At 44.4% G+C, this 288,358-nt stretch overlaps 3 protein-coding genes and 1 pseudogene across 5 annotated transcripts; 3 read left to right on the top strand and 1 right to left on the bottom strand.

Moving 5' to 3' along the window:
- The first annotated feature begins 74,222 nt into the window (after nt 1-74,222).
- Nucleotides 74,223-175,807, top strand: Smg1 (SMG1 nonsense mediated mRNA decay associated PI3K related kinase). 2 transcript variants are annotated; one of them, XM_077802566.1, is made up of 64 exons: nt 74,614-74,666; nt 94,989-95,046; nt 99,142-99,305; nt 100,031-100,186; nt 102,433-102,569; nt 103,842-103,900; nt 104,795-105,008; nt 108,164-108,289; nt 108,897-108,969; nt 110,240-110,337; nt 111,542-111,715; nt 113,626-113,850; nt 116,163-116,264; nt 117,410-117,679; nt 119,329-119,459; nt 119,561-119,722; nt 120,055-120,173; nt 120,628-120,715; nt 120,803-120,904; nt 121,170-121,310; nt 121,857-122,056; nt 122,627-122,823; nt 123,005-123,169; nt 124,814-124,968; nt 126,235-126,377; nt 126,501-126,702; nt 128,679-128,788; nt 129,835-129,982; nt 130,363-130,522; nt 131,343-131,463; nt 134,601-134,849; nt 135,198-135,482; nt 136,459-136,603; nt 136,807-136,945; nt 138,190-138,420; nt 138,530-138,707; nt 139,436-139,597; nt 140,468-140,685; nt 140,972-141,126; nt 142,765-142,987; nt 146,103-146,349; nt 146,577-146,806; nt 147,975-148,223; nt 149,008-149,146; nt 149,234-149,343; nt 149,494-149,712; nt 150,293-150,483; nt 151,281-151,453; nt 151,599-151,878; nt 153,396-153,668; nt 154,044-154,278; nt 154,533-154,759; nt 157,986-158,136; nt 158,242-158,431; nt 158,600-159,069; nt 162,148-162,285; nt 164,335-164,487; nt 165,561-165,740; nt 166,666-166,893; nt 167,550-167,761; nt 167,865-167,971; nt 169,844-170,023; nt 170,105-170,211; nt 171,215-175,807. In XM_077802566.1, exons 2-64 carry the CDS (start codon nt 95,033-95,035, stop codon nt 171,290-171,292), a joined length of 10,908 nt encoding a protein of 3,635 aa, XP_077658692.1. In that variant the 5' UTR covers nt 74,614-74,666; nt 94,989-95,032; the 3' UTR covers nt 171,293-175,807. The 2 variants fall into 2 exon arrangements, with proteins under 2 accessions (XP_026258254.1, XP_077658692.1); XM_026402469.2 differs by lacking the exon at nt 94,989-95,046 and having other exon boundaries at nt 74,223-74,666.
- LOC113192332 (small integral membrane protein 11 pseudogene) lies at nt 115,588-116,036 on the bottom strand (annotated as a pseudogene).
- A 2,089-nt stretch (nt 175,808-177,896) lies between the features above and the next one.
- Nucleotides 177,897-186,864, top strand: Arl6ip1 (ARL6 interacting reticulophagy regulator 1). 2 transcript variants are annotated; one of them, XM_026402470.2, is made up of 6 exons: nt 177,897-178,017; nt 180,361-180,494; nt 180,946-181,065; nt 184,256-184,373; nt 184,836-184,920; nt 185,539-186,864. In XM_026402470.2, exons 1-6 carry the CDS (start codon nt 177,982-177,984, stop codon nt 185,655-185,657), a joined length of 612 nt encoding a protein of 203 aa, XP_026258255.1. In that variant the 5' UTR covers nt 177,897-177,981; the 3' UTR covers nt 185,658-186,864. The 2 variants fall into 2 exon arrangements, with proteins under 2 accessions (XP_026258255.1, XP_026258256.1); XM_026402471.2 differs by lacking the exon at nt 180,946-181,065.
- Nucleotides 186,865-192,863: 5,999 nt separating this feature from the next.
- Nucleotides 192,864-198,088, top strand: Rps15a (ribosomal protein S15a). The gene is made up of 5 exons (XM_077802759.1): nt 192,864-192,946; nt 193,912-194,049; nt 194,579-194,658; nt 196,817-196,902; nt 197,952-198,088. The coding sequence occupies exons 2-5, from the start codon at nt 193,917-193,919 to the stop codon at nt 198,043-198,045; spliced, it is 393 nt and encodes a 130-aa protein (XP_077658885.1). The 5' UTR covers nt 192,864-192,946; nt 193,912-193,916; the 3' UTR covers nt 198,046-198,088.
- Nucleotides 198,089-288,358: the final 90,270 nt, after the last annotated feature.

Genomic DNA, 288,358 nt, shown 5'->3' with positions numbered 1-288,358 from the left:
ACACACACACTCCTTGCTCTGGACAAGCTGATAACAGCTCTAAGGCCCGGATCATCTTGCCTTGACAATCTACATTCCTGGTCATTTCACTTCTCAGGAGTCCTCCTCCTTCCAGAACGTGATTTTCAAATACGAACCAACCATCCTAGAGTCCAACGCTAACCACCTCCCCTGCTGGGCTCCCACATTCCAGGCCATGATACACCTGCCCCATTCGCTGCAGGGCCAGGTGCCAGACAGCCAGGGACAGCCCTGTCCACCAGGGTTCACAGAAATAGTACAGACCAGCCAGTCCTAAGCCTGCTCCTCTGGCTTACCCACTCCCTCCTGCAGAAACCACCATCAGACCTCCTTCCCAGCCTCCCCTTTCCCTGGCCTCCCGATAGGTCCTAGTGCTTCTCTGTGTGGCCCGGCTCTGATGTGCATGTCCTCCCGCTCTTGGGATCTGCAAGAATAACAAAGCATCCTTGTCATCTCTGGGCCTGTTGGCCTTGCCATCCCTAAATCATCATAAAACAGCGGCGTCGAGGGGCTGCCCCTGTCCATCCCTGAGCCCTCCGTTCCTCGGTGCCGGCTTCGACCCGAGCCAGGACTGTCCCTAGATGCGGCAGAGGTCTGCGGCAGCCTCTGCACTTCTCCATGGAGTTCTCTAACCCCTCAGGGAGGGTGGCTTCTTCTCCCCCGCAGTGGTCTTCAACTTGATTTCTGTTGGCTCTCCTTGAGTGCCAGCCCGGCCTAGGGCCAGAAAGTGCAGGTCCTCCGACTGCGTGGTGCAGGGGACTTACCCCGCCCTGGGGTTCGGGAGGAGAATCTCTCCCACCCAAGCCATGTGGGCTGAGAGTGTGGGCAGGTGACCTCCCTGAAGGAAACAAAGGTGTTGCACAGAAGAAAACCTTAAGTGGACCCTCAGATGAGGAGTCGGTGCAAATAGTTAATCTGAGAGGTAATCCCAGGGAGTATCAAAGGGACAGGAAGTGACACTGGGGAGGGAAGGAGCCAATACAGGGAGCATTCATGAGCAGGGCACCGCTGGGGACCACGGGAAACCCATCTGCTGGGGACTTCTGGGAGGCTGTAGACTGTGTCTGAGGGGCAGGGGGTGTTGAGTGTTCATCCACCAGCTCCCACCCGTCCCTGCCTGAGGCCACTTTCCAGGACGTGAATCTCAAATGTTTGCCTTGAATGCTGGTTGGCCCAGCTCCTGGGCCAGAGAACACCCCAGACAGGAAATCACAGTCGGGAACAAAGGATCTGTCCTATATTTGAGGGTCCAGGGGACGGGGGCGTAACAGAAGCCTCCCACCTTGGCGAGGTCAGACTAGGGCATAGGATTCTAAGGCTTCCTCTCTGCGCTCAAGCAAGATCAGGTGGTGGCTGTGTCGGGCTCCGGGGTGAACCACCTGGCCCTAGCTGGACTTCTCCCTTGGCCTCCAGAGGAAAACTCACCCTGAGGGCACCGTGACCTCAGCCCCGAGAGACCCTCACCAGGGAATCCAGCCAAACTGCCCAGAGTCCTCTGACCTGCAGGAGATAATCAATAGGCATTTCCTACAGGTTTTATTTTATTTTTTTTTTCGGTTTGTGGATTGCTATTCTGTGTTATTTTTGATGCAGTTCTTGATTTTATATTATTTCATGTTGATTACAGTTTCTCAAAACACAATTTGGAAAAAAAAAAAGTAGTGATTTTGATAATTTAGTCGAACAAATAAGGTCCCCTAATATTCCTCTTTTAAAAATACTACGTATAGCTGGGTGTGGTGGCACACATCTGTAGTCCCAGCTGCTAGGGAGGCTGAGGCACGAGGATCACTTGAACCCAGGAGGAAAGGCACTGAACAACTCAGGGAGAACCTGTTTCTAAATATAATACAAAAATAGGGCTGGGGATGGGGCTCAGTGGTTGAGTGAGTTCAATCCCCGGTACCAAAAAGAAAAAAGAAAAAAGAAAAGAAGAAGAAGAAAGAATTATACAAGTCAAATGATTCACATTCAAACTTAAAAGAATGAAATAAATGACCAGGAAAGTAAAAATATTATAGATAATGTATATAATACTTCATTTGAGACTTCTAGGCGCCCTGGAGCTTGAAAATAAAAAATCTAGGATCTCTGAAATTTCAAAAAATATCCCCTCTCCCTACTTCTTGGAGAAAGTAGTTGCACAAACCAATATCTCCTCGTGCATTTGCATATACCAATATTGAATTTCAGACATCTGACATTTGGGCTAGACAATTGCATTTTTTTTAAATTGTGGCAAAAACACATAATATCTACCATATAACCGTCTTCAAATGTGCAGTGAGGTGGTGCTGAGTACACCCACCAGTTTTTCATCTTGCAAGACTGAAATTCTGTACCCACAAAGCATTTTGTACCCATTTCCTGCTCTCCCTGGCCCCTGTTAATCACTCTTCCACTCTTCATTTCTGTGAATCTCCCTACCTTCAATGCCTTACATCAATGAAGTCTTGTCTTTTTGTGGCTGGCTTTTGGCAGGATGTTTTTTTTAAGCTGCAAAATTTGTCACAGTTCATGACAAAGCAATGATCTCAGTCCGTTCAGGCTGCTATAACAAAACACCCGAGGCTGGGCAACGTGTGAACCATAGAAAGTTATCTCTTACCATTCTAGGGGGCTGGGAAGTGCAGCACCAAGTCATCAGCAGATTTGATGTCTGGAGAGGGATTGCTGTTTGGTTCATAGATGGCACCTGCTCATTCTGTCCTTATATGGTGGAAGGGGCTCTCCAGTTCTCTCTCACTAGGGACTCTCCTGAGGGTACCAACGCTACTCTCGAGGACACGGCCCTCATGACTTAGTCCACTCCCAGAGACCCACCTTCTCCTACTACCACCCTGGAGATTAGCTTAGGTTTCAAGGTATGAATTTTGGGGTGTCAAAGTCTGGACTCTTTTCCATCCTTGCTGCATTTCCTCAAAGATTCAGATTCCTGGGACAGAGGAATCCGTTTTCCCGCTTAGGAATACGTGCCCATTCCTTGGCGGTGGTAGCAGGAGCCAGTCTCACCAGGAACAGAAGCAACAGAATCTGGGTGTCTGTCTGAGCCAATGGAAGGGCTCGTATCAGAACAGGGGAGGATGTGTGTCAGGCACCCAAAACAAAACCAACAAAACCGCAGAAGTCCATGGGCGGGTGTGACTCCAGTCGTGAGTCGGGTACCTGCTCTGTGCAGGCAAACAGTCCAACATGCAAATCAAGCCTTGCCACATCCGGACGGTGTCATCTTGGGAACATTCCTTGATCTCTCTGAGTCTCGGCTGGTTCAAGTCTCATAGGGGACAGTAACATCACTTTCAGGTCTCCTAGGATTGTGGAGAAGATTAAATAAGATAAGGCATAAAAAAATGACCCAGCAGGATCCAGGCAAGAGTTAGCACAAAATAAATGAAAGTTCCTCATTTTTGGTCAGCTTGTTTGATCATTTTTAATTGTTAAATAATCTTTTTTTTTTAATTTTAATATCTATTATTTTTTAGTTTTCGGCGGACACAACATCTTTGTTTGTATGTGGTGCCGAGGATCGAACCCGGGCCGCACGCATGCCAGGCGAGCGCGCTACTGCTTGAGCCACATCCCCAGCCCTAAATAATCTTACAATTCAGAAGAGCTCCAAAAATAGTACAATGGATTCCCCTACACCCTGCACCCAGCTTACCTGGATGTCAGCATCTTGCATAAGCACAGTACAATGAACTCAACTACAGAATTAACCCTGGGGCAAAGCTGTTAACGAAAACATCAGACTTTATTTGGATTTCCACCAACGTTTCCATTCATGTCTTTTTCCTGTTCTAAAATTCCGTCCGGGTCTCCCAGATTATATTTGATCATTATTTCTCCTTCCATCTCCCCTGGTCTGTGAAAGTTTCTCTCTCTTTGTTTTTGCATGACGGTGACCGTTTTGAGAAGTACCAGTTGTATTAAAAAAAAATTATATCTTTTAAATTTGCTATCTCGCTGATGCTTTGGTATCTGGGTCACTCTTGCTCACCCCGGGTCACCTCTGCTCTGCCTAGTGCGCCCCAATTCCTATGGAGACTAAACAGCATGGAGCAGGCCCTGTGTGTACAACTCACTGACCCAGAGCCCACACCTCCCACCATCTTTATTGGAGATGGTCGCACATACGTGGCCACCGTCCCCTCTCTTCGTCACACCTGAGCCCGGGACCAGACAACTAAGCACAACAACGTCCCTTGTCCACATTGTCCCCTCACTCCTTCCTGCCCTGCAGGGTGCGCCTCCCCCTGGGAACTGTGTGTAATAAACCACCATGTCAATCACAATCCTTTCTGGATCTACGGGCCTCCTCCTACCAGAATAATAAAACCTGATGATGATTTTATAGAATGTTCCACAATCTGAGCTGAGGACTGAAGATTTTTTTAATGATTCAACTCAGGTTATGCCTTTTGGAGAAGAATCCCATAGAGGAGAAGCGTCCTTCTAAGGGATCAGGGTGGATACCGATGCTTTTCAAAACAAGTGGCAGAGGGTTTATTTTGACGCACATCCAGCTCTGCTTTAGGATGCTACTTGCCAGTGCTTAGGTGTTAATTTTCCGTGCTCCGTGAGGAATGGTCACAAACTCAAGCGACTCAGCCCAAACACTGATTTATCATCCCACGGTTCCTATGGGTCAGAAGTCCAGGCTCAGCTGAGCGGTCAGGGCCTCTGACATGAAGGGGCAGCTGGGGCCGTGGTCTCATCCGAGGCTCGGGCTCCCCGTCCACCACGCTGGCTCCTGATGGCCACCCACCATTCCTGCCACGGACCCCCCCCCCCACACACACACACACACAGGTGGAAGCTGGCTTCTTCAGTGCTGTCTGGAGAGCATCAATGACACTTTCTTGACCTGTAAAGGTAAAATTTCCAAGCTGACTCTAAGCTGCAAGAGTTTGAGTTAAAGTGTAAAAGAATGGGCATTGTAAAGTTTCTAAATTGAAAGGCTTGGGCTAAAAAAAGAAAATAATAGACCAGGTATTGTTAAAATTCCTCTGCAACTCCCAGAACCTGTAATCTCTGTAGCTGTTAGGACAATACCTGAACTGCTCAGTAATATTTCCATTGAATCCCTGGTTGTTTATTAGCTAAGGGCTCCAAATAGCTATGTAGGAAAACATCCAGGCCACAAAACCAATCAGTTTAAATGTGTACCCCGCTTAGTAGTGACCAATCGCCCCTGCCCAGACTGTTCCCGCCAATAAATGTACTAATCAGGGCTCAGGGTTGTTGTTCAATTTTCCCGCGCCTCAAGATGATTTGCTCTGATGTATGCTAAGCCCCTTACCCTCTCCAAAAAGTGTACTTAAGCTCTGCTTGACCTCTGCTCTGGGCTCTGGGCTGCTCTCCCTTCCTGAGTGAGCCTTGAGCCCCAGCATGCTGGTTCAATAAACTCCCTCCTGCCTATTGCATGAAGCTGGTCTCTTGTGTGGTCTCTTCCTCTGACGCTCCGCCGGACCCTTACAGACCCTCTGACCCAGAGTTCAAAATTTCATGGAATTAATTCAGGTCCACCCAGGATAACCTTCTTTTTGCTTAAATTAAAATTGGCTAATTAGGAGCCTTAATCATGTTTGCAGACCCTTTCACCTCTGCCTTATAACAAATGTGGGGGCAGAGGGGCGCTGGCTCAGGCGCCATCCCCAGCCAGGTCTGGGCAGTACAGGGTGTGTACCCCAGGGGGCGCCGGTCTCGGGGCCTGGGCATCTGCTGGGGGTCACTCACTAACTGCCTAGAGGCGCTGGTTTCCCCTGCAGCGGGAAGGGAGGGCCTGCGGCTGTCCAGGTGGCGTGGATTAGTAAGCAGAGGCACCACGGGATCAAAAACTGTGGCCACACAGCGAGGGGTGGCAGTGCCGGGTTCAGGTCTCCCTGCTCTGTTTCTCTCCCCCTCTGCATGGGTTCTCTGCTGGGTCTCTGTGTCTCTCTGTCCGTGTCAGCCATCCAGGGATTCAGCCACCCGTGGGTCAGGCACTGTGTGGCTGGGCCGTGAGGCTGCCTCATGCTGAGCCTGGACAGGTGGCTCCTGCCCTTCCCTAAGCAACACGTACAACAACTGTCACATTGTTCCTGGAAGTCCCCGGGAGAGGTGAGGCAGTAGGGGAGGGTGTGCGGAGGTTAATATGCAAATACTACGGCATTTTGTATAAGGGACTTGAACATCGGAGGGTACCAGTGGGGGGGGGGGGGTCCTGGAACCAAGTCCCAGTGGGTCCTGAGAGACGACTCTGTGTCAGTGTGTCTCTGTCCCCCCATCTCTGTGTCTCTGTCTCTCTGACACATATGCACGTTCATGATCCCCCCCCACACACAGTGCCTGCCAATCCTTTCCTCCTCTGAACGCTTGCTGAGTGCTTTTCACACAGTACTTTTGAGGAGTTTGAGAGATGAGGATGTCTTAGGAAAAGAGAAGAGGTGGTGGGGGGTAAGCGTACAGCCCAATCTCTTTCATGGCTCCTGTTTGCGGAGTGCCCATGACAATTAAGCTGAGTATGTTACATGCACCATCTCATTCTCCCTCGTAGCAAACTCCGTTGTTGATATGATCCCCACTTGAATGATGAGGAAATGGGGACTCAGAGAAGTTAAGCTACTTACCGAAGGTCACACAGTAAATAACCAGGACAGGATACCCATCCACATGATCCAGCCAACCCCTGACTTTCCCCTGCACCCTGCTGACCCTCTCGAGAGCCCTCTCTAATCTGCCACGGTGGTCAGCACTGAGGACCTCGCTGACCTAGGAGAGCTAGAAGCCAACAGAAGGTCCTCCTCTGCCCTGCCCCCCAGTCCCCCAGCTCTCGCCTCCTGCTTTGCATGCAAGACAACATCATCCTGGACCAAACCCCAGAGCCCAGGAGTCCCGCTGGGCTGGCTGCCTCTGAGTCACCCCACACAGGCAGACGGTGCTGAACTGATTTCCCAGCATCCTTGGGAAGGATTCGGTTTCTGTCTCCCCAGCTCAGAGCCCTGCAGACAGCGGCACAAGCCAGCAAGGGACCAGGACCCCCTGCCTGGCCCAGGACAGCCCAGTGGGAGACACGATAGGATCCTGATTAGGATCCTCATAAGATCCCGATGCGGCTTGGAGGCCCCCCCACCCCGAGCTGGACAGAGGCATGGAGCAATGGGTGCCAATCCCAGGGAGGCCCCTAAGTGTCCCTGGAAACAGAGCCAACAGGAGAGTCCAGTTGTCCTCCTGTATAAAGACGCAGGCTGGGTGCAGAGCACCTGCCCGGCACAGGCCAGGCCCTGCGCTCCTGCAACAAGTGGGGCTTCCCGGCTCCCACCACGCACAGGGACCACGTGGTCTCCACTGCCACCAGGGAGGTAGCTGCTGTCCATTCTGTCCACTTTACAGGCGAGGAAACAGGAACTCGGAACTGCAGCACTTGCTCAAGGTCACAACCGGGAAGGTTTTTCACCCTGACCCCCCAGAATCAACAGGTACCAACCACATCAGTGCCTGTCCAGGTGCCCACGTATCATGGTCCAGCCTTGAGCTGCCAGAACTGGCCAAGAAGGAAGTGTGTGTGTCCGTGTGTGTGTGTGTGTGTGTGTGTGTGTGTGTGTGTCCTGTCTTGGGTCAAAGCTATTCAGTCTTTGAGATTGTCAATTAACTTTATAGACCTCATCTCTAAAATAAGAGATACTAATAACACCCATATTCAAGTTAGTTAGAACACAGGTTAAGGACACCAGTGGCCACTAAGTATTCGTGTTTTTTAAACTCATTTCAGAGAAAGAGCTAAAATCCAGATCGAACCATACCTGAAGTCCCTCTGAAGCTGGCTTTTCTCGTTTAACCTGGTTTAAGTTGGTTTTCTATCGTTTACATCTTAAATATCACCCAAGGCCCCTGTGGGAAAGGCTTGACCCTCAGGCTGTGGTGCTCTTGGGAGAGAGTGGACACTTTTAGGCCTGAGTAGAGGTCTCAAGGTCATTGAGGACATGATCTTGAACAGAATGCCAGCCCCTCCTCTTTTTTCTGTTGGCTACCATGTGACACAGCTTGCTCCACCTCACCTTCCCCGCCAGGAGGCACTGTTTACCTTAGGACAAAACCAACCACAGACTGAAACCAGCAGCCAAAATAAACCTTTCCTCCTTTAAGTTGTTACTTTCAGGTATTTTGTCATAGCCACAGAAAGTGACTAACATAGCAACCAAAAGAGTCCTCATGCTCTACTAAACCAAAGGAAATGCCAGAAAAAAAAAAAAAAAAAGAGGCGTTTTTCTGTGTTGTTGTTGGGGGGAGTTTGTTTTATTTGTTTGTTTGGGCTTTTTTTTTTTTTTTTTTTTTTTTTGAGACAGGGTTCCACTTTGAACACCTGAGCTCCAAAAATCCCCCTGCCTCAGCCTCCTGAGTAATAGGGACTCCACGTGTGCATCACCACACCCAGCTCAAGAAACGATTATGCCAGCCCTCAAGAATACAAGCAATAGCCAGGTGCGGTGGCACACGTCTGTCATCCCAGCCGCTCGGGAGGCTGAGGCAGGAGGATCTCTAGTTCAAAGCCAGCCTCAGCCACTTAGTGAGGTGTTAAGCAACTCAGTGAGACCCCGTGTCTAAATAAAATACAAAATAGGACTGGGGCCAAGTTCAATCCCAGGTATCCCCCCCCAAAAAAAAAAAAACAAAAGAATACAAGCAATACTAAATGCTGGAGGGGACGTGGGGGAAGAGGAACACGTGCACTCTGTGGGCAGGAGTGTCACTTATTACAACCGCTATGGAAATCAGTGTGGAGGTTCCTCAAAAGACGAGGCTCGGAACCACCCCGTGACCCAGCTGGACCACCCCACCTACTACAGGGACACGTGCATGCCCATGTTGTATCACAGGACCTCATGAATATAAGATTTCCAGAATAAGCAAATGCAGACAGACAGAAAGCAGATCAGTGGGGACCAGGGGCTGGAGACACAGCTTACACCTTGGTGTCCCCAACGCCACCAAGTGGCACTTTACAATGGTTAAGATGGTGAATCTTTAAGGTTTTTTGTTTTTTTCTTATTGAGGTAAAATTCCCATCGTATAAAATTAACCATTTAAAAATATAAAGTGGCAGTTTAGTAAAAACAGGTGAATTTTTTCACTATGTGCATTTGACCACGCTTTTTTTTTTTTTAAAAAAAAAGGTCTCCTACACGTTCCTTGGTCTGTCCTAGCGTGCTGGACTGTTTGGGACTGATATTGAGTGATCTGTGGATTTAATATTATTATTTTGTTCAAAGAATATCGCTGGCCCCGCAATGACATTTGAACAAGCAGAACTGTCCCCTGGGTGATGAGAGCCGTTTCCACAGCCCGCTGTTGGGCCAATGTGGGGCAGCAGAATCAGCGTGAAAACCAGCCCGGACAGCTCAGCTCTGTCCAGGTCCAAGGCCACTGGCCAAGGGCAGGGCGGGGGACAGCCCCATCCAGCACCACTGAGGCAGTTGGAGGAACCCTCCAGAAACATCTCAGATCTATTCTTGAAATGATTTTGCTATGATTTATCCAGAGGAAATCACAAGGTTAAACCACAGAGGCCAGGAACATGGAGACCAGAGGCCAGTCCCACTGTCTATAAAACACTTTCTGTCCTTCATTCAAAAAGGGTAATGTAAAAATACTGCTCCGTGTGCACGGTCTCTGATCTTTCCTGCACCATCTGAATCTAATTTTGCTTGGAGACCAGGAGGAACTTGCCACATCCCTCTGTGATCCCCTGATTCCATTACAAATTGGAAGGATTAAAGCAATATAATTAGATCATTGAGAGAAGGTTTTTCAGGAAATTGACATTTAAAAGGAATGGAAGAGAAAAACCGTGTCCCTTTTTTATCTGCCTGGGGGAGATCTGGAGAGAAGCATGGTCTCTCCACCCACGCGCCTGAGATAATCAACTTCGAAAGAGGAAAGGGTTCATTTTGGATCATGGTTTTGGAGGTTCCGGTCCGTGGTTGCTTCTTGGGCCCTTGTTTTGGGGCCTGGTGACCGGGCGGGAGCCCTGGGGAAGCTCAACTGCTCATCTCACCCTGGAGAGAAAGAGAGGAAGAGGAAGGACCAGGGTCCCCGGTCCTGGTCAAGGGCATGTGCAGTAACAAACACGTGGCTTGTCTCCTGGGCTTGGGTGGTGAAGGGAAGCCCAGTGACAGTCCTGTCCTAAACTTCCTGCTGGACTCCGTCTTTTGACATCTGTATGGAATAGTTCTTCTGTTTCATTTGAATGTCATTCTTTTTTTAGGGGGGCGGGGGGGGGTACCAGGGATTGAACTCAGGGGCACTGAACTATATTTTATTGAGAGACAGGGTCTCACTGAGTTGTTTAGGGCCTCCCTTTGGCTGAGGCTGGCTTTGAACTCTTGATCCTTCTGCCTCAGCCTCCCGAGCTGAGCTGCTGGGGTGACAGGCGTGTGCTACCCCGCCTGGCCAAATGTCATTTAATCACCAAACAGAATCGGAAAAAAAAAAAAATCTGCCAGAGAAAACGGGCCCCCATGGACACAGAAAATATGACCCTCTCCAGGTTTTCACTACAAAGAGAAGAAACGGCCCAACTTTCCACTTTGGGTTTTTCCCTCCCGCTGGGCTCCGTCTCCAAAAGGCCCCCTGGGGGCCACTGTGTATAGGTACCACGGTTCCCAGAAACTCTCTACCTCAGTGAGCCAGAGAGGATCTTTAGCACTTGATAACCCCGACCCGCAGAGTATCTCACATCTGAAAATCAGAAAATTCACATCTCGGACTCATCTTGGAAAGAATCTGAAGACTGTATGGAATGGCACCCGGGCTCCTTAGCAAGTGCAGCGGGCTGGTGCTGAGTGGCCCCCAAAGTCCCCCTTTCAAGGGCACGCGGTCACCCCCTGATCTCCCGGTTCCACATCTGCAGATCCAGCCAAGCCGGACTGACCAGACTTGGAAAGAAACATCGCGTCTGCACTGAGCAGGCGCAGATCTCTTTCTGCTAGTTTGTTGCTAAATAATTCAGGAGTACCACTAGGAACCCAGGATCGACACTGTCCTGGGTATTATAAGTAATCCCAGAGGACTTAAAGCACACAGCAGGACGTGCAGAGGTGACAGGAAAATACGCCACCATTTTATGTAAAGAACTTGAGCACCTGGGGTGGGGGATGGGGAGGAGGACGGGCACTAATCCCCTGCACGGGCAGAGGGACAGCCGGATTTCGGTCGCCCCCCACCCCCCAGGCATTTGGATGCGTATCTCCCAGTCCTTGGTATTTGTGACCTGGGTTCACTCCTGGCACTTTTGAGGGCGAACATGGGGGCTTCTACAGCAACGACCGCCTCTCCCCCTCCCCCACACCCACAGGGTGTCCCCAGGATTCAACTCCACCCCCAGGAGCTGGCATCAGATGCCAGATTAGAGAATCCAGTCCCTCCAAACCCCAATAGCGAGGACACCAGTGCTTCTGTGGGACCTTGCTGCCACATCGGGGGTTCCCACAAGGAAACCCCCCCTCCAAGTTGGGAAATCTGCCCCAATGGCTCCCAGAACTCGGGGACCCTCTTTACTTGCTGTCCCCGAAGGACGCGACCCAGGCACAGCCACATGGAGGGATACCCAGGGTGAAGGACGCTGGCTTGCAGCTTCCAAGCTGCCCAGGACACTAGCTCCGGGCACCCCCGCGTGCTCCCCAACCCAGAAGCCCCGCACACCCTGCCATTCAGGAGGCTCCGTATCTAAGTCCTGGGCCACTCCCCTCCCTGCAGAGGCAGGAGGACGGGCTGAAAGTTCCCACAGCCTCTGAGAGTGCCCTGTCATCCACGTGACCAGCCTGCACCCCAGAACTGTCCAGGAGCCCCCGACGCCAATGGTCTCATGGGCACAGCACGGACCTCCTTTCCTCCAGAGTAGGTTACAGGAGTCACGCTCCAGGAACCCGGAACGAAGACCGAACACATATTTCCTAGGAGGCCACATGTCCACAGTCAGCGTTTCCACTAGAAGTTTTCCTGCCACCATCTCTAACTCACCAGAAATAATCAGAACCAAACATCCAATAAACCCCCTTGAACTGTGTGTCCAATTTGTTCCGAAGCCAGGCACACTGTTGCCTACCCGCGATCCCAGCCCCCGGGGAAGCTGAGGCAAAAGGGACCACCAGACAGAGGCCAGTTTTAGAAACTTGGCAAGACTCCGTCTCAAAATAAAATTTAAAAAGATCTGGGGAAGCTGGGTGCAGTGGCGTATGCCTGTGATCACAGCGGCTGGGGAGGCTGAGGCAGGTGGATCTCGAGTTCAAAGCCAGCCTCCGCAAAAGCAAGACTCTAAGCAACTCAGTGAGACCCTGTCTCTAAATAAAATACAAAATAGGGCTGGGGATGGGGCTCAGTGGTCCAGTGCCCCTGAGTTCAATCCCCAGTTCCAAAAATAAAATAAAATAAAACAGAGCTGGGGAATATATCCCAGTGGTAGAGGTCTGGCCTAGCACATGTGAGGCCCTAGGTTCCACCTCCAGTATCACACACTTTTTTTTTTTCAGATTGATCCAGTCTAGTGTCTGATTATAACAGAACCAGAAAAAAAAAAAAAAAAAAAAATATATATATATATATATATATATATATATATATGGAGAGAGAGAGAGAGAGAGAGAGAGAGAGAGAGAGATTAAGTGGGTGAATAAATGAATATAAAGAGTGATTGTAGCTCGGGGTTTGTTCAGGCTGGAGAAAAGGGCACAAAGTCTGTAAATACCAAAGAGCGATCAGGCCTAAGAAGCAGCAGGTGGATTTTGGATTGAGCCAAAAGTCAAAACTAGACCTGCAGTGTGGAATTTATACAAAAGCAAATTTTCATTTAGACTAAGCAAAACTGCAAACAACTTGAGCCGGGGTTGCTGGAGAAGGCCAGCTCTCGGAGAAGATGGAACCAGGATGAGGCGGGAATGTAGGACCGGCTGCATTGTGAGAAGGGAGAGTCGAGGTCCGCGGACTTCTCAGAGTTGGATGTGCGCAAGAACCCCCACCCCCACGGTCCCCACCCCCACCATCCCCACCCCTCCCACCCCCCCCACCCCCACCCCCCACCCCGACCTCCACCCCCCACCCCCACCCCCCCCCACCCCCACCACCCCCACCACCCCCACCATCCCCACCATCCCCCACCCCCCCACCATCCCCACCCCCACCCCCCCCACCCCGCACACACCTTGCAGAGACTGCCATTCCATAGGTCTGGGTGGGGCCCACGAGTCTGCGTTGTTTTTTTTTTTTGTAACAGGATTTGAACCCAGGGGTGCTCTACCACTGAGCTCCCTCCTAACCCTTCTTATTGTTTATTTTGAGATAGGGTCTTGCTACATTGCCCAGGCTGGTCTGGAATCCGCCATCCTCAGGCCTCAGTTTCCCAAGTAACTCAGCTAAGATTCTGCATTTCTGCAAAGCTCTGCCAAAGGATTAAGATTCTGCAAGCTGTCAGGCAGCGCCCATGCTGCCGGCCCCCAGACCTCACTCTGAGTACCCAAGGGTTGGATGATCTCCTGGACCCCTAGGGCCCTGACATTCATAGGTCTGCGGTGGACACCTGTAACCTCCAAGCCCTAGGTACCACACCTGCCTTGTCTTGTGCTCTACCCACACGACCTACCAAAGTGTCTGGGACAAAGTAGACACCCCAAGAAAAGTCACTAGGGAATATCACTCGACAAGAAAGAGACCAAGTGACAGGAGCCAGTGTCAAAAGATTATCTGCAGAGCCAGGTGCAACTGCCCATGTCGTAATCCCAGCAACTCTGTAGGCTGAGGCAGGAGGATTGCAAGTTCAAAGCCAGCCTCAGCATCTTAGTGGGAGGCCTTCAGCAACTTACTGAGACCCTATTTCGAAATAAAAAAGTTTTAAAAGGGTTGGAGATGTGGCTCAGTGGTTAAGTGCCCCTGGCTTCAATCCCTAGTACCCCCATAAAAAAGGTTTCAGTCCAACCTCAGAGCAACTATTTAGCAAGACCCTATCTCAAAAAGCCCCTGGTTTCAATCTCCAGTACTGCAAAAAAAAAAAAAAATTATTATTATTACTGAAAACAGACATTTTCTGAATCACATTAACTAAAGACCCACCCTGTTGTGAGCCAGAGCCAGGTAGTGAGGTTCAGAGAGCAACACCAGGGCTGGGCTGTGGCTCAGTTGGTAGAGGGCTTGCCTCACATGCTTAACCCCTGGGTTCAATCCTTAGCACCACAAAAGAAAAAAAAAAAAAAAAGATCAACATGACAAGACCCTACCCCATCCTCATTATTAAAACAGCTTCATGAAAGATGTGGCTCAGCGGTAGCGCAATCGCCTGGCATGCGTGCAGCCCGGGTTTGATCCTCAGCACCACATACCAACAAAGATGTTGTGTCCGCCGAGAACTAAAAAATAAATATTTAAAAAAAATTCTCTCTCTCTCTCTCTCTCCTCTCTCACTCTCTCTTTAAAAAAAAAAAAAAAAAAAAAAAAAACAGCTCCATGAAAATATTTTTTCAATAGTCATAAGGGGCAAGTGGAAGCCTGGAGACCAACTACATCAGATGGTGAGCACCACTTTTTACACTTGGAATTAAGACGAGTCCTAATTATACTCCGTGCTTTTGAAGGGCATGAAAAAAAATTCCAGGAACACAGTTCAAATCGCCTGCCCTCCATATTACATCCATGTGTTGACCTCCAGGCTTGACCTTGAAGAGGTCAAATCCATCCAAGGGGTAAGTCATTTGCACAATCCAGCGGAGCTGCCAACAGACAGATGAGGAGAGGATCTTGGCTCAGAACTTGAAAAATTCAAACACAAAAATCTAAAATGCAGAGAGAGCTGCGGTTGAGGATTTGGTACACTGTGTTTTGATTTTCCTATGAATACACTAACATGGTGCATAAGTTACTTGCTGTACAACATGTGAACATACAAAGTAAACTATTTCACAACTTGCTTTCTCCCTCATTTATCAATCCACGTGGGGCTTCAAATCAGTAATAGAAATTGACCTTTTCTTTTGGGGCAGGAGATGGGGAAACAAGAGCTACTCTAGTAACCATTATTGAAATGTACCACAATTTATCAACTCGGGTCCCTATTTCCATTTTCCACTGCTAGAAGTTCTCTCAGTCAGGGGGCTGGGGCTGTAGCTCAGTGGCGGAGTGTTTGCCTGGCATGTGTGAGGCATAGGTTCGATCCTCGGCACCACATGAAAATAAATAAATAAAATAAAGGCATTCTGTCCATCCACAACTACAAAAAAAAAAAAAATTTTAGAAAAAAAAAAAAGAAATTCTCTCAGTCGGGATGGGCTAAGTTAGGCTGCTATAAGGAATACTTCAAATCTTAGTCCTATAAGTAGTATAAATAAATGATTTAAGAAATAATCAACTAGGAGCTAACGATGATGGAATGTACTGTACGTAGCTCCAGCTATTCAGACGACTGAGGCAGGAGGGTAGCAGGTTCGAGGCCAGCCTCAGCAACTTAGAGAGACTCTGTCTCAAAAAATAAAAACAAAAACACAACTAAAGCTGTAGCTCAGGGGTAGAGTGCTTACCCAGCATGCACGATGTCCTGGGTTTGATTCCCAGTTCCGCTAAAAAAAAAAAAATTGTTTTAAGGAGCTTATGGAGATGTTATTGAAGACATTATTATTGGACACGAGTATATGTGGGCTCACTGGGTGGGTGACATTAGGTGAAATCCAAGACCTGGGCTGAGGGGCACCTGGTGAGCATGTGCTAACGTGCTGGAGGCCTGGGCCTTGGTGCCCTTCTGGCTCTGAGATGAGCTATAGCCAGTGTGTACGAGTCGGCCAGGGGCCTCCAGCTGCAAGCAGGAGCACACCCCGAATCCAGGCCCGTTAGCTGAGCAGCTCAGCCCACTGAAACACCTCCATCTTCCTGCCGTGCCATTTCCGGGGCCTGCTTCCCTGCTCAACATACTGGGGTCAGTTCCAAGCCTCGAGGGCAGGCAGGATGAAGAATAAGAGCCTCTTCTTTGTGTATCTTTTTGTTTTTTTTTAAGGTGAAAGAACCTTTCTCACAAGCCACCCAGTAGAAATCCAAGATGTCCACCACCCCAGTAGCCAGAGCAGGTCCTGAGGCCCTTTGCCAAGTGCAGGCCCGGCCATGATGGCTTAGACCAGGGTTCAGAGAGCAGAGGGGACTGTGACGGCTTCAGCAGGGTCTCCAGAGGCTCACAGGCATTGAACGAGCGCTTCTTTTCATGTGAAAAGAGAGGTGAACAATCCAGCTCCTACCACCAGCACACATCACCTCCCAAGCTAGATTTTTCTCAGGACATTGGAGGTCTCACTCCGAGGCAGAGAGACAAGAAAGACTGACATTTAAGACTCCGGCCGGCCGTCTGAAGAGTCCAGGATTCTCCCCAGGACCTCTGCTCCCCCTGTGACCTACAAATACCTTCCCTTTGAGCGTCAGGGTCTTTGATGGTGAACTATGTCTCGTGGTCCAAAATTCTTGAGCTCGTTATTTCTTTTAAATCTATGTCTCCTCTTCTAGCAAATATTTCATCACCTGTATTCCACATTTATTAAAAAGTCAGTTTACCTAATTGGTTAAACATGCAGAATGTATGAATTTCAATCCCAAATTTCTAACGAATCCATCATTCATTCGCAGAGGTGTGACATTAAACAGAGTGTTTCCTTCACCACCGAATAACATTTACCCCCCAGGGGGGTTTTATAAACAGGGGCCTGTGACGGGCTTTGAGCTTTGAAGTGCTTCTGACACACAATATACAATCAATGTGAGTCCTCGTGTTGCAATTAGAATCCGTGTGGGCATCTGTGGGTCTGTGGGTTCTCTCCTCTCCTGCCGTCCCATGGAGATCAACGGCAGAAATCTGGAGGGAGAAGGAAGAGGCTCAGGGTGGGCAGAATCATGGCATCCCAAAGATGTCCACCTCCTGACTCCCCAAGAATCTGTAATAAAAAGGAACTTTGACGACTGGATTGAGGTCCACAATTTCCAAATGGGGAGATTATTCTGGATTTTCCAATTGGGCCCCATCTAATCACACTCGTCCTTAATAATAAAAGAGGGAGGTAGAAGAGTGGACCAGGAGACTCCACATGAGAAGGAAGCTCCTGCCCTTCCCCCGCTTTGAACATGGAGGAAGCTTCTAGAAGCTGGGAATAGCCCTCAGCTGACAGCCAGGCAAGAAACCTGGGACTGCAAAGAACTGAATGCTGCCAACGACGCAAACAGCCAGGGACCCGAATCTCCCTGCGATCACCCAGAGGAAGCACAGCCCTGCCCACACCTTGAGGTTAGCCCAACGACTTCCATTTTGGACTTCTGACCTACAGACCTATGAGATAATAAATTTGAGATTTAAAAAAAAAAAAAAAAAAAAAAAAAAAACTCACCATCTTCACCTTTTTGTCCTTTCTGAGACTGGTTCTCACTATGCTACCCTTTCTGGCCTTAGCCTCCAGAGCACTTGGGACTATAGATGCGCACACCACCACACTGGGTTCCATTTTCAAAATCTGAACACACCTGGGTAACCACCATCCAGATCAAGATGCAGAACTTTAGGATCCCTGTCTGGGGACCCTCTCATACCTAGAGAGGCACTTCCAAAGCTGTCTTTTTGGAAGGGTCCTCTTTCAGAAGAGAGGCCCAGGAAAGTGATTGCAAACTATGTATGTTTCAGGGCTGGGGATGTAGCTCAGTGGTAGAGTGCATGCGCAAGGCCCTGCGTTCCACCCCCAGCAACACAAAAAAATATAAGTAAATAAATACCATGTGTGTTTGGACACCAAGAACTCTTGGAAAATAATAGAGTTTTTTTTTTTTTTTAAGGGGAAAGAAAAACATTCTTATCAGGAAATTCATTTCATACGTCCATTTTTAATTAATTTTAAAAAGGATCCTTAGGAGGGTTTTTAATGTGCTGTAAGAAGAAGTCGTTCCATAAATGTGTGGGATTTTCTTAAAAATCGTGTTTGAAAAATAGAAGCCCAAGGTGACCTGGACACAGGTGTCGTTCTCCGCTGTGACCGAGCTTCTTGCGCCACCTGCTGGTTGTTTGTGGGAACCGCATCACCATATGACGACCCCTTTAGGTTTTCGTCCATTTCTTCAATTAATACATAGAACACAGTATGTGCTGGACACAGTCCATAAGCCTCGGGATCTGGTAGAGGAGACAGACATTCATCTACGTGTAATTAATGCAAACTTAAAAGGGTAATAAATTCAACAACGACAGATAATTCCCGAACCTACCTATTCATCAGATCACCTCTAAGAATTGTGTTAGAATATCCTTTAACCGAGATCCCCACCCCCAGAGATTTGCCTCTGTGAGCCTGTCCCAGGACCCAGGGAATCTGAATTATTTTCCACCAACACCCAACAACCTACGCGCACAGACCAATGTGAACATTAGATTGGTTTTGGAAGGGTTTTTACAGGGAACTCTGCAAGTTGAATTAGATTTTAAATTCACTAAGAGGAGAATCTGAGAAAAGAAAGAAAAAAAAAACAGTGAGTGGAAATCATCAGGGTAGCAAGTTATAATTGAAGAAAGTTGTAGAGTATTTTGAGGAAGGGAGGAGGAGGGAAAAGTCATAAAGAGTCAACAAGGCAGAGAATGGGGAGATATGGGAGGAAAAGCAAGGAATGGAATTATCACACTGTACCCCTAAACATATAGGATTATTATATGTCAGTTGAAAAGAAAAATAAATAAATAATGAGTAAACAGGTCCATTAAAAATCAAGGGATATAAGACCCCAAATCTTCAAAAACACAGTCCCTTAAGCCAGGTACCCACCTCTACCACTGCAGATCACAGCATTACAGAGACTATAAGGGCTCAAAGTAACTGTGCTGTTCAGCTCCCCTTGGAACACAGGGCCATGATACCAGGTGAGCTCCAGCAAACACATGTGGGAATTTTCTCTATCATATTCTGTACCAAAGTCTGGAAATTGCCCCCAAAGATCATTAGACTTGAAGCTGCACCAGGGCAGGGACCCACCTACCATTTTCACCATCTGCCACATGTGGACACTCAGGGAAAAGAGCCGCGGAGCAGTGGCTGAGCTTACAGTAACACGTGCAGTGGCCAGCTCCTACCACTCTCCTCCCGGTTGCCAGGCAAACACAGAGAAAATCTGAGCCAAACCACAGTACTTTATGGTAATTGGGCCAAGATGTTGTCATGTGACTGGAAATGAACCAATCACAGTCCTTCCCTGGTCTTTTGGAAACAGACCCAGAGACACTGACTGAGCACCTATTTTGAGAGTCTTATCTTTGAAGGGTTCCTCCAGGTTCCGCCATCCATAAAACCATAAATTCTTTTCTGAGCCAGGTGGTGGTGCATGCCCATAATCACAGTGGCTTGGGAGGCTGAGGCAGGAGGATGTCAAATTTGAGGCCAGCCTCAATGACTTAGGGACTTAGTGAGACTTAGAGAGACCTTGTCTCAAAATGAAACATAAAAAGGGCTGGGATGTAGCTCAGTGGTAAAGTGCTCTTGGGTTCAATCCACAGTAACAACAACAACAAAAAATTTCTTTGAATTGTCCACTTGGAAACCATTCAGCACTTATATTTTGAGCAATATGCTATATATGTTATCTTTTGGTAGAGTTTCATTCTAAATCTGAGTCAGCAAAACTGTGGCTGGGTCCACTCGGGCCTGCCACCTGTTTTTGTAAATAAAGTTTTATTGGAATCCAGCCACGTGCATTGTGTACACATTGGCTGTGGCAGCTTCTGAGGCTGAGTTGTGTACTTGTGGGACAAAGACCTTATGTCCCACAAATCCTCAAATATTTACAAGCTGGCCGTTTACAGAACAAGTTTGCAGACCTCTGATCAAATATTTGTCTGCCCTGCTGATTCTATGCTTAGGATAAACGTATAGAAAAATGAATCAAGTCAAAGTGCCTTCCAGAAAGTTGATTCTGGACAAATTGTCACCAGCAGCTTCTTCGAAGGGTCCTTTTTCCCAGAAGCTCCCAGCCCTGGCTGACAGCCATCTCCAAGTAGATGTCATGGCATCCCAGGGCTCTGGGCTGTGGGGATATAGCAGGGACCAAAATACACAAGCCACGGCTCTCATGGGGCTTGGGATCTATTGAGAGAGTGAGGGGCTGTCATGAACGATCTGACCAGTAAATATATCATCTCTCAGCTGGTGATCAGTGGTAGAGAGGTTGGCAACCCCAGGCAGGGTGGAGTGGGCTTTTGGTTTACATAAGGATGTCACCACTTGTCACTGATCAGGTAACATTTGAGCAGCAACCTGGAGGAAAAATGTCCCAGGTGGAGGAAAAAGCAAACACAGAATTTGCAGAATTTCGGGGAGCAGGAGAAAATAGTTATTTTTAGCTCCATAGCAGAGTTGAGCTGTGCATCCAGAGATAACTTGGGGACTGATAAGACTAAAAGATTTTCTCTTTGACCCTGAAGCCCCTTGTACTTGTGTGGAGGCTGAAGCAGCTGATCTGCTCGGAGATTCGGGTTCTGCTCCTGCTGACACCAAAATTAGTTTTTACTTCCTGAGTCCCCAGCAGCTGGTGATTCCTTTGGGGGTGGAGAGCAGCTCAAATGAGTGGGCCATCGAGAAGTGTTATGGGGAGTTCCCTGTGGCTGGGCAAGGAGAGGCACTTATCAGTAACTGGGGGGATGATGTGTCCCACCCTCTTGTGCTCCTGGGGCACCAGTGTCTTCTGCGACCCTAATAAGTTAAGAGCCACACTGTCCCCTGAAATGCTGGTGTCTCTTCCTCAGTCTCCAAATCCTTTACGTCTCCCTCCACCCGAGTGAACCCTAGATTCTGGTGTCTCATCTCAGTCTCCATTGCCACTGCCGATCCGCGAGGGCTACCAGTTCCTAAGAACCAATGTCACCTTCCTCTTCCCTGAATTTTGGTTGGGCACGTGGCTCTCCACCATCTAGCCCCTTGTGGGGGCTCACCTGGTCGTACGAATTGGGCTTCGCTCCAGGAAATGTGAGCAGAAGTGGTGTGTGTGTGTGTGGTTTCTGAGTAGTACCAGGAGGGTGCCCTTTCCTAGCACGGTCCTCTTTTTCCTGGCTGGAATGAATGCCAGAGCTGCCATCTTGGATCACAAGATGGAACTCATGTGTGAATGGATAAAATGAGAAGACAGAAGGAGCCTGAGCCCCCAGTTCTGTCAGGACATCATTTCAGCCCTGCACCACCAACATGGACTTCTGGAGGTCTCTTTGTTACACGGCTCTCCTAACCATCTCACTCTTTCTCCGTGGGATTATTACAACAGTCCCCAAATGGGCCTCCTGCCTCCAGTCCCTCTCTTTCTTTCCGTCTTCTGGAGGGATAACCAGCAAGGAGGCTAACCCAATGCCAGCGGATCCTGCCACTCTCCTGTACTGGTACCATTTGTTTCTTCCCAGTTAAAACCCCTGTCCCAGGCGCCCGGGGACCCTCACAACCTCAGCTAGGATTCCATTCTTAGTTCCTGCCACATCTGCCCGCAGATGGGCTGTCTTCCTGCCACACTCCGCGGCTCCCCTGAAATGTAACCGTGGGGTCCTCCTCTGCTCTTCCTGTCCTCTGCAGTCCCTTCCTGTGTAGAACGGGACCATTGGCCGACGGGGTGTTGGAGACATGGCCACACGTGACTCCCACACCTAGGTCATGAGAGACCTCGTGACTTCTCCTGGCTGTCTCTCGAATCACTCGGGGAAAAGTCAGCCACTGAGTTATGAGGACGCGAAAGTGACTCTATGGAAATATGTCTGTGTGGCAAGAAACTGAGGCCTCCAGCCAAGAGCCACCAGGGAGCCTGACTCCGCCCGTCCCCAAGACAACGTCTGGCTTGTCTCCTGCAGGGTTAGGCCTTTGCCCACGTCCCTGTTTGTGTTTCCCTGGTCCCCTGGCTCTGGGACTACGAATCCAGGGCCCCCCAAATCACCAGTCATGCCAAATTCGGGTTCCCGGTTGGTGCCAGTCTCATCAAACCCAGCTGAGCCGGTGACCCTGCCACTCCTGCCTTTCTGATAGGGAAACGCAACCCAAATCGGTCCCAAATTATCCCTGGGTATTTTCTGATCACGTATCGCAAAGAGAATAAAAACGTCCCGCGGCCCCACAGATGGGCATATTCCCACAAGAACAGAGCTCAGCATGACCTCTCAACCTGGTCCCTCCCTCAGGCTCAGGACTGACGGCTGGAGTTTGTGCTTTAGTAGCACAGATGAGCTGGCTCAAGAGAGAGAGAGAAGCCACCCAGGACAGTGGCCCAGTGCTTTGGGGCACAGGGTGGAACGTAAACACTAACAGGGGTGAAGAAACTACGGCTGCAGGCACATTTATCCCGCTGCCTGGTTTTGTGAGCCCCGCACCTGCGCTGTGCATAGTGTCTGTGGCTGATCCCTGCCAGGAGCAGAGCTGAGCAATCTTCACGGAGACATTCGACTGACACGGAAGTTGCTCTCTGGCCCTGGGAAAGGTTACCCCATCCCCGGGTGGATGCATTTACTAAATGTGGGTTTGACCCTTATCTACTTCCTAGGAGAATTCAGCTTTTGGGGTCACAGGTTCCGATTAATAATTTACAGCTAATCAAAGGCAGCCTCTTGACATCCTGTAAGAGTGTGACAAACTATAATTTTATAGCCCCAATGACAAAGTTAACCCCAAATATCATTTTTTGGTTTGCATCTTGTAGGAACTTAAATTTAATTTATCTGTGTTTTTTTTTTCTCTCTCTCTCTCTCTCTCTCTCTCCCTCCCTCAATGGAGTCTCATTGTTTTGCTCAGGCTGGGCTCAAGGGATCTTCCCACCTCAGGCTCCCAAGTCGCTGGGACTCCAGACACAGGCCACTGTGCCTGGGTCGTAATCTTGTTTTTGCATTCTCTTCCTGGCTGATATATCAATTCTGTCTCTCAACCGCTCTTAGAACCAGACATTTTTGCTTCTGGATGATTTCCTTGCTAATGATGAAGATAAACTTTGGCTCCTGGTAACAAATCATTTGTTTGAAAAATGATGCATGTGCAATCGCTAGCAGCAGAATCATCAGATCTCAGTGAATACACATGGCCCAGGGAGCTTGATTTTTCAAAATGCAGAGTCCAGGGCTGGGGATGTGGCTCAAGCGGTAGCACGCTAGCCTGGCATGCGTGCAGCCTGGGTTCGATCCTCAGCACCACATACCAACAAAGATGTTGTGTCCGCCGAGAACTAAAAAAAAAAAAAAAAAAAAAAAAAAACAAAATGCAGAGTCCAAGGACCACACTCCAGAAGGTATGCTCCCGTAGACCAGGAAGGGTCCTTGCAGAAAGGATTCTAAAATAAGTGGTTCCTGGATCTTACTTGAAAACCTAGCAGTGTGGGATGAGACCCAAGTTCCCAGGAATGATTGACAAGGTCCCTGGTTACCCGGCCCCACCGGTGATCCAATTCATCTTCCCATCACTTCAACACATGGAGGTAGGGACTTCAGGTGAGTCCCAGCTCTGGGCCTGTGCAAAGGGTGTTACCCTCTTACCTGGGAAGTTCTTCTGACACCTAAGTCTCCCTGCCTCCTCTGACATGCATTTCTGATTTCCACATTTCCAGTCTTCTTTATTTTTAGACAGTGTTTCACTATGTTGCGGAGGCTGGCCTTAAACTTGCAATCCCCCTGCCTCAGCCTCCCAAATCCAGGGATTACAGGCGTGTGCCACTGCGCCAGGCCCCATCATGTATTTCTCAGCGTCCCTACAAGCCACTCTGTTCTCCCACTTACGTAGACTATTTTTTTTACACCCAGTTGAATCCTAAAGGGTTTCCCTGCCCCAGGATGCCTGGACTCCCTAGGATGGGGGCCCTGGCTAACGGGTCTCGGTATCCCAACCACTAGGGGGCGCTCGGTGAGTGGTTATGAAAAAAAGGGGGAGGGCGGGGACAGGCTCCCAGTGTCCTCAACAGTCCCTTCCGTTTCATCATTTCAGCAGTAAATGTACCCACTGCGCCGCCAGGAACTTGCACACAGGCATGCAGAAATAACGACGATAAGGGTGTTCACTTCTGCACTGTTGAACTTTGTATAAAAAAGGAAGCACCAGGTGCTGTGTCACAGGCCTCTAATCCAGCGACTGGGGACGGGGGGTGGGGGTGGGGGGTGAGGGTGGGGAGGCAGGAAGAGGCCAAGTTCAAGGCCAGCCTTGGCAAGGAAACTTAGCTAGACCCTATATCCAAAATAAAATAAATTTTAAAGTGGCTGGGGACGTAACTCCGTGGTAAAGCACCCCTGTCCCACAATAAATAAATAAGAAGCAACCTCCATGTCCATCATTAGGGGACTGATTAATAAACTTATGGTACATCCATGAAATGCAGGGTGGACACAGCCATTGGAAAATGGGAACTATGAACTAGATCTGCATGTGCTTAGATGGGAAGTTCCCCAACACACCCTGTGAAGAGAGAAGCTGGATTTGGGGTGCAGTTCAGCACATCCCCAACACCGAGAGAGAGAGAGAGAGAGAGAGAGAGAGAGAGAGAGAGAGGGAGAGGTTGAGGAGAAAGGTAAGGGATAAACAGTATGTGAAATATAGGGTCCCATCTATGGGCTTTTTAGGGGTCGGGGAGTAAGGTCATGGAAAAACTGGTCTGAGAAAATGACTTTTTACGTTTATGATCTCAAAATGAGTTGATATTGTAACCATAGTTATAATTAAATTCATAATTAAAATTTAAAAATCAGTTCACCTACATGGCAAATCTTGCATCCCCCGGGGGCCCACGCTGAGCCCTCACTTCGCGTTTGAAAGTGAATTAATTTGCGGATCCCCTCTGGAGCCGCTGCGCTCACCCCTCTAGGGGAACCGAGACGGTGGCCGAACCTCCCACCTGTGGCCACCAGGGGGCGCGCCGAAGCCGCCAAACTCGCTACGGAACTGGGCGGTCCCCAGCGAACCATCCCCAACCAAAAGCCCTGTTCTTTCCAAAAGGCTGATGGGGTCTCCCCACAGGGTGTTCACACCCCGTCTCCTCGTGGGTAAACGAACTTAATTGCAGTTTAATTTCTTCTAAATTGCATCAACAATTAAAGAGAAATGACTCCCTTCGCTATCTCTTTTCTTTTTCTTTCTTTCTTTTCTTTTTTTTTCTTTTTTTTTTTTTTTTTTTTTTTTTGCAACAGGCTCCTGGTAATTTCCGGAGTTTAATGAAGTCCTTTGTGGGGGAAGCAATTGGATTTCAATGACCTCCTCCCTGGAGCTCTCCCCAGTGAGCAGGATCTACCCTCTCCACCTAGTTCTGATTGACTGTGAGTCTCCCAACCTCTCCTTGCCTCTCCATGTTTGCTGCCTGATGATAAATAACCTCCTTTCTCAGAACCGGGCATATAAATCTGTCTGTCTTTCTGCAGTGTCATGATTCACTTTTTCAAGTACAAAGGGTAGAAAATGGAAAGCCTGTCTCCTGTTGGGGCCGATCCTCCCTCCTCCCTCCTCCTTCCAAATTGATTTCTGCTGTGGCTTGGTGCCTGCATCCTTCACTCTTGTGGTCTCAGATCTTGAAGCCTTTTACTAGTGGCGACCATGTAAGGAGGAGGACAGAGATGAGTTACACCTGGCACGCCCTTGTTCTCCACATCCTCACCACTCCGTGTCCTAGCCACTGGGAGAAAGAAGCACACAAACACAAACACCTATGCTATCCACAATCACCAAGAGGTAGAATCAACCCAAATGTCCATCAAATCATGAACAGGTTTAAAAAAAAAATGGTCTATCCATACAAGGGAGTATTAGTTAACTGTAAAAAGGAATGAAGTATTGATGCATGATACAAGGTGAATAAACCTCAAAAAGATGCTAACTTGTTATTGTGACATGCACCTGTATTCCCAGCTGCTTGGGAGGAGAAACAGTAGATTAGTATTTTCAGGGTGGGGGGGGATAAAGACGGGTTGACTTAATAGGTATGGGGGTCTTCTTTGGGGTCGTGAACTAGGTACAGGTTGCACGATGTTGTGAATGTCCTCGTTGCCACTGAATTGTTTGTTTTAAAATGGCTAATTGCAATGATCTGAATTTCACCTCCGTTAAAAAGAAAAAGGCCCAGTCCGAGTGGCGTTTCCATCCTAACAGGGACGGACTGACAAGGAACCCTGAAGTGGGCAGATGACATGCAGAACAAGGGCCAACAGACAAGGTGTTCCCTTCTGTCCTGAGGATGTTCCTGCAGGCTGGTGCAGGGAGAAATTCCAGGTGACAGGAGTCTCCTGCCCGGCTCAGCTGGTGCCTGGGATGGAGTCCCAGGGCCAGCTCTGTGACCCTGTTCAAGTCACCTGACGTTGTGAATTCATCCCCATGAGATGCATGCAGTCTGCAGAGCTGCCCGGTGCCCCCAGAACACTTGTTGTTTCTGGGTGTGTCCAGTCTTCCAAGTCTGAAGTCCTGTCCCTGTTGCTGACATTTTGAAGCTTGTTACTTTGGGACCCAGAGCTCCCTGGGGTATACAAGACACCGCCTCCTGTTTCTGCTTTGGTCCGAATGACCCGACCATGAATCCCTGGCCCCAGCCAAGGCTCACACGCAGCCACTGTGGTCTGAATGTGGACTGAGTGTCCCCCGGGGCCTCCTGTGAGGTATGGAGAGCAAAGGCTTCATCCAACTTCGGTGTTCAGAGGTGGCCTCGGCAGAGGTTGGGGTTAGATACGGAAATCAGGGTGGAGCCGCCTGATGGAATCCTAGGACTTTAAAAAGGAGAGCTCAACTGGGTGTGGTGGCACAGGCCTGCAATCCCCGTGACTCAGGGAGGCCGAGGCAGGAGGATTGCAAGTTCAAGACCAGCCTCAGCAACTTAGCGAGACCCTGTCTCAAAATAAAAAATTTTTGAAAAATGAACTGGGGGTGGTGGTGGTGTGGCTCAGTGGTAAAGTGCCCTGGGTTCGGTCCCCAGCATCAGAATTCTTAAAAGGGGGCCAGTAAGGGGAAGAGGGGAGGCTGGGAGTAGCTCAGCACTTGCCCAGCAAGTGCAAAGCCCTGGGTTGATTCCCAGCACTAAAAAAAAAAAAAAAAAAAAAAAAAGTAGGAGAGAGGCCATAAAACATGGTCCCGCTTCCTCCCTGTGATGTCTTGTGCTGCCCCAGACTCTGCCACCAAGAAGGTCATCACCAGGTGAGGATCCTTAGACCTTGCACCTCCAGAGCTGAAAGTCAAAATAAACTCCTTTTTCTTTATAAAGTAGCCGACTTCGGGTATTTTGTTATAGTAACAAAAAAAAAAAAAACTAATATAGAAGCCAGTAAAGAACCTCAGGAGGGCAATCTCCCTCTCTTTAGTAGCACAAATCTATGCAAACCTGCCCTACCTGTGGAGGTTCACCTCTGGCATAAAGGGGATCAGGGTGACATGGCACATAGAGCCCCAACCTGTGGAAACTTTGTGATGATTGTTGGGGTACAAAGATAGCGCCTAGGAAAGTGAGAAAAATCCCCAGGGTCCAGTAGAGGGCACAACGTGACTGTTTTGACAAGGAGAAGGAGAAGGGCAGAGAAGGAGAAGGACTGGCCCAGCATGGCACAGAGCCTGCCTGAATTCTGCCTTTCCCCAGCAGCAGGCCCAGGGAGGGGTCCGGAGTCAGGCCTGGGGTGGGCAGGGGTGACCAGATCCAGAGGTGAGCGGGTGAGTGACCGCCAGAGCCGTTCGGTTGAGGGGGTGGAAGTTTGAATAGATGAAGAGGTCAAAGCCACGGCCGCATTTGCTGAGGGGCTGACGAATCCAGTGTGTTTCAAAAATCCAGTGTCAATGTCAGGTTGGGTTTTTCTTGAATTTTCTGGCAAGTGAAATTTATAACTTGGATTCTGATCTTGAAAAGACAAAACCTGAGCTTTTCTCCCTTGAGACCTCTAAAAAGCTTTTATTTATTTTTGGTGCTGGGGATTGAACTCTGGGGCACTCGACCCCTGAGCCCCAGCCCCAGCCCTATTTTGTATTTTATTTAGAGACGGGGTCTCACTGAGTTGCTTATCTCCTCGATGTTGCTGAGGCTGGCTTTGAACTCGCGATCCTCCTGCCTCAGCCTCCTGAGCCTCTGGGATTAACGACGTGAATCAGTGGGCTGGCTCTCTGGAAAAGCTTTTAAAGAAACTGCAAGATCCCATAAATAGGTACAATAACTATGGGTTAATCAAAAAAAATTTTTTAAATGTTTAAGGACATGGAGAGGTGAACTATGCTGATTTTGATTTGAGCACTACACACTGTAATATACATCACATTATTACATGGTGTCCCATAAATTTGTACAGTTAACATAATGACTTAAAAAATAAAAATAGGACTGAGGTCTAGCTCAGTGGTATAGCACTTGCCTAGCATGCATGAGGCACTGGGTTCGATCCTCAGCACCACATAAAAATAAACAAATAAAATAAAGGCAATCTCTCCATCTACAACTGTAAATAAATAAATAAATAAAGATAAATTTTGTAAAAAGGAGATGAAAATGGGAATAGTTCTGGAATGGGTGTATGTACAGGGTGCTTAATATATTAAGCACATCATGTGATTTTTTTTCTTTCATTCTGGAGATTGAACCTAGGGGTGCTTAACCACTGAGCCACATCCCAAGCCCTTTTTTATATTTTATATTTAGAGACAGGGTCTTGCTAAGTTGCTAAGGCTGGCCTCCAACTTGTGATCCTCCTGCTTCAGCCTCCTGCGATGTTGGGATTATGGGGATGTGCCACTGTTTCCAGCTGAATATGTTTGTGTTTTTAATCATCTCGGCACCCTTGGAGTTGGTCTATTCTTAGCCCCATTCTAAAAATGGTAAAGTCAAGGTTCAGGGGAATGAAGTCACTCATCCACAGTCACATTGCTTCGAGGGGCAGGATTTTCAATCCCCATCCAGTTGCTCCTGGCCCTGCCCGGCATTTGGAAATTTAACTTCTGAAAACAATTCCTAGGAGCCTGGGAAGATCAACACGCTGCCCAAGGAGCATGTTGGCAAGTGCTCACCGAAATGCAGAATATTCCTACACAGGAACGTACAACATAAAAACAGAAATATTTTGGAAGACGCATAGAATCTGTTTTTTTGTGACCCTCTTTACAGTGTTCAGAATTATCGTGATTTCAGTTTGGGAATCTCTTTTCAGGGCTGGATGTCACTTCTGGTAGAGTGTGTGCTGCGTGTTCGGGAAGCCCTTGGTTGCAGCCCCTACAAAAGGAAAAAGAGAGAGCGAGAGAATTTCTTCCAGTTTAAGAACAGCTGGCTGTCATCCCAGCGACTTGGGAGGCTGAGGCAGGAGGATGGCAAGTTCAAGGCCAGCCTCAGCAACTTGTGGAGGCCCTAGGCAATTAACAAGACCCTGTCTCTAAATAAAATAATAAAGAGGGCTGGGGATGTGACTCAGTGTTGAAGGGGCCCTGGGTTCCATCTCCAGTACCAAAGAGAGAGAGGGAAAGAGGGACAGGAGGGAGGGGGAGGGGAGGGGAGGGGAGGGGAGGGGGAGGGGAGGGGAGGGGAGGGGAGGGGGTAGAGCTGCTTCTCAGCTGGGGATGTCTTTTTCTTAGGGATAGAGGGTAGGATTTAGGGGAAGCAGCTAGAGATATTTGGCAGGGGGCATTTAATTCTGTCTGTATAAGACAGGCTCTTGCTCTGGAGTGGGCACCTCCTTCAACCAAACAGTCCCCTGGGATCACAGAGACAGACACACTGTGGTTGCCAGGCTCTGGGGAAGGAGGTGGGAATGCGGGGCGACTGCATAATGGGTACCAGCCCTCCTGCTGGGGTGATGGAAAAGTTCTGGAACTAGGTAAAGGGCAGTGGTTGACGATGTTGCAAATGTGCTGAGTGCCACTGAGTCACACCTTTAAATTGGCTAAAATGACAGGCTTCATGTTATGAACATTTTAACACCAAACAACCCATGAACGGCCTCCCTCCCCACTCACCTCCTTCAGATCCAGCCACTGCTTTTTTTCTCTACTTTTCTAGAACTTTTAGTGGTTTTCACTTGCATCCTTTGAGATCATCCAAGCCAACGTTTATTTATTTATTTATTATTATTATTTTTTTGGCATGGGGGATTGACCCCAGGGCTGCTTCACCACTGAGCCACATCCCCAGACCTTTTTATTTTTATTTAGGGACTTTTTTTTTTTTTTTTTTTTTTTTTTAGGCATTGCTTAGGGCCTCCCTACATTGCTAAGTCTGGCCTTGAACTTGCGATCTTCCTGCCTCAGCCTCCTGAGTTGCTAGGATTAGAGGTGTGCACCTCCATGCCCAGCCCAAGCCAAAATTTAAGGAATCAACTGTCTGAGGGCCAGTCAAGAACCGTAAATCTAGACTGGGAGGGTCCTGTGGGGCCCGTGACTGCTGTCCCCAATCCAAATGAGCAATGCTGCCTCTTCCCCGGCCACCAGGGCTGTGGGTTCAGCAGAGCCTGACAGATTTATGTTTTCGTGACATTTTGGAGATGCGGCCTTCCTTATGGAATTTCCTGGGCTTTTTAATGCTGGAAACGAGTTCAATTTTAAGAAAAGAAAAACACCAGGCAAGTCAGGCAGAATGTAATACACCTGCCGGCCGAAGTTGGCCCCAAGGCACCTGGTTTGCACAGAGGAGAAAAGGGGGGTCACGCCACAAAGAAGGGCAGAGACGAGAGCCCAAGTGTCAAGGACAGGTGCTCTTCTTGATTCTTGCTCCAGGGAGTCACAGCACTGAATCCAGGGTTCAATATATCGGGCAGGTCACCCGATTTCTTTGAGTCTCTGCAGCGTGTTCAATGGTGGCCCCTCAAAACGTGTGTCCGTGTCCTGCACCCCCGGAATCATGAACCTGGCCTCGTCTGAAAGAGGGTCTTTGCAGATATAGGTCAAGGCTCTTGAGATGGGAGCATCCTGGACTCTGTACACGGGTCCTCAATCCAGTGGCGAGGGTCCGTGACAGCGGGGATGCAGACACCCAGGAGACCCCAAGCTAAGGAGCGCTGACGGCCGCGGGGAGCGGGCCCAGGTGAGGGGGCCTTCCTCTGCAGCTTCTGGAGGACAGGTGGTCCTGCTGACACCTGGGCTTTGGGCTTCTGGCTCCAGAACCTAAGAGAACACAGTCGTGTGGGTTGGGACCCTCGCCTGGGTGGTGATTTGTTCTGGGAAAGGATCCCAGTCTCTGTGACGCAGGAGACGTGCAGCAGATGCCCGTTGACTGGTGACTGTGATTCTCACCTAAACCATCAAGGAAGGATCAGGACGCTGCGTGAAGAAAAGTCCTTTGTAAGCAGCTCCATTCCTGGCACAGAGGGCATACTTACTGTGGCCTTTGTGGGCCATTTAGGACAAGTGTCCCTGAGTAAGCCTGGCCAGAGGAGCCGGGAGCTTGCAGAAAGGGGAAGGGAACAGATGGGCTGCAGGTTGGGGAGGTGTTTGGCTGCAAGTAAGGTGACTCACACCATGAGGGTTTCTCTCCCATGACAAGGAGCCGGGAGGTGGGATGTCCCAGCGGGTGAATTCCACGGTTCAGCCATGGCCTTGCCTCTTGGTTATAGAATGGCTGCCACAGCTCTAAGCACTGGGGCCTCACATGACATAGAGCAAAGCAGGCTGGAGACGGAGCTGCTTTTCCTCACAGGACTCAGTTTTCATTAGGGAGGAAATATCTCCAGCTAACACCTCCTTATGTCCCGTAGGTTAGGCGGGGTCACGTGGCCATGCCTACCTGGAGAAGATTCTGATTACCCACCATTAGTTATCCACCAATGTCCAGTCCCTAGGTCAGGGGTGAGCTATGGCCTCTGGGCCAAATCCAGCATCCATCTGGTTTTATAAATAGATTTTTGGGAGGAGGAAGGGTGCTGGAGATTGAGCCCAGGGTCTCACGCATGCAAACAGTTCTACAAATAAGCCACACACATCCTCAGCCCTATAAGTAGAATTTTGTTTTAACACAACCAATGCACACCCATCTATGTAACATATAGGGTGGCTTTGATACTCGGACACTAGAGGGGAGTAGCTCCAAAAGAGACCAGATTGCCCACAAAGCTTAAAATGTTTACCATCGAAGCTACAGTGAAATAATAGAGCTTTTTAAAAAAATATTTTTTAGTTGTTGTTGACCATTATTTTATTTATTTACATGTCATGCTGAGGATCAAACCTGTGCCTCACATGTGCTGGGCAAGCTCTGTACCACTCAGCTGCAACCCCAGCTCAAAACAATAGAGTTTTAGCAGAGTAGATGTTGGCCTCTTTAAAGACTACATTTCCCAGTGTCCTTTGCAGCTAGAGTCACGTGACTATGCTCTTGCCAATGGAATGCAAGAAAAATGAGGAGCGCCCTGTCCTAAGTCTGGCACTTAAAATGGGCTTGCCTGCCCTGGGACCCACAGTGAGACCTAGAGCAGCAGCCTTGAACTCACAAGCGGAAGACTCCCATGAGCTGGTATGGGTGACCCCCCATGTCCATGAATTCCCCGTCCATCTTTAACCAACTGCATTGAAAACACTCAGAAAAATAAAAAAAAAAAGAAATGTGCTATCATAAAATGAATACCAATTTTAAAATAATACACTCTAACCACCACTTGCATAGCATTTACATTGGGTTAAGTCGCATAAATCATCTAGAGGTGTTTTAAAGGATTTGGAAGGCTGTACACAGGCTACATGCAGATACTGTGGCGTTCTCTAAAAGTCCTTGAAGGTCCACAGATGTTGGTATGGGGAGTAGGCAGAGGGGTAGTCCTGGAACCCGTCCCCGGCCGTCCGTCGTCACAGGCCAGCTGTCTCTTGGCCAAGCCACTGCATTGGGAGTCTCTTTGTCCCGTCAGCCTGATCTCTCCCCGGCTGTTTCAGCCTCCGTAAGGCCACACAGGAGCTGCTTCCGAGGAGAGGAGAAAGAGTGGATACCAGTGTTTGGGATGTGGCTCAGTGGTCCAGCCCTTGCCTAGCTGTGGGAGGCCCTGGGAAATGAGAGGAGAAGGGAGGAGAACTGGGTGGTGGGGAGAGACCCAAGTCAGTCCCCTTCATCCTGTGCCCTGGGATTAGTCCAAGCCCAGCTGTTTGTTTACAGAGGACAAACCTAAACTCCAGACTCTATACCGCAAACCCAGCCCCCTGCCCCCAGTTGATCAGAAATAAGTTGAATCTGTGAACTGTGACCTCTGCCAGTTCACCTCTCTGTTGACCCCTAAGTGGCAAGGCCAGCTGTCACATGCAGCCTCTTTCCGATACAGGGGTTTCTGTGGGAAAAGCTGTCTTTTGTAGCCTTGGTGTGTTACAGGGGGAAAGAGCCAGTTTTTTGGCTTCCCTCACCAACCTCTTTATTAGTCTCTTATGTATTACTATAACAAAATACCCGAGGTTGGATAGTTATATAAAGAAAAGAGGTTTCTTTAGCTCGCAGTTCTGGGCCCACATCTGATGATGGCCTTCAGAGGTGCCACAGGAAAGGGCAAAGAAAAGGCACCTGGAAGGTGCAGGCTCTTGCTCTGTGGACCAGAACAGATATCTTCCATGACGACTACCGTCTAGTACTTCACAGTAACCAAGGAAAAGCCATTGAAAACCTCAGCGAGAGATGCTTTGGCTAAGGAAAAAAAAGGTAAATCTTGTAACTGCAAGTCTTGGTGTGGCTGTGGGGGTTTCAAAAATCTCCTGCTCTGCTGGTGGAATGGAAGTTGATACAAGGTACCATAGTAGGGCAGCAGGTGAGGTCGAACATATGCTTCTCTTTTAAGCCAGATGCTTTAAAGGCACACACCTGAGATCCCAGCTACTCAGGACACCGAGGCTGGAGGATCTCAAGGTCAAGGCCAGCCTCGGTAACTTCGCAAGGCTCTGTCTCAAAAAGGTTTCATGAAAGGGCCGGGGATGAAGCTTGGTGGTAGCATGGGCCTGGGTTCAATCCCAGAACTGGGGGGAGGAAAAAAAAGGTCTGCTGAGTTTGGGGTATAGAGTTTGGAGTTTAGGTTTGTCCTCTGTAAACAAACAGCTGGGCTTGGACCAATCCCAAGACACAGGGTGAAGGGGCCGGACTTGGGTCTCTCCCCCACTAACTCTGCTTCTGGATGTGAGTGCTAGGGAGACGCTCACCCTGGGCCTGGTCAGCGGTGATGTCATCCGCGGAGAAGGAATACGGAGGTGTCGGACGATGGAATGTGGCCCAATTATTCAAACGGATGATTCAGGGCTCCGTGAATCAACACAGATAAACGTGGAGTGCCAAACACAGATGAAAAAAAGGGTACAGCTGGGCACCGTGGCGCACGCCGGTCATCCCAGCAGCTGGGGAGGCTGAGGCAGGAGGATTGCCAAGTTCAAAGCCAGCCTCAGCAAAAGCGAGGGGCTAAGTAGCTCAGTGAGACCCTGTCTCTAAATAGAATACAAAATAGGTAATGGGGATGGGGCTCGGTGGTCGAGTGCCCCTGAGTTCAATCCCTGGTATATAAAAAAAAAAATCATAGAAACAGTATCATACTATATATAATGTGATACTAGTTATATGAAGTTCTCACTAAAACATGTGCCTGAATCAGTGATTGCCTCTTAGCAGCACATTCACACCTCAGGACTTCTTATTATGAGAGGGAAAAAAGAAAACAACAATCAATCCCTACTTGACCAAGCCACAGTGGTATATTGGGCAGTTGGTCCAATCATTTTCTGCTCCATATAGAGTGATCCGTTCCCTGTGGCCCCACGGGGGAAGAGTGCCCTTGCCCTGGTCCTGTCTTTGAACTTGGTCACATGACTGAGCTAGTAGGATAGGAATGAATGAAGCATAAGCAGAGGCTTAAGATCATGCTTGTGCAATCGGGCTGTCTCTTTGGTGTCTCTGCTACTTCCATGAGAAGAATGGTCCTCCAGAAACCTGTGGGTCAGCTGGGTGTGAGAGCGCATGCCCATGATCCCAATGACCCGGGAGGCTGAGGTAGGAGGATGGCGAGTTAGAAGCCAGCCTCGGCAACCTGTCAAGATCCTGTGTCCACATTTGAAAAATATACAGAGCTGGAGATGGAGCTCAATGGTAAAGCACTGCTGGGATCAGTCCCCCAGTAATTAAAAAAATAGAAAAGATGGGGCTGGGGTTGTGGCTCAGGGGCAGAGCACTTACCTGGCATGTGGGAAGCCCTGGGTTCAATGCACAGCACCACCTAAAAATAAGCCAAATAAGTGTATTGTGTCCATCTACAACTAAAAATAAATAAATAAAGATAAGAAAAGAACAAAAAGAAATCTGTCAGTCTTTAGAAGAGATGTGGCTGGGTGCTAACCCAACCAAGAGTAGTCAGCCCCAGCTGATCCACATATGTGTGAGTGAGGAACAATATGCTTGCTATCTGATGCTACTGAGATTTGGGGGATGTTTGTTATCCAGCAGTAGCTGACTACTAGATCTATTATATTCACGTCATCTATTGCTTCCACCCAAAATCATTCTCAACAAAGGAAAGGTAACATAGGAAAAGCACTTAGTACCCATGAAGTGCTCAGTAAGTACCCGTGGCTTTCTTTTTCCATCTTCCACACCATTATCATTTCTGCAAAAGGAAGACATTTCCTTGACTGCTCTGTGGCTCTTTTTTTTTAATGGGTTTTCATACCGAATTCAACGATTCCCATTATGCCTATTATTCCAGACACAAAGAAACAGATGAGAGCGAGTCCTTAGCAACAGAGACTGTGAAGTTACAATTCAAAGAACTTAGATTTCTGATATCATATTAACAGCTATAACCAAAAGATTTTTTTTTTTTTTTTATGGAAAACGTCAAAATACTGCCATTGTTCAGTCTCAAGAAGCAGGGACGTAAATCAGCCTGTGATGCTTCCCTTTGATTTTTTTTTAATATATTTCTTTAGTTGTAGATGGACACAATCTCTTTTATTTTTGTATTTATTTTTATGCGGCGCTGAGGCTCGAACCCAGTGCCTCACACGTGGGAGGCAAGTGTTTTACCAGCGAGAGCCCCAGACCCTGACGTTTTTATTTTTATTTTACGTTATTTATTTGTGTGTGTGTGTGAACCTTTTCTGTGTTTCTGAGGCTGCCGTATAAGGCACCTGCCTTGTGACGGTCACTTCTGCTGGCCAATGCTCGAACCAAACTGCAAAGATTTCTTTCCTAGCAGATGCGGATCTGCTACTACCCAGTGACTGCCGGGACCTCCCTGAAGGACCCAGAGCTGAGTGCATGTGACTTCAGGGCCCTGTCCTTGGACACCTGCCTTTCGGGAGCTTGGGGAATAGAGCTGATTTTGTGTGTGATAGAATAAATAATTTATAGTATTTATTGATTTGTGCAATTTTTTAATTTAAAAAAATTTTACATGAATGCTAAGTCCCAAAACAAAAATTAGAGTTTCTTGGTAAATTTTTAAAAATGGAAGCCGTACAGGCCTAGCCAACTGTAATTTTTTTTTGATTTTTTTTTTATTCTAATTTTAACAGTGGAAGCTGAGCTGCTCCATCAAGGGCAGGCGGCCACCTCCACGTGCAGCTGGTGTGGCCCAAGGAACAGCCGCGTCAGCATCACCCTGGAGCCAGTTAGCTAGCGGTGTGGCTTTAGAAAACAGTAGGGAGGCTCCTGGCCTGTTACCCGGCAGTTCCAATTCTGGGTTTATTCCCAAGGGAAGTGGGAAGAGGGGCGGGGGACTCCAAGGGATATTGTACACCCGTTTGTGGCAGCCCTAGTCACAATAGTCAAAAGGTACTCTGGGCATGTGACGCACACTGGCTAATAAGTAATCAACGGATGAACACAGACAAACAAAATGCAGCTTATCTGTCTGGAATACTATTCAGCTCTCACAGGAGGGAAATTCTGCCAGCCAGTGATGGTGCACGCCTGTAATACCAGGGACCCGGGAGGCTGAGACAGGAGGATCACAAGTTGGAGGCCAGCCTCAGCAATTTAGCAAGATCCTCAGATTTAGTGAGATCCAGTCTCTCTCGGCTAAGGAAATCACCTTGTTAGCAGTAAGGTTCAGGAACTATAAATAAATGCACCACCTCTGCAGTTGACCACACTTGCCCTCTGCCTTCTGTTTTAATCCTGCATTGTTAGATTTTTTTTCTTGGTTAGAAAAGCTTTTAAATAATATTTCAGGGATCGATGCTGGAGCTCAGTGGTAGAGTGCTTGCAGTCATATCCTCATTCTGCCAAATGGGCTCCGTATTTTTTTCAAGCACCAAGTTGATTTTTACAATGAAATCAGCTATTTTTCCTTCTTAACCCTCTCTGCCTTCCTGAAGGTAAATACTGTCTGCCGAAGATGCGACCGATGGATAGTAAAGGACCCTGAGTTCACCGAGGCCAGCAGGGTGGTCTCTTACTCCCGTCAAACCCTGAGCTGGATCCACACCTGAGTTTATGCTAATGAGGTGTCTTAGGGTGGGGCTCCTAGGTAGCTCGAGGGTGGGACCGGCTACCTGAAAGAACACAGGTGATTGGCTGGTGAGAAGTTTCAGTCCCACCCACCAACCTTCGGCAGGGACAAGGGACTGGAGGTGGGGCTCTGTAAACGGAGGGCGGGGTGCCCAGGGAGGGTCCTGAAGCTCCCCCCACCACCCTGTGCGCCCTGCCCTGCTTCTCTCTTCCGCCTGGCAGTTCCTGGGTCATAGCCCTTAAGGTAAAACGGCAGGCTTGAGTGGAGGGTTATCCTGAGGTCTGGGGAGCCATTCTAACTAGTTATCAGACTTGGAGAGGGTCGTGGGAACCCCCGAATTCACAGTCAGGAGTCTGGGTGGCCTGGGCCTGCGGCTGGCCTCTGAATTGGGGTGCTCTGTGGGACTGAGCCCCTTTTCTGTGTGGGATCTGGTGCCAACCCCGGGTGGTGGGAGCACGGGCTTGAGCTGTGCCCTGCTTGGGTCCCTCGGGGTCTGATGGCCAGCAGTTTCCTGCTGGGCCCAGCCCCGGGTCACTCTGTTTCCTAAGGCAGCCGTCTGCCCCGGGCATTTTCAGTGCAAGTTCTAAGACTGGGGACTTGGTGACTTGTCCAGGCGAGTAGACACCACCCGATGTCGGACACTAGAACTCATCAAAAAAGAACAGACCCCAGGGGCACAGCAGGATCCTAAGGCACAGGCTGATGATCACGTAATTGCCACCTGTGCACGTAGTATCCAATTCAATGAATCCCAAGTGCAAGGTCACGGGGCATGTCAGATCACATCAGGGATACCACAGATGCAAACTCATCAAACACCCAGGAAACCCCTCACCTAAGATTCATAAAAAGAAGGGGCATCTCAATCTGCAGTGTGACAAGCTGACCTGTCACCTGGTCACTCCTGGGGAACCTTGCCCAGGAGATGCACCTGTCCCAGAGCTTCAGCTCCCCGTGACAGCTCACTTTGGTGGCTCTGCCTTTTGTTCATCTGACCACCTGCAGCGTCTCCTTCAATTCCTATCTCCTTGCCTACTGCCTCTTTAAATCCCAGGGGCCCCCCTAACCCTTTCTGGGCTCTCTGTAACCTGTATGTCATTGTACGAAAGGCGATGTGTTATTTGGATATTATAAATATTAGCAATTAAGATTGGAATGGGGAGCACAGGGGTGCACGTTTACCATCCCAGGGACTTGGGAGGCTGAGGCAAGAGGATGGCGAGTTTGAGGCCAGCCTGGGCGATTTATTGAGACCTTGTCTCAAAATAACAAGGGTCGCAGGGTGTAGATCAGTGCTTGCCCACCGCATGTGTGGACCTATTTCATCCCCAGTACTAGGTGGGGGAAAAGGACTAAAAAGAATTCATGATTACGGGGTCATGATCGCCCGTGAAGGAGAGCCAAGGAAAGTAATGCCGCTTGTGGATTTATTGATAGTTCTATAAAGTCAGACCAGTGGAAACACAAATCCTGTCTAGGTTAAAAAAAAAAAAATGAGGCATGGGGCGTGTGTGCATGGCAGAGCTCACTCGGGGGCTCAGGAGAATGGGGCACACAGGGCTGTCCTCGGAGAATCAGCAAATTTTGGTGTAGAAAGAAGTCCATGTGCTGGCCATGGGACAGGTGTCCAGCAGCTTGTAGCTGTTTTTGTAGCCATATTGCCAGCCCCCACCCCCAACCTCTGCAAATTCTTTGCTGACTGGGTTCCATTGGGCTCCTTCTGTGCAGAGTTGGAGCCAATGTAGACACCTCTGCTTCTGATTGATGAGCTAGAGCTCAGGACTGAAAGTGAGACTAGATCTTAACCTGACTCTTTTAAGATTTCCCAGAATTGTGTACTTGGGCACGTTTGGAAGGAAAAAACACACCAGGTTGATAACATCAAAGCACAGCGATTCATGTCCTTTAGTCATCAAAAAGAAAGGATGAGAACACATCTTGAGATAAAAGCAGTGTTCTATGCAAATTAGGGAGACTCTGTCTATAAGTAGAAAACCTGATTGGGGGGGGGGGGGCACGGTGGTGCACGCCTGTCATCCCAGCAGCTCAGGAGGCCCAGGCAGGAGGATCACAAGTTCAAAGGCAGCCTCAGCAACAGTGAGGTGCTAAGCAACTCAGTGAGACCCTGTCTGTAAATAAAGTACAAAATAAGGCTGGGGATCGGGCTCAGTGGTCGAGGGCCCCTGAGTTCAGTCCCTGGTATTCCCCCCCCTCCAAAAAAAAGCAGTGTCTGGGTACCAGGGGACATTCATAACTAATTTAACATTTACTTCCCATCCTTGGCTGCTAAAGATTAATGCTGGGGCTGTGCAAGATGGTGCCCACTTGTCATCCCAGCAACCTGGAGGCTGATGCAGGAGGATCGCAAGTTCAAGGCCAGCTTCAGCAGTTTATGGAGACTCTAAGCAACTGAGCAAGAACCTGTCTCCAAATAAAAAACTGCAGGTGTGGTGCAGTGGTAGAGCGCCCTTGGTTTCCATCCCTAGTACCAATACTAAATACATAAGATGAATGCCGAATTTGTTGTTGTTCATGTGTCTTCTGGTGCTGAGGGTCATATGCAGAGCCTTGGCCAGGCTAAGCAAGTGTTCTGCCACGGAGTGCCCCCCCGCACCCCATCCCAGTGCTGGTTTAGAAGGCAGAAGACAAGAGCTGGGAGAAAATTCATCGTAAAATTTGCTGGAGATGGCTAGCTATAGGGGCAATGGGAGCATCTTCCTGGAGACCCTTTGGGATGGGACTGGAGAGAGATGTCCTGGAACTCCAGCCCCCCGGCAGGGGGCACAGGAGGCTGCAGGCCTTCCTACCCTGCACCATGACCTGCCCCCTCATAGCCGGACTCCAGTCCAGCCTCCAGAGCCACCTCCCAGTTTCCAGGAAAGAAGGGAGTGAACCGGACCCGGAGGGAGCAACCAGACAAATGTAGCAGATGGGGCATTTTTTAAACCACAGCTCTGATTCTCTGAAAAGGAAATGCCATTCAGAAAGTGGTGGCCAGGAGCTGGGGAGAGCGATGGGAAGTCACTGTTCAGTAGGCATGGAGTTTCAGTTCTGTGTGACGAACACGGTGGCGACAGTTGCACCACATTGTGTAGGCCCTAATGTCACCAAACTGCGCGCTCAAAATGGCTAAGATGGTAACTCTTATGTGATATGCATTTACATATTTTTTTTTTAAGAAATCAAGGCCTGGGCTGGGAGGGTATCTCAGTGATAGAGCGTTTGCTTCCCTAACAGGTGAGATACGCTGAGTTCAATCCCCAGCACCAACACACAAAAAAATCCACATTAAAAATAATAATAAAATACAGGCCTCACGGTGCATGCCTGTGCTCCCAGTGACTCTGGAGGCTGGGGCAGGAGGATCACATATTTAAGGCCAGCCTCAGCAACTTAGTGAGACCCTGCCTCAAAAATTTAAAAAAAATAAAAATAAAAATATAAAAAGGACTGGGGCTGGGGGTGTGACTCAGTGGTCGCTTGCTTTCCTACCCTGCCCGAGGCCTAGGTTCCATCCCCAGCACAACACACAAAAACACCCAGGGCCTTGGGCTGGAGCTGCGGCTCAGTGGTAGAGCCTCTGCCTCCCACCCGTGAGGCACTGGGTTTGATCCTCAGCACCACGTAAAAATCAATAAATAAAGGTATTGGGCCCACCTACAACTAGAAAAAAAAATATTTAAAAACCAAAAACAAAAAGCCCAGAGCCTTGCGTAGGCTGGGCAAATGCTCTGCCACTGAGCTACATTCCCCAGCCCAGGTCCTAAATTTTTAAAAAGCTAATCAAGGAGTCCTGTAATTGTTAATAGATTACGTAATAATACAAAAGACCAGGGAGAGGACTGTAAAAAGAAGTTCATGAATTTCTCACTTATTTTTCTCAAAATGACACATCAATCAATGCTTTTATCCAACTATCAAATTCCAAGTTCGTTGCAAATATATATATATATATATATATATATATATATATATATATATATATTTTTTTTTTTTTCTTTTGCCTGTTGAGGGAGGCAGTTTCACAGTTTCCCTCCAGGCCCTCAACCCCAGGGGGTAACCCAGCCCTGATTCAGCTCATTTCTTCAGTAACTATTTATTTGCTCGGCACATATTTACACTTCGATATTTGCCAAGTGCCAGGCGTTCCGTTTAGGATCTGAGGGGGCAGAGGTTAAAAGGCAAAATCCCTGCCCTCAAGGAATGTGCGTCAGAGGGGTGGGGGGCAGGAAAAAGAAGTCTCCTCCTAGCCCAGAGCCCAGAGCCCAGAGCAGTCGTATCTGGGGTGGTTGTGGCTCAGCAAGGAGGTGACTTCTCCATGGTGACAGAGACATGCCAGGGCTGGAGCAGAAGAGCAACCTGCCCAGGAGGCGAGGGAAGGAGGGTAGGTGTGCCCGCCCTGCAGGGAGATCAGCCAGAACAAACAGGGAGTGCCGGAATGTTCCAGGCGCCCGCAGTCAGCCAGCACGGTTAGGGCATAGGCTAGATCTGGGGGAGCAGGAAGCAGGTCTTGTGCTGTTACCTGGGGGTGACCGAGAGGCTGTTAGTCAGGGGGTCTCTGGTCAGAAGTGGGTTGTTGGGGGAATGAGATGTCCCCAGGGTGCATGGGACAGGAATGTCCTGGAGGCAGCTGGGCCAGTTCCAGTGCTCGGGCTGCAATCCAAGCCAGACCCAGGGAGGGAGCGGGAGGAGGGGTGGATCCGCTAGGCATCCAGGGAGGGGAGAACCCACAGGACCCACTGACTGATCCGTGGTAGGCAGGGGACAAGGAGCCGGGGACACAGGCTAATGTCCAGGTTCTGGCCTGAGCACTGGGGGTGTCCAGGCCAAGAAACCAGGCAAGGACCTAGGGGAGGAAAGGAGAAGTTGGAAGTTTAGGGAGCTGTGGATGTCCCCATCTAGATGGGGAGTTGGCCCCTGTGCCAACAGATCTGGAATTCTCGAGAGAGGGCGGGGCTGAGATGAGACAAGACAGTGTGCTGTAGGCTTGCGGCATCCAGGCAAGGGGCACCCTGGAAGGAACACACCAGCCCCACGTCAGCAATGTACAGTCACCTTATTGACAGTCACTGCCCAGATGCTGGCCATGTGCCAGGCCCTGTCCTATGGAGAAGAAAGGAAGAGTGGATGAGAATAAACAGAAGCTGGCTGCAACCACCTCTACTTGCATTTTGGTAGAGGTGCCAACGGTCTTTGTCTACTTTTTGTTGCAGTAAGAGAATATCTTACGCTGGATGATTTACAAGGAAAAAAAAAAAAGATTTATTTGGATTCACAGTTCTGGAGACCAGGAAGTCCAAGATCAAGTGAAGTGGCCTCATTTGGTGAGGGCTTCCTGCTGTTTCATAACATGGCGGGAGTTGGAAGGGGCACGGACACTGGAGAGAAAAAGCGGAACTCCTGTGACAGCTCACCCTTTCTTTGTAGAAAGACACTAATCCCTTCATGAGCTTCAGGATAGTTGGACAAGTGGAGGTTCCTGGAGGGTAGTTCATTCTTGACCCAGACACCTCCCCCTAGGCCCCACCTTCCAAAACTCCTTGCCATGTTGAAACACCATGGTTCCCTTGAGGTCGCATAGGACGAATAAAAGATAGAAAGGAGGGGAAAGGGGACAAAAGTTTAATCTGAAAGTGCTTTCAGATTTCCTCTGAGATCTGTCACTCTCTAAGCCAGTTTTTCTCCCAGGCTTGTCACTTCCAAATCTCTGGGAACAATCTACAGATCTTAACGTTACTGTTACCGTAAATCCACTCTCTTGTGAGAATCGCCTGCCCACCGTCAGTTGGCCCATGCAATGTGCTAACCTGTGGATTTTCAGAGTAGATTAAGCAAAAGGGAGGTGCCCCCTGGTGAGGTTTTCCACTTCTCTCTCCCTGCCTTGCTGCTATGGTTGAACCAAGCATCTCCCCTTTGCTTAATCTAAATTATTTTAAAGAGTTGAAGTGTGTTCCTCATCTCCAGGGATTGATGTCACGGGGGGGGGGTCCGTGGAGGTCCCAGAGAGGGGACCCCAACTCAGGATGATGGCATCGTTGACATATGTCACTAAAAAGGATTTCAATACACCTCAGAGGCACAAGCTGGGATTTATTCAGGAAAGCAAGAAATACACCTTCCGGGGGCAGGGGGGATGGGGGCCACCTGGAGAGTGAGCTATGCTTTGGGGTCTTGAGCTCTTCTTTTAGAGGAAAGTTGGTGGGGGGCAGACATGTGGGGACATCAGTCTGGTGGTCACATGACGGCTTACAGTGGTCTCGCTGTTCTGAGATGTTTTGGGTGTGACATCTTCTCTCTCTGATCAACAGATGACATTTGGAATGTGCCCTATGTCATAGGTTTCTCAAAATATCCCGCCTCCCCTTTGCTTCATCTAAAACTTTTAAAGGGCCAGGGATGTCGCTCGGAGGAAAGCATCCCTGGGTTCAATCCCCTGTACCAACAACAACAGCAAAAGGGTCTGAATAAGTTGCTGAGGGTGGACTCAACTTTGCAGTCCTCCTGCCTCAGCCTCCACACCAGCCTCAGGCATCTGTTTTTAAGGTCCCGAAGGCTGGGTGTGTGTGTGAGGGGGTGCACGCCTGTCGTCCCAGCAGCTTGGGAGGCTGAGGCAGGAGGATTGAGAGTTCAAGGCCAGCCTCAGCAAAATCGAGGTGCTAAGCAACTCAGTGAGACCCTGTCTCTAAATACAAAATAGGGCTGGGGACGTGGCTCAGTGGTTGAGTGCCCTTGAGTTGAATCCCCAGTACAAAAAATTGAAAAAAATTTTTAAGATTCCCCCAGGGGACTCTCAGGGTGGCTCTTCCTGCCTGCTTCAGAGGATGGCACGCATCGTTCCCCTGAGCGCGGCGCACACTTCCTGACAGAGGGCAGACTGAGCTGTTCTCAGCTCCAAGCGAACTCACTACGCTGTTCCCTGCCAACCCCAAAGCTGGGGAATGTCAAGGTGCCCACGAGGACCAGAGTCTCCCCCACTGCTCAGAAGTCCTTCTGCTGGTTGGAATCAGGCCACGCCTCTTCCTAAGGACTGAGGAGTCAAGTAGCAATAGCAAAACGGTCCCAGGGCAGGTTCAGCGGCACAGCGCCCTGATCTGTTTAGAACCCCCGAGGCCTTGAACCTGGCCATGGGGAGGGGAGCCACAGACGCCGGTTGCCTGACTCAGAGCCTTGGATTTCTTCCCTTGGCCTCCACCTTGGCCTGTGTGGCTCGATCCCCAGGAATCAGTCAGGGTTCAATGCAGAAAGGCTTTGAGCTACGAGAAAAGAGATTGTTGTTTTTTCCCATCTTCAACAGACATATATATATATATATATTTATTTATTTTTTTTCTTTTTTTGGTACCAAGAATTGAACTCAGAGGCACTCAACCACTGAGCCCCATCCCCAGCCCTATTTTGTATTTTATTTAGACATAGGGTCTCACTGAGATGCTTAGGGCCTCACTTTTTGCCGCAGTCTGGCTGGGCACAAGATCACCAGCCACTCACAGCTTTGTAGATTCAAACAGCAATTGTTTATTCCCGAACTCACACCGGCCCTCTACAAACACGTTCTGGGGAAATCCAAGTTCTGCCGCAAAATTCACGTATTCCACCAGGCTTTGAATCCCAAATACTTTCTGAATCCCACGAGAACTCTGAGGCGGCAGGATACTTCCTATTCCCAGCAGGATACACCGTAAACCTGGATCCGCCCTAATCCAGTAGGATCCTCCCTAAACCCGGATCCACCCTGGTCCTTGAGCAGGGTCACCTTTCTCAAACATACATGTAATGTCACAGCAAATGTCCAAGGCAAGTCCATTTCCACGAGTCCTTCCTCTAAGCAACATGGGGTACGCTGGCAAGGAAATTTCGATGCGTCATTCCTACTTGGCAATGGCTCTCAGCAACTTTTGCTGAGGCTGGCTTTGAACTTGGGATCCTCCTGCCTCAGCCTCCCGAGCTGCTGGGATGACAGACATGCGCCACCCCTGGGATGACAGACATGCGCCACCATGCCTGGCTAATATATATATATATATATATATATATATATATATATATATATATATATATATATATATTTTATTGGAGATGAAACCCAGGGCCTTGCACATGCTAGGCAAGCACAGAACCACTGAGCTATAGCCCCGGATCCTGATTTATTTTTCAAAGGAAGAGATTGAGAGTGCAGAACAGGGCAGAGAAGTACGAAACAGAAAAGAAACACAAATGTCAGCTGTTTTGCTCTTTGTTTAAAAACCACAACAGGCTGGTCTGCAGAATGTCCGGTATAAAACACAGTGACGTTCCAAAAGATAGAGACAGGTGTTCCGCAGCCTGGCTGAAGACTTCAGGGCGGGCGTTTGGACTGTAGGCTGCCGTCCTGGTCTTTGGGTGGAACACGGGACCACGTGGTAGGCTCCATGCTCGGAACCAGATTTGAAGAGAAGAATGGCCACCTGGCCCAGGTGGAGGTAGAGGAAGTGCTTGGTTTCATGTGTCGCTACCAAAGTTCCTCCCAGGAAGCAGTGTGGGGGTGGGGTGGGGGACAGTACTTCTCGAGCAACTCTCAGCTGATATGGGGGACAATGTGCTTTGCATGTTGTGTTTCTTTTCTTTTTTCAGCGCTGGGGACCCCAACTCAGGGCCTCATACATGCTGGGCAAGTGCTCTGCCACTGAGCTATGTCACCCCCCCACCTTTAAATTTTTTTTTCTTTTTTTTTTTTTTTACTTTTTCAAATTTTGAGACAGGGTCTCACTCAGTGGACCAAACCAGTCTGGATCTCGTGATTCTCCTGCCTCAGCCCTCCTGCATTGCTGGGATGACAGGCAGGAGCCACCGTGGCCAGCGACACCTGTACCTTTGATCCCCACCTTCTGGTCACACATAGGCACTGAGGAACAGAAGGTGGCCGACTGCCCTGGTCTCCTAGGGCAGGGGCCGGCCTGGCGCAGGTCCAGAGGGAGCTCTGAGATGACAGATTTATTCTAGTAATTAGAAGACCCCCGTGCAGCTGGGCGCACGCCTATGATACTAGCAAGTTGGGAGGCTGAAAGCAGGAGGATGGCAGGTTTGAGGCCAGTCTGGGCAATTTAGTCTCCAAATAAAACTTCAAAAAGGTCTGGGGATGCAGATCAGTGGTAGAGTCCTTGCCTAGCACGTGGGAGGCCCTGGATCCAATCCCCAGCACCACACACACACACACACACACACACACACACACACACACACACTACCGTCATGCGTCCCCTAATAACGTTGAATCCCTGGAGATGAGATGGCTCATGATGCATGTCTCAGAATGCATCCTCCGGATTAAGAGACGCAGGACTGTGAATTTCCGAGTTGAAGGAGTCGGTGGGGGGAAGGGACAGTCTACGCAGGAAGCTGCAGGATCAGAGGAGGCTCTGGCCCGTCCATCTGGACGAGACGAGCACGTTCGGCCACCCAAACAGGACAACCACGGGAGACCTCCATGGCAGGCTGGGCCTTGGTGTCGCTCCTGCTAACCAGCGTCTGGTGGTGGGCCTGCAGCTGCTGCTGGGTGTCAGGAGAGCTGGACTCAGAGCAGAGGAGGTGAGGACAAACCAGGCCCCGCAGGCTTCTCTGCTCTCTCCCCAGGTCTGACCACGAGTGCCACGTGACCAGATTGACAAGGTACAAACCAGAAGGCCCCACCACCTCCTCACCTCCTCTGTGGGTCATCCAGGTGGATGGGCTGGGCCACGGGACGCCCACGTGTCTAGTGAAGCTTGTCTAGGACTTGCCACCCCTGGCGCCCCTAGTTCCCAGGCCTCTGGGCTTAGACTAGAACACAGCACTCGCTGCCCTGGGTTTCCCTGGAGCACGTCGCAGAGTGTCGCAGCCTCCGTCATCACGTGAGCCAGTCCTTACCATCTCTCTCTTTCTCGCTCTTCCTTTGGTTCAGTTCTGCGGAGAACCCTCTGACTCCCTTAAAGGTCCAGTTCTGCTACTGCCCAAGGCAGCCAGTCCCTCCGGGGACAGAGGGGACAGGAGAAGAAAAGTTTTCGTTAGCAACAAGCTGGCCTGCGGGAGATGGACGTCACGCCTGCGGCCACCTTGCTTGGTGCCCCTGAGAGAGAGGTTGATCTAGCACCTTCTGTGGGAGTGTCACCTCATTCCGAGGCAGGTGGGCGCCAGGCTGGTTCATTAGTCTTGAGAAATGGCACTGTGAGCCTTTTATCTCCGTCCAGAGGTCACAGAGTCACCCCAGACCTGTGAAATCAAAGAAAACAAGAGTGTTCAGAGGCCTGCAAGTCCGTGTGTCTGGTTTCTGTCGGAGCCAGTCTCTGCTTTACGCTTCCCTGATAACTACCTTTTAATTGTGACCTTTCCTATAATCTGGGTGTGGGCAGTGCGTGAGGAAAGATCAGCATTTAAATTAGTTCTACAGCTAGGCGACGAGACAGGAAGAAATGGAGGAAGAAAATCAGATTTTGTTGGTGTGGCGCTGCAGATTGAACCCCTGGGGTGCTCTGCCACTGAGCTACAACCCAACCTTTTCTTGTGGCTGGCATCGAACATGCGACCCTCCTGCTTCAGCTCTAGGATCACGGGTGTATGCCACTTCACCTGGCTGGATGAATCATTTTTAACCCAGAATGTATCTCAGTTCCAATATTGCCAAGTTCTTGGTCACCTCAGGGACCTTTTCCTTCTAGCTAAAAGTGTTCTTCCTCCCCACCAACTATTCACCCGGTCTCCCTTTCCTCATCCTCTAGGGCCCAGCTAAAGTCATGCTCTTTGGACTTCTGCCATAATTGATACCTCTAGGTTACTGGGCGAAGGTCAGGCCTGCTCACCGCTCAAAAGCCAATACCCAGCTGCTGGGAGTTGGAAGAAAAGAAACCAGGATTATTCAAGGACAAGCAATCTTGAGAAGATGGGGGTCCCAACCTCCCAGTTCCATCTTGGGGGGACTCAGGTGCCAAGGGCTTTCATAGGGAAGGAGAGGGGTCGGGATGGACGCATGCTGAGCAGGGTCTTCTCGTGCACTGCATGAGTCTCCTTTTGCCTCTGGCCAGAACACTGGAGTCTCACCGTAGTTCCTTCTAGATGGCTTTGTGTTAATACCGAAGACTAAAGAGGGGTGTTGACAAAGGTCATCAGATGTTCCTGGTTCTGTAAATCTACAGGTGATTCAGAACCACTTAGATTGAACTTATAATGCCAGACGAAAGGAAGGGGATATAAAGCCAGAGGTGTGCACCTGTAATCTCAGCCACCCAGAGGCGCTGAAGCAGGAAGATGGTGAGTTCAAGGTCAGCCTGGGAAACCTGGGAGAACTTGTCTCAAAATAAAAAGGGTTGGCCTTGGAAAACTGGGAATGGAACCACCATTTGACCGAGCTATCCTAGTCCTTGGTCTATACCCAAAGGACTTAAAAACAGCATACTACAGGAACACAGCCACATGAATATTTATAGCAGCACGATTCACAATAGTTAAACAGTGGAGCAACCTAGATGCCCTTCAGTAGATGAATGGATAAAAAAAAATGTGTCATATATACACAATGGAATATTAAATCAGCAATAAAACAGAATAAAATCATGGCATTTGCAGGTAAATGGAAGGCGTTGGAGAAGATAATGCTAAGTTAGCCAATCCCAAAAAAACAGATACCGAATGTTTTCTCTGATATCAGGAGGCTGATTCATAGTGGGGTATGGAGGGGGAGCATGGGAGGAATAGACGAACTCTATAGGGCAGAGGGGTGGGAGGGGAAGGAATGGGGCATGGGGTTAGAAATGATGGTGGAATGTGGTGGCCATTAATATCCAAAGTACATGTATGAAGACACGAGTTGGTGTGAATATACTTTGTATACAACCAGAGATATGAAAAGTTGTGCTCTATATGTGTAAGAAGAATTATAATGCATTCCGCTGTCATATATAACAAATAACAAATAAAAAGAGTTGAGAATGTGGCTCAGTGGTAGAGCATCCCTGGGTTCCTTCCCCAGTACCCAAAACAAAACAAAGAAAAAAAAAAGATTCAGTTGGGACTGAAGAGCCAAGGAGAGGGGACGTGACGGACAGTGCCAGAGGAGTGGCCCTGTCACGCACTGGTGTTGTGTGGACACAAAAGGGTCGGGTCTCCATCTCCATCTTGGGGCTGGACATTTACCCGTGGCTTCTCTTTCTCACTCTGAAGCTCCGCGAGGTCGGGTGCTGTCTGTTTGGTTCCCCACTGTGGGCCTAGAGTCACACCTGAGCAGATGAGCTCATTTCCAAGGTCAATTTCACAGTCCTTTCCCCGGGTCAGTGTTGGATAATGGTATTTGGGAGAGGAAAAATAGAATCGATCCCTTGTCGTCCGGTGGCGTGGCTGGGCTGTGTAATTCTTAGTGTACAGGTAATAGGAGGAAAACAAAAGAGCAATATTTAAAATCCCTGTTAGCAGGCAAAAATTCGTCTTACCACACACCAGCCCAGCCCGGGTCCCCTATAGGCCTGGAAAAAACATTTAGAAGCAAAAATTTCTAAAACTTTGCTTGTGGCATAATTAAATAACCAGGTCTCGGCAGGAGTTGGAAAGTCCAGCCTGAGAGGTCCGGAAAGTTCCTCGGGCTTTAAGGGCCCAAGTTTCGCTGTGACTTAATGGCCTACCTACTTCTCAGCCCTACGGGTCTGTCCCTTGCATGGTTTTCTCTGTGGGGATGCGTGATCTTGAGTAGATTATTATATGGCTTCAAGAATAGGTTTGCAGGGGCTGGGGGTATAGCTCAGTGGAAGAGTGTGCACTCAGCTTGGGCAAGGCCCTGGGAAGATCCCAGGTTCCCAACAGACTTTTCCACTGAGCTACATCCCCAGCCCCTGCAAACACATACTGGCTTCGGCACAGCCCCTTCCTGTTCCCCCAGCCTGTAGGAAGTGGTTTACAAAGTGGGATCCCTAGACCAGGCGATTGGGCAACACCTTGTTAGAAATGCAACTCCCCAGGCCCCACCCAGATCTACTGAATCACAAACTCAGGAGGGTGGGGCCCAGGTGCCTGGGTTGGTTTCTTGGCTGCAGTGCAGGGGACGGAACCCAGAACCTGGCGCATGCTGAGCCATCCATCTACCACGGAGCCACATCCCCGGCCCCTTGATCTGTTTTCAACAAAGTCTCCGGGTGACACTGTGTCTGCTGAAGTTTGAAAAGCCACCGCTGTAGCCTAAGGCCGTGTGTCTCAGACCTGCTACTGGAATCTCCCTGGAAGCTTTGTAGGATCCTAAAGGTCCGGCTTCCTCCAAGTTGGGATCTGATGATAAGACCCAGGCCTCAGGAGTTCTTGGAGGTCGCCCTGGGGGGGCTCAGATGGGCAGGCAAGTTTGGGAACCAGGGATCTACCCTAGACTCTCCACGCTGCCTGTGGCCTCTAGATCTGCAGCCTCGGGATCACCTGGGTGCTGGGACGAAATGCAGAACCCCAGGCCCCGCCCCAGACCTGCCAGTGTGGACTCTGCCCTTTAACCAGATCTCCCCCCACCCCACCCCCAGCCCCCGTGACTCTACTGAGCGCAGGGAAACGTGAGAAGCCCTGGCCCGGGCTGCAGAACGGTCCTTGTCCAAGTGGTACATCTGGAACTTTCTGACGTGCAGATCGATGACTCGCTGAACCCAGTCCAGAGGTGGTGGTTGTTTTTCTGATTCTCTGGGGGCACGGATGGCCTTCCTGCTCCTCCTCAGTGAAGATCTGGCTGCGGGAGGGGAGGCAGGCCTCCTGGGGGAGAGTAATTAAATTCAGTGAGCACCTCCAGGGGGCCCCAGAGAGAAGTCGGCCCGGAGGAGAGGCTGTAATTAACATTTGGAGCTGCCCTGCCTCCATGTTATTCATCACAGCCTCACCGTGGTCACTCCCAGGTGACTCCTGCTAGTGCTTACCCCCTCTACCCCACTCTTTAAAAAAATTTTTTTTTCCCATTTTTACTCATTTCTTAACATCTTACCAGATCACCACCGAGTGATTTAGAAAGTGAAACCAGGGCTGACTCAGAATTGAAACAGTCGTCTTGATTTCGTATTTCCTTAAAGAAGCAGAAAGAACCCCAGAATGGAACAGGCTGTTCCTGTGACCGGAGCAACAGACACCTCATGGCTCTGAAGATTTCTTTAACTGACAAAGATCTTTTGTGATACTCCAATCCAGATATTTCGTCTCAGTTCTTTTTCTTTAGTTTAAAAGTGATAATGTGGCTCCTACACTGCTGTGGAGTCTTTAAGCCCACAATCATTTTACGTGTGTGTGTGTGTGTGTGTGTGTGTGTATACACATATATATACACACATATGCATGCTTATGGGTCGTCCTAACAAATGTGGATTTTTAGAATTGACTTTGTGTCCCGGGCAGTGGTGTGTAGGAAGGGTACAGGGGCGGGAGGTAAAGACACCTTGATCCCACAGAACAAGGCCCTTTGCTATGCTGGGTCTCCGTTTTTTCTCACTTCTAAAATAAGCCAGCTATGGTGGTATATGTCTATAATCCCAGCAGCTTGGGAGGCTGAGACAGGAGGATGGCAAGTTTGAGGCCAGCCTCAGCAATTTAGTGAGGCCCTAAGCTATTGAAAGTGAGGCTCTGTCTCAAAATGAAAAATAAGAAGGTCTGGGGATATGGCTCAGTGGTAAGGAGCCTCTGGATTCAATCTCCAGTTCCAAAAAAAAAGAGGGAGTTTGACAGCTGGAAGGTACAAATTCAAATGCCAACAGGTACCAGGTGGAAAACCTCTAGTAGGGGGAAGGGAGGCTCATGCTTGGCACTTCTCCCCTCCCTCACCTGTGGGAATGTGGGTCCAGCGTTGTTGTCAGATTTCAAGGACAACAAAAAATAATAATTAAAAAATCTTGGGGCTGGGATTGTGGCTCATAGGTAGAGCCCTTGTCTCAGATGCGCAGGGCGCTGGGTTTGATCCTCAGCACCACATAAAAATAAAATAGAGATATTGTGTCCACCCATAACTAAAAAATAAATATTTTTTAAAACTCTGACTTTTCATTTGCATTTTCTCCCTGTATAAATTTGGAAACTAATGGCACTTTTTTTTTTTTTTTCCTGCATGAGGCCAGGGTCCCCCTGAAGCCAGGCTGGGTAGTGACCGCCAGGCTGATAGATATCCCGGCCCTTTCATGCACTATGCGTTTGGTGTCGTCATCACTGTGTCGCCTGTTTTATTCCCTCAATAAATATCTGGGTATCCATTCTGAGCTGGAAACCACAGTTGATACGAAGAATAACGAGATGAGGTTTCTGCCTTCCGGGGACCCAGTGGGAGAGACGTGAGATAAATAATCAGGCTGCCTGGGTAATGAGACTCGCAGAAAAGTCTAAGGAAGGGCAGATCCAGTGGCTCGGCGAGACACAGGCCTTCTGAGGCTTAGTGTTTTCATCTGCAAAATGGGGATGACAGCACCTCCCCATTAAGGCCGCGTGACGGTTGGAAGGCTCATTCACAAAGCACCAAGAAACGTCTTACCTGGTGCACAGTAGACTCTTGTCAGAGTCTGTTTGGGCTGCTATTTAAAAAAATAGACTGGAAACTTTATAAACATGAAAGCTATTTTAAGAACCTGGAATAAAATAGACTGGGTGACTTACAGGATTTTTTTAGATTTTATTTTTTTGGTATCAGGGATCGAACCCTGTGTCACTCTACCACTGAGCCACACCCCCAGCCCTTTCTTTCTTTCTTTCTTTCTTTCTTCCTTCCTTCCTTCCTTCCTTTCTTTCTTTCTTTCTTTCTTTCTTTCTTTCTTTCTTTCTTTCTTTCTTTCGACAAGCTCTCACTAAGTTGCTTAGGACCTCGCTAAGTTGCTGAAGTTGGCCTCAAACTTTCGAATCCTCCTGCTTCCACCTCCTGAGCTGCTGGGGTTACAGGCACGCTCCACTGCGCCAGGTAACAACAGGGTTTTGTTTTTTTTTTGTTTTTTTTTAGAATGACGCTGGAGATGGAACCCCGGGCCTTGTCCTTGTGCATGCCAGGCAAGTGCTCTACCACCGAGATACACCCTTAGCCGCACCACAGGACTTTCTTTCTCACCGTTGTGAAAGCTGAGATGTCAAAGATCAAAGTGCCCAGCAGGTTTATAATTCACAACCCGGCCTTCTTTCGGCGTCCTCACATATGAGGGGACAAGGCAGCTCCCTTGGGGTCTCTCTCTCTCTCTCTCTCTCTCTCTCTTTTTTTTTTTTTTTTAAATATTTTTCAGGTTTGGATGGACACAATACCTTTATTTTACTTATTTAATTTTATGGGGTGCTGAGGATCGAACCCACGGCCTCACACATGCTCTACCACTGAGCCCCGCTGGGGTCTCTTAATAAAGGAACCAATCCTGTTCATGAGAGGTCCACTCTCAAGACTCCCAGAGCTCCCACCTCCTAAAACCATCCCATTGGGGGTTAGAGCTAGTTTATTCCCTTAATAAATAATTGAGTCTCCATTCTGAGCTGGAAACCATAATGATTGGAAAAATAACGAGACGGGGTTTCCCATCTTGTTCCCAATGGTTCACCTGAAAGCAGGTGAATTGGGGGGGGGTGCTGTGCAGAGCCTAGCTGGTCCCTAAGTGCAGTGGAGCAAGGCTGTTTTTATGATGACATCATGAACTCCCTGGAGTCAGGTCAGGTCTGATGAACGCAGCGGTGGTTGCTGACTTGTAAGTAGCAGGTTGTGTTCCCAAAGTGTGTACCCTGGAGCTTGTTTTCCCACAGAGATGGTTAGCAATTGGTGACTTCCCCAAAGCAAATCTAGAAGTGCCTATTTAAGCTAGAGAGTGGCCTAAATATTGCACAATTGTGAGTTAAAAAAAAAAAGAACTCTGAAAACAGGTTTGGCCCCATCAAATACAGTAGAAGCAGCAAAGACTCTTTGGGATTCTTTTTTTTTTTTTTTTTAAACAAATGATCATAAAAGGCTTTCTGCTCTCTGTGAATGGCCCTCGAGACTCCAAGGCAGGATTAATTAGAACACCAAAAACACGAGTTCGCACTTGAAGATTGTGAAGGGGGCTTCTGGAGATGTGGAAGGGCCTTTAGCACAGATGATGCTAAGTTTTGAAAATTTTCTCCAATTGCACTTAGAATGTGTAACTTCCCTTTTTCCTCGAGTCGATTATCTCTAACACGGTTTTCACGTTAGCCCTTCAAGTACCATCTGTTAGGTACTTGAAATTTTTCAAATTTGCATCTTTAGGCCACATCCTTACATACCCGCCTCCCGGCCTGACGTCTTCACTTGGGCATCTCGGGCACATCTCAGATTTAACAGGGTCAGAACTGAGCTCTGGACCCCCGTGTGCCTTCTCCCTCGACTCTCCTATCTCAATAAATGGCACTGACCTACGGGGACTATTCATGCCCAAACCTGTAAAATAGCTGTATTTTTTCTTGTTTCCATCCCATTCCAGATTCAACCCCTCGAGCAGCTCTGGGTACTTGCCACTGTCTTGTACGTGAAATGTGATCACATCCCGCCATCTGCACTGTATGATGTCAACCTAAGCCACCATCCTGCTACCTAGTTCTCTGCCTCTCCCATTTTCTATCCTTACACAGCAGCAAGGGGTGAGAGGTTTTTGGGGTTTTATTTTTGTTGTTGTTGAACTCAGGGTCACTCGACCACTGAGCCCCACCCCCAGCCCATTTTTGCATTTTATTTAGAGACAGGGTCTCACCGAGTTGCTTAGCACCTCCCTTTGCCGAGGCTGGCTTTGAACCTGCGATCCTCCTGCCTCAGCCTCCTGAGCCCCTGAGATGACAGGCGTGCGCACCGAGCCGGGCTAAGGGTAGTGTTTTGAAGGCGTGAATGACGTCTCCTCCTTGCTCAAAATGGAAGGGGCTCCTCTGCAGGTATGAAAAAAAAAACAACAACCCCAAAACCCAGCCTTGTTACCAGACCCCACAAAGCTCTGTGTGATCCGGTGCCAAAGCGTCTTCCTGAGACCAGCCTCACCTCCGCACGGGGAATGAGCCGGTCCTGTTGCAACTCAGGGCTTGCACTTGTTCATCTCCCTGCCAGGAGGCTCATCCCGACACCCAGCTTCTCATATTTACATCTCACACCCACTGGCTCTTCCTTGGAAGAGGTTAGGTGCATGCCTGTATGTGGCCGAGACTTCGAGTTGTCCCCCAATGTCCAGTCTTCCCCGTCCCCTAGAATTAAAATCTGATTTCAGTGCATTCTTCATCACTAACCTCCCTTTGCTGATGGTGGCCACGTGACTAAGTTCCAGTTAATAACCATGTGAGCAGACACGTAAGCTGGAAGTTTCAGGTGACTTTTTTTTTTTTTTTTTTTTGGAACTAGGGATTGCGCTCAGGGGTGTTTAACCACGGAGCCACATTGCCAACTCTTTATTTTTTGAGACAGGGTCCCACGAAGTTGGGGAGGGAGGCTGGCCTTGAATTTGTGATCCTCCTGTCTCAGCCCCCTGAGCCCCTGGGATTACAGGCCTGGGCTACTGCATCCAGCTGTCAGGAGCCATTCTTGAAAGACCATGGAAACATCCGTAGCGTTTGTCTTCTTTGTTTTTCTTTTCTTTTTTCAGAGACAGATTTATTTAGGAAAGCAGACACACCTCCAAGGGAGGATGTGGGCTCTATCAGGGAATATTTCTTCTGGAGTAAAAAAAATATACAGTCAAGGGAGAGGGCAAGCCATCTTGAGCGTGAGAAGCTTTCGGGGTAAAGCAAGGAATACGCATTCAAGGGAGAATGAGAGCTAGCCTTCCTTGTGTCTTTGTTATCTATTATTCATTCTGCTGACTTGTGCCTGATATGATGGCTGGATCTGGAATAATCATCTAGCATCATGAGGTAACTTTGGAAATGGAGATGTGCTTCACAAGCAAAAAAAATAAAAATAAAAAAAAATAAAAAACAGAAAGATCTCAGGTTACTAAGGACTTCATAGAGCCAAATGCCATTCTAACCCCAGACTGTTTGCTCTCTGAACACTACTTGAGCGAGAAACGAACTTTCTATCTTGTTTATACCCCTGTTATTTTGGATCCAATTACCCTTTTGATTCCTATTAATAAACTCTTCAGGCTGGGGTAGCCCTCTTTGGTATTTATCTATATTTGTTTTTTTTCTTCAGAGCATGTGGAGACAAAATTGCTGTACAGGTTTATTTACATCTTTCTGTGGGTTTTTATTTGCCCTCCTCCCTCCCAGAGGCCGGGTATTATGTGTTTTCTTCACTGCTGTATCTCTATCCCTGGAAGAGTGTCTGCCACATCATGGGTGCTAATAAATACTTGTGGCATGAATTGGTGAACGAACACTTACTATGTTTTTTGTTTGTTTGTTTGTTTTTAAGACGGGCTCTTCTGTGTCACCCAAGCTGATGTTTAACTCCTGGGATCAACTGATCCTCCTACTTCAACCTCCTGAAGAGTTGGGACTATAGATTTGCCACCACACCTGGCTTGGGAGTACTCTCGACTGTCACAGTGGGGAGGTGCTACTGACACCCGAGGGATGCAGGATCCGAGGATGCTTCTGGAATAGGAGCATCCTGCACGGGACAGCTCTTCGACACAGAGCTATCTGGCCCCCAATGCCAATAAGGCCAGACTGAGAAGCTCACCCCTAGTCCATTCGATTTTCCAGAGAGGACGCTGTTTGAGCTGCACCCTGTAGAGGTCATGGAGTGTGGGAGACGATGTCTTGTGGCCTCTTTGGTCTTAAGGGTGAGAGTGTGGAGTTTCATCCCAGGTAAAGTTCAGCTGGGTGGTCAGATCCTGCAAAGCGTCCCATGGAGAGGCCAATCCCAGCCATCGCCCATGTTCTGAGGACAAGGTGAATTCAGAAGAGGTAAGACCATGGGCGGGCGGTGCGCCTCCGTGGTGGAGGGCTTGCTCAGCCTGTGCAGGGTGCTGGCTCCCACCCCCAGCGCCGCAGAAAAAGAGAGAGAGAGAGAGAGAGAGAGAGAGAGAGAGAGAGAGAGAGAGAGAGAGAGAGAGAGTCACATCCCAGATTCTAGAAGCTGGCTAAGGAACTCTTTAAATGGCATTGTCCTTGCTATAGAGACCTCCAGTGTGAATTTTCTCTTTGCCATCTTCTTCTGGAAGGTTGAGAGTCTCTACTGCCGACTGCCATGATAGGATAGATCTCCTCTCTGTTTCCCTAGAGGTGACAGGAGTGCCTCTACATCCATGGCCCTCTGGGAAAAAGCAATTTTCTCCTACAGGTACACAAATAATAGATGAGGAAAGTCCCAGGGACTGGAGATAATAGAGGTGATAGTTTCTGGGCCACTTTATGTTTTAACTATCTTTTTTTTTAAAAAAAGAAATTTTATCAGCTTTCCCATTTCTTAGACACCGATGTGTTCAGTGACCTTGGTCCAGGTACTTAATCTCCCTGACCCTGACTTTTCTCATCTTCTGATGCAAGGGGTTGAGCCAGGCCACAGGTGAGCTGTCTTCCAGCTCTAAATAACCATAATGATGACTCATTATCACCTGCCTCCACCAGATAACGGATGGTGACAAGGACCTGGGTTCCAAGAAATAAATTGGAAAATAAAGGGAAGATCACCGGATTCTTCCCCTCAATGTTCAACCCTCCCCGTTTTCAAAACTAAAACATCAGCATTAATCTTCGGAACAGTGTTTCCCAAAACATATTTCTTGGAGTGCAGCCCGATAGGATGTGAAATGGGACTGTGTTAAAAAAATTGGAGAAGCATGTTGGATTTTCCTGGAGAGGAACAGTAAGTCATTTTAACTCCATGTGGACTCAGTGCTTCTCACTTGTTTGACCCAAGAGTCCTTCTCTCATTGGGTATTTATTAACATCTTATGGAACCATAATGTTCCTTGAAACTCATTTTGGGAATCCTGCTTTGGTAGACGATGACATCTCCCTTTTGTTTTGTACCCACTTAGGAAATTTTGGAACCAGAGATTGAAAAAAAAAAAAAAAAATCCCAAAGGAGACAGACAACATGTTCTGTAACATCTCTGACCTTATTGTGGGAACTGCCCATATTCACAGTATCGAGCAACAGTAACATATGTGGCACATTATTAATAAAAATCCATTTATCAGCCTCATTTTCGAGCAATATAGCTTGTGATACAGAAAAGAGATAAATTTAGCAGTGATATATGTCTGTGATCCTAGCTATTCAGGAGGCTGAGGCAGGAGGATCACAATTTCAAGGCCAGCCTGCACAACTCAGCAAGACCCTATCTGAAAATAGAATGAAAAGAAACAGTAGCTGTGGCTCAGTGGTGGAGCACTTGCCTAGCACGTGTGAGGCACTGGGTTCTATTCTTAGCACCTCATATAAATAAATAAAATAAAGATCCATCAACAACTGAAAAATATTTTTTAAAAAATAATAAAAATAAAATAAAAAGGACTGGCAATGTAGTTCAGTGTAGTTCCATCCCCAGTACTGCGAAGATAAAGACATAAATAAGAGCAATGTCAAGTTGTACCTCTTTGCTGAATTTCCTGTTCACCAAGTGCCTTGTTAGAGGGTGTGACAAATAGTTGGTTTTTTTTTTTTTTCTTCTCATGACAACTTTGACCAATGGGTAGTGGCTGCCTGGAGCACTTCATTGATAAAGATTGTAAGACATTCCACAGGATTGGAGGAAAAATTCTCTGTGATGGATTCGGAATGTCTGTGGTGGGTGCAGTGCTGTGCTTGATTGCTGATGTCTGTGGTGGGTGTAGATGTGTGGGAGGCACAGGATGCCTGTGTGTTTCCTTACAGAAAGGAGAAAACAGAGCACCCTTGCTGATTTTGTTGGGGAATCAGGACAGAAGGCCTTCAAGTGATAAAAGGAGAGGTTTTGTAGGGTCTGAGACAGACAAGATGCTGCCAAAAATGGTAACCTGCAGGCAGGAGCTGAGTTGGGCATTGGAGGGCAAGTCAGACAGACCATTCTCAGAGGACACTGCTGGGGACCCACAGTGCCCAGCAGGACTTACATCCCCTGGACCTGCCCCGTTGCATATGTGCATCTGTGCATCTGTTAATGTCAATAGAGGACACATTCCCACCCTTTATCCAGTACAGCCATCTCTCAGAGTCACTTGAACCACATCTTTAATTTTAAACTGTCCCGTGTCCCATGTAAGAAAGAGAGGCTGAGGGTATAGCCCAGTGGTAAAGTGCCTGCCATGAAGTCCTGGGTTGAATCCCCAGCATGGCGACAAATAATAATAACCACCAGATAAAATTAAGGAAAATAGGTGAAATCAATTTTATAATGGATTTTATGTAACCCAAGACATCCCAAATGTTATCACTGCATTTAATCAATATAGGATTATTTGTGAGACCTTTTTCACTCTGTTTCTCCTAAGGAATCTTTAAAATACACAAATGGTGTGTATTTTATTTACAGCACATTTCAGTGTCAACTGGCCACTTTTCAAACGCTCGGTAGCCACACGTGGGTTCACGGCTGCCATCTTGGACAGGGTCCAGCTCAACCACTACCTTCATTAATACATTCATTTCTTCCCCAAAGTTTGAAAACAGTTAATTATGTTTCAGCAGTTTTCCTAGACTCTATTCTGATGGACATAATTTGTGCTATAGATGTATATGTGTGTATTTGGGGAAGTACCCAGGGCACACTTTACCACTGAATAGATCCCCAGTCCTCTTTATCTTTGAGACAGGGTCTTGCTAAGTTGCTGAGGCTGGCCTCAAATTTGCAGTCCTCCTACCTCAGCCTTCCAAGTCTCTGGGGCTATAGGCAGGCAACACCAGGCTGGGCTTGTACTAGCAATACTTTTTTTTTTTTTTAATATATATATATTTTTTACTTGTAAGTGGACACAATACCTTTATTTAATTTATTTATTTGTAAGTGGTGCTGAGGATCGAACCCAGCACCCCACGCATGCCAGGCGAGCACGCTACCGCTTGAGCCACATCCCCTGCCCAAGAGTTTTTTTTTTTTTTTTTTAAGTTAGAGATTGTTACTTTATTTCCTCTTAAAATCAGGAAGGCAGAATTATTAAGTACAGAGCAGTAACAGTTCCTACGTCTTGTTCTTTTTTTTTCCAGATTTTTTTCTTAGTGGTGGTGGAGCTGGGGATTGAACCCAGGGTCTCAGACATGCTGGGCAAGTGCTCTACCATTGAGCTACATTTGCAGCCCTAGATTTTATTTTCTTAATTGTGGTCAAATATATATAACGTAAGATTTACCATTGGGACCATTTTGGAGTGTGCAGTTCAATAGCATTAAGTACATTCACTACCATCCATTGCGAGAACTGTTTGTATGTGGGGTTACTGAGGATCAAACCCAGCCCCCTGAACATGCTAGGCAAGGCCTCCGCCATTGAGCCCCGTGCCCAGCCCCCATTGCTAGAACATTTTCATCGTCTCAACCTGAAACTCTGCACCCGTTAAATAACAATTCCCCCATCCTATCCGCAGCCTCTGGCCACCACCATTGTACTTTCTACCTATGAAATTGACTACTTTAGGCACCTCATTGAATCGTGTAGTATCTGTCTTTTTGAGACTAGACAATTTCCTTTAGCTTAATGTCCTCAGGGTACATCTACGATTTAGCATATGCCAGAATTTCCTTCATTTTTTTAAACCTGAGTACTCTATCCTACATAATATCTGTATTCTGCTCATCGGTTGGGGGGGTATTCGGTTTGCTTCCATTTTTTTTCTTTTTTCCTTCTATGAACCTGGTACAAACATGAATCCTTGCTTTCAATTTCTTTGGGGTATATATCCACACTTGGAATTTCTGGATCATATGCTAACTAGTTTTGTGTTGGGAAGAACGTCCATACTAAACAGTTGTAGCGTAATGATGTGTTCCCACTCACAATGCTCCTGAGGTTAGTTTCTGCATACTAGCCAACACTGGTTATTTTTTGGTTTTGTTTGTAATAGCCATCTAGCCGGGCATGGCCACTCCACTGGCTGTTGTATCTCACTGTAGTTTGTTCTTAATGTTGTTGGTTTTTTCAGACCAAGTCTAGTCATGTTGCTGAGGCTGTCCTTGAACTTGCGATCCTCCTGCCTCAGCCTCTTGAGTAGCTGAGATTTCGGTCATGTACCACCACCATACCGGGCTCTCACTGTAGTTTCGATTGGCATTTTTTTCTGATAACTGGTGATATTGAGTGTCTTTGCGTACTTATTGGCCATTTGTATATCTTCTTTGGAGATGGGTCTATTCAAGTCCTTTGCCCTATTTTAAAACCGGTTTTGTTTGTTTTGTGGACGTGTAGGAGTTTTTATACATTCTGGATACTAATTCCTTGGCAGATATACAATCTATTTGCAAGTTGTCGTTTCACTTTATTTATAGTTTCTTTTGATAACCAGAAGTTTAAAACTTTGATGTAATCCAATTTGTTTTTCTTTTATTGCCTGCACCTCTGTGTATGTGTGTGTGTCACTGTAAATGGAAGCCAGACCTTGCACATACTCAGCAAGTACTCTACCACGGAGCCACATCCCCAGCACTTTAAAAAATTTTTATTTTGAGACAGGGTCTTGCTAAATTGCGAAGGCTGGCCTCAAACTTGTGATCTTCCTGCCTCAGCCTCCAAGGCTAGCTGGATGCCATCACACCCAGCTATTGAGGGATTTTATTGAGGCTTTATTACATAGGCATGATTAACTTCATCATTAGCCTTTGGTCATTGAATTCAACCTCTGGCGTTTCTTCCCTCCTTGAAGGTCCAGAGTGGGGCTCAAAGTTCCAACCTTCTAATCAAGTGGTTGGTTCCACCCCAACCAAGCTCCATCCTGAAGCTATCTATCCAAGGGACCCCCAAGAGTCACCTCATTGACATAAACTCAGAGGACTTGAAAAGAGCTCAGGAATAACAAAAGACAATCCTCTCGCCCCCCCCACCCCCGCCCCATCGCTAAGGAAATTCCACAGTTTTAATCCCTTTGCCAGGAGTTGGGGATACAGACCAAACATCCACTTGTACTCTCTCACAGTGTCCAGGGAGGAAGGCAAGAGCCACCGTGTTCCTCCTCCTCTGTGTTCACCCCAAACATCGGGTCACTGTGATGGATCCAGCTCTCTGGGATAAGACTCGGCCATGCCTGGGACCAGGTCAGATCAGGACTCTGGACTCTGGAACCATCACCTGTAACCTTCAGCAGAGGATGCAGTCACCTCCAGGTGGCCTCAGGAGGGAAGCAGTAGCAATAATTTCCCAGACATCCCTCTTCCCCTGCTGTCTGTCCACTGTGACTCCCTGTTGGTAGAACTCAACCAGAAGGCAGAGGACCAGATGCCCTGCTGGGGCCCAGAGCTGCGTGGAGAGTAGGTCTGGAAGGACCAATGGAGGGCAGCATGTATACATGCTCACAGGCTGTCCCCTTTGGCTTCCCAGCAGCCAGGGACACCTTTTGGAGTATGTTTGAAGGACTAGTATGAAATCTTTCCACATGTGGAAAATAGACCATGTCATGAGGATTGTTGTTTCTTATTACTTTGCTGCAATATTCCTTTAAGAAGGATTATGTTCTATCCGGGATGGGCACATTATGGGTGTACCAAATACAACTAGCTGCCTACTGTTGTCAATAAAGTTTTATTGAGACACGGCCCACTCATTCATTGACATCATCTGTGGCTGCTTTAGCACCGCCATGGCAGAGTAGTTACAACAGTGATCCCATTGCCCAAAAAAGCCTAAAATATTCTCTCTCTGGTCTTTTATAGTTTGCTGACCCCTGTGCTATAATCCAATAGCCGGGGCAGGATCAGTTTTATAATTAGGGGGTCTTATTTCAAATTCAAGTGGGGAGCTCCTAGTTCTAAAATCAGGAGCATTTCAAGATGGCAGCAACTGAACACTCAGCCAGAGCTAAGGACCTTCTAAGCAAAGGACAAGTGAGATGGCACATGCCACACATTTGCAAGCTGCCCAGATGCCAGGGGAGGCTCCTGAGAGATTGCACAGTGTAGGGACATAGGTGCCCTGGGCATGGCATACGTGGGCAGCGAGAACCAATTAGTTGGTGTGCTTTTGTGAGTCCTCAATCCAGGGACGGATAGTCTATAATATGTCTTGTCTTACATTCAGTGTGTATCTGTGACATGAATAAAGTTGTGACACTCTTGCAACAGTTGCTCTGTTCCTCTTTTCTTTGTTTTTCTTTCTTTTATGTGGTGCGGGGTTGGAACCCAGGGACTCATCCTGCCCGGCAAGTGCTCTGCCACTGAGCTACATCCCCAGCCCTCTTGGCTTTTTAAGAGTTCTATCTTTGCCATCTACTCTATTGCAGGTGTGAGACATGCCTCTTCCTGTAGAGTTCTGTCAATATGTTACAATTTTATTTTATTTTTTTTTTTTTGTGTGTGTGTTTGTGGGCTGGGGCTGTAGCTCAGTGGCAGAGCACTTGCCTAGCATGAATGAGGCACTGAGTTCGATCCTCAACATCACATAAAAATAAACAAATAAAATAAAAGCATCTGTCCATCTACAACTACAAAAAATAAAAAGAAAAGAGATTTTTGTAAATTTAGAGCCTTTTTTCAATACATTGAAAGTTAGAGGTTACCAATATTACCTTGACCATCAACTCTCGGCACCCCAAACAACTAGTTCCCCAGAGGTAAGTACAAGTTTCTGCCACAGGATATTCTATGAATCCTCCAGTGACTTACGTTCTACAAAATCACATATGATATTATTCACAGGGACAATGGAAGAAATAGGGTCAGGGCTGAATGCTCAGAACCTAAGCTCCCTGACCTCTCACTTATTAGAGTGCTAATAAGAATGATAATGAAGAATTATATTGCTATATTGTGGGCATGTATGAATAGGTGACAAGTCTCACCGTGATGTGCAACTATAATGCACCAATAAAAAAATGTGGAAAGGAAAGAAAATAATAATTTGGGGCTGGGTATATGAGGCAGCTCCATGGTAGAACACATACTCAGCACATGCTGAATTGAATCCCCAGCGTCCCTACCCCCAAAATGAGAAAGAAATATGTTCTCCTTATAGGCCCCTCGTGTGGTTTTTAGGTAGGGGGTGTCTTTGGTATCAGATAACTCAGAGTTCAAATCCAAGTTCTATTGTCAGCTGCGTGGCCTGGGGTCAGTTACTCACTCAACTCTCTGAGTGCAATTTCTCCCTATGTAAAAATGGGGATTTGATGATATTTACCTCCCAGGGTTTGAGGAATGTGGATGGTAAGAAATAAATCTAATCTCAATTCTTAATAAGAGGCTGTTATCATTTGAATAATGTGGTTTTGATTTGGGAGCCCAGGGCCAGGCTTTCATTAGCACTACTCTTCCTTCCCTGGTCCCTGGTGCTTGCTGCATTTCCCAAATGCTTGCTGATGATTTGGAGATGAGACTATTTTTTTTTTTAAAAAACAATCCTATTATTTTCATATTCCTGTTTCCCTTACCCGAGGTGATGTCATACCCAGCCATCTGCTTCCCCCTCATCTAAAAGCCACCATAAGCCATGCTTTCTTTTCTGAGAACCTCTTCCAGGGCCCTGCAGGGAGGATCCCCTGGGAGGTGGTGACATGCCTGGGGACAGTCCAGACACATGCCCAGCAGTGTGACCTTCAAATCATTTGCTCACAAAAGACCGAACAGAACAAACCTTCGTTTGCCTCCTTGGCATGGAATGCAGGGATCATTTTGGTTAGAACAGATATAGCTGGCCACCAAGGAGGCTACATGTCCCTATTTCAGCAAGATGCTCTGAAGGGAAATATTTACCTTCTTGACTGGGTAGACTCTTTAACTCTTTCTTTCTTTCTTTCTTTTTTTTTTTTTTTGTATTGGGGTTTGAACACAGGGGTGCTTTACCACTGAACTATACACCCGACCCTTTTTATTTTTATTTTAAGGCAGGGTCTTGTTAAATTGCTTAGGGTCTTGCTAATCGCTGAGTTGCCCAGGCTGGCTTCGAACTTGCAACCTTCCTGCCTCAGCCTCCCAGTTTGCTGGGATGACAGGCGTGTGCCACAGGGCCCCACCTGTTTAGCTCTTAATAGATAGAGTTAAGATTGTAACTTCTGATTGCTTTGTAAAAGATGGACCACTCAAACAATAGGTTGATTATTGGTTAAAGTAAATTATAGGGTCATTGCAGGCGCAAACAATTGCATGTGGGTTTAAGTCTCATCTTTTCTGTTACTAGCTGTGCAGTCACCTTGGGTGAGTGGGTCTTGTCTAAGCCTTTGCTTTGTTGTCTTGTAAAATGTGAAAAAAAAAAGAGAGAGAGAAAGAGAGAGAGAGAGATCGAGCGAGCAGCTGACTTTATTATGTGGTCATCTTGAGGACTGAATAAGCTGAGCCTCTTATTTAAGGTCCTTAGTACCTTGCCTGGCTGGTAGTAAGAGCCCAATAAATGTTAAGTATTGTTATTGTGCATTGTATTATTATTATGTCATCATCACCAGACAGGTGACTTCCAAGCAGTGCCAGTAAATGCTGAAGGCAGCACTTGGCCCAGCTTAACTTCCCACTCCCTGCCCCATGCTGAGGTCCCTTCTCTTCAACCCAATCCTGGTGGCCCTGACCTTAGGCTAGATGCATAGGGGGCCTGGAGTTGGAGAAGAATCCAGGGAAAGACCTCAGAAGCCAAGGGTTGCTGGGCGTGGTGGCATGCACCTGTAGTCCTGCTTGCTGGGGAGGCTGAGGCTGGAGCACTGCTTGAGATCAAGAGTTTCGAGGAATAAAAAGACCACCTGCATGGAATCCAGTTCTTCAGAAATACATTTACTAGGTAAGGGAAAGAGATAGTTGCAGAATACGTTTTAGAAGAATGTTGAATGATAACTGTATAAACAAGAGATGACAATGACTAGCTGCTGGAAGTTTTATTTACATATTTTGCATCTCATGTATGTAGATTCCTGATACTGGTTTAGTCACGGGAAGCACAGGAGCTAGCTTCATTAGAATCCCCATGCCAGCCCGGTGTGGTGACACACACTTATAATTCCAGTTACTCAGGACTCCGAGGCAGGAGAATCACCAAGTTTGAAGCCACTTAGTGAGCCATGTCTGAAAATAAAAATTAAAAAGAGAGCTGGAAGCTGGGCATGGTGGCACATGCCTGTAATCCCAGTGGCATCGGAGGCTGAGGCAGGAGGATCATGAGTTCAAAGCCAGCCTCCTCCAAAGCGAGGCTCTAAGCAACTCAGTGAGACCCTGTCTCTAAATTAAATACAAAACAGGACTGGGGATGTGGCTTAGTGATTGATTAAGTGTCCCTGAGTTCAATCCCCAATACCCCACCCAAAAAAAAAAAAAAAAAAAAGAGAGAGAGAGAGAGAGAGAGAAAGAGCTGGGGATATAGTTCAGTGGTACAGTGCTGCTGGGTTTAATCCCCAGTACCACCAAAATAAATAAATAAACAAACAAAAAAAATAAATCTTCATGTTCTAAGCCCTGGGCTGGTCAGGGCCAACTAGGGGGACAGTCACCTCCTGTTTTCTCTACTTTCTACTTTACACGTAGCTTCAAATGAGCATCCCCTATGTTGTTCTTTGCAGAGTGCCCAGGCCACTGGGAGCACGTCCTGTGCCCTGATTCACAGAAGCTTGGCCTCTGCAGCCTGCTGGGGCAGCCCGGTGGAGGTTTCAAATGTGTCATGAGGTTTCCCAGCCAAATTCCTCCTGTACCAACTTGAAAACTGGCTATAAAAATAGCCCTTACTGAGGGAGCCTGGCCTGTGACAAAGATCCCCTAGCCGGGAGCTGTTGGGTTTCTTCTCTTTTTTTAAAATCTGCTTTCATGTCTCTCTGACGTGGATTTGCTTTTCAGAGTGTGTTTTTTAAAATCACCCTTGGACTTGAGTCTCCTGTTTGAGAGTGGTCTTCTTTGATTCTTGGTACCTAACTGGAGTGACTCCTAGGCCAGATACAGGGTTTAAAGAAAACCAAAGACAGAGCTTTATCTCTTGGTTTGATCAGGAATCAATTTTTTGTATCTAACTAACTATGAATTTGGAAGATCTCTAAGAAAATCCTGGTGGTTAAGGGTTGGGCCTGGGACAGACCCTGGCTCCAGGGTCTTTCAGGAGTTAGAAAGGGAACTGATAACTCACAATTTTTGAGACTCCAAATGTCTTAAAATTTTAAAGACATTATTCATTGATTGAAAATACAAGTAAAGAAAAAATTCACGGCTCTCTCTCCGTCTGGACACAGCCTGCATTCTCCCCTTGAACGTGTGTCTAAATAAACCTCTGTCTATGCCTTTGAGAAAAATAAATAAATAAAAATTAAAAATGCAAGGGGCCTGGAGGTTAGCTTAGTGGTAGACTGCATACCTAGCATGGGTGATGGCTTTTCTGCTTTCATCTCTAGCACACATTCCCTCCACCAAAAAATAAAAAATAAATAAAATAAATAAAAAATTCAGAAATTAAAAACAAACAGGGTACAAAATTTTGTGATATATATATATATATATATATATATATATATATATTTTTTTTTTTAAATGCTGGGGATGGAACCAAAGGCCTCATATGTACAAGGCAAGTGCTCTGTCACTAAGCTACCCACTTTCAGCCCCTGTCCTATATTTAGATTTTTCTTTTTGCAACTGAACACTTTCTACGTAAAGGGGAAAAAAAAAACCTAGGATGCAATGTAGTTATGTATTCACCAGGTCATAATCTAATTTATTATGCAGGACTGATGCCCAGCTCTGCAGGTATGTGGCCGGGTGGTGGCACATGATTTTAATATCTGGATGCCTTCCTGTCTGTGTGTATCTAGGACTCTATGTATGGATGGCCGCACCAGGCAATAACGTCAAAGCTCTAACTCTGAGGCCTTTGACGAATGTGAAGTTGGGGCCAAATATCCCTTCTGTCCCTGCCTGTGACATTCCCTGCCTGGTGGTTCCTGCCACCAACGGGGCTGACCTCGGGCAGACTGCTCAGCCTCTTCTTGGCATCCAAGTGCTAATCTGTAAAAGGCCCCCTGGGTCCCCACCTCAGAGTGTGGTTTTGGAGAATTCCGGGGAGTAACCTACATTGACCACTTGCCTCAGCTGAGGTTTAGTAAATGCTCAATAAATATTAGCTGGAGTCAGTCACTATTATTAGAGCAAAGACTCAATGCCGTAGCCCAAGTTGACTCAGTCGGTCTGTGTGGGGAAACTGCCCCGCCCAAAGAGAATTCATTCTTTGCTTATTTAACACATATTTATCAAAGGATTACTTAGTTTTTAAAAGTTTGTTTGACAAATGACATTTCTTCATTCTAATTAGGAAACTAGCAAGCAAGAAAGGTAATCACATAATCCCACTTCTCACAACCCTTCAAATTTCCTTCTTTATCCTCTGAGCCCCTCCTCCCAAACCCCCCCACCCCCTTTTTAACCTAGTTAAGACCATAATGTTTCTGACTTTTGAATCTCATGCTTTAAAAAAAATTTTGGTTTCCATTTAACATGTGAATATAATGCTTTCCTGACTTTATAAATATAATTTTTTTTTTGAGATAGGGTCTTACTATATTGCTAGGATGCCCTCAAACTCCTGGGCTCAAGTGATCCTCCTGCCTCAGCTTCCTGAGTAGCTTAGACTACAGGCAAGAATCACCCCACCCAGCTTATAAATATAATTTTTAATAGTTGCAGAAAAGATCAACTCTGAATGTACTGGTTCCTAATCAGTTTCTATTGTTGGACAGTGGGATAATTTCCAATTTTTTCCTTTTCTTTCCTTTTTTTTTTTTTTTTTGCTATTAAGATATCAAACTAGGGCTGGGGCTGGGGCTGAGTGGTAGAGCACTTGCCTAGCATGTTCGAGACCCTGGGTTTGATCCTCAGCACCACATAAAAATAAGTAAATTAAATAAAGGCATTGTGTCCAACTACAACTGAAAAAAAAAAAAGATATCAAACTGGTCAAACACAGTGGTGCATACCTGTAGCCCCCATTTTTGGGTGGTTGAAGCAGGAGGATCATAAGTTTGTGTCCTGTCTGGGAAATGTAGACACTGTCTCAAAACACAAATTCAAAAGGGGTGGCGATGTAGCTTAGTGGTAGAGCATCCCGGGGTTCAATACCTAGCAGAGAGAGATACATAGATAGACAGACAGACAGACAGACAGATGTAGAGGTTGAACTGAAAGCTGGGGATGTGGTCCAGTGGGACTGTATGGTTAGCATGCACTAGACCTGGGGTTAGAGCCTCACATTAAAAAAAGTCAAACTGAGATGAATACTTTTGTCCATCTTGTTTCATAATGAATTTCTACTTCATCGCTCCTATTTCTGGAGTACTTACTGTGGCTCAAGTTCTGTGCTGGGTACTGGGGATAGAGCGGGGAGGGCTGGGACAGGTGTGACCTTGGCTTTCACAAGGCTGCTATCCTAAGGGGCAGCAGATGATAAATGTGCAAAGAAACCCAATACTTGCAGATGGCGGTGGACAAAGACTAGCTGGAAAGGGTACTGCCCACCTTTTGGGGGCAGGGAAGTCACAGCCTACTTCTCCCATGAAGATGCCACAGGCCTTGGAAAACACGACAGGGGCCAGAGTTAGGCAAATGAGGTCTCAGGGTTCCAAATGTAAGGACAGATCTACTCTTAACCTTGGGCACACACCAGGCCCTGAGAGTGGGTGTTGCCTTAAATTTTTCTCCCCAGGTGCCAGTCACTTAACTACCTACCGTTTGCAAGTAATAAATGTGGAAGAGGGATTTCAGGCAGAGAGACCAGCAGGTGCAAAACTCAGAGGCTAGTTGTGTTCCAGGGAAAGAGATTCAGTTCCCGTAACAGGAACAGAGTGGAGAAACCACTCTCTGGTTCTGATGGAATCAGAAAGGCAGAACCAGAGAAAAAGAAATGTTGAAAATTTTTGAAAAGTTTGGAGAGTCTTCCTATTTGACACGTGTAGTTTTTAATATCCAGGGAGTGGGGAAAACTAGGCTTCCAATTTCCCCCACATAGATTAGGAAGGTGGGTGTTGGAAGGCACGGAACCCATTAAGAGCTCTCAAATGTTGGTGTTTAACCTTGACCACACGTTCCAATGCCCTAGGGAGGTTTAAAAAATACTGATGGGGGGGGGGGCTAGGCTGGGGGATTCTGATTCTGGGATGAGGCCTAGATGTAGGGATTCTATTGCAAAGGCAAAAATTGAGAACACCTGTTATGATCTTGTTGTGGCTATAAACTGTTGTGGGATATTTGCAATGTAGGATAAGCCAGGTTTTATTTATTTATTAATTTTTTTGCAGTTCTAGGGATCATGCTGACAAGAACTCTATCACCAAGCTCCATCCCAGGCGTAGAAACCAGATTTTAGAGCCTCTGGTAGGTCCTTTCTGCAATGTTGAATCTGGATTTTATTCTAAGAAAAATAGGAAGCCATTGGTGATCTCTAAGTAGGCTAGTATCATGATCTGATTTTTTATTTTAAGAAAATCACTTTGGTTGTGTGTGACAGGTTTCCTTAGGAGAGATTCCAAGAAGTGGAATTACTGGGGGAAAGGGTATTAACGATTTTGGATACACACTGCTAAACTGCTTTCCAGGAAGTCTGTGCCAAATGACAGTCTCCCACCTTCTTTGTCCTCACGTTACCCCTTTGCCAACACTGTTTTTGAGGATTAATTATTTCCATGCAAAAACCACACACACACAGGATAAATAAGAAATTGAGCAATTGGATACAATCTCCTCCAGCAACCTTTATTTTTCTCCTTGCTCATCGGTCAAAATAGACAAATAGCAAATTGTAAATCTGACTCTTAACTAACGTTTATGGACTTCTTACTGTGTGACAGGCACCATGCAAAGCACTTCACATGCAGAATTTCTATTAACCTTCTTATATCCTTAAGAAATCAGTGCTATTTTCATTTGTGGGTGTATTGTAGGGATGGAATCCAGGGCCTTGTGCCTGCTAGGCAAGTGCTCTACCACTGAGCCCCAGCTCTAGCCCAGTACGATTATCATCATATCCGTTTTAAAGTATGAATCAGGAACTTGCCAACATTACCTCCTCTTCTGAGTGGGGGAATCAGAATTTGAACCCAGAACCCTTCCTTAAATTAATCTGTTGCCATTTATAATTTGAAAAATTTTTCTCAAGGATCTAAGGATCTGGTTACTTTGCTGGTCATTTTCTTCTGGAATAACTGGCATGATTTAGTCTCTGCAGCATTATTGTGATCAACTCTGTAAACAAGTCATAATGATTAATTAGTCACATCAGCCATTTGCTTGTCCGTCTGAGGGTCCCAGAGAGGAGAGAGCATCAATTTACTTGGGTGCATAAAAAGCAAAGAATTTGAGGAGAGGATCCAAAGAAGCTCAGAATTTAAGTCTATGGAAAGGCTGTAAGAGAAGGGACATTTCTGGCTAGACTGAAAGACAGGAGTGCAGGGTGGGAGAGGGGAGATTGAGCAATCATAAGCATTTCAGTCATTTCTTGTAATTGATCCAACTCCCTAATCCCTACTCCTTACTCCCTAGACTCCTTGAGGGCAGGGATTTTTTTTTTTTTTTTAACCTAGTACCAGGGATTGAACCCAGGGGCACTTAACCACTGAGCCACATCCCCAGTCCTTTTTTTATTTTCTATTTTGAGATTCAGGCTTGCTAAATTGCTTAGGGCCTCCCTAAAATGCTGAGGCTGGCTTTAAACTTGTGATCCTCCTGCCTCAGCCTCCCATGCTGCTGGGATTACAGGTGTGTTTCACTGTATCTGGCAGGGATTTGGGTTGACGACTGAACTGTCCTTAAATGTTTGGTTGGCAGGTGCTTGGTAAATGTTGCTCAATGTTAAATAAAAGGATAAATTATGATTAGACTGTATACTAAAATAATACATAAGGGCTGAATATGGTGCTGTACATCTGTGTGATCCCAGTTACATGGGAGGCTGAGGCAGAAGGTTTGCAAGTTTGAGGCCAATCTCAGCAATTTAGTGAGACCCTCTCTCAGGAAAAAAAAAAAAAAAAAAAAGGCTTAGAATGTAGCTCAGTGGTAAAATATCCTTGGGTTCAATCCCCAGTATTGGGGGTGGATAAGATAAGGACAACATATGTCTTAATAATGTGGGTTACAAATCAAACAAGAATACCTTGTTGTAGGAATACCAGTCTCCCACAGGGGACCATACTAAGGAAGGGACCCTAATCTTGGGACTGGATTCTGTGGAAATGTTTCTTTTCATAAGAGAATAGGGTAGAAGAAATGATGAACCAGGAGGAAAGGACACTCTTGTAGGTCCCTCCCTCCCCCCTCCCCCCCCCCCTTTTTTTTTAACAACTGGAGGACACTTCTTCCTATCCTTCTTTCAGCAAGAGGGAGGTGAGCCATGTGAGGGTATCTAGGGCAATTTCAGGGTGGAGTGTGTGCCTGTGGGGATATATCCTTCTTGATTCAACAAAATCATTCCGTTTTATTGAATTCATTTATCCTTATTATTGTTTTGCAATGCTGGGGTCAAACTCGGGCCCTTGCACATGGTAGACAAATTCTATACCACTGAGCTACTTCCCCAGCCCCATTTAATTTACTTTTGCATAGGTAGGTGACCAGGCGTGGGTCTGAATCGCAGAGGGGATTTCTGTGCTGAGTCAAATATCAGGGTCATTTCAGAGGAATCCCCCCATGGGGGGAAGGGCAGGGAGAGGAGGGGAGAAAGGAAAATTCATTTGAAATTTTGCCTTTCCATCCTTTAGAACTTGCAAGATCCTCTCTTAGTGAGGGGGTTCCTGGGCATAAGCAAGGAGCCTGAAATTGAAGGGGTATGTATGCGTGTGGAAATAACCAACTTCACATAATGAAGATCTTTGGGAACGATTTTTTAATTACACAAATAATGTATAAAGACCTTTTCCTTGCAACATAAAATGATAAGTCAAGACCCTTTAGGCAGGTAAGGTTATGACACTTCTTTGAAGTGCATCTTGCCCACCTTTAAAAACATGTATGGGAACCTGGGAGGTTGGTGCACTCCTGGCTCAAGGATTGCAAGGCTGAGGCAGTAGGGAGAATCGCAAGTTCCAGGTCAGCAATTATTTAGCGAGGCCTTAAGCAATTTAGCAAGACCTTGCCTCAAAATAAAAATAAAAAGGGGCTGGGGATGTGCTCAGTGGTTAAGTGCCCCTGGATATTCAATCCCTGGCACCAAAAACAAAACAAAAATATGTATTGGCATCTACATAATCTATCAGATGCTTTAATGAATTCTTTCTGGGGGGGGGGGCATGGAGGAGACAGCGCTCAGGTTCGCTCCCTCTAGCCAGCCTCTTTCTGCGGGGGAAGGTGGGCAGGTGTTAGGGTGGGAGGATTTCAGAGCATATTTGATTTTGCAGGAGACAAGGGCCGGCGGTCCTAGTTACTTACACTGTAAGGAAACGGTCAAGGTGCTAGGACTCGGTAAGTACTTGTCACGTGGGGGCTGGGAAGGTGCACACCCACCAGCTCTCCAGCCCGGCGGACCGTGGGCAGGTGGGCGCACGAGAACTCGCAGGACACGCCTGGGTGAGCGCGCCCGCAGAGGCACCAGGGCCCCCCACCGCAGGCAGGTCCGCGATTGGACGTCCGCTTGCACCTGACTGCCCGGCTCCCAGAGGGTCAGGTGCTTTCCGGGGAGCGTTTGAGAGGAGGCGTGGGTACGACGGGTGGCGAAAAGTTCCTTTACCGCGACCCGCTGCGGCGGAACCCCGACCTCTGCCTGGTAGGCGGGGAGCCCCGAGGCGCGGGAGGGCGGTCCGCTCGAGGCCCCGCCCCGACACGCTCCGCCCACCTTCCAGACCCCGCCCCTCTCCCCAGGCCTGGCGGGCGCCGGCGCCGCCCCTCGTTCCCAGCATGCCGTGCGGCAGCGGCGGCGCGGCGGGCGGAGCCGGGAGGCGGGGAAGCCGTGGCCGTGTGAGCGTGAGGAGCCGCCGCCACCGCCTCCTCACCGTCCTAGTCCTCCTGGGCCCCGGCGTCGCGGGCCGCGCACGGCCCTGGAAGAGACGTCGCCTCCCCTTCCTCCGCCTCCCTCTCGCCGCGCCGCTCCCGCCTCCTCGTCCTGCGCTTCGGGCTCAGGCGGAACCCGGAACGGCCGTCCGCCTCCCCCGCCCTCCGCCGCCTCCTCCTCCTCCTCCTCCTCCTCCTCCTCCTCGGCTTCCTCCTCAGCCCCGGGCCGGAGCGGAGTGTCGGCGGCGGCCGGTTCCGGCGGCGACTCGCGCTTCTTCGGGCGGCGGCGCTTGGCCATGTCGTGTCGGGGAAGGTAATGAGCCGCAGAGCCCCGGGGTCTCGGCTGAGCAGCGGCGGCGGCGGCGGCACCAAGTACCCGCGGAGCTGGAATGACTGGCAACCCAGGTGGGTGACCGGCGCCGAGCCCGCCGCCCGACCTCCCGGCCCCGCCTGGGGCGGGCCGAGGCCTAGGGCCGCGGGGCCGGAGGCGCGGCCTAGGCCCTCCACCCCCCGGGAGCCGGGCGCGGCTTCCTGGGTCTCCTCCCGCCCGGGCTGGGGAGGAAGGCCGCGGGGAGGCGCGGCCTAAGTGCCCCCCAGCTCCGACTTCTGCCTGGGGCGGGAGCCCTGACCCAGCGCGCCCGGAGGAGGCTCGGGCTTCGGGCTTGGGTCCGGGAGGGTTAAGGAGGAGGCCTGGGGCGGGGTGGGGACGGTTTCCAGTAGCACCACCTCTCCAGTCGGGGTGTCCTGGGAGTCCAGGACCCTCTGTGCTCCCCATGAACTTCCTGGGTCTCGCACTCTGCCAGCCCCACGTGAAAGACCTCCTTGGACTGCTCTCTCCAGTGACTCCCACGTGTTAATATTTTTGAAAAACCCCCGAAGTACAACTAAGGTCCGACTTTGGCTGGGCGTTAGTGGGGCTGGAGATGAGGTCGTCCTAATGGGATCAGCCCACTCTGGTCCTGTGAAATAGTTTTTTTTCCGTGAGTGCAGGGACAGTTTAACTGGTGAACAGCAATTCCTACCTGAGAATGAACTTCGTGGCTACTTAGGAGCAGAGAAATTAATTTCCTCTCGTATGGAGGATTTGATCTCAGGTGCTTGGGGACTTCGTTGGCTTTGAATATATTGGGACCATTGACTTTTTTAAAAAAAATAAATTTAGTTTTCGTGTCTAATATTCAGAGACTGGGATTTAACCCAGTGCCTAGAAGAACTCCCTAAATTTATATACATGCATTTGAGCATAAGTCGATTCATGGAGCTTTCATACGTTGGAGCACACTTGCATTTCAATTGACCAGAAATTGGACAGATAAATGTAAATTGCACACGTTGCTGGGATGTCCTTTTGCTTCCTGATAATCACACCTATTTCAGCAGTGTTTAGAAGTAAAGAATTTGGTAAGGTGTTGGAATTTTAAGACTTGATAGAAAAATCAAAATAATCTTTGGCTCACGGGTGATACACCTTTTTTTATTAATATGCTTTCCTAGATACTTTGTCAGGTGAGAACTGATGTATATAACTAGGTGACTTAAAAAAAATTAATGCTTGAATCTAGAATTGATGTTAATTAAATTTTTTTTTGTTTAAAAAACAGCTTTGATTTGTGAGTAAGTTAAATAAAATCGGTTGTCTAGTATTCTGTAATTGACATGCTGGGTTTTCATTTTTATCTAAATGTGTGCAATTTGATTTTAGGTGTTGAGTGTATTAGGTGATAAATGAACTTGAGTTTGACATTTCAGAGCTCTCCTTTAACAATGGGGTTTTCCATGGCTTTTCAGTATTGTGATTGGTGCATATAAGAGAAATTAGTAATTCTTTAGAGGGTCTAAAATGCACTTCCCAAATAGTTGCAGAGCTTTTGGAAAGTAAGATGTAGCTTGTAGTTCTAAATAAATGGAGTAGTAGAGTTGCACCCACAGACCGGTGTCCTCTGTTGTTTCTTTCATGGGCTTTATTTCTTGGAGTGTGTAGTGATGGGGGGATGGGAGAGGATGAAAGCTTTCTTTGGAGCTGTGTGCTGTAACAGTCTCAGAACTTAATGCCTAGGTGGATGATACTGTGAGATGCACTTGGTTGGTTACATGGAGTAACAGTTTAGGATATTGGAAATATTTGATTTTCTCTCCTTGTTGAGGGAAAGAGACAAATGGACACATCCCATAATGTGATTTATTTGCAAGGTCACCATAGTAGATTTGTTAAATAGCCAATAAAAAAAAAACAACTTTAGATGTTTGCCAAGTCATAGATTTTCATAAGTTAAATGAGGTTTTTCTATCCCTTCTCTTCAGAAAGATGACAGACTCTAGGTAACTGACAGAATGGAGGCTGATCTTCCCTCTTGTTTAACTATTTTGACTTTAAAAAAAAATTATTTGTCTTTTCTGTGCCCTTTCTTTTCTGATTTTTTTTTTTTAACTTTGGTTCTGTTTCTTCGATTTAGGCTTTTGAGCAAGTGGGTCTAAAAAATTATTGTCAGCTTCTTTTAGTATTAGTTTGCCAGTTAGTCTGGCAAGTGAGTCTATCATGGCCATACAGAATTCTTCACACATTTTTACAGGAAATGTTCTAGATGGCAGACTACACTAATGTTGTGTGGTAACAGAGCAAGCCCACTAGGAACATGTCTTTATAGACTGGCTTAAAGTCTGGCTTCCTTTTTAATTACTCTACTCAACATTTAAGAGTGGTTAGGCAAATGAGTGGTATTAGGTCTTTTTTTTTAATATTTATTCTTAAGTTTTAGGTGGACACAATATCTTTATTTTACATTTATGTGGTGCTGAGGATTGAACCCAGTGCCTAGTGCATGCTAGGTGAGCACTCTACCATTGAGCCACAACCCCAACCCCTATTAGGTCATTTTTATTATTTGAAATCTGTGGTTCTGCACATGTAAAATTGAGGTGGTTTTGAAATCACTTGGATGCCTCTTTTTTTTTTATATGGAGGAACAGGAAAGGTGGCTTTTTATCACAAAGAAATGCCGGACCTGTGAAGATGGTTTGCCTTTTTCCTTCCAACACTGCCAGTAGCCCAACTCTGTCATTTTCCTGGATTTATTTTGAACAGTCAATATAGAGATCAGAGTGATATGTTTTAAAATTAAATGTGTAACTGGTTGTATATTTTAATATTCTTAAATGACATTGGTTGATTTGACATTAGAGCTATATAAGTAAAAAAAGCATAAGATAGCATGTGGGTCATCAGAAAATAAGTAGACTTGACTTCTGTACTTGGGAGTCTTAGCATTTTATTCATTTAACGGGTATATTGGATGTCTTGTGGTACTCAAGTTTGTAAACTTTCTATTTTTTTTTTAAGAGGAGTTTTCGTCACATTGTTTAGGCTGGTCTCAAATTCTAGATTCTCCTGCATCAGCCTTCGGTGTAACAGATTACAGGGGTATATAACTATGCTCAGCTATTTCTAGACTTCCAAATGGATGAAACCTCATGTTAGACATATCTTCTGTTTTTGGTAGAATGGAGACAGATCATAGTTCTCAAAAGTACAAATATCTTTATTTTCCACCCAACAGATAAAAAAATGGAAGTGTTGTGAAATTAGAAGAGTCCGTTACTTGTATGTTTGATGTGAGAACCTGGATTTTTAAAACCATAGTTGTCACTCTATCTTTTATGCATTTGTACTAAGTCTGATATCTTTAGGTACATAATATAATGAAATACATAAAGGATAAAGTTTAATAGAGTTACATATTTTATAGAAATAGTGTGAACTTTAAATAGAATTTCATGATTACACCTTCCTTCACCCCCCTCTGGTGAGATACGGTTTCTCTATGTTGCCCAGGCTATTGTGTATGAGTGTTGAATGGGGGATGGTATATTTTTATTACAAATCAACATTCCTCGGGAAACATTTGGCAGTTTATCTTTTTTTAAAATATATTTTTTAAGTTGTAGATGGACACAATACCTTTTTGTTTTTTTATGTGGTGCTGAGGATTGAACCTAGTGCCTCACGGGTACTAGGCAAGTGCTCTACCACTGAGCCACAACCCCAGCCCCTGGCAGTTATAGCTTTAATCCTTTTTTCCTCAGTCTCTTTCAGTTCCTTTTAAAAATGGGAGTATAATTGAAAGTTTATTTTCTTTTTTTAAAATGGCAGTAGATTATGAAATACTAATCAGTAAAAAAAGTTCTAATTAGTAAGTATTACTTTTAAAACTGCTGTCTTCAAAGACATTATAGGTTAGTTTTGGAAATGAAAAAGTTTTAAAATGGCAAAGCATCTGAATATTGTATTATGATTTTTGGTATACTTGTTTTTGTTTGTCATGTATGTGATGAATAGAGTTTAAAACCTGGAGTGTTAGAGGAGGAAAAGCCATACAGTTGAGTAGTGGGCCTGTATGATTTTGAGAGCAAATTTTATAATAAAAGACGGTAAAAATATGGCAAACTGCAAGTTGTCCTTGGTAAAAAATTGTTTGGCTAGAGGTTTGGGGTACTTGTGAGGAGTGGTGCAAATAAAGAATGAAGCTAAAGAGCTACAGTGGAACCATGTAGGTCTGGAATCATGGTTTAAGGATGTTTGCAATGACTTTAGGGAACATTGAAGTTTTACCAGCAGGGAAATGGCATAATTTAGGAAGATTAAATCTAGTTGCTTCTTGGCAGGGGCAAGGGGGGGGGGAGAGTGAGTGAGAGTGTGTGTGTGTGTGTGTGTGTGTGTGTGTGTGTGTGTATGTATGTACACACATTCCACACCGTTGGAAACAGTTGTACAGTCTAGACAAGAGGTTGCTGCTAAGGACCTGAGTCCTATGTTTTATAATTCACAATTTAAATTTTAGACAAAAGTATTCAATTCAATATATGGGAATTTCTGTAAGCAAAAGCTTTTCATTTGTTACCTGGTATTGGTTGAGAATGATCACTAAAGTGATCCTTTTTATCTGCTTACTCTTCACTTTGCCTTAGGACACTTATATGAAATGTCATACCTGTGAAGTGGAGTGTGTGTGGTCTACGATTCTTTTGGAAACACTAAATTCTCACAACTCTAGGATTTTCTGCCTTCACTCCCTCCTGTACAGTAGGCACTTGTTTACTTTTCTTTCCTTACCCTAATTACCTAAAATAAATCCCTGAAATTTCATTCACTGAACCATCCGTATGGATTTCCACAGTTTCCTGTCTTTTCATATTGTTATTTTGGTTACCTGTCTTTGGCTATCTTAGTTTCCTCAGAGCCTTATTTATTTTTATGGTGCTGGGGATTGCCTTGTGTGTACTTGGCAAGTACTCTACCACTGAGCTATATCCTCTGACCACCCATTTTATTTTTGGATATAAAATGTACCTCCTCTTATAGTGGCTTAAGAGCAAAGAGTGCAGAAATATTGTGATTTAAGTCCTATATGAAATGGTCCAGTTTATTATATGTATCTATTTTTTTAAAATGTAGAGTGTAACCTATTCATAGAATTTGCTTACACAGTGATATTTGGTTTTCTTTTTTTTTTTTTTTTTGTTGTTTTATTTTGGTACTGAAGAATTAACCCTGGGGTGCTTTACCACTGAGCCATATCCCCAGCCTTTAAAAAAAAAAAAAAATATATATATATATATATATATATATATACACACACACACACACACACACACACACATATATATATATATACATATATTTATATATATATTTATTTTATTTAGAGACACGGTCTTGCTGAGGCTGGCTTAGAACCGTTGAACCTTCTGCCTCAGCTTTCTGAGCCACTGGGATTACAGGTGTACATCAACCAGAAATATTTGGTTTTCTATGGTTAGTTCTCCGTCTTGTATTAGATGATTTGTGAATATACCCTTCTAAGTTGACTTCTCTTTTGAACTCCATCCTGTTACTTTCAGATAAAATTTACATACACACACTCACACATACAGGTCTTAATTAAATCTAGTAAATTTGACAGATATATACTTTTGTAACCTTTACCCCAGTCAATAGAGATACAGGGACTGGGGATGTAGCTCAGTGATAGAGTGCTTGCGTAGCATGTACAAGGTCCTGAATTGTACCTCTAGCACTGAGGTGGGGTGGGGGGAAGACAGAGAGACAGACTTCTCCAAGTCACTGGAATTATAATCATGTGCTACCGTGCCCAGCTTCAGATATATTTCTGTTGTCCCTCTTTTACTGTAAACATTGCTAATTTACTTGGGGTTTCTGAAGATTTCTGTGGTTTCAGATGGTAGACTCACCATTAGCACTTTAAGGTATATGAGTCCTGGAATTCAAAGGAGCTCCTCTACTTGGCTGAGTTTATTCTAAACTATGAGCTACAGGTTTTTGGACCCCTCTGCATTCTGTAGGTACTCACTATGGCTTTGCTCTGCTTTTCATGTTCTCTGGCATCTAAACTTGGGCTTCTTTGAGCCCTACCCTGCTACCTCTGTCTTCTGTGATCTCCTTTCTTTCCAAATCTTGCAACAGATCTACAATGGAAGTGAACATGTATTTAGCATTTAAGTTATCCATTTTTTTCCCCCAATTAGTTTAGATCCCTGGGATCTGAGGCTGAGTAATTTCCCCCTGCTTTCAGGTCTTACTTGCTCTAATGCACTCCCCAAGCTCATTCCTGCCATAGGGCCTTTGCACATGCTATTCTTCTTATACAAAACATAACCTTGATATGTGTATGGATCTTGTATAATTGTTTTACTTCTATATCCCCTCCTACCTTACTCATCCATAAGTATGGAGTCTATATTTATTTGAATGTCTTTCCTCAAGTAAATACAGTTTTCCCTTGGTATCTATTAGAGGGACTAGTTCCAGGACTCGTCTGGGATACCCAAATCCTCAGATGCTTAAGTCCCTTATGTAAAAATGGGATAGTATTCACATATAACTTAGACACATCCTTTTGTATACTTTAAATCATCACTAGATTATTTATAATACCTCATAAAATGTAAATGCTGTAAATATTCTACTGTATTGTTTAGGGAATAGTGACAAGAAAAAAACTGTACAGATGCAGGTTTTTTCCTCTTATCTTTTTGATCCTGGATTGGTAGAATCAGAATGTGGAATATGCAAGTTTGTTTCTTATTTTCAGCTGGCTCCAGAGTTTACAACACAGTTACTATAGGGGGCTTTTTGAGGGAAACTGTTCCTCTTCTAGCAGGCTGGTTAGCCTGAGGCAGCAACTTATAGCTGATTGAGCAGGTTCAAAGGGACCTTGGTCTAAAGGACTGGGGTGGCCAGATATTTTACAGAAGAAAGAACATAGTAATTTAAGATTCATAGGTTTTATCCATCTTGAAAAACATCTTGCTCATACATTTAAAGTTCCTTTGCACATTGGCCTCTCATATCTATTTTATCTGTGTGAGCATTATTTAAAGAGTGTAATCACTAAAAGACAAGTTCTGGGTTGAGGCTTCTGGCATTCTATTAGAATGCCTGTGGGGAAAAAACTTCTTGACAGTTGTGCACCTGCAGATTGGGGGATTGAGACCCAAATTTCCCAGAATCAACAGATTTCTAAACATAGTTATTTCTTTGTATTAATTTTCATTCCCTTTAGAAAAAGGAGATTAAATTCCTGTTAGAAACTTTGGAGGTTAATTTTGCTCTTCATATTATTTACAGTATATCTGAGAACTTGATTCTTTCCTAATTAGATGAGTAAAAAGTCCCAAAGATGATCATCAGTATCATAAGAATTAACATATTTAGAGATATAGATATAATTGAAGAAAAAGAAGTCCTGGAAAATTTCTTTCCTAAAAAGATCTATCTCATTTCTTGCCTTTGTTGTTCTTTGTAAAAATGTGAAGAAAAAATGAAAATGTAGCAGGTTTCCCAGCATCAAGCCTCTGAAATTAGCGATATAGTTTTTATTTAGTCTTCTGGTTTTAAAGGAATCAACTTTTTAAAGGAATCACAGGTTGCATTGTTTTCGAAGGACTTGAGTTAAGATTCTAGTAAAATTGGTTGTTGTATCAATAGCATTTTCATGCATAGTGTCTAGTTCATTTCTTGAAAATACTGAAATTATAATTGATTTTTTGGTTAATAGTGTGTGTAATCAGTTCACCGGCTTTGTAAAGTCAGTGTTTTGAGCAGGACATGGTGGTGCATGCCTGTAATCCTAGCTATTCAGGAGGCTGAGACAGGAGGTTTGGAGGCTGCCTAGGCAACTTAGCCAGATCTTGCCTCAAAATAAAGAAATAAAAAGAGCTGGGGATGTCAACCAGTGGCCCTGGGTTCAGTTCCCAGTACCACAAATAAACAAACAGATAAAACCAAAGTTTTGTAAAAGAAGCCTTTTATTTAAAGTGGTCTTTGTTGTGTAGTTACTATAATGTTAGTATTCCCTTTGTTTTTACTGTAATCTTTGAGGATATAAAAATTGCATCATTATTACTGTTTTCCTGTTGTAAGTTAATATTCTTTTTAATTGGCATTCTAACTGTACACATTTATGGAGAATAGTGCAGTGTTTGAATATATGTATATAATGCATTTAATGTGGGCTGATCAAATTAAGCTAATTAATATATCTGTCACCCCTCACTTAAAATTCTTAGATATTTGAAATGTATTCTAAGTTATTTTGAAATATACACTGAGTATAACCACCCTGCTGTGCAGTATATTTTGAAACTACTGCTTTTTGAAACTTGGTATCCTTTGACCAACACTTTCCCATCCCTCTTAGTTAGTCTATTTAAAAGTCTATTTAAAAGCTTGCTGTTTTGGAGAAATTACAAATAGAACCTAGGTGATTTAGATCCTCACTCAGATTTGTTTAACAGTGCTGGGGATCGAACCCAAGGGCACTCTACTGCTGAACTTCACCCCTAGCTCTATTTATGTATGTGTGTGTGTATAAATTCTAAGACAGTTTTTTTTTTTTTAAAAAAAAAAAGTACCGGGCTGGGGATGTGGCTCAAGCGGTAGCGCGCTCCCCTGGCGTGCGTGCAGCCCGGGTTCGATCCTCACCACCACATACAAATGAAGATGTTGTGTCCGCCGAGAACTAAGAAAAAATAAATAAATGTTAAAATTCTCTCTCTCTCTCTCTCTCTCTCTCTCTCTCTCTCTCTCTCTCTGTCCCCCTCTCTCTCTCACTCTCTCTTTAAAAAAAAAAAAAAAAAGTACCTCCATTAAGTTGGGGGAAGTTGGCCTGGAACTTGTGGTCTTATTGCCTCAGCCTCCTAAGCCATTGTAGTTACAGGCATGCACCACCATGCCTAGTTTAAGTGTCTTTATTTTTAAGAATGTGTCCATATATTTGCATCGATTCTTCACAAATATTTATTTTAGGAGAAGTTGGTGTCATGAAAATAATAGTAGATTAAGAATGGGAAGACAGGGCTGGGATTGTGGCTTAGAGGTAGGGTGCTCGCCTAGCATGGGTGAGGCATTGGGGTGGATCCTCAGTACCATGTAAAAATAAAATAAAGGTATTGTATCTACCTACAACTAAAAAGTAAATGTTTTTTAAAAAATGGGAATACAAAGATTTTTTTGCATTGGCACTTGAACCTGAACCTCTGAGGAGGTAATTCTTGAGATCTGAAGGTGAAAGTTTGAGGATTAAAGATAATGTTTGGGAAATTACTTTCAAAATTATTAAAGAGCTGCGCCAGTGCTACGTAAGTTGCTGTGTCTGGATCAGAATCTTTTCCTGGTAGAGTGTTTTCCTAGCATGCATGAGAACCACCTTCCATCCCTAACACCACAAGGGGAACACAACAGCAGCAGCAAAACCTTCCTGAATTATCTTTTTCCTACGAAGATTTTAAAAGTTAACTACACACATGCACACACGCATACACACGCACACACATGCACAAGTTCAGATTTTATTTTGCTCCTCAGTATAAAAGTATTTGTGAATGTGGGGCTGGGGTTGTGGCTCAGCAGTAGAACGTTTGCCTGGCAAGTCCAAGGTCCTGGGTTCGATCCTCAGCACCACATAAAAATAAACAAACAAAATAAAGGTATTGTGTCCCAACTACAACTAAAAAAATAAATATTAAAAAAGTATATGTGAATGTAGCTTATACAAATTTTGCAAAATTTGTGTCAAGTTTTTTAGAGGACACATGGAATGAAATCTCATAATTGTTAAATTTCTTGTTAAGTATGACTTATATGTATACTTTGAAAAAATGTGGTGGGTATAGAATTAATTGTGCCCTAGTATGGTGGTTCTCTGTCATCATTTCCTAGTGTGCATCCATAAACTACGCCTATTTCAAGTTGGCTAGTGAGGATTGTCTTCGTAGATCTTCATGATCCTTTTTTTTCTTCTTTTACTATTCTTACTTTAAGAATTTACTACTAACCAAAATCATAAGCAGCAAAAATAATCTCATTTCTGTGACTATTTGGATATTTTGAGGAGCAAGTACAGGTGATATTAAATAGAGAAAGGGTAGCAGGGCACAAGACTGCTGCCTGTAATCCAAGCTACTTGGGAGGTTGAGGCAGGAGGATCCAGAGTTTGAAGCCAGCTGAGGAAACTTAGCCAGATTCTGTCTCAAAATAGAAACTAAAAAGTGCTGGGGATATAGCTTAGCAGTAGAATACCCTTGGATTCAATTCCCACACACACACATACACACACACACACACACAAAAAAAAAAAATAAGAAAAAGAAAATGAATAAGTTATTCCCAATTCACTTAAGACCCATTCAAGACCAGTGAAACTCACCAAAATACCTGAACATAAGTGGATTCTAGACTAAGAAAAAAATGGGTAAACATATTTGAAAGATAAATAATAGTATTAAATTATCTTAATTTTTGGAAAAGTATCGTCATTTGAAATGGTATAAATCATTCCTGCTTCAAGTGTGCCCATATCTTCATCTTTTTATAATTGCTTTCTGTTATGGATTTTTGTTTTATTGTAAATATTCCTTTTTTCCTAATGCAATATTATTTCTTAGAGATTTTTAAAAAATAAAATTGTCACAACCTAAAAAAATAAAAAGAAAGGGTAGGTTGTACTTTGCTAACTTTTGCTATACAGTTAGAATTTAAGAACTAATTCTGAGAATATCAGCTAAATGTTGAATTTTTTTTGTCTAGTGTATATATACGTATTTTAATTTAATTTTGTTAGAGTAGAAAGGATGCCAAAATCATGGAAAGATTGTACTGTATCCTATAATAGTTTTAAGTACTTTGGGGGAAGAGGGAGAACCCACATGTATCTCTAGACTAATGAAATTTTATATTAATATAAGAATGTATATACAGGATTAAGCAATCATAAGATTTTGGTTCTATTTTAAATTGTAGTATTATAAATTTACTTAAAATGAGTAAAGGATTGGTATCTTCTGAGAAACTTCATTTCTAGAAACATTGATTTTTCTCTTGTTGTAAAAGTTACTTATTTTAAACCTCCTACATCAGTCTGATTGAAGAATTATGATCAATTACCAAAAAAAAGGATGGGGCACATAATACCTTCTAAGTGTACGTGATTTTTAAAGTGTTTCATAGTTTTCTTAAACTTCAGGCTAAGTGAAAATACCTCAGTAAATTTTTGGCTACTGCTGAGTACAGTGGGAACATTATTTCTCTGGCTCTGATTGCTGCTTGCTAGTATTTTTCAGTAGTTACCAAAAATGTCTTCATTATTTTGTTAAAGTTAGAAAAATGGTGATTATTTGAAAAGTATCTTTCTTAAAAGTTGATTTATGATTTCATATCTTTTTGTTTTGTTTGGTACCAGGGATTGAACCCAGGGGTGCTTAACCACTGAGCTACATATCCCAGCCCTTTTTATTTTTTATTTTGAGACAAAGCTTTGCTAAGTTGCTGAGGTTGGCTTTAAACTTGCAATTCTCCTGCCTCAGCCTCCTGAGTGATTGGGATTATAGATGGGCATCCCTTTGTCTAACTGACATATCTTTGGAAATTTAGCCGAGACCTTATTTATCTATTTTAAGTTGTATAAGGACACAATACCTTTATAATATTTATTTTTTTAGTTTTTTTTTGGCGGACACAACATCTTTGTTTGTATGTGGTGCTGAGGCTTGAATCCGGGCGGCACGCATGCCAGGCAAGCTCGCTACCGCTTGAGCCACATTCTCAGCCCAATGTAATATTTATTTTTATATGCTGCTGAGGATTAAACCCAGTGCCTCTCACAATGCTGGACAAGTGCTCTACCAATGAGCTAGAACCCTGGCCCAACCTTATTTAGTTTTAAACAGTAGGAAATGCCTATTTCAGGAATATCCCTGAAAAAAAGATGCTGACCATTTTACCTCGAATATTTAATCTGATTGAAAGTAGCATGTTTCTTGACCAGTTTATTGTTTAACAGTGTTCTAAGCCTGTTTTCTCCCCAGAATACGTGTCTGGTAGGAGTTATTGAGGATGTTGAAAGAAATCAGAGTCCATTTAAAAATTTGCTTGCTATCTTACTATAATTCCAATGGTGAAGTTGGAAATAGAACCCTAAGGTATTTTGGATTCTTCTCTCAGAAGTATTTATATTTTAAGAGGACTGGGGTCATGCATACTTTGAAAACATCCTCTAGATATTTCTGGTAATGTCTTCCTCTTTGTAGAGAATTAGTGATGTGGAATATAAAATTCTGTAAGTGCCTTTTCATGTCTGCCATGGCTTTTAACAGTGTTGCCTGTGAAAGGATGCAACTGCAGTTACAGGCTAGAATATTGCTCTCTTGGCGCCACCATCTGTGGGGTATCCCAATCCCATATTGTGACAATAACAACTCACTTGACTGTAGTTTTCTTTAAAAGCATATATGTCCAAATTACATGATATATATTTTTTTAATATGTTAGAAGTGTTTTTTGGTGACCCTATCATTTTTCTTGACCATATTGAACTGTGAAAAAAGTAATGTTACCTGTTACAAAGCACATTTACTATTTATTGTTTATGGAATTGGGGCACCAACAGGCACTGTACCACTGAGCTACATGCCTAGCGCCCCCCTAACCTTTTTTTTTTTTTTTTTAATTTTAATACAGGGTTTCACCAAGTTGTCAATGTTGGTCTTTAACTTAATGATCCTCTTGCCTGAGCCTCCTGAGTTGCTGTCTTAACAAGCCTGTACCACTGCACTTGACTAGCACATTTAATTTTAAGAGCCCTTTGTACATTTAAGGATTATTTTTTAAAGAGAAGATTTAAAATATGTAGTAATTAGAAAATCTTTTAAACTTGTCAGTCCCTTGGGGTGTGCTTGAATTTGTTTGCTAGAGGAATTTTATAAGAATAACTTTATAGTCATTATTTGCATATTTTTACGCCTTTGAAGATGGTTACATGCTTTTTGTTTGTTAATAAAAGCACTCTGTCTTTCCCTGATTATAGAGGCCCAGTCTGTTTTACAGACTCCTCTTTTAAGATTCCCACAGTGTAATTCTTAGTGATTCATAACTTCTCTATCCTGAAAGGCTGTTTGGCATTTAACTGGAAAACCTTGGGGGTTTGTGTGTGGTGGGGGCTTTCTTTGTAGATTTTCAGTCTTTTTTGTCCTCCTTGTAGTGGAGAAGTCATAGAGTAAAAGATTTCCTTTCAACCTTGGCAATTTCCCAGGCTAAAAGGGATGTTTCTAGAGTACTTCCAGGACCTGCTGACAAAAGAGGAAGATAAGCAATTCAAATGAAAGCCAAAGCAGGGTCTCTTTGGGGTTAAAAATAAAGGCGGGGAGAAAGTCAAATCCATTTGGTTGACTTTAGGTGAATAATTACTTAGCATAAACTTATTTTTGTGAAAGGAACACTGGATTCATATTTATATTGTAGATTAGATATATACCAGGTTTTATAACTAGCAATAATATTCTCAGTACCTAGTAAGATGAATTTATGCAGTTGAGGTACAGAGTGTCAGTGAAAGACCCTAGCCCAGTTAGCCCAGTTACCTAAGGCCAAGATATGAAATCAAGATACCGGGCTTGTCATAAACAGGCTCAGGCGCCGGATGTGCTTTCCATATAACCGGTTGAGAAAGGACAGAGCACCCACATCCTGAGGCATGAATGAATAAACAGGAACAGATAAGCAGGAACAGAAAGAATAGAATTCAGACCTGTGGTTTTTGGAATGCAGACCTGTACCCCCTAGGTGGCCTATATGCTAGATTTAAACAAACCAATAAGAAACCTGTTGCTTCCCGCGCGCGAAACCTGTCCCAAACCCTATAAAAATCTCTGTATCCCCAAGCCCGGTGTGCCAGTTCACCAAAGCTCCGGCTGAGGTTCTGCTGGACACCCGCAGGCGCCTGTGTCTCAATAAACCACCTCGTGCTTTTGCAGCCAGTGTTTCGTGTGATTCTCCTTGGACAGGGAAACGGGGGTCTTTCATTAACGGGGTGTCTTTCATCAGAATACTTAACTACCTAAATTAGCAGTGGTTTTCATGTCTCCGTCACATCTCATGATTTTCTAATTTTACCAGCTTAATGCTTTGACTCTGTTTAAATTTTTTGCATTATCTTTCCATGGTTAGTTACTGAGAATTTAGCCAGAGTTTTATTTTTTATTTTTTATTTTTTTGGTGGTGCTGGGAATTAGCCAGAGTTTTAGAAGCTATCAAAATAGGCAATAAGGGGTCTGGGGTTGTGGCTCAGCGGTAGAGCATTCGCCTAGTCCGTGCGAGGCCTTGGGTTTGTTTGTTCCTCATCGCCACATAAAAATAAATAAATAAAATAAAGGTATTGTGTCCAACTGCAACTAAAAAACAGTATTAAAAAATAGGCAATAAATATTAGAATTTATAGTTTATTTTTTTTAAAGAATAAACTATCTTAGGCATTTTTCACTCATTGACAGAATAAAATTACTGTTGTGCTAGAAATTTAGAACTTTTTATGATATATTAGTATACATGACAGTTGTCTTTTAGTAGTATGTTTCTTTTTGTACCTTAGCTAGGTTAATCCTTTTTTGAGTCTTAGCTTCCAGCTGTTTATGTACTTGATTAATTCAGATCCCAGTAATCTGGCTTCATCGGAAACAGTGATTTTAAGCTAGTGCTGCATATTTGCTTTTCCATTTAGAGTGGCTAAATATGGTAGGCAATATAAGACATGAAATGCTGAATTATTAAAAGTAAATGATGTATTTTATTTATATTTTATATCTTTAACTGTACAGAAAGCTTGTGTGTGTGTGTGGGGGGGGGTGGGGAGGGCTGGGAATTAGACCCAGGGAATCCTGCATGTTAGGTAGGGGCTCTACTACTGAGGTACCTCCCCAGCCCAAGAAAGGCATTTCTTTTAAAGTCAGGTTTTTGAGGTATAATTTACATGCTGTATTCTTTCAGTTTTGACAAATGCATATAGTAGTGTAACTACTACCACCACAACCAAACTATAGCCATTCCCCCCAAATTTCCTTGTGTCCTTTTGTAGTCAGTTTCTACCTATCCCAGGTCAGTTTTTTTTTTTTTTCTTTTCAAGAAAGTCACAGATGGGGGAAGGGGGTAGGTAGCTTTGGTGCACATTCCTGAGCCTGAAGCAGGAGAATTGCAAGTTCAAGATAAGCTTCAGCAAATTAGCAAGACCCTAATTAAATTAGGGAGATCCTGTCTTAAAATAAAAAATAAAAGGGCTGTGGGTGTAGCTTAGTGGTTGAGTGTCCCTGAGTTCAATTCCCAGTAACACCCCCTTCCAAAAAGGTCATGGTTAAGTTTTTTTTTTAATTATTGTAAATGCACATAAATTTACTACTTTTAAATTTATTGGTATTAAGTACATTCATGATGTTGCACAATCTTCAATACAGTCTAGTTCCAGAACTTCTGTTGTTCCCAAATGAAAACCCTGTACCCATTAAGAATTCACTCCTCATTTTCTTTCTCCCAATCCCTGATAACCACAGTCCTACTTTATCTATTTACCTCTTCATGTAAATGGAAGTATATAATGTATGTTCTTTTGTGTCTAGCTTGTTTCACTTAGTCTAATGTTTCAGGTTCACCCATGTTGTAGAATGTGTCAGTACTTCATTCTTTTTATAGCTAAATAATAATCCATTGTATAGATATACTACATTTGTTTACTATTCTTCTGTTAATGGACTCGTATTTTCTTTCTCTTGACTAATGCAGAGGAGATTTGTGTTCAAATTTCTATTTGAACACTTGTTTTCAGTCCTTTTGGGCATATAACTAGGACCGAATTTGTTGGGTTACATGATAATTCTCTGTTGAGCTTTTTGAAAGATGGCCAACCTGATTTCTAAAGTGAACTTTGTGATTTTACATACCAACCGGCAATGTCTGAAGGCTCTAGTTCTTCCACATCTTCACAAAAACCTGTTATTTTCTATTTTGTTTTAAGCTATGATTATATTGGTGGATGTGAAGTGTTTTCTCCTAGTGGTTTTGATTCATATTACCCAAATCACTAATACGTTGAACATCTTTTTATGTGCTTATTGGCCACTTGTATATCTTTTTTTTTTTGAGAAATGATAATTCAAGTGTTTTTTCTCTTTTAAAATTTTTGGTTTTTTATCTTTTTGTTGAGCTATGTTTTGGATACTAGGCCTGTTTAAGATGTCTGATGCACATATTTTCTTTGATTTTTGTGAGTTGTCTTTTTACTCCCTTGATATAGTGTCTTTTGTACAAAAGTAAGGTTTTAAAATGCATATTATGTAGATTTCTAAAATTCAGACTACATTTAAATATATTGATGGGGCTGCCCCTTTATATTTCTGGCCTCTTTTCTAACTTAAAAGAGAAAACTTTTACAGTCATAATGGCTTTGGAACTACCACCAATCGTCTACTTTCCTATCCTTTCCTCTGCTTTCCATACAGCAGCTTTTATGTTCAATTCTCCTGAAAGTGATTGGCATAAAATAGTACGTTCTGCCTTCAGTAGTAAGGTGTCAAGCAAGAGAGCAAATTGAAACTAGTGTGTAACTACAAGACTCTGAACCAGTATAGGACACATTTTGTGTGCTTTGAGTTTGGCGAATGAATTAAGTGATGAGATTTCTTCTGAAACTGCAGAGCATTTTATATCCCTTATTTAATTAACAGCTTATACAAGCTAACTTATTTTTATGTTCTTTGAGGGTTGGAACCATCTCAGTTCATCTTTTGGATTTTATTTTTTTCTAGTCCTGGGGATCAAAGGTCTTGTGCATACTAAGGCAAGTGCTATAGCACTGAAATATACCCCAAGCCCAAAAATGTTGTTGATTTTGATAGAAGGTTTTGAAGAGGAAATGTGGGTTGCAAGTTGAATTTTATAGAAAAGTTAGTGGCATGTTAGGCTCATAACTGAATTCGAGTGGAGAGAAAGGTCTCAATGAAAATGGGCAATTGTTTAGTCAGTAAATAATTTTGTATGCCGCCTAGGCAGTGGGGAACAATAATAAGCAAAGCTAACAGGTCCCCCTGCCCTTGCAGTGTTTACAGTATTGTAAAAGAACACAGTTAAATGAATGTTTCAAATGATGTAAGAGGTAAGGGAAACTGCTAGGCTCTCTGATGGAGCATATGTAGCAGATACTCTGAGTCAACTTCAGGAATCAGAAGATTTCCCAAAAAAGTTGAGGCATGAGGGATAAAAAGAAAGCTAGGGTTGGTGAGGGGCCATGGCAATGCTATTTGAGGCTGGCAGAGACGGATCAAGGTGAGTCTAGGCATTGAAAAATTAGAATGCATGGGGTATAGAATTACAAGAAATGATTGGTAGAGATTTAGCTGAAAAGTGAAGCAAAGTATATAGGATGGTAAGGGCCAGTGGGAGAAATATTTTTGTGCAGTGTGCCGGAAAGATGGGCCACACATGATGTGCCGGTGGGGTACATATTACCGTCAGCATGGATTGCAGGGGCGGATACAAAAGGAAAGGATCTCTAGAGGGCTAGAGAATAGGCTTTAAAAGACTCCACGATTTGCTGGCTTGATAGAAGAAACTAAAGGGGCCTGAAAAAGCAGGATCAGAAAGGGAAGAATCCATTTGCCTCACACTGTTAGGATCTGACAGGTTATTGGGAAAAAAATTTAAAAGTAGGTTTTTCATTCTGCCTGTGTCCTTCCACAAGTCACCTTTGTGCAATGGCCAAACTGCTCAACCCTACTCAGCGGCTCTGAGAAGGCTGCTGAGAGGATGAATAGATTGAGGCTGGAAATATATCTTGGATTTAGCAACTTGGAAGTCAAGTGGGATTTGCCAAAGATCAGTGATGCAGAAGTTGGACCAGTGTGGGTTAAGAAGCTAGAAGAGGTGAAGAAATGCGCATGTGGAGTATAGACAACTCTATTACCTTGACCCAAAGAACTAAGGCAGGTTGTTGAGATGGAGGGGCATGTGGGCTTGATGGAGTTTTTCTGTTTTTGCTTCTTACATACTTCTGTGGTTTTTAATGAGAGAGATTAGGAAATTTTACATTTAAGGAGAGGATTTAGCTCTGTGGGAAAAGTAGATTCCTTAGGTGCAAGTATTTGAGAGAAGGTGGAAGCAGATGGAGTCCTAATTGAGGCCTAGAATTGGGTGCAGAAATGTTATCTTTTTCCCCCCTTGGTGAAGTAGAATGTTAGGGAGTTTGTGGGTGTGGGAATGTGGATGTTAGGTGGATATTTTGGAACTAAGAGAGAATGGGGAAGGTCTGAACAGTGTATGTGGAGCATGCATTGGAGGGCCGGGGAATGTGGTACTTACCAGTGAATCACAGAATTGGGCTTATTCAAGGTTGAGTTTTGCAAGATTGGTGTGAGAACAGTCATAAAGAGAATTAAATTAATTGGGTGTTATTGAAATGATAGGACTACAAAATCTAATAACCTGGTGAAGAACCAAAAGACTACTTAGACTGGAAGAAAGTCCAATTCACTGGAATGAAAGTCCAGATTCATTGAGAATGGTATTGAGAGAGAGTGAGTAAGGCAAACTGAAAAAAAAAACATGGAATTTTAGAGATAAGAAGGCCACAGCAGCTGTTTTGACCTTGGCAGAAATAGTTTGGGGGTTCCAAAGACCACTGTTGGGTTGAATATTTCACCAGGACTGCTAGAAGGACTCACAGATATTATCTCATAGATACAGTTTATTGCTACTGAAAGATTCATATTAAAATCAGACCTGACTAAAGGGCACATAGGCCTTCCGGGTATGAAGTTTACGATTAGCCTTTCCCTGTGGAACTGGGAACAGTGTTACTTTCCTGTTGCTACTGATGTGTGACCATCCTAATGGAGTATTGCCCTCTGGCAAGCTTGCTCAATCTTTGTGTCCAGAGTTTTTTGGAGGCTGCATGGCTGACTGCCCTACAGCTAACCTTAGTCTTTAGCCCCTCTGGAGGTTTAGTTGATCCTTGTGACTCAAAGCTACCACCATAAATTGCATTGTTAGACTTTTTGGTGTGGCTCAAAGCCCTCAGGTGGACAAGGTCCCCTGTAATAATAGGCTTGGCATTTTAAGAGTTTAGAGATTACCTTCTAGAAGTCATAGGTAAAAAGCCAGAACTTTCTTATCTCTCTGCAGTGGTTATTTATGAGTTTTATTCTGAATAAAAATTATCAACAGTTCATAAATGGATAATTTAAGATTTGGTATTATACTCACTTAAGACTTAGGTAGCTGAGGAAGTTTAACCAAAAAAATTATATTAACTTAATATTTTAATATTGCAAAACTGTGATGCAAACATTTACAATTAAAATTTTGACATGATCTAAATTATTATATTTGAGCCTAAAATTTTCAATGAGAAGTGTTTTGTATAATGAAGACTCTGAGTCTCCCAAATGAATTTTTAGTCATAAACTCCTGTAGTGCAGCTTTTCAATGTAAAAGTGATACAGGGCCCAAGGTTATGCATAGTTTGGCCTTTCCTCTTATCCCTCATGAAAACATGTCTGAATCCAGGTGAGTAAGAGACATTATAAAGATAACACTGGATTTATTTTTACAATGTAAATAATTTTCAAGTAGTATCAACTGTTAGTATAAAAATTTCCAGTGTGTCCTACAGCTGCTCTGTGACAGTGATACTATCTTTGAGTATCATTGCTTTAGAGAATAAATGCATTCCTACCTCTTCAGCTTTAGTGCAAATCTCATTTCCTGGTTTATATCTGTTACAAATTAGAAGTCACTTCAAGTGTGAAAACCCTTAATAAGCCCAGGTAAAAACAACTTGAAGTAACATGATGCTTATTCCAGTGGCACCACTGGTGTGGTGTTTGCATCAAGTCATTTTGGGGTGCTTTACAGAAATGCTTCCTGATAGGAAATTCCCTGACTTCATGTTTCAGAGATGGCTTTCTTGGGAGGGTGGGGTTTGTTCTTTCTAGTGCTGGGCCGCAAGACCATTTAGCCAGGAGATACTATCCCTAAATACTTGATGTGAGGGCTGAGTATTTGGGTCATTTAAAATGAATGACTTCCTAGATTCATTACGTTTCTGTATATTGAATATAACTAAAATGAGTGGTAACTATATATTTGCATGTGATTTGTATGCTAGAGTTAACATTTAAATTCCTTTATGTACCAAAATTTTTGGTTGCCACCTTAAGCCTCTTTATCCTCTAGGGCCCACAGTGGCTTTTCCTCTCAATTTTTGCTTCAACATATGAACCCAAGGGGACCATAGTTCAACTAAAAACACCTAACTCATGAATGATATTTGCTTCATGTTTGAACAACAAATGTTTTAACCCACTGTCTTCACTAATATTGTAACTACTGTCTTACAGATTGACTTGATGCAAAACATCACAAAGGCTCCATATTATACAGTATGCGATTTTTGAGGTATGAGCTTTAGAAACTTACCTCTCATGTGGCATGTACATCAGGCTTTAACTTCAGTTTTATCATTTTGGGGAAATTTATGCATTTCTTCTTTTTTTTTTTTCCCTCTTCATAATATTTTTAGAGTATTAAAGGGACTGTGGGCACATTTTTGGATCCTTGCTTGGATTCTTAGCCCTAATAGATAAATTTTCTTTTTCCACTAATTTGAGACACTAATTCTGGCAGATGATAGCTTTTTCAGCCCTTCTAACTAACTAGCTTAACATTTATTCCTGCCTCTTGGAGTTCAAATCTGCATTTTCTATATTGTGTCTTTGATTGTCTCATTTTAAGTGCTCATTTCCGTTTTTTAACAGTTTTCTGTTTATTGGACTGGGATGATCTTGTTGGTCTAACAGCCTAACATTGACAGTTTTTGAGACCCAAGCAGTCTAAATATTATAAAAATAGAGATTTCATATAATGCTGTGCTTTGGGGTTCAGAATATTTATGACCTAAATTCTGGTTGGAAATGTTTTGATCGATTTGTATTAAAAGAACTTGGCGTCTAGGCAGTTTTTAGGCAGCTCTGAGTCAGTGATTATAGTGAATTTTTTTGTTGTTGTATTTTTGAAAACCCTAATTGTTGGGTCAAAAAAAATCTTCTTATAACTCATGGGATTTTTTAAAAAAATAATTTTTAAATTGTAGGTGGACACAATACCTTTATTGTATTTATTTATATGTGGTGCTGAGGATCTAACCCAGGGTCTCACACGTGCTAGGTGAGCGCTCTACCACTGAGCCACAGCCCCAGCCCACTCATGGGATTTATACCTAATATTTCTAGCAAATTGGGAAGATGCTTCTGGTTTTATACGTTTAGTTTGAAATCAGATTCATACTAGTTAGAAATTTCTTGATAGTGGTAAATTGCTTAATTTCTTCAGTGAAAATTTTAAAATAAGTTTTTGTATAGTGTAAAAGCTTTTGCTTCTGTTCACACACTCATGAACTGCTTGTACATTGTCTATTATGCAGCTAACCTTGAGTTTATTTTTTATTGTTATTATAGTAACTCTTAATGTACTCTATAAGCTAAAGTATTTAAAAATTCATTATCTTGTTTAAGCCTCACAATAAACTTAGATAACTGTTAGCCCCCATTTTATGCAAGAGGCAACCAAGGCCTAGAGATGAAGTAATTTGTGCAGAGGCACATGTACCTTTTTAGTGTTGGAGCTGGGATTTGAGCCCATGTCTTTTTTTAACTTGTGTTCTCTACTGCCTTATGTTACTACTATGTCACCAAAAATGATACAGATATTTAACTCTTAATAGTTAGGTTAGTATAGGTGATGATGAAAACAGAAAGTGAAGTCATGTTTAAGTATTGGTAGACTTCAGTTATCTTTGTATTTCAGAATTAATCTTGTTATTTTATTTGTTCATTTATTAATAGCTTTTCTAGGTTGTGTTAGGTGTCATTTATATAGAATTCAAAACCTATCATAAAAACTTATGAGCTCCCTTTTTATTCTTTTTTTAAAAAAAAATATATTTTTTTAGTTGTAGTTGAACACAATACCTTTATTTTATTTATTTATTTTTACGTGGTGCTGAGGATCGAACCCAGGGCCTTGAATGTGTTTGGCCAGCACTCTAGTGCTGAGCCACAACCCCAGCCCCTCCCTTTTTATTTCAGAAAGTAATGATATGGTGTATTATGGTTTATTATAGATGTGCCTTTTTTTTTTTTTTTTTTTTTTTTTTTTTTTTTTGATGCCCCCAGTGCTGAGGACTGAACCCAGGAGCATTCTACTAGAGCTGCACCTGCAGTCCTTTTTTTTTTTAATTTTGAGACAGAGTCTTGCTAAGTTTCCTGGTCTGGCCTTGAGCTTGAGATCCTCCTGCTTCAGCCTCTTGAGTAGCTGGGATGATTACAAGCATGTGCCACCAGGCCTGGTCTTATAACTGTATGTTGCTTATGCTATTTTTAGATACATGGAGAATGTCTTTTCATTAGTTGAAAAAAGTTCTTAGGTGCCATTGAGTGTTAATGTTTACTGATTTAGTATACTTAGAAAATATCCTCATATATTTTTTCTTGAAATTCCATAGATTTTATTTTCCCATGTTTTGATACTTAGCTTTGTCTATAAACAAGTGAACTTTGAATATTTGAAAAAGATATCTATTAATTAGAGCTGTATTTTAATTAGCTAGGTTGTAGAATTTTAGTAAGTTTCAGGTTGAAAGCCTTTACAATGCTTTTAGACTTGTACCAGGATGCACCTGTGGTCTGCGCTATATCAACAGTGATTGTAATAATACAGGCTAAGGTGTCCAGCTGATTGAGCTTATGCAGTTTCATGTTAAGTATTTTTGCGGATGGGAGCAAGGAAGGGATAGTAAACTAAATGAAATATGTGTACAAGCTATCATTTTTACTCATGGAAGTATTAGAATAGTTTCTGCCCTTTCCAGTATCCTAAACTTTTCCAAAATGATTGTAGATTCAGAAGATGTTTTAAATAAATATAGAAGTGACCTCCCCTCCCTCCATATTGGGATTGTACTCAAGGGCACTCATTGAGCTACATCCTCAGCCCTTTTTATATTTTATTTTGAGACAGGATCTCTTGAAGTTGCCGAGGGCCTCATCAGTAAGTTGCTGAGGCTGGCTTTGAACTTATGATCCTCTTGCCTCAGCCTCCCGAGTTGCTGGGATTACAGGTGTGCGCGGCCAGAAGTGATTTTTTTTTTCTTCCAGGAGAAAATCAGTAGGAGAGCAACTACTTATTTGTATTTTTTTCACATGCTACCAAAAAAAATTTTTTTTGTTTTCTTTCCTGACATTTTTGTGATTGATGGTTGGAAGAATTAAGATTCACGAGAAATTTTGTTAGCTTTGTTCTCTTTTTTACTGATGAGGCAATGAAGGCATAGAGCAGACAAGAGCAGATACTTGTGCATAAGGATGCTAATTTTACCCTGGGCTATACCACTTGTTTGTTAATATCTAAGGATCAAGTATTATTTTAAATAATGCTTATGTAGGTTATGGACCACAGCATTCAGAGTCAGCTTTATTTTCTTAAAACTTTGTTTTCTCCCTTTTTGTAATTTAATTGGTATTCTTTACAGTTAAGACATCTTCAGTGAGGTCTTTGATATTACAGTGCATAAACATAATCTTATTTTGCAGCTAATGTGTTCTTTGTCCTATTTGAGCTTGCTTTCAAATATCATTCTGTGTTTTCGCACCACATAATTAAGGATTCAGTTGAGAGTTTAGGACACATTGATAGAATACTTTTAAATATGTAGTAGTTAGTCAACACATTGTCCCTGCCTCATGTGCTTCCAGTGTTTTTTATTTGTATGATTGAAAAAGACTGAATTTTTTTGTTGTTGTTTTTACTGATTAACTCTTAATCAGTTTAGGAAGAATTGTGTTTTTTTTTAGACCAAGTATTACTTACTAAGTTGCTTAGGTTGGTCTCTAACTTGTGATCCTCCTGCCTCACTCTTTCCAGTTGCTGTAATTACAGGCAGGTACCACCACACCCAGTTTAGGAAGAATTTTTAAAATTTTTAATTATAGATGGACACAATACCTTTATATATTTTTACATGGTGCTGAGGATCAAACCCAGTGCCTCACACATGCAAGACTAGTGCTCTACCACTGAGCCACAACCCCAGCCTTTAGGAAGAATTACTTTTTAAAATCACAGTGTGAGAAAAAAATCCTGGACCAGGGTGACCACATCCTGTTTTACCTGGGACAGGAGACTTACAGTGCTAAAACCAGTAAAGTCTAGAGAAAACTAGGATGAATTGCTCACCCTAATTCTGGTAGTCATTCATGTTTCTAAATGGATTTTTAGAATAAAAGACTTAATAACTGGCAATTCATCCATCAACAATTAATCTCTTTCCAGTAGAAAGACTTACTAGTCAAATGAATAAATGTATATAATATAATAGTACTGGTTGAATATAAAAGATAGGGAAAAGAGAGTGGCTTGTATAAAAGAAAAATTTATGGTTTTGGTTATTAAAATATTTATTTAAAGTTCTAATCTTATTCTTTTCTGTTTTTACAGAACTGATAGTGCATCAGCCGACCCGGATAATTTAAAATATTCTTCAGCCAGAGATAGGGGTGGTTCTTCCTCTTATGGACTGCAACCTTCAAATTCAGCTGTGGTGTCTCGGCAAAGGCACGATGATACCAGAGTCCATGCTGACATACAGAATGACGAAAAGGGTATATAAATTTTCTTACTTCTAGAGGCATATTTTTAGTTTCTATTCTTTTCTTTCTTTTTTTTTTTTTTTTACCTACCTGCCTTCCCTTTCCTTCTTTGTTCTTCTCAGCTCTGTTCTGCTATGTTTAAAATACAGTCTTATTTTTAAAAACTTCATAAGTTTATCCACTTCATTATTATTATTATTATTTTTTTAAAGAGAGAGTGAGAGAGAGGGGGGGACAGAGAGAGAGAGAATTTTAACATTTATTTATTTTTTCTTAGTTCTCGGCGGACACAACATCTTCGTTTGTATGTGGTGCTGAGGATCGACCCCGGGCCGCACGCACGCTAGGCGAGCGCGCTACCAATTGAGGCACATCCCCAGCCGCACTTCATTATTTTTAAGATTTAAATATTTTAATACACATAAATGCATTGTGTATTTGCCAAAATATACAATATTATTATTAAGACTGAAGTTCTTCCACATAGTTTCTCCTCTAGACTTTTAAAATGTTTTTAAACAATGTGCAAAATTTGACTTAATTTAGTTTTCATTTCTTTGCTTATCTTTCATTGAAGGAATTAAAATGGTTTCAAAACCAGCAGCATAGGGAATACTTGGGAGAAACAAAGGTTGGTTGAATTGTGGATGGATAAGAAGATCCTGAACTGTCTGGGACAGAGTGAAACAAAGCACTCTGTTAAAATAAAATAATAAGTTACTCTGCTGTTTTTCAAGGTGGCTACAGTGTCAATGGAGGATCTGGGGAAAATACTTATGGTCGGAAGTCGTTGGGGCAAGAGCTGAGAGTTAACAATGTGACCAGCCCTGAGTTCACCAGTGTTCAGCATGGCAGTCGTGCATTAGCCACCAAAGACATGAGGAAATCACAGGGTAAGGTGGGGAAAGCTGGGGACAAACACTGATGATGCCTTATTTCTCACCCTAAGCACAAGTGTAAGCTGATTAGTTTATTGTAAGTTATAAAACATGCAGGTGGCACTTGTTTATGTTTGTTTCCTGTGAACTATTCATTTCCTGCAAAAAAGTTTAGAAGACTGGATAAAGATCTTACAGGGTTTCCTTGCTTTTTATGAGTACTGAATGGGTAGTATATATAGCAAGTCTTAAATATAGAGTGGGCCTTTTCTTTTTTTTTTTAATATTTATTTTTTAGTTGTAGTTGGACACAGTAAGTTTATTTTATTTATTTATTTTTATGTGGTGTTGAGGATCGAACCCAGGGCCTTGCACGTGCTAGAATAAATTGAGATTTATTCTTTATTGGAATCACTCTTTGGACACTTATATCACTTTTTTCTCCCTAGTTTGTGGGTGTGTATCTTGGTGGACATCTTTGTACACATAACTTTTTGTTCTTTATTTTATTTATTTATTTTTATAGTTGTAGATTGACAGAATGATTTTATTTATTTTTATGTGTTACTAAGGATCGAACCCAGTACCTCACACATGCTAGGCAAGTGCTCTGTCACAGAGCTATAGCCCCAGCCCTGTTATTTTTTTGTGTATACTTTAGAAGTTTTTTTTCTTTTTTATGGCACTGGGGGTGGAACCCAGCAGCATTCTACCTTTGAGCTACTCTACATTGCTCAGTCTGGCATTGAGCTTGCACTCTTCCTGCCTTAGCTTTTGAGTACCTGCGATTAAAGGTGTGTGCTATCATGCCTGGCCAGCATATAGCTTTTTAAAAATGATTTCTCTTGGTACGATTTCAGAAGTAGAGTGGCTGAGCTAAAGGCTATATTGTTAGTAGCGTGAAGCTTTTAATTTAAAATATCCTAGAAGCTAGAATGTGATTCTGAAGGACAGATGAATGAAAAATCCTAAGCAAACAGAATACCTCATTCTAGAGGTCCAAAGAAAGGTTCAGAAACAATTTTTTTTAGGTCCATGCCAAGCTGTTTTCAATATTCTGATAAAAAGAGTGGGTAGCCAGGCATGGTGGTACACTAGTTCAAGACCAGCCTAAGTAACACAGTGAGACCTATCTCAAATAAAAACAGTTAACTACAACAACAAAAAAGAGTTTGTTTTAAAAAGTTAATTTGGTTCAATTCTTCTTCCCCACAGGCTCACCGATATACAGTTTGATGGTTATAGCATTATAAATAGAGTAGATGTCCCAGATGATAACCTAATGACACTTCAATGTCTATTTTTATTGAACTATTGTATGAGCTAGAGATTTGTAAAAATCTTGTTTATTTTCCCAGATGGTAGGTTCCCCTTTTGAGAGGGATTACCAATTTTCTTTATACACTTCACAGAAAAATGAAACTGTCACACTGTTTGATGTGGTTTGTTGTTTAGGCTACATGGCTAGTCATGGTAAATAGCACAACTAAAAATTTTCTTTTAAAATTTTGTCCTTACATATATTTTTATTAATATTAGCACTGTTTGAGTGTTTGTGCTTTTTCTTATCATGAAAAAATAAGAGAAGAAAGGTCTGGTTTGTCACTTTTCTAGTGATAGCATGTCTTGCATATGGTTGGTGGTAATTAGACATTTGTTGAACTCCATGTGTGGTTGCAATTTGCCTAGGCCTTGTCTTAGAAAAATGATAGTGTGAATAAGAGGTTTCTTCCAGGGTTTATCTAGATGAGAAACTAAAGCATACAACCTATTTACTTGATCGAGTCATCATCCCTAACTTGTAGAAATCCTTTATCCCCCTTCTCTTTTTTTGTTGTTGTATTTTATTTTTTGAGATAGGTCTCACTGAGTTACCTCAGCTGGTCTTGAAGTGTAGTGTACCACCATGCCTGGCTACCCACTCTTTTTTATCAGAATGTTGAAAACAGCTTGGCATGGACCTAAAGAAAATTATTTCAGAACCTTTCTTTGGACCTTTGGAATGAGGTATTTGGTTTGCTTAAGAGTTTTCATTCGTCTTTCCTTTAGCAATCTTTATTGAGGGTTCATGGATCTGTGTCTAGGCACTCTTGATATAGCTTGATGGATAGAAATGAACAGAATAGTGACAGGAACTGCATGTGTTGTTTCTGAATGAAAAATCTGGAGATGATGGTTTTTGAGGTACTTTAAAATATTTGGGCTATACACTTAGTATGTTTATTTATATTTAGTAGGCAACAAAATGTTTTTGTATTCAGAGCGATCGATGTCTTATTCTGATGAGTCTCGACTGTCGAATCTTCTTCGGAGGATCACCCGGGAAGACGACAGAGACCGAAGACTGGCTACTGTAAAGCAGTTGAAAGAATTTATTCAGCAGCCAGAAAATAAGCTGGTGAGTGCAGTGTGTTTGGAATTGTTGGTCATTTCTATGTTTGTGTAATAAACTAGTTATTACTATCCGGAGCAGTTTGAGAAGGGAAAGGGTTTGTTTCTGAGGGAAAAATAAATGCAGATTTCTATCTCACACTTATCTGGCTTCTGTTATAGAACCTAATGACCCCTAATGTGTAATTTATCTGCTTCTGACAATTGTTGGATCCATATTGATGCCTTCGGCAATAAAGTGCTTTAATTTGGGATGGTGGTTACTATAGTTTGAACTCAGAGGTGCTTAACCACATAGCCACATCCCCAGCCCTTTTTTATATTTTATTTAAAGAAGGGTCTCACTGAGCTGCTTAGGGCCTCACTAAGTTCCTAAGGCTAGCTTTGAATTCGTGATCCTCCTTCCTCAGTCTCAGAGAGCCGCTGGGGTTGCAAGCATGTGCCACTGTGCCCAGTAGTGCTTTAATTTTTAGCACATTTGTTTTCTTGCGTAATTCTGTTGTCCTCCGTTTTTTTTTTTTTTTTTTTTGCTATTCCAGAACAGAATATCTGTTTTTCATATGTGAAATGAAGGTACAGCGTACATATTTTTTTTTTTTTTAAAGAGAGAGAGAGAGAGAATTTTTTAATGTTTACTTTTTTTAGTTTTTGGCAGACACAACATCTTTGTTTTGTATGTGGTGCTGAGGATCGAACCCGGGCCGCACTCATGCTACCACTTGAGCCACATCCCCAGCCCCATATTTTGTTCTTGTTAGTTTGGTTTGTGACCAGGATTAAGGAAATGGAAAAACTCTTTCAAAAAAAAAAGTTCAGTACAATTAGAAAATTTTATTCATTTAAGTAATTTTATAAAGTTAAATTGATATAGGGCATGAGAAAACTAATAAAAAATAGTGTAGAGAGGCAAAAACAACATTTGGTTCACAGCAGGTTCTTCCTTCCTGCACATTTTATTATGAAAAGTTTTAGATGTACAGCAAAGAATTTTACAGTGGACCTCTTACACCCACCATGTTGCCATTGACATTTGACCTTATTACTTTATTGACTTTGTTTTTCTCCCTCCATTGATGATTATGATTGTTTCCAATGGATAAATTCTTTTATAGTCTGAAGGGAAACACGCCATTGCTGTTATATTCTCATTGGGATCTGGGAATAATAAGGAAACTAAGGTACTTCTAATTATAATTTGGAGTGGAAGATAAGTGAAAACAAACTACAAATGTTATTGTTTAAAGCATAGGAATTAAAGGTTTATTATTTTTTTTTAAAGGTACTAGTGAAGCAATTGGATAATATCTTGGCTGCTGTACATGATGTGCTTAATGAAAGGTAAGTCAATATGGTTACATTTAATTGACTTTAAAAAATATACACAGGATACATCACTGACTTTATTTATAATAAACATATTTGATGTTTTATGGAGTCCTCGTGTCATCTTTATCTGTGGTATTTATATGTTACTGTTGTACCAAAGGAATCCACTTAAAAGGGAATATTTTCTAATTTGGCAGTTGGAGTGAACATCGATTTGTGGAATGGTGCACACTCTTAACACAGGCATGAATGAATGGGATTAGATTTTATAAACTAGGGAATTTTGTAACTGCTTAGAGAATGGAGGTAAAAAGGAGATTCCTTCTATGAGCAAAATAGGCAGTATTGGAAAGCACCCAGAACGTAGGAGGTCATAGACCTTGCTTACCTTTTCATAGTTTTATTTTATGTAGTTGCTTATCAATATTATGGGTAAGTTAATGATATTGTCCTTTTAAATTTATTTTTAATTTTTTAGATATTATATACTTAGCTTCCCATTTCCCATTTTTATAGTCCTTACATATTGAATAATATAAGTAATGGAGTTACTTATATTGTGTTTTTTCATTTGTTACTGCTGTTTTCTGTGAATCATTTAGTTTGAAATGGAATTTGAAGCCTGAATTTTAGCACTTCTGAGCCTTTACTTACAGTTTGTTAATAATTGATTTTGTAAAAGAAAATGTAATGTCTGACAAAGATACTTTTGAGCTCTAAAGAATAAAAAGAATACAGTATTTAGATTTGTAAAATTTCAGCCTTTTATGTAATTTGAACTTTAATGAAAAAATTTAAATTTTAAAAAATATCTGAAACATTCTTTGTAAGATGTGTCATTCTTGTTATCTTTGAAGTCTTATGCCTTTTATATGTGTTTTATTTTGTTTGCTTTAAAATCAACAGTAGCAAATTGCTTCAGGAATTGAGACAGGAGGGAGCTTGCTGTCTTGGCCTTCTTTGTGCTTCTTTAAGCTATGAGGCTGAGAAGATCTTCAAATGGATTTTTAGTAAATTTAGCTCATCTGCAAAAGATGAAGTTAAACTCCTCTACTTATGTGCCACCTACAAAGCACTAGAGACTGTAGGAGAAAAGAAAGCCTTTTCATCTGTAATGCAGGTAAGGATGAGGGGGGAAAACAAGTGATGTGCTTGGGAAAAAAATTGACCTTAAAATGTCCTTGTAGGGGAGCATAAGGAAAGGAAACAGAATGGGACTTTATCTACTGGTTGTAAACAGCATGTAAATGAGATTTTTCTTTCTGAGTTTGGGTAAAGGGTACATAGTAAAGATAGTTAAAGTAAGTTTTAGAAAATTTTGTCTTTTCGCTTTTTAGAAACTTTCCTTTGAAGTTACTTAATGCTAGCATGATCTACAGATTCGAAAGTACGAACTCCAACCAGGAGAGTTGGAAGGAGTGGGCCTCACATTTTTTGAGGGAGACAGAAACTAAACATTACACCTTGTTTCTAAGGCTTTTTAGGCTTGATAAAATGTCAAAAATTCTTAATCCAAGTGATCTAAAAACTTTTTTATATAAAAGAATACTAGCTTTACTTAGTTTTATTTTGCTTTTATGTATCTGAACGTATTAAAGGTTGTTCTGGGCTGAGGCTGTAGCTCAGTGGTAGAGTGCTCACTTAGCACATGTGAGACACTGGGCTCGATCCTCAGCACCACATTAAAAAAGAAGAAAGAAAGAAAAATATGTGTGTCCACCTACAACTAAAATATATATATATATATATATATATATATATATATATATTTATTTTAAAAAGCTAGTTCTCAATTTATCTGTTTTTTTTTTTTTAAGGCAATACCAGGGATCGAACCCAAGGGATGTGCTCTATCACTGAGGTCTGTCCCTGTCCCTTTTATTTTCTGAGACAGAGTCTCTCACCAGGTTGACCATGCTATCCTGGAACTTGTGATCTTCCTGCCTCAGCCTCCTGAGTAGTTGGGATTACAGGCGTGTGCCACCATGCCTGGCCTCAGTTTAGTTTTCAGCAAGTTTTTAATTAAATTTTTGTTGAGGTAATGTTTTTATAATTGGAGTTTTGGTTTTTAGAGTATATGACATTTTTTATTTGCTTTTTTAGTTTATTTTCATTTTTATAAAAAATCAGATATAAGGAATAATTCTGCTTTTTGAAAATTATCTTTTTCCCTAGTTATAGAAGTTCTTAGCACAATTTTAGGAATGTTTCAAATAATTATCTGTAACTAAAGAGTATAACATAAAGTTGGGCTTATTTTACATGCAGCTTTTATATTATGAATATTTCCTAACTATGTATTTTGAAAAATTTCAAATCTTCAGGAGAACATTTAGACCAGTAAATACCCATATATACTTCCTCTAGATTTGTCATGTATTAGCTTTTTTTTTTTTTGGGGGGGTACTGGAGATTAAACTCAGAGTCTTATCCATGCTACTAATCCTACCACTGAGCTACATTCCCCAGCCCCCACATATTAATGCTATAGTTTTATTTCTACAATTTTTTTGCGGGGGGGGGGGGGGTGATTGAACCCAGGGTGCTGTGTGTGCTAGGCAAGCACCCTATTACTGAGCTACATCTCTGGTCCTTTCTATCTTTATTTTGAGATAGGTTCTCTTTAAATTGTCTAGGTTGACCTCAAATTTGCAATTCTCCTGCCTCAGCTTCTGTACTAGCTGGGATTATACGCATGCGCCACAGCTCCTGGTGCTCTGACACTTATAAACACATGTGATATACAGGCAGCACATACACAACACTTTTTAGTTGAACCATTTGAAGATAAATTATACTCATGACAATTCACACCATGTTTCTTTCAGTATGCATCTCCTATGAATTAGGCAGTCTGTGTAACAGCAATATTATATAAGAAAATGAGTTTTTTATTACATACATAGTCTATAATTCAGATTTCTGTAATTGTTCCTTTTATGTGTGAAGGGGTGTACTGGGGAATGAGCACCAGGGGATTCTACCCTGAGTTATAGACCCACCTCTTCTTATTTAGTTTTTAAGAAAAGGTCTTTCTTGCTAAGTTGCTTAGGACCTTGTTAAGTTGCTGAGGCTGACTTTGTACTTGAGATCCCTCTGTTTTGGCCTCCTAAGTCATTGGGATTATAGATGTGCACTACAGTGTTTGGCTACAATTGCTCATAAGATGTCTTTTAGAGCTATCTGATCCAAGACCAATTCAAAAGACAAGTGTTATCTTTGGTGATATGCCTTTTTATTTTTGATTTATGTTCTCCATATCTTTTTGTGTGGAGCAGTATGATTTACTTTTTAAGTTTGTCATCTTATTTTTTAATGATTCAAGTCAAAGTTTCATTCTGATTGTTGCATCACACCAGATGGCAAATAGTATACAGTTGATATGTTAGTTGGATAGCACATAGATATTAGTCACACATGCAGAGTTTGATCACCTGATTGATGGAATGACCACAACACCTTCCTATTGTGAAAGTTTATTTTTCTTTTGGAGTAACAGTATGGACTGGATTCCTTGAGACCTTCTGAACATCCTGTTTTTTTAGTAGTGTTTCACTCAATAAGTTTTATCATCTATTGATATTCTTTTAGGTTTTGGAGTGTAACATTGGCTATTGCAAAATGGTGGTTTTCTAATTCTAGCATTTCTTATGTATTTATTTGTAGCTTTCTTTTATGAAAGTGTTGTAAACATATATACATCTTCATTTTGGGGAACAGGTTTTAAAAGCTGTAAAATATTTTGTCAGTGATATTCCCTGTAGTTATTTTGATAACATTTATAGTGGTAACATGAACCTGCATGTCTTTTATGGTGATGGCCATGCGAAGCCTCTGATTGATTCTTATTGGAAACCAATGGTATAAACTTTGCTCTAAAGCATTAATTGCATAAAATTTGACCTACATTTTAAATTGGGACATAATTGTGATTCTTTCTGCAGTTCCCAAGCACATCTTAACTTTTTGTACTTTGGAATAGTCACAGCCAGGGTAATAAATGAAGCACTTATGAGTAACGTTACTTAGAACTAACTTTAATTGATATTAAAGGCATAATGTTAATTGATATTAAAATAGAGAACAGTATTTTTTTTCAACCTTATGTCTTTGTGGGATAAGATGTTTTTTTTTTACTTTTAAGTAAGACCATAGAATTTATTTTCTTCAGTATCATAATCAATTTTAGATATAGTCCCAGTAAATAATGAATCCATTTCCATGTTTTCTTCCTACTTTATTGAATGTTCATGGCCTCTGACTTTTATTTTTAAGCTTGTAATGACCAGCCTGCAGTCCATTCTTGAAAATGTGGATACACCAGAATTACTTTGCAAATGTGTTAAGTGCATTCTTTTGGTGGCTCGATGTTACCCTCATATTTTCAGCACTAATTTTCGGGTGAGTTCCCCACTTTTCTTCTCTTAGGTTGGGCTGAGGGGATGTTTGTGTGTGAGGAATTGGGGAATCAGAAAATGATGCTTCTGCCTCCCTTAACTATAAACAGAGATTTGAGTCCAGGGTTGAGTGGTGTAATAGTATTACTTTTATAAATAGTACCAACTGTATTTTTCTTTCTGACATTGATGCCTAAAGATATTCGAAGAAGATAAAAATTGTATCACTGTCATAGCTGCGTTCCTTTATTTTCCCATCTCTCTCTTCCACTAAGTTTCTGTAATGTCAAGTAGATGGAACAGAGTTTTTTATCATGATTTGGTTCACAGATAGAAGAAGTAGATGGAACAGAGTCTTTTATTTTATTTTATTTTTAGAGAGAGTGAGAGAGGAGAGAGAGAGAGAGAATTTTTAATATTTATTTTTTAGTTCTCGGCGGACACAACATCTTTGTTGGTATGTGGTGCTGGGGATCGAACCTGGGCCGCACGCATGCCAGGCGAGCGCGCTACCGCTGAGCCACATCTCCAGCCCAAGAACAGAGTCTTTTAAAATCATGATTTGGTTCACCTTCAAATAATTTGCTTTTTCCTTTTTTGTCTTCATCAAGGATACGGTTGATATATTAGTTGGATGGCACATAGATCATACTCAGAAACCTTCACTCACACAGCAGGTGTCTGGTAAGTCTTTTCGCATATATTAGTCTTTTAAATACTGTGGGAAGGAGTTAGGGTCTTCCAAAGACCAGCTGTTAGACCATTTCTTCCTAATTCAAGAAAAATCATGGCTTGAGGGAATTTTGTGGTTATCAGAATTGAGCATTGTATGTTAGTTAAATTGATTTTTTCGAAGTAAAATTGTGTAGTTAGTAGTGGGTAGGAGAATAGAGTGTAATGTTGTATCTATGAGAAATTGAAAGGGCTAACCATGAATCATTTGTAGCATGGAGGAAAAGATAGGTGGTCACAATATCCTGAAATTTAAGATGGACTATCTTGGTTATTTGTGATTCTTTTTTTTCTTTTCTTCAGAGGTGAAAAAAGAGAAAGGATGAGTGTAGAGAATTGTCATAAATGATAAAGAAATGTTTATGGTTTTGCTTGTTTGTTTTCGACTTCCATGAATGATAGCACTACTGATTTTCACATGTCAGCCATGTGCTATAGTTCCTCTTAGCTTACTTGGTGCTGTAAAGTGCTGAAAATAGGACTTGCTAGTGAGAATGGCTGATCTCATTTTCACACTTTTGATAGCTAGACATGGCCCTGGGTTAGAAAGCCAGGTTGAGGGCTGGGGATGTGGCTCCAGCGGTCGTGTGCTTGCCTGTCATGCGCAGGGCGTTGGGTTGGATCCTCAACACCACATAAAAATGCAAAATAAAGACATTGTGTCCACCTAAAACTAAAACTAAATGAATAAATAAAAGAAAAGAAAGCCAGGTTTATGGTACATATTGGTATTTAAGTCTGAATCGTGTGTAGTGACAATATAGATGTTAAATCTGCTTAAAAAAAAGAGCATGAGATTTATATTTTAATTTCTGAAGATTGTTTATTTCTGCAGCACTGAAAAATGCCTTTAATCATGATCAGAACAGCATGTTTAATAGTTAGCTGTTCTAATTTTATGACGTAAGGCGTGTTTTTAAGGGTAGGCAACTTAAAAATCCAATACCTTGCTGGGCACAGTGGCACATTTCTATAATCCTGGAGGTTGAGATGGAGGATTACAAGTTTGAGTTCATCCTCTGCAACTTAGCCAGCCTGTTTCTCAAAGAGGACTGGGAATTTGGCTCTGTGGTATAACACTTGCCTAGTATGTGTGAGATTCTAATTCAATCTCCAGTACTGCCAGAAAGAAAGGAAACTAGATACCTTTAAAACAAGGTTCTTGAATCACTTTTAAATTTTGATTTTGCCTACTCTTTAACATTTCTTATATGATTCCAAGGGTGGTTGCAGAGTTTGGAGCCATTTTGGGTAGCTGATCTTGCATTTTCTACCACTCTTCTTGGTCAGTTTCTAGAAGACATGGAGGCATATGCTGAGGTGAGTATCTGGAAAGTTAATTCTTAAAATGCCAGTTAAGGAAAAATAAATAAAAATGAAAAACAGAAGTCTCAAAACAGTGCTAGACTTACTTGAAAATAATGTAAGCCACCTGACATTTAAGCAGAAATTACAAGACCATTGAAATATTGTTTTCTAGCTATCAGAAAGGCTATAAGAAAAGTTACAGGCATGATGTTTTGCAAAACTTGAAATACTCGATAGCTAGTATTTTTCATAATATATTTTCTGAAGTTCATTCTTATTTTTATTACCAAAAGAATCTTAAAAGTAAGGCAAATTGATGCTTTTGCGGGTGGTGGTGGGGGATCCCTAAAGACTTTGCTCTCACACATTAGGGGATCTAAGCCTTGGCTTCGTCCAGGTTGTGCGGCTGTATAAGTGCTCCCATCAAAACAGCCTCATCTTTTTTTTTTTTTTTTTTAAATGCCTTTACTACTTCTAGCCAATAGGATTTCACTGCTTTTTACCTGTGCTGATGTTTCCTTTCTTTCAGAGCAGAGCAAGGGAATATTTTGCTTCCACATTTTTTTCTTTGCCTCCAACATGTAGAATGAATGTATTTATTCCTGGCCCCCCTTTATAGCTGGTCTTCCTTTCAAAAGACACCTGTGTAGTTTGTAAAGACTTTTTTGGGGGTTCCATAATATTTAATTCTCTGTTGTTTTTTTAGTGCTAAAGTATGTGTAGATAATATATTGGTTCTAATATTTCATTAGATAATCTTTTCCTTTGAGTGTATCTTATTTCCCCAGGTAGGTGATACAACTGTAGACTAGTCTTATAATTTTTAATGCTCTCTCTTTACTTTTCCTGGGCATAATATTGGTGTGGAATACCTAGGTTTTGGTACGTGGCTTAAAGGAGTACCTAAAATAAGATATTAGCAGAAAACCAATTTAGAAATGACAAAGATTTCTAGTTCCATTTATGTTTAACTATAGTATATTTTCTATTGTCTTTCTCAATGCCTATGTGTTGGTGTAGGGAGTATTTCCTTAATCTATTTGGTTTCACCTGGGTTTATTTAAATAAAACAAACCCATTTTTATATCTGGAGTCATAAGTATTTTTTTCTCTTAATTTGTGAAAATCTATTGTGAAGTTAATTAACTAACAAATGGGAGGTTTTTTAAAAATTAAAAATACTGGTTAAATAAGAATGCTGTTAATTCATATCTAGGATCTCAGCCATGTGGCCTCTGGGGAATCAGTGGATGAAGACGTTCCTCCCCCATCAGTATCATTACCAAAGCTGGCAGCGCTTCTCCGAGTATTTAGCACTGTGGTGAGGAGCATTGGGGAACGATTCAGCCCAATTCGGGGTCCTCCAATTACTGAGGCATATGTAACAGATGTAAGTGTCTTTAAGAATTTCAGGTGTTGTTCAAAAGGAAAATTGTTTTGTGTTGTGAATGCTTCTCATACCTAGTGAACTGTTACTAACCTTGCATTTGTTTATCATGTATGATATATGTGCCTGGTTATTTTCTAAGCCAGAAAAGCAAGGAAACCCACTCTAGCCCACTTCCCACACCATAAAAAAGTACCACTCTGGAATTTTAAATGTTCACAAAGTTTTCTTTTAGGAGATCTTTCACAAATAAATAAATTGATCTATGAAAGATCTGTTTATTCTTTTTTTAAAATGTACCAATTATTTTGTTTTAAAATTATTGAGTGTTTTTTTTTAGCTTTTCAACATATTAAGAATAGTGTACTATAAACAGCCTCAAATTTGGGGCTGGGGTTGTGTGTGATTCAGTGATAGAATGCTTGCTTAGCATGTGTGAGGTACTGGATTCAATTCTCAGCTCCACATATAAAAAAAATGGTCCATCAACAATTAAAAAATATTAAAAAGAGAGCCTCAAATGAATTTTATTTGAGCTTACAGGATGAAACTCATTGTATCTTTTGATAGCCTGACATTAAAGTCTAAAGATACATAAATTGAAAATACATGGTAGTCTGAGGCTGGCGGTAAAAAAAAGCCAGTTTGTCACACAATGATCCCAAGTCTTAGTTGCACTGCAGTCTAGTGAGTGGTTCAGTTTTTAATAGAGGAGAAATGAACCCCAGTGTACTCTGTTTGAATATCAAAGTAGACCAACATGTCATATAGTCAGAAAAGATTCAATCTAAATGATTAAAACTTTACTGTTTGGATATAACATTAGCTTTTAGGTGTATTTACATATATATATATATATATATATATATATATATATATATATATATATGCTAAATAAAATGGGATATTATATATAGTTCTTGGTGAGTTAATTGTATATTAGAGCAGAAATGTTAGAGGCTAAAGATAGTTAAACCTTCATGTTATATATTAAACCGTTTAAAATCTGATCAAAATGGTTTTCATATTTGTTTACCCTTTACTGTTTAAAAGGTGGTTGTTTGAAGACTGTTGAAGTTGAAATTAGGGCATTTAACTCAGATGTAAAACGAAAGGAAGGGGACATATTAAATATATTATAAAAATGAGAGTCTTTTAGGCATTTGTGAATGATTTTAACAGAATCTTTGTATAGGTTTTAAAAAAATCCTGTATGTAGTTGCTATTGACTATTACAGAAATATTTTTCAATATCAGCTTGTTCTGTTATTTTCTTTCCTAAGTTATTTTTATTGGAAATTTGGTACATAAGTGTTGACCATTACAATTCAGAATTTGCGTGTGTGTGTGTGTGTGTGTGTGTGTGTATCAGAAATTACCTGATTTTTATAATCCTTAATAGGTATTATGTGGCAAGCATAGAAATGCTTACTTTTCAGAAGAGATCATCAGGGGCTGGGGGCATAACTCAGTGGGAGAGCACTTGCCTAGCAAGCATCAGCATGTGAACATCACTGCTAGCTTAAGGAGAACTGGGTGTCTAGTTTTAAAAGATTGATGACCATAAGTTGAAGAGCTACATTTCAGTAAGTGTGAGCAGGTTATCCCATGTTAATATTATGAAGACTCTGAGCATTAGCCATGCTGTGACTTTGGGGAGAGATGAAGAAGGGTAATATACAGATGGCAGATTCCATTTTCTGTCACAATAATACTTTGGGGATTTTTCACTGTTTGCATTAAGTAGTAAAGATACTCTTATTACTCAGCTACTGAGATCTAGGAGATTGAGAGACTCCTGGCAAGAAAAGAAGTTAATTTTCAGTTGAAGCTGAGTTAAATAGAAAATATTTTCTTGCTTTGTGGAAGCATGTGAGTTTTTTTAAAAAGCTGCTTGTTTTCCCCATTTGCAGGTTCTGTACAGAGTAATGAGATGTGTGACGGCTGCAAACCAAGTGTTTTTTTCTGAGGCTGTGTTGACAGCTGCTAATGAGTGTGTTGGTGTTTTGCTCGGCAGCTTGGATCCTAGCATGACTATACATTGTGACATGGTCATTACATATGGATTAGACCAACTGGAGAATTGCCAGACTTGTGGTACTGATTATATCATCTCAGTCTTGAATTTACTCACATTGGTATGTGAATTATTGTTTTTGCTGCTTTTTAATATGTTTATTTAGGCCCTTAAATTTAAATATGTGTGGAAGAAATTATGGGCTTTAAAAATTTATTAATGACTTTTTTTTTAGTGCATTGAAAAGTCTTATTTTTATAATTTTGTAGGCTTTTTTTCTAGTATATGTTTCCTTATAGAAATAGCTCATCTCAGCATAGCTTTACCTTTTTTTTTTTCCCCATCTCAGCCTCTTCAATACCCCTAATATGTTCTATATGAGAGAAAGTACTTGATAGCTATTTTGAAAGACTGTTGCGTTTTGTTTTCCATATAAAACTTCTTTGATAGTTTTTATTCCTTTAATTTCTTAACCATAAATAACTCCCACCTTTCATTATGATCATTCTAAAACACTAAAAAATGGAATAGCATATTGGATTGCTGCATACTTGGTACTCCATTTCTATAATTAGAAACACATGGCCCATCTGGTTTCATCTAGGCTGCTAACCCTGCCTCCTCATTGCGGCCCTTCATCTCCAACTGTATTTGTTATTTTTAAGAATATTCTAGATGACATTCTGCTGAATATTTATACCAAAGTTATGCTTAATTTTTTTGCAGACCAAAGATTTAACCCAGGGACTCTTCACTACTGAGCTTTTTGGTTTTTTACTTTACGACAGGGTCTCACTAAGTTGAGACCTTTTGGTTTTTTACTTTGCGACAGGGTCTCACTAAGTTGTCTAGGGCCTCTCTGAGTTACTGAGGTTGGCCTTGAACTTTCATTTCTCCTGTCTCAGCCTCCTGAGCCACTGGGCTTACAGGCACGTTCCACCACAACTGACATCCAATTGTGTTTATTATTTTAAAGAAAATTCTAGATGACATTCGGCAGAACATTTCTGCCAAAGTTATACTAGTTTTGCTAGTGTTAAAAAAAAAAAAAGAGAATATCCTCATGTTTTACTGTAAAATGCATGTTTCCTATTTGGATGTCTAAACACTTTAATGTCACTGTGAAAAGCCCTTGAAATATAGCTTAGTTTTGTTAACTCTTTTTTAAATCAATAGACTTTATTTTTTAGAGCAGTTTTTAGGCTTACAGAAAAATTGTGCAGGAAGTATAGGTTTTTTATATATCCTCTCCTCCAGCAGTGTCATCCTTTATTAACATCTTGTGTTAGAGTGGTATGTTTGTTAAAATTGATGAGCAGTATTATACATTGTGTTCACTCTGTTGTACATTTTAGAGGGTCCCTCCCCCTGTGCCATTCTGGGGGTGAAATATAGGGCATCACACATGCTAGGCCAGTGCTTTATCACTGAGCTACTTTCCCAGCCCTATTCTGTTTTACTTTGAGACAGGGTCTTACTGTGTGGCCCATTCTGGCCTTGAATTTATTAGTTCTCCTGTCTTCTCAGCCTCCCTAGTAGCTGGGATTATAGGCACATGCCAGTGCTTCTGGCCATTTTATGAGTTTTAACAGATGTATAATGACAAATATTCACTATTACAGTACCATACATAGTAGTTTCACTGCTCTAGAAATCCCTGGTGTTCCAACTACTCATATCTCTTACTTTCTTCACCTCAAACTCTTGGCATTCCCTGACCTTTTTACTTTCTCCATAGTTTTGCTTTTTTAGAAGGTCATGTAGTTGGAATCATGCAGTAATAGCCTACCCTCCATTTTTACAAAGGCATTTTAATAAACAAAATTCTGATCCTTTCAAAAGCATTTAAAAATTCATACTACTTGAAATTAAAGGTATAGACTAGGAATTTATCTTCTGACTTATCATTCAGTAATTGTCTGTCTTCTCTTACTCCTCTGCTGGAGTCCACCCAAGCTGACACCTGAATGGCAGAACCTTCAATTTCCCTTTGGTTATCTTTCTTCTCTGATTGCTTCTTCTTTTCAGCCTTTAGATTTTACTATTTTGCTTCCAGTATTTTCTATTGGTACATTTCACTCCTGCAAATGCCAGAGAATTAGTGTCTTTGCTGCCAAGATATATAGCAGCAGGGGCATGTATTAAAGAACTTTCTTCCACTTTATGGTGGGCCAACTCTGAATTCACTCCTGATCAGCATAGTCCCCCAGAAAACTACATGAGACGGGGCTGGAAGTTTAGGTCCTGGGAGTTCAAAGGTCTGATAGTTGGCGGTGACGGATCCTCCAGAACCAGGCTCGACACCATCCAGAACTCATACACCTAGTAATAGCCTTTTTAGGTTGCCTTCTTTCACTTAGCAATATGCACTTAAAATTTCTCCATGTCTTTTTGTGACCTGATAAGCTCATTTGAAAAATTTTATTCTTTTAGATTGTTGAACAGATAAATACAAAACTTCCATCATCATTTGTAGAAAAGCTGTTTATACCATCATCCAAACTCCTGTTTTTACGATATCATAAAGAAAAAGAGGTAAGTGATACCTTGACAATGACTTAAAATAACTTCCATCATTGAACAGTTGGACTTACGTTGCTTAGTATGCTACATGAGTGAAACTGAATGAAATATTTCATTTAGAATACAGTGATTGCAATGATTACTTTAATATTTATTATTGTAATATATACCTTAATGATGTGCCAGATAATCTTCACATTGTTTTAGTAAATTTTCTTGAAGATACACACAGTAGATGTATTTATAAAGTTATAATTTCAGAAGTACTATGTGTTTTGAAAATAAAAGTTATTAGCTTCTCAGCTAACCCTTATTCATATCCACTACAGACTTTCCAAGTAGAGGCAGGAAAATCAAGTTGGGTGTGGTGTCTGATGGCTGTAATCCCAGCAACTGGGGAAGCTGAGATAGGAATGTCATAAGTTCGAGACCATCCTTAGTGAGACCCTGTCTCAAAATAAGAAGACCTCTTCTGACTAGTTAATAGCTCTTAGTTAAATCCCCAGTACCATTAAGAAAACAGACTGGGGATATAGATCAGTGGTAGACCTTCTTTGGGTTTAAACCTCAGTAATATTACCCACCATCCAAGGGGGGGGGAATCAATCTTAAACTGCCATTTGTACATGTCTTTTGATGTTGACCTTGTTTTAAATATGGCTATTTAAGAAATTTGATATTGGCAGTTTTGATTCAGACTGTCCTCTATTTGTAATAAAGCTTTATAACCTGTTTAAGGACAAAAAAAAGCTCATTAAGCCAGGTATGGTGGTGAATGCCTGTAATCCCAGCAACTTGAGAGGCTGAGGCCGGAGGAGTGCAACTTCAAGGCCAGCCTCAACAACTTAGCAAGGCCCTATCTCAAAAAGGATTAAGAATGTAGAGCATTCAGAGTGGTAGAGCATCTTGGGTTTAATCCCTAGTACTACAAAATCAAAAAAAAAATTTTTTTTTTTTTTGCTAATCACTAATGTGTTTGAGTTCCCTAGAGGTAGGTTAAAAAAAAAAACCCAACAGTTAACAATTTTAGGTGATCTTGACTGTATCAGTCTTAAATTGATGTGTATCATCAGCACTATGCAGATAGTGATTTGTTTCCCATATAATTTTACAAGATTTATTTTCTGTTATTACTTCCCTGAATTTTTCTTTCTCAGGTTGTTGCTGTAGCTCATGCTGTTTATCAAGCAGTGCTCAGCTTGAAGAATATTCCTGTTTTGGAGACTGCCTATAAATTAATTTTGGGAGAAATGACTTGTGCCCTAAACAACCTGCTACATAGTCTACAACTTCCTGATGCTTGTTCAGAAATAAAACATGAAGCTTTTAAGAATCATGTATTCAATGTAGACAATGCAAAATTTGTGGTCATATTTGACCTTAGTGCCCTGACTACAATTGGAAATGCTAAAAACTCATTAATCGGGGTGAGTTCCTAATTGTAAGGACCGTTTTTATGCCTGGTTAAGCCTTCTTGCATATTTACATATTTTATTTAATATCATGTTGTTATGTCAGCAGAAACAGTCTGTAGCAAATGGCCACACTTAGGACATGCATGGATAAATGAAATTGGCAGGAATGTTTTCGTGTCATTGGATATAGCTGTTTTCCTTTAAAAAAATATTTTATATTTCTTCAAAATATTTTTTCATGAATTTCTCCTATAACAATAGCAGCTTAGGGAAAATTTGTCAGCATTTTCCACAGCTCAAATGTGTTTTTTTAAAAAATTTATTTATTGTTTAATTCTTTTAATTTACAGGTCTCTTTCTTGCTCTGATACTTTTTTCCTTTCCTTTTCCTCTACCAAAGATAGTACTTACCTGTAGTCTTATATTTTAATTGCCTGTTTTTCTCTAGGAATATTTATGTATTCTTTTTTAGAATAACAATAAAGGTTTGTTTTTTCCTTTAAGAAATTTAAAGTAGCCCTGCTTTTGATTTATAATTATTGCCTGTGGTGTATATATTTCTTCCTCCTATTGAACCTTGCAGAGTTGAAAACATTAATTTTAATAGAAAGTAATGTGATATAATTAAGGAATGTTTTCTAAGAGAAGACAGCAAAGTCATAATCTCATCTTTTTGTGTTTGCTCCCCATATTGTATGACCAGGTTGCCTTGTACCATCTCACAGCTGCTGCTTCTCTCATAGCCAGTGTCAGATTATGTTTAGGTGCTTTATTAGACTTTTCCCTTCTTTACATCTTTGAGGAATTCACATTGTGTCCCCCAGATTAGAGGAGGTTTGTGTCCCTTATTCTGGAAACAAGGGGAGAAAGAGTGAGAAGAGTGCAATCAGGTGGAATGGAGTTTCTTAGCAGCAGAAAAGGAAAGGATGGAAAAGGCAGAGTTCAGAGATGTGCCTTGTTTTGTTTTTGACAGGGCACTTTGCTATTTGAAGTGTGTCAAAAAATTAAGGAAGTGCAGGCTACCATACCAAAAGGTTGAAAGGGCTTTGCTTAGATTTTGGACTGTGGGCCAAATGCAGTCCAGCTCCTGTTTTTTTTTTTTTTTTAAATCTCTACTAAGGTTTATTTTACATATTATGCAGTTCTCATTTAAAATGTACAATTGAGTGAATTTTAGTGTGTTAGGAATTGTGTGATCATCACCACTCTCTCTGCATCTGTTTTGTAAAGTTGTATCAGGACACATCAGTTCTCATTCTTATGTTTTGTCTGTAGCTGTTCCTCAGTGTTGTGGCAGAGTTGAGGAGTTGTCACGTTATAACAGATGCTCTACAGCCTGCAAAGCCTAACATTTGCTGTCTTAATCTTTAAAAAACTGTTTGTAGAGACCCCAGGTTTAGTGCGATTATTTCCAGATGTAAATTTTATTTTTGTTTTAGAAATGTCTACAACTGGGTGCAGTAATGGGCACCTGTAGTTCCATCTACTTGGAAAGCTGAGTTAAGATTGCTTAAGCCCAGGAGTTCAAGACCAGACTGGGCAACATAGTGAGACCCCATCTCAAAAAATAGTGTTCAGACTTATTTTGAAGGATAAACTCTTTGTATGCTTGTGTGTGTCTTGGAGGGAGAATAAATATACTTTCTTTCGTATACTGTCAGATGTGGGCGCTGTCTCCAACTGTCTTTGCACTTCTGAGTAAGAATCTGATGATTGTGCACAGTGACCTGGCTGTTCACTTCCCTGCCATTCAGTATGCAGTCCTCTACACGTTGTATTCCCATTGTACCAGGTACTATACCAACAAACCTTTCATAAGAAAAAAAATTATTTTTTGAACTTGCTTCTTTTTTAATTGAAGATGAAATGGTGAGCCATACTTTTTTCTTTCAGGCATGATCACTTTATATCTAGTAGCCTTAGTTCTTCCTCCCCATCTTTGTTTGATGGAGCTGTGATTAGTACTGTAACTACAGCTACAAAGAAACATTTCTCAATTATATTAAATCTTCTGGGAATATTGCTGAAGAAAGATAACCTTAACCAGGATACAAGGTAACTAATTAATAATTTTTAATGTTAACTCTTCCAGACTATTTTCACTCACCTTTATAATTTGGAAATTAGAAATGTTGATTACAGAGGTGAGAGAGCAGTGTCTTCATTGTAAAACACTTTATAATTTGGTTTTATTACTTTATATTCTTTGCTACAATTTAAGCTACTTTGGGGAGGTTTTCTTAAAAGGCACCCCACCATTTTGTAAAAGCAAGGTTTGTAATTTGAACTTTTGTTATTGACATCTTTAGAAAAATCAAAATTAAGAAAAAGAGAGTTCTTTTGTATTTTTTTTTTTAATATGAAATCAAGTGTTTATTTTGTTTCAGGAAACTGTTAATGACTTGGGCTTTGGAAGTGGCTGTTTTAATGAAGAAGTCGGAAACATATGCACCTTTGTTCTCTCTTCCATCTTTTCATAAATTTTCCAAAGGCCTTTTAGCCAACAGTAAGAGACTCAGATGTTTTACTTTTTATCAGCCCTTAAAAAGAAATAGTTGATGATGGAAGTAGATAGCTGAGCACTTCCCCTGACCTAAAGGTTTATAATCCTCATTTTAATGACATTTATACAGTCAGGCTTGATTTTTTTTTTTTTTTAATTTGTAAGTATTTGAAAATTGATACATTTTTAAGCTTATGTGAATGTTAATACATTCCATGTAGTTTTCAGTTTTCCCCCATAAAAAGTTTTGTATGAAGATGGGTTAGCTTAAGTGAATTTTGTTCAGTGTATCGTTTTCCTAAATGTTACCACAGTGAGAATTCCAGGCAACAGTGCCTATAGTCTGTAGCAGGTGTTCCCTGTTTGTTGACTCTATGAATGGATTCAGAAAATTAAGACATTGGGTGTGTGATTTCTGTGTTGCACTGAAAGTAAGTTGTCTTTTCATTTTTCATAGCCCTTGTTGAAGATGTGAATATCTGTCTGCAGGCATGCAGCAGTCTGCATGCTCTGTCCTCCTCCTTGCCAGACGATCTCTTGCAGAGGTATGAACTAGAGACTATGTCTTCTGACTCTGCCCTAATGACTTAGGAATGTTACCACATCTGCTTTGTCCTTTTCCTTTTTCATAGGTGTGTTGATGTTTGCCGTGTTCAACTAGTCCATAGTGGAACTCGAATTCGACAGGCCTTTGGAAAGCTGTTAAAGTCAATTCCTTTAGATGTTGTTCTAAGGTAAAACAATATTTTTTGGAGCACTGTAATTTTACTACCTAAAAATCGTGTAGTTTAGGAAAAGGCAAATTGCCATATTAGTGTATTAGTACCACTTCTCACATAGTGCCTCTTCTCAATGATTAAGAGGTTCCAACATCTCTGTGTTCATTTTAAAGTCAGTTTTATCTTTTTTACTTCAACTTAGGAGATAGCCATTTATAGGATGTGTTGATCTTTTATCCAAAATATTTTGCTTGACAATGGTTTCATTTTCTGTCTGCAGCAATAACAATCATACAGAAATTCAAGAAATTTCTTTAGCATTAAGAAGTCACATGAGTAAAGCACCAAGTAATACATTCCATCCACAAGATTTCTCTGATGTTATTAGTTTTATTTTGTATGGGAACTCTCATAGAACAGGGTAAGACATTTCTTTGACTATTTCTTCTGGAAAAAGTGATTTTTTTTTAGGAATATCTTGATCTTACACCAAGTTTTGAGGAGAAAATGGGTCCAATGTGGCAAGATAGAAAGTAACAAGTGGGTCATTTTAGTTTTCATCAATAGGAAATTTGCTTTGAAGATAGCATCTGTAGAAACAAAAGTGGCCCTTGAAATTCAGTGGTGAAATTGATTGACAGTAAGTGATATGATTGTCCTCAACACTTTGGGGAGTGGGTGGGGGCAGAGATACTATGAAGATGCTTGGTTTCATTGGATGAGTTTTATCTTGTCCACCAAATTGTCATGAGCCATTTACCCTGATAATTCACCCATACCATATCCCATCTGCTTTAACAAAGATTTTAAAATGAGAGATGAGAATATAGTGCCCCCCAATTTCATAGGTTTTGTCTTATTTTCGTAGAAAAAAATTATAGTTCCTCATTCCATTCCCCTTGTAATTGTTTTGGATGTTTAAAATGAAGTTGTTATTGTTTGTTAAATATGAAACTGTTTTTTCCAGGAAGGACAATTGGCTAGAAAGATTGTTCTATAGCTGCCAGAGACTGGATAAACGTGACCAATCAACAATTCCCCGAAACCTTCTAAAGACTGATGCTGTGCTTTGGCAGTGGGCTATTTGGGAAGCAGCACAGTTCACCGTCCTTTCTAAGTTGAGAACTCCATTAGGCAGAGCTCAGGATACCTTCCAGACAATTGAAGGTAACCAGCTCTTCTTGATCTTGGAACTTTGCAATGCAGATAACTTTCAAAGATTTAGATTCAGATGTGATGAATTTATCTGTTAAAATAAAGATTGGAGAGTATATTTTTTTTCTTTGCATCTTGTAAGTAATTTTTAGGTAAATTTGTTAGAATAAGATTTCATTGAGCTGGACAGAGTGGATCATGCCTATAATCCCAGCTGCGTAGGAGGCTGAGGCAGCAAGTTCGAGACCAGCCTTGGCAATTTGGATTCACCCTGTCTCAATAAGTGAAAAAGGGATGCCGTTGTAGCTCAGTAGTAGAGCACGTTTGGTTCAATCACCGGTTTGGGGGGGGGGGGTGGAGAAAAGGATCAGCTTTCATTGCATAACTATATTGGGTACTGGAGTTTCTCTTTTTGTTCAAAACCTTAGGGGATTTATATGGAGAAACCATCTTTTTCCCCTAAAATTAAAAATCATCTTATGTTGGGATTTTTAATTTCTTAAATGATGGATAGACAAGCAGAGAGGGTTCCCACTTACGTATAGATAAAACCTTACTTTAGAATGTTGTTTTTGCTTTTAGGTATCATTAGAAGTCTTGCAGCTCACACGTTAAACCCTGATCAAGATGTTAGCCAGTGGACAACTGCTGACAATGATGAGGGGCACAGTAGCAACCAGCTTAGACTTGTTCTTCTTCTCCAGTATCTGGAAAATTTGGAGAAATTAATGTATAATGCATATGAAGGATGTGCTAATGCCTTAACATCACCACCTAAGGTTAGTTTCAGTGGGATAGTGTTGCCTTGTAGCAGCTGCACTGTCAAACATGGTACTATATACAAAGCTAAAATCACTGTAGATTTTTTTTGTGTGTGTGTGTGTGTGTGTGTATGTATTTGTGAGATCTATGCCTGTAATTTGAACCAGTGCTGAACTCTTCTTTCCTTTCATTATTAAGGTCATAAGGACTTTTTTTTATACCAATCGTCAGACTTGTCAGGACTGGCTAACCAGGATCCGCCTGTCCATTATGAGGGTTGGATTGTTGGCAGGCCAGCCTGCTGTGACAGTAAGACACGGCTTTGATTTGCTTACAGAAATGAAGACAAATAGTCTGTCTCAGGTAAAGGATGTGTTGGGGATTCATTTTAAATTTTCATTGGAGAAAGTTGGGTTTAATTTATTTGCTATGATTTAAACTTTAGGTAAAATAAGCTAAAACTTATTTCCAAAGCTTGCAAAAGGGAAAACTGCCAAAGTCACCTATTTATGTTTTCCATATAAAACATACTGAAAACGTGCACATCGTATGCTTAAGGGCTGGGGCTTTAAGGGTAATTATAAGAAATTTTTCTATGGAAAAAAATAATTTTATAATGTAGGTAAAAATGCTTGAGTATGTTTACAATATGTTTTATAATGTAGGTAAAAATGCTTGAGTATGTTTACATGTATGTTTACAATAACTGCAACCCAAAACTAATAAAATATTTACTAATCTAATGTCAGTATTCAAAGACACAAAGTTAATCATTCATTAATTCATGTTTGTTTCTTTTTAATGTCTACTTTTTGTTTACTCAAAGTATAACTACTAGAGAAGCCACAGGTTAAATATTTAGCAACTTTTGTTTTCTTAGTTCATATAATTTATTGCAGTTAGGACACAATTTAAAAATTCACCAACACATCAATAGTACAAAACTAAACAGCATTATTTAAGTTATTGCCCCATCAGAAAAAATAAAACAGGGCTGGGGATGTGGCTCAAGCGGTAGCGCGCTCGCCTGGCATGCGTGCGGCCCGCCACATACCAATAAAGATGTTGTGTCCGCCTAGAACTTAAATAAATAAATTCTCTCTCTCTCTCTCTCTCTCTCTTAAAAAAAAAAAAAAAATACCATGATTGTGAAAGGTAGATGTAGGTCTAAGTTTTAGAACAAAGAAGAATGTGAAACTAAGAAGAGGAAATAAAAAAGCAATCGATCACTCATGGTGACCACAAGAAGAAACCCAAAAGAGAGTCTCTCTTTTACAGATATTGATTTTCTTCTCTAAATTAATAAAAATTATTTTGACATAAATTATACTTTAAAAAACTAGAAACTCTTCAAGTAACTACAGTTATGTTTTTGTTTACTTTAAAAATTTAGGCAACTCTTTTGAGGGGAGAACGTAAAAGCTAATACTCCTGTGCTGCTAAAGTTCTGTCATTAACCTTTTTTTTTTAAGGTTGTAGATGGACACAATAGCTTTATTTTTTTATTTTTTTCAAACCCAGTGCCTCACACATGCTAGGCAAGTGCTCTATCACTGAGCCACAACCCCAGGCCTATCATTCACCATTTGTTATATTTTTTCCCCTCTTCACATTTTTTGAAGTGGGTGTGTTAAAGTTATACATAATGATGGGATTGGTTGTTACATATTTATACATGCACACAATATAACAATATAACTTGATCAATATCATTCCCCATCCTTCTGTCCTCCCTCTCTGCTCTTTTACTCACATGTCGCTTTTGTTGTGACTTTTAAGAACTGTAAGTTAATAATGTGAAAATATTTGCTAAAAACATTTGACCTTAGGCTTAGTTTGTGATGAGTAGTTGTAAATGTGGTAGGGTTTTGCTTTGTTATTTTTGTGGTTCGAAAGGGCCTTGTGCACACTAGGCAAGCACTATACCACTGAGTTACACCCCTAGCTGGAATTTGAATTTTGAATGTATTGAGGTCTGTGGTAAGTTCTTCTAAATGCTATTTTCAGGGGAATGAATTGGAAGTAACCATTATGATGGTGGTAGAAGCACTGTGTGAACTTCATTGTCCTGAAGCTATACAGGGAATTGCTGTCTGGTCATCTTCCATTGTTGGGAAAAATCTTCTCTGGATTAACTCGGTGGCCCAGCAGGCTGAAGGGAGGTAAGTTGGAAGAAAAGAAATTGATAATAGGATTGCTTTGTGTTTAAATCCTTTGTATTGCTGGCTAGCATTGTAGTTAAATGTTAAAGCAGCTTTGTTCAATTTCAGCAATTGAAACTTCTGATAAAATCATTTCACTAGAAAGCAACTCAGTCTGTTCTTTAATTAGCAGCATTACTGGAATGCCATTCTTATTTAGGAATTAGTGAGAGACCTTGCTGGAAAACAAGGTCTGCCAGTCATTTGTTTTATAAATGCTTTTAAATCAGATCCTGGTAAATTTACCCTGTATTGCTAGAGTATTTCTCATTAGTACTGTGAACTGTACATTTAAACTCATTTGATTTCCTAGGTAAAGGAACATATACCATAGTAATTCCTGTCTATTTATGTTAATTCAAATAAATCTTGAAAATTTAGGAAAATAAAGAAATAATTGCTCATCATTTTCCCGTTAACTTTGATTGTGTTTGTAAGACTTTCATGTGTAGTATTTTCCTCTTCACAGAAACAGCCCAGGCACGTATTTCTGATTACTTTCTTTGAATTCATTCCTACAAGGTGTTTACTAGAAGGAAGGCTGTAGACCAGATGACTTATGAAAGTCATCTTCATAAGTTACTTCACAGAGAAGATGACTCTGATTTATGTCCTTAACCATATAGTATCCCATTTCCTTTCATCTTTATGAATACTGAGGGTCACTGAGAAACAAGATTCCTGCCACCAAGAATGAAAATACTTGTACTTCATTAATGTATAGTGGTAGAACTTTTTCCATTGAGCATTTGTGGTATTTCAGAGCATGGATTATGTCTTCATGGGCCTCTCATTTTTACCCTTTATTTGTGAGATTTTATTATGCACTAAGATTGTTGATGCTATCCAGTTTCTTGATTTGTAAATTTGTTTGTAGTACACATTGTATTTTGGATACCCAGAATGTCATTACATATAGATTTGTTACTTCTTGGATTCTTTTTTTGTATTTTTTTCTTCTTTGTAGACTTTATACACATAGATACCAGTTATTTATCGGTGTTCTCTACACTCATATTTTACAATAGTATTTTACACTCATATTTTTTCAATATTTCACTGTCTCTGAATCATTTTCATTTGTTGTGAGGGAGAGATCCTAATTATCCCTTTTTCCCAGCTGTTAATTCATCTGAGTTCAATTCAGTAAGTAATTTGTTCTTTCACCTTTTTGAGAGGAAATGAAGGAGGGCATTTATAATAAGACTGCTTCAATTTGCATTTAAGGTTTGAAAAAGCCTCTGTGGAATACCAGGATCACCTCTGTGCCATGACAGGTGTCGATTGCTGCATTTCCAGCTTTGACAAATCTGTTCTCATGTTGGCCAATGTTGGACGCAACAGTGCCAGTCCCAAACATTCTCTGAATGGTGAGCAAAAGTTATAGTCATGTATTTTGTGTTGATAGTTTTAGTATGTTTTCAGGTTCTATGCTCTTTGATATATTCACAATGTTCTGGATCTCTCCTAATTTTATGAAATATTTCACTCAGGTGAATCCAGGAAAACTGTGCTGTCCAAACCAACTGACTCTTCCCCTGAGGTTATAAATTATTTAGGAAATAAAGCATGTGAATGCTACATTTCAATTGCTGATTGGGCGGCTGTACAGGAGTGGCAGAATGCAATCCATGACTTGAAGAAGAGCACCAGTAGTACTTCCCTCAACCTGAAAGCTGATTTCAACTATATAAAGTAAGGACTTTTTCTTTTCATTTATTAATTATAATACTTAACCTTGTTAAAATGAATTTCCAAACAACTGTAAAATCTTATTTTGCAGCAGAGAAATATTAAAATTGGTCATAACTACTCATATATGATTATATTTCTGATAATACTATCATTGTAAACTAACAACAGTGGGAACCCAACACTGGAGGAGGGGAAGGTATTTGTGCAATGGGAAGTAGACCAGTAAATATTAAATTAATATTTTTAATGGTCAAGTTGCTCAAAATGTTTGGTTTACTATATTTTATCATTGGTTTAGAAATTTATCCCTGCTTTAGAAAGGATCACATATGATATCTTTTTTCTAAATTAGTTTTTTTTTTTTTTAAAGAGAGAGTGAGAGAGGAGAGAGAGAGAGAGAGAGAGAGAGAGAGAGAGAGAGAGAATTTTTAATATTTATTTTTTAGTTCTCGGCGGACACAACATCTTTGTTGGTATGTGGTGCTGAGGATCGAACCCGGGCCTCACGCATGCCAGGCGAGCGCGCTACCGCTGAGCCACATCTCCAGCCCTCTAAATTAGTTTTGAATACATAGAAGCATTTGTTTTATTGAAATGTTTGTGAACATCTGTAAATTAAACTCTTTGTTTTCTTTTCATTCCTCTGTTCACTGATTAATCCTGTGATTAAAAATTAAGTACTCACTGTATCTCTGAGAGTATCCAGACACATGGCTGGAAGGATAAAGGTCACTGGACTTTGTATGCTATCCTTGCCTTCCCCTGGTAAACAGGTTAATGGATAATTCTTCACCGAGCAGTGGGATACAGTAGGACATAAAACAGACATGCATCCTAACCTTTTAAAACAGGTTGAAGAAAACAGAGAAAGTACATTGACAGAGGGATTGATTAGACCTCACCTCTCTGTGCCTCAAGGAGAACAGTTAAACTTGAACACAGACATAGTTTGAATGTGCATGTGGAAGATTATATTAATGGTAGAGAAAACTAAAGCCTGTGGAGTCAGTCATTAGCTGACAGGATAGAACCATACATAGTGGGGACATGAGGCACATGCCCTAGAGAAGATCCCAGCCCCTGTAGTGGCAGGAATGATACATGTGTTGGTCACCAAATCTTCACAGGTCACCAAGCTCACCTGAGGCCAGTGGTTGTACTGATGTCCGTAGCAGCAGGGACAAAGTACATCACATGGTGAGCATTTCTAGTGCTTACTTCAGGCTAAGTGGTAAGGGAAGGGACACAGTGAGGGGGGATAGGCAAAAGTAGAAGAAAGACTGAGAAACCAAGTCTGTTCTGGTTGGACAGCGGCTGTGTGAGATTGGGAACAGAATGAGGACAAGAAAGTAGTGATATGGAGCCTGGAGGGTGAGGCTCTTATCTTGGCCTTGATGCTGCAGGGCATAGGAAAGTTTCAGAGGTGTCCTCATTTCCCAGATAGAGTGAGGAAATGGGAAGGAAGAACTCTTCAAAGAAGATATGGGTTTGAGGAAGAACAGTGAAAAGAAGAGTGGGGGGAAGGGATGCCAGAGGTAAAAGAAGGCAGGAAATTAAGTGAGGCACAGGCTGAGATGAGAGACCTCCAGGGCCTCAGGCTTTAGATGGGAGTGAGGCCTGTGGGGCTCCAAGGGACAAGTTGGAGACGAGGTGTGTTGTGTTGAAGCCACTGTGTGCAGTGTGTTGAATCGGCTTCCCAGGAGAATAGTCTGCAACACATGGAAAGAGGGAGGAGAGACAGAGGGATGAGCACGTCAACTGAATGTTTTGTGATTTTCCTGTTTGTCACTCTCATTTCAGTGGTAATTAAGATCATAGTCACATCTTCAAAATAAAAATGTTAACATACTTTTTTGAAAGACCTTTCTTCATAATAATGCTGTGCACCAGGCTTTTTTCTAGAACTTGTTCTTTTTTCCAGTGGGTCTGTGGGCTAGATGGGGTGTAACATAAGCTGACCAATATCTTAATTACAGATCACTAAGCAGCTTTGAGTCTGGAGAATTTGTTGAATGCACTGAGCAATTAGAATTGTTACCAGGAGAAAATATCAATCTGCTCGCTGGAGGATCTAAAGAAAAAATAGGTATTTGAGAAAATAAAATTATATTAATATTTTTAAGTCGCTGAAAATGTTTGGTTTACTATATTTTACTAGACAATTCGGAATTTATTGTACATTTCTTTGGGGGTACTAACCCATGTGAGTGAAACTGTAAATTTTAGGATTCTATTAACATTTGATTTGGTAAATGAAAAACAGTTAAAATTGTGTAAAGTAAAAGAAGCTATATATTTTGAGATTTGTTTAGAGATACTTTTGAAGTTTATGTAGACATTTTATTGGAAAAGGTGCAAAGCAGTGTGTAAGGTAAATATTTTTCTTGATTTTCGTCTTAGTGGTACACTAAGACCTTTGTTACAAGTGGAACATTTTGTAAAATATTAGTTTCATGTGTTAATATTAGGTAGTCATTTGTTGATTAGATGTAGATTTGCATCTTTAAATAGTAGGTAGAGTTAGAGACTTTTTTAAAAATACTTTTTAGTTGTTGATGGAACTATATTTTTTTATTTATTTGTGGTCCTGAGGATTGAACCTAATGCCTCATGCATGCTGGCCAAGCACTCTACCACTGAGCTATAACCCCAGCCCTTGACTTTTATAGAGTTTTTAGGGGAGTGATGTTTAATTCCTTTTTATTTATATATTTTGAGGTACTGGGAATGAAACCCAGGGCCTCACATGTGCTAGATGAGTGCCCTACTGCTGAGCTACATACTCAGCCCTGTGAGGTATAATTTTATAGGAAGTAAAAATGTTTATATAACTATCAGAAATGCTTAATTACAGTGTTCAGCCACCTGAACTGAAAAATGAAAGAAAGTATTCATTAGTGATTTTTTTAAAGTACTACCAAAATACATTATCACTCTTTTTTTTCTTCCTAAATATTTATTTTTTAGTTGTATTTGAACACAGTATCTCCATTTTATTTATTTATGTGGTGCTGAGGATTGAACCCAGGGCCTCTCAAGTGTGAGGCGAGCGCTCTATGCTAAGCCACCCAAGCCCCATTATCACTCTTGTGTACTTAAAGCAAGTTAATGAAATTTGTTTGATTTCTTTAGATATGAAAAAACTACTTCCTAACATGTTAAGCCCAGATCCAAGGGAACTTCAGAAATCCATTGAAGTTCAGTTGTTGAGAAGTTCTGTTTGTTTGGCAACTGCTTTAAACCACATAGAACAGGATCAGAAGTGGCAGTCTATAACGGAGTAAGTTCATTCTGAAGGAGGTAAATGTGCATTCATTATATGTATCATATGATGAGCATGCCTACTTGGGACCGAGGCAGTCAATCAGGAGGAGACAGTTGCTGGATTGCTAAATACCAGTCCTGATAGGTTAATTTAAGTGGTGGAAGTCATACCATATGTGAATGTCATGCACCAATACATACTTATGCTGAAACTAAATTAAAATTCCCAAAAGCAAATGTCTTGACTTATTTATCTCTTTTACTATGGAGCAGGCTACTCATCTTTTTTTCAATTTTTGATGCCAAATGATAGCATCTTGACAACAGCATTATTACTTCAGTGGTTACAAGTTGAAGAATTTTATTAATTAATTGACAGTAAATATTTTCTTTCAGAAATGTGGTAAAGTACTTGAAGCAAACCTCTCGCATAGCTATTGGACCACTGAGACTTTCTACATTAACTATTTCCCAGTCCTTGCCCGTTCTGAGTACCTTACAGCTCTACTGCTCATCTGCTTTGGAGAACACAGTTTCTAATAGACTTTCAACAGAGGTGTGTAGAAGTATATATATTTTTTTATTTTATGAATAATAATAATAGGTATTAGTATAGAACAAAACTTTATTTTTGAGTTTTTAAAATAGCATTTTTAGTTAGGCAAACTAGTAAATTCAGAAATTTAAAATGCCATTTTAAAGCAGATTTTCATTTGAGAAGAAGAACCTAAGATACTAATCTCAGGAATGGCTAATTGATTTATTTTTCCTTTTTCTCCTCCCCCGCCCTACCCTCAGGTGGAGGGTAGTATACTAAAGATATTTCCTGGAGGCAAATTATTATTTGCGTGTGAATCAAGGATAAAACCCCTCCTCCCAAATAGGGGAAAGTTCACTCAAATACAGGGGGCCTTTTCCACAAGAATTATAATTTATGAGAATCTGTTATAAAGCAGTAGTTTTAATGTTCCTGTAATTTAGCTTCTGCTTTATATAGAAATGTGCTTACTTTATTGGCAACATGTATTTAAATACATATTAATATGTATTTATTTTTTATAAATACATATTAATATGTATTTATTTTTTATAAATACATATTAATATGTATTTATTTTTTATAAACTCATATTAATATGTATTTATTTTTTATAAACTCATATTAATATGTATTTATTTTTTATAAATGTTTCCATTAGCATGTACTTGCCTCTTGTGCTGGAAGGTATGTGATGGAAGAGGATAGCTTAGTGGATGAAACTGAAATAAGTCTGAAGCAGCTGATTGTGTTGGAGACTTGGACTTATTAGCAGTGTGTCCACAAATATGCAGGGAGCAATGTTTTACATTAAGCAATCTTGGCTTTTCTCTGGCAGGACTGTCTTATTCCCCTCTTCAGTGAAGCTTTGCGTTCATGCAAACAGCACGACGTGAGGCCATGGATGCAGGCCTTAAGATACACTATGTACCAGAATCAGTTGTTGGAGAAAATTAAAGGTAAGTTGTCTTCTTTTTCTGAAAATTAGATTTATTGACATACAACTCATTCATTTAAAGTGTACAGTTTGATGAATTTGGGCCTGTCTTTCTTATGTCTACCAATACAAGATTCAAAACACTTACCTCCCCCTAGAAAGTGCCCTTATTTCTTCAGTCTTCTCATCATTCACCTGGTCCCGAGCAGTTACTGATTTGCTTTCTGTCACTATAAAATAGATTTGTCTTTGTTGCTGTTTTATGTAATGTAATCATAGAATGTGCTCTCCTGTGTCTGACTTCTCTTCACTCATGTTAAATGTATCAGTAATAAGGTACCCCCCCTTTTTTTGGAGTAGTATTACATTGTATAAATGTATCACCATTTGCTTGTCTCTACATCCTTTGATGGAAATTTGTTTTCTTTTTTTCCTAATTGGACAGTTAAGAATGGAACAACTATGAACAGTCATGTACAAGTCTTTGGGTGGACATATATTTTTGTTTCTCTTGAGAAGATGCCTAGGAGTGAGATTCTTGGGTCTTGTGACTTTATAGCGTACCAGTTTCTTAGAAAGTGGTATATTTTGTATTGTATATTTTATAAAATATTGTATATTTTATATTCTTTTGGTATCTGAAAAAAAAGTTCCATTTGTTCTACATCATTGGAATTGTTGGTCTATTTATTTATTTGTTTATTTATTTGGGTACTGGTGATTGGACCGAGAGGTAATTAACCAATGAACCACATCTCCAGCTCTTTTTTAAATATTTTATTAAAGGCAGGGTCTTACTGAGTTGCTAAGTGCCTCACTAAGTTGCTGAAACTCACTTTGAACTCGTGATTCTCCTGCCCCAGCCTCCGAAGCTGCTGGGATTGCAACCATTTGCCACTATGTCTGGCTTGTCTTTTTAATTTTAATCACTGGAGTTAATCATTGCTATGAGTGTAGTATTATCTCTTGTCTTTATTTGTATTTTCCTGATGATTGATAATCTTTAGCATCATTTCATATGCATAGAAGCCATTGTTTTATTTTTTGAACATTTGTTCACCTTTTACTCAAGTTTTAATGAGCTAAGACTTATTTATGTGTTCTGAGCACAAGTTTTTTGGCAGATGAAATGTATCACAAGTGTTTTTATTTATATAGTCTGTGTTTTTACTTTTTTCTGGTGCTGGGGATTGAACCCAGGGCTTCAAGCATGCTAGGCAAGCACTCTACCACTGAGGTACATCCCCAGCACAAATGTTGTTATAAATGCCCCAAATTAATGGCTAGAGAATTACTATTTATATACATATTTATATGCATCAAAATTTTAAGAAAGAAATATCTGATGTTTAAGAAATGCTAGATTTTTATATGGTGGCTGTATAATAGAACAGTGCCAGAATTTTATAGTGTTTTAGCTGAAAATGTGGTAGCTGGAGTTAGTAAATTTCTGTGTTAAATTGTAAGATGCCAGCTTCCAAAAGAAGAACATGCACTGCATGATAATCACTGGGGCAATTGACTCAGCGTGCCTCCCCACCCCCCATGCCAAACAGACCAAAATTTGGATCATTGGGCCAGCATTTGCAAATTGAGGGGCCTTTGGACAAATCATTGAACTTCTGAACTTCTTTCCATTTCAATTATTATGGGAGTTACCACACTTATGAGTTTCTTATAGGGGTTCTGTGAGATGTAATGGTATATGAAAGCCCTAGTACAGAGTATGGCATAGAATAAGGTAGCAAATACCTGCATTGCCTTTCCCATCCTTCCATGTCAAACAAGGTTTGAAATTGGAGGAGAGACTCATTAACCCAATGGTTCTATTCAGAGATGGATCTGTATTCTGCCTTGTTTTTGTTTCCTTATTCAACATGTCTTGATCAAGTGTGCTTTGGGCTAGGTTGTGTGTTGGTTGTTGCATCTAGTGGTGAGGAACAAGAGAAACTTATCTCTTCATTCTTAGATCCTAGGGGATTCTAGAGTTCAGCAGGGACAGTTGACATCAGGCAAGGAGTGCCTATTTTGAATATGTTGAATGTATATGTGCAGGTGTGTTAAAAGAACATAAAAGAGGACACCTGATTTAGGACTAGGGATCAGGAAAGGACTTGTAATGTTTAACCTGAGACTTGAGGCTGGTAGAGATGAGAAAGAGGCAGGCTGATTTGCTTATAAAGAACATTGTGTGTGAAGGACAGAGAAAATTATGAAAGATTCTTCCATGACTTAGTAGGGTGCTTATTGTAGTGTAGAAAGAGACAGCTGGGTGAGGTTGGAGTGGGATGAATGCAAGGCATCGAGCCTTAGAGCCCAAGCCAGGAGGGTGGGCTTGTTCAGAAGTGCAGTAGGAAGCCATCCAATGGTTTTAAGCAAAGAAATTAAATGTTCAGATTTACTTTGTGTATTAATTACTTCAGTTGAGATTGGAGAATGTATTAGAGTACAAAGAGAATGAGGCAAGGGACCAGGTAGGATGAAGTTTCTATTGCTAAACAAGATACTAGGGATGGCAGAAGGGACAGCAGAAAGCAAATCAGATATGAAGATTGAAAGTAAAGTCTTAAGGTAATTGCCAGGGCTCTGCTCAGGTGATCCTGTGCCTTTCCTTGAGAAAGGTTAAAGGTTTTTAGGATGGTAGATAATGAACTCCACTTGACACGGGATTGTAGGACCTTTCAAGTACCTAGAATGTGGGTGATATGGGACTCAGCTGTCAGATCTGGGCTAAAGATTCTCAAGTGATCAGCTTTTGTATGATTAGTTGGAAGTCAGAGGAGCAGGTATTTTGTCCAGAGAAAGTGAGTGCAGAGTGGGAGGAGGGAATGGATAGTGGAAGGCAAGGAGCCTGGAGGATTCTTGTATGAGGCAAGAGGAAATCCAGAAGAGAATAGCAGAGTAGAAAGGCAGCAGGTACTTTCAGAAGAGTCCTGGGATGGTTTATTTAACCTTATACTCTTTCCCCTCCCTTTGGCTTAGACTCTTTAGAAATAAAATTTTTTATAGTCAATGTTTTTTCACTTCATCATATACATTTGATTAAACAAATACTGAAGATGTTATCTTTGGGGAGGTGATAAGGAAGGGGGGATAGTCAGGGAGTGTGGTCTGGGGTTAGATGAATAGGGGACTAATAAAACATTTTCTTCTGTTCAGAACAAACAGTCCCAATTAGAAGCCATCTCATGGAATTAGGTCTCACAGCAGCAAAATTTGCTAGAAAACGGGGGAATGTGTCACTTGCAACAAGACTTTTGGCACAATGCAGTGAGGTTCAACTGGGGAAGACCACCACTGCCCAGGATTTAGTCCAGCATTTTAAAAAACTGTCAACACAAGGTCAAGTGGATGAAAAATGGGGGCCTGAACTTGATATTGAAAAAACCAAATTGCTATATACAGCAGGTTAGTAAAATGAATCATGGTTAGTATGTGAATATAATAAAAAGAACATTTGTGAATGTCATTGTGTATGGGGTAAGGTAATAAAAGAGAAGATTATTTCCAGCTGTTGGTGAACATTGGATTCCTGAATAAGTTGTTTGTAATTGACTTATCTCTATAAATCAGAATTTTAGAAAGAAGTAACTTGGCTGTGAAGTATTAAAGTTTAAAAAAAAAAGGGTTTTTCAAAAATCATTGATTGTCATTGAATTTACATGTTTTTAAAAGAAAAATATTATTTTACCTTGAAATAATTTCAGTCATTTGCTTTTAAGGGTAAGTGCTGATTCAGTTTTTGGTTTTCTATAGGCCAGTCAACACATGCAATGGAAATGTTGAGTTCTTGTGCCATATCTTTTTGCAAGTCTGCAAAAGCTGAATATGCAGTTGCAAAATCAATTCTGACTCTGGCTAAGTGGATCCAGGCAGAATGGAAAGAGATCTCAGGACAGCTGAAGCAGGTGTACAGAGCTCAGCAACAGCAGAGCTTCTCAGGTCTTTCCACTTTGTCTAAAAACATACTTACTCTAATAGAACTCCCATCTGTTAATACAGTGGAAGAAGAGTATCCTCGGATTGAGAGTGAGTCTACAGGTAGGATTTCTTTCATTAGCTTTAAAAACATTATTTTAGAAGCCTAAAGTTTATAGTGTTCTGCTGGTGATCATTTGTCACAAAAGTGTGTCTGTGCCGTCTATTATATTGCCTGGAAGTAACTAATACATATTTCTTTACAATCCAGTACCTTCCAACTTTTCCATATTCAAGTTGCTTTTATGCCGTAGATGTTTTTACCACCAGTATGGTCCTGCCCCTGATATCTAAAGCTTAAATTCACACCAGAAGGAGCAACAGAGATATAAAGGAGTAGCTGTGTTCCTCTTGATTGATAGAGCTTAGAAACTACAGAAAGACTCAGGCTTCACATTCTGACCCTACTGCTAATCATAGTAGATTCATTCAATCAAAAAATTTAAAAAAGTTTTTCAGTGTGCTACTTTTAAAGTTTGGGAGCTGTTCAGCCTCATTTTGCTGAAGTCCAGGATTTTAATTATGTACATTGGTTTTATGTAGTAATTCTAATATACACATATTAGCAGATCTTGATGTTCATTTGGGATATTTCTTATCATTATAAATTGAGGCAAATGCACTGTGACATTTATTCCCTTTAAGATGGGAATAAAGATCTTTGCCTCATGAGTCTCTGTAATTGAATGAGATGGCGTACTTACCTCCTGTGCATTATTTTTTGTTAAAATTTGAAATTAATCTAGTCTTGATGAAATAGCCAATCAGATGCAGACTGCAAGACATTTTACAGCATCTAACACCTGAACTGATTATAGAGTTCAGTGTCATGGAAGACTTTGATGTGTACCAAAGGTCCTAATCTCTGCTAAAACTTTAGAGAAGCATAATCCATATTTTTGCCTTACCAAATTATGCACAGTAATTTGAAACTTAGGAATTGCTTGTGGACAATAAAGATATAAGATGTTAATGGGGCTTCCATTTAAAAGTTATGAATGTAATGCCAAGTTCTTTTATTTTTTCCTCATCATTGCAGTTCATATTGGAGTTGGAGAACCTGATTTCATTTTGGGACAATTGTATCACCTGTCTTCAGTACAGGCACCTGAAGTAGCCAAATCCTGGGCAGCATTGGCTAGTTGGGCATACAGGTGGGGCAGAAAGGTGGTTGACAATGCCAGGTATGTATACTTCAATGTGTAATTTGTTTAATGTATTACAAAATAGAAATTTAAAATGCTAAAGGACTTGGAATATGGCTTAATGGTGAGGACCTGGATTTGACCCCCAATATACTGCAAAGCAACAACAACAAAATAAAGTATCTCTTGATTTGGTAAAACCTTGGTAGCTCAAATACTTGACAAATCGTTCCTTTTTATAGTCAGGGAGAAGGTGTTCGTCTGTTGCCTAGAGAAAAATCTGAAGTTCAAAATCTGCTTCCAGACACTATAACGGAAGAAGAGAAAGAGAGAATATATGGTATTCTTGGACAGGCAGTCTGTCGACCAGCAGGAATTCAGGTAAGGAAAACATGGTACAGTGTTTGGGGGAGGTAGTGACAAGATTGTTATTTCAACTTCTTTATTTTGAGGGAACTGGTCACATATACATCATTAAATATTGAATGCACTTAGGCAATTATTTTGCAAATAAAACTTTTTTGAGTTTTAAGGTGAAATAAAGTAAGTTGTACTTTTCTAAGAAAGACTTAATTTCTTGAGAAATCACTAATTTCCTTAGAATTCTAGTTAAAAGTGAAGTTTCTTTTGGTATAAAACTAAATTTGTTTAAATTGATCTTGTGATCAGAAGTTAATTTTTGGGACTGTGTGCAGTGGCATACCTCTGTAATGCCAGCAACTCTGAAGCTGAGACAAGAGGATTGCAAGTTCAAGCCAGCCTGGGTAACTTAGTGTGGCTGTCTCAAAATAAAAAGGGGCAGGCATATAGCATAGTGGAAGTGCACCCATCCCCCTAAAAAAAAGGTGGTTCTTAAGCTGGGGTGTAGCTCAGCCTGTGCTCTTCATGTTTGTAGCCTTGGGCTTAATCCCTAGTATTGGGAAAAGGGCAGAATTATTTTTATCCCTAGGCTGGGACCTTTAAAATATGCTAATTCATGAACCCTATCCCTAGGGATTTTGAACCAGACCTGTGGGCACACTTAAGCTCACCAGGTCTTTCTGGTACCTAGCCAGGGGAGAAAACAGTGGGCGAGATGAGCTATATAGCCTTCACTCCTTCCCCCCTCAAAGTCCTGTGTGTTCTAGAATTATATCACTATGAGTAATTAGTTGCAGTCTTCAAAGCCATGTATTTTATTTACCAGACTAAACTCTGTTGACCGAGTTCTTGCTCTAAACAACAATACGAATAAGTCTCTGACAAAGCTGGTATTAGGCGTTATGTGTGGTATTACAAAGGGAGTGAGGTCTGTTGGATGTGTTCTGTGTATGTTCAGCCTCAGGCTTCGAACAGATCACATTTATTTTTCTGCAGGCAGAATATTGTAGTTTGGAAACATTTAAAGTACAAAGAATAACATGTTTTTATTCTTTGCTTAAATGCTTAAATCCCTTTTTATTGGCTGCATAAATAATTCACCATAAAGAGAATTCTGTTGACATTGAGTTAGTGTATATAATATTAATAATATGGAATAATTTAGCCTCATAAGTGAGAAAAATGTTTTCTTATGTGAAATCACTTACCTTTCTCTCTTCACTTTATGTTAAAAAAATAGCATTTTATACCCAATTTTCCTTCAGGATGAAGATATAACCCTTCAGATAACAGAGAATGAAGACAATGAGGAAGATGACATGGTCGATGTTATCTGGCGCCAATTAATATCAAGCTGCCCGTGGCTTTCAGAGCTTGATGAAAGTGCAACAGAAGGAGTTATTAAAGTGTGGAGGAAAGTTGTAGATAGAATCTTCAGCCTGTATAAACTGTCTTGCAGTGCATATTTTACTTTCCTTAAACTCAACGCTGGTCAAGTAGGTGGCATAGTGTTCTAAGAAAAGTTATTTGAGATTTCTTTTCTAGAAAACAAAAGCAAGAGACTGAAAATTTTCTTATTTCTACCTTTAATCTCCCATTTTATAGATTCCTTTAGAAGAGGATGACCCTAGGCTACATTTAAGTCATAGAGCAGAGCAGAGCACCGATGACGTGATTGTGATGGCCACTCTGCGACTGCTCCGGTTGCTGGTGAAGCATGCGGGCGAGCTCCGGCAGTATCTGGAACATGGCTTGGAGACAACACCTACTGCTCCATGGAGAGGTGAAGGCCTGAATTAAATCTATCAGTCAATATTGTTTTTAGCAGGATACATAAAACAGTTTTTTTAAAAGTGTTTCCTTTATGTTTGTTGTTTGAATGTGTTTGATAGCCACGTTAGTTCATAGGACGTTCCAGGCTGTTTGTTACACCACAAAGATCCTTTCTCCTACCTTTCAGAGGAGTGAGAAGCTGAATGGTAGGAACTTTTTATATACAATACTAATTTTGGAGAGAGCAGCAAAAATAAGTTTCAAAAGATCTTATACTCCCTTTGTAAAAAATTGTGCTTCCCTTTTTGTAAACTTCTTACACATTTATCACTGGTTGCCCTGGTTGCACGCCTATGATCCCACCATTTGGGAGGCTGATGCAGGAGGTTTGCAAGTTTAAGGCCACCTAGGAAACGTAGATCCTGTCTTAAAATAAAAAAAAAAAAAAATTAAAAAGACTTAAGTATAGCTCAGTAATGGAGCATCCTTGAATCCAGTCCCCAGCACTATAAAACAAAAAGTCTAGAAGTATTTTTTGATTGGTTTGGACTTTGATTTATAGCCCTAATCAGACTTGGACATCAACAGTAATTGTATATGATTTCTTGTTACCCTGGGAGAACTTTGAAGTCCTTAAAATTTTTGCTGATGCTGACACACATCAGATTTTATCCTTTTACTTTACAAGGTGGACAGTTTGTAATAACTTTGAAGTATCTTTTTGTTCTTATCCTGAAGGAATTATTCCGCAGCTTTTTTCTCGCTTAAACCACCCTGAAGTATATGTGCGCCAAAGTATTTGTAACCTTCTCTGTCGTGTGGCTCAAGACTCCCCACATCTCATATTGTATCCTGCAATAGTGGGAACCATATCGCTCAGCAGTGAATCCCAGGCTTCAGGTATGCTATGTTAAGGTACTGCCACTTTGGGCTGATGATGTTGCTCAGTGGTAGAGCACTTGCCTAACATTTGCAAGATCCTGGCACATCCCCAGCACCACAGAAAATAAATAAATTCTGCTAATTTATATATAAATTAGTTTTCATAATAATTTTGTTCAATTTTTTGCCTTCTAGAGTTGGTAAAGTTTGTAGTTTTTTCAATAGTAATAATTGTTGTTTATTGCAGGAGTAACTACTGTTTATCTGGTACTAGGACATGTGCTTTGCATTTTTTCTTTCGTCTTTAACCCGCCAGGGTCGGGTGTTGAAGTGACACACACCTGTAATCCTAGTGATTTGGAAAGTTGAGGTGGGGAGATTGCAAGTTCAAGGCCAGACCCAGCAATTTAGTAAGGCCCTACTCAACTCAGGGAGACCCTGTCTCAAATAAAAAAATAAAAAGAGCTGGGATGTAGCTCAGTGATAAAAGGCCTCAGTGTTCAATCCCCAGTAGCAAAAAAGAATGTAGGTTCAGTCCCCAGAACCAAGATGAGTTATTTTTGAAGTAACTCAGATTATGGAGCTTTAACTGCCAAATAGGGATTAGACCAAGTTCTTGACTCCGACTAGGAGGATACTTTATCTGTTAGAGACTCATTATCTTTCTCCCGTGATTCTCCTATTAGTTTATAATATTAATAAATATTAATGAATTTTATAAGCTCAGCTTATAAAAAGGCAGGATAATCTTTATAGTCAACTTAATGTACAAAAGGCAAGTTAGTTAAGCACTCTGGGGTTCATTAGATTATCCATGTTTCCCCTAACTCAGTGTAAGTACATAAGAGAAATTTCTTAAAAGTATTTCATTTTCCCATTTCACTGTAGGAAATAAATTTTCCTCTGCAATTCCAACTTTACTTGGAAACATTCAAGGAGAAGAACTGCTGGTTTCTGAATGTGAAGGAGGAAGTCCTCCTACTTCTCAGGATAGCAATAAGGATGAACCAAAAAGTGGATTAAATGAAGACCAAGCCATGATGCAGGATTGCTACAGCAAAATTGTAGACAAGCTGTCCTCTGCAAACCCAACTATGGTGTTACAGGTACAAAGACGCCCAGTTCAATTTTTTAATAGAAATTTTTATTACAGCATCCGTCACCAAAACACCCTACAAATATAACTCATTTGAAATTATTATTTGAGAACCAGAGCTTTAAGGATAATCAAATGGGTTTGCTAGCCTGTTGTCAATAAGAGTCACTAATTAGGATTCTTTAATTATTAAATGAAAAAAATTGTACCCATACAATTTGTGATGTTTGGGGTTTAAAGAACAGTGGGTACTGTGTGCAGATGTGTCGGTGACCTATTTGGATATGTGTATGCAGGTTCAGATGCTCGTGGCTGAGCTGCGCAGGGTCACTGTGCTCTGGGACGAGCTCTGGCTGGGAGTTTTGTTACAGCAGCACATGTATGTCTTGAGACGAATTCAGCAGCTGGAAGATGAAGTGAAGAGAGTCCAAAACAACAACACTTTACGCAAGTATGTTTTTATTCACTTTTGCTCACAAAAGAAACTACCTTTAGAAAACAGGGAAGAAAGAAAAAGCAGTAATCTGTATAGACTTCAAGGTTTGTCTGTATAGATTTCAAGGTTTGTATTAGAGTTCAGTCCTCCCCTCCTGCCTGCTTTTCTGTTTTTTTTATTTCTTCCTAGGCTCTGAAACACTACCGCTGTACTGTTTTTTTAAAAATGCTTCTATTTCATTTATTTGTTTTTATGTGGTGCTGCTGGTGATCAAACCCAGTTCCTCACACATGCTAGGCAAGTGCTCTGACATTGAGCTACAGCCCCAGTCCCAATTCCATTCCTTTTTATGACTGAAGAATATTCCTTGGTATAGGTGTACCACATGTTGTTTCCATTCATCTGTTAGTAGACAGTTGGATTGCTGCTTCTTTAGGGCTGTGTAAGTAATGCCACTTTGAACATTGGTGTACAAATATCTGATTGAGTCCTTGCTTTTTGAATTATTTTGTGTATGATGTAGTAGGTTTGCAATGGATCTTGTGACTTATCTGTGTTTTTTAACTTGTTTAGGATCTGAAAAGCTGAGGTCCACAGTGGCTGTATCATTTCATATTCCCACCAGCAGTGCATGAGTGTTCCTTTTTTTTTTTTAGTCTTTGCCAACACTTGTTAATTTTCTCTCTTTTCTATTTTTTGATAATAGCCAACATATTAGATATGAAGTGGTATCTTATTATGGTTTGAATTTGTATTCCCTGATGACAAATGATGTGAAGCATTTTTTCATTTGCTTATTGGACATTTGTTTATCTTCAGAAAAAAGTCAGTTCAAGTCCTTTGCCTATTTTTGAATTGGGCTGTATGTATTTGTTGTTGAGTTATAGGAGTTTTTTATACATTCTGGATATTGACTTCTTACTGGATACATAATTTGCAAATATTTTCTACCTTTCTGTGGGTTGTCATTTTGCTCTCTGAATAGTATCTTTCAATGAACGAAACTTCTAACATTTTACATTGATCTATCTTTCCATATCTGAGGAGTCATTGCCAAACTTACTGTCAAGAAGGCTTTTCTGTATGTGTTCATCTATGAATTTTATAGTCTTAGCTCTTAAGTTGAAGTCTTTGCTCCATTTTGAGTTAGTTTGTTTGTTTGTTTTTTTTTTGCATTGTGTATGATAAGGATACAACTGAAGTTTTTGTATGTGCGTATCCCATTTGCCCCACATTATTGAAAAGAAAAGCTTCCTGTTTTATGTGCTAAATTTTGTTTTATGTTATAAAATTACTTTGCCTATCTATCTATCTATTTATTTATTTATTGGAAAGGTGCGGGGAGGGCTCTGTATTTAACCCAGGACACTCTAATACTGAGCGACATCCCTAGTCCTTTACATTTGTTTATTTTGAGATAGGGCCTCACTAAATTGCTGAGGCTGGCCTCAAACCTTTAGTCTTCCTGCCTTAGCTTCCCTAAATTGCTGGGATTAAAAGGCATGCACCTGTTTATTTTGCCAGTGTTTTATTACTCTATTTAAATTCATTCTTTTATACTATTTACTCACAGTTTAAACATTTAAATTGTCCTGTGTTTTTATAAAACTTTTGAACATTGAAGCTTACGAAATACATTGTTTTCCTAATCAGAGAAGAGAAAATTGCCATCATGCGAGAGAAACACACGGCTTTAATGAAGCCCATTGTGTTTGCTCTGGAGCATGTGAGGAGCATCACAGCGGCCCCTGCAGAAACACCTCATGAAAAGTGGTTTCAGGATAACTACGGTGATGCGATTGAAAACGCCCTCGAAAAACTGAAGACCCCATCGAATCCTGCAAAGCCTGGAAGCAGCTGGATTCCATTTAAAGAGGTACAGAATATTCTCAAAGAATGCTACTGAACAGAAAATTCCATATGGGGTACAAAATTTAAATAAGTGGACTCTCCTTACTCAGAACACAAGAGAAGATTTTTTTAAGACCATGGAAGGCCACCTATGACCAGTTGCTTATAATACAGAAAAAAGGATATTGTTTATTTTGAGAATTTAAGGGCTGGCAGACAGAAGGGGTGGCAAAAGCCCCTACTCATTCATGTTTGGAGGGTTCACACCAGGGAAGAATATACAGTAAACAATTAGACAAGAAAAAGAAACTGAATCTTGTGCCTACATGTTTCTTGAGGGAGCATTTGGTGGTATTATTATTATTATTATTATTATTATTTTTAAGTATGGGGAATTGAACCCAGGGACCCTTTACCAACTGAGCTATACCCCCCAGCCCTTTTTATTATTTATTTTGAGGCAGGGTGTTGCTGAGTTACCCAGGATGGTTTACCAGTATAGGTTGAACATTCCTAATCCCAAATCTGGAATGCTTCAAAATCTAAAACTTCTTGAGTAGTACTCACATTTTTGGATTAGGCTTACATAAATAGGTAAAGTTAATGTAGATATTCCAAAATCTGAAAAACTCTACAACCTGAAACATTTTTGGTTGCAAGCATTTTAGATAAGGGATACATTATCTAATTATTGTGAAGTCAAGTCTGCACATGCGGTTGTGTCTTCTAACATTTGAGAATTCTTATGTTTATTTTGGTCCTGTTAATTCTGTATTCTTTTTGGTCTTCTGTTACAGCATTAGTGCCATTAGTTGAGGTAGTCTCTTTATAAGCTTGTAACTTTTTCTTGTGTTTCCTTATCCCTACCTTCTCTTTTATTGCTTTTTAACTGTTTTCTTTACTGAGTTTGGTAATGAGAAAAATATTAAAACGTACCAAAACAAATGTAAAAACTTTAGTAAATGCAAATTTCTAGATTTAGAGGAAATAGTTAGAAGCACAAAACAAAACTAGTGTGAAAGATGACATTTATTATGTGTGCCCTTGCCCAAACTCTGGTTTCCCATGCTCTTAAACCAGTTTCTTACTTCTTTGTCTACTGTGAAAGGAATGGGGATATAACTCAGGGGCATAATGCTTACCCAGTGTTTACAAAGCCCTGAGTTTAGTATTCAGCACTGCAGATATAAAGTTAGAGAGAGAGAGAGAGAGAGAGAGAGAGAGAGAATATCCATCTATCTAGAAGAGAAGATAGAAAGAATACTTTTTAAAGCCCCTGTGTGTTTGGGGGGGAGGGTGTTGTTTGAAATAAGCTCTTGAATAATTTTTATAATTATATACATTTTATACATTTTAAAGAATAATTTTTTAAAAATTTAATACCTGTGGTCACCTTCCCTTTTTTTAAACTATCATTCAGCTAAAAATACAAAATTTTAAATTAGCCAATGAAATAGAACTTTAAGGTCTTACTTGTTGTTTCCTAAATATCACCCTCTCTACAATAATTGTTCTCTAAATATTTAATCCTTACCTACTTTTTGGAAAATTGTTTTGCTTATAGCTTCGACTCTAAATGATCTATTCTTTAGTTCCTTCCTGTTGTTGAACTTCATTGTGTGTAAAAATGTCTGTTTTGTTTGTTAGTTTTTAACCATTATCAATTTACTATTGATTGTTTTGTGTTATAAACTCAGATCTTTTTTTCCTGATTCTTCCATGTTTTGTGTGTAATGGATAACAATGTGAAAATACAGTTGTTTATCCATTAATCTGTCAGTTAATACTTGAGGTGTTTCTTTTTTTTTCTTTTTATTAACCATTAAAACTTGCTGAAGACTGCTTTAAAATTCTTCACAGGAAAACAGACCCCATGGTTTCTTAATTCAGGTGCAGATTACTGAATTAGATATACATGGAGAAACAACTATACCTACAATCAGTTGTCCCCTCTGATTATTGGAAAGGAGTATGGTGTTTTACTCTGTACATCAAGCAATGGAGCTCTAAACTGTTAACTTCTTTGTTAAAAATTTTCTTGTGATGCACGCCTGTAATTCCACTGGCTTGGGAGGCTGAGGTAGGAGGATGACGAGTTTAAAGCCAGCATCAGCAAAAACGAAGCCCTAAGCAACTCAATGAGACCCTGTCTCTAAATAAAATACAAAATAAGGCTGGGGATGTGGCCCAGTTTTTGAGTGCCCGAGTTCAATCCCCGGTACCCACCCACCCAAAAATATTTTTTTAACCTCTGGGTCCAGTGTTGTACCCCTGTAATTTCAGCTACTCAGGAGGCAAAGGCAGGAGACTCGCAAGTTTGAGGCCAGCCTGGGCACCTTAGCAGCACTTTTGTTTCAAAATAATAAATAATAAGGCTGGGATGTAGCTCAGTGGTAGAGTGCTCCTGGGTTCAATCCGCAGTAACACCAAAAGGAGGAAAAAAAAGGTCTTCTTTTTGTGCACCTTTAAGTTTTGTTAATTCTTCTCTAGATAGAATCTCATTTTTTTTTCTCGTAATATAATGTCAGTTACTTTGCAAAAGACTTCCTTAAGGCTGTGTCTACCTGACAGCTAACCCTGTCTTTCTCTTTTGCCATTTTGTAAGGACAGACTTGATTGGTGTTGGCATTGTTCAGGCATAGTTCAACAGTGGGAAAATAGTTTTTGAAAAGCCCTGAATATGGTGACCACATCAGTACCTTTTCCTTCTGTCTCCAGTGACTTAACTACTAATTTGGACAGAGAAGAGGAGGTGGGGCCTTAACAAAGTAGGAATCCTATTCAGCCTGCCATTATTTCCCTCCCAGGGTGGTCCAAAGCCCTCATACCAAATTAAATGTAGAAACTAGAGCAGCAGGGCTGGGGATGTGGCTCAAGCGGTAGCGCGCACGCCTGGCATGCGTGCAGCCCGGGTTCGATCCTCAGCACCACATACAAACAAAGATGTTGTGTCCGCTGAAAACTTAAAAAAAAAAATATTAAAAGAAAAAAAAAGAAACTAGAGCAGCAGGTATTTGTGTGTGTGTGTGTGTGTGTGTGTGTGGTGGGAAGAAGGGTTAACTTTACTTTTATGCCAAGTTTAATGTGGAACAAAATTGTAATCATAATGTAGGATTGCTTTTCCCATTTTATGAATATAGATAATGCTGAGTTTGCAACAGAGAGCACAGAAACGGGCAAGTTATATCTTACGTCTTGAAGAAATCAGTCCATGGTTGGCTGCTATGACTAACACTGAAATTGCTCTTCCTGGGGAAGTCTCAGCCAGAGACACTGTCACAATCCACAGTGTGGGCGGAACCATCACAATCTTACCGACAAAAACTAAGCCCAAGAAACTTCTTTTTCTCGGATCAGATGGGAAGAGCTATCCTTACCTTTTCAAAGGTTTGTGTAGGAAGATTTCCATCCTCTTTATGTATGAACTTGTATGAGCAGAAAGAATTGAGATATAGTAATATAATGTTAATACTTAGTATTGACAACTTGCCACCGAATGGAATTCTCTAATGCTCTCAAGTGTGCCTCATGCTATTGCTAACTAATACAAAGAAAGTGGTATTCTTAGAACCCCATTTGGTCACCCGCCCTCCAACTTAAATTTGTTTTCATAGGGCTGGAGGACTTACATCTGGATGAGAGGATAATGCAATTCTTATCTATTGTGAATACCATGTTTGCTACAATTAATCGACAGGAAACGCCCCGTTTCCATGCACGACACTATTCTGTAACACCACTAGGAACGAGGTCAGGACTGATCCAGTGGGTGGATGGAGCCACACCCTTATTTGGTCTTTACAAACGATGGCAACAGCGGGAAGCTGCCTTGCAAGCACAAAAGGTTGAGTAAAATTAAAATGTGTGTTTTTTTTGAATGTTCATAAACAAGTGGACAAATCAGCTTATTCTCTGGTTGTGTAAAATATTTGCAGACTTACATTTGAACAGTTTTGCAAGACTTGAAGTCCTTAGGAAAGTGTTTTTGAGGTACATAAAACTAAAAGTTCTAAGAAGCAGATACTAATATGAATTTTATGTAATCTCAACCTTAAGATCTCAAATCTAGCTAAATAAAAATGCTTCTAAATTAGTGGGAGATATAGAAAGGAGTCATATTTTCTTTTCTACATTTTTAAATTTTTTAATGCTAAGGATCAAATCCAGAACCGCTTGCACACTAAGCATGTGCTATACTACTGGACTATGCACCTCGCCCCAAGAGTCAAGTTTTAAGAGTAGGCGTAGGAGCCTGCAGAACAATTATTGAATGGTAAATTAAAGGTAGGAGTTAGAGCCAATGTGTGAATGCAGCAGTAGACAGTGCGCTTAGCATGCACAAGTCCCTGGGTTCTGTACCCAGCACCGGAAGGAAAAGGAGCAGTGGGGGGAGCAAAAAGATAGGAACTAGAGAAGGCTGACTAAATTTTCATGCAGCATGCTCCTCACTATCTGTTGTGGATTTCATATTGATGGTTAAGTCATCAGTGAAGAGCGAAATATAACAAATGAATGTAAATTATAATTTAAAAAATGAATTATGTGGTACAAAGAAGAATATAATGATGGATGGGTTGGCACATGCCCCTAATCCCAGCCACTCATAGGCTTAAGGCAGAAGGATCACAAATTCAAGGCCAGCCTGGGCAACTTAGCAAGACCCTATCTAAAAATAGAATTACAAAAATAGGGATGGGACTATAGCTCAGAGATAGAATGATCCTGATTTCCATCTTGATTACCCAAAATAAAATAACCTGGGCATTGGGTTTCGAATCAAGAAAATGTAACAGGCAAACTTTTTCAATAAAGAAGGAATGTCTAAATAGAAGAAAGGTGGAAATTGTAACAAAGATACATAGTCCAGAAGAATTGACTGTTTATACATGAAATTAAGCTAAGCAGATAATGTTACTGATAAATCAGTTTTAAAATACTAGTTTATATTCAAAGTAATTTTTATCCTTATTTTGATCTTTCTTTTTTTTTTTTTTTTAAATATTTTTTTGAAGGCCCAAGATTCCTACCAGACTCCTCAGAATCCTGGAATTGTACCCCGTCCTAGTGAGCTTTATTATAGTAAAATTGGCCCTGCTTTGAAAACAGTTGGACTCAGTCTGGATGTATCCCGTCGGGACTGGCCCCTCCATGTGATGAAGGCAGTGCTAGAGGAGTTAATGGAGGCCACACCCCCAAATCTCCTGGCCAAAGAGCTGTGGTCGTCCTGCACAACGCCTGATGAGTGGTGGAGAGTCACACAGGTAAGGAAAATGATCTGTTCATTCTTCTTATTTTTTATAATTGTAAATGGACAGAATGTCTTGATTTATTTTTATGTAATGCTAAGGATTGAAACCAGTACCTCTCAATGGTAGGCAAGCACTCTGCCATGACCTACAGCACCATCCCTGATCTAAGTTATTTCTTTGGCCATCTCCTTCTCACCTGTCTTTCTTACTCATTTTCCTTCTCTTCCTTCCTGTGGCTCTTCAAGCTTGGTAGTCTGAGACCTGCATTTGAATCTCATGTATAGTTATAAAGGTGCAGCCATGACTGTGTCTAAGGACAGGATGGGAAGGCGGTAAGGATGAGATGGAAAAAAGAATAAAAAATTTAGAAAGGGAAGAACTAGGCGAAGGAAAGTTTGTTTTGAAATCCAACATTCTTAGGGCTGGGGATGTGGCTCAAGCGGTAGCGTGTTTGCCTGGCATTCGTGCATCCTGGGTTCAATCCTCAGCACCACATACAAAACAAAGATGTTGTGTCCACCGATAACTCAAAAATAAATATTAAAAAAAAAAAGAAAAAAGAAATCCAGCATTCTGATAATGGTCGACTAGTCCCAACCAGGGACATAGTATTGAATGTGGTTGCACAGTACAGAGCCTGCCTGACCACATGCAGCAAACCCCAGGAGGACTTGTTGTTTGTTTATTTTAAAATAAGGAAGTAGGGTTGTGAAGTTTTGTGAATGTTAGAGCATCAAGTTCATGTTGGGAAAATTTGCTCATAATCCTTAACTTGCTCCCCTCATCTCCTCTCTAGTCTTATGCAAGGTCTACTGCAGTCATGTCCATGGTTGGATACATAATTGGCCTTGGAGACAGACATCTGGATAATGTTCTCATAGATATGACGACTGGAGAAGTGGTGCACATAGACTACAATGTTTGCTTTGAAAAAGGTAAAATAAATATGGACTTTTGCATTTGTATGAGGGTCAAATATTTTTTGGTGAAAGGGCAAAAATATAACGATTTGTCTTTTCAAGGTAAAAGCCTTAGAGTTCCTGAGAAAGTACCTTTTCGAATGACACAAAACATTGAAACAGCATTGGGTGTAACTGGAGTAGAAGGTGTTTTTAGGCTTTCCTGTGAGCAGGTATGCTGTTTTCTACCTCTAGTGTAATGTTAAATGAATAAAAACCCGTGGAATGAATATATATATATATATATATATACACACGTATATGCTGTATATATATATGAGGAGACTTGTGGCAAGACTTATTCAGAACTCTCCTGAACACAGGTGCTCCACATCATGCGGCGTGGCAGGGAGACGCTGCTAACATTACTGGAGGCTTTTGTGTATGACCCCCTGGTGGACTGGACTGCTGGGGGCGAGGCTGGGTTTGCTGGCGCTGTCTATGGTGGAGGGGGACAGCAGGCTGAGAGCAAGCAGAGCAAGCGAGAGATGGAACGAGAGATCACCCGCAGCCTCTTTTCTTCCAGGGTAGCTGAAATTAAGGTAAAGCCCAGTGATGTCATAGTCATCCTCATTTTTTGTTAATAGAGTATATATGTCCATAAAAAAGTTGAGTAAATCAGTTTTTCCTTAAAAAAAAAAAAAGAACTTTTTTTGGGGCAAGATTGTGATATATAATGTTGAAATGGAAGTTACATATGGGAATTTGGTGTTAATTTTTAATTAGGCAGTGCTCCCACACAAAGACATAGTTACCTCCTAGGATGTAGGTTAGTGATTTGAAAAAAATTTTACTTTTAAAATATATTGAAATGTGTTTTAGCACTGACAGTACTAAATGTTTTTTAATTGCACAGTCTTCCCTCCCCATCTGTAGCCAGTGATGCTGATCCTGTTCTGGGTGGTGTAGTTATGGGATTGAGTTTGTCAGTTTATGTCTCTGCATACGTCAGTGCAAATATTATCTTTGTAAAATGGGAGTGACACCATCCTTTTCTGGCTTTGATGGGCTTTAGGTAGGATAATATGTTCAAAATGTCCTTCAATGATTCTTCTGATACATGTCATCATGTCACACAGGTGACCCTGTAAGCATCTTCCTAATCAGAATACCTTTTTACAGGTGAACTGGTTTAAGAATAGGGATGAGATGCTGGTTGTGCTTCCCAAACTTGATAGCAGCTTAGACGAATACCTAAGTTTGCAAGAGCAGCTGACAGATGTGGAAAAACTGCAAGGCAAACTGCTGGAGGAAATAGAGTTTCTAGAAGGAGCTGAAGGAGTAGATCATCCTTCTCACACACTCCAACACAGGTTTGAAACAGCATTGAATTCTTCTCAGTACATGTCATTAAGGAGAATTTTCATTTTGTGTAAACCTTGTCAGTTTGAATTAGAATTAAGTAGCAGCTTACTGCCAGGTGTGGTGACACATGTTTGTAATCCCAGCAGTTTAGGAGACTGAGGCTGGAGGATCTTAAGGTTGAGGCCATCTCAGCAACTTAGTAAGATCTGGTTTCAAAAAAGGGCTGAGGATAGAGCTCAATGGTAAAGCATCCTTGAGTTCAGCCTCCAGTACCAAAAAATAGCAGCAGAAGCAATAATTTTCTGCTCTCTTGTATTTAAATGTGTGGCCAGTTATGGAAGATAGGTGGGCATAGTGGTAAGAATACTTGGATTTAGAAACTCTGGGATTTAGTTTCTCTCAGTGATTGTATCTTGAGTCCTGTTCATTTGTACAGTGGCAGTTATTTCATCTACTTTGCTGAGTTTTTAAAAAACCATTTAATTGAATAGAGTGATCTAAACAAATGAACTTTACATAGCAGGTGCTCAGGAAAAGGTGGTTGAATATGCAAGTACCAAGCATTGCTTGAGACTCCCAGACTTACCGAGTTTAACCTTAAAGGAACTCAAAACCTGGGAGTTGTGATAGTTGAGGGAATTACCGGGTCACGAATGAGAGCGCAGGAGTAAGGTATATTTATCCAGGGCCCTTAAGTTTGCAAAGGAGCTAATCAGGCAGTCCAAGTCTGAGCAAAGTCCAAGTTATTAAAGTAGGTAGAAGAGCAGCAAGTGATCTTTGGATTTATTTGTTTCCCTTTGATTAGGTATTCTGAACACACTCAACTACAGACTCAGCAAAGAGCTGTTCAAGAAGCAATCCAGGTGAAGCTGAATGAATTTGAACAGTGGATAACACATTATCAGGCTGCATTCAATAATTTAGAAGCAACACAGCTTGCAAGTTTGCTTCAGGAGATAAGCACACAAATGGACCTTGGTATGGGTTGACTTATTTTAGATAAGAGTATGAGCATGCAAGTCCTGTAGTTCTGTGTTTGTGTGTGGGGTCTGGTTTATTCTCCCTTTCAATGACTGATGACTGAAATGGCTTTACTGTGATTAATATTATCTTTTAACAAAAGGTCCCCCAAGTTATGTGCCAGCAACCGCCTTTCTGCAGAATGCGGGCCAGGCCCACTTGATTAGCCAGTGTGAGCAGCTGGAAGGGGAAGTTGGTGCTCTTCTGCAGCAGAGGCGCTCTGTGCTCCGCGGCTGTCTGGAACAGCTGCATCACTATGCAACTGTCGCTCTGCAGTATCCAAAAGCCATATTTCAGAAACATCGAATTGAACAGTGGAAAACTTGGATGGAAGAACTCATCTGTAACACCACAGTAGAGCGCTGTCAAGAACTCTATAGGAAGTATGTTTAAAGTATTTGATTTCATTCATTTCTCATTGGGGGTTCCATTGAGGGTACAAGCAAGTTGTGTTTGATATTTAAATTGCATTTGTGTTTTATTGTTCTGAAAGAAATGGTTAATAGATGGAATTTTTTTCTTTTTATTTTTTTGTTATTGCATTTTAATTATAATAGTGGGGTTGATTGTGACATTCATACATACATAAAACATAATTTGCTGCATTTAATTCCCCATTACTTCTCCCTTCCCTCCCCTTCCCCCCACTTCCTTTACTGGCCTTTCATGTTTATATTTGTTTTTTTTTAATTGATGCATTATACATAAAATGAGCTTTATTGTGATATATTTTTACATGTACTTAGAATAATTTGATTAGTTTCATTTTGAAGTTCCTCCCCTTTCCTTTCTCTCCTCCCTCCCACCTCTTCATGTTGATCCCTTCTACTCTATTGTTCTGCCTTCTATTTTTATGAGAAACCCTGTTTTTTAATTCCTATTTCCTCTCTAGCTTCTACATAGGAGAGTAAACACTGGACCCTAGACTTTCCAGGGTCTGAGTTATTTCACTTAACATGATGCTCTCCAGTTCCATTCAATTACCAGCAGATAACATAATTTCATTATTCTGAATAACTGAGTATTTATACCACTAATTATTTATCCATTCATCTATTGCCGGATTTGTAGGCTTATTCTAGAACTTAGCTGGAATGTTAATTGCACTTTGATGTGCTTTATGACTGTACTATATTGATTTCAGTTCTTTTTGGATAAGTACCAAGGAGTAGAATATCTGGGTCATTGGGTGATTCCTTTCCTAATTTTTTTTTTAGGCATTGCCATGCTTCTTTCTGTAGTGGTTATAAAAAACCACAGGTTACTTCACTAACTTGCATTTCATCCCTGAGCAGGGCCATGCTAATATTTTATTTCTCTAAAGTGAGCACAGTGGAAGGAATTTGAATGGAGTTACTTTTAAGATTTTTTTTTTTTGGCATGGGGGTGAGGTGGGCAGGGGGTACTGGGGATTGAGCTCAGGGGCACTCAACCACTGAGTCACATCCCAGCCCTATTTAGTATTTTATTTAGAGATAGGGTCTCACCGAGTTGGTTAGCACCTTGCTGTTGCTGAGGCTGGCTTTGAACTCGCAATCCTCCTGCCTTAGCCTCCCGAGTTGCTAGGATTACAGGCATGCACCACTGCACCCAGCAAAAAGATTCATGCTCATGGTTTCCCCACATAAGTGTTTTTCCTTATCAATTAAAATATATTCTAGTTTAAGTGTGGTAGGATTGGTTTAAAGAGAGTGAGGTTCAGACATAGATTGTTTGACTCAATGAGTCATTTAGGAAGTTGTTTAAGCTCTTGAGACTGTGAAATGGAACTAATGACTCTTGTCTCTTTGAGGATGGAATGCAATTTTCTGTTGTACAGTATTTTGTAAAGTGGGAACATTATTTGCAAACTGGGTGCTAATGTTGCAAGCAAGTACCTCCTTTTTTTTTTATTTTATAGATATGAAATGCAGTATGCTCCCCAGCCACCCCCCACAGTATGTCAATTCATTACTGCCACTGAAATGACCCTGCAGCGGTATGCAGCAGACATAAACAGCAGACTTATTCGACAAGTGGAACGCTTGAAACAAGAAGCGGTCACTGTGCCAGTTTGTGAAGATCAGTTGAAAGAAATTGAACGTTGCATTAAAGTTTTCCTTCATGAGAACGGAGAAGAAGGATCTTTGAGTCTAGCCAGTGTCATTATTTCTGCCCTTTGTACCCTTACAAGGTGAGTTAGCTAACCTTATCCTGGACCATTTCATTGTCCTAAATACATTGATGCTGGGCTGCAGGTATTGCTCTGTGGTAGAATGCTTGCCTAGTATGCATGCGGCACTGGGTTTGATCCTCATCCCCACATAAAAACAAATAAATTTTAAAAAGGTACTGTGCCCATCTACAACTAAAAAGTTAAAAAAAAAAAAAGATGCTTATTGAGATTTTGTGAGGTCTTAATTTTTAATCTCACACCTTAATGTACTGTTTTCCTTTCCTTAATTTTACCCTATGTTAGAGTTGCCTCCTTTCTTTTCTGATTTTGAAGTCTTTTCTCTTAAGTGTGTACCTGAGTCAGTTTTACTGAGGAAGTGTCTCTCTCATTTAGACGTAACCTGATGATGGAAGGTGCAGCCTCAAGTGCTGGGGAGCAGCTGGTTGATCTGACTTCTCGAGATGGAGCCTGGTTCTTAGAGGAGCTGTGCAGTATGAGTGGAAATGTCACCTGCTTGGTTCAGTTACTGAAGCAGTGCCATCTGGTACCACAGGACTTAGACATCCCAAACCCTGTAGAAGCATCTGAGGCAGTACATTTAGCCAATGGGGTATACACCTCATTGCAGGTAAATGTGTCTAGTTCATCTTAAATTTTTTATTTTAGATATTGTATGTTGTCTTTCTCTTTAATCCAGAAAAACAGTTTGACTCCCTGCTTTGAGTGTTTTTAAGCAGTCATTTAAAATAAAGATGAACGTGAAGTTTGTAGCCATAACTTGGTTATAGTTGTGTGAGTTGTTTTTTAATTTGTGGCACTAGGTTTCAAAGTGTGTAATTCATCTACAGACTACATTAAAATATGTTTCTCATATATTTATAGGAATTGAATTCAAATTTCCGCCAAATCATATTTCCAGAAGCACTTAGATGTTTGATGAAAGGGGAGTACACCTTAGAAAGTATGCTTCATGAACTGGACAGTCTCATTGAGCAAACAACTGATGGTGTTCCTCTGCAGACTCTAGTTGAATCTCTTCAAGCTTATTTAAGAAATGCGGCTATGGGACTCGAAGAAGAAACACATGCTCATTACATCGATGTTGCCAGGCAAGTGAATGCTGGCTGCATCTTGTTTCCTCATGAACAAGATGAGGCAGCCAGGTGAAAGGATTCTGAGCTCTGACTAATTTTTAGAGCAGATATAATTACTTATAAATGTCGTGCATACATATGCTTCATTTTTTTTTATGATAGATTTACTGGAAGAAGTTGTCTTTAAGTGTAGAAAGATCTCATGCATGCCTTATCCCTTATCCAGTGTTAGTATCCTGCAGATTTGCAGTAGTGTAGCAATACCATGAAATGGACAGTGGTGTAGTCACAGAATGTACTTGGATTTCACTGATTATACATGCAGTTGTTTTTGTGTGTTTGCTTATGTAGTTCTGTGCAGTTCTTTCACTTACATACATATATCATTTTTCTGCTATAGTTGTACAAGTGCATGCACAGGCACAGAGTTCAGGATGGTATTTTTTTTAGGCCATCTCCAGGAATCCCATGGAGGCATCTGGGATAGTTTACATGGCTAATAGAATACACACTTCACTTCAGGTGAATGCTTTTAAATGAGTTACCTTTTACAAGTTTGTATGAGATATTGAATATTGTGTTTCCTATCTCTTTAATCCAGAAAAGCAGTTTGACTTTCAAACTTGGGGAGGTTGAGTAGTTTCTCCAGGCATGCATGTCCCCACAGCCAAGCCCTAACTTTGTCCCTAGCGACTTAGGAACTCTTTATTTCTTTGTCATTCCAGTGTCTGATTCATTACAAAAAGTATAATTAAGAGAGTAAAAATAACTGTCCCACCATGTTTACTCCAATGGGAAATTTCAAAGATGCAAGAAATTCTAGAGAGAGTAGTAGCATAATGAACCCCATTCTCCCACCTGTGAATTATGTGCATTTGCTCAGTCTTGTTTACATTTTACTTTGCCCAACTAAAAGAATTTTTAAAAATTCTTTAGTAATATGGGAAATATGAAGTGTAAACTTACTTGCCATAGTTCCTTAATGTTGTCAATTATTTCACATTTATAAATTTCCTGCTTTCTCATGCTTTTTAATTGTTTTAGTCATGCAATAAAAGACTGTAATAATAGCATAGTTATCAGCTGAATGGTTTTTGGATTATTCACATAATAGCTTTTTCATAATTTCTAGCAATAATGGGGCTGGGGATGTGGCTCAAGCGGTAGCGCGCTTGCCTGGCATGCGTGCGGGCCCGGGTTTGATCCTCAGCACCGCATACAAAGAAAGATGTTGTGTCCGCCGATAACTGAAAAATAAATATTAAAAAAAAGAGAGAGAAAAATTCTCTCTCTCTCTCCTCTCTCACTCTCTCTTTAAAAAAAATAATAATTTCTAGCAATACTTAAAAAAAGTTAGGTGCTACATCAATGTTTATAGCAGCTCAATTCACAATAGCTAAACTGGAACCAACCTACACGCCCTTCAGTAGATGAATGGATAAAGAAGCTGGTATATATACACAATGGAATATTACTGCACACTAAAAGAAAATAAAATTATGGCATTTGCAGGTAAATGGATGGAGGTGGAGAATATCAGGCTAAGTGAGCCAATCCCAAAAAACCAAAGGCCAAATGTTCTCTCTGATAAGTGGATGCTGATCCATAATGGGGGCGGGGTGCCATGGGAAGAATGGAGAAATTTTGGATTGGGCGAAGGGGAAGGGGTGTGGGGATAGGAAAGATGGTGGAATGAGATAGACCTCATTACCCTGGGTAAAAGGATGATTGATTGCACAGAGGGTGTGACTACATTGTGTACAATCAGAGAAATGAAAAAGTTGGGCTCAATTTGTGTACAATGAATCGAAATGCTTTTTTTCTTATTTTAAAAGGTGCTAAATTGATACACTTTTCTTTTATGCTCAGTCTAGATTTTAATATCCAGGTTCCTCTATCCTCATATAGGGTAACATTTAATGTGCTTTGGATACCAAACTTCATAACTGGTTTTGTGTCAGCCCATCTGTGCCTTGTTTCAGAGAAATGGTTTTTAAAAATAATCTCAAGGAAAATTTCATATCATCTTGTACTTTTTCTGATAGAAATGTGTCTCATTAACATTTTTAATTATCTTAAAAATTTTCTTTTACTGGTTCCAGCTATTTGGAATGATTTTTTAAAAAATACTTTTTTAGTTGTAGATGGACACAGTACCTTTTATTTTACTTATTTATTTTTATGTGGTGCTGAAGATCGAACCCAGGGTCTTGCACTTGCTAGGCGAGCACTCTGCCACTGAGCTATGACTCCAGCCCTGGAATAATGATTTCTTCATGTGTGAGAAATATAGGTGAATATCTGGTTAACCTTAGTTTTCACCTGATAGTAACAGTTAAATACTAGAAGTTACACATTTCCTATAATATAAGATATTTAGAGATAGTGCCTGAATACATAAATATTGTATAAATCTTAAATAATGTGAAGTATGAAGGTGAACTTAAAAAGACCTTACATTAAAAATGTGCCTGATTCAAAATGGAACATGCCAAAACATGGTAGGTCTCAATTTGCTGTGTGTAGTTGGTTCTACCATGTGGCTATCATTCCAACATACCTAGCAATTTTCTGCGTCTGCCAGCCTTAGAATTGTGTCATTTTTGACATTCTTTTTTATTATTGGAATTCATATTGCATATTCTGAGCATCAAGTGAGATTAATATTTTATGTGATAATTTTTTTTTTAAAGAGAGAGTGAGAGAAGAGAGAGAGAGAGAATTTTTAATATTTATTTTTTAGTTCTCGGCAGACACAACATCTTTGTTGGTATGTGGTGCTGAGGATTGAACCCGGGCCGCACGCATGCCAGGCGAGCGCGCTACCGCTTGAGCCACATCCCCAGCCCTTATGTGATAATTTTTATTGTTATAATTTAAGTTTTCGAGCTGGGGTTGTGGCTTTGCAGTAGAGCACTTGCCTAGCATGTGCAAGTCCTTGGGTTTGATCCCCAACACCAAATAAAAATAAATAAAATAAAGGTATGTGTCCAGCTACACCTAAAAAAAAAAAAAATAATGAGTTTGCATACAATTTAGTCTCATGAATAGTTAGTCTCTAGGAAATATTGATTTTATTATTGTAATCGACTCAGAATACTATTTTAAATCACAGCCTTCTTTCTAAATGCCATAGGACTTTGTATGCTTTGCTTACTAGTTCTGAGAGTGTTGATCTTATATGTTCTCCCAAATGCACGGCTCTTCAGCAAGGGTTTAAATCCTCTTTCTCTTTCCCTAGAATATTGCATGCTCAATATGGTGAATTAATCCAACCAAGAAATGGCTCAGTTGATGAAACACCAAAAATGTCAGCTGGTCAGATGCTTTTGGTAGCATTTGATGGCATGTTTGCCCAAGTTGAAACTGCTTTTGGTCTATTAGTTGAAAAGGTAAATGCTGATTTGGTTTTATGAGTGAGTATTATAGTGCAAGAGTTATTCAATTCATTGTGTGCACAGTAGAGAAATTAACTTTTTCCCCCCCAATTTATATAGTTAAACAAGATGGAAATTCCTGTAGCATGGCGAAAGATTGACATCATACGGGAAGCCAGGAGTACCCAAGTTAATTTTTTTGATGATGATAATCACCGTCAGGTGCTAGAAGAGATTTTCTTTCTAAAAAGACTACAGACAATCAAGGAGTTTTTTAGGCTCTGTGGTACCTTTTCTAAAACATTGTCAGGTAATATTTTTTAAACATGCTGGTTTAGTTATGGTAGTACTTTAGTGGGGACATGATGGGAGTACACTTAATTGTGCATTTATAAAAGCTTAGGTGCATTAAATAAGTAGTGTTATTATTATATCTTATTTTTGCATGAAATACTTTAAGAACATTTCCTTTTTTTAGGATCAAGTTCACTTGAAGAACAGAATACTGTGAATGGGCCTGTACAGATTGTCAATGTGAAAACCCTTTTCAGAAACTCTTGCTTCAGTGAAGACCAAATGGCCAAGCCTATAAAGGCCTTCACAGCTGACTTTGTGAGGCAGCTCTTGATAGGACTACCAAATCAAGCCCTTGGACTTACGCTGTGCAGTTTTATCAGTGCCCTCGGTGTAGACATCATAGCTCAAGTAGAGGCAAAGGACTTTGGTGCTGAAAGCAAAGTTTCTGTTGATGATCTGTGTAAGAAAGCAGTGGAGCACAATATCCAGGTCGGGAAGTTCTCTCAATTAGTCATGAACAGGGCAACTGTATTAGCAAGTTCTTATGACACTGCTTGGAAGAAGCATGACCTGGTGCGGAGACTGGAAACAAGCATTTCTTCCTGTAAGACAAGCCTGCAGCGGGTTCAGCTGCATATTGCCATGTTTCAGGTGAACAGTTTGTTACTATTGTTTTTTATTCTAAGTTCTGGGGATTGAACCTAGGAAAGCTCTACGTACCCAGCCCTTTATATTTTGATACAGGTCTTGCCAAGTTGCCCAAGCTGGCCTCAAACTCTGATCCTCCTGATTAAGCCTCCTGAGTAGCTGGGATTACAGATGTGCCAACCCAGAACAAACCCACCTTTAGCATTTTGGTGCTTTCTTTCAAATTATTCCTTCTTTGTCTTTTATGTGGTTGAGACCATTTCACATTGACACTTCTTTGCATTTGTCCCATCTTTGTCAATGAGGATTGTTTCTTTTTCTTTTTTTTTAAGTTGTTCTTTCAGGGCTGGGATCGTGGCTCAGAGGTAGAACGCTCCCCTAGCACGCATGAGACACTGGGTTCAAACCTCAGCACCACATAAAAAGAAAATAAAGATATGTGTCCATCTATAACTAAAAATAAATAAATAAATAAATATATTTTTAAAAAAGTTCTTCTTTTTAGATATTCTTGGTAGTAGAGAATATTTTGACATGGTATGGAATATAAATTATTCTAATTAGGATGCCATTTTTATGGGAGAGTTGTTCTTTTTTAAAAAATATATTTATTTTTTAGATATTGATGGACTTTATGAGGTGCTGAGGATCGAACCCAGTGCCTCACACATGCTAGGCAAGCGCTCTACCACTGAGCCACAACCTCAGCCAGAATTGTTTATTTTTAATGATTTAATTTGTTCATTATGTAGACATGCATCCTGGGTTATTGAACATATAATTACGATTCTATCTAAAGCAGTTTTTGTTTCACTGATGGCTCTGATAATGTGACAGAATAGCTTTGGGTCTAACAATCTGTCTTTATTTTGGAAATTTCTCAGTTTTATTCATTGAAGTGAGTTTTTGTGGTACTGGGAATTGAACCCGAGGACATTTTTCTACTGAGCTGCATCCTGTGCAGCATCGTCACACCTCATATTTTTATTTCATTTTTTTTTGAGACAGGGTCTCACTTAAATTGCCCTGGCTGGCCTTGAAGTTGATGATTTTCCTGCCTCAGCCTCTTAAGTAGCTGGGATCTGGGAGCTGTTTTTAGAAGCTGTTTTTGTGCTTGCATATTTAGGGGCAATATAACAGTACAGGCTTTGGTGTGAGATGGATTTGGATTCCAATCAGACTTAGGTATATAAGTTATGTTAACTTCCCTAAGCTCTGCTATCCTTATCTGCAGAATCATTGGATGACTGTGAGGGTTAAATATGATGAATGTAAGATGTTAAGCACAATATAAGTGCCCCTGTTTTTCTTCTTCCTTTTTAAATTTATAGGCGTCAATATTCCCTATAGCTTCAAACAAGTTGTGTAAAGTGTGGGATAATTGGGAAGTTACAATTTCTGGAATCTTTTTTGGCATAAGCAATGATTATTTTGTATCATTATATTAATCTTGTGCCCCCAAAGAATTGCTGATTTGAGCTAAGTGAATGGAACCAGTATGTGTCCTCTATATGATTTTATCATTAGCTATTTTCTTACCTCATAAAGAAATGAAAATAATTTATTCAAACTTCTCAAATTGCATTTACTACACATCATTTGGGGTCTTTTGGGTGGGGGTATATTTTACTATTTCTAAAAAAATGTTTAATGCTGTGAAGCTTTAAATGTTTTGTAGTTTATTTCCTTAAAATTGAACAGTTAGCTGGGCACAGTGGTACATACCTGTAATCCCAGCAGCTTGAGAGGCTGAGGCAGGAGGATCAAAAGTTCAAAATCAGACTCAGCAACTTATTGTGGCCCTAAGCAACTTAGTAAGCCTTGTCTCAAAATAAAAAGGGCTGGGGATATGGCTCAGTGGTTAAGCACTCTGGGTTCAATCCCCAGTACCCAACCCCCTCACGCCATCAAAATTAAAAAAAAAAAAAAAAAAGACAATTGTTATAGAAAATATGACAAAAATTCTTTCAGTTTTTAAAAAAAACTGAATACATTGCCTTTTACTCTTTTTTTCATTTGATTTTGAGGGTTGGGCCCATGGCCTTGAGCACGCATGCACAGCTCGCACTCTTCAGCACTGAGCTACACGTCTCTGACCCCTGTTTTAAATTGTAGCCAACTATCCCTTGGGGCATCTGGTATCCCTGCTGGAACATATAGAATGGCTTGATCGCCTGGCAGCCAGTGCCTGTCCCTTCCCCTTTCTTCTAGCTTCTGTATTTGGAGAGTTCCTTTTTTGTGACTGCTGCTTCCACTTTCTTCCAGTCTCCTGCACATCCTTCACCCGGGCACTGCTTCCACCAAGCCCGTTGCCTTCTCTTTTTTTTTTTTAGTTGTAGATGGTCATAATACCTTCATTCATCCATCCATCTGTCTGTCTGTCTATGGTGCTAAGGATCATACCCAGTACCTCACACATGCTAGGCAAGTGTTTCACCACTGATCCCCAACCCCAACCCCCCCCCCCCTTGCATTCTCTTTATAATTAGAGATTGTCTTTTTTGTGTGTGTGCGCTGGGAATTGAACCCAGGGCCTTGTGCATGCAAGGAAAGCACTCTACTAGTTGAGCTATATCCCCAGCCCTAGAGATTGTCTTTTGGGGTGATTGTAAACTAGACTTTTATGCAGATTGCTAAAATCTTCAGAATTACCATTTAAATATTGCATGTTAGTGAGCCAAGAAATGTATCCGTTCTCTTCTACCTGAGGAATCCATTCTTCTATGGTGTTTCTTTATTCCCTCTCCCTGCATTCAGTCACATTGCTGCAGCTGAGGCTTATTTGATTGTGCTTTGAGGTATTGAGTATCCAACGGGCTTCACACTATCTGGGCAAGTCCTCCACCACTGAGCTATATCCTCAACCTCTTTTATTTCTTATTTTGAGACAGGGTCTTGCTAAATTTCCCAGATTAGCCTCAGACTCCTGCCTCAGCCTCCTCAGGCATGGGCTATCACATCCAGCTTTCAGCTGGGTTTTGGTTCTCTTTCCCCAGTTCTAATTCACACTTCCCTTTTTAAGTGGTGTGTGTCTGTCTATCTCCCCACTTGGTATGATTACATTTCTTTTTCTTTGAACAGTGGCAACATGAAGATCTACTTATCAATAGACCTCAAGCCATGTCTGTTACGCCTCCCCCTCGGTCTGCTATCCTAACCAGTATGAAAAAGAAGCTACATACTCTGAGTCAAATTGAAACTTCAATTGCAACTGTTCAGGTGTGTTTGACAGATCTTCCTTCCAACGTTGCAATTCGCACTGATGTATCTCTGTCCTTGGTTTCTAAGCCAAGGAGCACAATCATTTTCTTTTACTTTCATATTTCATTTATATATATATTTAATATTTATTTAGTTGTAGATGAACACACAGTATCTTTATTTTTTATGTGGTTCTGAGGTTTGAACCTAGTGCCTCACACATGTAAGGCAGACACTTCACTACTGAGCTACAGCCTCAGCCATATATACATATATATATTTTAATTTTAAGAGAGAGAGGAGAGTATTTTTTAATATTTTTCAGTTTTTGGCAGACACAACATCTTTATTTTTATGTGGTGCTGAGGATTGAACCAGCATGCCAGGCTAGCGCGTTACCGCTTGAGCCACATCCCCAGCCCTAAATATTTATTTTTTGTAGTTGTAGTTGGACACAATAACTTTATTTTATTTACTTATATGTGGTGCTGAGGATCAACCCAGGGCCTTGCACGTGCGAGGGGAGTGCTCTACCACTGAGCCATAACCCCAGCCCCTTTCATTTATATTTTTAAAGTTCTTACCCCCAAAGATAACCAAATCTCAAAGCAATCATATTTCATTTACTTAAATAGTAATTATATTTTGAATCAGGAGTAGAAATATACTAAATACTTCAGGTAATTTAATGAATTAATTAATATATGAAGGGGGACCTTGATGATTAGAAAAACTTTGGATATTTGTTTACTGAAATATACTTAAGCATTTACATCTGGTTATTATTACTATCTAAGAACCTTGGGCATTTCTTCTGTCATATAGAATAATGGAATTGGGTGGTGTCCAAGGCAACAGAACATTCTTAAATGATTATCATTAACTATCTTTCTTTAGCTAAATATGTAGGTCAGTTTTTTAAATGACAGAAACTAGTCTTGATGAAGGTTATTATATATGTGTTCATGTTTTATGCCTCATGTGCTCAGTATTGACTTGTTTTCTGTTTATATAAGTTAACAGTAGTGTAAAACCAAGTGTAATTACTTACATAATTTTGGGGTACTAAGTATTGAACCCAGGGTTACTCTACCACTGAGCTGCATCTCCAGCCCCTTCTAGTTTTTATCTTGAGATAGTTGCCAAGAGCATTAAGTTGCCAAGAATGGCCTCAAACTTGAATCCTCCTGTCTTAGCTTCCCAAGTACATGGAATTATAGGTGTGCACCATGGTGCCTGGCACTCATATAATATTTTTGTAATGAAACGTTTTTGGAACTCAGTCTTTTGGAGATTGAAATAATCTTTCTCACACTGGGGGTGTAGCTCAGTGGCAGAATGCTAGTCTAGCATGCATAAAGCCCTGTGTTTAATCTCTAGTACTGCAAAAACAAAACAAAGAAAGGCAATAACTTTTCTTTACAGCATATTCATCAGGAAAAAGGTATCTTTTCAACTTAAAGGATTTAACTCTTGCCCTTTCCTTCTGATTTTAGAGGTATGTGTACGTGAGGGGGGGTCTTTGCCTCCACCTGAAATTTTGAATAAATAATGTAATAACTTTGATATATAAAACCTTCCTTGCCATGATTTTCACCATTATTTATAAACCTTTGCATTTATGGGAATAAGATTTGTATCTTTCACAAACAAAAGTAAGAATAGATTTTCTTTAGAGATAGTACATATATTAGAAGCTGAGCATGATCTCTACCACTGAGCAACACTCCCAAATTCCCTCCACCTCCTTTTGCAGTACTGAGAATTGAATCTGGAGACACTCTACCATTGAGCTTCATCCCCAGCCCTTTTTTATTTTTTTCATTTTTAGACAGGGTCTTATTAAGTTGCTGAGGCTGGCCTAAAACTTGCAACCCTCCTGTCTTAGCCTCCTGGTCAGAGTGAAGTCAAGATGAATCCCAAAGTGAAGCTGATAAAAGATATTTTCAAAATTACACATGTCCCACCCTCTTTATTTTGAATTTCTCTTGTATTATATAAAATGCTCAACAGATAGAAAGTGGAGAATGTCCTGAACATTCATGGAGATTCTACTGGCTTTTATAGGAAAAACTAGCAGCACTTGAAGCAAGTATTGAGCAGCGACTTAAGTGGGCGGGTGGTGCCAACCCTGCATTGGCTCCTGTACTACAAGATTTTGAAGCAACAATAGCTGAAAGAAGAAATCTCGTCCTCAAAGAGAGCCAAAGAGCAAGTCAGGTACCATGATCATGTGAACCCTCATTGTGCTCAGTTTCAGGATTATAGAACTGATTGGAAATTCCATGTGATGCCCCTTGGGAAAGGAGGGGGAGAGTCCTGCTCCAGTTCACAGAGCCAGATCAATAGGTCTTTCTGGGCATCCCTCAGGTGTGAACTCATAGCTGATTATTTCCCTAGGCCCTTATTGTTTCCCATTTAAATATTAAATATATACAGCTTCTGTTGGAAATTAAACATGATTTTAATTCCATATTTGTTAAGCTTTTTTTTATGTATAACTGTAGTGATTAAAAGATCTGGAAGTTTTTCTACCTGGCAGTAAAATGTCTTACAAGTTCCAGGACTTTGTACCCTGCTAGACATTTGTGGATTAACTTTGTTATATTTGGGAACATACACACATATACACAAACCCAGAAAATTATTATGGAAATTTTCAGTCAGGTACGAAATTAGACTAATAAAATGATGACCTCATCCATATCAACAAAATTTAATAATAATTTTAAGTCTTATTTCATCTGTATTCCCTACTCTTCCTCCCATTCCGTATGTAAATCCCCAATATATATTCCTTTATTTTGTATTTCAGTGTATACCTTTTCAGATAAAACTATTTAAGAATGCAACAATACTGCTAATCGCACCTTTTAAAATATGCTTAATACTGTCAAATATCCACTTAATATTTTGAAATGAGGCAGGAGTAGAAGCAAAGGAGAAATGTTCTGGTAGATGGGTTTCCTGAAATTTGGATATAACACAAATTATAGCTCAGTGTTGAGGGCAGTTTTGTTATGATGTAAATTTTCTATGTAAAGACAATCATGTAGGAGGTAGATTTACTTAATTGTACTTAGGTGCTTTTGACCATCTCAGACCTAACAGTATTCACAAAAATTGTACATTAATTTACAGACTTTATGAGGATTTAATCTATTTCCCAAAAGAGTTACATTTTTAGAACCAATTATAGTCTGAATTCTGGAAATGAGTATACAGTATTTTATTTCATTGATTGCCTCCTCCCCCCACACCTGGTGGTGGTGGTTCCCTTTCTGTCTTCACAGGTCACTTTTCTCTGCAGCAATATCATTCATTTTGAAAGTTTACGAACAAGAACTGCAGAAGCCTTAAACCTGGATGCTGCATTATTTGAACTCATCAAACGGTGTCAGCAAATGTGTTCATTTGCATCACAGTTCAACAGTTCAGTTTCAGAGTTGGAGCTTCGTTTATTACAGAGAGTGGTGAGTCTTGCTGGAAGTAGAGAGTTGGTAATGAAAATGATAAAGCTCATGTCACATTATCAATTTAGTATATTCACTCAGTTCACATTTATTGAGCATGTGATACACATAAGATGTTCTTATGCAGGACACAGTGGTGATTAAATCTTGCTCTTAGCCCTCATGGAACTTATGTATTCAATAGTGTAATGAATGAAGAAGTGAAAAGGCTTCTCAGCTACAGCATACTATGTAAGTTTGGAAGGGAGGAGAAAGATAGTGTATAGCAGTGATTCAGACTCACTGAACACAGAATAGTGGGAAAAGCGTTTTGGAAAATGAATGCTAGAAAGGTGAGTTGGATCTAGAAATTTCAAGTTGATAAGTTTAGTGCTTGTGTTTTGTGGAAAGGCTTTAGGTAATCCATTAGAAAGCTCTGGTTTCATTTCAAAGAATTATTTATAGTTAGTTTAGGGACCTTGAAATAGATCATCTTTGTTGTTCCAAGTGTATTTCTCAGGTCTTAAACTTTAGAAATGTATATACTGAACAATTATGCAGAAAGTGAGAAATCTTTATATTTCCTAGACTGTTGAAATTGTTACATACTCTTATGTACATAATTAATTCAAGACACAGCAATTGAGGTTCTTGTAGCAGTTTGAGTTACTGATAGTGGATCTTTGGTGAGGGCATGTGGCAGTAATTGCGATAGATGATTGGACTCATTATTCCACCTGATACTTAAAATCAAATGCTTGTTCTAGTGGGCTGGGATGTGGCTCAAGCGGTAGTGCACTCGCCTGGCATGCGTGCTGCCCGGGTTCGATCCTCAGCACCACATACAAACAAAGATGTTGTGTCCGCCGGAAACTAAAAAATAAATTTTAAAATTCTTTCTCTCTCTCTCTCTCTCTCAAAAAAAAAAAAATGCTTGTCCTATTAGGACACAAGTCTTGAACATCCCATTGGTAGCTCTGAATGGCTTCTGTCAGCTCACAAACAGTTGACCCAGGATATGTCTTCTCAAAGGGCAATTCAGACAGAGAAAGAGCAACAGATAGAGACAGTCTGTGAAACCATCCAGAATCTTGTTGATAATATAAAGACTGTGCTCACCGGTCATAACCGACAGCTTGGAGATGTCAAACATCTCCTAAAAGCAATGGCTAAGGTAAGACTCCCTACCACTGACATAGTTTATATTCTCTCTCTCTCCTTCTCTCTCTGAGTTACAAGTATTTTGGTTAACAGAAAAAGTGATCTTTTGTAAACAAAAACAATTTGAATCATACTTTCCAACTTGTTTGTAACTGAGTTGGGGTTTCATCAACTACTTTTTTTAAAAAAGTAGAGAGTACTTTTCTGATTTTTGTACATAGAAAACCTGAGGCTTAAATTGATACACTGAATGTCATATGATTTATAATGGAACTGAGAATTAAACTTAGTCTGAGTGTTTTCAACTTCTCTTTCTCTTCCTCACCCATACCCCCAAACCCTTCTTGTTTGCTGCCAAAATGAATAAAATATTGTTCATTCACTTTAGTATCTTATGCAGTCTAGTTAGTAAGGAAACTTCAGTCCACAGAAAAGGCTAAATTTCACTTTCATCTTTACAAAACTGTAATTCAGTTTTAGAATTTATTTTTAATCATTTTGAGTTTATATTTGATTCTGGAAACAAGATTCTTATAGAAAAGAAGTTAGACTATATTAAGAATATAAAACATACTGCTGTGTGAAATATCTGTTCTTTCTTAGATGACTGTCTTTTAAGAGTAATTAGACAAAAACCATTTTTACTAATCATTGGTATATTGACTATAGGATGAAGAAGCTGCTCTGGCAGATGGTGAAGATGTTCCCTATGAGAACAGTGTTAGGCAGTTCTTGGGTGAATATAAATCGTGGCAGGACAACATTCAGACAGTTCTGTTTACATTAGTCCAGGCTATGGGTCAGGTTCGCAGTCAAGAACATGTTGAAATGCTCCAGGAAATCACTCCCACCCTGAAGGAATTGAAAACACAAAGTCAGAGGTAAGCATGCCTTTTAGCCAAGATTTATAAAATGTAAGCAAAATATTGAAAATAGTTATCTGGTATAACATTTCATAAACATTTCATGAATTTTGTATTTCAGTATCTATAATAATTTAGTGAGTTTTGCATCACCCTTAGTCACCGATGCAACAAATGAATGTTCAAGTCCAACGTCATCTGCTACTTATCAGCCATCCTTTGCTGCAGGTAAGATCTGTCGATGATCTGTGCATAGATGCTGTGCTGTTTAGTTATACATAAGTGTCTACTATATTTTTAGCCACTACAATCCTGTCATATATCAAACTCAAAAAACTTTGACTTGTCTCTAAAACGACTTGTGAGAGAGTGAAAATACCTTCTATTCAAATTCGAGAGAGAATTTATTTTATGAGCCAGATGCAGTGGTGCGTGCTTCTAATACCAGCTACTCTGGAGGTGATGGTAGGAGAATTACAAGATTGAGGCCAGCTTGAGCAATTTATTGATAAGTTGTCTTAAAATTTAAAAAGGACTGGGGGTATAGCTCAGTGATAGAGCATTTGCCTTGCTGTGTGAGGCTTTGGATTCAATCCCTTGTATTGTCCCCCACCCCCAAAATTATACACACACACACACACACACACACACACACATATACACATATAAAATGACTTTATATATATAAAAACAAGTATGTAAATTATTTTAAAACATGCCTTTTGAGGCCAGAACGGTTAGCACACACTTATAATCCAAGCTATTTGGGAGGCTGAGGCAGGAAGACAAAGTTTGAGGACAGACTAGGCAACTTTGACGCAACTGAAGGTAAAACCCACTGTGTTTGATTTACTGTTCTGTGTTCACGTGTATGCGTATGTGTACATGCCTTGGCATCATTTTGCGAATTTAATTTTTATTCCCCTCCCACCCCCATTTAATATTACATGAAACCTTCCTGTATGTTTTGGTGGTCATCTACTACTTATCAGCCAGGAGTACTTTACTTCTGAGCTATATCTCCAACCTCTCTTCCCTGGGAAGAGAAGTACTGGGAAGGAAATTTTTTTTTTTTTTTTTTTTTTAAAGAGAGAGAGAGAGGAGAGAGAGAGAGAGAGAGAGAGAGAGAGAGAGAGAGAATTTTTAACATTTATTTTTTAGTTCTCGGCAGACACAACATCTTTGTTGGTATGTGGTGCTGAGGATCGAACCCGGGCCGCACGCATGCCAGGCGAGCGCGCTACCGCTTGAGCCACATCCCCAGGCCCTGGGAAGGAAATTGAACCCAAAGGAACTTAACCACTGAGCAATATCCATGGTCCTTTTTGTATTTTTTTTTTTTTTTTAAGGCAGGGGGAGAGAGAGAATTTTTTAATATTTTTTAGTTTTCAGTGGACACAAACATCTTTATTTTATTTGTATGTGGTGCTGAGGATCAAACCCAGCGCCACGTGCATGCCAGGCGAGTGCACTATAGCTTGAGCCACATCCCCAGCATTTTTAAAAAACTTAATCAAAATAATTTTGAGATAGTCTGAGATACTTAGGGCCTTGCTAAGTTGCTAAAGGTGGTCTCTAATTGTGATCCTCCATGCCCAGTCCATTCCTAGCACTTTAAATTTTTTTTTTTTTTTTTTTTTTAATTTTGAGACACAGTCTCATTAAGATGCTTAGGCTGGCCTACAACTTGTGATCCTGCTTTTTCAGCCTCCCAGGATGCTAAGATTACAGGTGTGCACCACTACTCCCTGTTCCCTGTCATTAAATCTTAAAAATGACTTAATGTTCACATGGCATTACGTGTCTGCGTCATATTAATCTTCCATTATTGCAAAGCTATTTATGGTTTTTGATACCACAATATGGTGAATAGTGAACATCATTGCATAAATTCATATCTGAATTTCATACCATTGAGGCTTTCTAGGATGATGTCTATGTCAGTGAATGACTTAGAAGTTGTAAAGTCAGTTTATTTTCAAGGTGGTAGTTAAGTAGTTAACTTGGGATATTTATCATTACCTATTTTCTGCTCTCTTCTTTGTCTCTCCTATATTTTCTTTTTGCATATAAATTGAGCCACCAATTCTTCCCCTACAGCAGTCCGGAGCAACACTGGCCAGAAGACTCAGCCAGATGTCATGTCACAGAATGCTAAAAAGCTGATTCAGAAAAATCTTGCCACATCAGCAGATACTCCACCAAGCACTGTCCCAGGAACTGGCAAGAGCGTTGCTTGTAGTCCTAAAAAGGCTGTGAGAGACCCTAAAACTGGGAAAGGTAATTAGTTGAAATAAGGATGCCTTAAAATTTTATATGAAATTGTGTTTTGTCTTAATGTATGTTTTTATTGCTTTGTAGCTGTGCAAGAGAGAAATTCATATGCAGTGAGTGTGTGGAAGAGAGTGAAAGCCAAGTTAGAGGGCCGAGATGTTGATCCGAACAGGAGGATGTCTGTTGCTGAACAGGTGACTAGTTTTTAACATTTTAGTGCTCCTCTTGCCCATTTCTTTGGTGTTTCACCAAGAAATGAAGAACTTAACAGGTTTTCAGAGATTTGGGGTAATAATTCTAGAGTTGTCAGATATTCACCATGTTACTCTGACTTTTCTCTCATAGCATATTTTTCTTTTAAGATGTGACCCAACCTTGACATCCTTCAAACTCCAATTCATTTCTAATTTACCTTTTTTTTTTTTTTTTGGTATTAGATTTATTTATTTATTTATGGAACCCAGGGTCTCTCTACCACTGAGTTACATCCCTAGGCCTTTTTATTGAAAACAGGGTCTTGGCAAGTTCCTGAGGCTAGCCTTGAATTTGTGATCCTTCTGCCTTAGTCTGCCTAATTACTGTGGTTGTAGGTATGTACTACCATGCAGGGCATTCAGATGCATTTTAAAGAGATCCATCTGAAGATTTCAGATGAAAAACTGATGTTGTTTCAGGTATAGGAGTATCCATAAAGCCTCCATGAGGATTGGTGGGTGCTTGCCTGATGTCATCATACTCATTGGTGTTATTGTGTATATAAATCTGAGGATGATTTCTTGAAACCCTACTGTTAATTTTTTTTTAATTTAAACCTACAGAAAAGTATTAGGAATACTTTTTTTTATACTTTTTTTTGCCTAGACTCACTAGTTCTTAACATTTTAGCATTTTTTCATATTTGCTTCATCAGTCTTTATGTATATACAACATGTATTTCACACAAGTAATTTCAAGAGCATGAGTGGGATTGGTAGGGCTTTCTTCATCTGAGGATCCATAATGCTCAAAGGGGTTCTGACTTTCCCAGGACACACATCTTGTAATCTATGGTGTTATGGGAGAACTTAATCTCCTTTTTTTAATCATCACAACTACATGTCCTTTGTGATTAGATACTTATTCTGAATTCATATAACTTGTATGTGAATCATGTCAAGTTCTCAGTGGTTTTAAATACCATCCTGCATATTTTTACAGGTTGACTATGTCATTAAGGAAGCAACTAATCTAGATAACTTGGCTCAGCTGTATGAAGGTTGGACAGCCTGGGTGTGAGTGGCAAGCCAGTAGATGAGTCTGGTTAAGTGAGGTCAGACATCCACCAGAATCAACTCAGCCTCAGGCATCCAAAGCCACACCACAGTCGGTGGTGATGCAACTGGGGGCTTACTCTGAGGAAACCTAGGAAATCTCGGTGCACTAGGAAGTGAATCCTGCAGGACAGCTGCACTCAGGGATACGCCCAACACCATGGCCTGCAACCCCAGGGTCAAGGGTGAAGAAAGCAAGCTCACCGCCTGAACACGGAGATTGTCTTTCTGCCACAGAACAGCTGCAAATGTGTCAGGAGGTTAGCTGAGAAAGAAATCGGGATACCGCGGAGCACAGAGTGATTTGGAACTCCATTCCACCTGACCCTGTGTGTACAATCCAGGAAAAACAAACCCCGCTCAGAAACAGAGAAAACTGGGGCCGCGAAGAAATCACAGCCAAGGAAGATTTGATGCATTCAGATTCTCGTGAAACACTTGTTGCTTGGCAACAGTACTGGTTGGGTTGACCAGTAGGTACAAAAAAGGCTATGCGATATGAATTTCAGAAATGGACTGAAAATGGAGAGCTATGTAACAGATACACTACATTGGAAGAACTTACTTCTGAAATGAAGGGAAAAACCACCCCACTGATCCCACTCCTCCCCACCACCTATCCGGTCCCCTTTAACCTGATCTAGTAGATTAGCCATCTTTCAGACTCACTTTTATTTCAATCCTCATGTTTCATATACTCCATCTCCATGCTGTTAACTTATATTTGGAGAGAGAAACAGGAATTTCTCCAAAACCATTGATAACATGGAAAATTCAAGGATTGTTTAAAGGTCTGATGATCACATACAAAATGTAATTCTGGTTATTTAAGTCATTTCTGTGATTCTATCATGTACAGTTTCCAGAATTGTCACTGTGCATTCAAAAGTAATGAATCTAACAGACATTTGATTTTTATGTACACTCCCCTCTGCTTATAGTGTGCATTTTTGGAGGTCATTCAGATTTTCCCTCTTCTGTGATTGCTGTAGTTTCTTTCATAGAAAGTAGCTAATCCAATGTAATCTTTTACCTTTTTAAAAACCAGGATAGAGTACCTATTAGAGTTTTACATTGTTGATGACAGATTAACAATAAAGTGATGTTCTGGTGGAGGTAGAGTGAAATGTTTAATTCAGTTTTCTTATTTGATACTTTTAATTTACATTTTGTAAATTAAAAGTGCTTTAGTTTATCTGGTATTTCAGGACATGTACATGAAACATCAGACAAAGTGAGAACCACCAACATCTTATTATTAAGTTCAGTTATTAAAATAGTCTGTGAAGTGCTTTACTTTTTGCATAACTTTAATAGCTTGTTGTTCAGTGATATAATGAATTCATGATTAAGGTTTCCTTAAATTTAGCATTGCATTTCAGTACTGACTGATTGTGGTAGCTAAATTATTGATCCAAATAAAAATCCAGTCTAGGATTCTTAAAATCACGTATCAACAAAATAGAACACAACTTAAATCTTTATTTGAGTACATTTTTCTTGCATTTGAGAAATTAGGACGGACAGTCTTCACTCTACTTGGCAGTCTTCATAGACGAAAGGTAGTAGGGAAAAATCCCACCTAGCTCTGGGCCTTTTCTGTGTTCTGATTGCCACATTAACCTATGATCCTTAAATACCTGTGAGAATGCATTTCAATGCCAGTACTTTCTTTATACTTTAATAAGTATTACAAGAAAGCTGGTATTTTTAAATACCCAACTGTCCAATAGCAAGCTAAGGAAACTAGCACATCCAATTTTCTTTTCCTTATTGATTTTTGAACCTTACTTTTCACACTCAAAACAGCCTAGCTGGAATAAGAATGCCATATTGTATTTTGCACACTGCTTAATTTCCTGGAAGCTTTGGGAGCTACTGCATTCAACACTTGATTACCTCTGCTCTCTCAAGATTACATAGTCTTTTCAGCAACATTCTTTATTGTCACCAGGAAAAACTTATCATGATGATAAAACCAGTTCACACTTGATTGTCCTGATAGTGTTCAGAAATTGCTTCCACTTTGGTAACAAAGATAAATTAAATAGGTGAATTTTATTGCCTGTGAGTTTTCAGGCTTCAGAGGTACTACCTGGCACCTTATCCAAGCAAAAAACAAGACAGCTTTATTTCTTTTTTTTAAAAAAAAAAACAAAAAACAAAAAACATGTGCCTCTGGTAAATTGTCCATCACTTTTATTTAAAAATGGTCCCCCAGTGGCATATACAGTCCTAGGGCAGACAGGAGTAGCTGATGACTTCAGCACTTGCTTTTTCACTGCACTCGGGACAAGACCCTAGTCTGTAAGGTTTGGCTTCCTCTGTGACGTCATTCTGCAACTAGCCCTGCCCCTTTGGAACTTTTGTAAAAGTCCTCATCAGATTGAGAAGACAGGGCCATATTTTGGGGATTATCTTGTAAAATACTGTAAAGTTAGAGTGCTATGATTTTGAAGTCACACATTTTTGATGAATTACCTGTGGAAAACCAGGGATCTTTTTCTGTCCGTCTGTCGTTCTGTCTCTTCCTTCTATTCCTCCCTCTGTCTTCCCCTGTCCAAGTCAGTGGGTACAGAATAATCTACAAACAACCTCTTCTATTCAAAGTACCCTTGGAAATCTGAAGTTTTAAATGTTTTGTCTTTAATTTGATGGAATCATCTATTTTTTTTAGTTGATTTCTCTACAAAGCTGTGGAGGCCTAGAAGTTCATGGAGCTATTTCTCTTTTACTGATTCTTTGGCGTGTCTTGTGATTTCTCCATTTCTGGTTATAAGTTCCCACAGTTTACTGGATGATTATTAAGATTCTTTTGTGTCTGTTGCTTGTGCTGAGTTGTTTTTTGTTTGTTTTTGTTTTTGATATACATGAGATTTCTGTGAGAACTGATCATTAGGCTCTTGATCTGCTTCCCTGAATTGCTCTTTTAGAGCTCAAACCCCAGGTTCAGGGTGAGGATTTCTAATACAAAGGAAAACTCTGACACTTTTGCCCTTGACACTTGTTTCTATTACTTAAGCTTCCTAAGTAGTTTTAAATATTGTCCAATGTTTGTGGTTACCTGCATTTTTTTTTTGTTTTGTTTTTTAATTGTGGTTATTCTGATGTGTGAAATTTAAGGAAAGAGCCATTTAAAAAAATGCCGCGCAGGGCAATGCAAGTACAGCCAAATATTAGAGTTGATGTGCAATCTTAGGTCCTTTTTAATCTGGGGTATTATAGGCAGTACTTTCAATCAAAGTCTTCCTGGCCTATTTTCCTCCACCTTTTTGTAATTACTCTGGGGGCTTACTTGTCTGGCAGTACTAAAATCAAAGGAGCTGGTTCTTCTTTTCTCCCAATTCTTTTCATATTGATGAAAGCGCCTACAACTAGCCTATTACTCTTAGCCTGTTACTCCTGTTCGTATACATCAGATCTCAGTGAATGTGTTACTATTAGCACATTTAAGCATCTTTGTTTTACAAAAATTTAGATGAGTATGAAAACCAGTGTTCCATTTTATATCTTGTTGAGCTTGTAAAAAATGCCAATAATTTAGAATTAGGATGTTCCCCCCCCCCCCTTAAATCAAGGAGGTAGAAATATTAATGCAAAGGTCACGTCAATGAGGTAGATTTTTCAATTATTTGGGTAGCATTAGAAAGATTCCTCCTTTGGGGAAATACTAGCAAGCATCACAGAACTTTTCAAATGTTGGGAAAGGGGGATATTCATTGTCTTATGAAACCCTAAGGGTTTGCTGCACTTTGCCTGCTTTTTGGCCTGGGTAACTATGTCACTATCCTTATTTACATGATGGCAGAACTGACTCTTATTGTGAGAAGCTTTTGGTTCAAGGGTTAGTTGTAAAGCAACCACTTAGGTAGGGTCCCTTGCTTTCCATGGGAATTTGGCTGGGCTTACTAGGAAAAAACCCTTTGTTGTGCTGATATAAAAATTGACATACAATTAGCTCGAATTTTGAATATGGTAAACTTAAATAGCTTGTTGTTCTGAAATGCAGACTTTTAGAATGTTTTTCTTTCAAAACAGGCTGATTAAATATAGTTTGTTTTTGTTTTCTTGACACAGTTTCGGCTCCTGTTTAAAGTAAATGCATCACTTATTTTTCTGGTTTAAAATTTCCTTGTATTTCCACCTGTAATGTCAGTGGCAATGACACCATATTTCAATTGTTAATTTAGTTTTTAACCCTTATAAGAGCAAGTTGAGTTGAATGAATCTTCCTTGTCCTAGTAACATTGTATAAATAGTGGCTTCTCTGTACAGAAGGTTGTAATGCCTCCTGATGGATATAATTTTGCGATTGTATTTAAGATTAAAGTTGAATAAATCACACCAGCTTCCTGAAAATGTTCATAATGCATCTTTTGGAAAACAAAAATACATGGCCTACTTTGCATATTTGCATTAACATGGCAAAGATTATATGAGATATCTGTTTTTCAAAAAATAAAGGTTCATTCTTAAAAGATACAGCATTTAAGCTTTGAATTTATTGAAGTAGATTCCAGAAAAATTCATTTTGGAACATGGGTAGCTTTTTTTCCCCCCTCTTTAAAACACTAATTACCTTTAAAAATTAAAACCTTAATTCTCAAAAAAAAAATTGTTCTGTTTTTGAACAGCAATGGAAATTTTGCACTTCAGTGGGAAAGTTCTTGGTATTAAGGGTCAATTTATTAATTTCTTTCAGTATTTACCAAATAAAACTCCAGCAGACCACTTTTTGGCAAATGTATATGTTACCTGGGGCATGAAAACCCCGATGAAAGATAGAAATTGTCCAAATTGTCTGTGCCGCTGTTGGTTGAAAATGATGTGTGTGGCCTATAGGTTCTGTTAAAGGGGATTTATGGTAACTGCGTAATCATCTGAACAAAAGATTATTTCCTATCTTTGTGGTACAAAAATAGTGCTCAGAAGAAAGCTCCATTGAGGGTAGTTATTTTTAATAGAGTTGAACCACTTGGACATTTATTGAGGAAATGATCTGGGAACACATTCTGGGAATAATAAACTCCAGGGGAATCGCTGAAGTTTTTTAACCTACCTTAAAGACTGTTAGGAACTCTGTTCTTTCCTTTGGAAGTGGATATTACTTTGCCTACAGCAAGACTGGCACCTCAATGCTTATGGTAATGTGGGGGATGATTACTTGAGTCCTTTTAAAAGTTTGAAGCAGGGGTTGCTGCTCAAATTCCACAGCTTTTAAGTCTCCCCAAATAGGCTCTGTCACTCTACTGCATCTTGTGTGTGTGTGTATAAAATCTCCTGCTCTTTTTTTCCAACATTCCCCAAAGTGTGACTTCATGGAAGAGTAGTATTCCTTTGCAAAAGGTGTGTTGTTTTTAAAGTATTTCAACGTGATCCAGACTGCTCCCAACCATCCAAACCTCCAAGGCAAACTGCACACTATTTTCTGAAATCCACAACTCCTGCCCTTGCCAGTTTATGTAGGGGAGTATGTGGTCTGCGCCTATGTCCTCTCATATTTCTTTCTGAATTCCCTGAGTTTTTAAAGAATCTGGTAAATGCATTCAAAATAAATCCAATGTATAATATAGGTGACTATAAATGAATGAGTTTGGTAGTCGAAAACGATGCTTAATTGAGCCAAAGCAAAAGGCTGACCAGGTAGGTGTTTGACAAAAGTTTGCACCGAATAATGAAAAGCAGTTGCATTTTGAAATTCTGGATAGAGAAGGTAGTTTCTTAACATAGTTAGTCCTAACGTTGCTTATGCGTTCTACTGCCTGAGGTTTACATCTTTCCTTAATATGACTTCTAATGCAAGAAGGTCCTGTCAAAGCCATCCCTTTTTGGAGAAAGAGCTTGTTTAACCGAAATGCCCCATAAAGGATTTCCCTAAATACCCCATGGGAAGAAAGCCCTTTTATAACCAGGTGCCCTTTTCACAAGTTCTCCAACTATGTTTTTGCCCCGCCCCCAAGTTAAGCCTTATTCCTGCTGGGTAAGAGGAATACAAGGCAGCAAAATTCACAGAAAGTAGCTCTTTTTTCCTTTTACTCGAAATTTCATGAGGTGGGCATGAGAGTCTTCTTGAGTCACAAATACAGGCTAAGGGCTTGGCCAGGCCGGTCAGTGCAGGGAGGACGAGGGACACCCGGTTGATGGGGACCCCAGCCCAGGGGAGGGTTGTCACGTGTTCATTTCTCTTGCGACTGACACTGCGCAGCAGCACAAGTCTTGGACTTATCGGTTTTCTATAGAGGAAACTTAGCTGCATTGAGATCCAACAAAAACAGGTGCTGAGAGCTATCGCAGCGGCCGACCCCGGAGAGACGGAGACCAGACCACCCCAGCGGCAGTTGAACGGCTTCCGGCAGCCCTGAGCGGGCACGCTGATTGGTCAGCCCGTGTCCCCACCCCCTCAACCCGGCGCGGCCTCTCTCTCCTTTGACCCTGATTTCAAGCCATGCGCTGAGCAGCGGTTGGTCTGTCCTCCTTTGAGCCTGAGCTTGATTCGTCCAATGAGGAGCGAGCCTCGCGAAGGCTCTCGGGAAAAGAGCCCGACCTATATAAGGGGCCTACGGGGCGTTACCTCGCGCTCCAGTCGCGGTGCGGGTATCCGGCGAAGGTAGCCGGAGGATACCTTGCGCTCGTTGAGACTGCACTTCAGGGACGATGGCGGAGGGAGATAATCGCAGCACCAACCTGCTGGTGAGTCCCCGCGGCCTGTCCCGAGGGAATCGGGCCGGGCTTCCGGATTATCGCGGGGCTCAGCGGGGCGGGCCCAGCCCTCGGCCCCCAGTTCCCAGGACAGGCGACGACGCCGGACCCCCGGGCTGCTTCGGTAGCTCCTGCGTGGCGGTCCGCAGTCGTGTGGACCCCCAGTCTCCCCTGGGGAGGTGCGGGGCCGGGCGAGAAGGGCGCGTGATTAGCCACCGCGAATGGGGTTTGAGGAGGAAGTGGAGAAAGGGGCTGTGGCGGAGAAGCCTGGGGTGCCGGGGGGCGGAGGGCCGCCAGGGGCCTGGGAGCGCTGTCGGGGCCGGGCCCCAGCCATGTCCGGTTCCTTCCTCCTGTTGGGCCGTAACCTAATGTTCTGTTCCCCCTAAAACTTGGGCAAGGGTGGAGGGTGAAAGGGCTGCTGCCGAGAATTTGTTGGAGCTGGCATAACTTAAAACGGCAGAGAGGCTGCGAGCTCGCTGCAGAGAGCTCCAAGTGGGGTCCAGCCGAAAGGACAATGGCAGGTCTCGGCGTTTTCCTGGAGGTTGGAAGTCTGGGGTGCGGGGGCACTGAACGACTGGAGACGATTTTAGAATAGTAACCACGGATGCGAAAAAACTGCGTGAGGTAGTGACAAACTTAACTGATCCCTAATTTAATGAATTTGCACTATCGGCAAAAACAAGAGAGACAGCCTTACATTATCTCCATTGCCCTTCCCCAAGGAAAGGCAGGCCACACGCCAGAAATGAAGAGGAGACTGTTTGACTTTTGTACTTAAAGAACCCAAATGCTGACAGATTAAGTGACTTAACAGGGTCATCTTGATTGTGCATGATTTTCATTTTGCATTCGGTTTTTTGAAAGACATGGACAGCCCCCACACCCTTCCCCCACCTTTACACACACACACACACATACACACACACACACCCCTTCTGTATGGTTAGTCACCAGCATGGTTCCTTTTAAGAGGATTAATTGAGGCGCAAGGAAATCACCCAAGTTCTATTGAAATGGGATTCTGGAACTCAACCACTCCTTTCAGCAAAGCAGTGTAATTTTAAAAAGGGCAAGGCCTTGGTTCTTGATCTCCTAGATTCAGATCTGCTAATCTCTAGGCATCTTGGTTTTCCCTTCTATAAAATAGGGATTGTTAGCAACACCTTCCTTTTAGAATTTTTGGGGGATTAACTGGAGTATAAGCTATAAAATGCTTAGTTTCTATTTCTTAGTAATCTATTTAACTATTATTAAGTGTGGGATATACAGAAATTCTGGGGTCACCTTGGTGATTGTGGCACTGATAAGTGTTTTTATTAAGATTAACCGACATTATCCTATTTATGTATTTTTCAGTGGTAAATATGTAGGGACTCTTGGGAGTGTGGTTTTTGTTTTTATTTTGACACTGGAAATTGAACCCAGGGGCACTCTACCACTACATCCCCAGCCCTTTTCATTTATTGCCTTGAGACAGGGTCTCACTAAGTTACCCAGGCTGTCCTCCAGCTTCAGATCCTCCTGCCTCAGAACCCCCTTGTGAGTAGCTGGGATTATAGGCATTTGCCACTTCCCCACCTGGCACTTTGGTTTCTTGTCATTTTTTTCTTCCTTTACTAAAGTCAGTGTAAGGGCTTTTGTCACATTAGCTCATCCTAGAGGTCTGCTTTTGGCTATCAGATTTGCAGAGCAATCTGAAGTCTAACCAAAATGACCTCATACATGATAAGAGAAACAGTACTAAGGAGCTTTTGAGCTTGAAGTGCCACAGGTAATTTAGTGGAAGTAGTTTTCCTTAATTGTGCAATGAATGCCAACATCTAAGTGATTCCATTACACAAAGAGCTATTTTAGAGATTGAATGCTGTTCAGGGAAAGGCTTTCCTAATGGATTTAGAAATAAGGAGTTTAAATCAATGAAATGACAAAAACAACAGATCAATTTTAATCACCTGAAATGAACAAACTTAAAGGATCTAACATTAATACTAGGAACTGCCACATGATTCTGTTTATGACTTCGGTGAAATTAGTTAACCATTCAGAGCTCACATTCTTTAATTTCAAAACAAGTAATTGTCTCTCTTTGTGGAGCACTATAAGGATTATGTCCCATTATGGTTGTAAAGAGTAGGTAGCCCAGTGCTTGAACTTTAAAGGATAGGGTTCTTTTCCTCCTACTGGCTTCCATCTTTGGTGCCAAAACTGCAGTTTTTCAGAAACTTCAGAAGCTTGTTTAAGATAGTGATCTGGTTAAGAAGTCTTTTACATGTCTGGTGCCTTAAAAGAAATGAACTACTTTTGTGAACCACTTTAAATGTTGGTTGTGTGTAGGCTGCAGAGACTGCAAATCTGGAAGAGCAGCTGCAAGGATGGGGAGAAATGATGCTGATGGCCGATAAAATTCTCCGATGGGAGAGAGCCTGGTTCCCACCTGCCATCATGGGTGTGGTTTCCTTGGTGTTCCTGTAAGTGAGCTATTAGATTACTAAGGGTTGTGCTTTTAGTAATAAAGGCTCAAGTAGCACATAGCTTCCACTTATGGAAGCTTTTGTAATATATAATCCGCAAAGAATGCCTTTGCTTATAAGCAGTTCATGTACTTTCCAGAATTTGTCGTACTTATGTAAACTTGGTAACTTAACACAGCTAAATAAATCAGTGACACTCAACCCCCTTTCCCTCTTAAAAAGTATTGTGAACCCCAAAGAGCTTTAGACTTTTTATGTTTACATTAATCATTTTTCCTATGATATGCCAAGAAGCCTCTGGAAAAACCACCTGTGAGAAAACTAAAGAGAAAACAGCAAATATGATCTTTGAGAACTTATGGACTAAATGCATAGTTAAACATTTTCAGCTAGAAATAATGGTGACTTTTATTTCTAATTTTGATTAATATTTTTCCTTTTTTAACAGGATTATCTATTATCTAGATCCATCTGTTCTCTCCGGTGTTTCCTGTTTTGTTATGTATTTGTGCTTGGCTGACTACCTTGTTCCCATTCTAGCACCTAGAATTTTTGGCTCCAATAAATGGTAGGTGGCATAATTTGGCAGTCTCATTTCTGAGGAGCTACTGAACCTGGTGGCTGTGATTAGTATGCTGTAACTAAGTACAGACAGTTCTCTAACCATCAGACACCAAGGGGTTAGATTTATTGCTTTTATGTGAAAAATCTCTTAGCCAATTTTAGATATAAATCATGAGTTTCCAGTACATATCTCCGTGGGTTTGGGGTTTTTCGTTTGTATTCATGTGTTTTGGGGTGGGTACTAAGGATCGAACACAGGACCTTGACAAGCTAGGCAAATTCTCTACCATTGAGCCACATCCCCATCCCTTTTTTAAATTTTTGAGACAGGGTCTACCTAAGTTACCCAGGCTAGCCTCAAACTTAGGATCCTCATGCTTCACCCTCTTAAGTAGCTGGGAATCACAGGTGTGCGCCACTGCACCCAGTAGTTCTGTAGTTCTTTTATAGTTGTTTATTTGTTCTGACTTTTTTTTTTCCCATTCTAGACTTTATTGAAGTAAGTTTTTTTGTTTTTAAATGGATAATATTTTAACAAAGGATTATAAAACTTGAACATTGTATAAAAGTCACATATTTATATTTACATTAATATTTAATATAATTTCACAAACTATATTTGAATCAATACAAAAGCAGTAAATGGGAGATTTCTATCTACATTGATTTAGCAACATTTAATTAAGTGTCTACTATGTTATGCACTGTTTTAAGTGCTGTAAGATATTTTGATCTTGTGCTTCAGGCTGAGATATTGGGGCACTGGAGGGGTATTGAGGCAGTGCAGTGGTGGTTAGCTAAATGCACATTAAGGACTTCAGGATAGATTTAAGCTATATCTGCAAATAGGTACGATTATATCAATAGCCAAGACTAGTATTGAAACTATTTTAACTTCCCTTTAGAATGTTGAATTTCTCACCTTTGATCCAAATAATGAGCTAAATTACATTTTTAATAGATTTTTAAACCAGGTACCATTCCTTCTTAGTTATTTATTTTAATGTAATTAGTAATCTACAAAAATTTATAAAAATGAGGATTTTAAGTATGTGCCTTATGAATTTTTAATAGCTGTGAATTTTGGGGAGTTTGCTTAAATTCTGGGATGAGTATGTAGCATATTTCTCTGAAGATGTTTTCCTTACAGATTGGATTAGCTTTGGAACTGTCCCTTGAATTATTTTTTACCTGAATTAATACTGTTGGTTTTGAGACAAGTTGGTAACTATGCAGTATAACACACTTTACAAAGGCAATCAATCACTGACCTTGACTTTATTAGCTAAATGACATTCTAATCTGCAAATTCTTGATTCCCAGAGGAAAGCTTTCAAATATAAACACTGATAGTCTCATGCCCGCTGCCACCACCACCACTAAGCTATATCCCCAGTCTTTTTTATTTTATTTTGAGACAGGGTTTGTTAAGTTGCTGAGGCTGACCTTGAACTTGCCACCCTCCTGCCTCACTCTATCAAGTCTCTGGGATTATAGGGTTGTGCCACCACATCCAGCTGGAACTCAATTGTTGATAGCAAAAATGTTAGTTTTTTTGATTTTACCAGAATGATCTTATGGGGAAAAAACACTGTTGCATAGTCGCAATCTAATCTAGACCAGGAGCAACATACAAGGTCTAATTGTATACAAGAAGTCCTAGGCTCAGTAGGAATCCTCCTGCTTTATCTGACGCTGCAGTTTTCCTGGGATGAGGAGTAGAGGAGAGAAGGCAGTGCACTCCTCAGTGCAGACCTTAATAGTCGTCACTGTGTCATGTAGCAAAGACAGTCCAGAGACAATTGTTTATTTTTTATCAGAAACAAGATAAATGGGACTGTCTCAGAGGGTCTTTTTTAATTTTTAAAAAAAAATTTTTTTGTAGTTGTAGAGGGACAGAATACCTTGATTTTACTTGTTTATTTTTATATGGTGTTGAGGATCGAACCCAGTGCCTCACATGTGCTATCAAGCGCTCTGACACTGAGCCCCAGCCCCGTCTTTTTGAATTTTTACTACTATTGTTTGATGCTTGTATTGTCCCTTACTGAGACTAAAGTATAAAGAATTTATTTGAGCTAGGCATGGTAGCATATGCCTATGATCTCACTTGGGAGTCTGAGATAGGAAGATCCCTAAGTGCAAGGCCAGGGTAGTCAATTTATAAGACCCTGTCTCAAAAATAAAGTGAAAAGGGCTGCAGATGTACCTTAGTGGTAGAGCATCCCTAGGGTTAACTGTACTCACCCCCCCACCCCCCAAAAAAGGATTGAATTGTTTATTGCTATCTTGGCATCAAATGTATGAAGCCCAGTTGGGGCTATTACGCCTTGAATATTTACCATCTTGCTGCAGAGTGCTCAAATACAGCTATTTGGTGGGAGTGTGATGGGCTACAATGCAGGATGTTTTAGGACCGGAAAAATAATATAGGACTTGAGTCAAATTTTTACTGAAGTCTACATGGCCTTGTATAAGTCATGATTTTTTTTTTTTTTTTTCCTTAGGTAACAGGGATTGAACTCAGGGGCACTTGACCACTGAGCCACATCCCCAGCCCTATTCTGTATTTTATTTAGACACAGGGTCCCACTAAGTTGCTTAGTGCCTCTCTTTTGCTGAGGGTGGCTTTGAACTCACGATCCTCCTGCCTCAGCCTCTCGAGCTACTGGAATGACAGGCATGTGCCAGGTGGTGCCTGGCGTCATGAGTCTTTTGTTACTGTCATTAACCAAATGTTTAGAAAGTGTAGATTGCTATTAATCTACACACACACACACACAAGCTTCTTTATATAAAATTTATTCCTATACTATAAAAGGTGTCTTAAAGATAGGTGCAGTAACTTTTTAAACTTCATAAGGTAATGGTAAACCATTATATTTTTGTTTTGTTTTGAACTGACTTTTTTTTTTTATGATACCAAGGACTGAATCCAGGGTCAGTCTACTGTGGAGCTATATACATCCACAGCCTTGATTGTGTTTTTAATTTTGAGACGGGCATTTGCTGAGTTCCCCAGGTTGGCCTCAAATTTGTGATCCTCTTCAGCCTCCCAAGATTACAAGGCATATGCCCCTCTGCCGAGCTATTTCAGCCTTCTTTAGAAGATAACTCTTTACATGTAAAAGGACAGTGTATTTCTGTCTGCTGTGGAGATTTGCTTATAACAAAAAGGAAAATCGTTTTTCTAGGACCACTGAACAACAACAAAGATTCCATGAAATTTGCAGCAATCTAGTGAAGACCCGACGCAGAGCTGTGGGCTGGTGGAAGCGCCTCTTTACATTAAAGGAAGAAAAGCCTAAAATGGTGATTTTTTTTTTTTTTTAACTTTGTCTTTTCAAGATTGAGTTAATTTTGATATCTTTGCAATATAATGATAGAGATGGCCTTTGGTTTTAATAGTTATAGTTGAATATTACTCCATTTGGATAACTCCTTAGTACATTCATCAATGTGTGTGTGTATTAGGCTGAATCAGTGAGAGTTAAAAAGTATATTTTGCACTTAATTTTTTATTCTAATAAGGGCAAAATTTTTCTTTCTTTTACCAAAGTAAAAGAAATATACCTAGAAAACATCTGTTTGCTTACCTCTGTCAGCTTAAGGCTAAAATTCTTTTTCTAATCTTTGAAAGAAACTTACTTGATAAAAGTTACATGTATGTGCACAAAGTGTTAAGTTTTGATACATGTGCATATTGTGGAATGGTGAAACAGACTTAAGAGTCGGACTTTGGAGTTGATCAATTCTTGTTGTTTTCATTGCTAGTACTTCATGACCATGATCATTTCTCTTGCTGCGGTTGCTTGGATTGGACAGCAAGTCCACAATCTATTTCTCACCTACCTAATAGGTAAGTCTTCAAAGAAAAACTAGAGGCACATCCTGGTCAGGGAAGTCTTCCTGTAGCTTAGTCAATAAACAGACACGAGGATGCTTATCCAAGTTTAAGGCACTGACCAAAGGACTGTGGGTTTACAGAAAGGTGATAAGCTGGGCCCAGTGGGGTACACCTGTAGTCCTAGCTACTTGGGAGGCTGGGGTAGAAGAATTCCAAGTTCAAGGCCAGACTGGGTACTTAGCAAAAATGAAAGGAGGCGGCTGGATCTCAAAGGTGGAGGACCTGCATCCAGTCTCCAGTAAGAAAACAACAACAAAAAGATTCAGGTCCTCCCTCTCAGGGAATTTCTCATCAGGGGAAGTAAAGACAAAACCTTAATTACCAAGGTAGAAAGTAGTGTACAAAATAAAAGCAAAAGAAGAAGAAAGTAGTGTACAAAAGATAAAAATAAACTGAGGTGGGGAGAACATCATGGCAGAAGTTTCTGGGTTAAATCCCAATGGAAGTAATGGATTTCGTATTGCTTCTTCCTGTTCAGGGGGGTCTGACAGTCTGGGGATCTGCCTTCTTTAAAATATTTAGGGAAAGTAATTGCTGCCTCCTTAATTTTGTTTGCTTATTTATTTTAAGTGACTTTCTTATTGTTGCTTCCTGGATTAAACCAACATGGAATCATTTCGAAGTACATTGGAATGGCCAAAAGGGAGATAAACAAGCTTCTCAAACAAAAAGAAAAGAAAAATGAATAATGCATCTATCTGCTTTATTCCTGTGTTTATGGAGTCTGCATCACCCCTGGGAACAGTTGCTACTATGCTGTCTGGATACTAAAATGTTACAGAAGTAGCTCTAGCTCCGCCTCACTCTGCCCTTAGTTGATAGAAATTCACACTTGCCAGGTAAGGCTTTGTGCACAGTGTCTTTGAGTCAGGTGTAGCTGGGCACATTTTCATCAGTTGACCTTAAGTGGACAACTCATTAGTGAGTATGACTCGTCTTGATTTTTCTCACCCAGGGTTAATTGAATTTTTACTTTTGACGACTTCCTTTAAAATAACAGTGGTGATTTTTACTTTTTAGTATGATTAACAGTGTTGACATTTGTTCTAGCTACTGCAAGGTAGTGGTCTGTGGCTATAAAAAGCTGAATCTACTGTCTGCTTCCACAGTCTGCTTTAAAAACCTGTCAGGCTTCATGAATATATAGAGACCAAGTTTACTACTTCTGATGAAGAGACCAATTAAGATTCGTTCCTTGTGCTGGTTTTTTGTTTGTTTGTTTTTTACCATGGGAGAAGAATCCCCATGGAATAAAATGAAATTAATTCCATGCCCTAGTTTGTATAGGTTTCAAACTCCCTTGTGCAAAACTTAGCCATTTCTAGGAAACATTGATTCTTTGTTCCACAGGGAATCTGACAGGCTTAGAGCTCTTGTTCTCTGCACTACTTCAAGTTAGTAAACCCTTAAGCCTTTTTAACAGCAGACTTCTAAAAGACTGTATTTAGGATTTTCAGCATACTTAGCATTTCAGGTTTTCAGCTGACCTGAAGTGCACAGTAGGTCGAGACCTGAGTCTGTGACCTTTACTCCATGACCAGCTAAACAAAGACAAGTCTGCCGGTGTTGAATGAAAGTTCATTGCAGTAGAGAAAAAAATAATCTGATTCTTAAGACCAGAGAAAGCCTTTAAGGGTAAGCCTCAAAATTCCCTTCTTTGGTAATAATGACGATTACTTGGTCGCCCTCCGTTTGGCATTGAAGAGAGTTCTACACTGATGACTTTTTTTTTTCTCGATATTTCTTTGAAAAATTCAAGGGCTGTTGGTGACAGCAGACATGTAGTGATAGCTGGTCTCTGGTCTATGTAGACCTTGTGACTCTTTGGAAAGCTTATCATTCTTTCCTTCTCAGTAGCTAGAAATTTAGAGTAGTTAACACCTGTAGGAATAAACCTTTGAGGGCCAAAAAATGTGACATATTTGGGAACAATTCTTAAGCTGATGAACTAGCTGTAAGATAGTTTGTGAATTTATTGCACTGATGCTGTAACCCTGTACCTTCTGGTGCATCTGCTCCTGAGTAAGTGTTGTTCTCTCCCATCTTTCTCATTGTAAACAGTGGCACCCGTTGTAGTGTATGTTTAATTTTCTTTTTTAATGTTTCATATGACAACTACCTTAATTTTACACGTGTTTCCTCATTGTAAATAAGCCTGTTTTCTTATCTGGATTTTTTTTTGTGTGTGAATACATGTTCTACCAATAACTACTTTAGCAGTTTTAATCCTGTATTATTTCTTCTACTTTGTTTTGTGTAAAGGGGAAGAATAAAAGTTTTAAAAAGCTGGAACCTCTTCCGTAGTCTCATTTTTTTCTTTTGTTGTTTGTTTTTGTACCAGGGATTGAACCCAGGGGCACTTAACCACCAAGCCACATCCCCAGTCCTTTTCTGTATTTTATGTAGAGAGAGGGTCTCACTGAGTTGCTTAGGGTCTTGCTAAGTTGCTGAGGCTGGGTTTGAACTTGCGATCCTCCTGCCTCGGCCCCCCTAGCCACAGGGATTACAGGCCTGTGCCACCAGGCCTGGCTCACTTTGTTTTTAACTGAACCAACTTAGTGTTCAGGGGGGATGGATTTCTAAATCCACTCCATGTGATCATTACATGACTCTAAGATACTCTTTAAAATAAAAGGCTTACACCCAGGCACCATGCTGTATTAGGTGGAAGAGGAAATAGAGTAAGGGGGGCAGAGTGTGAGGGGCCGGCTGGAGGAAGGGGCAGGAATAAGGCCTGGGACCTGGCTCACTGCTTGACATACAAGAGGTGCTTGGTAAGTTATGGGTGGGTGACTTCTGTATTTTTTGGTACTGGGGATTGAACCCAAGAGTGCTTTGTCACTAAGCTATATCCCCAGTCCTTTTAATATTTTTATTTTGAAACAGGGTCTTGCCAAGTTGTGAGGTTGGCCTTGAACTTGAAATCCTCTTGCCTCAGCTTCCGAAGTAGCCTGGATTACAGCTGTATACCACCAGGCCTGACCTGTCTTCTCTTGAAACACTTTAGAATTGGACCTCAAATGTTTTACCTTTGGGTCTCACTGGCTACACTTGGTGGGTTCTGAGAACCAGTTTGGTAACAAATTAAGTTCTGAGCTCCTCTACCCCTGAGCAAAGCTATAGATCTTATTTGTAGCCTTCTGAGGGTTTGGTGATGTGCTGTAAGGGACACCCCAACCCAAGGTCACCACAGGGTTTCCAATGGTCGCTTGATGCTTTGAAATGCTGGCCTTGAGCCCTGGTGCTGGGGTCCTATGATTCCCAGTTCACATGGGAGGAGACTTGGAATGAACCTCCCAAGAGGTCCTAGGTTTTTGTTTTTGGTTTATTCTTGGTTCATGGCCCCCTGAGCTTCCCTCCACCCTGTATGGCTTGGAAGTTTTAAAGGGGGGAATTTCATACCAGCAGTTCATCTTCAGTATATTACCGTTTATTTCACTATGATCATGATCAGTCCTGTTCCAAGACCTCAGCAGGTCCCAGTTTGCCTACAACAAAAACCATAAACCTGCTGGGCATGATGACGCACGCCTGTCATCCAAGCTACTGGGGAAGCTGAGGCCGGAGGATCGAAAGTTCTAGGCCATAACAGCAGGACTGTCAAAAACAAAAAAATCACAAACTTGTAGGGAAGTTTATATAGCATTCTTTTGTTTATTTATTTATTTTACTTTGAGACAAGGTCTCACTAAGTTACTGAGGCTGGCCTTCACCTTGCAATTCTTTTGGGTGGGGTGGTACCCGGATTGACCTCAGGGGCACCCAACCACTGAGCCACACCCCCAGGCATATTTTGCATTTTATTTAGACATAGGTCACTCAGTTCGCTTAGCACCTCGCTTTTGCTGAGGCTAGCTTTGAACTTGTGATCCTCCTGTCTCAGTCTCCTGAGCCACTGGGATTACAGGCATGAGCCACCGTGCCCGGTCTCAGCCCAATTTATTATTTTGAGACAGTCTCACTAAATTGCTGAGGCTGCCCTTAAATTTGTGATCCTTCTTCTTCAGCACAGGGATTTCAGGAGTGTACCACTATGCCTGGCCCCTTTAAGCTCTTGATCAATGTTAAGAATAGAGCTGTTTTGGGCAACACAGCAAGATCCTATCTCAGTCCTTTGACACACACTTTGGTGTGTGTGTGTGTGGGGGTTTGCTAAGAATACCTACTTTTACAGCCTTTTTTTTTTTGGTACTGGGGATTGAATCTGGGGGTACTTTACCACTGAGCCACATCCCCAGCCCTTTTTATTTTTGAGATAGGTCTTGCTAAGTTGCTTAGGGCCTCGCTAAATTGGTTAAGCTGGTCTTGAACTTGTGATCCTCCTGCCTCAGCCTCTGGAGTTGCAGGGATTACAGGCGTGTATCACCTGCCTGGCTCCGTGATCCTTTTTTACCAAGTAATTTTCACTAGTATTTTAGACAAATAACCTCTTCTTTGCTTTGACTTTTTAAACAAAAGGTAATTTTATGATTGAGTCCATTTAAGCTGGCTGCAGTAGCACAAACTCAGCAACTCAGAGAGGCCCTAAGCAGCTAAGAGGAATGCTGTCTCAAAGTAAAAAATAAAAAGGGCGGGGGATGTGGCTCCATGGTTGCATGCTTGCCTAGCATGCATGAGACCCTGGGTTTGATCCCCAGCACCACAAAAACAAGAACCATCAAAAAAATTAAATAAATAAAAAGCACTTAAGAAAAGCACTTGGTGGCAGTCACAGATTGGTAATACCCTCATGACACAGATCAAGTAGCATTTGACAATTCCCTAGGTCACTTCTATGTGTGGAGCTGGGTGTGGTGGTGTATTTCTGTAATCCCAGCCACTCAGGAGGCTGAGGCAAGAAGATCACAAATTCAAGGCCAGCCTCGGCAATTTAGCAAGGCCCTCTCAAAAAACAAAAGTTTGGGGATGTGGCTCTATTGTGAAGTGCCCCTGAATTCAATCCCCAGTACCAAAAAAAAAAAAAAAAAAAAAAAAGTAGGGGGGGCAGTAGACATTCTAGGATTATGACAACATGCCCTCCCTTTTATTGAGACAGGGTCTTGCTGTGTTGCTCTAAACAGCCTCATTTTTAACATTGATCAAGAGTTAGAGAGGCCAGGCAGAGTGCTACACTTCTGAAATCCCTGTGGTTTGGGAAGCTGAGGCAGGAGGATCTCTCATACAACAATCCAAATCTCTAAAGGGCTGAAAATGATAATTTTGTTCCCCCTGCTCCCCAGCACCTGCTACAACACCTGGCACATGGCAGGTACTCATGAGATGTTTGTTGAATGTATAAATGAAAGCAGTACATGGAGGGTGCATGTGCTAATATTCTACTTATGTTAAGGCTCTTGAAGGAAAGTGATTTTGTTCCCATAATTTCTCAACTGTTGCTAAGGCCCTCAGTTACGGTAAAGTGCAGTTTTAGTAAAACAAGTCATCAATGTATATGGAACTAGTATGAAAAAAGAATTTTCACTTAAAAAGCAAATAGTCCTTCTGTAACAAAATATAAGCAGGGAATGCTAAATCCCTGAGACATAGGAACCGGAAGCTTTGTTTTTGTCAAAGTTTGCTTATAATCTGAGACATGGTGGCTGCGAATGTGGCGGACTGAGACAGTGTAGAATAACTGCAGGGAGTAGAGTCACTCCCTGCTATGAATTCTGTCATTTATCCTCCTGGGAACCTCAAGTGATTGCTGGTATCATCCTCACTTTATAGAAGAGGAAACGGATTTGCTTATTCACTTATTCATCTACTGTGTATCAGCTTCCTGTGTGCCAGGTACTTATCTAGAAGTTGGGAATGTAGCGGTGAAATCTCTGCTTGCTTGGAACCCGATGGTCCAGGGCTGGGAGACTGACATAGTTATACTTCCAATGTGTCAAGTGGAAAGCGCTATGGAGAAACATGGAGGCAGGGCTGGGGGTGGTGGGCAGGAAGAGGGCTGTGTGTGTGGTTGTGTGTGGCTGAACAGAGAGCAGAGAGAAGCTGGGGACCTCTTGGCTGACTTGTGGGGAGAAATGCTCAGGCTCAGTCACAGGGAAAAGCAAAGTCAAAGGCTCTGTGGTGGAGCAAGCTTGGAGTGTTAAAAAAAAAAATGCAAGCCAGGGGAGATATGGGGTTGGGGGCAGGGATGAGGTTTGGTGTGTAAGGAGAGGTTTGCACCAAGTAGGACCTTATAAGCCTTGTTAGGAATTTGGATTTTACTAAGAATGACGGGGGTGGGAGGGGCGGAGTGCTCTTTGAGGGTGCCTGCTCTGACTTCAGTTTTAAAAGGGTTATTCTGATTGCCATGTGGGAAAGACATGGTGGGCAAAGGGGAAGTTGAGGGTGGAAGCTATGAGGTAAGAGGGTTCTTGCAAATATTTCAAAAGTGAGTTAACTTAGATCACCCAGTTCCAAGAGAAGGTGGAGCCAGAGTTCTCTTCCTCTTAGTTGATCAGACCTTGGGCCCTAGGCTGTACCCAAAACTCTGTGCTCTGTCCAGAGGTAAAATTGTGAGCATCTACTAAGTATGTGCTAGACTTTGTTCAAGCCCCTTACCATCACTACCTCATCTGTTCCTTGAAACAACCTTTAAGAGGAAGCTTTTATTATTAGTAGTAGTAGTACCCCCAGTCTACAACTGGGGAAGGTCCAGAAAGAATAAATGACTAAACCAAACTAGTTCTCGTCTGGGTGCAGCCCAGTGGATAAAAGCCATTGATTCAGAATTCTGGGTGTTAATTTCAAATCATTTGTGACTCTTTTCCAAACCGTGTATTCTGGAACTGGGAAAAAGCAGCTGGACCTCCAATAAGTAAGTTCTAAGATTTAGAATAAAAAAGAAACTACCAACTAACAAAACATTTTAACATACACACGAGTCTCAAAAAAAAGAAAAAAAAAAAAAAAGGATGTGGAGGAAAGGAAGTTAAATGCCCTCCCAGAGGCAATGGCTTCTCTGGATTCTTCCAGGCTGCAAGCATCAAACTTCATTCTAAATGGTGGATGGTGGCGCACGCCTGTAATCCCAGACCCCGGAACCTGACGATCACAAGTTCGAGGACAGCTTCAGCAATTTAGGGAGGCCACCCTCCACCCGCCGTGTGTGTGTGTGTGTGTGTGTGTGTGTGTGTGTGTGTGAGCGCGCTCAGCTCTTTCTCCTTTTTAGGTTGAGACAGGGTCTCGCTGAGTTGCGTAGCGCCTCCTCAATTTCTGAGGCTGGCTTTGAATTTGTGATCCTCCTGCCTCAGCCGCTGGGATTACCGGCGTGCGCCGCGCCCGGCAGCAAGACTCTATTTCAAAATGAGAAATAAAGAGGCCTGGGGAGGTAGCTCAGTGGTAAAGAGCCCTTGGGTTCAACCCGCAGCACCAAATTAAAAAAAAAAAAAAGTTGTGAACTATTATTGTAATTAAAATTAGCAAATATCCAGGGCTTTTTTTTCGCGGATTCTTATTTTTGCACAGTAAGTGCTAAAAATTCGTCGAATCTCCAATGTTTTCCTTACCTGTGCCTCTCCTCCAGGACTCACCTGGGGAGGTAGATTCTATCGATTCTCAACTGCGAATGCCTGAAGAGGCTCCGCCCCTACATCCACCTTTAACTAGCTCTATTTTTCCCTGGCGTTACTCTGAAAGTCTCGCGAGAGCTCACCCGCTTCCCATAACACTGTGCGCTCGCCCCTCCCGTCCTCTTTCCGCCATCTTTTCGTGCCGGTAAGTAACTCTCTCTGAGAGCTTCAACTCCATCCGTCGGCTATCAGAGCCATCCCGAGTCTGAGCCTAGGCTTCGATGCCCTGCGAAGACTATGGGACCCTCCTGGGCCGGGGATCCTGGCCTTGTGAGGACCTGGGCACAGTTAGAGAAGACCCTGGCCGGGCGCCCCACCCTTTGCACCCGGGGATCCCGGGCACGAGGGGTGCAGGCCACATTGCTCTGAAAACCGGAGCTTTCGACCCGCGGGAAAGGCAGTAGTCCTGGCAACCCCGGTTCGGCCTGCGGCGCTTGGTACTTCCTTTAGCGGCTGAGGCAGCGCTTTGGCTCGGGCAGGCGGGAAGCATCGGGGACGGTGGCCGGGGTGGGTCGTGCAGCTTGTTGCTGCGGGCGCTGAGCCGGGAAAGTCGCGTTGTGCCGGGATCGGCACTTTGAGGGGCACTGACCTCAGCCTTCTGTGCTTCGGGTTTCCTCCTCAGACCCTTTGGTTTTGTTGGACTTTAGGAAGCAGCTTGGATCTTCACGCTCGGCGCTTGTAACACGCTGTGGCTTCCGTACATAGGAGCTTTTGAAACTTTATTTCCAACTCCTGTACTTTTAAAAATAAAATTGTGAAATTCCCAAAATACATATGAATCAAGTTTTAATGTGCTGTGTGATAGGTGAATAAGGTTTTGCATTATTCCATTTCCTCCTTTGGCATGGTTTTAGCAGCGCAAGGACTGACTGCAGCATTAACAGATTCAATAAAAAGTAAATATATGGAAAGAATCATTATTAGTGTGCCTGCAGTTTGTGTCCGTTGAAAGACACCATTCGTGGTGGCTTGTAGTGGAAATGTTTGCCACTGTGGTACACTTGGGTTTGGGTACCTTAACCTGGTATAGGGAAATATCAGGTTTTAGTGTATTTAATAGATGAACATTAAGTAGCATTTTTGGATATGAGAAGGTTGAAAGTGAATTAACTTAAAGGACATTGTTAATAAGACGGGTGTTGGCTGATTTTCAAACTTGGGAAACATTGCTGATGATTCTTGGCTTAAGTTCTCAATAGTGGGGTGTGCCTGACATTTTCTTTTGGATAGCTGGCACTTCCCACCATAGTGGGGAATTTTCCTGGGTGCCCGGAATATTGCATAGACTTAAAAAAGCTTCCTTACAAGGGGACTAGAAGGAAAAGAGTGGTACTGTGATGGCTGGATGTATATTACTGTTGGCAATTCCATTTTGTAAAACCCATTTTGTCTTCCTGAACAGCCATAATGGTGCGCATGAACGTCCTGGCTGATGCTCTCAAGAGCATCAACAATGCCGAAAAGAGAGGCAAACGCCAGGTCCTTATTAGGCCGTGCTCCAAAGTCATTGTCCGGTTTCTAACTGTGATGATGAAGCATGGTGAGTGTGTTGCCCTGTTTTGTGTCAGACTCTTTAAGGAACCAGTCCTGTAGAAATGGGGTGGGGGAAGTGTGTCAGTCACACCTGGGAAGTAATACTGTTGAATTGTGGGTCTTGGAAGAAGAGGTAGGTCATTTGTACAAATGAAACTGCTGAAGAGTCATGAAGCTTGTGTCTGGGAGCTAAGTGACAATCTTTGCAATACAGATAGGCTCCTGAGCTTTTTCAAGAGTTCTTTGGAATGGAAAGGAAGGGTTGTTGCTTTGTGTCTTTGACACAACTAGTCTTTGGAAGTGGGAAACTGAAGGGGCAAAGGGATTGTAATCCCTTTTAGAATTGCAGGTTGGTTTCTTTTGGGTGCTGCTCCCAGAATTTTATATAGTGAAAACTTAATTCTGGTGCACATCAACTGTCATTCCAGGTGAGGGAGAATACTCTAGTAGGCAAGAGCAGGCATATTAAGAGAAGCATGAAGGTTCAAGTCTCAAATTGATGTCTTTTATTTTATATGGTTTTTTACATTGTATAGGTTACATTGGCGAATTTGAAATCATTGATGATCACCGAGCTGGGAAAATTGTTGTCAACCTCACAGGCAGGTTAAACAAGGTAAGGATTGATTTACACACTGCAGAGCCTTAAGAATTCTCTAACTTTGTAAGGGTTTTTATAAATACCAAATAGTGGTGCCATAGTCGTTCATTTCTTTCATATCACATCTAACTTTGTTCTCCGGGGTGTTTGCAGTTGTCAGTTTCATGTGGTATGTGAGCTGTCTGAAGAGAGATGAGGGGTGATTACCGAAACTCTAATGGTAGTGGTATTTGACTTTTGGATTCTATATTGTCCACCTCAATGGTTTGAACTTGGGTAGCTTAACTTGGCCTTTCTCTTTAGGTGATTTTGTTTTTTTTTTTAAATGCATCTTGTAACTTTGCATAAATGGTGTTCAGTGAATTGATTTAAAGGGCAATGTTCAGGCATGGGCTTCACTTGTGTCTTTGAGGTCTAGTCTGCATTTCAATTCGATTTATCATCAGTATAACCAGAGAGACCTATTTTTAAAAATTATTTTTATTAGTGCATTATAGTCATACATAATAGTGGGGTTCATTTTGAAATATTCATAAATCCACACAGTTTACTTCCATATCAATCCCCAGTGCTTTCCCTCTCCTCTCCCCTGGTCCTTTCCTTTGGGTAGACCTGTTTGATTCTGATCCATATGACTTTGTGATTGGATTGGTTGCATGTATTTGGGAGCTGGTGTCAGCCAGTTAGGTAACTGAGCTGCTACTCTGCTTTCTGCATTCAGGCTCATGCATAGCTTTTGGATTTGCAAGGAGCAGGTCCTGTAGTCCAACATAGATGGGTAAAAAGAACAGGCCAAGAAAGTGGGTTTCCAAAGTCATGCTACCAGCAGTGAGTGGCTGGATTGGTAGGGTTATTTGATAATCCAGCTGGTTTTACAAAGTTGTTTCCTTGTATGATGAATGTGCATCATGTTAAGTAAAAACTACAGAATCTGAAGTTTTTGTGAAAGATTTGAAGAACTTTGCAAGGCTGCTTTTTGGTAATGCTGCTGAGGTGAACCCAGGGCAGCACAGGCTGTACTGCTGAGCTACATCCTCAGTCTCCCTTGCCCCCTCCCAGTTAATTAATTGGTTAATTAATTAATTAATTTTGGTGGGCTATCAGGATTGAACTCAGAGACACTCAACCACTGAGCCCCATCCCCAGCCCTATTTTGTATTTTATTTAGAGATAGAGTCTCACTGAGTTGCTTAGTGCCTGGCTTTTGCTGAGACTTGCTTTGAACACACTGTCTTCCTGCCTCAGCCTCCTGAGTGGCTAGGATTACAGGTATGTGCCACTGTGCCTGGCCTGTTGATTTTTTTTGACAGGGACTTGCAGAGTTACAGAGGCCTTGAACTTGGTCCTACCTCGGTCCCCTGAGTGGTTGGAATTAAGGTGTGCGCCACCATGCCCTGCTACAAGGCTAATTTTAAGCCTATTGTTTTGTTATAGTATTAGCCATTAGAAGAACTGAAAGTAGGGTTTGGAATCACCATTCTTTCTCATTCTGACCCTCACAGTACGTTTTTGAAGTGGAAAGGAATGTCTCCTAAGTGTACTAGTGATTTATAGAGTGGATTTTGTGAACGAAGTTCTTAAGTTAGTAGATGCTTGAACATTTGTTTTAGGATTTGCATATAGTCAAGTGATTAAAGTGTCAGATGCTCTTGTTCTAGAGGATGGTTACTGTGTCCAGTAGCAAAGAAATGGAATTAATTGAAAGAACTGCTTCTTTGTGCCTTCTGTCAGAGTCAATTGGGAACATTTGCCTGAGTTCATAGGACACTGTCACTCAGAAATGAAGTAATAGCAGTACTAAGTAGCTCAGTGCCTATTCTTAGATGTTTAAATATTTTGTATTTTTAGTTTCTAGGTTCACTATTTGACCCCACAGATTCATTTCTGTGAAGTGTGAAGATTGTCTGACCCTAGTCTTACTTGACTTGGGCTCTCAGCTCTCCAGCCCCCAGGATACACACTAGCGATACTGTGCTGCCAGTATTGCTTTCCTTCTCTTTTTCATGACTTTTTCTTGTGGGCAGGCGTAGTCTCGCTTTGATATTTGTTAATGACATTTACATCAGATTAGGTTCCCATAAAATGTTGGTTTGCTTTGTGTTGCTTAGTTTTTCTGTTTAGTGGTGAAAGTGTAAACAATTTAATTAAAAAAAAATTTTGTTTTCTTTCCCAGTGTGGAGTGATAAGCCCCAGATTTGATGTGCAACTCAAAGACTTGGAAAAATGGCAGAATAATCTGCTCCCATCCCGTCAGTTTGGGTAAGTTGATTTTCCTCAAATAGAAACATTAGTGCTATAAATTGCTGTGATGCAGCTTGGTTGCTTTTGTTTTTTTCTCCCAGTCAGCTTGACTTAAAAATTAGCTCAGGTGCCACGTTGCATGTGTTAGGCTTTAGGTTCTGAGACACAGTCTAGACTGATAGCAGCAGAATTAAGGTCCACTTTGATGTCTGCTTTCTGCATATAGTGCAGTTCCCATCTGTGTTACCTGTGATTGCTGGACTGGCTTCTGAATCGCAGGCTTTGATGAAAGAAAGCTTGAGTTTAATATCTTTCTCTTAATCCTCATTTTCCCACATGAAAGAATTGAGAGCCTTGATTTCCTCATCTGTAAAAATGGTAATGCAGGTTGCCACCTCTAATCCAGAAATCTGAAATGCTCCAAAACCAAGAACTTTTTTGAGTATCAACATGATGCTCAAAAAAGTTTCGGTTTTTGGATTAGAGATGCTTTGAATACTACCTGACTTAATTCTGGTAAAGCTCTTGAGGATCTGAAACGGTAAATGCTGTTGTGGTTAAGAACTGAAGTCCTCTAAGTCCCCCAATTGTGTTTGTGATATGGGTGAATATGGTCTCACTTCATGATTGTTACTGTATTGGATGTTCTTTGGAGAATTAGTTCTGTCCAATAATGATGCTGATATGTTGCATTGGTCTCATAGTAAGCCATGGGGTAAAACTCATGTCTCTTACCCAAGTGCATAAAGTGGCAACATTTTAAGTTAAAGGAGTTTCCTGCCTTTGCTTTTAGTTAAGCTTAAAATCTCCATGTTTGCAGAGGTCAGGGCTCTGAACGTGTGGAGATGGGGGTCTCTGGATTTGGATCTTTGGTTTCAGGAGTCATGTTTGCATGCTGCTGGCCCAGATAGTCCCCAGCTTGTGTGGCAACATCAGTGCCCGTGTGGCTCATAGGGAGGCACGCTTACCCACTGAGAGGCGTGGTGTTTTTCTTCTGTAGCAGAAAGCAGCCGCATGTTAACTGTTAAGCTCACCAGTCTTGTTTTTTTTTTCTCCTCACTTCATAGTTTCATTGTATTGACAACCTCTGCTGGCATCATGGACCACGAAGAAGCAAGAAGAAAACACACAGGAGGAAAAATCCTGGGATTCTTTTTCTAGGGATGTAAAATATACATATAATAAAATGCCTCACTGGACTCTCCTTCTACTTGGTTGTTTTGAGCTTTCATGGCAGTGTACAGCTGCTGTGCTAATTGGTGAATGCTGTTTCCCTGGAGTGACCAAGATAGTCTTGCAGTCATACCGTGTCATGGTTCACCTGAGAATGCTGGGTATGGCCCTAGGTTGTTGAATATGGGTTGAGGTTCAGGTTCTGGAGACTTAGTTTATACCCTGGAAGGACTGGGGATTTCCAGTGGAGCTTGACAACACATTTTATGTACTGTTGTAAATATTGCTAAAAACGTGGTTATCACTTCTGACTGTGTAAGTGCTCATAAGACAGGCAGGTAAAGTCCACAGCTCCCCGCCTCATCTCACAGTGAACTCTGTGGCACGTCAGTAACATTTTAGCTGTATTTGTTAGTAAAAGAGTCACTTTTTAAACACCTTTGGGAACGCTGAGGCATGGCATTTTTCTTCTGTAGACCTGTCACAGCATGGGGGGGTGTTGGCTCATTTTGTTCTGTCTGCAGTTAGTTGGCAAGAGCATCAATCTGATTTCCTTGCATTACAGGATGGTTTCTTTGCATTTGAATTGTTAGGAAGATTTCAGGGGTAACAGGACCTGGAGGCAATTTGGACTCCTTTGCTGGGAAGAGCTCAACCACCACAGAGCAGCAGGGGAGATAAGAGTAGGGCTGTGTCACCCTCTGCCCAGCCACCAGCCCAGTGCAAATTAACAAGGACCACATTAAGGCAAGGAAATTGGACCACTGAATTTTTACCAACAGTTTTAATTACAGCAAGTAATTGATCATAAAATGGGTTTTTCAATTGTGTATCTTTTTTTAAAAAATTTTTTTTTCAGTTGGATACAATACCTTTATTTTATTTATTTTTATGTGGTGCTGAGGATTGAACCCAGGGTGTTCCGCTTGCTAGGCGAGCGTTCTACTACTGAACCATAATCCCAGCCCATGCAATTGCATATCTTTACACTGATTTACATTTATTTAATTTACTTGAATATCAAGTTAGTGCAGGCTAGACTTGATTCTGTGGATCTGGCCAAGGAGAACTGTCCATGTGGACAGAAGTTACGTGCCAGGCATGGAGTGGGAAGAATGGGGGAGTTGACAGGCCCATTCTGTTCCTCAGTTGTCTTCTATGGGCCAGAAGATGATGGGATTGGACTTTGGGCTTTGTAAGACCTAATTACAGGGTCTGGTGGACCTCTCTGTTATCTAGGTTGGACATTTTCAGAGAAGGCTGAGTTTACTTGTCATATGAAAAAGATTCTTTTGGTAACTATCCCTTAAGGGCTACTTTGAGGGTGGGTCGAGTAGTTCCTCAAAGCACTGTGAACTATCTACCTGAGTAGAAATGTGGTCCCTTGTCAAGTCATCTAAAGGGGCTTATGAGAACTCAAGTTTTCCTAACTTCCTAAGATGGATGTGTTAACCTAGCTGGCTGAGTACAAGGGGGAAAGGAAGGGTCTCTGGGGAACTAAGTTTCTAGTTTTGAGAAATAGAAAACCAGGCTTAGGGACGTGTTTGTGCAAAATTATTTTCGCATATTCTGCTAGTACCTGGATCTCCACTACAAGCTTTATTCTGGTGTTCCTGCAGTCAGTGGTTGAGTTTGAGGAGCTAACTTGAGCAGCCATGTGAACAGTCATTTCAGAGTCTCCTTGCTGATGAGAAGTGTGGGGCTCCCGCCTGGCATTGACTAGGACTTTTCTTACCCAGATGTGGCAGCAGTGAGTCATCTCTTCAGCCCAGAGTGGAGTGCTCCATTCTCATTTGAGGTGATTACAAGGAGGCTCTCAGCCCAGATTATTCTGTATATCAAAGGTGTTCAGTTTTGTGGGGTTCACAGCTCAGCCTGAACATGTGCTGGGAAAACTAAAAAAGCAGTGTGACAAGTATGGGGAATGTTGTGATTGCTACCTTACAGAAGAGAGTCCCAGGGGAAATACCTATTTTGTAAAAGGGACAAAATTCTCTTAATATGCATAAACATCTCCCTTTCCACAAAAGCCCAGCTCTTTAGTATTTAATAGTATTTTCAGTGTTTACTTTGCTTGGCTATGATCGCTCTGTAATGGGAGTTTAGATCCTGCTGCTGTTGTTGGTCACCATCTTGGCAAACACTTGTTAGGACTTGTTCTAGAAGGGGCTCAGGCCACCGAAAGTGCCAGCCTAAGAAGCTGGAGTGCAGAGCTGCTGGTCACTGAGCTGGTGGGAATGCACCGTCACAGGGCAGGCCTGGTGCAGGTGCTGGGGCCATAGCCACACGTTCGTTTAGTAGCTGGGTGGCCTTCTGAGAAGGGCCTTGTAAGATGTGGGAGGTAGCCAGGAATGCCAGAGACTGGCCCTGGACATAGGGCCAACACCAGCCCCTTGAAAATGAGGCATCTCATGTTTAGAAACCCATGAGGAGGAACGCAGCTTCTGGCCGTGCTGTCCTCCATTGTCTGTCATGAGGGGACTGGAACCTCCCTCACCTGCCGGGGAAGATGGAAGCTGCTTCGTAGTGTTCACCTCTAAGCACTTTACTTCGCAGTTGTGTTTGTCAGTGAGTTGGGGGCCCGGAGGGTCTTCAAAGAGCTGACGTAGGCTCCAGGGAGGCAGGGGCTAGGCTGTCTTGGTGTTTTGTTTTGATTTCCTTTTGCAGTGCTGGGAGATGGAACCCAGTGCCTTAATAAACCCATGTGGATTGAATCATCAGCTTTTCCCGGGTATGGACTTTTAAATTCGAAATAAGGCCTGAAAATAGCCTTTTGTGCAGCTCCTGTGTGTCCTTTGAACTGGCCAGAGTTGAGAAGAAAAATCTGAATAGGAAGAAAGTACCAGATCAGTTGATGGATTTTTTTTATGTATTGGGGTCCTGGGGATTGGACCCAGGGAGGGGCACTCCTGCACTGAGCTACATTCTTTTGAGATGGTCTCTTAAGTTGCCATGGCTGACCTCAAACCTGGTTTTCCTCCTACCTCTGCCTCCTGAAAGCTGGGATCATAGGGTGCACCACTGCACCTGGCTCAGTGATACATTCTTTTATTTTATCAAGGAAGCAGATGGCCTTGGCCATCTGACACCCTGTAAGTAGATAAGTGACCTGAGGTTGCTTGGTGGGGGCTAGCCCTCAGAGTTTGGGGGGCTGGGCTAGTTTTGTATTCCTGCTGCCTGCATGACTTGCACAGGGCCAAGTTACACACTCTACCCAGCCAGCATTCTGCCACTGCTGGCCACCAGGTGTCCTGGACTGGGGACAGGAGGGAGTGATGGCATCTTGGATGGTCCAGGCCCACCTGGACATAGTATGAAAAGGGGCCCCAGCACCTGCCCTGTCCCTGGGCTCTGGGTCTAGGATCCACAGATAGGTGAATAGGTGTCCGGTACGTGAAAAAGGTGCAGCGCTTAACACATTAGTCTAGACATCCCATAGTGCCTTTGATCAGAGGCTGAGAGAGAGTCACAATTCAGAAGACTGCAGAGCTCGCCGAGGGCCTCCTGCACACTTAGCAGGTTTTGCGCACCAGTGCGTGCTAAGTGTCTCCTTTTAGAGGCTCTTTGGCTTTGCCTCAATGGGAGGAGTGCCAGAGCCAAGAGCACTCCTTTCTAAGAGGCCTCTCCTTCGCTCCAAGCTGGGAGCTCACTTTGTGCTTCTAGCATCACACTGTTTCCCAAAATATGCCTGCTCCTCCTGCGACCGCCACGGGCTTCACCCTTCCTGGAGTACCTGTGCCTCTTCCCTGACACCTTCCTAAGAGCCTTAAATGTCACTTCCACGGTAAATCTTACGCTCAGGAGAATGTGTTTTTATACTTCCTGTCACCTGTCCTAAAAGCATGCCCTGAGAAGGTAATGCAGACAGGATAATGCCAAAGGACAGACGTGATGTCTTTGTCGTGGTTTTGGAACCTGGGAAGTTCAAGCCAAACGGGTGGCGAGAACTTGGGTTCTACTTCCTTTAACGCCACATTCTTTGGAAAGGAGGAGGTCTGCTCCTCCCAAGGGCGGAGAGTGGAGAGCTCAGACTGAGAGGGGCCCAGGTCTCCATCTTATCAGGCATCCTTTCTGTAAGGGTGGCCCTTCAATGGCCTATGACCTCTTAAAGTTCCCACCACTTACTATGAGCGGCAATTAGATTTCAGCAGCAGATGTCCACCTAAGGGTGATGCATGTGGTATCTAATTTCAGCTCAACACTTCCACATCATGGGTACCATTTTCTGCTCCAATATTTCCAGTTACGAAAGGGAAGCCCAGAACATAAAGCCTTTTATCTAACATGCTAGAAGTGATCAAGCCAGAGTTTAAATGCTTCTAGCCCACAGTCTGCTCCATTTAGGCTCTGTATCATGATGTATCTCATGTTCTCATCTCTCCCACTGTTTAGAAGATGTTTACTGTGGCTGGGCACATCTGTGGGCTTGGAGCCTGGAGATCTCTTAATACATGAGCTCTTCAGGGCAAAACCCGATACTTATCTGTTATTTCCAACATCTTACCCATCAAAGGGAGTGTCACCATCCTTTTAAAAACTCTTGAGTTGGCTGTGGTGGCACATGCTTGTTAACCTCAAAGACTCAGGAGGCTGAGGCAGGAGGATTGCAAATTCAAGAACCATCTGAGCAATTTAGCAATACCCTGTCTAAAAAAAAAATGTAGCTCAGTGTTAGAGTGCTCCTGGGTTAAAAAAAAAAAAGAAAAATCCTATAACAAAACATCTCTGACCCTCATGGTCAGTGGACAGGATGCGTAATCTTCACGCCTGTAATCCTAGCAATTTGGAAGCCTGAGGCAGGAGGATCACAAGTTCAAGACTAATCTCAGCAGTTGAGTAGCTCACAATAGTAAAGTGCCTCTGTGTTCAATCCCTAGGGCTTTTTTTTTTTTTTTTTTTTTTTTTTTAGTATAGTCCTAGTTAGTGCCTCTTTTACATCGTTGAGTCCACAGGATCCCTGAACCACAAAGTCTGAAAGCATCAGGCAATAGAATGAGATGTGGGCAGGATTCTAGTTCAATAATTTCACTGTCTTACCACCCAAGTGGCAAGTAATCGGTTTTTAGTGATCTAAGGAGTAATGGAAATGCTGAGGTCACCCAGAAAATAATGCAAGGGAGCAATGAACCTGGTTCAGAAAGGGGCTTTGGAGTCCAATGGCTTCTTGCTTATGTGAACTTGAGCCAGTGGCTTTTTTTTTTTTTTTTTAAGTGGCTCTGGGGAAGGAGTCCAGGGTCTTGTGCATGCTGGGAAAGCCCTGTACCCCTTGAGTTAACCTAACCCCTACCTTGTCTTTCTGTGATTCATTTACTCCTCTTTTGTGGGGGGCAGTTGCCATATTGGGGGTTGGACCCTGGGTGCTCTACCATGACCCACCCCTCCAGTTCTTTTTATTGTTTTATTTCAAGAGAGAGCCCACAAGTTTCTGAGGCTGGCTTCCAACTTGATCCTCCTGCCTCAGCCTCCTGAGTCTGGGGTTATAAGTATGTGCCACTGTGCCTGGCAGTTCCCTCCTGCTTACGTAGGTACGACAGTAGTCTTTACTGTAGGTTGTGGAGATATAATTTTTGTAAAGCCCTGGGGTGGTAATTAGAGCTATCTACCAAATCCCCTGTCCTCCCTTTGTGGGCACGTGGCAGGATGTACTTTGCCTTGACCAATTCTGGCCATTGAGCTGTGTGTGAACCCAGGGGATGCTGAGTCACTTCCATGTGGGGACACTTAGTGGCTGCTGTAAGTCCTCAGTGCTCATCTTTGCTGCAGTGCCCTGGCCTGGGAGCCCCGGGATGATGTGGAGGCCAAGCCATCCCACCGTGGTGTGCAGCGAAAGCAGAGTGCCTCCTGGGTACACTGAATTGCCGAGATTTCCATTTATTGCTCATCTGGCCAATCTGGATTGATACTGGTCCTTAGAACAACCTCTGACATTTAATAAGGGTTTGTTAAATTATAGGAAGGAAAACACTGAGGTCAAGAGGACTAAAGGGATTACCTCTGAGTGGGGGTCTGGAGACCCTCTGGGGTCCCGTTCCCAGCAAGCTTTTCCCAAGACCTCCTCCATCCACGTGGCTCCCCCGTACCCTTTCCTCACCCAGCCTCTGGCACAGGTGCTCAGCCTCTGACTGGGACCCCGAGCCGATCCGTGTTGATGATACCTTAGGGTCCTGGAGCCGGGGCCATGCGAGGGTTGTCTCTATAAAGTGGTGGAAATTGTGAGAGAGCACCTTGGGCGCTACTGATGTCGGGCTTCTCACGGGAAAGGTAATTTTGCCAGGAATAAACAATGAAGGGGTCTTCCCCCAGCAGCACAGTCCTTTGGTGCGTGAGTCTGGGATCCCTGGTGTCCCCGAGGTGCAGCCGCACCCCTGCCCTCAGCCCATTTTAGTGCATAAGGGTCACATTCTCTTTGGCCACTTAAAGTGGGGGGAGGTTAATTCTGGTCATTTGCAAGGAAACAATCCCTGTTCTTCCTACTTCCAACTGCTTCCCTGCTCAGCTCTGGGACTTCCTGGGGCTCAGTGTCTTCATCTGTTGAATAAAATCCAGGGCCGCAGTCCAGCCTGCTGTATCCTGAGTGTGCCGCGTCGCCAGCCGGGGAAGCCGAGCTGGCTGGTTTGATTTATTGAAGGGCACAAGGGAACTCATGGAAGCCCTGGAAGGTCAGAGAATTCGTTTGGAGGCTTCGCAGCTAGAAGTGGCATCCCCATGACACCCCTGGCCATCCAGTGGGGACACCACTGCAGCTGGGACCAGGCACCCTGCCGCAAACTGCCCGGCCCCGGGCCGGTTGAGTCCCGCTCCTGCTGCCGAGCACTGCCTGCGGCACCCCTGCTGAGCGATCCCCTGCTGAGCTGTCAGTGCACACGGGCTTGCAATCTTGCAACCCAGTTGGGCACAAAAACACAAGCCAGTCAAACTGAGACAAAGTTTTATTTAGAGAGAGGCCGTGTGCGTCCCCTAACAGGTGGGTCCGCCACGTGTCTGTTCTACCTGAGCCGGGGGGTTTCCCCTTCCCCCGGAACACCCTCCTACCATCCTTTCCCAACCAATGGGAACTCTCCCATTACAAGAGTGACATGAGTAACCTGAGTCCTGAAAATGGGCCCAGCTGGACAGCATGAGTCCAATTACCATATGAATGTGAATTGCTGGCTGGCAGTCAATAAAATCCAAAGGTGCCTGTATCAATATTTTTGCTGTGGCTCCTAACAGCACCCTCCCTCTGCCTTGCTGTGTCCCTGACATGCTCACGAGGGCCTGACAGCTCAAGGCTTCTCTGTGTCCCTCACTAGAGTCAGTTCCGCCCTGAGCCTTTCTCATGTCACCCTCTGTCGCAGGCTTTCTCAGCCTTGGCAGTGTTGGCTCTGTGGGCCGGTGGTGTCTGTGTTGTGAGGGATGGCAGGCGCACCGTGGGGTTAACAGCATCCCCAGCCACCTCCCGCCAGGTGCCAGTCAAGACCGTCAGAAATGTTTCCAAATGGTGCCAAATGGTCCCTGGGGTGGGGGCCAAAATGACTCCTAGTGGAGAACAACTGTGCTACTGAACCAAAGGTCACTCCTAACTGCAAAGGGACAGTTCCCAGGCTAAGACTTGAAAGGAGGCCATGTACTTTGTGCCTTTAAAAATCTTAAATCCATGGTGGCGCGTGCCTATATCCCAGCAACTCAGGAGGCTGAGGCGGGAGAATCGCCTATTCAAGGCCAGCCTTAGCAACTTAGTGAGGCTGTAAGCAACGTAGCAAGACCCTGTCTCTAAATAAAAAATAAAAAGGGCTGAGGGTGTGAATCAGTGGTGAAGCCCCCGAAGTTCAACCCCTGGTACAACTAAAGTAAAAGTTATAAATCAAGCTAACAAGGCATTTAATAAAACATATTCTGTCCTTCCATCTTGACAGCTGAGCCACCATCGTACCAGCAACAGGAACAAAACTAAACAAATCTGGCTTTGTGTGACGAGAAGTTGGCAAAATAGCAAAGAAAACTAAATTTAATGATTGCACGTGTCTGGGCCAGTTGTTGGGCCAACATATTTGGGTGAGAAATAAAAGACGTTTATAATTTATAAACTATGTTTATTCCATCAAATTTGTTTATTTTGCTCTCAGTTCTGTAACATCACTAAGTATGTTGTCATAATAAAAGAATCTGCCATCATTCATATTCTACTAGTAGTGACAATCTAGAGGGTAAAAAAAACCCACTTTGAATGTTGAAATATATTTTCATGAATGACAGCACAGACAGTTCCCAACTTACGATGGTGTGACTTGCCATTTTTTGACTTTATCATGGGTGTCACAGTCATAAAGTCGATATCTGTTCGTAGAAATGACCTTGAATTTTGGATTGTGACCCTTCTTGGTCGAGTGCTGTGTGGGGTGACATTCTTGGGCCGTGCTGGACTTGGCTGTGCCAACCAGTGCTGTCCCCTGAGGGGACAATCTACACTCTGGTGTGCTGGGTGGCTGAGCTGGGATTTGAGGGGTTAGGCAGATTAAATGCATGTTTGGTTTCCAGTATTTTCAGTTTATAATGGAGTTATCAGGATATGACGTCACTATGAATTGAGGAGCATCTCTAAATGTAAAACTGAAAACAACTTTCAAAAGTTCAAAGCCTCTTAATAAAATTGCCTTTAAGGGGAGGGGCTAGGAATATAGCTCAGTGGTAGAGGGCCTGTCTAGCATGGGTGAGGCCCTGGGTTTGATTCTCAGTACTGCAAAAAAGGGAAAACACACACACACACACACACACACACACACACACACAAACACATTCACAAGTATTTGTAAAAGGCACATGTTTGTGATTCCAGCAACCCAGGAGGCTGAGGCAGGAGGATGCAAATTTAAGGTCAGGCTCAGCAATTTAATGAGACCCTCAATAAATTAGCAAGACCCTGACCCTTGACTCAACATTTTTTTAAAAAGGATGTACCTCAGTGGTCCAGTGCTCCTGACACCACCAACAAATGAAAAATAAATAAAAATTGGAGAGCAAAGTACACATGATATGAGTATCAAAGTTTTAGATAAAAACTTCTTAGAGCATAAATTGTTAATGTTTTAAAAACTTAAATCTTACCACACATTTACACTAAAGAACTTTTTGCAGTTCTAGTGTCCAATGTAGTCTAGTTGCTTTAAAGAACATGTGTTGCTTCCCACCTCCCCTGTCCAGGACTCACAGGTGCACATCAGGAAGGGGCGTGGCTTGCTGGATGGGATGGGTGGCACGCTCTTCCTCAGCGGCAGTGACGTGACCGAGGTGTACTTCTGGAACCACAGTGTAAAACACCAACAGAAACAGAAACGAGGGCTCTCTGCACTGCTGAGAAATGGCACTTATGTGAGGCCCATTGCGTTCACCCTCCCTGAGGAGAATGTAACTCAGAAATAATTTGTCCTTTCTCGTGTGTGTGTGTGTGTGTGTGTGTGTGTGTGTGTGTGTGTAAGGGCTTTTAAAACCTCCCTCCTGTACCAGGGTCAGCAGAAAGCCCTGTGCAGGCCCAGGGTGAGATGGATGCTCAGGAAAGGCCTGAAGAGCCTCGGCTGTCCTCTCTGGCTGGCCACAGACTGCGCAGGTAGGGGTGGAGGCGAGGCAGAGCAGGAGTGGCCGACGGGTTGAGGGACTGTGCCCCAGCACGGGATTTGCAAAGATCAGGAGGTGTGTTCCCTTTTTTCTTCCTTCTTCCTTTGTTCTTCTTTTTTGATGTTGTTGTTATTGTTGATCCCAGGGTCACTCAGGTAACTCTGTCAGACTACATGCTGACCAATAAGCCAAAAGAACTCAGACTTCAGGGGCAAAGAGTACCCACTTTCCACACACAGCGAAGGACATTCCCTAAACAATCACAATGACCACAGCGACAGTCAGCTCCAGGGGGAGGAGAATCTGATGGTCCTTGGTGCCGTCCAATATTTAAAATGTCCAAGCTGAGCGTGGTGGTATGCGCCTGTCATCCTAGCGACTTGGGAGGCTGAGGCAGGAGGATCACAAGTTCAAAGCCAGCCTTACCAACTTAGCGAGGCCCTAAGTAACTTAGTGAGACTCTGTCTCAAAATAAAAAATAGAAACAAAAAGGGCTGGGGATGTGGCTCAGGGGTTGAGCAACCCTGGGTTCAATTCCTGGTACCAAAAAAAGTCCAGTTTAAAAAAAAAATCAGAGGCATACAAAGAAACAGCAAAGTACGATTCATTCATGGGAAAAACAATTAATAAGCTCCTGATATGGCCAGCGGAATGCTGACCTAACACCTTTACGGGCCTCGTGTGTGCCAGGTGAGTGCTCTGCCTCCGAACTGCACCCCCGGCCACTACCAAAAAGCCTGGCTGTAAGTTTCACAAAGGCTTTTTTGGCTTTTTGGTCCCAGAGATTGAACTCAGGGACACTTAACCACTGAGCCCAATTATATATTTTATTTAGAGACAAGGTCTCACTGAGTTGCTTTAGGGCCTTGCTAAATTGCTGAGGCTGGCCTTGAACTTGAGATCCTCCGGTCTCGGCCTCCAGAGCTCCTGGGATCACGATACAGAGGCTCTTTCGAAGGGGGCAGAATCCATTGCTCTCAGCAGAGTGGAGTCCTGGACTGGCCACAGGGTCACACGCAGGTCCTCAGGAATGCTGATTTTAGCCATCAGTTCCATTTCCCTTTCCCCCTCCTCTTTTGTGGGTGAGAAGGGGAAGGATGATGTCAAGGGAAAAGCCACCAAATAAGTTTTGGACCAGCAAATCTCTCTCTCCCATCTTCTTTCCACACACACACACACACACACACACACACACACACACACACACAAAGAGGCCCTATTTTGGTGGCTGTGTTTAGAATCAACGTGTCCACGTGTGGCCCAAGACCCCCGGAGGTTTGGGGTCTTCTTTTCTCACTGTTGAAGCAGCTCTGGCCGCTGTGGGGTGAGGGCACTCATCTGTCTCCTCTTAAAAAACACTCGGCCTGGCGAAGCCCCAGGGGTGCCCAGGAGGGGAGCCCACAGAGCACCACGCCAACACCACGGCTGTCCCCAGAGAGAGGAGGCGACATTCCTGGGGTGTCCCAGGGACAGGGGCGGAGGACGTCACTGAGGGAACCTGTGAGTGGGAATGTGGGGCTGGACAGGGGTTGGACAGGGGGCTCTCCTGTTCTACCCATTCCCCTGCCAATGACTTAATTTCATTTTTCTTTTTTTTTTTTATGGTCGAATAGAACTCCACCGCGTGTGTACACCACATTTTCTTTATCCTTCATCCATTGATGGACACCTGGGCTGGCTCCAGAGTTTGGCAGTTGTGAATTTTGCTGCTATAAACGTGGGTGTGCCCGTGTCACTGTGGGGTGACTTTAATTCTTAAGGATACATACCTAGGAGTGATGTAGTTGGCTCATATGGTGGTGGTCCCAGGCCTAGTCTTTTTTTGGGGGGGGAGGGGTTACCCGGGATTGAACTCAGGGGCACTCCACCACGGAGCCCCATCCCCAGCCCTGTTTTGTATTTTATTTAGACACAGGGTCTCACTGAGTTGCTAAGTGCCTCGCTTTTGCGGAGGCTGGCTTTGAACTCGTGATCCTCCTGCCTCAGCCTCCTGAGCCGCTGGGATGACAGGTGTTCATCACCTGCCCAGCTCAGGCCTAGTCTTTGGAGGAAACTCATCCTGATTTCCGTAGTGGTTGTGCTGATTTACAATTCCAACAGTGTAGAAATTCGAACTCAGATTTTCCTGTGAGTCTTACAAGGTGGGTATCATTATCGTACCTACTTATGGATGAGGAAACTGAGTGGGGAGCAGTCACGCCACCCCACCATACAGCTCGCGTTTGCAGGAAGTCGTCACCACTGTGCCAGCTTCATAGACTTGTCATGAGTATTGCACGAGGGACCTGCTGAGTGGTACTCTAGGCTCTGGCACCGGAATAATGTTTAAGAAGTCACCTCGTCACAGCTGCGGTCATCAGTATCAGAACCCAAACATACAAGTGGGGCTTTCTCCGACTCTAACCTCCCATGTGCTTGTGATCAGCCACTCTTACAGACCAGGGAGGCTGGATGCAGGGCACACGCCTGTAACCCCAGCCCCTGGGGAGGCTGAGGCAGGAGCATCCCAAGTTCCAGGTCAGCCTCAGCAACTTCGTGAGCCCCTGTCTCAAACGAAAGAAAAATAATAAACAGGTCTGAGGTGTAAGTCTGCAGGAGAGCGCCCCCCAGTTCAGTCCTCACTAAAAAAATAAAAATAAATAAAAATAAAGGAATCCAGCAACTTAGCAAGTCCCTAAGCAGCTCAGTGAGACCCTGTCTCCAAATAAAATCCAGAGAAATGGTCGGGGATGTGGCTCAGTGGTTAAGTGCCCTTGGGCTCCATCCCCAGTACCAATAAAATAAAAAATAAAGTTAAAAAAAAGCAGAGGGTGGGTGGGGCGTGGGGCACATCATGTTTTGCAACTGAGTAGATGTTCCTCTCCTGTCTCTTTTCTCCCGTCATTCATGTCATCGCCTGGTCTCTCCAGTGGCCGTCCAAGGACCCCAGTGGTTCGAAAGACAACAGGGAGGTGGCCACTCCTCCGTGGCGGGTTCTGCGGGGGCCTGGTGGACAGGGAGCAGGGGGAGGGCCTGGCTGGGAGGACAGGCGCGGTCCCTCCCCAACCCACTTGGTCAGTTTGCTGGTCGGAGAAGAATCCAGATGTCAGGGAATCGCGTTTTCTTTGTTTCTTTTCCATGACATAGAATTGGGCCTTGGTGTGGGGAAGAATCCAGTGAATCATATTTTCTGTTTATTTGGCTCCTAGCTGAATGGGAATTTGCATTACTTAATGTCTGTTTTTTTTCCTTGGGAAGAAAAATAAGTTCCCTATTCAATTATTAAGCAAATTTCACAGCCAAATAATCCTCTTATCATGACAAGTAGGATTTTCCTTGGTTGGAGGGTGTCTGCATTCTCTGAGCAATGATTCCTCCGGGTGTCGTCCATTCCCACTGACTCCCTCATTCATGATTGGGAGCTTCTAAATGTCAGCCTAGGGGATGTTGACCTTGCAAGCCACAGGTGAGTTCTCCCTGATCCCCAAAGGGGATTGAACCCAGGGGGTGCTCTACTGCTGAACTCTGTCCTTGGTCCCTTTCTTATTTTTAATTTTGAGGCAGGGTCTGAAATGATTGAGGCTGGCCTCCAACTTGTGATCCTCCTGCTTCAGCCTCCTGAGTCACTGGGATTACAGGTGTGTGCCATTGCGTCTGGCTCACAGGTGAGCTCTTTACCTTTTCCCTTCCTTTCACCCCTTAGGTTTGGCATTGTCCTTTGACCGATTGACTGATTGATCTGTTTGATCCATCTCTTCGATCTATGAATAGGTCCATCCATCCAACATTTGTTAAGCACCCACTTGGCCCATTCGTCCCTGTGAATCGGATCCTCCCTTTTCCCCAATGATCCCGATGGTGCCTCGCCCCTACCCCTGGGTGGCCTCAAGCAGAACACATACAGAATTGGGCTGAGCTACTCTGGGCACCAACCTAGAAGCCAGCGAGCGGGGATTTGAAACTCATCAGCACCCTCTTCCCGTCCCCTGAGGGTGGCGTCTCCGTCGGCCTGTGACACCAGCTTTCCCTTCTAGACTCAGGGTCTTGATGGCCTGGGGTGGTCAGAGCTCAAGGTGCAGAGTTCATACCTCTGCTCTGGGTGCTGTCTGTCCCAGGCTGTCCCTCACGGATTGTCCCGGCCCCTCACTATCTTGAGAAACCTCCCTGGCACCAAGCGGTCAGGACGCACTGACCCACAGGTTGCAGATTGGCGGGGCCTCCTGCCTCCCTGCTTCCTCCCATGGTGAGCCTCTATATGGCGGGGACCCAGGGACGCGGAGGTGAGCAGGCCAGGCATGTCCTCTGGCCTGGAGGGGCGCCTGGCGTATTCAACCAGGTGGCAGGAGCCGGGGCAGCCTGGGGAGGAGGAGAGAGGGGAGAATCCAGCTTTCTCTGTCCTCCCTCTGAGCCGTGGCCTGGGCCGTTGCTTGGGGGTGAGTCACTCGGTGCAGCGGGGTTTGGGGCGCACCCTGGGGCAGGGGCATGAGGAGGAGGGGGCAGCTGCATCGGTAGCTTTGGTGAACGGGCCCCATGTCCCCGCGGCTCCACGGGCCACTCGGCCAGAGGGGTTTCCCAGGATCCTGCAGCAGGAAGGTCTTCCCTGAGCTGTCCCCACGTGGCATGGGGACGCGAGAAAGAGGCCAGTCTCATCCCGAGGAGCTGTGTGTACTCGGTTCGAGTTCAGGGACGTTTTCAGCCTCTCATTCCAGCATCTCTCCTCTTTCTGTTCAGGTTTGGATCTGAAATGTCCCCAAACGCCCCTGTGCTTGGACTTGGTCCCTTGCAGCAGGGTCCAGAGGGGGGGCTCTGGCTGCGTCGGCGGACGGACTCCCTCGGTGGAGAAGGAGTTGGATGGATGATGGGGACGCGGGACACGGTGGAGGACGTGGGTGGCTGGCGGCATGTCGTGGAGGGGCCTACATGGCCCTGGCTGAGAGGTCTTCCTCCTCCACGCCCTGCTCACCATGGAGGAGACCCCTGAGGACGAGCCGGGATAGATGACCTGTCCCCCATCCCGTGGTTCCCAGCAATGAAAACCCACTAACGCGGGACTGTGTCCTTGATTCCTTTCGGAGAGTTGTCCACCCGCTGCACCCCGCTCCCTGGTGCGCAGTTTCTCCCCACCCCAGCCCCTCCCTCCCTCCCCTCCCCCTCCCTCCCTCCCGCCCTTCCTTCCTCTTCCTTCTCTCCCTGTTTTGGAATTGAACTCAGGGGTGCTCTGCCACTAAGCTACATCCCTAGCCCTTTTTATTTATTTATTTGATTTTCAAGACAGCCTCCTCCTCCTCCTCCTTCCCCTCCTCCTCCTTCCCCTCCTCCTCCTCCTCCTTCCCCTCCTCCTCCTTCCCCTCCTCCTCCTCCTCCTCCTCCTCCTCCTCCTCCTCCTCCTTCTCTTTTTGGTACTGGGGATTGAACCTGAGCTGCACCCCCAGCCCTTTTATTTTTTTTATTTTGACACAGAGTCTCGCTAAGTTGCTGAGGCTGGCCTTGAGCTTGTGATCCTCCTGCCTCAGCTTCCTGTGTGGCTGGGATGACAGGCAGGGGCAGCCTGGATGCTCAGGAGGGAAGGACTTGGAGCCAGAGAACCGGGACTGGAACCTCGGTCCTGCCACATGCTAGCTTGTTTGTAGAGGAGCCACTGCATCTGTGCCTTGCCACCCCTTCAGAGGGGCTCATCACCCTGGGTGGACGGGCGTGGACACCCTGTCTAAAGGCAGACAACATCTGGGCTGGTCAGGGGGCAGCCAGGCAGCTGCGTGAGAAACCCAGCTGTCACGGAGCTGGGGGCCTTCCAAGAAACCGAGGCACTGTGAAGACCCCTCTTCCAACCCCAGTTCTTGCGATCATGACAGAAGGATCTCAGACATGTCACTCAGGAATGAGTTTATTGAAATGGGGAGAGGGGCAGGGGGACACTCTTGAGGGAGGAAGTGGGTCCTTTCAGAGAGGAGAGGGACATTGTGCCCCTCCTGCACTCTAGTTTTATTGGGGATCCTAGAGAAGTTTCCAGAGAGCCTTACCCATGTCCACTTCTTGACTTTTGACTGACAGCAGGTGACATCAGACGATTTCTAATTAGACTGGTTCTAATTAGATTCTTAAGCGCACATTCTTACAGACTTTAGGGTTAGGAGGAAATGCCCTTCTCTCCCAGAATTTCAGGATCTGATCACAAAAGTCCCCCGGGTCCTGTCCTCAACGTTGTCTGGGGCCCGTGTCTCTCTTGCAGGGACAGGCAGTTTGCTGGGGGATGTGACACAGCCTGTCCCCTGAGGCCAGGCAGGGCTGCAGGTGAACTGCTTCTTGGAAAATCCAGCAGGTGGGCCTTTTACAGAATCATTCTCTGAACCCCGTGTTCCCACCACCCTCACCTGTCTGTCCCCTAACACAGCCACCAGGGACCCTGGGGGCCATTGAGACCCTTTTTCCTGGAGGGGGGGAACGTGAGAGTTGGAGAAAGATCAGCAGTGGGACCGGCAGGGCAGAGAGAGGGTGGAAGGAAAGTCAGGAGAGGAGGCTGGAGTCAGCAGAGGCTCTGGGGAGTGGCAGCCAGGAACTGACAGCACTCGTGATCAGCAGAAACCTGAGTGGCAGGAGCCTGAGTCAGCAGGGTGGCCCGTGGGAGCCTGTCCCTGTCCTGGTGGCACCCGGAGGGGTGCCCAGCGTGTTCCTGCAGCATCCCCCCTGCCGTCAGGTGCTGGGCCACCTGGCGAAGCTCCTGGGAATGTCCCCTGAGAGAACTGGACACGTGCCTGGGCCTGTGGCCACTCCTCAGGGGCGGTCCCTTGTCTGTGCCATGGGGACGCCTGGTGTCAGGGCGGCGAGGCAGAGACCCCACCTCTGAGGTGGTCACAGCATCCAGGCCGGGCTCCTCGGACCCTCCCGGGGCAGGAATTTGCCTTTGGGTCAGGAGGTGGGAAACCCAGAGTCCCTGGGTCCCTCTGCGGGGATCCTCGGAGCACCCCTGCTCCTGGGTTTCCCGAGGCTGGCTTCTTTGGCTCTGCCTGTGTTCTGGAAGCTTCCTGAGCATTCCCACAGGACTATTTTTGGGGTGGTGGTGGTGGTGGAGGAGTACCAGGGATTGAACTCAGGGGCACTTGGCCACGGAGCCCCATCCCCAGCCCTATTTTGTATTTATTTAGAGACAGGGTCCCACTGAGCTGCTTAGGGCCTCACTGTTGCTGAGGCTGGCTTTGGACTTGTGATCCTCCTGCCTCAGCCTCCCGAGCTGTTGGGATGACAGGCGTGTGCCACCTCGTCCGACTCCTATGGACCTCATTTTCTTGTTTAAATAATATTCACAACCGGATCCAGACCTCGCAGGGCTGTAAAACACCTCGCACCCCTGTGATGGAACTTCTGTCCCGTGTCGCAGCTGAGCAATACAAGGCCTGGAGCAGAGAGGGGATGAGACATTTCCAGGTCGCAGAGTCAGGGCGTGGGGGCTTTTTCTCACCTCCCTGGGGCTCCCTCCCGCCCTCCCGGCTCTATTGATGCACCTGCTACCTCCCCAGGGCGCGCTCATCTCTGGGCTCTGTGCACCTAAACTTGCCAGCAGGTCCATCTTTTGAAAGTTTTCAAACCAGTTCTTAATTCAACACAGGTTTTGCCAAGACCTTCCCTTGCACCTTCCAAACGCCGCAGTTTTGTGACCAGGTCTTGGCAATAGGGGCTCTCAGTGCAGTACCAGAGACCTCCCTCTAGGTGGCAGCACAGGACCACAAATGTCCTGGAATAGTGCTCACAAGAGCTCGGCTTTTGAAAGAGGACTGACTGGTCAGATACTGGCTTTACTAGCCACGTGCAAAACGAGCAATCAGGAGAGAGGAGGAAGGAAGAGTGGGGCGGAGGCTGGTCTTGGGGGAAAAGAGTTGCTTTGAGATCTGGAAGCCAGCAGCAGGTGGTGACCCAGTCCACCCACCTATCCACCCATTCATCCCACAAATATTTGGGGGCACCTGTGCTGATATACACTTGCATACAAATGATTATTTGTTTATTTATTTTGTGGTAGTGGGGACTGAACCCAGGGGTGCTCTACTTAGCCCTTTTTTATGTTTTGAGACTGGGTCTTGCTAAGTTGCTCAGGCTGGCCTCAAACTTGCGATCCTCCTGCCTCAGCCTCTGGAGTTGCTGGGATGACAGGTGTAATACTTACATAGTTAGGCCCACACATAACTGCTCCCACATTTTATTTCACCGAGTGTCAGGATTACTATTCTCTCTCCAGTTGACTCTGAGGGTTGCTGGACCTGTCTGTGGTGCCCACTATTAGCATCCCATTTCTAATATTACTATTTCCTGCTTCTCTGATTTTTTTTTTGGGGGGGGGGTACCAGGGATTGAACCCAGAAGCACTTGACCCCTGAGCCACATCCCCAGCCCTATTTTGTATTTTATTTAGAGACAGGGTCTCACTGAGTTGCTTAGTGCCTTGATTTTGCTGAGGTTGGCTTTGAACTGGCGATCCTCCTGCCTCAGCCTCCCAAGCCGCTGGGATTATAGGCGTGCACCATTGCGCCTGGCTGCTTCTCTGATTTTTAGTATAAACCTGTTAATCATCTGAGGGCCTTTGAACCCTTGTAATCTCAGTAAGGTTTCCCCGAGGGAAAAGAGTTGCTTTGAGATCTGGAAGACAGCATCAGGTTCTGAGTAACCTGCTAACTATGTAAGAAGGTTCCTTCGGCCTCACCTTCTACCCGCCCCCAGAGGGAGGCTCCAGTCCTCTCTGCGATTTTGGCTGACCCTGGGCTTTTTCCACCTCTTGGGCTCTTTCCTAGTGGGCTGCTTCCGCCCTACAGTATCTCACATTCTTTTTAAATTTAAATTAACTTTTTTTTTGTGGTCCTGGGGTTAATTAATTTTTTTAACAGCAGTTACAACCATGAAAACATTATTCACTGAATAATCCATAGCAGGCCTGTGTGAGTCTGCTCACCCTAAAAAGGCTCTGGGGAGGGTCTGCAAGGGGTCTGCCTTAGACCCCCAAGTCCTCCTACGGCCACTGCTTACTGCTGCCCGCTCCCCCGCCCCTCCCTGGTGGGTGGCCCCAGGTACACTGTGTCCGTCTCCTTCCATTAAGCTGTCCCTGTTCCAGGGGGACTGGTGGATCTTTGAAGCTGGGGGCCAGGTGCCAGCCCCCCTGGAAACTCAGCACGGGGCTCTGAGGTCAGGTGCGTGACCTGGGCGAGGGGGAAGGTCCGTGGGGGACAGGCCCCAGCATGGCCGTGGAGATGGGAGCCCGGGTGTGCTGAGCTCGTTGCTGCACAGGGTCGTCCTGTGCAGAAGGAGGTGGAGCTCCCGAGGGCACTGGGTTCCACGGTGCTTTGAGGGAGGAGGTGGCAGGGGCCACATCCAAACTCAAGTGCAGGCCCAGGGCTGCCAGGGGAGGAAAGGACCCTGGTCAGGGACACCCAGCTCCTGGACTGTGCAGGAAGCCGCAGAATGGGGCCAGACCTTGTAGAGTCCGGGCAATTCCTCTTTCAACCGAAAACCCGGGAGATGGGGTTTTCCTTCTCAGACACGTGCAGGCAGCAGACGCCAAGGAGGGCGGGAGGTCACCAGGTAAGTGTGGCGGTCCCCAGGAGAGAGGTCTGCATTCATCTGGGGGCGCTCAGAGCCCTGGGGTCCCACCCCGCTTCCCGAGCGACAGCGCCTTCCTCATGGAATGCCCCCCCAGATCTTGTCATCTTGCTGCTGGGTTCGGTCTTGCAGGCCCCATGGGGCGGGTGGGGGGGCAGTGCCCAGTATGCAGAAGGCGCTCATTGGTGCGCGTGGGTGAAGGATAGGGGCTCAGGCAGTGTGTCAGACGGGACTGATGCTCGGATTCTCTGTCCTGAGGGGCTCTGGCTTCGTGGGTCTCAGGACCCCGGGAGGGACCCTCCACTTACTGTCTGGAAGCATCCCCAGGTGGGTTGGGGTCCTTAATCCCAACTCGTTCCATCCTGGGGGACTCAGCTGTGAGTCCCGGCTAACAGGGGAGCATCTATTCTTTTTTGAAAATGCAAACCCAGTCTTTTTCATCACCGTACCCCAGTTCTGCCCCTCATGGTTGTGAGCACGCTGTGCGCCCTGAAGACCTTAAGACACTTAAATACACAGACCCCTGTGGCCATCTTCACTAGTGTTCCCTGAAGGGGTAGCCTGCTGTGTGGAGGTTTCTCAAATTGGCCTTTTTCATTCAACAATGTGTCGCTGAGACCAGTTCTTGCTGGTACACAAAGAACTAATTTCTCTTAACTTCTGTGTAGCATCTTATTATGTTGGTCTTATTTTTTTGGTAGTTATTGCTGTGTTGCTGGGTATTTATTTATTTATCTAGGGTACCGGGGATTGAAGTCGGAGGCACTCAACCACTGAGCCCAGCCCTTTTTTATATTTTTATTTTGAGACAGGGTCTCACGGAGTTGGTTAGGGTCTTGATAAGTGGCTGAGGCTGGCTTTGAACTTTCGATCCTCCTGCCTCAGCCTCCGGAGCTGCTGGATGACAGGCGTGGGCCACTGTGCCTGGCTGTCACTGGGTATTCATGTACCTACTGTCTGTAGCTCATAGCGAGGGTTTGGGGAGGGTCCTGTGCAGGTCTCCTTGGAATACAGGGGCTGGTAAGAATGGGGTCGTGTACCCCGTGGCCCAGTAATCTCCCCCCAATGCCCCCAGGTGCCTGTCCCAGCCGCTGACCCGAGTGGCATCCCTGATGGCTGTGAACTCGGGATGGACCTGCGTCTGTCTTCCTGCACAAACAGCCCCCGGTGGCCTGGCTCAGCCACAGGCGTGAGAGCCTGTGTCCTTAGGTGGCAGCATGGTGCAGCTGAAAGGTGCCGTGCTGCCCGTGGGACACCCGGGCTTCCTCTTCAGACCCAGGTTCTACCTTGCCGTGTGTCCTGCCAGCTCAAGTCCCCCTGCCGGACCTCAGGTCCCTGCCCTGGGAAGGAGGACAGCAGGATCCTGCCCAGGGCTGCTGTTTGTGCCCCTCTTGAGCCTGAGCCACGGGTGACCAGGGTGTGGGCTCCCAAGCCCAGCTCTGCGTCTCCTCTGCACCGTGGCTCCTGGGGGATCAGGGGGGTGCTTCCAAAGATGAAATCCCTAGGTTTATAGGGGCCACAACTATGTGGAAACACAGCGATCCGAATGTCACCGTCCAACCGTGATGGAGCCAGAGGGCCTCTTTATGAACCCCCTGAGATCTGGTGGGGTGGGTAGGTGGGCAGCGTATTACGATTGTAATTTCAAAGCCACGATGAGTGTAAATGACACTCCAAGGTCTCTGCAGAAACAATGTGACAGGACAGGAGAACACCCGTGATTGCTTTTGATGACAAAGTGGCAGGTTCTGCTGACGCGACCACATTTTGTCGCCTGTCCTCACGATGGAAGGGACATTTCATTCCAGTTAGCTGTTAGGAGCATGAAGAGATAACTTCCCAGCCGGGCATGGTGACTCATGCCTGTCATCCCAGCTGATAGGGAGGCTGAGGCAGGAGGATCGCGAGTTCAAAGCCAGCCTCAGCAACAGCGAGGCCCTGAGCAACTCAGTGAGACCCTGTGTCTAAATAAAATACAAAATAGCGCTGGGGAGGTGGCTCAGTGCCCGAGTGCCCCTGGGTTCAATCCCAAGTACCCGCCCCCCAAAAAATAATGGCATGAAGAAAATAATTTGAAAGAGACCAAACCTCTGGTACGGACCCATGATGGAGTCATCAGGAAATAGCACATAAATAAATAAGTCATATTAATGTGTAAGTTGGGGGAATGCCTTGGGGGGGAAGTGTGTGTTGGCCTAGGGTGACCTTGGTGACGGGATGCTGCCACTGGTGACACGCGACCCACTCAGTCAGAACCTGCATTTTCCAAAGGTCCCCAGGACACACACACGGGCACATGAACTCGTGGGGAGCCCTGAAGCAGAACTTCCGGGCAAGACTTAGGAGACAAAGTGGGCAATTCCCAGCGAGCAGAGCCTACTTAACCCCTGACCAAAGTGAAAGCAGGTGTCTCTGTGAGACGTTTAGAAATCTGAGCGTCTGTGGGCATTCAGGAGCGATCTGCTCTTCAGGTGGTGGGTGGTTTGTGAGAAAAGAGCCCTGGTCTTTGAGAGATACACATGGCCATAGGGATGAAATGTTGTCACAGCTGGTCCTGGGGTGGGACAGGGCAGGGCTGGCTGGGGGTCCGTGGTTTGGGGAGCTGGGTTGTGGCTCGTGGGCCCGAGTGACACAGAATGCTTTAGTGCATGCTTTCCATTCTTCGCAATAAAAAGTTGAGACGGAGCCGAGCTACTTCGGAGGCTGAGGCAGGAGGATCACAAGTTCGAGGCCAGCCTCAGCAACTTAGAGACCATTTCAAAATCAAAACCAGCAAAGGGCTGGGGACGTGGCTCAGTGGCAGAGCACCCCTGTTCAATCCCCAGAACCCCTCAAATTAAAACTATGAAGTATAATATTCATGGATAGAATACAGAAAACACAAAGGTGCTGTGAATGGAGAATTATTCAAGTGGACACTGGCCTCTGTCCCCAGGTGCCCACCAGCTCTGGTCCTCCTGGAGGCCCCTTCCTCCCACTCCCTTGGCCGTTCTTGCCCTGGCTGCCCTCAGGGGGACCTGGGAGCATGTTATGGGGCGATGCTGCTGAGCCTCCCACAGCCCAGTGGACATGGAGTCCCTGAGGGGATGCAGGTGACTTCCACCAGCCATCTGGGCTGACTTGCAGGTGACGAGTTTCTGAGTTTTGCTTGAATTTCTCAACAGAACTACCGCCCACTGTACCCAGGGGCCATTTCTCGGTGTTTGTTTCTCCTGAGGGACGGAGTCACCGGGTCCTTTGGTACCATCGGTTCTATCAGCAGGAGACACTGCGACCGGTGTTTAAATCGCCCACTGCAGTCTGTCCTCTCTGGGCCCTCGTCTGTCTCGGGCGCTGCGCTGCTGGGTGCTTGGGATGCATTACTTCTTCCTCTCCCTCTCTCTCTCTGTTTTGTTTGTTTCTGTTTCTTGATGATGCTAAGCAAGCACCCTACCCCTGAGCTGTACCCTCAATCCCATCCTTATTGAATCTCACGAGATTTATTTTTATTTTATTTTTTTTTTTGAGAGAGAGAGAGAGATAGAGAGAATTTTAATATTTATTTTTTAGTTCTCGGCGGACACAACATCTTTGTTGGTATGTGGTGCTGAGGATCGAACCTGGGCCGCACGCATGCCAGGCGAGCGCGCTGCCGCTTGAGCCACATCCCCAGCCCCCTAAAATATCTTGATGACTGGGATTTTTGGTGTCCCCATGGTACTGGGGATTCAACCCAGGGGTGCTGAACCACTGAGCCACATCCCCAGCCCTTTTTATTACTTTTATTTTGAGACAGGGTCTAAGTGGCTGAGGCTGACCTTGAACTTGCAATCCTCCTGCCTCAGCCTCCCGAGTCCCTGGGATGACAGGTGTGTACCACTGTGCCCATTTGCCCCGTCAAATTTTTTTCCCCAAAAGAAGACCTCACTGCCTCACCCTCACCCTGGCCCTTGCACCTAGGAAGCAAACCACCAGTTCTCATCACACACACACACACACACACACACACACACACACGACCACGCTTGTGCACAACCCACTCAGCTCTGGTACGGGGCGTGGAGCTGGGAATGAGACTCAGCTGTGGCCCTTGCCCCCAGGGAGTTGGCAGGTCAGCCACTTATTGAGCACTGACTGTGTGCCAGGCACGGCCCAGGTTTGCGCCAATGCTTTCTGTTCAATTTACAGATGAAGACCAAGAGCCAAGGGGGTCTTGCCCAGGTCAGGAGGTGAGTGGGGTCCACCTTCAGACACTCGGTGGCGACCTGAGGGTGACGCGGGAGCTCTGCCCCCACCCTCCCTAAGAGCACCTGGAGGTGGCTGGGGGCTCCCTGCTGGTGTCCCTGCCAGCCCAGGCTGGGACCTGGGGCGGGGGACCACGTCTTCCTGGAGGCTGAGTCCCCATGAAGTGGCCTATTCGAGGTTGGAGAGTGAAGGCTGAGCCTCCTCTGATGCCATCGCCGTGTGCCCGTGACTTGTCACCCTGACTTCACCTGCTACAAAGGTGGTGACACAAAGCGGCCCATTGTGTGGATGACGGAAGGAGACTGGAGCCGGGGGTGGTGGCAGGGTGGCCCGGCCATCGGCGTGTGCTCCGGGGAGCCCTTGAGATGAGTCCCGGTGGGAGGGAGCGGTTTTAAATTTTGTTGAACTTGAACTAATTTACATTTCGTTTAAAACCTGGAGCCAAGCGATGGTTTCAGTGGGGCTGAGAATTTAAGGTTCAAACTGAACCGTGGTAAAATCACACCCGGGAGTTCAGGAGCAGTGGGTGCAGGAAGGGCAGGCAGATATCCCACGGATCCCTTTCATATGGACCACCTGTAGGACGGCCATGTCTGGTGTTGATTAGGTTGCCATAAAAGATATCATTAAAATTGATCTCACTGTTTTTCGGGGGTGGTGCTGGGGGTCTTTCACCTTTTAACAAGACTTCAAACGTGAGGCTGTCGGAAGATTTCAGACTCGGTAACTGGTGATGTCCTCTGGTTGGACAGCACCCAGCCAGGACCCGAGCCCAGGAGGTCTGAGCCTGGATCCCACCCCTGACCTCCACTCCATGGCACCCCGTGAACACGGAGGGTGTCTGGTGCCCCGTAGGAAGGGGGGAGATGGAGCCAGGATTTCTCCCGCGGCCTGGCACCCCCAAGGCCCCCTGCAGCCTGCCCAGGGGCTTGAGAGTTTCCACCTGGCAGAAGGACACACTTCCCGCAGCCCGTGCTGGTGGAGGGTCTGCCTGCCTCAGGCCCGGTTCTAGGCCCCTGAACCACACAGGCCGGAGCCGGGGCGTGGAGCTTTCATTCTCTTGGAGGAGGCAAAGGGTGGGGGTGGGGGTGGGCCAGAAATGTGGACAATTCTAGGAATTTACAGTCATGGAAGCCAAAGAGAATCAAAGGAAGCAGAGAAGGTGGATGAGGGAGTCCCAAGTTTTTAGTTTTAGGGCTTAACTCCACCCCATGGGCCCCTGTGGTTCTGGGGGTCAGAATCCCACAGTGGGCAGCAGGCGAGGTCCGGTTCTCCAGGCCTCCTGCAGGGCTGGGGTATGGCCCACGGGGAGAGCCCTTCCTGGCCTGGGAGGCCCTGGTCCAGTCCCCAGCGCTGTGAGGCCCTGGTGGTGGGAACGGAGGTCTGGGGCTTTGACCTCCCAGCAGGGGGCGTCTCAGGATTGGTGCCTGTCGGGCTGGGGGCCAGGAATCCAGCTGTGGGGGATCACCCCTCGCTCCTGTCCTGGGGGAGAACCCAGGCCCTCGGGGAGGAAGGAGAGAACCCACCAGCGAGGAAGCCCGTGGGAAGCCGGTGGTGGCAGCTGGGCTCTGAGGGTTTTCCTGAGGAGCTGTGTGGTTTGGCGTGTGTGGTTCTAAAAATAAAGTTCATTTCTTTTGACAAGTGGGTGAATGCAAGAGGGTCCAGAGGAGAAATGAATGGGTTGTGAGAGCCTCAGTGAATTGGGGATCAACTGAGTGGTAACTGCAGTGGTGGGCGTGGCTGCAGTGATGGGTGTGACCGCAGTGGTGGGCGTGGCTGCAACGATGGGCGTGGCTGCAGTGGTGGGCCTGACTGGAGGTGGGCGTGACTGGAGGTGGGGGTGACCGCAGTGATGGGCGTGGCCGGAGGAGGTGGGCGTGGCCGGAGGAGGTGGGCGTGGCCGGAGGAGGTGGGCGTGGCCGGAGGGGGTGGGCGTGGCCGGAGGGGGTGGGCGTGGCTGGAGGGGGTGGGCGTGGCTGGAGGAGGTGGGCCTGGGGGCGTGGCTTTGGGGTACATATTTTGTATCTGGAGAGTGGAGACCTCTCTCTCTGCTTTCTGGTCACCATGTGAGCTGCTTTTGGCTGCCACCCTCTTCTGCCATGATGTCCTGCCTCACCTGTGATGTCCTTCCTCACTCGGGAATCGAGCTGGCTGTCTATGGACTGAGACCTCTGATGCTTTGAGCCCTCAAATAAACTTTTCCTCTTCTACAATTGTTCTGTAGGTTCTTTTAGTCACAGCAGTGAAAAAATGGGCTAAAACATCTCAGGAAAGCCCTGAGTGTCAGTCTGGGTCCTCTGACAGACAGACAGGGCTGAGGGGGGGGGTCCTCAGGGTGCAGGGACGTCATTAGGGAACTGCGGTGTGGGACCAGGCAGAGGAGGGCAGGAGAGGAGAGGGTCAGGGGCTCTGGGCCATGCAGTCTGGAGAAGGTCGGGTGTCCCCGGAGGAGACCTTTGTCTCCTCGATGCACTGTATTATTGAGGGGTGCACTGGGTTTTGAGTCTAGTGGGGCCCCTGCTGGGTTACACTCTCCACAGTAGGAGACCTGCCAGGAGCACTGCCCTCCCACAGGATGAACTGTGATCTAATGGGACCAGGCTAGGGCCTGTGGCACTGAGTAAGTGCTCCACACCGCCTAACTGTCCTGACACCCGATACTCTTGGAACCAATGACAGTTTCCTCCCTGCGTGACCTGGGGTTCCTTATATTGCAAGCTGCCAACTCAGATTCCCTGTGCTGAGTGACGTGGGCCAGGTGTCAGACATTCAGGAGGAGTGGGGACTTCTAAACCAGACAGCACCCACCCCAAATGAAACACTTGGAAAAATAAGAACCGGATCCGGCCAAGCAGACACATCTGTGGGCTGGATTTGGTCGACGGCCCTCCGGCGTGAACTCTCTGCCTTACAAGCACAATGTGTAGAATATTCCGGATGGTCTGGGTTGGAGGAAGTCAGAGAGTCGATTTAATCAAAAATACAACACAGTGAAAACACTTGGGTCGACTCCCTCGCCAACTAAAGGATGGTGTGATGGGTTGACCTCAGGGGTCCTCCTGGGGGTTCTGGTTTTGTGTGGTTTTGCTGATGGCTTGACTTCGGGGTTCAGGATGTGGACCTGGGAGCTGGACAGCACGGGCTGCCATCTTGGCTCTCGTGCTTGGCAGCTCAGGGATCTTGCACAAAGTGGGGGCATCTCTCTGTAGCTGTTTCCCCGTCTGTGAAATGGGGACAGTAAGGACACTCCTCATGGGACTGCCATGAGCCCTTAATGCCTGGGACGTAGAAGGGCTGGATCAGGGTGGGGGTTACTCTGATGAGGAAGAGAGGCCAGATTCGGGCTGCAAAGGTCCCTCTGGCTTCTCTTCATCTTATTTCATGTAAGCCTCAAACTTAGTGATCGGTGTCACACCCAAACAGGAGCCAGTTTCTCTTACCCTGGTGATATAATCATATATAATAATGCCACTTACATAAGCTCCCACCTCCTTGTTAAATCCACCCACACTCCGCTCCACTTCGTGCTGTTAAAGAATTTTTCTCCCAGAGGGAAAAAGACACCCAACTTTGTATTAATTATCACTTTAAAGCGGAGACCCAATGGGGGGGTTTGCTGGAAAAGGTGGGTTTGTCAGGGCCCTGGATTTGCGGGGGTTAAGGCTTTAGTGTGGAAGAAGTGAGTCAGGTCTGGAGACCTTCCAAGAGCCAGAGGACCTGCAGATCCACAGCCAAATGGTGGCCTCCCCCAGATGGGGCAAACTCAGCCTGTGCCTTGGAGGAAGGGTGTCCACGGCCGCTCTCTACAGACAGTGCACATCTGCAGTTTTCTTTATTGCTGTTTTTTTTTTTTAAATCTGAGGCATGTTCTGTACAAGATATATGCTTATTGTGGATAATGGAGAAAATAGAAGGGAACAAAAGACATGTAAAAATTAGAACTCATTCAGCTGAACGTGTTGGAAATTTGCAAACCGATTGAGGCAATTCATGAAAAGGTATTGCCCCTTGTAAAAGGGATGTTCAAGGGGTGGATCAGGCACGGCTGCATCCAGGGCTTGAAGAAAATTGGTTGAATGCATCTTGCTCATTCTCTCAGTCCATTTCTCCAATAGCCTTCTCCAGATGGAGGAAGATGTTGACACTGTCAACCTCCAGACAAATCCCTATCAACTGGACAACCTACCAGAAGGAAACAGTCTTTTCTTGGTATTCAGGTACACAAATCTCAGGGAAGGGCTTGATTGGTGGGTGTGTATCACATGTGTCTCCTTGGGCCAATCCTGTAATCCCTGAGGTGCTCTGATTGGTCAGTTTTTCATGACCAGGGGAGACACAATCTAGGAAGGTCCCACTTGAAGTAGGTTTGCATAGAAGGGGAGTCTGCTTCAGAAGAAAGAGAGAGAGACAGATTGGATGAAGATAACAGGTGCCCCTAGGGGAGAAGCAAATATGCATTTCCAGCACTTCCATAACCCAGAGGTGGGGACTGTTGGCTTCTTACATACATCCTTCCGGAATCCTCCTCCTCCTTGTGTATCCTTATAAACATGCATTAGCTAAGCAGAACATTGGGGAATTCTTTGCAAACTTTTATAAGAAGATTTTGACTGTCTCCTTCAAAAGTGTCAGAGATTTCAAAATATAAGTGGTATATTTTCCTAGTAGGAAAAAAAATTGAAGAATTTAGACAAGCAAAAATAAAGTAGCATTGGGTTGGGATTGTGGCTCAGCGGTAGAGCGCTCGCCTTGCATGTGCGAGACCCTGGGTTCGATCCTCAGCACCACATAAAACAAATAAGTGAAATAAAGGTATTGTGTCCAACTACAACTAAAAAATAAACATTAAAAAATAAAGTAGTATTGATAACTGGCTGGGGTTAACTGTCAGACTTTTAAGTAGTTATGTCAAAGGCAGTTTTTCTTTTTTTAATTAGAGCTTTATAGTTATTCATAGTAATTGGGTTCATCCTGGCAAACTCATACATGCAAGGAAGATTAAGGGGATTTTGAGATAAAGGAGGAATAATTCTTCAGAGCTGGGCATGGTACTCATGACTATAATTCCAGCAACTTGAGAGGCCAAGGCAGGAGGATTGAAAGTTTGAGGCCAGCCTCAGCAATTTAGCGAGACCCTGTCTCAAAATAGAAAATAAAAAGGACTGGAGTTATAGCTCAGTGGTAGAGCACATCTGGGTTCAATGCCCAGTACCAAACCAAACCAAACCAAACCAAACCAAACCTCAGATCTCCTGTTACGATACCCTGTAGCATTTGCCCTGCTTTGCACAATTGTACTTATCAATTATTTGAGATGACTTATTCAAAATACTTTCATTATGAACTATTTCAGACATATGAAAACTCATTAAGACTAATATAGCGAACAACCATTTAGCCATTTCTCAGCTTAAAAATGTAGCATAACCGTTGGGTGCCGTGGCACACGTCTGCAATCCCAGCAGCTCTGGAGGCTGAGGCAGGAGGATCACAAGTTCAAAGCCAGCCTCGGCAATTTAGCAAGGCTTTAAGCAACTCAGCGAGACCCTGTCTCAAGATAAAATATAAAAAGGGCTGAGGATGTGGCCCTGTGGTTAAGTTCCCCTGGATTCAACCCCTGGTACAAAAAAAAAAAAAAAAAAAAAAAAGTAACAACAAATTCAACTTAAGGCCCCGTGGACTCCTCTTAATCCTGCATTCATTCCACGCCCCTTTCTTCCTGCTGGATACCTCTATTCTGCTGTTGTGTCTTTTTAATTTTGTGCCCATATACACACTTTTATTAAATAGGTATCATCCACTATCAACATGTCACCTTGTACCCTATGTTTTAGAAGGGGGAGTGGTTTATAAGCTCTAAAGACACACCCCAGTAGGTGTCACAGACCTCAACACTTGACACGGGACCCATTTCCCCTGGTGCAAACGGAGGGAGCTTCTGCAGGTGTAGGGTGGACACCAGGGTGGGGAATTGCTGGACTCGAGGGTCTACACACCTTCAGCTTCGCTTGATTTTATCAAATTGTTCCACAAAGCGATGGTACCAGTGGACCCTCTTTCCAGCTGTGCATGAGAATTCTGGTTTTCCAGAGCTCGGTTTGGCGGGGCTTTTCACCTCTGCAGCTGGCCCCGGGAAACGCAGGTCCTTATTAGCACCCAGCGTTCAGTGGCAGAAGGCAGGGCTGGGATGGGCTCTTCTCACCCCTGGCTGCCCTTGACACCCAGCCCTGCTCTTGAGCCACAGTAGACCTTTCTGGTTGACTCGTCCAGCTACGTGGTGGCTTTCTGGCTCTTCCTGTGCAAACTTTTCTGGAGGAACCAGGACTCTTTCTTCTGTGTCACTCTTTGGGCTTCCACACCAGGAACGCTCTCAGGGACCAAGGAGGGAGGGCAGTGTTTGGAGGCTTTGTCTGACCTTTGCTGAAGCCACCGTTCTCAAAACTTTCCCCGACTTCAGAGTCACACGAGATCCTGATCAGCCACGCAGTGCTGGGTGCCGACCCGGCCAGACTTTCTCCTGCAGGAGGTCTGGGATCGGGGAGCTCATTGCGTGTCTAACCAGCTCCTGGGCGAGGCTGGAGCTGGTGCTGGTTAAGTGGATGGGATGCCTTCAGGAAGCATCCTCTCTGGGCATTTTGGTTGTGCTTTGCAGGACATGTCCTTTAAGGGATTAGATTTAAATTTGGAAAAAAAACAAAATTCGTGGGCTGGGGGTGCAGCTCTGTGGCAGAACACTTGCCTAGTATGTGTGCACAGTGCCCTGGGTAGGCTCCTCGCCAACGACAGACCCAGTGCCCAAGTGGAGAGTGGGAGGAGCAGATGTCACATCTAACTTCACCCAGCTGGAGCAGGGAAAGGGGGAGCCTGCAGTCGGGTCCCCAGGATGTTCCAGACAGATGTGGCTTTTCTAGGAACTGTAGAATTCAATGAGAATATTGACTCCGGGTGCCCTCTGGGATGTTTGTGTCCAGCCACAAATCTCCCCCAAGTTTCCAAGCTAGGGTCTTTTTCTCCACTGAGGATCACTCCCCGGCACACGGGCCTGTACCTGTCACCGCGCTGGTGATAAACCCGAGGCTGCGTGCCATCTGGGGCCCGTGACAGCGCCCCGCGTGCTCACACCCACGTCCCTTTCATATAGGACTTTTATGGAGTCTTTGGTGAGGTCGTAAAGGGACTGAGCTGTGGCCCTCATTAGGAAGCTCAGCTGAGTGGATCACCTTCTCACTGGCCGCCGGTCCCCAGAGGCCCATCGCTAAGGCTGGGACGCTTCCTGTGACTTTCAGGGAGTCTGTCGGCTCTGGACAGCCGGACCCCCACCAAGCCAAGGGCTTCTATCTTTCTTTTCTGTCATTAGAAAAAACCAACAAACTGAAATACAAAGTGGCGAGGAGGTGCGCGTCCTGGTCCCAGCCCCCCGGGAGGCCCCCGTTTCTGGAGCTGCGGATTGGGGGAAGCTGACTCACCTTATTCTGTTCTAGGAATATTCTGAGTGATTCTTGCACCAGGGATTTGGGGACATGGCAGAGTTGACATATGCCCAAGGGCCTATGGAAGACAGCAACTTCAGTAAAAATGGAGCTTGGACCTTGGACCTGGGATGGATGTGGGTGGAAATGATTTTCCTCAAGCCACGGGGCGTGGAGAGCTCCCGTCGGCCCTGTGCTGTGGCCACAGTGGACATCATCTCGTCCATCCTGAACGGTCCTCATCGAGCCTCATGTCACTATATGACGTGACTCTCGATCACATGGGGATTAAGTGGTGGAGCCAGAACTTGAATCTAAATCCTCCTTTAATTTTTAAAAAATTCACCAATTGTAATATGTACTCCAAAGATCTTTAGTAGATTAAAAAAAGTTGCATGACCATCATTCCGATTCAGTTTCTTTTTGGGTACCAGGGATTGAACCCAGGGGCACTCGACCACTGAGCCACATCCCCACTCTATTTTGTATTTATTTAGAGACAGAGTCTCACGGAGTTGTTTAGGGCCTCGCTAAGTTGCTGAGGCTGCCTTTGAACTCTCGATTCTCCTGCCTCAGCCTCCACATGGCTGAGATTACAGGCGTGCACCACGGCACCAGGCTTGTGCCGGTGTTTTCTGACCTACAACACAGGAAACAGTAATGTCATGTGGCTCAGTGGCCGTTTGACAATTGTTATGAACTAACAGCTTCCTCAATCTGTCGGTCCTTTGGTGTTCTTTCTTTCTGGGTGCCACTGTTCCGTTCAAGAGTGGGAAGAAGGTGGAGAAGAAGGAGGGAGGCAGAGGCTATGGGTGTAAGCTCGTAACTCCAAATAGGTAGAGACTTACAGCAGAAGTGGAGAAACATAGAAAGAGGAGCTAAGAGAAAGGGGTGGCTGATTCCGCTGTTGGGTGCCAGACACGGTGTCAGGTACTGGGAACACCAGCTGAGGGTGTGTGGCTCCGGACTCTAGGAGCTCACAGTCCTATGGTGACCAAGTCAGGGGATCTAGGAATGAAAGTGAATGTCCTGCTCCCACTAGCTACCATAGTAGGATGTTTGCTGTGGGCAAGGCACCCTGACAAGCACTTCTCCTACATCACCTCATGGAAACTTCATAATAACTCTTGGGGAGTTCACCATAATCACCCTGATTTGATGATCAGGAAACTGAAGTTCAGAATAGTTAAGCAATTCACCCAAGGTCAAGAAGTTAGTAAACAGGCCAGTATCAAATAATAAAAATGGAAAAGGTGGACGGGAGTGGCTGGGCATGGTGGCACATGCCTGTAACCCTAGTGGCACGGGAGGCTGAGGTCGGAGGATGGAGAGTTCAAAGCCAGCTTCAGAAAAAGTGAGGTCCTAAGCAATTCAGTGAGACCCTGTCTCTAAATAAAATATATAATAGGGCTGGGGATGTGGCTCAGTGGTCCAGTGCCCCTGAGTTCGATCCTTGGTACCAACAACAACAACAAAGATGTGATAGGGAGATAACAGAATGAATGGCTGGCGGTTCTCTTCCCTGAAGAGAAAGATGGTGGGTCATGTTGTTTCCAATGCTGGCCACAAGGTGGCTCTGTCAACCTGGGACAGCTTGGTTGATGTGCTGGTTACCAACGTGGGCTCTTCCATAATGTCTGGCTAGAGCTGGGAGTTTGTAAACCCTATTTCCTGCCAGCCAGCTTCCTTTTAGGATGCACTATCTGGAGGAAGACATTGGCCAGCCTTACTTCTATAGGACCCTGAGACCCTCAAATTATATTTTTTAATAACACAATGAACATAGCTAGCCAGTGCTTGGACGCCTGGGAATCCATGTCAAGATTTCCCTTTGGACTTCTCTTTTCTGATTTGTCCTGAAGGTGGGCTGAAATGAACCAGTGATGTGCCAAGTTAACTTACTTGGGCACGGATCTGGGAATTCTGTTTGCTCCCTCCTCCTGGGCCTTCCTTATGAAGCCTGTGGCCCCGGGGAGCAGGCACAGGTGATACCAAGCTAAACTGTCCACAAAATGGTGATCTCCTGCACACGGCCCTCAGTTCTCCAGCCTTGCCCTAGATGAGGAACCCACGTGGACCCTTTTATCGAGGCCCACCAGGCACCCGCGATTTCTGGGCGACGTTAGGAGGGCTGGTGGGGCCGGAGGAGAAGGAAACAGGCACGGGTAGTTGGCGAAACCCCGGGGTCTCTGTCGATGACTTGAAGCAAAGCTCTTCAGACTCTCTGTGGGGAACGTGTCCCTAAGTGACTACAATCAGGTTAGCAGGCAGCTGGGGAAACAGAGCTGAACAAGGGGTTTCCCATTCCAGTTCGTTCATATCAGCAAGACGCCCTAAATCTGATTTTTTTTCAGCCTCCCTTGGAGATGAAAGAAAGAGTTGAGTCGCCCTGCTGAGGAGAAAAATAGGCCATTATCACCCAGAGGAGGCACCTGTCCCAGATTTGAGGGCTGCACATTGTCCTGGATGGTTTCTGGGTCTCCGAGGGATGGCCTGTTGGCATCAGCTCACCCCCCGGTAACTGAGGAAGGTGATGAATGTGACCATGGGTTCTTCATGGAGCTGGGCACCCAGGAGCTGATACGGCAGCGTATCTTAGAAATCCTGCTTCCTTACCAGTGGGGGCAACTCCTGTTTTAGTTCCATGAAGTCACAAGTCAGGTCATAATTGAACTGGTTTAGAAATGGCAGCAGGAGAGTCCCTGCTGAAGTTTGAATGTGGCGTGTCCCCCAAAAGTTCATGGGCTGGGAGCTTGAGCCCCACTGAGGTGGAGCTTAGTGATCCTGGGGCCTCCGTTCTTATGACTGGGTCAATGCTATCTTGAGCGAGTGGATCAGGTCTGACAATTACATTAGCTTTTGCAAAAAGAGGCTGTTGTAAAGCAAGGCCACTCCACTGCTTGGTCCCTTAAGCAGGTTCTCTTCCTGCTTCTTTGCCATGTAGTGACACAGCCAGGGGACCCTCACCAGGATGCTGGACCCATCCTCTTCAGACCCTCCAGCTACCAGAAATGTAAGAGAAATCTACCTCTTTACTTATAAAGTGCTCAGCCTCAGGTATTTTGTTACAGCAACAGAAAGCCGATAAGACAAAATCCATTTCCTGGAGCCAGGCAGTCAGTGTTCAATCCTGGTGGGACCTCATCAGAGCCATTGGGTGAGTCACTTCACTTCTGAGAACTTCAGCTTCTCCAACTATACAATGGAATGGTGGTTTCCAGTAGCTCCAGCAGAGGCAGCACCTTTTGTACAATTCACCCATGGTAGGGAAACTGGGGTTGTCAGAACCATTTCCCTCACAGCACGGTGGTGGGCATCTCGGGGGATGGCATGATGTCAGTTTTGGGCAAACATTGCACAACGCCGATACGACTATTCCCATGGTGAGGGTGTCGACGACCATGTTCTGTTCTTGCTTATGAGCCCTAACTTGAGCACCATCTCCCCTTGTCCTTCCCAGGTAGCACTGACCCTCAGTTAATGTTTGAAAAGCAAAAAATAGGAAATTAAGCCATGCCCTAGGTGGATCCCTGTCGATCGCTCCTAACTTTAGAACAACGGATCCTAACTTCTTCCCCCCACACCCTCTGGGTTCCGTCGGCATACAGCTGAATTCACCAGGCGAGACTGAACCTTTCCCCATCTATAGGTCTAGATTTATATGGGCAGGCAGGGGAAAGAAGCCCTCAGACTCTGCCCGTTGGTATCTCCTAGGAACCTGGCATCACCCCATTTATCTCTAGTGTCCCCAAGACTCCCAGCGAGCTCAAGTCTCCTGGTATGTATTTAGAGGGGATGGGTGGTCCTCATGGGTCCATCACCCTTGCATCTCTGCTATCCCCAACCCCAGGGTGGTGGCACCCCATGGTCATCGAGTCATTTTGATACACGAGTCCAGTTCCAGAGTGTTGGGTGGCTGAAAATCCCATTCACGGAAAGAAAAATATCTTCATGTGTTTTTGCATTATGAAGCATGGGGGAGTCTAAAAATCTTCCTTCCTGGGATGATCCTGCTCTCTCTCTTTCCTTCCTTCCTTCCTTCCTTCCTTCCTTCCTTCCTTCCTTCCTTCCTTCCTTCCTTCCTTCCTTCTTTTCACCGACATCATCGTCTCGCCATACAGCCCGTATGCTGAAAATCAGAAAGAAAACAAGGGCTCGAAGGGAAAGAGGATTTGCAGAAAGGAACACAAAAGCTGTAGAGGTTCTTCTAATTTTTTGAAGGTGTGAGTAGCAGGATTTCGAGCTTTCCTGAACTTGCCACAACACAAGCAAGCAGGTAAATAAAGAACCCCCTGCGGGGATTAATACGAGACGAGCAAAAGTTTTCAAAGATGTTCTTCAAGGAAAAAAGAAAACCCATGCTGGTTTACAAGCAGGGGATCTGTTGTGAGGATTTTGAAGGAGATGAGAATGTATCGCTAGCCATCTCGACATTTGTCAAAACAGCTGAACCCTGTGAAGCGGGCAGAACTGATCCCAGAGAAAGAAGTTCAAGTGGGCTCTATTGTGTCAGGATTTTTCCACCAAGACAGGGAAGCTTTTAGCTTTGTGAGATAAAAAGCCTTTTTTTTTTTTTTTTTTTTTTTGCGAAATGAGAGAGCAACAGACCTTAGAAAGGGGTGTTCAAGGGCACCTTGAAGGGCACATGGCTTGGTCAAGTCTGGATGCGCGGCCAGCCCTCTGGTTTTCCTGTGGGTCTTGATGCTCTCCAGGGCCACCTGTCTGATTTAGGGATTTAGGGCCTACCCCGTGGGTATGGTGCGGGGTGGTTCACGACACCTTGACTGATGGTCCCACCATGACTCTTCCCAAGGGGCAGAGGTAATCCTCCAACAGGAGACAGGGATGCCGAGCCACCGAGACCAACCAACAAGTGCCTTCTGCCCGTGGAGAATGAGACTTGATTTCAATATTGAGCTCAGCTTCTGCTGAAGTCACAGCTGCCCAAGTCCGCGGACTTGACTTTCACACCCCGTTTGTTAAAAGTGCGTGTGTTCTCCTGAAGCACGACGTCCCGTGGTACTGAGCACTCCTCACGCTCAGATCTTGGTTCCTAAGTACCACTGACTACTAAAAGTTACCAGGGCTCTTCGAGAAATGGCGGATTCCAGGGCCCCAGCTGGAAAGTTACAAGGTATATTGGAAGCATCTTTTTTTTCCATCACAGAGTAGGAAGCAAATACACACACACACACCCACTCACACACAAGACAGGGGTATGTCACAGTGATACAGGGGTTCCCTTGACTTTAAAACCTGGCTCTAGCCAGCCGCGGTGGCACATGCCTGGAATCTCAGCTACTCAGGAGGCTGAGGCAGGAAGATCACAAGTTTGAGGTCAGCCCGGGCAACTTAGCAAGACTCTGTCTCAAAAATAAAAATACAATCAAAGTTTTTAAAAGGCTGGGGAGGTAGCTCAGTGATAGAGGATTTGTCTAGTCTGCGTGAGATTCCGTGTTCAATCCCCAGTACTAGAAAATAAAAATTCTGGGTTTAAAATCTTCAAATGTGGCTCCTCACATCTGAGATACTCTGGTCATCACGATGAACAATGGCAGAAAAGGGTTATAACCCACGGAATCTCCAAGTCCCCAGTGATATCAAGGAAGAAGAAAGGGAGGAGAAGGTAATAATTGAAGATTTCTGCGTAATAATAACAAGAACCTGGGCTCCATGTCCAGCACCCTCTGCCAAAAGCAGAAAGAATGGTGAACTTAGAAACTCACGTTTTCCAACCACCATGGAAATAGTCACCACGTGCAAAATCATCCACACGGGTTAAAGCCATTAGACAAGATATTGTTGGGAAGAGTGGGGAACCAGGTTCAAAATATTTCCCTGCAGACCATTTATTGACCCACAGTGAAGCACTTCAGAGTGGAGAGAGGAACCGATACCATCTTAATGGAGCAGCGACCCTGGTGTGTTTCCTCTGAGAACATCACAGCAACACCTGGGCAGTGTCTTGCCAAAAATATAACCTGGGGAGGCAATCCAATAAATCCAAATCAAGGGGCAGTGTGACAAACCAACCCACACCCCTGTAGCACCTCATCGAACATGGAGACTTATCTCGGGGATCAGCATTGCCTTGGGTTGTGCCCTTGAGAGGTGAGGAGCAAGCCTTGCTGTGTTAGCCCAGGGCCTGTTGTTACAACAAAATGCCTGAGGCTGGGTACTTCATGAAGAAGAGAGGTTTATTGATCCCAGTCCTGGAGGCTGAAAATCCAAGATCAGGTGGGCTGCATCGTTTAACCTCTGGTGAGGGGCTCATGGTGGGTGGCATTGTGTTTTAGGGAGCACATGTCGAAGAGATCACAGGATGAGACAGGAATCCAGAGAGACTCACACTCCCCTGACCCAGCCCCTAATATTGGGGATCAAACTCAGATGCTTGCCATGCTTGGTAAACACTCTACTGCTGAGCTATGCTCCAAGTCCCTTGCTTTTTTTTTTTTTTTCTTTTTTTAATTACAACCCATTCCCATGGGAATTAACTCAGTGAAACTAGTGATAATCCCTTCCAGGGGTAATACCTCCACTGATGTAATCAGGTCCCATTTTTTAAGGATTCCACCACCTTTCAACATTGCCACTCTCAGGACCAAGCTCCCAGCTCATCGACCCTTGGGGCACAACTGAAGCCTCATTGAACCCACCTGTGCTGATGATTCCCTGGCTTGTCTACTCCTTTCTACCTCCCCTTCCTCCCATGCCCAGGGAAGAGCCAGGGCATGGCCCTGGATTTGGTGGGATGGATGCCTGGCAACCTCGCTTTAACAAACAGTTGCTGCTGTGCCGGGGGCTCTCCGGGTAACACACCTATGCACACCTGTGCATGCACTTAAAATGAGCACGTTTTATTCTGCATAGGTTTTATCCTAGTGAAGTTGATTTAAGGAAAGAACAAGGTAGATTTATATATGTTATTCTGGGACGATATTTATGACATTGCATTGAGATAAATTTTTTGCATGAAAGAAGCAAGTTGCAGAGTAATGAGTAAAGGTAACATCTCGGTAGCTCAAACAGGGAAAAAGAGGAAAAATTCCCCTCTGTGTTTTCGGTATTCCTTGTATAAACAGACTGTAGAAGGAAACGTGGAGAATCCAACTTGATTCCAACATTGAGCTCAGCTTCTGTGGGCGTCACAGCTGCCCAAGTCTGTGGACTTGACTTTCACACCCTGTTTGTAAAAGGTGCATGGGTTATTCTGAAGCATGACGTCCAGTGGCAATGAGCACTCCTCATGCTCCCACTGTAGATTGTAGAAAGAAGCACAAACAATACTCGTCTGGAGAGGGATCAGTTGGAGAACTGTGGTGGGGAGAGCAGTAGGTTTTTCTTTGTATTCAGCTAATATAGAACAAAGGTCTTTTTTGATTATATTTCTTTGGGGTACTGGGGATTGAACTCAGGGCCACTAAACCACTGAGCCCCATCCCCAGCCCTATTTTGTATTTTATTTAGAGACAGGGTCTCACTGAGTTGCTTTGCACCTTGCTGTTGCTGAGGCTGGCTTTGGACTCTTGATCCTCCTGCCTCAGTCTCCTGAGCCCCTGGGATGACAGGTGTGCGCCACTGTGCCTGGCCATTTTTTGATTAAAAACATAATAAAGAGAAAATAATAATGATAATAATAATAATAATAACGATGATTAAAAAAAATAGGAGTCAGTGAACCTTGACAATGGTGCTCTGGTTCCAGATGCAGACTCCTCAGGGTTTGTGATTAAAAAGATGATGCCCAGATGTTTATTCCACTTTGCAATCTTCATGTTTACATCCGTTGCTTCTTGTGTGTGCTCCTGTTGCATCTTGTAACTCTTACGATAGTGCTTCTCCAACTTTATTTCTATTTTTTTTATTAAACATTTCTTTTCCGGTTGCTGGTGGAACCCAGGGCCCCGCAAGCCCTCTACCACCGAGCCGCACCCCGGCCCCTCTATGTTCTTAAAATCCAACTCCAGGCTTTCATAGGATTTCCTAGGTTTTTTTCCACAGATTGTCTGTTCCAGGATCCCACCAGGAAAACAAGTGCATTTAGTCCTCGAGTCTTCTTGGTCCCCTCTGGTCGGTGACAGTAGCTCCATCTTTCCTTGTTTCTGGGACTTTGAAAATCTCTAGGAGGACCGCTCAGGTGCCTTGTGGAATGTCAGAGGCAACGCAGTGCGACCAGGCCTCCCCGCTGTAAAGAGACTGTCCTCCCTGTCCATGCCAGCTGTCCTCCACACCTGTGAGAGGCCAGCTGCTCAGTCCAGCCCAGGCTGAAAGGGAGCAGGACTGGCCGTGGAGGGGTGCACAGATATTATTCAGAATTCATCTGGGAGGAATATGTGTCCTTCTCCCATATATTTGTATATTTATTCAATCCATCATTTATTCTATACTTTCAGGCATGATCCAATACTACATAGATATTATTATTATTGGTACCAGGGATTGAACTCAGGGGCACTTTTTCTACCACTGAGCCACGTCCCCAGCCCTATTGTGTATTTTACTTAGAGACAGGGTCTCACTGAGTTGCTTAGGGCCTCACCGTTGCTGAGGTTGGCTTTGAACTTGTGATCCTCCTGCCTTGGCCTCCCATGCTGCTGGGATTACGGACGTGAGCCACTGTGCCTAGCTCAATACCACATTATTTATTTGTCCATTGAAGCTCTCCCAGATCAGCTCCTTCGTCCCCCTTTGACACGCCCCTGCATCCTAAGCACTTGTTCACCTTTTACCATACAAGAGGATCCAGGTGATCTTGTCCCTGCCCCGGCCCTGGACACTGCCCTCTCTCCAAGGTCCTGGAGAGTGGTACTGAGGAAGCCTGGGGTGTGGGTCACAACCTTTACTTTTATTGCTCCACAAATTTTCCCATGTTCCCCATTAGCCTGCAAACTCCAGGTTGGGGGTGGGCTCTGCTGCCTTTCCCATCCGGTTATTTCTTGGACCCCAACTATCCATTAGTCGTTGAGTGAATGAAGCTCATTGAGGGACCTGTTCTAGCTTTTTCTGAGATACTCTTGAGATGGCCATGAAGTTGGCTTTCATAGAGTGCTGTCACATAGTTAGATCCAGAAAACGACTCGCTGTATTTTTTAGCTTCCATGAGTTGACTGATACCTACGATGAAGGCATTTGTAACGCCATCCTTAAGTGTCCATTACACGGATGTGCCATCAGGCGGCGTCTCAACAGCAGGCATCCATGATCGGTGAAGGTTTGAAGTGCTGGGTTACTTGTTTTATTGCTCGCCAGGAATTTGAAAAGGAAAATGTGTAATAGGGGGAAAAACCCTAAACAAAAGGACAGCTTTTCCCCTACGACACAAACGTAACACATCTGTGATGGGATGTGTGGCATTCACCCCCACAGCAATCCATTTTCTGCCAGACTCCAACTGGGTAGCCTGAAATTAAGTTCAGTTCTGGCCTCACACCACCAGAGTGAGAGTCGGACCCCACAAATGAAGGACCCGGTTCCACAAGAAGAGCCCAATTCAGATGCCAGTGACAAGTCCGGGTCTTTGGGACTTCTGACTCACTGGCTACGCAGTGAGGGATCCCAAGACCCCTTCCTTGGTTCAACCAATCACTTGCTAGAGTGGCCCCAGAACTCGGGAGAGGGCTGTACTCGACATTTACCTGTTAATTATAAAGGACGTAACAAAGGATATGGCCAGATCCCCAATGAAGACGTGCCTGGGGCAGGGTGTGGGGAAGGGGCGTGGAACTCCTTGGTCCCTGTGAGAGCCACCTACCACAGGTTCAGTCCCCAGAAGCCCCATTGATCCCATAGTTCAGGGATTTATACGGAGGGTCCATCATGTTGGAGTGATGATTAATTCAACCTGTGGACCCTCTCCCTGCCTGCAGGGTGGGGGTACGTTTGAATGGTCCAAGTTTCTGATCATGGTTTGGTCTTTCCGATGACTGGCCCCCCAGGCAGGGGTGCACCAAGAGTCACCTCCCTAGAACCAAAGGGGCGTCAATCACCCTGAAAGTCAAGGCGTTAGGAGCCAGGCTCCAAGATCCAATATTTGAACAAAAGATTCTCCCTGCACCACTATTGCTCGGGAAGTCACAAGGGTCTTAGGAGCCCCCGGATAGGAACTGGGGATAAAGACTAAGATACACTATTTCTTATTAGAAATCACATAGAAAGATACACTGTTGCTCCTCGTCCTCTCTCTCTCCATTTCCATATGTCAAAATTGGACCAGGGCCTTCAAGATTCACTCAAAACCAAGTTCTTCAAACTGGCTTTTCAGCTCTCGGCTAGAGATGAGATCTCCCATCTCTGGGTCCCAGAGATGCTTTACCACTTTCTTCATGGAATTCACATTTTATTAATTAATCTTATGTATAATATGTCATAATTCTCCTCTAACGCTGCATGTTAATCCCCGGCAGTGGTGTGTACCGGATCCAGCTTCTGGCCTATAAATAACAACAAGAAATTAATTCTTCAAAGGGAATTGGAAATTATAAAAATTAAATTCCGATGTTGTAATCATAGCCAAATTCCAGGAGAAAAAAAAAAAACCCAAATAAATTAATTGATCAGAGGAATGAAAAACTATGAAATTAAAATTTAGCTACAAAATTAAGAGAGGTTGTGGAAGGTAGCTAGAGAAGCCAACGCTAAAAGACATTTGTTTTATTTTTAAACCCTTGGGTTTTCTCAAAAAAAAAAAAAAATCCCCAAACACACACAAAAAGCAACCAGACCGAACCCAACCCAACCAACCGAAAGGCAAAACCAGTCAGTAACATCTGCTATGCAAGAGGATATGATGAGAAGATCAAGTCTATGTAGTTGGAGTGGATAGAAATCTACCCTAGAATTATAAGTGCAAAAAATTATAAGTGCAGGGGCTGGGGATATAGCTCAGTTGGTAGAGTGCGTGCCTCACATGCACAAGGCCCTGGGTTCAATCCCTGGCACTGCCAAAAAAAAAATTATAAGTGCAAAAAAATTATTGCAACAGTCTTTGTAATGATACAAAACCAGCTGGAAGTAGCTCAAATGTCCATCAATAGCAAATACCTGGATAAAATTTGTTCCATCTCCACTATGCCATGTCACGTAGCTGTTAAAAAGAAATCTGCTCTCTAGATATTTTCCTGGAGACATGTCTGTGGTGAGCAGAGATGGGGTCCAGTTTTGCTGATGCTCCAGCCCGAGCTTAAGTCCATTCTGACATGGGGGAGGGGTGGGAGGTGGCCAGCCCGGCTGCCCGGAGCAGGTTCCCGACTTCCTACCAGGCCAGGCGGCTCCCTTCACCCAGAAAAGGACAGGCGCACTGTGGCAGGGTCCGTGTTCTGTTGGTCTCGTGAATTCCCACAAGAAGGACACATCTGGGTCCCATTTGGGGATTTCCCTGAGGGTAGCTCATGTCACCATGGCATCTTGAACTTTAGATTAAATAGAACCAACTCATGTTGATGAATTTCCTTTTTGCTATTTGTAGCCTTTTAAAAACCCTGAGCTTTATCTTTCAGAGAGGGATGAAAAGGGCTGAGTATCACTCTCCTCTTGTTTCCTTCTTTTAAGAAAGAGTCTGGAGCCAGGTGCGTGGTGCACATCTGTAATTCCTGCAACTCGAGAGGCTGAGGCTGGAGGATCACTAGTTTGAGGACAGCCTCAGCAACTTAGTGGGACCCTGTCTCAAGATTAAAAAATAGAAAGGGCTGGGAGTGTAGCTCAGTGGTTAAATCATCCCTGAGATTTTTTTCTCTAGTAGCCCCTGTCCCCCGAAAAGGAGTTTGTAGATCATTTAAAATTCCATTTATATCCATTAAAATGAATATATAAAAGATGCAAAGATTATCCAGCGTTAGAGAAATGTAAATTACAGTAACAGTGAGAGATAGCTCTCAGGCTGGGAACAAAATGGAAAACACTGATCACACCTCTTACTTGGAGAAGCCGACCAAGTGTTACCCTGCTGCATTGTTGGCGAAGATGAGAATCATTGCCATCATTCTGGCCAGCTTAATTGAAATTAAAATATGCAGGTTATTTAAAAAGGATTGTGCCATATTGGATACCTGCCGAATAATACAGATGAAAACATACATGTAAATTACAAAGAGTGATGACAAAATGAACTGGTGGATACCTTCGTGGCCACCTGCAAGTCCCTCCTGAGTCTGTTCTTCCTCCTCTGCCCTTGGAGAGGCAACCATAATCCTGTTCTCCTGCTTTTTTCTTTTAAGCAGAGTTAAAAAAAAAAAAAAAGTAATGCACACGCTCTTTGACCCGGTGATCCCACGCCTGGGGCTCCGTCTCCTAGAAATAAAAACCACAGTATGCATGCAGGGACGTTTGTCGAGAGGATGTTGACTGCAGAATGGTTTGTAGCAGCCAAAGGGGGCCAATGAGTGGCTGCTCGTTAATGATTGAATAAATTGCAGGACATCCACATCACGGAATCGTCTGCAGCCATTAAAAAGCGATGAATCAGAGCCATCGCAGGTGCCTGGGAGGGATTTCTGCACCACGAGGAGACGGGAGCCAGGAAGGTGCGTGGACAAGGATCAAGGCCCGTGTATGGTATAGGATCTGTAAATGCATACATTTGCATGTGATTATAGGGGTCCAGAGGCAGAAGGGAGGAATGAATCGTGGGTTGTTACGGGGAGGGCCGGAGAGGGGGAACGGGTGGTGTGAGTGGGGGGAGAGAGGACGGGGATGGGAGCAACCCAGAAGGAAATGAAAAATCACCCCACTTCCGTTTCTTCATCATAGAAATGAGCTCCAAATCCCTCTTGTATTTCTGTCTAGGGTTTGGGGGAGGATTTCATGAGACGATGAGAAGGCTTTCCTGAAAATGCTGGTGTTTATCGGCTTTTTCACTGAAGGCCCTGACAAGAGCCATACAGAGGAGGGACAGTCCACCTGGGGCTCATGGTCTCTGAGGTCTCAGTCCACAGGCGGCCCACGTGCATTGTTCTGGGCTTGAGGTGAGGCCGAGCATCGTGGTGGAAGAAATCTGCTCAGTTCACGACAGGAGAGAGAGAGAGAGGGAGGGAGGGAGGGAGAGAGAGAGAGAGAGAGAGAGAGAGAGAGAGAGAGAGAGAGAGAGAGAGAGAGAGAGGGAGAGAACTGCACTTACCAGGGACAAAATATCAACCCCACAGGCACAGCCCCATAACTGAGCCCCTCCAGCCACACCCCACGTCATCCATTCAAACGGATCCACTTACTCTAATCCACTGATCCGATGAAGGCTCTCATAACCCAACCCCTTCACCCCTCAACTCTCTTGCCCTGTCCCACACATGAGCTCTTGGGGGTCACCTCACATCTAAACCATAACAAGGTCCGAGGCTCTGCCAAAATATGCGCTGGCAGGATTTCCGGGGATGGATGTGTGATTTTTGAGCAGACAGTTTGATTGGTCTAGGTCTGACGAGGTCTCGTTGGTGGGATGATAATAACCAACCTAATTAATAGCTGAGATTCTTCCCCACGAGCGATCAAAGTCACTCTGCCTGGATTCCACGCCCAGTTTTAGCTGTGATGAAATTCAGAGGGTGACCGCTGGTCCCCGTGGCCTCATAGCTCCTGTCTTTGGAACTTCACTCACGCCCTCTTGAACACAGGGTCTGTCCCATGGGGGCTGTGCGCTCCCTCAGGGTCCCCCGTGCACTTGGATTCTTTTGATCGTGAGGGATAGAAGTTGCCAGGCCACAGGGGGCGAGGACCCCAGGCCCGTGCCCCAGGGCTGCGGTCAGGAATTACTACTACAAGTCGGGTGGTTAAAAACAGTGGAACCCTCGTCCTCCACAGCTCCAGAGGTCACCAGCCTGGAATCAGGGCGTGACTAGCAGGGCTAGGCTCTCTTGAGGGCCGAGTGGGTGCGTCCTCCTTCCCTCTGCTTGACTTCTGGTGGCTCCTGCCATCCTTGGTGCACGGCTGCGTCACTCTGGTCTCTGTCTCTGTGATCCCGTGGAATCCTCTCCGTGCCTTCGTGTGGTCTTCTTTTAAAATGAATCAGTGAATTAAATTTTAAACTGGTCTACATAAAAATGATCCATATGTAATGGGGACCACGTGACGTCTCCATGTGCATACCCCGGGTGACACTTGCAAACGTCTCCTCAAATGTCAATCATTTAAGGTGAAAGTGTTCAAAACTCTTTCTCCTAGCATTTTTTTTTCTTTTTTTGGTGCTAAGGATTGAACTCGGGGGCACTCAACCACTGAGCCCCATCCCCAGCCCTATTTTGTGTTTTATTTAGAGACAGGGTCTCACTGAGTTGCTGAGTGCCTCGCTTTTGCTGAGGCTGGCTTTGAACTCGAGATCCTCCTGCCTCAGCCTCCTGAGCTGCTGGGATCTCCTAACATTTTTGAAATAGACAGCACGTTGTTGTAGAACACCAGAACTCCCCAGTCCTGTCTGGCTATAACTGGCACCTCATGATACCCCTTCCTCCCCTCTTCCTTCTTTCCCATCCTTCCTGACCTCTGCTAATCACCAGTGTATCCTCAGCTATTGGAGGTTGAACTCAGGGGTGCTCTACCTGGCAGCTACACCCCAGCACCCCCTTTTTATTTATTTACTTAAAAAATATTTATCATTTAGTTGTAGTTGGACACAATACCTTTATTTTATTTATGAGGATCAAACCCAGGGCCTCGCCTGTGCTAGGTGGGCGCTCTACTGCTGAGCCACAACTCCAGCACCCCCAACCCCTTGTATTTTTAATCTAGAGACAGAGCCTAAGTTGCCCAGGATGACCTTGAACTTGCAACCCTCCTGCCTCAAACTCTGGAGTCACTGGGATTACAGATGTGCGCCCCTGCACTCTTTCTGTTCCGTGATCCAGGTCAGGGGATGGCATTGCATTAAGTTGTCATGAATCCTCAGTCATCTCTGGTCTGTGACAGTCTGGCACTCTGCTTTTTCCATGACCCAGACAGTCTCAGGAGCCCTGAGGGTGCAGGGTGTCCTGAGGAAAGTCCCCAATCCGGGTTTGGCAGTTGCCTTCCCCAGGATCACAAGGGAGCAGCACATTTATCTCCACTTAGGATGATGTGATCCTCTAAAGATGTGACCGTCAACAGTGACTGTAGTTCACACTGATTTGCTAGAGATTTTATAAGGAATTGGAAGTGAGGAGTTCCACGTTTCCCAACACAAAGCAATGATAACCATTTAAGAAGATGAAAATACTGATTTGATCCTTACACATTCTATACGTGAATTGAATTCTCCCATGGCACCCGGTAAATATGTACGATGGTTTGATGTCAACAAAAAGTCCTATTTCTGAAAAAAGCTGGGCATGCTGGCTCACACCTGTTATCCCAGCAGCTCAGGAGGCTGAGGCAGGAGGATCAAAAGTTCAAGGCCAGCCTCAGCAACTTAGTGAGACCCTCAGCTGCTTAGTGAGATCCTGTCTCAAAATAAAAAAAAAAGGCTGGGGTTGTGGCTCTATGGTAGGGCACCCCTGAGTTCCAGTCCAGTCCCCTCCCCTCTAAAATATTCCTGAAAGAAAAAAAGATGTGACTCAGAGGTGTTCAAAGAGGACACTGACTTTTCTTTATTATTTGATTGCGATTGCTCCCCAGTCTATTCCCTAGAGGCTCTTCGGGGCATTAGGTCCCCGACTTGCAGATTGGGACAACAGGCTCCTTCTGATTGGCAGAGAGGAGATTCCAACCCAGACACCTCTGCCCTGTGGTGTCCACAGCCCCACCACCGACGGCTGCTCACAAATTGGTTTGTTCACGTGCATGTTCAACGCCACCCTCCGTACCCTTCGGAGGAATTTCAATATCACCTAATTAGGTAACAGGTAACTGGGCAACCATTACTTATAATAGACGCGGAGTTGTAAATTATTCTATTTAATTAAGGACTGCGAGGAGTTTCCTATTAAAGAAAAGCTTATCATAGGTTGGTAAATTTATTGGGAACACTTAACTTTAGCTAATTAAGCTGTTTGAACCCAAGGCAAGGGCATTCATTAATAATCAAGCCCAAGCAGTTAAGGGCAATTAGTGAAACAGCTGGTCTTTATCTCACCGATAAAGGATGGTTAATAGAGATCTTTACAGCTGTTATTAACTTCCCCAAAGCAATATCTTCTTCCAAAGTTTGCATTCGTAAAGAAGGAGGAAGGGGAAACGAAATTGGAAAAGAACTGAAATTGGGAGCCATCCAGGTTACCCTGGGCCCAAGGCAAGGGCCAGAAGAAAAATAAAACCCTAACCCCATGGCCTGTTCCTGGGCAGTCTCCACTTACTGGCAGGATGACCTTAAAATCAGCAGCAGAAGCTGGGCACAGTGGCACATGCCTGTCATCCCAGTGGCTCGGGAGGCTGAGGCAGGAGGATCACCAGTTCAAAGCCAGCCTCAGCCAAAGCCAGACGCCAAGCAACTCAGTGAGGCCCTGTCTCTAAATAAAATACAAAATAGGGCTGGGGACGTGGCTCAGTGGTTAAATGCCCCTGGATTCAATCCCTCGGTACCCTCCCACACTAAAAAAATCAGCAGAATTGTGGTTATACCCCCCCCCCCCCACATCCCGGGAAACTCAGCTGCCCCGGGAGCAAGGCAGAGATGTTTCCGATAGCAACGTGCCTGGATGTCGTCTGCCCGCATGGTTTTTTATTTCCTAATCCTTCCTGACCCGAGGATGTCACGCACGGTTCTCATCTGTCAGATCATGTCATCCGTCGACATGAGCTTCTATCTAGGAATTTTAAGAGGGGCTTACTTATTAGGATTATCTTTCATTTCAGCAACAAAGTCGCATGAGTCGTGCTGCAATTCGGGGCAGATCAGCAAGGCTTCCGCCACCCACAAGCAGATTTCTCTCTCTGGCTGACGGTAAAGATTCTGGGGGGGGTCACACATACATCACTCAATCCGGCACTTACCGGTTACCTCGGGTGCCGGGCTACGGGGCTGTCACGTGATGTCATGCAGCATGTCGAGGTCCCTGCTTCCTAGAGCTTGTGACCTCACGGGAGAAGGATGGACGGTGATGGAGTTCCTGGATGAGGCGGTCGCAGACTGTTCTCGGTGGCAGGTGCCTGTCCGGCAGGCAGCTCAGTGAAGCGGAGTAGGCAGCGGAGGCGGTGCCAGACTGCAGGCCCTGGAGAGTCCGTGGCCTAGAGAGAATTGAATCACAAGGGGGATAAGACCCCTCAGACAGGGAAACAGGCCTGAGATTGAGAAGGGAGGAGGAGAGAAGGGGCAGCGGCTTAGCTGGGAAACCAGGAGCCTGGGGACCCTGAAGCCACCCGAGAAAATTTGAGAACCCAGTTCCCTTATTTTCTTTTAATATATTTTTTCATCTACTTCAAACTCATTTGGGGCTTGCAGTGGTCACTCAGGAGCCTCGCCCAGGACCTGGCACGTAGGTAACAGAGAAACCCTCGCTGACCACTGTCATGGAGAGATCGTGCTGCTTGGTGGTTAGGGTAATGCGTCCTGGAGCCAGGAGGCCTGGGTTCGAATCCCAGCTTGGCTACTTCTGAGCTGTGTGATTTCGGGCAGGTCTTTACCTTCTCTGTGGCCGACTTTCCTAAGCTGCTATGGGTAAAGCATGGAAAGCGGCTGGTGGATAATTCTCCCTTGGGTTTTCGCTCTTGTTGTGGGGCTAGAATATAGCGGGGGTGGGGGGGTGTGGGGGGGTCTAGGCAAAGGACACATCCATCAGTAAAGACCTACATTAATGATGTCAGTCAGAAAAAAAACAGGACAAACAAAAACTCTCTGGGGTTCCTGTGCGTGTGTTCCTGACAGGCAGCCTGGATGAAGGAGCTGAAGTGTCACCTTGGGTAGCATTCTCTTGTTCCCAGAGGAAAATAACAACCCGCAGAACCTGCAGCACAAAGCTTAGGGGAGGGGGAGGTGGTGGCCTGGGGACGGGGGGTGGGGAGGGGGCGAGGATGCCCACAGCCCTGGGGTACTTTCTCCTCTGGTCCTTAAGCTCTTCCTGAGCTGCTCCCTCTGTTCCCTGCGGTCCCCGACGGAGCCTGATCATATTTGAAAGTAGTTTTTATCTGTGATCGTTCACCCGTGTGTGAGGAGCTTACGCCTCTAAGCCGCCACTTCCAGCAAATCCCAGCACGTGGCCCGGTCAACTCGCAGGGGCCCGGGCTGGGCAGGAGACCATCCCCAGCCCAGGGCCAGCCTTGTCGTTAGTCTAGCATTTTCTGAGAGTGATGCTCCCATTTTTCCTGCTCTCAGTCTTAGCAGTTCCATCGTCCAGTTGTTACCCCTCTCTCTTCTGCTCCATGTTCCACCCGTGAGCAAATCTTGTAGGATCTGCCTTCAGAATAGACGGGGATCGGATGCTTCCCACCAGGTCCCCCACCACCACCCTGGTTCCAGCAGCCATCAGCCACAGCCTGGACCACTGAGAGTCCCCCTCGCGGTCCGCCTTCTCCCCTCCCTGCCTGGCTGTCTGTGCACACATCAGCCAGAGAGGTGTGAACGACTGCGAGACAGGTCACCTCCTGAGACTCTGGCATCCCCTCCCTCTCAGGTTTTTACTCCAAAGCCATCTTGTCCCTGGGATGTCCCTTGTGCATCTTATCTAGAATTCACTCCCACTAACTCTTCCTCTCCCCGGTCCCCGTTTTATTTTTTCTTCCTGAACATGTCTCACTACCGGGTGGAACATGTATTCTACCTGTTTATCTTGACTTTTGTCTTCCCAAGTCAAATGCTTCCCCCAAGGGCAGGAGTTTTTTTTCCTTTCCCGGGTCTATCCCCAGATTCTAAAACCTGCAGCCGGTGCATAGTTAAGGAGCAATAAGCAGATGCTAAATAAAAGCAGCAGACAAGTGTCTCCCCTGCTGTTTGCTAACATACCTTTGCAACATTGTTGTCAGGGCCATTCCATCCACAGACCATCTGAACAGTTAAGGAAATACATCGGGATGGGACTCCCACTCGCCTCCCGGGCTCTGCTGTAGGTCCTGCCCCATGGATTCTCATCCAGTATTTGCAGGGGTTGGGTTCAGGAGTACAAGGGGGCAGCTCACCTGCTGCATGTTTGTATTCAACACAAGTCGGCATATTTTGTATGCTCCGTCCTCGGCACATAAACCTTTGTGATGGCAAAATTTTAAAAAGGACAAATAAAGCCAAGGTTTAACGTAACTGAAAATGGTCCCAATACTAAAGATCACCCGGTGGACGTTATTATTGGACACTCCCCGGATATTCTGTGGTGGACCGACTGGCAGTGTTTGGACGGGCAGAAAACGATACACAAAATTCATAAATTATATATTCTGTAAAATTTCTTTTTCTTGACTTAGTCTTGAAAAAAAACACTCGTAGTAATTGTTTTCTCATCAAGACTTGCATGAATTTGCTTTCACTGACAGTAATTTAGTGGTTACAAAAGAGAATCAACAGATATAATGTATTTGGAGGTCATAGGATAGAATCACAATATGCAGTGCAAATAAATTTGAAATATATTCAAAATATTTGGAGACAGAGTGGAGGGCGAGGCAGTGTCTGGCTCTGTCCCCCCTCGCGGCCCTGGCTGTAGGTTGAGATCACAGACACGGTACTGGGCCCCCAAGAGCCGCATGGACCGTGGGTGATGGCGATGCTGTGCGTCCATGAGGAAAAACAAGTGACCACGGGCAAAGGCGACCCCGAGATCTGTGCACTTTTTGGAGGATCTGTGCATTCTTTATGCAAACTCGCAGGAGGAGCCCCACAAGCCCCCGGATGCTTCTGCAAACTTCTAAGAGTTTTCTAAGTGCTCAGAGCACATGGAGGACCGTGCGCGCTCACAGGACAGGGAGATTGAAGACCAGTAAAGGTGGACACGACCCAGGAAACCTGTGTTCCTCCTCAAGGGGCGACAAAAAAGGAGGCCCAGGATCCCAAGGCACCCAGGGGGGCTTCCTGTTCTGTATTGAGCATTGCCCCCAGAGCGAAGGGAGCACCCCGGGCCCTCCATGGGTGGTGTTGCCAAGACCCTGGGGGAGAGGCGGGATCCCAGCACTGCAGAGGGCGGGAGGCTGAGGGAGCACGAGCTGCAGCCCCAGAGAAACACGGAGAGGACACTGCTGCCTCCCAGGCAGGGGAAGCCCAGGGTGAAGATGGGAGTCGTCAAAAACAGGAGGAGGAGGGAGAAGACGCAGATGGTGATGGAGGAATTGGTTCTCGTGCAGGTTTTTTTTTCTTGTCTATAAAGCAATTTAATCCCCTCATACAGCTCTCTCCTTTGAAGGAAAAAAATGGAAATGCAAGGCTGTGTAAGGTTTGTTTTGAAACTGCAAAAGTCTTTTTTCATCTAGTTCACACACTCCCGAGTGTCTTTAGATGGCCCTCTCCTGATGGTATTTTCTTTCTTTCTCTCTCTTTCCTCCCCCCTCCCTCCTCCTCCTTCTTCAACCCAGGGGCACTTAACCACTGAGCCACATCCCCAGCTCTTTTATTTTTATGATTGTTTTAAGTTTTAGGACAGGGTCTCGCTCAGTTGCTGAGGCTGGCCTTGAACTTGCAATCCTCCTTCCTCAGCCTCCCTGGGATTACAGGCATGCGCCACCGTGCCCAGCCCTGATGGTATTTTCAATAGCCAGTAGCCTTGCCTGTGTCGTATGGGGTTGTGAATTGGAATGGAAGTTTAAACAAGTTTCCTGTTGGTGCACTGTCCAAATTAGTTATATATGGGGATAGTAGTTTTTCCAACTTCAGTTGTCTCTGAGCAGCTTATATGAAATAATTGTTGTTTATTAACTGAATGCCACTCTGTCATTGCAAAAAAAAAAAAAAAGAAAGTTGTAGTTGTTTTTTTGACATTCTGAATGCTTCTAAGTAAATACAAATTTTTTTTTTTTTTGGATATAGTTCACCAAGAAAGTGTATTATGGCAAAGGTAAAGATTATTTCTCACGTGTTTTAAAAAAATGTTATTTCTTAAGGTTTTCAAAATTCTTAAAATTGAAAGGTTATGCATGAATTGTGAGTAAATACTATCAAAGTATTAAAAATTAAAAAAATATTTAGATTGAAATATGATTTTTGAAATTCTAACAAGATGGTTAAAATATGTTTTTTTGCACCATCACGTATATCCACAAGACACTAAGTAAAAATATAAATAAGTAGAAAGATCAATACAGAGGCAAGGGAATGGGGGAGGTTAAGGGTAAGTACTCGGGACTAATTGGAGCTTACTCTACTCTGTGCATTCATAATTATGTCATCATGAATCCTAATGTTATGTATAACTATTATGCACCAATAAAAAACAAACAAAAATTCTAATGAGATCTGATTACATATTTTTATTTAAAAAAATTTGTCATTCTAGTTTTCTAGTCTGTTCAACGTCAAGGTCAAGGGTCAGTAGTGGGGCCAGACCTACGTCTATGCAGTGTTAAGAGTGACGTGAGCTGTTTAGGACTGTGGTGTTGAAGTTGACCATGATCTGTGACTGTTGCAAAAGCCATCCTGACTGCTGGTCCAGTCCAGACAGGATCAGGAAGTGAAGCCCACGGAGGCCGTTGGCACCAAGGAGAAAGGACCCCCAAGTCAGAAAGAGTCTGCTGCATTCAGCCCCCCTGGGGGGCCATTTGGACAACTGACTTAGTTTATCTCTTCTCTCCCTCACACACTTTTGTGTCTTCTTGGTGTGGCACCCCACAGTGGTGCTCCTGTCTGCATCAGGGGGGTCCCACTTGCAGACCCTCCAGGTGTGGACACAGTTGCTGTTTGAGGATGGAGGTTGAGATCTGGGGGGGGGCGGTTCTCTGGGCCTGGCTGGTATCACTCACAAGAGTGGCTGTTTGGAGTCCGCCTGGAGCTGAGCTTCGACAGTGCCAGGTCTGCATCCCAGGTGACAGAGGAATCCAGGCCAGCAGCCCCTGCCGCTCTGTCTCAGGTGGTATTGCAGATGTGCGTGGGTGGAGGGGGGTTTGGAGGAGAGCTTCGGGACCCCACACCTGGACCGCGCCTTGGGCTGCTCGCAGCTTCTCTCCTGACACCCCTGGGGACTGCCCTCCTTATTTCTTACCTGGGGGTGTTTTCTCACCTTGGATTTGACAGCCCTGTAAATAATCCTAAGCACCGAGTCTCCAGTGGGTCAAGTCACGGAACGCTTTTCCACTCTGTTTAAGGATGCAAGTATTATTTTCCTAACGGAGACAGCTGTCATCTATCTGTGGGACAAAAGCCTCAGCATAGACACACATTCTGAAATATCCTTATCTACAGATAAAGAACTTAGCAGATGCTGCGGTGTTTGCATAAAAAAGACAGCAACACGCCATCCCAGCCTCACTTGATCAATTTTATTTGGGCTATTAACAGAGAATATTTTGCACTGGAGACTTCTTACATCAAGCAATAACTGAACGTTAAGCAAACAGATCATCAATTATTAAAATGTAGTTGCTATTAATGTACATCCTTCATGTTTCCCTCACACCAGCGTTTGGAGGAAATATAAAAACTAGTTAAAAGCATCTCATGTGCAAAATAGGAGGAGGGCCATGTTGCCTTTGCTAACATTTTTTGGAGGATCCATCTCTAAATTTTCCATTTGGGAGTGGGTGTTGTGATGGAGAGAGAGAGGTATAAAATCTGATGTAGAAATATCCCATCAAGGTGCTAGCAAAGGCATTGCTTTGAAGACTTGGGCTTTTTGTTTTTGGGTACCAGGGATTGAACTCGGGGGCACTCGACCTCTGAGTCCCATCCTCAGCCCTATTTTGCATTTTATTTAGAGACAGGGTCTCACTGAGTTGCTTAGCACCTCGCTTTTTGCCGAGGCTGGCTTTGAACTCATGATCCTCCTGCCTCAGCCTCCCAAGCTGCTGGGACGACAGGCGTGTACCCCTGTGCCTGGCAAAACCAAAACTGACCCTTCATACAGGATCCAAATACCTTTCTTTGTTGGCCAAATTCAGGACTTCTTTCCACGAACACATTTTCTTTCACTGATTATTTTGTGTAGAGATAAGACATTCTCATGGTTCAAAAATGAATAAGTCAATGAAAATGACAGTGAAAAAATTCTTGCACTCATCTCTCCTTCTCCCTACAGTACACCCCTCAACCCGGAGTTATCACTGACATTCTTTTGGGGTGTCTGTCCAGGATTTCTTTGCATCTCTCAGCAAATACTAATTTCTACCCTGATTTCCTAGTTTTGCACCTGGAGATTTTGTTTTTCTGACTTATTGAGCGATCCTAGAGGTCATTCCACATCAGTACTCAGAGGGCTTCTTCGCACTTGGCTTTCGGCCCCGTAGTACCTGTTATGGGTTGTACCATACTTAATTCTTCCAGGCGACTCTGGATGGACATTGTATTATCCCCAGCTATTTTTTTTTTTTTTTCAGGTTAAACACACTGCAATGAAGGGCTGGGAAACTGTGCCTATGTGACCAACGGGCACATCCTTTAACAGATGCTCGGGATATGTCCTAGCAGTGGAATCAACACGTCAGATTGTACACGCCCTGATAACTCTGAGGGGTGTTGCCAAATTGTCCCCCACCGTGCTGGGAGCCACTTGTGATCCTCTGTCAATGAGTAAAACTGCAAATTTCCCCAAGAGGGGTTTGAGGAACTGCTTGATAGAGACTCTGCTGCTCGGTGTCAGCTGGGAAGGGAGAAGGGAGTGGCTTTATTTTATTCCCCAGTTACTTTGCAACCGTTGGCTCCTTGTCTATGTCTTGCTGCAACACAGTAACCACGTGATGGAAGGGCTCTTGCCTCCTTCTCCCCACCTGTAAATCGGGGCCTAGGGGTACCCACCACGTAGGTCAGAGTTGGATGAGTCCCACGAGTCCCTCGAAGCACAAGCGCAGTTCAGAGGAGGAGCCTAAAAAAGGTTGTTATCCGCGGGTCGCACGCAGGCGCCATCCAGAGACGCTTCCTTCTTTGCTGCTTTGGGCTGAAGTGGAAGTGGGTGTCCAGGTTATGAATGACAATGACACTGGACATTCTCTTGGAAAAGGAGGAATCTTGGGTCTAGGTCAGCACGCTTGAGCCCTCTCCCATTGGAGTCATCGGAGAAGAGGCAACTGGCTTTGCACCCAAACCTCTAGGAGGAGGTTCCTGAACTGTGTCACAGGTACCACGTGCCCTGGCCACCGTCTGGCCTGAAGTGATCTCTGCACATCCAGGGTCTCAGGATCCGGGTGCTGAGGAGGGGATGGAGAGATGCTCACCTGGGCCAGGTGGAACCGGCAGGTTGAAATCTCTTTCTCTAGAGATAGCGGTACTGGGTTCAGATCCTGCTACTACCACCTGCTAATGGGTTGACCTTGGACACGTTCATATTTCTTTTTTTTTTTTCTTCCTCCCTCCTTCCTCCCCTCCCTCCTTTGCTTCCTCCCCACCCCCATCCGTCCCTCTCTCTCTTGGCTGGGGAATGAACACGGGCTAGGCAAATGCTCTCAGCCCCAAGTTCCTAGTTCCGATCCTTGCTTTCCTCCTCTGTCAAGGGAACATCAATGCTGCCGTTGCCCCTGGGCTGCTGGAATTTCCACGGGAAGCCGGGGAGGGTTTCATGCTGTAGCAGTTCTAGGATACTCAGCACCATGCCTGGCGCATATGAAGCACTTAATCAATGTCACCAGCAATTAAGGACGTGGATGAATAGCACCTCGCAAGCTCTGTGTCTCAGGGCATGGTGAGATCCTGGGTGGAGTGCCTGGGGTGGGGTGGGGTGCATGTAAACAAATTCAAGTCATAAAATCAAAAAAAGGGCCCACGTGGATGGATGTACAGTTATAGAGAGGAAAAAACCATGCCTCTTTGCATACATGTTATTTGCAACAAAGAAAAACAAATTTGTGAGCTTCTTATTGCAGATGAAGGGGAGGGAGAGCCTGAAAAATTTTCCTGCTGTCTCGAGGCAGTAAATAGAAAACGACTTGTGTGGTACTGATTGCTGCTAATTTAAGACATGTCAAAGTCACTTTCTGGGCTCCAGTTTTTATGCTATTTACAAAAGGTAAAATAGTAGCCAGATGCCGAGGCGCATGCCTGTGAACCCCAGCAGCTTGGGAGGCTGAAGCAGGAGGATTCAAGTTCAAGGTCAGCCTGCACAACTGAGTGAAGCCCTAAGCAACTGAGTGAGACCCTGTCTCAAAATAAAAGATATAAAGGTCTGGGGATGTGGATGTGGCTGAGTAGTTGAGTGCCAATGAGTTCATTCCCTGGTACCAAAAAAAAAAAAAAAAAAAAGATAGTGATATGTTTGTGCAGCTCATCTTTATCCCTCTGCCTCATTTTCCCTTGATGGATGCGTGTGCCGTGAACTTTGCTACCCTCTTTCACTCCCTTGTTTTCAATGAACCATTCTCTGTAAGGACTTGGTCCTTGTGCCTGGGGACCACCCAGTGTGCTTTTCTCCTGGCCGGGCACCCCCTCCTCTGTCTGCTGCTGTGCTCCGGTGAAGCCTTTCCCAGTATCACCAGTGCTGAGGGCCCTTTCCTCTTGGATTCCAGGAGCGTGGGTAACGTTTCTTGGTAGCATTTCCCACAGTGGGCTCTAGTCCTTGGTGCACGCGTCGGTCTCTACCTTTACATTGGGAAGAGGGTCCCTCCCTGAATCCTTTCCTTTGTCGAGCATGTGTGAAATCTCAGGCCCTGGGATTGGGTCTGTGGATTTGGAAATGAACTAGGCACAGCCCTGTTCTGGAAGGGAGGTCCCCACACAGGGCGAGAATAATGAAAGAACCCGTCCCCGAGCTCAACACCTCGTCGGATCTTCTAAAGGACCCTGATGCATCTATCACGATTCCTGGTTTTCTATTGAAAAGTCCGAGCCAGGAGGAAGCAGAACTCACTAAGCAACCTGGGGCTGCTAAGTGGCTGCGTCCCTGGCAGGGTGATGCGGGAGGGTCTCTGGAGGAGGCCATGGCCATCAGCATGTGAGAGCACGTGCCAAGGTGAAGGGACAGAGGAGGAACAGAATTCCAGGGAGAGGGACTGTGTGGGAGTCTCTGACACTCCTGCATTGCCACATTCAGCACACAGTAGCCGCCCACTGAATATTTGTTGTAAGAATGTCATCCTGTGGCTGACATCTCTGGAACTGGTCATTGAACCCTGGATTGAGTTCACGCCTTTCCTCTGATGTTTTTTTTTGTTAATTCCTCCATCTCTACTTATTTTTCTTCCCGAGTCCCCAGGGGATGCATGGACCAGTGTCCCAAATTATCTCCATTTAATCCCCTTAAAAGACAGTGAAGAGGCTTCTTCTCCTACCGCCACCCTTCACATGTCCAGGGGTGTGTCCATGTTTGGGTTGGGCAGACCGGGCACAGTTTTGGGCATAGATGGGCCACTGCGGGGTGGGCAGCTGGTGGAGTCCCTTGGCTGAGGCCATCAATGGGCCACACTGCTCTGGGGTGCTCAAAGCCTTCTTCAGGTGGGGGCCAAGCTCAGGGAGCGGGGGTCTGAGGGAGGCTGCCACCGCCAGGTGGAACTCCCGACTCTGCTGTCCCTTCCTGCTCTCGTCCTCTGGCCCTGGGGAGAACCTTGTGCCCTGGACGGGAGGGGTAGATGGAAGAGCTCTTCTCCTCTTTATTTTTTTCAAGGTGCTTTGTCAAGGCCAGAGTGTCCTTTCTCTTAGAACCACACAGTTAACAGAAAGGTCTCTGGACTCAGTCTGTAGGGGGTTCAAATCCCGGCTCCAGCTTTGTGACCTTGGATGAGTTACTGACCATCTCTGCCAATTTCCCTCTCTGCAAGCTGGAAGTCACAAGGGCATCTACTCCATAGGGGTTTTGTAAGAATTCTCTACTTTCTTCTCTGATAGGGCCAGCAAGAGTTTTCTGAGAAGGGCCCGACAGTCACTGTGGCAGGCTTTGCAGGCCAGGTACCTTGGTGACAACCACTCAGCTATGCCATTGCAAGGTGAGAGCAGCCGTAGCCAGTTTGCAAATGAATGCACGTGGCCGTGTTTCAATAAAACTTTATTTTGGATGTGGCTGTGTTTCAATAAAACTTTATTTATATAAAAAAAGGTAGCGAGCCAGATTTGGCCGTGGTGGCAGATCCTTGCCCAGTGGCATCGCCAGTTGGAGACCTCAGAGTGGACGCTGAAGCAATGAATGGCTTCTCTACAAAAAACAGAAGCTGTCAGGCAAGAGTTCAACATGAAGAATCGGGCAGAAGAAAGTGCCGTGGTGTGTAAATTAATAAGAATGATTAGGAAGGAATTAGCTTTACTTTGCCTTTCCAGCTACCTCTGCTTCTTTTTATTCCTAATTTATTTAAAGAGGGGAAAATAGAGATGGAAATTTTCTACCCTGACAGTGAGATTAAAGGAGGAATTCTGTAAGGGGAGGTTTGGTTACCATGGTATTCATAGCACAACTTCCCAGAAACTCCAAATAAAAGGGCAAGCTTTTATCTCTCCATGTGACTCAATTAATTTTAATCTATAGTATGAAAATTATCCACTTAGCTCCCAGAGATTAGCATGCTTTATTAGGGTATCAAAAAAAAAAAAAAGCAGAAAGAAGAGGAAAAAAAAATGTGTTTGGAGATGTTCACTTTGGATGGAGGAAAATCAGGCCACAGTTAATTAGGAGTAACTTGGAGGCTGCAGGTAGGCAGTTGTTTTGGGTGAGCGTCTGGTGATGAGCCCACAGTGCAGGGGTCTCTCTGTGCATCTTTTGAAATACTTTGTGAAGGGGGAGCGTATTAATTATCTATTGCTGCATAGGATTTCCACCCACGTTTCACAGTTTAAAACAAAACACATTTGTTATCTCACAGCTTCTGAGATCAGGCTTGGCTCAACCCAGGTGCCACCTAGGCTGTGAGACTCTCATGAGGCTGCAGCCACGGGGTCAATCGGGCTGGGGTTTCATGCGATAGCTCAACTGGGGAAGGGCTCCCTCCATGCTCTCCTGAATGTTGGCAGGACTCAGTTTCTCGGGGTTGCAGGTTTGAGAGCCTCAGTTCTTTGCTGGCGGTGGCTGGAGGCCACCCTCCGTTCCTTGGCGTCCTTTCCAATATGGCGGCCTGCACCATCAAGCCAGCCTCACAGCCTTCATGGACCCTGGGGTGTGCCATCAAGGGGCGAGTCACAATCTTGTGGGACCTAGTGGCAGAGATGACACCCATCACCTCTGCCATAGTCCCTGGATTAGAATTTTGTCACAGGTCCTGCTCATACCTGAAGGGAGGGGACTACCCAAGGACTTGATAGCGGAGCATTGACCGGGGGACATCTTGGAGGCTGCCTGCCACAGGGAGGGCTGGGTAGTGTTATAAGCCTGCAGTGTGAGGTCGGATGGGTGAATGTTATTTTTTTTTCATTTAATTTTTAGAAGATTTTTAATTGGCACATGAGAATTATGCATGTTTATGAGGCACGGTGTGATATTTCAATGCACGTATTACAACACAATGGTGAGATGGGGGTAAGTGGCACATCCGTCATCTCAAACATTTATCATTTCTTTGTGTGGGGAACGTGCAGCATCTTCCCTGCCCGTCCAAGGGGGTCTCACATTGAGCTATGTCCCCAGGTTTTCCCGTTTTCTATTTTGAAACAGGGTCTGGCTAAGTTGCTTAGGTCCTCTCTAAGTGGACGAGGATGGCCTCCAACTTGAGACCCTTTTGCCTCAGCGGCTGCCCAAGTCACTGGGATGACAGGTGAGCACCACCGTGCCTGGTTACTGCTAGAAATTTTGGAATATCCGTGTGATGGTTGTCAACCATGGTGACCCCCCTGGGCTACAGAACACCGGGAGTTACCCTCGCAGCCAACCACACCCCCAGGTATTGGCCATCATCTCTCCATCCTCCCCCTCTCCCTCAGTCCCAAATGTGGGTTCTACTCTTTAACTCAGTGACAGCAACTCTTCTGCACTCTAGCAAGAACATGTGGCATTTTTCTCCCTGTGCCTGACTGACTTCACTTAATGTGAGTCTCATCCAGGTTGCCACAAATGACAGGATTTCATTTTCCTTTATGGCTGAAGGATATTCCATTATAAATATTCTGCATTTCCTTGATCCATTTGTCTATTAGTGGGCTGCCGCAGTCTTGGCTGGGCACAAGATCACGAGCCACTCACAGCTTTGTAGATTCAAACAGCAATTCTTTATTCCCAAACTCACACCGGCCTCCACACACATTCAGGGGAAATCCAAAATCTGCCCGCCCCATTCACCTACTCCACGAGGCTTTTTTCCAAATCCCATTTGAATCTCACGAGAACTCAATGGGAACAAGCAGCAGGAACACCCTATTCCCAGCAGCAATAATCTTCAACCTCCAACTTCCCTAAAACCCCTATTGTCAAACCGGGAACGCCCTAAACTTGTCTTAAACCCAAATTGTCTTAAACCCGGATACTTCCTAAAACCTGCAGGATACACCCTAATCCTGGATCCACCCTGGTCCTTGAGCAGGGTCACCTTTCTCAAAGACACATGCAATGTCCAAGGCAAGTCCATTTAACATGGGGTACGCTGGCAAGGAAATTTCGATGCGTCATTCCTACTTGGCAATGGCCCTCAGCAGTGGGCAGCTAGTTTGACTCCATATTTGGCTATTGTGACGGGTGCCGCAATGAACACCAAAGAGCAGATGTCCCTCTTCAATATGCGGATTTCCTTTTCCCTTGAGTATATACCCAGTGGTGGCACTGCTGGACCAGATGCTTCCACCAGAAGCTTCTGGCTCCTGAGCAACCTCCCAGCCTTCCCCGCGCTGGCTGGACCAATTCACCTTCCCGCCAACAGCCTAGGAGAGTCCCCGTTTCCCTGTGTGGACAGGTGGCCTGAGGAGGAAGGAGCTGTGGGCCTGGATCCCACCATTGTGCTACCCCAAGTTCAAACCTCTGCTTGGGTTCTGGGAAATTTGAACCGTGGGGAGACGCTTCACCCACAGAGAATCCAGATGTGGGGATATCATGGTGGGTATGAGGCGGCAGAAAATCCTTTCCAATATGGCGGCCTGCACCATCAAGCCAGCCTCATAGCCTTCATGGGCACTGGTGTGTGCCATCAAGGGGCGAGTCACAATCTTGTGTGACCTAGTGGCAGAGATGACACCCATCACCTCTGCCATAGTCCCTTGATTAGAATTATGTCACAGGTCCTGCCCATACCTGAAGGGAGGGGACTACCCAAGGACTTGACAGCGAAGCATTGACCGGGGGACAAGTGGCTCATGAAAAGAGAACATCTTGGTTTATCTAACTGGAAAGTCCCAGTGTAAATCTCTCACTCCAGGTGTGGCTGGACTCGGGCTTAAGCCATATATTATATTTCCTTGTTTATATTTTTGGTTATCGAGGTCTCATTTTTGTATGGTACCATCTACCCCTTTAGTACACAGGTTGGTGAGTTTGGATAAACACCTGGTCATAGAACCACCGCCGTAAATTGGATACAGAAATTTTCATATTCTCCCAACTCCTTCTTGTCCATTTATCACCAACTCCTCGTTAACCTCAGATCTGACAACTGCCAATCTCTCAAACACCCACAGTTCTGCCTTTTTCCAAACATCGTTCAATGTAATCAGGCACTGCACAGCCTTGGAGCCTAGCTTCTTACCCTCAGAATAATACCTTTGAGAGTCCCCCATGACCTTGCAAGAGTTAGTAGACCTTTCCTGCTCAGCTCTGGCGCCTTGTACAGATATATAACAATTTGTTCGCCCGTTAACCAGTGAAAAGGCATTTGGCTTGTTCCCGCTTTTCAGCCACTATAAATAAAACCACTGTCAACATTTGTGCATCTATTTTTTTTTTTTTTTTTGGTATGGGAATATAAGTCTTCATTGCTCTGGTATAAATACCTAACAGTGGAATTGCTGGCTCCACGGTAAATCTATATTTAGCGTTACAAGTGCCATATGGTTTTCCAAGATGGCGGTACCGTTTTGCATTCTTATTTATTTATAAAATGTCTTTTTTAGTTGCAGATGGACACAATATCTTTATTTTATGTGGTGCTCCACATAAAGAACACAGCTCCAGAGATCACATCCTGTCAGAGAAGCCTTCTTCCTACTTGGGTTTGAAAATTCCTTGTGTACCGTGGATGCCAGTCTCTACTAGATATTCACTTATTATGCAAACACTCTATTCCAGTCGGTGGCTTGCATTTTTATGATCTTAGCAGCGTCTTTGGAAGATCAGAAGTTTTAAGAGGCCGAGGAAGTCCAATGTATGGATTCGTTCTCACACGGGTGATGCTTTGGATGCCACGCCTGATCGTTATCTACCTCTGGATCACAGAAATTTCCTTTGGTGCTTCATTTCCTGGAATCTTTGTAGCTTTAAAGTGTTTCCACTTAGGTCGGTGACTCACGTTGAGTTGATTTTTTTACATAGGATGAGTGTCCAGATTTATCATTAGTGTTTCCTTTGCAAGGGGCTCTCCGACCTTTTCCTACCTGGAAACAGCGATTCCACACCCCCGTGTTACCTGCTGGAAGATCGCTGTGTTGCCTTTGAACATCTGCAAACTCTTTGGAGCTCGTTTTTGTGTGTGCAGTCACTGTTTTTTGTTTTTTTTTTTTTACATGTAGGAATTTAGTTGGCTCAGCCCCGTTTATTGAAAAGTCTTATTTCCTCACCTCTCTGCTATTTCCTAATAAACCAAGTGCTCATAAGTGGATGGGTCCATTTCCAGACTGTGTGTTTTTTTTTTTCTATTTATTTCCACGCCACTCTCACCCTCTTGGGGCTTACCATTATATTTCTGAATATAATATATTATAATTCAACCGGGTAGAATGCTCTCCTCGTTACTGGACCCTTTACATTCATGTATACATTTTAGAATCTGCTGCTCCATTTCACAGACAAACAAACAAACAAACAACAACAACAAAAACTACAATCTGGGCTTTGACTGGAGTTGTGTTCCAAGTTTTCAGAGTATGGAATCTCCCAACCCATGACCGTGGCTTAACCCTCCATTTATTTAGATGCTTATTTTTTTTTTTTTATCTTCGATGCTTTAGGGTTTCTCATGTAGCAGGTTTACACCTATTTTGCTAGATTTATTCCTAGGTATTTGAGTTTTAATAGTATCACAGGTGGACTTCCTGTTGTCTAGATGCTTGCCAGGAGATAGAATCACACTCGATGGTTCTATAGTTATCTTTTTTTTTATTTTTGGCATCAAGGATGGAACTCTGGGGCACTCGACCCCTGAGCCTCATCCCCAGCCCTATTTTGTATTTTATTTAGAGTCTCATTGAGCTGCTTAGCGCCTGCTTTTTCTGAGGCTGGCTTGGAACTCGTGATCCTCCTGCCTCAGCCTCCTGAGCCGCTGGGCTGACGGGCCTGTGCCACTGCGCCTGGCTTTTATATTTATCTTGATTCTGATTTTTTCTTGGGAGGTTGAAGCATGAACCCAGGTGCTGTCTGGTCTCCCAAGTGCAGGCACGCGAGGTCCAGTGTGGTCCTACTGCTAAAGCCACAGGGCACTGATGACATCTCATTTGATGCTGTTAGAGAAGACTCCATTTACACACAGTGGTCGTGAGCCCCATACAGCTTTACCACCCTAGTGGGAGTCTGTGAAAAGTAGCAGCTGTCCACAGAATTAGCCTTCTCTGGATGGGAAAATACTTCTCTTTAATGACCCATCTATTCCTCATGGGTAGGACAGATTTCACCTCCTCCACCCCATTGTGTTGGAGTAATAAATGATAGCATCGCCAAATGTGAGAGCCCTACTCTCCCACTTCCCCCTAATCTAGCTTCTCATATTACACTTTGTATCTAGGTATCATATCTCTTGAGTCCCAAGCTCATGTAGTTGATTCCCGACTTATCAGGGAAGAAAGGGAAAACAATGTTATAAAAGAGATGAGAAACAGGAAGTGAACTGGATCAGGGTTGTCATATCTAGTCGTTCATTTCGTGCACTGCACAAAGGCCTGGGTCAGAACAATGAGTTGGGAAGAAGGTTGAATCCAGGACTGTGTGTTCACCAGGCTGTATGCCCTGGCATGAGGCTGTGTCCATCCACAAGGGGAAATTTCTCCTAATTCGTCTGCCTAGATGGGGCACGTTTTCCTATTTTACACAAAGGAAACTGAGAGGCCCCAGGGTCTGGGCCTTGAAGGTTGACCCAGGAAGTGGACCATCCGTAGCTGCATTTATCCGCCTCTTGGCACAGATCCGCCGTGTGGCCAGGATGCTGACAAAATATTTCTGGAGAACTCCATGGCCTCTCCTACCCTTGCTGTTTGCTCTTTATCGATTCTTCTCTCTTGCCTCTCTGAGCCGGGGCCAGGAGCCCTCCTGTTATTAAAAGCAGTCCCTGGGGCCCGCGCCTTTCATTTCCTTTGAATTACATTAATTGCCTGACAGCCAAAAAGTGAGCTGGTATTTTCAGATTTCAGCGGCGAGTCGGCAAGAAATATTTACCAGCTCCTACAGATTTATAAAGATGCCACCGAGATGCCTGCAGACTCACAATCAGAAGACACGGCAGCGAAACAGCACTGTTTTTTTCAAGGTTAAATGCTCAGAATGCTAAAAAGGAATTGTCCATAAAGCAAAAAAAATGAAAAAAAATACATGTATATATATATATATATAAGGATCTGGGAGCAGGCGGTCAGTACCCTGGACCAAAGAGAGGAGCCGGGAGGTTTCAGATGAGATCTCACAGCTTCCCAGTCATTATGAATTTAATAAGGGGAGCTTTATTTTTAATTTAGTTCCAGCCTGGCGGCCGTCTGCGCCTCCCTGGCCCCCGCTGCGTGGTGTGGTCCCGAGGCGGGGTCACGGGCAGCAGGAAGGGCCCAGCGTTGGGAGTGGTGACGAGAAGCACGGGGACAGACCACGCTCCGGCCTCTCTGCGGGCCATGGGACCAGGTCCCGTGGCTTCTCCCTCCTGGCACCCAGAAATGCCTCCCGTGATGTAGGGGGACAGCGGGGTCAGCCAACAGGGAGGGTTCTTCTCTCCTTCCCGAGAGGACCCCGGGCTCGTCTTCTGCTCCCTGGACAGAACAACAGAGCTCACAAGGCCACCAAGAGCCACCGCGGATCCCAGGCTAAGGCCAACCGCACGGCTGACTCGGGCCCCACCCCGGGGACTCCACCGAGCCTGGGGAAGGGCACAGATTCCCCAGGAGTGACATGGCCTTCAAGAACCAGGTGTCATGGCACAGACTACCCCCTCCCCCACCGGGACACAGCTGGGCTCCTTCCAGCCTCAGGTCGTGTGCAGACAGGGCTCCTGGGACCTCCTCGCGTTTCCCCGGGGTGTGTGCCCGGGAGGAGACTTCCTGGTCCCCTGGTCACTCTCTGTGTAGGAACCACCCAGGCGCTTCCCCCATTTTGAGCTCTCTGGATCTGTTTGGATTCGCCATCCATCAGGACCCGCTGGGGCACGTCAGCAGTGGAAGCCTCAAGTGAGAAAGAAATAACTATACAGGACGGAGCAGGTGGTCCGTGCTGGGGAAGAGAAGAGAAGCAGGATAAGGTCACCGGGAGGGTTGTGGGGGAGTGGGCAGGGGGCTGTCATTTTAAATAGGTCGTGACAGGACTCATTGAGAATGGGAGACTGGGACAAAGACTAGAAGGAGGCCAGGCAGTGAGCCAAGTGGGTATCTGGGGTGGGCTGCGGCAGTCCGAGAGAACGGGACGTGCAAAGGCCCCGAGGCAGCTGGCAGGACGAGGAGGCTGGTGTGTCTGGAGAAGAGGGAGCAGGGGGTGGGGGAGGGGAAGAGAGGGTCCGGGAGGCAGTGGGTGGGAGACCTCGCGGAACCCGGCGGGCTCTGCTGGGGAACAGAGTCAAACTGGAAGCCCAGGGTGGGGGGATTTGATTGTCAACATTAACTCTTCAAAACGAGGCAGTTACACCATCCGAGAGCAAGGTGTGGGCAGGGCCTTGCAGGATCAAAGTGGAGACGAGCGGTTGGGTTCTGGGCCCCGTCTGAAGAGACAGCCAACGGGGTGTCCTCAGGAATCGGGTGGGGACAGGTGTCTGGGGTCAGAACCTGGACGGCTGGGAGGGGCTCCTCCCAGGGTGGGGCAGGCCACTGGCGGAATGGGGTCTGTTGACCCAGGAGGTTGGGGGCCAACTGGGGGGCCAGTCGGGACAAGGACTGGGTCACTCAGCAGGTGGGTGCTCCAGGCAGAGAGGGACCAGCTTGCTCCACTGTGATCCAGGGAGACCCTTTAGTCCAGGAGCCGTGGAAAGAGCCAGAGGAAGAGCCGGCGGGTGGTCCAGTTCTAGCAAATTCTCCTCCAGGTGAGGGTTCCGTCCTCGTGTGGTCAAGATCTTCTCGTTCGTCAGGGAAACCAAGTCCCGAGTCTGTGGAGTCTCCACACTTTATAAATGAGCGGGCCAACAGCCGGGGCAGAGGGACAGGGACGTGGTCGAGTATGGCCCGTTTTCTTAGGTGAGCTAATTGCTTGGTGGACACGTCAGGGACTTCATTGTCGACCGTCACGGTCATCGTCATCAGTGTCAGGGGTTGGGACGGAACCCGGGGCCCGGCACGTGCTAAGCCTGAGTGAGACCCCTGGAGCCACGCCCCTAGCCACAGACTGTCCCTATTAGGACGTCCCACTGAAGTGTCCCCGGGGGAGTGTTCTTTTAGCTGCAGCTCATCTTCAAAGAATTAAAGAAAAACACCCACCTGCACGTGATAGTGATATCTGCAGAGTTAATCATAAGACAATTGGAGCTTTTCTTTAGATTGGATGATTTTTGAAACAAAGAAGTGGAGGGGTGTGTGGGCCCAGGATGGGAGGGGGGAGCGTAGACCCCCCCCAGGGATGTCGGGTCAGGAGCCGACACACAGGGCTGCCGGGTTTTCAACCTCTGCCCTGGTAAACTGTCATTTGATATTGGAAATAACCTTTCCCCGCCTCGGCAGTGACTTGGAGATTATTCCTTAGCCCCAGGCCGGGGACGACATCTTCTTCCTTGAGTACCTCCTGGGTCAACTGGATGAGCAGGGCCCGAAAGCCCACGGCAATGTCTTGCGGTAAAGATGCAAACTACCAAAATAAAAGGGAATCTATTGATTTATTTTTGTGGGGCTGAGGATCGAACCCGGGGCCTCCCGCGTGCCAGGCGAGCGCTCTGCCCCTGAGCCCCAGCCCCAGGCCGCGAGGGCACTTCAGACACTCTGGAGTCCTACAAAACCAGACGGAGACCTGTCCCACCCGTGAACAGGAAAGCCATCCTCCTGGAGCGCTGCCCTGCGGGATGCCTTTGGTGACAGGTGACAGGGACTCAGACACCCGTCTTTCTCTGTCTCCTTGGCGGCTCTGCCACGAGTCTAGGGGGCCACTTGGATTCTCTTGCTGACCTGTGACCTAGGGATCCACCTAATCTGTAAGCCTTCTGAGAAGTTTCCTTTCAGCACCAGGGACAGCGCCCGGCCGGTGACAGTCTCTCAGGAAGTCATCGTGCAAAGAAAGAAGTGCTCACCTCCGAGCGTCCACTGCCAGACGCAGGCAGGAGCCTGCATTTTGCAGGGTCTCTATTTGTCACCGGGGAGGGGGCCCGTGTGACATTTCCTGTATGAGTTTGGAAAATGCAGAAGGATTTTATTTTTGGTGTTTCATCTTCGACTCTGATTCCCACGGGGGGCCCCCAGGACTGGTCCATCTTAAGGAATAAAAAAAAAGAAAAAAAAAAAAACCCACAAAAACATTCGGATTTCAGGTGGCCCATAAATCTCCCTCCTGCGTGGCCATTTTTTTTTATCTGCCGACTTCTCATCCCCCTGGGCTCGAAGGAAGGGCTTTACCTTAGGAATGATTCACTGCCCCTGGGCCTCCGTGGGCTCTGCCAGCCACACAGCAGAAGTTCCATTTCCAATCCCCCATTTATAATCGAGCGGGGGAGGGCCGGGTGTCGACTCGGGGGTGAGCGATGATTTCCGAAAAACTCCACCTCTGCTCCTCACCTGCCCATTTTTCAAAACCTCACGACTCCAGATCTCTGGGAGTTGTGGCCTCCGAGGGGACATTCATCTCTGGTTTGACATCTTCTGCACGGTCTCCCTTTTCCATTCTCCTCACTCATGTAGGATAAATGGCTCTTTGGGGTTTGGAAGGGAAGGTTCCACCTGGCAGCCGGTTTTTGAATGTGTACAGACTCTGTCCTCCTTCCCGTCCCCCCCATCCTGGGCCTCTGGGTCAAAAGGGGGAGAAACAGCCGAGACCACGCGGAGCGGGGTGACGTGATGGGTTGGATTGTGCCTGTGCGAGTCCCACACGTTGAACTCCTCGCCCCCTGCTCCTCATGACGGGACCTCGTCTGGAAACAGGGGCCTTGCAGACGGAATCCATCAAGAGGAGGTGGCGCCAGAGCAGGGTGGGCTCCTGACCTGACATTACTCATGTCATTAAAAGGGAAATTTGGACGTGACGGGGAAGACGCAGGCAGGAGCCTGCAAGCCAAGACATGCCAAAGAGAACCCAGAGACCCCCAGACGTCGTGAGGCAGGTAGACAACAGATGTCCCCTAACAGCTCTCGGAGGGACCTGCCCTGGTAACACCCTTGTGTTGGACTTCTGGGCTCCAGAACTGGGAGCCGATAAATTTCTGTCCTTTAACTCACCCATTTTGTGATCTTCGGTTCCAGCAGCCTAGGACATGCATGCTGGCGACTTGCCGGTGACATCCACTGAACGGCCTGGGTTTACTTGGGAGGTGATGCAGCACGGTGGGTACCGGGGGCTGGAATTTTCTAGAACCGGATACCCGGAGCTGGGATTCTCAGTTGGGTGATCTGGGCAAGCGACATCATCTCCAAACTCCCGATTTCCTCAAAATAGAATGGAGACCGGTGGAGATTGAGACCCGATAGAGCCGTCGTGAGGATCAGACCACATATCCAAGGGGCCAGGCCCGGGGTCTGGCATCTCGTGAACTTTGGATTCATGGTGGCTCCTCTGATGGTCCTTCTCTGTAAGAATGGGCAATATTTACCGATCCCCCAAGGGGATCCAGAATTTCACTCTCCAGAGTTTTATCTTGCTCCAGGCTGTGGCTGGTTAGTGGCCGAAGCAGGGTCTTCCCCCATGTCCCTCAGACTCCAAAGTCCACCCTCTGAGCTTTTGGGAGCCACCATGACCTGCGCAGGACCAGGAACCTGGTGTCCTCCGGTGCATATTTGAAGTGGAGGGCGAGTGAGACGGCGCGAAGGCCAGGCTGTCAAGTCCAAGGCTGGCCCACGAAGCGGACCCCACCCAGCCACGGACCTCACCTGCACCCCCAGACAAGACCTGCTGCAGATCCAGGACCCGGGCCGACTGCGCATTTTCCGAAGGCTTTTGCAGGCGGCGTCTGCACCACAGATTTTGTTCTGGTTTCGCAATTGTCTCGAAGCTGTTCATCTGCACGGCATATGGCGGGGGTGAGTGGGCCAGGCTGTTCCTCGGGAGCGTGAGATGATGATAATCACCACCCGAGTGGCCCCAGCCCCTCTGTTTATCCTCCACCATTTCCCGCCGTCAAGTGGCATTTCTGCGAGTCTCCCACCTCCCCGTGGCTTGTTTGTTTATGGGGAGAATATTAATGAGTGATGCTCAGGAGACTGTGGGAGACAGATGAAATTTGGATAATGGAATTCCTTAGATGGCCTCCGTCCCCCAAGGCGTGCAGGATTTAAGCCGTCCGATCTAATATCATTATCAACATAACTGCTGATATTAATTATCTCCGTTTCCTCCTCGGGTGGTTATTCAGGGAAGAACCGCCAGCACTTTTCTATCTACTGGCCTCCGTGACAGGTGGAAAGTAGATTCTCGTCCTGGGTTTTCTTCACCATTTTTGCTTTGCTTAGCTCCTAAGCCTGGTGGCCTGACCCTTGGGATGGTCCTTAGTGGCCTTTTTTATGAAGTATGAAGAAGTTTGCTCCTTATTGGAGAGAGGAGTCTGTCGGAGGAGGCTGACCTCTACCAGACCCATTTTTCTTTTCCATGAGAGGTTGTCTTAAAGCTCTGTTTGTGCACGGAGCCAGCCAAGTCTTTTGGAAAACCTCTAGCTGATTTCTAACTCTCTTGAGTTTGTCACCTGGATTCCCTGAGACTCATGTTCCCCCGAAAAGCAAACCTATTTTTCTAACTTCTTTGCTGAGAAATCCTGATAGAGCTCACTCTGCCCTCAGGGTGAAGCCTAAATTTCTTCATATATTCTCAGATTACAGCCCTTATCTCCCCAGCTGGCCTTAACCCTCCTCACTATGAATTTGCCTATTTTGAACACTTCATATAAATGGAGTCCTGCATGATGTGGCCCTTAGCTTCTGGCTTCTTCTGCTCAGCATGATCTTTTTTGAGGTTGACCTGTGTTGTAGCATGTGTCAATACTTTACTCCTTTTCATGGCTCAATACTATTCCCTTGTATGGACATGCCACAATTTGTATTTCCCCTCTTCAATGGATGGACATCTGAGTTACTATGAACAGGGCTGCTATGAATGTTTGTGTGCAAGTTTTTGATGGGACTCTTGTTTTTAATTCTTTGGGGCATACATTTAGGAATGAAATTGCTGGGTCCTATGATCATTGTTTTATCTTTGAAGGAGCCACCAAACCCAATTTCCATTTTTGTAAATAAACTTTTATTTTTTTTGACATATGGCCACAGCTGTGCTCCTCCATTTGCTGATAGCCCGTGGCTGTTTCTGTGCCAGGTAGGATGGTGCTGAGGAAAAAAACGAAGAAAATACTCGGGAAGAGCTTAGAACGGAACCCGGCATAAACACCGGTGCTTATTCTTCGCAGCTCAGAGACCTCCTAGGACGCATCCTGAAAATGGGTCAAGGAGTTAACTGATCCCATGCCTCAGGGTTAAACGCTCTCCTCTCCTCTCTCTTTCAAGATTAAACAAAATATATGCAGGAGCCCGGAGCTCTGGGTTTGATATCCAGTACCACCCCCACACACGTACGGCTATTATGTGACCCTAAAAATATGAAAAATGAGCTGCGTGTGGTGGTGCACACCTGTCATCCCAGCAGCTCGGGAGGCCGAGGCAGGAGGATCGCGAGTTCAAAGCCAGCCTCAGCAAAACTGAGGTGCCAAGCAACTCAGTGAATAGGGCTGGGGATGGGGCTCAGTGGTCGAGTGCCCCTGAGTTCAATCCATTACAAATAAATAAACGATGCCTTGGCTTTTATAGTGGCAAATATACACAGCACAAGTGACCCTCTCCACCCTCTGAGTGTGACTCCGTGACAGTTGGGGCAGCTGGGTTACGGTCAGTTTCCAGAACACTCTGCGTTTTGCAAAACTGAGAACTGTGCGCTCATTAAAAGGCGACCCCACCCCCTCTGCCCTGTCCTCCCTGCTCTGTGGCTTTGGCTTGTCTGGTGACCCCGGGAAGCCGCACTGTGTCTTCTCTCTGGGGTCCCAGGGTTGGCTCACAGAGGGAGAAGAGAAGGGGGACCTTGGAGCTCTTGTCGTTTGGGCACGTCTGAAATATCTGGGGAATCTTGTTGAGGGCACCCTGGTCGGGGCCCTGCCTGACCCCCACGGAGCAGGAGAGACACCCTGACATTTCCTGGACCCTCCGGGCCAACCTGTCCTCCTGACTCTGCCTCACTGGGGCTGCGTCCCTGGCCCCTGCGCCCCTCACGATGCCCGGGTTTGCGTGATCGTTTCTGGCCCTCCCGTGACCCGCTGGAGCTCCGGATCTGCTCCCTGCTGTGCCGTGGGTGCCCAGAACGCGGCCCAGTGTCTGGCAGGTGGCAGGTGGCAGGTGGCAAGGTGCCGAAGATGCGTTTCTTGGAATTTGTGCAATGTCTGGGTAGAGCACGGAATCTTCTCCGAGTGGTTTGTTCCTACAACACAGTGGACCTGGTGGCTGGTGGGCATGGGACCGTGTCAGGTGATGGGATGGCTAGTTCACTTGAATTTAGAATCTGGGCCTGGAATATGGTTCTGCAAACCTACGGTCTGTCGGCCACCGCTGGCCCACTGCCTGATGTCGTGGATGAAGTTTGAGGGTCCTGAGGTCATGCCCACTCATTTATACTTGGCCTCTGTCTGACTCTGGGCTCTGGTGGCAGAATCCAGTAGTTGTGGCCAAGACTCTGTGGCCTCCAAAGCCCGAATATTTGCTCTCTGGGACTCCTGCTCTCGAAGGCCACTCCCTAGATGTGCATTCCTTACACAGTAACGTAGTGAGCATCTGCTGGGCGTGAGGGGCTGCCGGGGACACACAGCTGAGCGGGACAAGGGCCTTCCACTCAGGCACCTGCTGGTCAACTGGGGGACAGGGAGGGAGGGAAGGAGGCACAGAGGCCAGTCAAGGAGGGCTGCAGGCTGCCCACGTGCCCAGGGGCTTCAGTGACCCTCACACAGAGGGGTGTTGGGTGGCTCAGGGGTGTGGTCCCCTTGCAAGGGGGCACCCGGGACCAGGACGTGGATGAGGCGGATCTGGTGGGCCGCGGGTCGGCGGGAGCCACACGCTCATCCTGTTCTGGGAACGTGGAGGCGAATGTGTCAAGTGGAGGAAGAGGATGGTCAGAGACAGAGGGACAGCTGGGCAGGACAGCCTGAGCTTTGCTCCTAGAGAGGTTTGAAGCCAGGCCAGGTTTTCAGCCGGAGAGTCATTTTAACTCCTGGAAAAGAGGTCCTCCTCCTTGCCCACAGCTTGTGCTGTGACGTGGAGGGAGAGTGGACGGCGCCCACCTGGTCATGGACATCCGTTTCAGGGGCCGTAAGCGGGGCCACACATCAAACCGATTGACTTTCTACTTCGGAGACCCTGAAAGCAGCAGGCCCGTGGCCCTCAGTGGCCGCCCTTGAGGTTGGCCAGACCCCGTTTCCTGGGGTCACGGGCCAAGGAGCAGCCATCTCAGTCCTGCCCAGGATCTTTTCAAGTGGCCCACCCGGGGACAACCCCCCCACCCCCCCACCCCCGCTGGTGATTCAGACTCAGTGGGCAGAGTCCTGTTCTCTTGGAGATGACCTTCTGGCAAGGAAGAGAGTCACTAAATCCATAATAGAAATCAGGCAGAGAGGGCCCCAGAGGAAAGCCGGGCCGTGTCGTGGAACGGAGGGAGTGGGGACCATTTGACGTGGTGGGGGTGGGTCCCAGAGGTTTTTTGAGCAGCTGGAAGTTGAGCAAAGAACTAAAGAAAATAAGGGAGAGGGGCGTTGAGTTTTCTGTGGACACTGTCCCAGCCAAGGGCTGGGGGAATTAGGTGACCTCCCACGATGAGAAGGTGAGCAGTTGTAGCAGCAGCGGGAATAAAGATCGATCAGTTTTATGGAGCATTTGTTTTATGCCAGACAAATGGATTAAGCATTTTATTTATTTCACCTTATTTAAATCCTCACAACTACAAAGTAGATTCCTTATTATGAGGCACATTTTATGGATGATCCTGAGGACCAGAGGGGTCAGGTATCTCAGCCAAGGTCACCCAGGGGAAGAAGCCAAGCTGAGTCACCCCTGGGCTCATGGGTCTCTAGGACGCTGTGGTCACATCTCAGTGTGTGTCAGTGAAGCTGGGATTTAAACGAAGACTCCCTGGGAACACTCTGTTCAAGTGTCACTCTCGACTTTCTATGGAAAGCCTGGCCATCGATGGCCCTGGCATAGGGCCAGTTAAGTGGGTACCGAGGGCTTCCTGGGTAAGGGGACGGTGTGTCTGGACTTTTGACCTCAGGCATCACAAGTCCCACCATCTGTGAAGTGCACAGAGACCTAAGCACCAGAGGTGCCCAGAGAGAGTTGAGAGCAACTTCATCCTCTCCTGGAAGGAGTGGGCAGTGAGGCTGCTGTCCTGGCCTGGAAATCACCTGATCTCCATTTGACGGCCATCCCCTGACTGGTGGGAGAGAGGACACGCAGGATACAGTTCTGTACACCTGCACCTGTCTCCCAGCAAGATGGCAGTCCGTCTGCAGGTTGCAGGCTCTCCCGAGCCGGGTGCACGTGTGCACGCAGCATTCACTCATCCGTGGGTTCTCCCTGCACCAAGGCTGGAGATGTGTTCTGCTCCACGTCCACAGCAGCGGATGAGCAGAGAGGTCCTCATCCTCCGGAGAATACAGTCCAGAGGGGAGGGTGGGGCACACACTGCTGGAGAAGGGTGAAGAGAAACAAATATGTAAATGAACTAGAGAGTCTCAGCGAGAGCACTCAGCAGAGGCCCTGGAGAGAGCCTGAGGCGGTTCCTTACATCAGGGGACCAGTTGAAGTTCCTCAGGACAGGGGCCAGTCAGCAGAATGCTGGGGGGGGGGGTGTCACTCAGGGGGAGCTCCACTGAGGAGCATTTCAGATGGAAGGAACATTTCAGTTGAGGACAGGAGGCTGGGTTTGGAGGTTCCTCCCCTTAAAGATGGTGATGATTAGGTGGCTACACAAGATCTTTTTTTTTTTCTTTTTCTTTCTTTTCTTTTTTTTTGGTACCAGGGGTGCTTAACTGCTGAGCCACATCCCCAGCTCTTTGTGATTTTTAATTTTGAGACAGGGTCTTGCGAAGTCACTAAGGCTGGCTTTGAACTCACGATCCTCCTGCCTCAGCCTCCTGAGCGGCTGGGGTGACAGGTGTGCGTGACCCAGGCTCAGCTATACAAGTGCTGGGATGAGACTTGCAAAAATGAACTCAGGGAGAATACAAGGCATGAAATTGCAAGTCTGTGACTGTTAAAAGTGGCCATCTCGTTATAACTTATAAATGCGCCCTCCTGGGACATTTGAAGAGCGTGGTCCAAGGGAAAGAGATTGGCTAACAGAGAAGATATAAAAATATGCTTTAAAAGAACATTAGGATGGGAAATTCCAAATGTTTGCCAAAGTAGAGAGAATTTACAATGAATGCCCTGGTGCCCGCCAACTCACCTTGCCAATGGCCAACTCTTGCCCAGTCTGTTTGCTTAGACCTCTGCCTCTTTCCACCACCCTTGTCGTCGTGGTCCTGTAGTGAATTCCAGACACTAAAATGTCACTACAAATGCATGCCACATGCCTCCAAGAGAGAGACAGTGAAAAACATGGCCACAACACCACTAGTATGCCTGTAACAGCCACAGTTTCTTAAAACATCAAATACCCAGCTGCTGCCCTACCACTAAACACTATTAGTACTATTCACTACTAAACAGTTAATTTTTAAAAATAGTTTCTTTAAATCTTGACCCAACTGAAGTCTTACACCTTGTGATTAATCAATCCACCAGTTTCCCCTTCAGCTTGCTAACGTAGGTGTGCATGTATTCACAGGGGACAGAACCCGGGACCTTGGGCCCGCTAGGCAAGTGCTCTACCACCGAGCTACATACCCAGCCCTTTTTATTTGAATCAAAAAGTTTTTTTTTTTGATACAGTATCATGTTCAATTGCCCCCACCAGCCCCCCCCATTTATAATCCTCTTGCTTCAGCCTCCTGAGTAGCTGGGATTACAGGTGGGCACCCCCACGCCCGACTCAGATTTTCTTTCTTTTTTTTTTTTTTCAATTCTTGGAAAAATGGGTTATTTATCTTGTGGAGCTTTGACTCTCTGGTTCACGAAATCAGAAGAATCAGCGTCACCTGGGAGCTCGTTAGAAACGCAGACTCTCAAGCCCGAGCCCAGGACCTCGGGGTTAGCAGAGCCTTTTAACAAGGTCTCTGGATGTCAACCTTCAAGTTTGAGAAACCTTGTGGTAGAGTTTCCCACAGTCTGGGTGCTGCTAATTGCACCTCGGTGGTACCATTTTCCACCCATTCCTCCGTCCTCTATGTTTCCTGTACATTGGTGCTTGGAACTAGAAGTTACATTCACTTAAATATGATTTTTTTTCCCTATCAGGAGGTACCTGATGTTTGGTTCTCTCTCATTTGGTGACATTAGCTGCTGTATAATTAATGACGGGATCCGTGAACTCATTAGGGATTGCAAAAATAGAACAAGGCGTGGACCTAAGTAGATCTGATTTGTAAGCGGTTGATTCTATACCTCTGCCCTTTGCAGAGCATTAATAATGTATAGCACCAATGATGTACGAGGCACGGTTCTAAGGGCTCTGCATAAATGGACTCACTTATTAATCTTCTCAAAAACTCTCTAAAACAGGGTATTAGTTTCCTGTGGCTGCTATAACAAAATGCCACAAATGTAGTGGCTGCAAACAACCACAGACTGATTTTTTTTATAATTCTGGAGGCTGGAATTCTGTCATGGTGCCTCTCAGGGCTGGAATCAGGGTGTTTGTTTCAGGCTTGCATTCTTTCTGAAGGCTCTGCAGGAAAATGTCTGCCTCTTCCAAGTTCTAGAGACCTCCTAAATTCCTTGGCTCTTTCTCCATCTCCCGAGCCAGAGGCTCAGCATCTTCAATTCTTCCTCTGACTTTCTTCTCCCTCCTTTTCCCACATTTAAAGATCCTGGTGGTCATCTTGGGTCCAGCTGGAAAATCCAGGATAGCCTCCCTATCTTTAGGTCAGTAACCTTTTCTCTACCTGCAACCATGCCGCCTTTTACTGTAGAAACTAACGTATTCATGCTTCCAGGACTTAGGACCTAGGACCTCACTACAGTGAGGCTCCATGGTGCCTGTTTTACAGATGAGGAAACCGAGACACAATCAGGTGAACTAACTCCCCCACCATCACAGATTCCAACAGGTGGGCCTGGATACATATATGGCGTTCACAGCCACAGGGTCTATGCTTTGAAGCCAACAGGTGTGAACTCTCATTGTCTTTGCTAAGCTCCAGAGTTTCTCCGAGACCTTCCTCTTGGCAACCAACATACACTTTAGGAAGGTCGACTCTTGTGGTTTTCAGGGGTTCCTGCCCACCACTGTTAGCCAGGGAGCTGAGTCAGTACTTTCTAGGATGGTGAGTTGGTGTCTGCCTCCTGAAGGGTGGCAATGATGGGTTTGACCTTTGTTAAGTGTTTTTTTCCTTAGGTTCAGTCAGTTGCCGGTGACACGGGGGAAACTGAGCCAATGCAATGGTGGATCCTCACCTTCTCTTTGGTGCCACAAACCCCTTTGGCATCTGGCACAGTCTATGAACTGCCTTCTAAGGACGATAACTGCATGTAAAAACTAAAGTGCACAGCATTACAAAGGTGTACTGGTCAGCTTTCCATTGCTATAATGGAATACCCGAGGCAATTAGCTTATAAAGAGAAAAGTATTATATGGGTTCATGGTTCTGGAAGGTCCAGTCCTAGGTCAGGTAGCCCCATGGCTTTGGGCCTCTGTGAGGGCAGCACATCATGGAGGAGCTAGGGGTTGAGCAACTGCTTGCATTGTGAGTTAGGAAATGGAGAGGAAGAAGAGCCCGCGGTCCCACAATCTCCTTTGAGGAAACGACCACTCTCACCTACAGACCTCCTGCTAGGCCCCCCTCCTGAACTTCCCACCATGTCTCAAGAGCACCGCCCTGGGGACCAGCCTTTAACGTTCAGCCTTGGCATGTTCACTACCACGTTTATTTGGGCCTCAGCTTTTCCATCTATAAAGTGGGGATGAGAAAGGGAAGAGCCGGAGCTGGTCATTGTCGGCGGGTACCAGCAGCTAGCCTGTGACCGTCCCCACGACAGCAGCTTCCTGGGAACCTCCACAGGGGAGGACGGCAGGCTGGCTGCACTGCAGGAGGCAGGTCTGAGCACAGAGGATACTGCGCAACCTTCTCCCAGCACCAGGCAGGAGCCGCTGCAGCGTCCTTAACAATGGCTCCTTTACCCCACGCCTGGTCCTCTTGCCTCCAACACAAAGACGCCAGTCACAGCAAGATCCCCTCCGACAGCCTGTGATCCGGGCAAGCCTGGGTCCTGGTGCAGGCCTCCTGGGCCCTCCTACAAGGCCTGTCCAGCTCCCCAAGCTGTGGGGTCCTCTCTGCCGCGAGCCACTAAGCCCCGCTTTGTCTCTTTCCCTCATTTTTATTGGTGCGCCACAGTTGTGTGTTTGGGTGGGGTTTGCTGATCCATGTTTGTACCTGCACACAGTGTGGCAATACAGTTTGGGTACCCTTCCCTCGAACGTCCTCCCTCCCTCCCCTCCCCGCTTAGGTCCTTCTCCTCCACTGGTCCCCTGTGATTTTAGGAGACCCCCCCTTTGTTTCCCCTTTTCCTCTCTAGTCTCCACATGTGAGAGGAGACACAGGACCCTTGACCTTCTGAGTCGGGCTTATTTCACTTAACATGATGGTCTCTAGTCCCATCCGTTTTTCCTGCAAATGACATGATTTTAGTTTTCTTTAGGACTGAATAAAACCCCACTGGTATATACACCACATTTTCTTCATCTCTCATCTGTTAACGACACCCAGGCTGGTTCCAGAGTTTTCTCTATTGTGAATTGAGCTGCTGTGAACCTGGGTGAGCCCGCGTCACCATGGTAGGGTGCTCGTCCATTCTCCAGGATAAATACGGAGGCGCGGCAGAGCTGGGTCGAATGGTGGTTCCAGGCCCAGTCTCCTGAGGTACTCATCGACACGCCCACCCACAGTGTGGAAGTGTTCCTTTCCTCTCCCCATCCTTTCCAGCATTTGCTATTATTTGTATTCTTGAAGACCGCCATTCCCACCGGTGTGAGATGAGCTCTCAGTGTGGTTTTGATTTGCATTTCCCTAATTGCTGATGATGTCGAGCATTTTGTCATGTATTTGCTGAACCCATCTTTGTTCAACCGTGGGGTGTCGGGCATAGACAGGACTCACAAAACCAGGTGGTTGGAGGTTAAATGAGTGAATGCACACTCAGTGCTCAGAGCACGCTCAGTTCCGTAAGATTTACACAAATGCTAGCTGTTATGTTATTATGATTGGGTCTCATAGTTACCGGCACTACATCTCACCACAGAGGACCCCCACACTCATGGGGACCCTAGATTTGTGGACTGATTCAAGATGGATGAAGTGTTTGTTATCTATTGCTACATAAAAAAAATTATCCGATATTTAGTAGTTTAAAGTAATACCACTTGTGTTTTTCACAGTTTGGGTGTGTCAGGAATCCAGGAGCAGTATAACTGAGGGGGGGGGTTCCAGCTTAGGGTCTGTTTGCAACTAACTGCTGATGGGGACGTTGTCATATAGGGACAGTGGTCTACAGCTCCGTGGGGGAAGACTCTGCCTCTGAGCTCACTCGCGTGGCTGCTGGTACGTGTCAGTTCCCACGGTGACTGGTTGAGTCTCCTCACAACATGGCGGCTGACTTCCCCCGGAGTGAGTGAGGAGGGAGGGAGGAAGGGAGGGAGGGGGAGAGAGAGAGAGAGGGAACTGTTCATCACACACACCGACTCCTCCTTCAGCAGGCATGGTTGGGGACATCACAGGCCTTCCAGGAAGGGTGGCTAACTGGGGCCATCTGGAAGACTGGCCACCCCCGATGGCCTCCTGTTTTCTCCGAAAGCCTTCTGAATTTTTCCTCTTGGCTTCAACTTTAATTCAGTCCAAAAAGACATCCCCATTCTCTCTCTGAATAGAGAGGGAGAGAAAAATAAACAAGAAGCAGACCTGAGCGCTGCCGAGCAGGGGAGGCCCTGGGGGGTGGCGAAGCAGGAGTTCCCTGCCGTCTGCTGGCCTTTGTCAGGGCCCCTGCAGGGACAGGCGGGGGGCCGGCTCCGAGGCAGTCAGCTCCCGTGGCAGAGAGGGGGCAGTGTGCGCTCCTGCTCCTCCCTCTCTGCCCTGCAGGGAGAGCCCTGATCTCCTCGAGGGACAGTGACAGATTGTCCTATCAGAACGTGGCCCGGGTGCACGGTGGGCGCTGGCGCTCACCACCGTGGGCCCGAGATTCCTTCTCAGGGAGAAGTGACGACAAGGCCTTTCAGCGGGAGCGGACTGGACGCGCTTGCAGCTGGCAGTCCTTGTCCTCGATGAGTGATGATGGCCTCAGGTGCAGAGGATGGGGGGGACGCTCCCCGAGTTTGTTTTGAGAGGACGCTCAGTGCACGGGGCTGGGCGCTGGGCAAGAAAGAGCTGAGCGGGAGCAGCTCACTCAGGAGCCCCCAAGGGACACAACTTGGAGCCAAGGGTGGGGGGCCGAGACAGGTCACTTCCCCTGTGCCCTGGGGGCACCTTCTGCCATCCGTTTGGGCAGAAGTGGGGTAACCTGTGACCAGGGGAAGGCCCAGAGGGTCTGCACTGGGGCCCAGCCATGTGCATGACGGGCAAGGGGCCGGGAGCAGAGGTTGGAGGTAGGCGCTCCCACGGCCGCCCTTCCACACCTGCTCCCCAAAAAGCACCCTGGGCCAGCAGCAGGCGCTGCACCTGGGGGCTCTTGGGAAGCACAGGGCCTCAGGCTCCACCCAGACCTCCTGGGTGAGAATCGGCATTTTGACAACATGGTTCCATGCACATTGATGTTCAACAAGGTCGATAGGAGAAGGAGGGTCTTTTGGTTCTTTTCTTCTAGATGGGGTTCTCCACCTTGGCAGCACCTGGAATCACCTGAAGAGCTTTTTTCAAAAAATCATTTTTAATTGACATATAACACTTGTGTTTCTTTATTGGGTACAGTGTGATGCTTCTAAATATATGTCAGGTAGGCACACACCATGTACAATGAACAGATCAGGTTGATTTGCATATCCATCACCTCCCAAAGGGTGGCATCAAACTAAAAAAGCTTCCACACAACAAAGGAAACAATAGAGGGACAACCTACAGTTTGGGGAGAAAATATTTACAAATCACACACTGGTGCATCAGTCAGTTTGTATGACTATAACAAAATACCTGAGATGGTGAAAATATAAAGCAAAAAGGTTTTGGAGTTCTAGTTCAAGACTGGGCCATTGGAAGCCTCTGGTAAAGGTGGCAGGAACACGAGGTAGAGCAAACCAGCTTCCATCATGAGTAGGAAACAAAGGAAACTGAGAGACCAGGATTCTGCAATCAACCTTTAAGAGAAGGCCCACACTTACCCAAGGACCTTGTACTAGGTCTTATCTCTTAAAAGCTCCACCACATCCTGGTGGCACCACCTTGGGGGACTGTGTTTTTAACACACGGACCCTTGGGGAGGCATGGCAGTTGGATCAGGGGTGAGCATCCAGAACGCTCCAGGAGCCGACACTCCTCAGTAACAAGAAGACAAAGAATTCAGGAATGGGCAGAAAATTCGAATAGACATTTCTGAAAAGAAGCCGTAAAAACGCCAACATACATAAAAACAATGCTCAACATTTCTAATCGTCGGAGAAATGCAAAAGAAAATCCCAGTGAACAGTGGCCGCGGGAGCTTTCCAGAATCGCTGTGCCCTGAATGTCCTTGCAGACCGCGGAAGCAGGACGGAGCCACGCTCCAGCAGCAGCTGCTTTGACACCTTCCTGCTTCCTGCAGACAGCCAGCCAGGCTCCCTGTGGGCTCTGAGTCTCTGCTGGGTCCCAGGAGGGGGCCCTGATCCGGGCACTTCCTGCCCCAGGAGAGGGCGGGCTCCCTCCTTTCCTGCTGGGGCCTCAGGCTGCTCCCTTTAACATTCTGTGGGACCCTCCTCTGTTGGAAGAAAGCTACCTTCCCCTGGGAATCTTATTCCCATTTGGCCAAACACATTCCCACCCCCACCCCCCCGAAAAGAGAAAGGCAGGGGTGTGTTTAGGTGTTTAAGCTCCCAGCAGCCAGAAGCCTACTTTGGCCGACTTACAAAGGGAATTAATGAAGAGCCAAGAGAGAAGCAAAAGAACCATCTGTGTTTTATTGAGTGTTTATTATGTGACCCCCTCAGCCTTCTCACCTCTGGCTGGAGATGCAGTTTCCAGGAGGGAGACACAGCCCCTCCCTCTGCCCTGGGCCATGGGTCTCCTTCCCACACGTGGGATCCAGGAGGGGGGGATAGGTGTGGCTGGCGGACGGCTCCACACCTCTGCTACTTGGTACAGACCCAGAGGACTGCACCCCCCAGAGTGGATTTTACTGTGTAGATCTTAAAACTTGTAAAAGCTGCAAGAAGAAGGTGAGCACAGCAATAGAAAGGAGGAGCCGGAAGGGGTGGTAGGGGTCAGAGCCAATGTTTTGGGGGGTTGAGGGCGGGTTTCGGAGGGATGTCCTGTCTACAGGTGATTTTGTGTGGTCTGATGACGTGCCACGGGGACCCAGAGTTTCACTTGGACTTTTTATTGTCCCTTTTCATTTTCTCTGCCTAAGCAGAGAGGCCCAAGCTTGCTCTGTGGGGGTGTCTGGGCTCACAGAGGGGACACACACCCTGAATGCTGCTCTGGGGTGGGGGACCCTCTGGACCAAGTCCTGTGGCTGAGAGGGCAAAGGGCTCTGCCTAGGACCCAGACAAGCCACATCAGAGTGACACGAAGGGCCTGAGAGTCCATGGACTTCCGAGTCAGAAAAGATGGATATAAAACCAGGAGTCACCACCTCCAGCCGTGTGACCCCTGGGCCAGGTGTTATGTCCCTGAGAATGGTGACCCCTGCTCAGATCCAGGGCAAAGTTCCCTGGCCAGCAATCAACAGGAAGACACCAATCCTCAGAGTCAGAGTGGGGGACACAGGATGTTTGTAGAAGAATCAAATACTTCCAGAGAAAACTGCCTAAACCAACTAACCAACAAACCAACCATCCAATCACCATCCACCCACCCAACGAACCAACCATCCAACTACCACCCATCCACCCACCCAACCAACCAAGCAAACAATCAACCATCCAAACAACCATCTACCCAACCAACCTAACAACCAACCCACCAACCAACCAACCAAACAACTACCAACCAACCAACCAACCAACCATCCAATCACCATCCACCCACCCAACCAACCAACCATCCAACCACCACCCATCCACCCAACCAACCAAATAAAAACCACCCACCCAACCAACCAAATAACCAACCCACCAACCAACCAAACAACCACCATCTACCCAACCATCCAAACAACCAACCAACCAAACAACCACCATCCAAACAACCATCTACCCAACCAACCTAACAACCAACCTAACAACCAACCAACCAAACAACCACCAACCAACAAATCAACCATCCAATCACCATCCACCCACCCAACCAACCAACCAACCATCCACCCAACCAACCAACCAACCATCCACCCAACCAACCAAACAACCATCCACCCAACCAACCAAACAACCATCCACCCAACCAACCAAACAACCATCCACCCAACCAACCAAACAACCATCCACCCAACCAACCAAACAACCATCCACCCAACCAACCTAACAACCAACCCACCAACCAACCAACCAAACAACCACCAACCAACAAACCAACCATCCAAACAAACAACCAACCAACCAACCAAAAAACCACCATCCACCCAACCATCCAAACAACCAACCAACCAAACAACCATCCACTCAACCAACCAACAACCATCCACTCAACTAACCAACAACCATCCACCTGAACAACCAACCAACCAACCAACCACCAACCAACCAACCAACTAAACAACCACCAACCAACCAACCAACTAAACAACCACAAACCAACCAACCAAACAACCATCCAACCACCCATCCACCCACCCAACCAACCAACTATCCAAACAACCAACTAATTATCCAACCAACCAACCAACCAACCAACCAACCAACCAACCAACCATGTTTTCTCATTTTAAAAAAGGGAGATCGGGCTCCCCGCTGCACCAGGTTGAGAACCAGCCACCGGCGTTTGATAGACATCGAAATGAGAGTCTTCTCCTCGTGGGCCTGCGTGGGCGAGCGCCCGAGGAAAAGAGTGTGAGCTTTTGTGCCGCAAGGAGAACGCTGTGCTGTGACAACTCAGAGGAGATCGGAACGAGACAGAGGTGCTTGAGACATCACTGAAGCTCTGATCTGAAGGAGCCACGGGAGGGGACAGCATTCCAACAGGGGACCAGCATTTGCAAAGGTCCTGCGGCCAGGTGGAGAACAGTGTGCTGGAGGAACTGAAAGAGTGAGTGTGGCTGAGGGTAGGGACTGGAGGGGAGCAGGTGTGCACCCCCTTACATCAGGCCACCTGGGACTTCCTCGAGGTGTACATTTGGTCCTAAGATGGAAGGGTTTCCAGCAGGGAGTGTGACATTGCAGGCAGTTTTCTAAAAAGCAGTCGCGTGGGAGGAAGGCTCGGATCTCTCCTTCGGGGAAAGAACTGTCTTGTTCCCTCCCTGCTCAGGTCTCCCTTCTATTTGTGGCCACTTTTGCTCTGGAGTGGAAAGGCAGGGCACTGAGGGTCCCGTGGGGGGCGGATATGTTAGAAGAAAAAGGTGGAAAGACCCGGCTGGGGCCTCCCAACAGGAGTGATGCTCTACGCGTCTCCTCTTAGGACCACCCAGCTTGGGTCCTCAGCCCAGGGATGGTTCCAGAACAGGAAAAGCAAGCAAGCTCTCGGGGAGATGAAATTCTAGTGGACTTTTTATACTAGGTCTTTGGTTCCTTGACATGAATTGGCTTTGTCCAGCTGTAAGACAAAACCCAATGCAGCAGTTAACTTGTGGTGGCCTCCGTTGGCGGGTGGAGGTATTAGTCTGTGGCTGAAAACCTCAGCCGCCACGTCCTTCCTCCTCCAAAGTGGTCATTAGACGTGACTCTTGCGGGCTGGGGAAGGTTCCTGGATTGGAGACAACACGTGGGAAATGTTTGGAGCTTCTGAGTCCTGTCTTGCGCACAGAGAAAAGGTAAAGAGCGTAAGAGAGTCGTGTTGTAGGTTCGACTCATTCCTGCCACAAAAATTGATTGAGCAGGGTCCTGGATCCTGCCGGTTCCTCAGCTGAATCCATTTAGGAGCTGTGCTTGTCCATTTGGTGTTGCCACAGTGGACTATGATGGACGGGGAATCTATAAGCCATCAAAGTTTATTTGGCTCCCATTTCTGGAGGTGAGAGCCTAATCTCAAGGTGCTGGTCCATGGCCAGGGTCATCTTGCTGCATGATCCTAGGGGGAAGGGGAAAGAGAGAGAGGAAGAGGTCAGGCTCACAACCGTGTCCTTTAAGATCAGCATTATCCACTCCCAGGGGTGGAGCCCTTGAGACCTAAACACCTCGCATTAGGCTCCGCCTCCCAATGCTGTTGCTTTGGGATTTAGCTCCCAATACATGCTTTCTAGGGGACACAGTCACCAAGGAAATGGGCTTAGCTGAGGGTGCCTGGGAATGACGGGAAGGCCACACCTGGTACCTAAGGGCAGCCCGTTGCCAATGGAGTGGGCATACCAAAGGCTGGCCCTGGGATGAAGACTGGATAGCTCTAAGGTCATCGCGCTGGACAGAGGCTAGCCTCGCCGACTCCGTGTCTGCCTTCCCATCTCACTTCCTCCTTCCTCTTCTCCTGGGAACACCTTTAATAAGTCAGGGCACCACACTCTCGGGAGCCAGGTAGGTGTCTGTGCCTTGGGGACAGAGCACTCAGCACCGAGGCCCAGGTGCCCCCTGGGGGGGTGATTCTCACCCCTGGGCGCGTCACTCAGGCTGTGCCAGCCCCAGCTCTCCCATCTGTCAGACGTCATCACACACAAAACAGGGGAGACTCACACACCATGTTCCAAGGCGGACCTGGGGGGGGATTAAGGAGCAGCGGGGACTTTCCCAAGGAAATTGAGGGCCGCGTGTTCGTCTGAATGCTTTTTCCACAACCGGTTCTTTGCTCAGTTCACAGGTGGATGGTTCTTTGAACCCAACGCTCAAAGCCACGGTTGTTGCGGTTGAAGCTTCTGCAAACCAAACACTTACAGATGATCCCCAAAGGACGGAAGAAGGGAGACGGGAAAGCAAAGACAGATTGTGGCCACCCGCTGGGACAGAGGGGGTCCTGGGGGGGAGTCTCCTTTTACAGGCGTCTGTACAAAGGCGCAGGGTTTGGGGAAGGGAGGACCCTGTCCACAGGAGGGCCATCCACAGTTTCCTGGAGCTGGGACATGGGTGACAGCTGTCAGTGGAATGACGCAAGTGGTCCTTCTCAACCCTGCCTCTGCATGGGAACCCCGAGAACCACTCGGGGTGCTTTTCAAAAAAACCATCTTGGATTTCCACCCCTGGAGGGGCGGAGTGGGTCCTGTGCCACCAGGTGGCCAGCAAGCAGACGGGGCAGGTGGCTCCTGTCCAGCCCAGGAGGGTCTTTCATTACAGGGGACTTGGACGTCACCAAGATCTGACAGGAAGTGCCATACGGAGCCCAGATTAGGAGCTGACAACCGGGCATCTCCGAGTCCCCGAGAGCAGCCCCCATGGCCCAGCCGGCTCCACCCACAGGCTGAGGGGCCAGGGCTTCCCCAGTCTGGCTCCGGTCATTCGAGCTGGGCTTGGCACTTGCACTAAGCGCCCCCTCCAAGGGCTCCCCAATTTCTAAAGTCCTCGTGTGGGCACACAAGGACCCACAGGAACTGGCTCCCGTACCTCTCAGTGACCTCATCTCTTTGTCCCTGTCCCCAAGGCTCACCGGGCACAGTCACTCTGGCCTCCTCAAACACACTGGCCCCTGCTTCCTGCTGCTGATGAAGTCCCCAGTTCTCAGTGGGGCCTGGGCATTGGTATTATTGAAAAGGTCCATGGTGAGTCCAGTGTGCAGCTACAGCTGAGGGTCACTCCTCCAGAGGAACGAGGAAGGCCATCGGCTGTGAGCAGAGTGACCCGCGGATTGAAGTGGACGTCTAGATCGAGGTTGGTTTCTTGCCACGACCAGTTCGGTTTCTTTGTGCTTCTCTTTTTTTTGGTACCAGGGCTTGAACCCAGGGGTGCTTAACCACGGAGCCACACCCCCAACCCTTTTAATTTTGTTAAGACAGGGTCTCACTGAATCGCTTAGGGCCTCGCTAAGTGGCTGAGGCTGGCTTTGAACTCTGGATCCTCCTGCCTCAGCCCCCTGAGCGGCTGGGAAGTTTCTTTCTACCTTTGTTTATCAACTCAGGAAAACCTTTCCTATCAAGAAGTTTGTTGGAAGAGGCTCTTAGAACCATGAACTTCTTAGGACCTGGAGATTTAAAAAATGGGTGACAGGAAGCTCTATTTGTTTGGACGTTTCTTCTAGAAAGTCCATGTGTCTTCCTAAGACCATAAGTTGAATTTGCCACGGGAGGTCCACGGGGGCTCCAACGTGTGATGGTTGACGGCTTCCCCACTCGGCGGGTTAGGAGACCCAGCTTTTTCTTATTAGGTATTTAAATGAATTCTCTTTTCCCAAAAAATGATATTTTACAAATGACTAAGTGACTCTAATGGATTAACTTGAAGATACTATGCAAAATTCTGATTTTTCCATGAATCCATTTTAAAGGAATTCTCGGCTTCACTACCCACAGGCCAGAGAGAGCGCTGCTTTGCTGTTTGATAGCTTTTTTGATGCCTGGTTCAAGTTTCTTCTGTGACCAAATAGTTCCTAGTGACCTGGGCTTCTCAAAGAGGGTCCTTGTCACAATCGACCGACTTTGGCTTCTGCTTCTCAAGTCAGTTTCAGCTACAATCTCTGACCATCACGCACCCCAACAGCAGCCTCCAAATGTGTCCCTGGAGTCCCCTTTTACAGATAGGTGACCTGAGTCAGAGAGGGATTGAGAAACAGGCTCAACTCCATACTTGCAGGATCTGGCAACATCTAGGTGACAACCCAGGTCTACCTATATCCCCGAGGCTCACGTGTTTCCACCCTCACAGAAAGCCCTGGGATGGCACAGTGTGTTTTTTAAAACCTGAAATATCATTCATAAAATTCACTGTTTAAGTCTATAATTTGAGGCACCGGGGGGGGGGGTGAAATTGACCACATTATGTTATGTGCACGTTCGGACATGATTCCTGCCATTATGTATAATCGCATTACACCCACAAAATTTTTTTTTAAAGTCTAGATTTCAGTGACTTTAGCATATTCACAAAGTTTTTCAGTGATTGCCACTAATAATAGTATATTTCATGGCCCCCAAAGAAACTTCCTCTCAGGAAGCCGTGACTCCTCCTTAGCCCCCACCCCGAGCCCCTGATCCGCTCCTGGCCCACTCCTGACCCTCCGGCTTCCCCTGATCTGTACGTCTCCCACACAGCCTGCGGCCGTGGTGTGTCTTCATCCATTAACTTGTTTCCCACGTCCACCCACGACTCAGCCTGTGTCACTGCTCCCTTCCTTCTAATGGCCAGGTCATATTCCGTTGCATGGATACACCACATTTTGTCTGGTGATGGGCCTCTGGAGCGTTCCACCTTTGTCTCTAAGGAGGTGTGTTGTTGGTCGATTCAATTCCTGTCTCAGGAGTCTTATTTTTAAAATTAGACAGAAAGGCGGCTCATCTTGCTTTAAAGAATCTTTTTTTTTTTTGTATTAAAAAATTAGGGCTCTTCTAGCTTCTAATACTACATAACAAGTCATACCGATACCTAGCGACCTAATCCACTATTTTATTTTATTTATTTTTTTTAAGAAAGAGTGAGAGAGAGAGAGAATTTTAGTATTTATTTTTCAGTATTTGGAGGACACAACATCTTTGTTGGTATGTGGTGCTGAGGATCAAACCAGGGCCGCACGCATGCCAGGCGAGCGCGCTACCGCTTGAGCCACATCCCCAGCCCACCACTATTTTATTATTTTGTTGTATTCCTGGATTCCGTGGGTCAAGAATTCAGACTACAAGGGGTGCCTTGCTATTTCATGAATCTGGGTACTCCGTTGGGAAAACCTCAAAAGTTGAGGTTGATTTGCTGGCAGGGCACTTGGGTTACCTGGAACTCCTACTTGTGCTTCATACTGTTAGTGGGGACCTCTGTTGGCCAGTCACTGAGACATCTGTGGTGGCCTCTCCACGTGGGTTCGTTGGACTCCCTTCTATCGTGGCCGCTGGGGTCTGAGCTGAGCCTCCCGAGAGAGCAGGGGGGAAATGCACATGAGTTTTATGGTCCAGCCCTGAAAGTAAAATAGCATCTTTTCTGCAGTAATCACATTGATTGGCGCCGTTGTTAGGGATTCCAGGAGGAAGAATCGTAGACTCTGTCACTGAACATGAGGCAAGGTCACTTATAGGAACATGTGATGTAGAGATACCGTCACAGCCATTGTTGGAAAAAGCAGTCAGCTACAGGGTCCCCGCATGGTACTGAGCCCATGAGAGTCATCCAGTGGGACCTTGTTTTATTACTTATTTATTTGTTCCAATTAGTTATACCTGACAGTAGGATGCATTTTGACACATTGTACACACATGGAGCACAACTTCTCCTTCCCCGGATTTTAAATCCTTTGGGTGTGGACCAAGGAGTGGGACAGCTGGGTCAAGTGGTGGTTCCATCCCAAGTTTTCTGAGGACTCTCCATCCTGCTTTCCAGATTGTGTGCCCCACCTGGCAGTCCCACCTGCAGTGTGTGCGTGTGCCTTCCCCCACATCCTCGCCAACACTTACTGTTGCTTGTGTTCCTGATGATTGCCATTCTGCATGGGCTGAGATGCAAGCTGAGAGCAGTTTTGGTTTGCATTTCTCTAGTTGCTAGAGATGATGAACATTTTTTCCTGTTTGACGATCAGTTGTATTTCTTCTTCTGTGAAGTGCCTCCTCAGCTCTGCTCGGTCCTTGTAGAACTCAGCGGACTCCACGCTCATCAACGAACCGCACCTGCGTCTACCCCCTGCTGGTGTGTTCTGAAGTCCTCCCCTTCCTTCCAAAAGGACTCCCTTCTGAGCGTGATCCTGGACCTTGCCTTGCTTCAACAGAGCTTGCCACCTCTCTCTGCAGTTCCCTGACCATGGGGTCTTGGCAGCCACCCCACTTCCGTGAGCCTCAGTTATCTGATCCATAAAATGGGAGAACACACTTGTTCCCACTCCACAAAGTAACTTTGGGCATGGAGTGCGCTAAAGCATCAAGGACGCTCCTTTCAGAGCCTGGCCGGGGGTGAGGGCTGGGTATACAGTCGGCTATTATGACTGGGTATACAGTCGGCTATTATGACGGCAGTTTTATTGTGCTGTCCAGCCTGCAAGGTGAAGAAGGTCAAGCCCTCCTGGAGAGGAAAGACAGGAATTTCTTGGCTTCCACCCCCTCGTCCTCCGATTTCCCCTCCTGCAGTCACTTCTCTTGACTCCGAGGATGCGCCGCGGTGGACACTGTCACCTTAAAATAATAACAATCTCGCTCCCATCTCAGGGCAGTTTCCGGGTCCTGAAGTCGAACCTCCGACTCTTGCTCTTGAATCACCCTCAATTAGACCCCCCCAGCTTCCCCGCGGATGCTGCCTGGCGCTGTCCTGACTCTGTCCCCGTTAATTCAGTGACGCCCGTTAACCCACATCACAGAGTGTCTGTCTAGTGCGCCGCCTGCTCCTCCAGACCAGCGGTGGGCCTTCCCGCCCGCCGTCTCTCTGTGGAGGGTCAGTGGAGCGTGCAAGGGTTTCAGGTTTGCCACGGGCTCCTCACTAAGGGGTCCCTGGGCCTTCCCCAGACAGTGGCTTCTCCGCCCTTCTGAGGTCCTCTCACAGGGGGCAGCTGCATGCTCCATTCTGCCAGGTAGAAACTCCTTCCCTCTTCCTGACACCCCCACTCCTCCTCCTCCTCCTCCTCCTCCTCCTCTTCCTCCTCCTCTTCTTCCTCCTCCTCCTCCTCTTCTTCCTCCTCCTCCTCTTCCTCCTTCTCTTTCTTCTCCTCCTTTCCCATCC

The sequence above is a fragment of the Urocitellus parryii genome, chromosome 9 (assembly GCF_045843805.1).
Source record: "Urocitellus parryii isolate mUroPar1 chromosome 9, mUroPar1.hap1, whole genome shotgun sequence".
Lineage (NCBI taxonomy): Eukaryota > Metazoa > Chordata > Mammalia > Rodentia > Sciuridae > Urocitellus > Urocitellus parryii.
Note: the sequence above shows the minus strand (reverse complement) of the source record. Positions and strands in the feature narration are given on the sequence as shown.

Bases quoted from the DNA above. Each gene is read 5' to 3' on its own strand.
- Smg1 (XM_026402469.2), top strand. From the start codon at position 74,578: ATGAGCCGCAGAGCCCCGGGGTCTCGGCTGAGCAGCGGCGGCGGCGGC. The intron at 105,009-108,163 runs GTAAGGATGAGG...TTTATTTTTAAG, and splicing joins CCTTTTCATCTGTAATGCAG to CTTGTAATGACCAGCCTGCA. The intron at 159,070-162,147 runs GTGAACAGTTTG...TTCTTTGAACAG, and splicing joins TGCATATTGCCATGTTTCAG to TGGCAACATGAAGATCTACT.
- Arl6ip1 (XM_026402470.2), top strand. From the start codon at position 177,982: ATGGCGGAGGGAGATAATCGCAGCACCAACCTGCTG. The intron at 184,374-184,835 runs GTGATTTTTTTT...TTTCATTGCTAG, and splicing joins AGGAAGAAAAGCCTAAAATG to TACTTCATGACCATGATCAT. The intron at 184,921-185,538 runs GTAAGTCTTCAA...ATTTATTTTAAG, and splicing joins ATTTCTCACCTACCTAATAG to TGACTTTCTTATTGTTGCTT.
- Rps15a (XM_077802759.1), top strand. From the start codon at position 193,917: ATGGTGCGCATGAACGTCCTGGCTGATGCTCTCAAGAGCATCAACAAT. The intron at 194,050-194,578 runs GTGAGTGTGTTG...TACATTGTATAG, and splicing joins AACTGTGATGATGAAGCATG to GTTACATTGGCGAATTTGAA. The intron at 194,659-196,816 runs GTAAGGATTGAT...TTTCTTTCCCAG, and splicing joins TCACAGGCAGGTTAAACAAG to TGTGGAGTGATAAGCCCCAG.